This window comes from Rousettus aegyptiacus, unplaced genomic scaffold (genome assembly GCF_014176215.1).
Source record: "Rousettus aegyptiacus isolate mRouAeg1 unplaced genomic scaffold, mRouAeg1.p scaffold_m13_p_9, whole genome shotgun sequence".
NCBI lineage: Eukaryota > Metazoa > Chordata > Mammalia > Chiroptera > Pteropodidae > Rousettus > Rousettus aegyptiacus.
The window spans coordinates 32,394,291-32,682,648 of NW_023416312.1; the positions used below are offsets into that span (position 1 = coordinate 32,394,291).

The 288,358-nt window shown below is 37.5% G+C and overlaps 1 protein-coding gene and 2 pseudogenes across 5 annotated transcripts; 2 read left to right on the forward strand and 1 right to left on the reverse strand.

The window, feature by feature from the left end:
- Nucleotides 1-8,878: 8,878 nt before the first annotated feature.
- On the reverse strand, nucleotides 8,879-227,197 carry SHROOM4 (shroom family member 4). Of its 5 annotated transcripts, XM_016153264.2 has the most exons (11): nucleotides 226,722-226,833; nucleotides 163,535-163,601; nucleotides 112,743-112,894; nucleotides 50,936-51,070; nucleotides 46,171-48,640; nucleotides 40,722-40,783; nucleotides 21,493-22,278; nucleotides 18,178-18,327; nucleotides 17,111-17,291; nucleotides 13,517-13,786; nucleotides 8,879-12,481 (listed from the first exon to the last, which is right to left on the reverse strand). In XM_016153264.2, the coding sequence occupies exons 3-11, from the start codon at nucleotides 112,856-112,858 to the stop codon at nucleotides 12,212-12,214; spliced, it is 4,440 nt and encodes a 1,479-aa protein (XP_016008750.2). In that variant the 5' UTR covers nucleotides 112,859-112,894; nucleotides 163,535-163,601; nucleotides 226,722-226,833; the 3' UTR covers nucleotides 8,879-12,211. The 5 variants fall into 5 exon arrangements, with proteins under 5 accessions (XP_016008750.2, XP_016008748.2, XP_016008749.2 ...); XM_016153262.2 differs by lacking the exon at nucleotides 163,535-163,601 and having other exon boundaries at nucleotides 226,722-227,196; XM_016153263.2 differs by lacking the exons at nucleotides 18,178-18,327; nucleotides 163,535-163,601 and having other exon boundaries at nucleotides 226,722-227,197.
- Nucleotides 63,019-63,119, forward strand: LOC118608142 (annotated as a pseudogene).
- Nucleotides 196,949-197,067, forward strand: LOC118608266 (annotated as a pseudogene).
- Nucleotides 227,198-288,358: the final 61,161 nt, after the last annotated feature.

Sequence of the window (288,358 nt, forward strand, 5' to 3'; positions counted from 1 at the left end):
TATCACATTACTTGCTTTCCATTTGTTGAATCATCCTTGCGCCACTGGGATGAAGCCCGATTGATTGTGGTGTATAATTCTTTGTAATATTCTGCTGTATTCTGTTGACTAGTATGTTATTTAAGATTTTTGCATCTGTCTTCATGAGAGATATCAGTCTGTAGTTTTTTTGTTTTGTGTGTGTGTGTGTGTGTGTGTGTGTGTGTGTGTGTTATCTTTACTTGGTTTCGATATCGGGGTAATACTGACCTCATAAAAAGAGTTGAGAAGTATTGCCTCCTCTTAGATATTTTGGAAGAGTTTGAGGAGAATAGGTTTTAAATCTCCTTTGAATATTTGGTAGGATGCAGTGGTGAAGCTATCTGGTCCTGGAGTTTTACTTATTGGTAGATTTTTGATAATTGTTTCAATTTCCATACTACTGGTTGGTCTATTTAGATTTTCCAGTTCTTCTTGATTTAGAAAAGTTATATTTTTCTAAGTCCTGGTCCATTTCTTCTATGTTATTAAATTTAGTGTTATGTATTTTTTTCATAGTATTCTTGTATGATCCTTTGTATTTCTGCAGTGTCTGTCAAAATTTCCTCTTTCATTCCTGATTTTATTTGTGTCCTTTCCCCTTTTCCTTCAGTAAGTCTAGCAGAGATTTGTCAATTTTATTAACCTTCTCAAAGAACCAGCTCTTTGTTGCAATTATTTTTTCTATTATTTTTTGTTTCCAATTTCATATATTTCTTCTCTAATTTTGATTATTTTTTTTTCCTTCTGCTGACTTTAGGCTTCATTTGTTCTTCCTTCTAGATTTTTAAAATGAAACATTAGGTTATTTATTTGGGCTCATTTTTGTTTTTGGAGATAGGCTTGTAATGATATGAACTTTCCTGTTATGACTGCTTTTGCCGTGTCCCAAAAGTTTTGATATGTTGTACTATCATTATCATTTGTTTCTAGGTATCTCTTGATCTCTCTTTTTATTTCTTCTCTGTCCAGTTATTCTTCAGTAGCATGTTGTTTACTGTCCGTGTATTTGAGGTTCTTCCTGATTTATTTTTTCAGTTGATCTCTAGTTTCAGAGCATTATTATCAGAAAATATGGTTGGTATGATTTCAACCCTCTTATATTTGTTGAGATATCTCTCTGTCACAGTACGTGGCCAATCCTTCAGAATGTTCCATGTGTACTAGAGAAGAATGTATAAGCAGCTCTTTTGGCATCGAAGGCTCTGTAAGTATTAATTATGTCCAGTTGGACTAATGTGTCAGTTAAGGATGTGATTTCTTTATTGAATTCCTGTTTGAATGATCTGTCCATATTCAACAGTGGGGCATTTAGGCCCCCTACTATGATAGTGTTTTGGTCTGTTTCTCCCTTTAGTTCTGTTAGTAATTCCTTTACATATTTCGGGGCTCTCCGATTCAGAGCATAGATATTAATAAGTGTTATGTCTTCTTGGTGCATGATTCCCTTTATCATTATGAAATGTCTATCAGTATCTTTCTTTACCTTTTTTATTTTGAAGTGTATTTCATCTGATATTAGTTCCACTACTTCCTCTTTTGTCCGAATGCCCTTTGCTTGAAATATCATTTTCCACCATTTTACTTTCAGTCTATATTTGTCTTTGGGGCTGAGATGTGTCTCCTGGAGGCAGCATATGGTTGGGTTTTGTTTTTTGATCCAATCTACAACTCTGTGCCTTTTATTGGTGAAGTCAGTCCATTTACATTTAGGGTGATTATTGAAATATGAAATCTTCTTACAGCCATTTTATCTTTTGCTTTCTGGTAGCTCGGTGTTTCTATTGCTTCCTTGTACTTGTGTTTCTGTTTTCTTTATTTCGGTTGGTTTTTGTGGGTTTTGCTTCTGGTTCTTCTTGTTTTATATTATATACTTCAGTTCTGAATCTTCTATGTGGGTTACCATTATGAATATGTAAAGGGCTGTTATGTATATACAGTCATCCATTTTTTTCTGTACATGCCTTATCTCCATTCCCCTTTGTGAATTTGGATCTGTGAGTCCTCCCCTTTTCAGTCATTCTACCTATGTATGCTGAACGTTTATTACTATCTTGCTACAGCAATTCTCTTCTTATTGGTTAAGCTTATAATGCCCTGTTCTTAGTAAGGGTTGCACTCTTCTGCTTCTATTTGCCTGATAGTCACTTTACTCCTAATTATGCTCTTTTTTTGCCCATGATTTTATTTTAGGTGAGCAAACCCCTTTCAATATTTCCTGTAGTGCAGGCCTTGTTGTGGAGAATTCTCTCAATTTTTGTATATCTGGAAAAGTCTTTATTTCTCCTTCATGTCTAACGGAGAACTTAGCTGCATACGTTATTCTTGGCTGGTATTTCCTTCCACTTACTAGTTTGAATTTATGATTACACTCCTTTCTAGCTTGTAACTTTTATGCAGAGAAGTCTGTCGATAATCTAATGGGTTTTCCTTATAAGTTACCATTTTCTTCTCCTTGCCTGCCCTGAGAATTTTGTCTTTGTTGTTGATTTTTGATAATTTTAATAAAATGTGTCTTGGTGAAGGCCTTTTTAGGGTCAGATAATTGGGTGTCCTGTTGACTTCTTGAATTCTAAGCTCCAACTCATTCCTTAGATTTGGGAAATTCTCGTCAATTATTTGTCCGAAAATGCTTTCTATTCCCTGCTTCTTTTCCTTGCTTCGATAATGCCCATTATTCTTATGTTTCCTCTCCTGATGCTATCAGCTAGTTCTTCAATTTCTCTTTCATTATTTTTATTCTTCGGTTTCTCTCTTCTTCCTTCCATTTACTTCTAGATTTCTGTTTTTGGTATCACTGATCCTTTCCTCCATTTGGTTGACTCTATTTCCCAAGCTTGCTATTTCATTTTTCAACCCTTGCAGTGTGTTCTTCATCTCCAGAAGATCCATTCTGTTCTTTTTGAGGATTTCAATCTCCTTGCTGTGGAACTTATTCTACTCATTTAGTTGTTCTTTCAATTCCTGATTGTTGACCTGACTCATTTTGGATCTCACTGAGTTTTTTTCAGAAGTACCATCTTGAATCATCTGTCATTTAAGTCACATATTTCTATGTCTGTAATCTTATTTTGTGCAGATTTTTTTCTTTCTTTCTGAGATGCTTTGTCCCCCTGGTTGTTCATGGTTTTAAATGGACTATTTCTCAGCCTGGGCATTAATGGAAGTATACTTTGCTGTTTTTCCAGAAAGAAGATTTATTGTGTAAGGATCTCTCTCTCTTTAGCCTGTTGCATAGAAGATGCTTTTCTTTTGGTTTCCAGTAGATGGCATCAAAGCCTCTTGAATCCCTGCTTAATAGAAAATCTTAATAATGCCTTTTGTTTTCCTGTAGATGTTTAATTAAGCTCACTACCATCAATCAGTTTCAGTCCCATTGAGCATTAGTGACAGTTTCAGTAGCATTTGGTCAGATACCTCTGGGCTCCGCGGTGTTTGGTTTCAGAGGAATGGTGGGAGGGACCTTCTGGGTTGGAGGTTTTGCCTCCACAGCTGGTAAAAAACAATCGATGTTTCTCTGCTGTCCTGATTCTCTGCTTTCTGCCCTAATGACTGGGCCCTGCCGCCAGCTGCATGGAGCTCACAGCTCTCCCAGGCAGAGCTGTTCAGGGAAGTTGCTACACCTTCCCTTTCCCCTGCTCCTACGTGGTGCTCCAGTAGCTGCAAGAGGCAGCTTCTTTATTTCTCTAAGTCGACGCCCAATACCTGGGGTTCTGACCTGTGGTAGCTCTTACGTGCAGATCCCATGCTCAAACATGCTGGTGTGCAGTTTGGGTGTTTTTTGTTGACTTTTAGATGTTCAGCTTATTATTATTTCAAGAGGAGAGATCTAGGGACGTCTCTCACTCTGCCATGTTTCTCCAAACTCCTAAGAATGGTCTCTCATGGTTTACACTGCCCAGTTGGAGAGAGACATTCGCCAGAACCCTTTAGCCTGTGACCATGTTTGAACCATGCACAAAACTGGCACAATTTCCATGCAGTATAAGTTGGTTGTCTTTATCAATGGTGGAATTCAACATTTCTGTTAAAAATATGTATCTTTCTGTTTCTATACTACTTCAGTGACAGAGGTTTGCCATCCTTTTGCTACACATTAAAAAATCCCATTACAAATTTTACATAATGTGAAAAAAGACCATTTCTGCTGAAAATGAATATAAAATGTTTTAATTATTGTATTAGCAAAGCAACTAATGAATTTAGCTTAGTAGTAATAGCTGTGGAATCAAGGAAAACTCTGTTTTACCTTCTGTACTAGAGGAAAAAATGTTTATGTATGTGTGCGTATTTATATATATAAAATATTATGTAATTGTGCATGTTTCCTTCATTGGGATAGAAGCTCCATGAAAGTGGGCACTTTGCCTATTTTGTTCACTTTTGAATCCTCTGAGCAGAAACCAATACCTGACATATTAGATGAATGAATGAATGACATTACACACATCCCTTTTGTTTAATTTACAAACAGCAAAAATGCTGCCAAAATTCTAAATTTCTGCTTAATAAAGTTCTTATAAGTCACAGCATTGTGGTAAAGATTAAATGAGGAGTTTTGTTTTAAAAAATAGAAAAAATAGTGGAAGTAAAAATATGTGAACATGCCTAACCTAGGGTAGAGAACTCAATAACATTTAAGTTGACTCCAAATCTAAGGAGGGGTTTGAGAGTAGAAGATTTCCCTAAGCCATTCTCAAATTGAGGCCCAAGTAGTTCACGTGCAAAATAGACATTTCCTTATTGCTGAATGGAACGTTTTCTTAGAAATAAAGTTGTAGGCGGCTAATAGATGGCATTGTTCCTATAAGATGGTGATATTGAGCCTGCTAGAAAGTTCTTCTTACTATAGGAATCTCTTTATTATGAAACATTTTCTCTGCAAGTCCAAGAGAATCTTGATTTGGTGCACAGATCAGAGTGGGTGAGGAAGAAAACCACCTTCGACTGAGAACCTACCAATGTCCAGCTCTACCAAGGATCTCATTTGTTTCCTAACTTATCTCTATAATAATAGTTAACATTCATTGAGTGCTTACTTTATTCCATGCACCACTTTAAGCACTTTTCATGGACTAACTCCATAATTCCTCACACTAAGAGGTGTTTTTTTGTTACCTCTAATCCACAGAAGAGGACACACAGGCACAGAGAAGTTAAAGATGCTCAAGGTCACACAACTTATAAATGTTAGAGCCAGAATTCAAACCTGTCATGTGAGTTCCAGTGTCCAGGTTTTAAACTGTCTCCCTAGAGAAGAATTATTATATTCATTGTTACAGAGTAGGTGCTAAGGCTCCATGAATAAAGTGACTTTCCAAGGTTACATTAACAGAGTTCTCTGGTTCCAAAGATGAAAGTGTTTTACTTTTCCATATATATATATATGGAAAAGTAAAACACTTTACTTTTATATTTATATAAATATTACTTTATATTTATATATTTACTTTTCTATATATTTATATATTTACTTTTATATATATATATATATATATATATATATATATATATATATATATATATATTTGCTTCAGTTTCACCACAATAAAAAATAATAAATCTAGCAGCTAACATTTATTGAATGCCTACTGTGTGGCAGGCATTTTAAGTGCTTCATATGGATTATCTCATTTAATTTCCATAATACTTCAAAGTAGTGCTTTTATCAGCCCCCTTCTAGGGATGAAGTTTGAGTAACTTACAAAGGTAACAGTTGGTGGAGTCGGGATCTGCAACCTAGTTTATGTGTCTAAAGAGCTGAAGTTCTTAGCCACTCTACAATACTACCTTCCCAGAAAGATTGTCTGTCCTCTGCAATAGGTCCCATCCCTAGTATTCCTGCTGATGTCATGAAACAGAGCTGAGATTACCCTTACTCCTGTGTTTCTAGGTCTGCTAAGTCTGCAAGGGAAATAATGTAATGACAAGCTCCCTCCCCAAATTGTACCCTTCCAGCTCAGTCTTGAATTATGTGCTTACCATCAATTCAATTTTTTTTTGTCAATAGGAATAAGATGGATAAAAATAAAGTATTTTTTAAAACACTTTGATTGAAACATAGTTCATATATACCACACAGCTCACCTATTTATAGTGTAAAATCAATGGTTTATGATATATTCACAGAGCTGGGCAACCATGACGATAATCTAATTTAAATATTTCATCACCCTCCAAAAACCTCCATGCCCATTAGCAGTCCCTTCTCATTCCCCCCAGCCCTCCAGCCCTTGGAAATCACTAATCTTTCTGCCTCTATAGATTTGCCTATTCTACACATTTCATATAAATGGAATCATACAATATATGATTTCTTTTGTGTGACTGTTTTTTTTTATTTACTATAATATTTTCAAGGTTTATCTATGTTTTAGCATGTATCAGTATTTTATTCCTTTTTATGGCTGGATAATATTCCACTGTATGGATATACCAAAGTTTGTTTATACATTCATCAGTTGATGGACATTTGTTCCCACTTTTTGGCTATTATGAATAATGTTACTGTGAACATTCCTGTACATGTTCGTTGTTGTTGTTGTTGTTTGTTTGAATATCTGTTTTCATTTCTATTGGGTATAGGCCTTGGAGTGGGATTGCTGAGTCATGTGGAAACTCTATGTTAAACATTTTAAGGAAATGCCCAATGGTTTTCCAGTGTGGCCACATCATTTGACATTCCAACCAGCAACATATGAGTGTTTCAATTTCTCCCTATCCTCACCAACACTTGTTATTGTCTGTCTTTTTTTATTGTAGCCATCTTAGTTGGTATGAAATGGTATTCATTGTGGTTTCAATTTGTATTTCCTTAATGTTGAGCATCTTTCCCAATGCTTATTGGCCACTTGCATACATTCTTTGGAGAAATATCTATTCCAACCCTTTGCTCATTTGTCATTAGCTATTTTTATTATTGCACTAATAGTTCTTTATATGTTTTGAATAAAAGTCTAATATTAGATATATGATATGTAAATATTTTTCCAAGTATCTGGATTGTTGTTTCACTTTCTCAATGGTATTGTTTGCAGCAGAAAAGTTTTTAATTTTGATATACACCAACTTGTTTATATTTTCTTTTGTCATTTGTGTTTTGGGAGTTCTAAGTAATCACCGACTACCCCATTGTTAGGAATATTTACTACTATGTTTTCTTCTAAGAGTTTTGTGATTTTAACTTTTACATTTCAGTTCGTACTCCATTTAAAGTTAATTTTTGTGTGTGGTGTAAGGAATTAGTCCAACTTTGTTCTTTTCCATGTAGACACTCAGTTGTCCCCACATAATTTGCTGAAAACCTATTCTTTCTCTATTTTGTCTTGTCACCCTTATTTAAAATTGACCATAAATGTGAAGGTTTATTTTCGTACTCTCAATTCCATTCCATTTATTAATACATCTATTCTTGTGCATGCATCACGCTGTCTTGATTACTATAGTTTTGTAATAAGTTTTGAACTCAGGAAGTGTGAGTCTTCCAAGTTTGTTGCTTTTAAAGATTGTTTTAACTCTTCTGGGTCCCTTGCAATTTCATATAAATTTTAGGTTTAACTTTCCAATTTATGCAAAGAAGCCAGCTAGGATTCTCATAAGGATTGCATTAAATCTGTAGATCAATTAGGGGAGTATTGTCATCTAAACAGTATTAAGTCTTCCAATCCATAAACATAGGGTGTCTTTACATTTATTTAGATTTAAAAAAATTTCTTTCAATAATGTTTTGAGGTTTTCAGTGTACTTGCACTTCATTTGTTCAATATATTCTTAAGTATTTCATTATTTTGATGCTATTATAAATGGAATTATTTTCTCAATTTTGTTTTTAGATTGTTCATTGCTAGTATATAGAAATACAAGTGATATATCAACCTTGTATCCTGCAACCTTGCTGAATTCATCTAGGTGTTAGTAAGGCTATATTTGGGATATGGAAAGAATGAAGTAAATCAGGACAATACTTAGTTACCATGTACTGAGCATATTTGAAATAGATTAGTGCTTCTCAACATTTAATATGCATATGAATTTCCTGGGAATCTAAGGAAAATGCAGACTTTTTTTTAGTGGGTTTGGGCTGGATGGAGCCTGGGATTCTGTCTTTATAACAACTTTTCAGTAGATAGCTGGTGGCTTTCATACATTATTTTTAAGCCGCAATGACCCTGCAAGATATATGTTATTGTTTTCCTTCCACAGATAAGAAAATGAACTCAGAAGTTGAGCAAATAACCAAGTTCATAAATTAACTGGCAGAACCAGAATTTTAACACAGTTCATTCTAGTACCAAGGTGGGCTCTTTCTACTCTACCACTGGATATCTGGAATAGGAGCAGATCAGATGGGACATGAACAATGTGTGAATCAGAAAAAAAGTAAGCTTTTCGGGGTCAGAGATGCTGCCAGGATTGCATTTGGGTCTATACCTTGAGGTTATTTTGGAGAGCTGATCAGCGAGGACCTTGCTTTCTAGATTGCTAAGAGTGAAGGTGTGAGACTGGAATGTCAAGTAGAAGATAATAGTAGATAAAACTCATGATTGGAGGAAGTGTAGAAAGTGGCTCACCTCTGATCAGGATAGAATCCAGAGCTGGATTATTGTATACTGCTGAGGTTTACATTTGGGATTACAACTAGTGTTGACTATTCCTGAATTCTAAGTTATTTACTGGGGATAATGAATGGTATAGTATCCATGCTATCCCTTAGGGGCCAGGTTAAGGGTTTAAGGATATGGGTAAGGTTCTAGCCATGTGGTTACCTATGAAGAACTATGGCTAGGTGAGCAAATTACCTTCCAATAATTTTCATCAGAATATTAGGGGATATCCATCACCTCAGTCAAAACACATGAAATAATATAGTTTTTTTGTCCTTAGCACCTTTTATTGAAATATGACCCTTGATGGCAATCAGGCAGGCATATCAAATGTCAGCCAAGAAGGGAGTGGTGGAGGACACAAGTGAAAAAACAATAATATTCAGAAAAATAATAGCTTCACATGGGATAGATGATCCCCAACAGTTGTACAACACTGGTTCTTTATCTATAGAAATTGCCCCCTGCCCCATCCCCCTCTAAAGACCTACTAATTTTCAAAGACTATAATATGCTGTTACGGAAATATTATTGGCATAGATAACTCCTTTGGCAAAGACAGAGGGAATCACCAAGCTACAGATAGGAAGAAGTGGCCAAAATGTATGCAGTTTCCTTCATCTGAAACCTGCTACTAGCAGAGCAGCAACTTCCGGGAGCCTGGGGTTATGGTTGCAGATCTAGTGCCTCTGGACAGCTTTTTAGTACATGAGGTTGAATGGAAAACAGAAACTCAACCTGGCCTTGAAAGAGACTTTTTATCTTTCACCCTCTCTACTTTTCTACTTCCGGTCTCTCCCATGCTAGGATTTTATTTTCAGTGTCTCTGTCTCTTTCTCTAGAATTCCCCTTGTGCATTTACTGCTATACCCTGGCTAAGTCTGAAGGTGGAAGAACTCAAGGAGACTCAATTACACAGGGTACTTGGAGCAGGGAGTTAGGAGGGATATGTGATAGTAATTCTTGCACAGATTCCTCTCTATATATCAGCCTCTGGGCTTACCTATTACCCACTGGGGCCTGTATAAGTATTTGAAGGAAGAAGGCAGAAGTTGAGACCAATAATTGTCTTTGTAGAAATCCCTTGGCCTGCCTGCCTTCCAAACTGCTACCCCCCAGGCAGAGCCCAGGAAATGAGAACAGGGGAGAGACACTACACCTCAAGTAATACTGACAGCTTTACTGTACTGTCACTCACAATGGGATTGCCATGTCAGCAGTGCTGGGCATCAGTGCCTGTTTAGTAGTTCACCTTTGTCTGCCAAGCTTCACTGCTCAAAATAATTTTGGGGTTATTTTATTAAGTTCTTTGAAAACTGTCCTTCTGTATAAAAATGAGCATCCTGTGTTCTTATTTCGGCTCTAGAATAATTTGAGGTGAGACAAAGGACAAAAATAACAGTCAATAGTACTTTTAGTATGATAAACTTAAGGTACAAGCAATCTACCATTGACTAGAAAAACTCAGACTATGACCATGGTGCCTGTGAGGGACCACTCTTTTTTCCTGGGCATTTATTTTCCAAAAAGCTGTTTTAGCCAAAAAAAGAATGTTAGAATGTTGGACTACATTGCCCTCATCCCCTCAATACAGGACATCTCAACTTCCTTATTGTTTGTCCTAGAGCCTGTTTTTTAAAAAAAGATGGCAACCACAGCTTACATTCAAAGCACTCCTTAACCTTTCTCAATCTTGTTTTCTATAAGCCTAGCCCTTTATAAGCCATCAGCCTTTATGAATAAAGTAGAATTCTCTCCTTGAGGGGAAGTGGCAGGTTGAAATTTTTACAGTGGTTCTGACAGCAGCAGTATACAGAGCTTAGCAAGGGCCCCCCTCAGGACACCCTGCTGGCTAAGATTATTTCATTGTTTCCAAATACAATGAAGAGGAAATGGAAGTTAGGACCAAGTATTTGTAGCAGCAGCAAAGTTCCTTGGCAAATTGTTTGGTTGAATGAGGCACCCTTGTTGCTACAGTTAACCTCTACAACCATGAAGAATACAGCTGTAACTAGAACAGATACCAGGGCTTGCTGAGTGGGGCTGTTCAACACCAAGCATGGACCCCAGTTAGCAAGGAATAGGTAATTGAGGTGGATAACAAGGCCACAACTCCCTTCCAGCATTTGCCCACCTGAGGGCTTTTCCAGGATAGAAGCTGGCTACCAGTGTCAGGGCCTTGGCAACAGCAGCAGCATTAGTTGTTTGTGTGCCTCAGATTCTGGCTGAATTATAATTTGCTCTGGGGGCTGGACCTGGCAGCTACCTGGTTCCCTGAGCCAGGCTACAGACTGAGAAAGCAATCAGATAGATGAAATCCTCCTGAGCTCACCTCTCCCCTTTCCTTACCTTGGAGACTAGAGAAATAGGTGAACCTTTGTCGGTTTCAGATTACTTAGGTTTCAAGAAAAATAAGTAAGAAAAAATTGAACCCTGTTGGGGAACGCTAAGCTCATGGTCATCTAGACTTTAAGAAAAATATAGAGCCAGGCCACAATTCAAGGTGAGAAATTCTTTCTAAGACACTTGTTAGCTATGGTGGGAAGAATTCAAGGCCTTGGAACCTGCTTGCTTAAGCATGGTGAATTCAAGCTAATCTGCAGAAAATGCTTTCCTTCTGGGATTGTTCCTCTCCAGCTCCCCTCTTCTTGCCTTATTAGTTAAAAAAGAAGAAAAAAACAATAAAACATGAAAATAAATAAAATCAAAAGCCATTTAAAATATAACAATAAGAATCCCTTCCCCCCCAATAATAAAACATGTATGCGGAAATCAGCTTTAGTAGAGCTATTCATGGCCCATAGTGTGAAGCCCTTAGAGTAGGCACCTGTAACCTTTGGCAATGAAAAGGCAAGATTAAACAGGAAGTGGTAGGCCCACAGTCTTAGGACAGGAGGAGGGCCATACTAGCCAGAACTGAGAGTGGGACTCTTCCCTCTCATGTAGATGCTGGGGAAGATTAGGATGCAGCCAATTTGCTGAAACCTAGCTCTTTCCAGTGGGGCATCCGGGGATCCCCAACCTTTGCTTGCATTCTGTTAAGTATAATTCCTCCTTCTCTGCTTCACACTGCAAAACTTGAGTGAGGTTCTGAAATTCAATAGGCAAATGCCCTCAAGACAATCAAAACTCTTTGGGAAATGGCTAGGCAATAAGCCTCTGGGAAGAGTGGAACTTCATGGGCAGCTTCTCTCTGAGCCTTGAGAGGCTGATTATGGTGTGGGTGGATGGTGAGTGCATGATGTCTTTGGTGTTTTAGTACAAAGAAGAATAAAGGAACTGCTCTGTTGGTTCTGTGTATGGTGAGTGCTTGCTGTACAAACTGTGGAGAGTGTGGTTGTATGATCATGCCCTGATACAGCTTCTACTTCTTGCTTCTACTCCCTAGGGTAGAAGCTTGGGGCCTCCCTGGATTCTCCTAGTTGGTTGGGAGCAGTGCTGTATAAGGGGCAGTGAGAGACATCCAGGGTAGAGAATATGGAACGAACTTCTAACTAACTGCTATCTACTTGCTAATAAACTGCCGACAAAGATTGAAAGCACCTCCCATTGTGGCTGGGCGGGATGGTGTGGGCAGTCCGCTGCTAGAATTAGAAATTGCTGGGCCCCAGGAGTAGGCTCTCCCTGAGACATTTGAGCTGCTCTTCTCCGAGCTTGATCTTCTCTTCCAACTCTCGCTGTTCAATGATAAGAGCAGATTTCATCTTCACAAAGTGTTGATAATCTTGGAGCTGGTCCTGAGGCAGGTAGCGGGAGATCATGCCAAACACCAACTTCTCCCGCCGGTCCACGTGCTCCTTCAGCTCCTTGGCATCTGCCAACTGCCCTGTCAGCTGCTGCTTCTTTTCTATCAGCACCAGCTGGGGAGGCAGAAGACCAATTAAGGGCCATTTCAATTACCAGTCATCCGCCTAACCCAGTACTCCATCAAGGGTGCTGCCACAAAGCAACTATCCACTCTGCTAACCAATCAATCCTATATTTCCTGGCAGGGAGTCCACCTTCATACAAAAGCCTTTCTTTACTGTAGCAGGCAGAGGATTATATGACAGTGATTCTAAAAAGGGGGATATGCAATCACCTCTTTCCAACTCTAAGTTTTCTTTAATCCATGGACCATCACTGGGGTTGGGGTAGGGAAATGATCTAACAAAGTCAGCTCTGGCCCCTTCCATCTGGCAAACTATCACAGTGACAGTGCTTTCAAAATGGTGTATATCTCTGTGAGGGTGTTCGTATGTGTGTATATGTAGCTATATGTGTATGTGCATGCATATGTGACTATTATTGTAGATTCAGATTTGTATCCAAAACCACTCGCATAGGGCAAGGTAACACAGTTTTGGTTCAGGAATCTACACAGAGTAATGCAACCTGTGGAAATGACAGCAATCCAATCTCAATTCCTTGGTGAGACCTCCCCTTCAACTCCGAGAAAGAGATGGGGAGGGGAGAGGGAGGGAATGAGAAAAGGAGAGGGAGAGGGAGAGGAAGGAGAGGGAGAAAGAGGAGCTAAATTACCGTTGCTGCTACTACTACTACTATTCCTACTACTACTGGCAGCTAGCACAGATTTCACTGTTTACCCTGTTACAGGCTCTGTTTTAAGTCATTAACATGGATTATCCAATTTAATTCTCAAAAATCTCATGAGGTAGGCAGTGTGTTCACCCCATTTTTAAAGAGATTGAGACAGAATGAGGTTAAGCAAGTTGCCCATAGGCCACACAGCTAATTAGTAGTACAGCCAGAATTTCAAGGCACTAAAAAACCAGTGCTTACACTCTTAACACTATGTTCTACTGCTTCCCAGACTAGTCAAACTTGAAAGAGGGAGTTCTGAGAAGAAACAGATCGCATTCCCCTCCTTCCACACCTAGAGACATCAACTCTACCTTCTCTTGGTTGGTCTCTGAATCCATGCTGTTGAGAGCATTCTCTACGCGGGCCAGTCGTCCAGAGAGTGACAACAATAGGTTGACCACTTTGTCGAGGTCCCCGATAAACAAATGGTATTTTTCAAACTCATTGGATTTGCAGACAGCTTTCAGGTTGGCCTCCACCTCTTCCCCAAGGGCAGAATTGGCACTGATATCCTCCAGCAATCCTCGCCGGGCTTCTTGCAAGACAGAAAGTTTTCTGCCAATGCTTTCAATAAGCTGTATCTAGGAGAAACAAACAGGAAAAGACAAAGAATGAGGATGGAGACCTACAGAAACTGATCTGTGCTTGTAACCTCTGTTTTGGAATCCAAGTAACAGATGGTATGTTCTACCCTAGTCACTGGAAACAGATGAAACCTGAGCAAGTCTTGAGCAATTCCAGTTTCCTGGACAGGTACCGTCTCTTCCATCTCTTAGGATCTAGGAGGAATCTCTGTCATCATTAAACTTCTTAGCATTAGATAAGTAGTACCCATGGGCTAATGCCAAATGTAACTTAATAAATAAATACTCACCGAGACTATTTAATAAACAGGAACTGGAATGCTTGTGAGAACATAGGTTGGAAAAGCACTGTCACCAAGTATTTGCTTATTGCTTCATTCATTCTCCTTGTATCTATTTAAGTACTTTTGATGTTCCTGGCACTGTGTTAGATCTTCACCCCCTCAGTTTTGTTTTTGAGGCCTTTTAGATACTAGTATGAGTTCTGGAGTTGCAACGACTAGGTTTGACTTCTAGTTCTGCCACTTACTAGCTGTATGACCTTAGGTGAGTTTTGCTTTCTTTATCTGCAGAATTGGGGTGATTACAGTATCTCCTTCCCTGAATAGTAATAAGGCTTCAATGAGATAATGAGTGCAAAGGTTTTAGCACAGACTAATTGCTCAGTAAAAACTGGCTGCTATTTTTATTCAGTCTGGCCCCATTCTACCATTCTAATCTCACTGGGAACATGTCAGGATTAGCTCTTCACTCTCTTCTGAGTTCACAGCACTCATTCTTGTGTCCCTGATTTGCATATGCAGTTCTATCTGCTCTTTATCTCTTCTTTCATTTTGGCTATTCTCATCCTTTCTTCAGAGCCTAGCTTTGCCCCCTACCCTCTCTGTGGAAAGATCCTGCCACCATAAGTCTTCCTCTTCATGATCTCTTTTCTTTTCTGAACTCTCTAGTCTTTTAGAATTAGAAGCACATAGTACAATTTGAAGTTGTTCACTTTCATGTGTGTTCTCCTATTCCCTCTCCTACTATTGATTTTAAGCTCCTCAAGGGAAGCACTGCCTGTATCTTCTGATTTGTGCCCCCTATAGGTGTAACCAGTTCTGGGATTGTACTCATAGCTAGGTGGTGTGGTAGGAATGAAGTTTTGGAGTTGGAGATGCCTGGATTCCAATTCTACCTCCTTGAAACTATGTGACTTTGGGTGAGATACCCAGTCCCACTGAAACTTCTGTGTCCCCATCTGTAAATTAGAGAAATGCCTCCTCTCTTTTCACCCCCCATTCTTGTAGTGTTAAATTAAATCAAGAATAAGATATTTAGTATTGTGCCTGGCATATTAAACACTCAGTACATGTTTACTGCTGCTGTTATTATAATTAGTATTGTTGGTATTATTATTACCTAGATATTATTATTAATTACTACCACTACTAACTAGGTTTGAACCCCAGCTCTGCCACAGAGTAGTGGAGTAACCTTGAGCAAGTAATTCAACCTTTCTGTGCCTCAATTTCTCCACCTAAAAAACAGGATAACAACAGTACCTATCTCATAGTGTTGTTATGAGAATTAAATTTGTTAATACATATTACATGCTTAGAATAACATCTTGCATATAGGAAGTATGCTTTGGTATTTGTTTTATTATAATTCTAGTCCAGGCAATCTAGGGCCATAGTCTTGTAGTTTTCTAGAGTGTGTTCCTTTCTACTACTTTATTTAGAGATGTCCAAGGCATCCAAGACCAAGAAAGCCTGCTTTCGGTCCAGGCTTTGTTGTCATATTTCAGAAATGGTTAAAATTCAGATCACCATGATCTTAGTCTGAAGTGTAATAGGTTTACATTTAAGGAAAATTACAAAACCCATTGGAAATGAAAGATCAATGATATGAATGAGGCAACAAAATTAGATGTGAAGAGGCTCCCAGTTATATCTCTATCCTTGCTCTTCAAACAAAAATCTATGCCAGGAACAAGGGAGGCTGGGGGCCAAATGATCAACTTGGAAAAACACCTGCCCACCCCAGCTGTAAGGTTCCACAGATCTAAAGTGGATAAATGTGGAGAGAGCCCTTTGTTTCTTGGCACTTGGGCTTTGTAACCTGAACTTCAGGCCCGGGGAAAGGGTAGTGGATAGAGCTATGGAGTCATTGAAAACTTGAGTAGAGCAGAGATACTTTTCTAAGGGATTATAAATTGGTGATATTCCTTACCTATCTTCCTCAGAGAGAAAGAACGTCCCAGCCCCCTTACAATCACTTCAAATCACTATCTGCTGTTCTGTGCTTTGCCATTTCTGATCATTTCTCTCTTTTTCTGGTCAGATTTTATTAGGTTTTCTCCTAATAAAAAGGTTCTGAGTAAGGCAGGAGCAGCTCTGTCATGCTCAGAGAACATAGAATCCAAGGAAGCAGATATCTCAATCAATAAAACTTTGATACCACCATGCTTCCAATTATTTCCCTGACATTTTGTTTCAGAATGGAAAGCGGTGGGAAGTCTCTTGTAAATGGCCTTGAGCTTCCCTACAGGTCATGTCCTGAATGATAAATATGGGCAGATGAGCAATTTACATTGAGCTTAGATGTCTATGAAGTGGTAAATTGGGCCTTCGAGGTTGCCGTGAAAACCCAGTTGTTTATGAAATAAAATGTGTAGTGCAGGAATTTGATTAGAAAACCAGGCTAGTGGTACTTAGAGGAAGAAAGGGGAGGATTTGGAATAACAACATCTCCATTTATCTATTTGGTGTTTTAAAGAGATTATTGACTATCTTTGCAAACAAATACTAAAGTTTACCAGTCTGTAAGTTCTCCTTTTCTTTCTTAGTCTGTTCTGTCTCCCAGAAAGTTACATGGAAAATACAATCAATGATTGCCATTGGTTAGAGCTCACTGGCAAAATCTCTGATGTGTCCTGGGAGTGAGTTAGATAACAAGGCTGGCTTATTTCAGAAAGATAGCCCAATAGAAAGTCAGATAGTCTTGACTTAAAGTCTTGAGATCTACCACTTAGTCTGTAACCCTGGGCAACTTAGTGCTATCAACTGGTAAAAAGGGGACGGTAATGTCTACCTTGTGAAGTTTTAAGGTTTAGACAGACATTGCACTTATGATTATGATTACTACTACTGTTATTACTATTATTGATCAAAAAGAGACTGGAGTTGCATTTGTGAGAAACCCAGAGAGATGATTTTATTTCCATATTGAAAATGTAAGAATGTACCAAGATGTTCTGGAGAGCATATATGCAGATTGACCTCCAGAAACACTTGAATTAAATGCTGAAAATTTCTAAGGTATATAAAAAAATTTCACCTTTTTTTGAGCCAGTTCATGGTCAACTTCCTCTTCTTCTGGGCCAATTTCTGCCATCTCTGGTTGGTCTTTCAACTTGTTCAACAGCTCTGCCTTGGCCACAGAAATATTGTAATAAGCTGAGTAAGAGGTAGGGATCACTGGGCCCCCTGGAGGAGGTGAGAAGTGCTGAAATTCTTGTCTGTGGGAACAAAGAATGACCATTTGAGCTCCTCTGCTGAGAGGCTGCTGATCTTTCTGCTCCTTAGTCTCTCCGTTTGTAAAATGGGACCCTGCATCACCAAAGAGCTGTAAAATAAGGAAATAATGGACCAGGAAATACTTGTTCAAATGTAAACAGACCACATGAAGGCTATCTAGAAGCCAAACCAAGGCCAATTATAAGTACTTAGAAGGCTATTTCTTTGTCCCTGACTTCTGCAGCTACGAGGACTTCTTTAGAGATAATTTAGTTTGGTCATGGACACACCACTAAAACCCGGAAAAAAACTGACAGGCCCCTAAAGTTCTGGGCTTCTTATCATCAATGATTCCCCTCGGTTCATGGTCCCAGTATATGAAGGGGCTAGTATAGGGAGGAGCTAGGTGGTAGGAATGGATCTGAGACTTTAGCTACCTGCCCTCCAAACTTGTTGGTTCCCTCCTATCCATCCTGTACCCCTACCCCACCCCAGCTCTATCAAGTCTGCCTGCTTATGAAGGCACCCTATGGCTTTCCTGTACACTCTGATAATTTCTTCTTTCCAGGTAGTACCACTCCTGCTTGAAACAGCCCCATCCACTGCGGATGTCCCACAGTAAAGAGGTCACCCATGACCTCAGCAGTGGTCACCATGTTGGAGGCTGAGGTTAGCACCCCTGCCGGGGGACTTGTCATGACCCTCCACATCTCTCATGAGTTCTTCTGAGACTGCCTGCTATGGGGCAAGCTCTTAGCCTGAGAAGGGATAGCATCTCTCCACTTCTGTCATATCCCCAGTGGCCCCAGCCTCTTTCATAGTTGCAGAATGAAATGGGGGGAAATGAAACCAGTGGCACCCAGAGGCTTGGCAAGTGTATCAGCAGACCCTATTGTCTTGGTTTCACTGAAGCCCGTGGGGCTGAGGTGCTGCTTCTCAGAGCCCCAGCCCATTAAAGAGAACTGCTCCTCAGGAAAGAAGTAGCTTTGGCTCCATGCTGGCTTGGGTTTGGATTCTTCTGCCATCAAGACTTCTGGGCTGGCATGAGGAAGGAAATAAAGAGGAATGCTTTATGTCAGGTTTCAGGGACACAGGGGCAAATAATTCCCCCCATTATTTATGCAAAGAGGAGGCCCACCCCCACTATATTCTTGTTGCTTACCAGCCACCCCCATTTTCTACCTGTCTATGTCACTGCCCCTTTGCTAACCTCTAGCTGTTTGAAAGGAAAAATAGGAGATACTCATTAGTCATTTATGCAGCTATTTGCAGCTCTTAGATAAAGGTCAAAAATAATGGTTAAAATGCTCCACAGCTATTTACTGATTCATAGTGTGCTGTCTCCTATTCATCACACAATAGAAACTTAAGCATGCCAATATTCATCATCCTAAGTATTCATTTTACATGTAGGTTTTATAAGCTAATAACACTGATAAAAGAACACTACTAGCTAACATCATATAGTACTTACTTATGTCCCAAAATTTTGCTAAGATGGGAGTGTGCGTATAGATACAAATATAAAATTTAATGCTCATGACAACCATTTTACAGTTAAGAAACACGAAGCATTGAGAGGTAAAATGACTTTCCCAAGGTCACCAGACAGTAAATGGCAGACCCATCATTTAGACGTAGGTAACCTAACTCCAGAATCTGCGCTTTCAGCCACTATGGTATACTCCCAAAATGACAATCCGATATCATATAAAACCCTGCATGTAAGGAATTTTCTGATTAGACTATATCTATATGTTAGCAGAGAAGAGAACACTCTGGAGGGAATATGAACATGTAGAATAGAGAATTGTTATCCATAAGAAAAATATTAGGGCATATATGAGAATTCAGAGTCACAAAGTGCCAAAAGAAAGTATGGAATTGAAAAAAAAGGATGTGGCTGTATGTCAATTATATCTCAATAAAACTGGAAAAAATAAAAATAGATTTTTAAAATGGTGTGCTAATTAGAGACTCAGTTCCCCAGCAGACACAGCCCTGTATCAGATTATAGTGTATAATGTTAGACACTATGTTCTAGGGCTCCTTTTCTCATAATCTCCATTAATAGGGGAGGGGCTACAGATCTGAGAACATAATCTGAATTTGATAATGAACATTAAAGCAAACATCAGATTTCTTCTACAGAGCACTGAAATGTAAAGAATCCATAAAGCAAGGTATACCTGAACTTAACCAACACTCAACAATTCCAATAACCTGCTTCTAAATGTGTCACTTCATTTTGTAACTGAATAATATGTGGGTTACAGAGATAATATGGGTTAACTTGGCTGATGTTAGCACATCTTTTTTTTTGCATTTTAGATTAAAAATATTACACATCTACTTGCCCCTAACACTATTCTTCCTTACAACAGTCACTTCATTCTGGTTAGAACCCTGTGCTCTCCTAGGATCTTCAATAGGATCTTCTTGAGGAGCCGAAAGATCCTAGGATGATGTAATGGGCACAGTGAGCCAGACTACCTGGGTTTTGGCTACTTGTGATCTTCTGCAAGTTATTTTATCTCCCTGTTCCTCACTTTTTTCATCAACAAAACAAAACAAAACAAAAGACTAATGGTATCTATTCCATAGGTTTGTTGTGAAGATTGAACCACTCAATATTCAAAAGTGCTTATAAACAATGTTTGGCACATGATAAGCAGGAAAAAAATATTAGCTATGTTGGGAACGATGTTATTCCTTAAATCTCTATCACTCAAAGAAGCATCTATCATTGATTTTTTGCAGCCACAAGCCAGGGCAAACAAATGTTTTTCCTCACATCCCATAGTCATTAAAAAAAATCTCTGGAACAAGTTACAAGATCTGTAGTAATAGCAATTTCCTTCTCTATGCCAAGGTGAATAGAGGCACATAAAAGAAGAAGAATTAGGAGGCTGACAGGGGCATGCAACTACTACCACTGGTACACATTGCCCTACAGGAGGGTCTTATGAAGTCCTGGCCTACTATAAGGACAACATCTTTCAGAGAGAGGCTGCTTAGGATAGTAAAATAAGCGTGGGTTTGGTAGTCAGACAGATCTGGCTTTGAATCTTTGCTGTGCAATTCTAAGTTGGTTAGTCCCTTACTTTGCTCAGCTTTAGTTTCCTCATCTGTCAAATGGGGATAATAATGGCACATAGGGCTATTGGGAGGATTAAATGAAATAATGGATATAAAATGACTAGCAGTGTCTGACATGTAGCAAATGCTTAATAAACGTTTATTCATTTATTTATTGTTTCTTTTAAATATTAAGTGTCAGTTATGTGCTAAGTCACCTTCCCTGTTGTGAAAGGTAATAATCACAGATACTTTCCATAAGATATTTTCTAATTACAATAAGAATGCTCCCCAGCTAGACGGACAGCTTGAGAAGTAGCCGCTTGTGATCTGATAAGAGATTCTCATGATTTCTGGGGTAAAGGCCCTATAAATGCTGTGCTTGTGGCACTTCGGGCTAAAAAACCTTGACTAGCTCCAGATAGCCAAGTAAAGGATTTGCCTGTCAGTAAAAGACACGATAACAAGGTACTACTTCTAATGGCAACAAGTCTCAGGCATGTTCTTTATATACAGGGTTGGGGATGGAGAAAGTGGAAGAGTAAAAGAATGTTCTTCGGTGTTATAAGGAGTGATGAGGGCATAAAGCACCCAACCCTAGGAACACCTTTGATGCTGGGGTGGTAAGAAGAGTTTAGAAGCCCAGGTAGGACCTAGAGAAGAGGCAGGTCAGATTTTGAGCTGACCTCTTGTTCTGGAGAATAAGCAGAAGAAAAAGCAGAAAAGGGCCTGAGCCAGGTTTCTAGGAAAGGCCTAATATAGGCAACAAGGGTTTAATGCTTCTGGCTCAGGGGCCAGAAACTGATGTATATCTTCAAAAGAAACTGGGAAATAATAAATATAATATATTGATAGTGCTTTTTAGGGATAAGTACATTAATACGTACAATTTACTGAGCACTTACTATGTGCTACACATGGGGTTATGTCCTTTACAAGATTATCTTCACATTCACAATAACCACATGGGATAGGTATCATTATAATTTTTCAAGTGAGAAAACTAAGGCCAGGAAGAGTTTAATTGACCAGTCCAAGGTCTTGCAGCTGGTAAATAATGGAGGTAGAATTCAAAATTGTGCCGCCTGCCTCTTCAGAGACCTAATGTCTTTCATAAACACTTACTTGGAGGGATCAGTGGTCTCCTGTTCTGATGTCCTCCAAAGCCCACTGATGCCATAATAGCAAGAGGGCTGAGCCTTCTCAGCTTTAGATCCCAAGTGGTCCCTTATTGGAGGCAGGAAATCGCTGGAATGGTGAGAAAAGGACTTTTGCTCTGCTGGGAGGCTTTGTGCACCCTGCCTTGAGACCTCCAGGTGACCAAAGCCTAGGGGTTGTGGCTGCTCCAGGACCCCCTCAGGATTGAGAGCACAGGGACCAGTGGCTTCTGAACTGAAATACTGGGGTGGCAATTCCTCCTCTTCCCCTCCTTCCTCCTCTTCCTCTTCCTCTTCTTCCTTCTCCTCTTCCTCTTGCTGTTGTTGTTGTTGCTTCCACTGCTGTTGTTGCTGCTGGGCTGCACGAAAGAGCTTGTACTTCTCCCAGTTGGGGGGAGGAGGACGAGGAGGAGGAAAGGCCTTCTTCCTGGCTCCAAGAGGATCTTGATGGGTCTCATCAACTTTGGTAAAGAGCTCCCTTCTAGGCTGCCCCCATGCCCGGAAGCTCTGGGGCTCCAAGGAGATATGGCTCTCTGAGAAAGCACGGCTGCGCAGTGGGTGGGGCATGGAAGCCATGGAGCTCCCTTCCTCACAAACTGAAGTGTCCTCTGTTTTTTCTGACGAGTGCTTGAAGTCTCCAAGGAGGTCAAGAGAAGAGGTTGCTCGATAGCTTGACAAGTCCAGTGCTGGGTTCTCAAGGCAAGGATGGAAGGGGGTTGCCCATGAAAAGCCAGCCTTAGAATGAGACATTTCCCTGCAAAAGAGCAGATGGGGATTGTGCAGAACAAGCAAGTTGCAGATGATCCCACATTTTGGATGACATCATTTATATAAAATTTAAAATGGCCACAAAACAATGCAATCTATGTAGTAAATGTAATAATAGTAACATGTAATATATAATGAATAATATTGATAGCTGAGTATGTACTAAATGCCAGGCCTACTGTTTTAAGTGCTCTCCATGTCTTAACATATTAATCTTCATAATAACCCGAAGAAGTTCTATTACTAATGTCCTGATTTTACAGCTGGGGAAATTGAGGCATGGGCAGGTTAAATAACTTGCTCATGGTCATAAAGCTAGTAAGTGGTAGAAATACGGTTTGACACTGGACAGCCTAGCTCCAAAGTCAGAATGCACACACCACCCCAGTCTTTTTGTAGGACTCAGATTGTATGTGTTATGTCCTCTGGCTTACAAGTCTGGTTATCTTGCTTCATCTGTTTTTGTTTTGTTTTTAATTATGAAAAATTCAAATATTAATTCAAATATTTACAAACACAGAGATTACTATAATAAATATTCATGTTTCTACTGACTGCTCAAAATAAGCACATCTTAATACTTTGCCACTGATGTTTCATGATTTTTTTAAGAAATAAGAAATAATACCTTTGTTTCACTCCCCACATTCATCCCCTATTGCTTCTTTAGATGCAAACTGTATCATAAATTTGACATATATACTTTCTGTCCATGTTCTTATACTTGTAAGATAAAACATCTGGCAAGCCATTCACTAATATCTACTATTTTGGATTTAAAATATCTCCTTCTAACACAAGTCCAGTTAGAATTTTTTTGACTATAGAATTTTTTTGACTATAGAATTTTTTTTATTTGATTGCAAAATAAAGCAGGATATAATATTAAAGAGTATTTTCTACAGAAGGAATGGGGGTTGAGTAAGAGAGTAAGCCTATTATAAAGCAATTATAATGAAAACAGTGTGTTACTGATTAATGAAACAGAATGAAAAGTCCAAAAACATATGAAACTATCTATAAAAACATTATATATAACTGACCATCCATAACAAAGAGATAAAGAAATATAATTTAAAAAATATTTTTGAGATAACTGCAGAACAGTGTTATTTAGAGCTGTACCATGTATTACATATTAAAATAAATTCCAGATTTAAGAGTAAATGGTGTGTGTATAAAATTTTAATATATATGTTATATATGTATTTATATGTGTGTGCGTATATGAAAAACTATCAGAAAATTGAAAAGACTGTCACTTGAGAGGAGAAATAAGATTCCCATCTTATAAGCAATAGATGCACATATCCAAGGGAAAGAGTCCAGGTTTATTTAACTATGTATAAAAATATGTATAAAAAGTCAAACTTCTGTATAATAAAGAGCCATCAAAGTCAGAGGACATTTCTTTAGCCTTATATAGTATAAAGGGTTAAGCCTGCTAAGCCAAAGGATTTGGTTTCCTGCTGTAGCCTGTGAGCAATTGGCCTCATTCTAAGTACTGCCTAGTGACAGGAAATTCTAGCAGTTCAATTAAATCATCAGACAAAATATTCATTCAAAAGTTATGATGAAGACCAAAAATACTTCTTTAAATAATAACACACATATGGTACCCAAGCTCAGAGAGAATAAAAAGCAAAATATCCATCATTCCACTCATCTCAAGTCCCTATCCTAGCTAGTTCATCACTGACATGTATCAAAAATTCATATACATATATCCCTACTCTCTTCTCATTTAGGGCTTAGCCCACCTAGAGCTCCTTTAGATTGTAACAATCCCTTGTGTGCAAACTGTTCCACCTGACATTTCCCCTCCATCCTCAAGGAAACAAACACACAAACAAATAAAGTGGTAAATGGAAAGTAAAAAGATGATAAATGCTATCAAGCAGAGGCCTTTCCTGACCATCTTATTTAAAATAGAAATGACTTATCCTTACTTATCTTTTTTTCTATTTTATTCTTTCTCAGAGGATACGTCACCATCTGATACTATATCACATACCTATTTTTACTTCTTCATTTGGTTTTCTACTCTCTAACTAAAATGTAAGCTCCACAATGTCAGGGATCTTGTATGTCTCATTCTTCTGGTACCTAGTGCCTGACACACAGTAGGCATTCAATAAATTTTTTTTATAAATGAATTAATAACAAATGGAGAAAAAAACAAGGGCCATGATACTCATATAAATAAAAAGCTGAATTAAAGGCAAAAAGCAATAAGCAAGACAAAGAAGGGCACTATAATATTAATGATGATATCTAATTATTCTGAATCTTTGTGTACCAAATAACAGCATTCAAGTTTCTAAAGAAAGTCAGAGGGATGTAAAGTACAGCATAGGGAATATAGTCAAAATTTTGTAATAACCATGTATAGTACCATGTAGGTACTAGACTAATCATGGGTGTTACTTAATAAATTACATAAATGTCTAATCACTATGCTGTACACCTGAAACTAATATAAAATAATGTTGAATATCAACTGTAATTGAAAAAAAAATTAATTAATTAAAAAATTTCTAAAGCAAAATATAAGAAATGCAAAGGTAGAAAAAAGCAGAAACAAAATATGAGACTATTTCAGCTTATGACAGATTTGACAGTCAAAAACTAAGATAATGGAAAAATCTAAATTTATTCATACACTGAAAACAGACTGTACTTTCTTTTTAAGGGCCCATTGAGTGTTTTTTACATTGACTATATATTAAGCCAAAAAGTGGAAGTAGTATAAAGTACAGTATCTAATAATACAACACTCAAAATTAATAACAAAAACAAAAAACAAAAACTTCTAGCATATAGAAAATAAAAGAGAAAAAAATATCCTCCATTCTAAAGAGGAGGTCTAATTTGAAATTGTAGAATACATAGAAAATAACAATTAAAATATCACAAGCTAGAGGATATGGTTGATTAAAGCAGTAGTAGAAGGAAAAATTGTAGCCTCAAATATATTAATATATAAGAACCAACTGAATTATGTATTCAACAAAAAAATTGAGCTTCAAAGAAAAGAAAAGAAAGAAAAGAGCCACAAAAATAGACCTAAGCAAAGCAGAAAGAAAACTAATGGTACAAATAAATACACTAGAAACGAATGATAGAAATAATAATTAAAGCTAAAAGCTGGTTCTTCAAAAGAAAATATAAAGGAGTAAGACAGATAAACCACTTACTAATCTAATAAAAAAACTCTAAATGCACAAAATTAGAAGAGGTTATCTAAATCCACTAGTTACCACAGAAAAGTATATTGATGAATTTGACCAAAATAAAAAGCGCACTCACATGGTCTTGTGTTAATTCTAACCTTCAAGGAACAAACAGCCCAAATGCTATTTACACTTTCTAGACTCTGAAATCTAGAGAATAGAGGGAGAAAAAAAGAATTCTGCACATCAGTAACCACAATTTAACGATGAGAAGATATATAAAGGAAAACTAGAGACCATTCCCATCTAAGAATAGTAGTGCAAAAAACATCCATTTCTTTTGCATTTAAAAACATAAATATTAGGACATTAGTACATATAAAGAGTTTATTAATAAACTACCAGCATATATTGAAGATATAAACTTAAAAAATTCTTTCTGAGAGGGGTACATGATCCAAAAAATTGGAAACCACTGGTCTGAGACAGTTGTTCTTAATCAAAGTGGCTCCAAATTGCGATTACCTGGAGAGGTTGTTTAAAATACAAATTCATGGGCCTCACCCCCAGAAACTGGGATTTAGTTTGTCTGTGGTGGAGTCCAGGAATCCGCATTTTTAGCAATTGTCCCAAGGGATTCTAATACAAGTGGTTCAGGAACCATACACTAAAGAAACAAAGGGCCAGGCTGAAAAGGATGTGAGTGTTGTGGTTTGGGGAAAATTATTTGTTCCAGTAAGATTGCTTTTCAGTCTATATACCCTGTCTTCCACCCATCGCCACACACATTCCTACCTTCTATCTCTGTCTCTTTCCCCCTTTCCCATTCTTCATCTCCAATCTTAATCATATGAAATGCAGGCAGTGACAGCAACATCTCCAAAGGCCTCAGTTGGGCCCATGTCCTGCAGCTGTGGTGAGGAGAACCCTGCTGCATGACAGTCATCAAATTTACCATTTATTCCTTTTCTCTAGCCAGGGCACAGGAAAATCAATAGAGCACAGCAGAAAGAACACAGTATCAGAAATACCTATAAATTCCAATAAAAATTTAAAATCTGGCTCCTTCATCCAAAAGCCATATGACCTTGAGCAAAAGTATTTAATTTACCCGTTTCAGTAAAATATCTGTCTTATACAGCTACTGTGAGGATTAACTATACAAAAAGGATCTAGCAATGATGTGGGTATATGGAAGATGATTAATAAATGACAGGACTGTTTATTGTTAGAGTGGAGTCCCTTACTCAGGGCCACTGCATATCGTTGTGCAAGTCGTGCAGTGTAGAACATTAACTGCTATATGCTTTGGTCTTATTCCTTGTTCCCATCAAGAGAGTTGGACTGAACTTTCCTCTGCTCAATAGCCAAGAGACCAGGAGAACTTGGGTCCCAGCTCAGCTCCATGGCTGCCCTGTAAAGAAGCCATAGCTAACCAAGGATTTCCATCCTGGGGTCATTTACTCAGTCTTCTCATCTATTAAAAAGGGAGAGATAATAAAAGACAAGTTCAGGCTTAAGAGCAGTGAGAAGATAAAAAGGACTAGATATTCTAAGTTGTCTTATTTAGGTACTAATCACTTATGTCAGCCTTACAGAATTTACCACTAGGTAGCCAACTCTAGAATAGTTGGAAGAAAAGAGGATGCCCTTCTAAGGACATTTGGTGTACCAATTCATGGCACTGTACCCCTATCTGGAGGTACTGGGCTCTAGCAAGGCAACCTGGAAGTTGCTGTTCTCTATGTCAATTCTGATTTTAAAAACACTGTCCTCCCAAATACAAAACTTGCATGGGGCCAGCCTGAGCCTTGCAGAGTAACTTATATCAGGGGAGCAGAAGTAGGCATTACTCCAGAAAAGAGAAGGACTGCCCTCAAGATCAGCTGGGCCAATGTGTATACAAGTCATTCCAAGCTCTCATTGAATATTACATTGTGCAAGGTACCCAGATGAACTGGAAAGCAAAACTGCCTTACTGGTACTAACAGCTGAAGCAAACTGGTGAATGGGAGGCTTTCGTTGATGTGTATTAGGCTCAAGCTGAGAGTTTTTGCTTCTAGAGGTCCTATTTTCAAAGGGCTCAAGGCTTCTACATGCACAGAAATCTACAATTCCACTTTAAGACCAAGTAAGAATTCTTCCCTGGAGTGGAGGGCAAGGAGCTTTATTAAGGGAAAAGAACTACAGTCTCTTACTTCTTACTCTGTTTTAGGCACTTTTGTGTGTTCATTTCCATTAATTTTCACACCAGCCCCTTTAAATCTGGCACTATCATTGCCAGTTTGAATATGAGGATCCTGAGGTTTAGAAAGGATAAATCATTTTCCCAACTAGTAAGAAGCAGTAGTGTCCAGACTGAAACTTACTTTATTTGGCTCCATGGGACAATCCCATTAAAGCAAGAACTCCTGGGGTGAGGCAAAAAGTAATTGCACTATATTTGCCCCCAGGTATCCATGAAGACTTTAACTCCTTCCTGAAGAAAGGGGAGGGGGCATGAAGGCTAAGTATGAGAAAGGGCTTTGTTACACCAGCAAGGAGACTACGTCTCAAAAACAAAAGTAAATTGTCTGCCAAGTCCTGGGCTGTTCTTGTCTTTTCCTCTTGGCACAGCTTGCCTTATCTTCTAATAAATAGTTTTTCCCCTTTTGTTAAAATCTCTCTCTCTCTCTCTCTCTCTCTCTCTCTCTCTCTCTCTCTCTGCCTAATATTTGCAGAGACTAAAAACTCTCCTCCTGCCTCCTCAGCCCTTTTGAAGTTTTCTTGTTTGGATATTTTATTTTTAAACTCCCCACAATAGCTTGGCATTCCAGGATCTCAGCAGCAAGAGTACACAGGTCCAGCTCCTCTCCCCTTTCCCTTTCCTCAACAGCCAAAAGATAAGACTACTCCAAGAGAAACAGCCACTCCCAGGTTATTGCTAAAGGAAATATTTGCAAGATCCAGGACGTGAAACACAAGGAGGCTATGCAGGGAGGGGAAAAGGGCTCAGAGAGCTTGCTATCACCACCCTTCTTTGCCTCTAATCCACAGAACTTGAAGCAAGGAATAATTAGTCTGGCAAAAACAAATGCAAACAGCAGGACTTACCCAGAGGCTTTTACAGCCCCTAGGAGGCTGGTGCAAAATGTTCTTTGAAGAAATCAGACAAGTCCCTGCTTTATTGGGGGTGTCCTTGGTGAAGCTTAGCTCTGTCTTTACAATGACCCCAACTTGGAACTTCCAAAAAGGTCTTCCCATTAGGCTTCTGGACCCTACATAGTGTCATACTCATGGTGATAAGGGATGGTAATGATCACTCTTGTTTACTGAGATTCCATCATGTGTCAGGCACAGGGCGGCACACTTAACAGACTTGATCTCATTTAACCCTTGAGGCAATCTTCTGATATGAGTATTCTCTTCTTCAATATAGAAATGAGGCTCAGAAAGGTTAAATAACTGAGGGAATACAAAGAGAGTAAGTAGCCAGGAGAAGTTACAACTAAGATCCATCGTACTCCAATGCCCATGCTTTTGCCAGCACAATATGCTGGCTCTCCCGTGGTCTCATAACCTTCTAAAGAATTTTAATAAAAGACATTTTAGGAGTACATAACACACTACCAAGGGGCCAGGAAGATTTGATACCCTCAAGAACAATTTAGCTAAAGATCAGGCTGGCCAAGATTATTAAGGCCTTATTTTCTAATATCCAGTGTTTTGAAACTTTAGCATGCATTAGAATCACTTGGAGGACTTACTAAAACATAGGTTGCAACTATGGAAAATAGTATGGAGGTTTCTCAAAAACTAAGAATTGATCTACCATATGATCCAGCAATCCTTCTACTAGGTATTTACCCAAAGACTTGAAAAAATTTATCCAAAAATATATATGCACACCGATGTTCAACGCAGCATTATTCATGGTGGCCAGGACATGGAAGCGACCTAAGCATTCTATGATAGATGATTGGATAAAGAAGATGTGGTACATATATACAATGGCATATTACTCAGCCTAAGAAGAGATGAAATACTCACATTTGTGACAACATAGATGGACCTTGAGATAATCATGCTAAGCAAAATAAGTCAGACAGAAATATTGAAAACCACATTATTACACTTACATGTGGAATAGAAATCTAAAAGAAACAGAGACTCATGGACATGGACAATAGACTAGTGGTTACCAGAGGGTAGGAGAGGAGGGGGGAAGTAGATGGGAGTAAAAGGGCTCAAATATGTGGTAATAGAAAGAAATCTAACTATGGGTGGTGAATACAAATGCAACATATATATGACTTACTGTTGAATTGTACAGTTGAAACTTATTGGATTTTGTTAATCAATGTCACCATAATAAATTAAACAAACAAATAAGTAAATAAAGCATAGGTTGTGGGTCCTACCCCCAGAATTCCTGATTTAGTAGGTCTGACACAGTGTAGAAGAATTTTTACTGGTAATATTTTCCCAGATAATGATAGTACTGCAGGTCTGGGATCATACTTTGAGAGCCACTGCTCTAATCAGTCATTCTTTACCGGGTTCCCAACTTACTAGGGTGTCTTAAGTGGTATAAAGCCATTAAAAAACTTCTCAAAACAAAATGCATTTTAATTAACTATATATATACCACCTATGTGACAAGTGGGATAAAGATTTACAAAATAAAACAATAGACATACTGGAGTTCTAAAAAGCTTTGGGAATCTTGATACTATTTAAGAAAATTTGGTGTCTCACCATAGTTAAACAATGGACAGGCCTGAGGAAGAGAGCAAATTTTATCTATTTGAATCCTCATGTGTACCAGACATTAGTGTACTGAATTTCAAAAACCCAGAATACAATGAAATAGATTCAATACCAAAGTTATAAAGAATATGATTCTATCTCAGAAGGTTTTAAAGGCATTGTGGGTGTTTAATTATGAATGACAATTATTAGTATAGAGTAGTTCTTTGACATGCATATACTGAACATTTGAGGTTTTTAACCCTTTGAGAGTAACCCTAAAGTTTGATGAAATGTAGTAAATGCTTATTATGTAAAGGATATGGATTTTATTTGCAAGGAATCACATTACAGGTTTGTAGGGCAAGTCACCCAGCAAAGCGGGGGCGGGTAGTCGACCTCTTGGCACTTCCACCTCAATGTGGTTTGACGAGTCTCTATTTGTTGTCAAGGTATATACATGTGAAATAACCACAGTGGAGGGAAAATGTGCCTCTTTGGGAATAATGGCATTGAAATGCAAACTATCTGCAAACTAGTACTGGTGATGGAAATTAAGAGAAATGGAAAAGTCTTAAGAAAGCTATGTTTCTGAGCCAAATAAAATGTTTATTGGTGGTGGAACATACTATGTTGTAGTGGTGGTGACAAATTCGGAGACACATTCACAAAGGTCTGGTGACGGACCCCCTCATAAATGTCAAAGATCTCACAGATTTAGATAAGCAGAAGTGCTGGTTAATGAAGAATTCTAGCAAATCGAATTCTAGTTAACAGTGAGATCAAGCTTGTCTGGTAAGTAACACTGTTATCGGTATAGAAATCATTCCAAAGTCCTTAATGTTTAATTTCCCAGGCCTAAATCGAACTGATGTGGGTTGCCTCCTCAGATTTTCCTTTTTGTTATAAATTCCAGCAGCTTGACATGTATCAAGAGAACAACACCATGTGCATTCAACTTGCTATTTACATTTTACCTGATGGTTTTCCAAATTTTCTTTGTGTATGGCTATCAGATTCAACAGTAATTTAGGATTTAGCCTTTTCCTTCTTTTTGTTTTTGGTTAATATGATTACAAATACCTATTTCTGTGCAAGACCCAATATTTATATACCTATCACTGTTAATGGCTATATTCTATTCCATCATGATGATATATTAAATTGGTAAATCTTTTCCATGATTATAAATAGCACTGCTACAAACATCTTCAAACAAGTTATTTTTTCTTTTAAAGTTATTTTCTTGTGTGTATGCTGGGTCAAAGAGTATGAACAGTTTTGTAACTCTTGTCACATATTTCTAGATTGCCCTCTAGGAAAACTTAACCAGTTTATACCACTCCAAGAAACACATACTCTTTTCTCACAGCCTTGCCAAGATAGTTTTGTAATTTCTATGTATTATTTCCATTAATTGTTGATAGTTTAATAAGCAGGTTGTGATACCTTGAAGCTGTTTTGCTTTGCATTTCTTTAATTCCTAGAGAGGTTGTACTTTTACATGCAGTGATTTTACTGCATTTATTTCCTCATGTGTAAATTGCCTATTCGTTTTCCTTGCCCTTTTGTGAAGCAGAATCTGAAAGTTGACCTTCAATATCTGTAATCATTCTTTATATTTTTTTGGACAGTAAACTGTTATCAGTGATGCTGACCCCAGATAATTTCCTCATTCTCTTGTTTAGCTTTTTATTACATGCCGTTGTACAAAGTTCCCCACCTCCAATTTATATATATATATGAAATCATTCATCTTGTCTGACAATATCTTCCATTAAACAGAAAGGAATTTACTTCCATCCATTGCTGAAATAAATAAGCTATACCATTGGTCTGCTTTTTTAGAATTCGCTATGGAGTATTATATGCACTACTGATCTAAGTTAATTATTCCCCATATTGATACCTAGAATTCCCAACATTTTTTAAAGAAAGAGTAATTGCTTTCCCCAGTTCAGGGTTGCTTCCAGTATGCTCTATAGTCTTAGAATAGCTTGAATCTGCTCCTAGAATCTCTATTTTTAAAAAAATTTCAATGTTTGACATTTTTCAATCCACTTTCATATGTTTTTGATAATTGTCACTTTATGACAGGCTTTAAAATATGATAAAGTCTACCATCATTATCTTTTTAAATAAATGTATTTTTTGGTATTATTCCCCATTTAGTTTTCCAGATAAATTTCACTATGAATTTGACAAGTTCTATAAAGTATTCCACAGTGATTCTAATCAGTAGTGCATTATATCTATATATTCACCTAGGGAGTATTATAATCATTAATGTATTTAGTGTTCCCAGATTGAGATAGAGTATAGCTATGAATTTATTCATGTCTTACTTCTCCCAATAATTTTTTTTAAGTTTTATAATTTTTCTTGAACAAATTTTGTATGCTCAGGATTAAATTAATATCCAAGTATTTAAATTCACTTTGTCACACTTTTGACAAATCCTTCCATACCTCCGAAGGTTGCATCCTTCTTAGGTGTTAAAGCCTTACTGAAAAGTGTACTCTTCCTAATGAAATGAGTACTCTTCCTAAATGAAATGAGGATAATCTGAATTATCCATCTTCTTTCACTCATCAGCAAATGGGAAATGTGAACTGGATATTTCACACACTGCTCATGATGTGGTATGACAAAGGGGAGAAAGAGAGTCAGCCCTAGGCTGAGAATTGAAAAACCTGAGTAGTAGTCTAGTTTTGTCATATGATTACTATATAATCTCAGAAGTAATGTGCTCTGGAGTCAGATGCTTGTTTGATCTGGGACAAGTAATTTTAATCTGTAAGTTTCTTCATTTGTAAAAATGGGTTGGTCCATAAATGGTAACTATCTCATGAGGTCGTGATAAATAATAAATGAAATAATTCATGTGAAATGCTTATGATAGTGCCTGACACATAACAAACACTTAATACTTAAATGTTAGTTATTATACCTTTTGTTGTTGCTGTTAATAATAGTATAACACCTTTCCTGAGTCTCAGCTCTCTTCCATTCTCAGTCAAATGGGAACAATAAGACTTAGCCACACAAGGGTTGTTGTGAGGATTAACTATGGTCATGTACATAAAATATCCTATACATTCTAAAGATCTGGACAAAGTAGAAAATGGAAAGGATCACAGGAGGCAATCATAGGTACAGAAAACCAGAAGATATAATCTAGAAAATACTTTCTTTTGGCTTTTAATTACATCATACTTATGTGGCTTTTTCTCCCAGCAGATCTACTCATTAATTATTTTCCCTCTTTCTAATATTAAAATGTGTTTGAATTCTCTGCATGCAAATAACAGTGGAGGAAGACAACCAAGAGCATAACTACATGGAATTAAAATTTGTTGCAGGCTTCCAGGCAGAGAGAGTGGCTCAAGAATATACAATTGATTTTCCCACCTACACCCATCATTCCTGTTGTGACAGAAATGACATAAGAAATGTTAAAATGTGTATGTGACAGGTGGGGAGGAGTGGAAACTCCATCAGGATTTCTCCTCTTAAATTTCATCTCTGCCCTTGACCTTCCCTAGGCCTTCCCATGTTCCTTGAGATCATATACTGTGATCTCCCTCCTCCATCTTCAGTATCGATACTCCTCCCCTTTATATTGACCTCTCCTTTCTGTTCTTAAACTTAAACCCAAATCCTAACCAAACCTTGATTTAATCCAGTGGTTCTCATATTTAGCTTTTCAAATCAGAATTACCTAGAAGGCACGTTAAAACGCAGATTGCTGGGCCACTTCCCAGTTTCTGATTCAGTAGGTCTGAGAGGGGCCCAGGAATTTGCATTTTAAACCAGTTATTAGGTGATACTGAGGTTGCTGGTCCTAGGGTCTCATTTTGAGAACTACTAACTTTAATCCTATTGCCCCATCTGACTACCTCCTAATTTTCTCCTTCCTTTTCCTAGCCAATTTCTTTTAAAACATTTTTAATGTTAAAACGTCTTTTTAAAAATTCTTCTTTTAAAAGTTTTTCAAATCACACAGTAACACTAACAAATAATCGATCTATTAAAATTAATGTAAAGACACTGAAACACTCCTCCATTGCTGGTAGAAATGTAAAATGGTATAGCCGCTCAGGAAAACAGGCAGTTCCTCAATAAGTTAATAGAATTACCATATAGTCCAGAAATTCCACTACTAAGTATATTCCCAAGAGAACTGAAAGCATATGTCCACACAGAAACTTGTACCTGAATGGTCATAGCAGCATTATTCACAATAGCTAAAAAGTAGAAACAACCCGAATTCTGCTAATGGATGAATGGATAAATAAAATGTGGCATATCCATACAGTGGAATATTATTTGGCAAGAAGAAAGAATGTAATACTGATACATGCTGCAACATGATGAACTGCTAAAGCATGCTTAGTAAAAGAAAGCAGACCTAAAAGCCCACATATTGTATGATTCTATTTATATGAAATATATAAAATAGACAAATCCATAGAGACAGAAAGTAAATTAATGGTTGCTTGAAACTGAGGATGGGAATGAGGAATGATTGCAAATGGACACAAGGAATTACTTTTGGGAGATGAACATGTCTAAAAATTGGATTGTGGCGATGATTGTACCACATTGCAAATTTACCAAAATTCATTGAATTATATACTTAAAACAAGTGAATTTATGATGTGTAAAGCTGTGTGCGTTTCTTCTCCATGCATCTCCCTTATAGATAATCATGTCATCTACTTTCTATGCCTGCCACTTTGTTAAGCTTACTTTCTCGAAGGTCACTTATGATTCCAAACTGTCAAAGCCAGTAGTGGTCCTCTCCTTATCCTCTGTGCTGGTGTACTGGCATACTTCCTCTACCACTCCAGTTGCTTACCCCTTCAGTTTCCTTTGCTTGTTCTTTGTCCTCACCCTACCCCCTTGCTGTGTGGTCAACAAGCATCCTCCAAAGAAGCCACTTGTATACCTCATTAACTTTAACATCCCAACTCAAACTTATCAACTCCACCAAACCAGCTCCCCTTCTCACCTGCCCTAGCTACGTCAATAACTTTCTCCAAGTCACTGGGCATCAGATTTATTTTTGACTTATCTCCTTTCTTTCCCAAATTCCAATCACCAAGTTCTCTCTACTTTTCCCTCAAAAGGTATCACATATTTATGATAGAATAATCTGAACAGAAAACATGAGAAGCAATGCAAATATTAAATAAACACATAAAAATTCTAACTAGAATAATTAAAGCAAATTAAAAGTATAATAGATACCATTTACACCTATTGCATTAGAGAAAAGAAAATTTTCCATGATTGCAAGATTTTGGGGAAACTGGTATTCTCATAAATTGCTAACAGTAGTGAAAAATACCTCCTAGGAAAGCAGTTGGTGAAATCTGTCAGGAACAATAAGAATGTTCATATTCTTTCAACTAGTAATCCCAACTCTAGATAATTATTTTAATGAGATAGTTCAAAATAAGAAAACATGTATAGCTACAAAATTTTTTTTGCACCATTACTTTATAGTGAGAAATTGGAAACAATCTAATTACCCAATAATTTGGGAATGGTTAAGCAAAATAGAGCACATTAAGCTAGTAAAATATTATGTAGTCATTAAAATTTATAACCACTGAGGAAGCCTGTATAGAAACATGAAAAATTGTTTACCAAGTATTGCTTAATTAGGGAAAAAAAGGAGCAGGACACACAAAATCCAATCTACATAGTTATTATAACCTTGCCTATAGATAAAAGCTGGCAAGGAAATGAAAATCAGGGTGTTAGGGTAGTAGGAATAAAGTTACTTTTTCCTTTGTTTCTAATTTCCTGTAGTATTGTTTTCATAATAAATAAAAATTTTCCCACAAATATAATGCAATTATCTATCCTTTCTACCTCATTCCTATCGTACCCCTATCTTCCCAATCCAGGGCCAAACTCTTTCATGCCTGGATCACTGCCCATAATTGGTTTCTCTTCAACCCATTTAGGCTGCAAATGCTGCCAAGTTACCTAAAGTGTCACATTTACCATATCACTTACCCAATTGATAATCTTTAATTGCTTTCATGTTTGTGATCCTATCTAGATTTAAGGACCTACCTATCCTTGCCCAATACTTTGCTATTCACCTTTCTCTACTGTTACTATTGCTACTTTTCTCTTTCTTCTTCCTCCTTCTCCTCCTCATTATCAACTAACATTTAATGAGGATTTATGGTGCCAGGTTACATTCTAAATGCTTTACATATATTAATTCATTTAATCCTTACAACAATAACATGAGGTAGTACTTTTACCTCTTTTTACAAGTAAGGAAACTAGGCAGGGATAGAGGGAGAGAGTCAGGGGGCTGACTTGTCAAGCTAACACAGCTGGAGTACAGAAGAATCTAGATGTGAATCCAGGCCAACTGACTCCAAGGCCAGAACCCTCAACATGCAGGGCTTATTCCTCCAACACATCCTGTTTCGTCCTCTGGGCCTTTCTTCCCAGAGGAAAGGGTAAGTTGCAACCTGTATTTTTCTTACCCTCCAGTGAACTTAAATAAGGCATAATAATACTGATTGTGTATTGGGCCCTTGCCACATGCCAGAAGTTTCTTGTTTAAATCATGTATTTAACACTTTTCAACTTGTAGCAACTTGCCAGAGTGAGCAAAAGCTGGAATTAAATCTTGGTTTGTCCTTTTAGTAGCTGTGAGCCCTTGAGTAAATTACTTAGTTTTTCTGAACCTCAGATGTGTTATCTGAGTCACTGGTTGTCAAAATGTGATCCCAGGACCAACTGTATCAGTTTTATCTGGGGAGCTTGTTAGAAACACACACATAGATCTCCACTGCACACTTACTGAATCATACTCTTTGAGGGTGGGATCTATGGTCTATTAAGCCCTTCATATGTTTCTAATGCACACTCAAGTTTGAGAACTATCGCTCTAATTATAATAATACCTGCCTGATGGAGTTTTGGAGAAGATGAAACATATCTGTAACTTAGCTTATGGCATGTAGGTTATTTTGTAAATGGTAATTTATTACTACTTCTACTTAACTGTGTGTGGGTTAGCCTTTCTTGCTCAAGTTGTGGGTTGGCAGGCATTATGTTTCTTGATGCTCTCTAATAATTCCGTGCTTGCCTAGAAAAAGGCAGTATATACACTAGATTTTGAATAAAATCTTCTTACTTCCCTGGCCGATTAGTAAGGGAACTATTTTTGTAGAAGCACCGTAGGTAGTATAGCAGGTCCTCGAATAATATCTCTTTATCCAATGGCATTTGTTATAACACTGATGAGGAAAAAAATAATTCCAAGCCAGAGCACTGTGTGAAGTTTTCATATTCACCCCATGACTGCATGAGTTTTCTCCAGAGACTCTGGTTTCTTCCTGCATCCCAAAGATGTGCACATGAGATGAATTGCCATATCTACATTGTCTCCAGTCTAAGTGTGTGAATGTGTGTGGGTGCCTATGGTAGAAGAGTGTCCTGTCAAGGCTGGATTCCCTCCTTGCACCTGAGCTGCCAGGAGGGGATCTGGCCACCCAGGACCCTGACCTGGAATAGTGGGTTGGAAAAATTTATCTTACTTGTTTTTATTCATCTTTCTTAAATATATGTATAGCTGACATTTATTTCAATGTTTAATATTAGAAGTGTTTTGGATCTTTATTTAGAAATTCAGTAATGGTTTTGTTACCAGAAACATGCTGTAGGAAATTAACTCTCGTTTATATCAATTAGCCTACAGTAAAATTGGTTTCCTTACATGTCATTTTGTTTACATTCACAGTTTCCAAGAATCTACTGATAATGTTAAGTGAGGACTTACTGTGGAGTGTCTCTTAAGTTAGACTGCCTGGATCTGGTCAACTTACTATCTGTGGGACTTTAGGCAGACGAATTTATCTGTGTGTGCTTCAGTTTCTTCTCCTGGACAAATGGAGAGTTTAATAGTACCTACCCTTTAAGGTTACAGTGATAAATAAGTGTAAAGTGCTTTGAATGGTGCCTAGAATACAACACTGTGCTCAAGAAATGTTAGTTAGCATTATTATTTTTGTATTTCACCCATTCAGTGGTGGAGACTCTATTCCTTCATTTGGCAAGCAAATGGCAAATACACTTGAGCAACTTCTCTCTGTGCTAGGTACAGAGAGTAAGTCTCTGACAAAGATGCGGGCTCCTCTCTCAAAGGTCTCAGTCTAATGTGGGAAACTCAGCAGGCTAATTAGACTGAAACAATTTCTTCATGGACATAGTACAAGCCAGTTTATAGTAAGGAATCAAGACCAGCCATAGAATCCTATAGTATCCCCATCCAGGTTAGACTCCTGAGCCATGATGCTGAGTGATCCATTCGAAGGGTTTCCTTTAGGGATCCATATTGAAGCAATTATAATGGGAAAAGCATAAACTTTGGGGCCAGATAAATCTGGACTAAATCCTGGCCCCATTACTTATATTAGATGTGTGACCTCAGCTAAGTTATATAACCTCTCTAGACCTCATCTATAAAAAAGGTAGTAAAAATGACTGTTATGGAGAATGAGATCATGGGAGTAAAAATATCCTGCACAGTGATTGATACTTAGTAGATGATCAATAAATGTTGGATTCCTTCCTTTTTCCATTGCCAACCAGAAAACTAATAGGTTTTCCAGACTTTGGAATCAAAAGAAAGCCAAAAGTATCCCTGACTACATCAGCAAATCACAGGAACAATGTAGGCCTCAAGGAAGAGCCCTGGACTCTTCAAAGGTCAGGACACTCAGATTCTAGTCCTCTCCCTTGGTGTCCCCTCCCTAGGTGCCCCCACAGAAGTACAGATAAGAGTCTCCTTCCCTGTCCCCTCTTCATTCCTGGAGTTTGAATTAAAGAATCAATATAATTTAGAGGCCTCTTGTATAATTTGGCCTGGAGAAGAACTGACTGAAAAGAGTATATCCAAGACACCTCATATCTATCAGAATGGCAATCATCAATAAATCAACAAACAACGAGTGTTGGTGAGGATGTGGAGAAAAGGGAACCCTCATGAACTGTTGGTGGGATTGCAAATGTTACAGCCACTATGAAAAACAGTTTGGAGTTTCCTCAAAAAATTAAAAATAGAACAACCTTGTGATCCAGCAATTGCATTTCTGAGTATCCAAAATACTAATTTGATAAGATATATGCACCCTTATATTCACTGTAGTGCTTTTTACAATAGCCAAGATATGGAAGTAACCTAAGTGCCTATCAATAGACAATTGGTTAAAGAAGACATGGTACATTTATACAATGAAATATTACTCAGCCATAAAAAAGAATGAAGCCTTACCAGTTGCGAGAAAATGGATGGATACAGAGGGTATTATTCTAACTGAAATAAGTCAGAGAAAGATAAAATACCATGTGATTTCACTTACATGTAGAATCTAAAGTACAAAATGAATGAACAAACAAAAGGAAAACAGACTCATAGATACAGAGAACAAACTGATGATTTAGGAGTTGGGACAACTAGGGGGATAGGGAGTTGGGTGAAAAAGGGGAATGGATCAAGAAGTGAAATTGGTAGTCACAAAATAGTCAGAGATGTGAAGTATAGCATAGGGAATAGATTCAATAATATTGTAGTAACCACGTTTAGTGCCAAGTGAGTACCAGACTAATTGGGGGGATCATTCTGTAAATTATATAAATGTCTAACCACTGTGCTGTACATCTGAAAATAATCTAAAACAATATTGAATGTCAACTGTAATTGAAAAATAAAAATTAAAAAATGGAGTATATCAAGGAATTTCACAATAGAGAGGGTCCAGCCAGGCTGATGTAGAGCAACCCAGAGAAGGTAACTGTCACTCCTTATGGTCACCTATGGTAGGTGGGCTCACCTCTGAGGAACATACTAGGTGCCATATTTCCCACATTACAGGAGAAGACTCTCTATTCTAGACATTTTTTTTCCTTAAGTGCTTTTCCCAAGCAACTCTTTTCCCTCTAGCCCAAGCCATATATGCTATTTATAAAAATGTCCCTGCCTTCTTTCAGGACTTTTAATGAGAGGGCCTTAAGTTATCAACAAGCCTTATAAAAAATAAAGGTGGCAGAACCCAAGAAACAAGTACCTCCAGCAATTCTGAAGCAAAGACACAGCAGTAGCTGGGCAGTCTTACCTCCTCTTCATCCCCTCCAACTGCCCAATCACTACTGAAAAGGCAGTTATAATTTATGACTTATTATCTATGTTTCAGCAAAGTGTGGTACCACATGTCTTTGGGCCTGGGAAGGCCTGCCTCAGGCCTCTGAGATGATGGGCACATCATCCCACAACACTGCCTGACTACTACTTTCAACAGATCCTAGTGATCAGTTGCGTCTGTAGCCCAGCTGCCTGGGGGCAGGCTGGATGACATCTGTGGCATCAAACCCTTGGTACAGACACAAGACTATGTTTCTCTAAGAAAATTGAGCAAACAGGAGACCATACCAATTTCCATAGAAGCCTCACAGTTACCAAATCAGCCTAACTCCCTGAATGGTCACTTACCTCTCTGACTGGCTGGTCTTCCTGTTTCCTGTTATTGGTTTCCATTTGTCCCCAGGAAATTCCTGCAAAGCAAAATTCTGGTAAGTTAGGGAGCTCTGAGCAGCCAGGTATCTAGATGGCCTCAAAAATGTGAAGAGGTCAGGAACCTGGCCCTAGCCGGGCCCCCCCACCCCCAGTTGGTTCCTTCCATTCTCCTATGCTGGCTATAGAAATATGTACTTGGATGGCTGCCTTTCTGTCAGGAGGCCTGCTGAGCTACTGGGGGCATGCAGAGACTAAGAGAGCATTCAGTTGACCTGAACAGAGTTGTCTAGAAACTCCATGTTACCCTCTCCTTCTCCACTCCCCTCCCAAATCACGTTTAAAACCAGTTTAGCATGTTTGTTCTTTGCTATGGCTCTTGTTTGTTCCCCCTGGTTAGCCTGCTCTTTCCTCTTGACTCTTTCAACATAGGAAGCATCTTCTTGGAAAGTCCTTGCTCTTGAGGGGCCTTTGAGGCCTAAAGCTCCTGCTGCTGCAGCTCTCTTCAGAGTGAGGTGGATGGAGATCATGCATGTCAGCACACAGCTGTACTGCAAGGGCCCTTCCTCTTCCCAGATCTGCTACCAGGGGCTCAGGTGGGCTTATTTCTAGTGCCATCTTCCCCACATTATAGAACTAGACTCTTCACCCTGGGCATTTTTTCCTAAAGGGCTTTGTCCAAGCAACTCTTTCCCCTCTTGCCAAGGCCATGCATGCCATTTGTAAAAATGTCCCTACCCCCTATTCTTGCTCCAAACCTAATGCAAATTTGCCTTTGACATTCTCCTTGATTTTGCATTCAGTACCCTCTATCTAGTGACTCAGAGCTTAGCCCAATAGGTATGCACAGTTGTCCCTAAACCTCACTGGTCTTCCAAATTCCTTTTTCTCCAATTTTACTACTGGTCCCATTTAAGTTTTATTACCTTCGCCTCAATGAAACAACTTTATTCCCTTTTGGAGGTAAGATACCTGGTGTCAGTCATACTGGCTGAGATCCTTAGTAGCTGCGTTATTTGAGGAAAGTTTTGTCACTTCTCTGAACCTCAGATTCCTATTTGGCAAATAAGGACTATACTAGCTAGCTTTGCTGGGTTCCAGTAGTGGGGATAAGATGAGATATGTATAGAGAATGCTTAGCACAGTGCTCAGCACAGAGGAGGCTTTGGATGTTCGTAACCATGAAAAGGATGAGGTTATGAGATTAGGGCAATCCCTGCATGTACCTATCATGTTAGAGCAGCTCTAACTACTTGTTAAGACTTCAGACTCTGCCTTGACGCCATGTGAGATGTCTCTGGCCTCAAAGACATATTACTTGTTCAGCCACAGTGGGAGCCAGGATTTCCTGTCCATGCCCTGTCTAGCCCTATGGGAAGTGCTCAGTAAATAGCAGTGGCCAAACCAAACAAAGTCCTGTCCCAACTCCCAAACCTTATTCTCAGATCCCCAGTATGGCATTACTATTTTTTCCCCATGAGCCACTTAGGTTACTGTAAATCGTCTGTACCCTTTGAACCAAAGAGGCAGTTACCCAATGGCTTGTTGCCAATGGGGGTTGATTCTGATGGGAAATTATTGCTCCAATGGAAGGTATACTTCTAGAAGACATCCTCCTATACTGGAGAGTGCCTGGGCTTTGCAATCAGCTTATGGAGAGACAGCATAGCACAATTAGTATCTTGGTCCTGAAGTTAGATTACATAGATTAAAATCCTACACTTGCCCTTCACTAGCTATGTGACCTCAGGCAAACCACCCAATTTCTCCTTATCTCATTCTCACTAGCTACTTAATTGTGTGATCATGATAATAATATTACCTATTTCTTGATTGCTTTGAGGACAGCATAAGTTGATACATGTAAAATATCTAGAACAATGTCTGGTACACAGTAGACACTCAAATGTTATAGTTGTTCAAATCCTGGCTTTGCCACTTGATAGATGTGTGACCCCTCTGAGCCTCAGCTTCCTCAGCTATAAAATGGGATCCTATTATTAACTTATCTCATACAAATGTTAAAAGAAATAATCTGATAATATATGGAAAACTCACTGGCATTACGTATTAGGGATGTAAATGTGTATTGCTTTTAGTTCTCTTGACAGCACTAAACAGGAGTCAATTAGTTCTCCAACATTTTCTAGGAGCCATAAGGAGAATGACCTCATCCCTACTTCAGACAGCTACCATGACAACCACCTTAGTCATATGAGCTGGGGTATCCTAATCCATGCTGCAAACTTTCCTCATGTCTGGGGGTGGGGCAGGGGAGTTTGTTCAGGTGGCAGGGGTGAGAATAGGCATGAAGTGGCTCCTAGATGGCAATCCACATATCTGAAAGCCTATTGTACATGCATACCTGCTTAACTAGTTTAACAGGCATTAGGAACCCAACATGTCCCTCCCTTAGGAGAGACATGGTATAGGCGCAGATATACCTGCATTGCTGCTGCAAGTTGACACAACCTGCAAATTTCACCTCCTTCCATTACAAAGTTACTGGCCCTGGGCTGACACTTCTGCAGCCATCATCTCCTTATCCTTCTGCCCCCACCTCCCAACTTCAGTCCCCTTTCTCTATTGTCTACTTGCAGGTCCTTCTTTCAGCAAACAGTTTCTCAAGCTAAGCCAACCTCTCTCCTTATTTTAAGAGATAATAACTCGTTTATAAGATGATTACTATCTGGTGGTCACTGTTCTGAGTGCCTTACACATTACATCATTTAATTCTCACAACCAACTTACAAAATAGGTACTGTTATTACCACTTTTTTTAATGGGATTGCTTAGGAATTTGAACTTAGGTTGTCTGGTTCCTGCATCAATGCCCTTAAACCATGATTTTATATTTCCTCTCCTCTTTTTTTCAATATTTTATTATGGATATTTTCAAGCATACAGAAAAGTTGAACAAGTTTACAATTAACCCCCACATATTCACTACCTATATTATACAATTAATATTTTACCATATTTGCCTTATCACATATCTCTATTCACTCCTCTATCTATCTACCAATCTATCTTAAATTCTTGATGCATTTCAAAGTAAATTATAAATGACTTTATCCCCATAAACTTGAAAACTTAAATAAAATGGAAAAATCCCTTAAAAGACTAACTACCAAAGCTCACTGAAGAAGAGATAACTGAAATGACCCTATATATATATATTAAAGACACTGAAATTTAATTTGTAGTTAAAAATCTTTTCACAAAGAAAACTTCAGGCCCAGATGGCTTCAATGATTAATTCTACCTAAGATTTAAAGAAGAAATACCAATTCTATGTAAACTCTTCTTGAGAATGGATTAGGAAAGAATACCTCCCAGCTCATTTGGTAAGGGTAGCACCTGGATATTAAAACCACACAAGGACATGACAAGAACACTACAGACTAAAATCCTTGATAAACACAGATACAAAAATTGATAACGAACTATGAGCAAATCAAATCTAGTAACATATAAAAAGGATACTATATCATGACCAAGTGGTCACAGCAATGGTAGGTAGATTCTTATTTCAAAAAAATCAATCAATGTAATTCATCATATCAATAGACTAAAAGAGAAAAAAATAATATGTGATCATTTCAATAGATGCTGAAAAAGCATTTGAAAAAAAATTAAACATCCACTCCTGATAAAAACTCTCATCAAACTAGGAATAAAAGGAAACTTCCTCAAACTGGTAAAGGGCATCTACGAAAAAAAAAACCCTACAGCTAACATCAAACTTAATAGTGAAAGACTGGGAACAGAGCAGCAACAATATCTGCTCTCACCACTTCTATTAAATGTTGTATTGGAGGTCCTAGACAGTGCAATAATACCCTCCTCTACCCTAGAAAAGGCATACAGAACGAGTAGAAAGAAAGATATAAAATTATTTCCATTTTCAGATGACATGATTGTCAATGTAGAAAACCTTTTAAAATCTAACGAAAAGCTACTAGAACCGATAAGTGAGTTTGGCAAGGTTGCAGGATACAAGGCCAATATATAAAATTAAATTGTATTTCCATATAATAGTAACAAAGAATTTTTAACTTGACATTAAGAAAACAATACTATTATTTATAATAGCATAAGGTCATAAAATCATAGAGATAAACAACAAAATATGTGCAGCATTTGTATGCTGAAAACTATAAAATAAGTTAGAATATCAATGGACTTCAAAATCTTCAGCATACATATCATTAAAGTTCCATATTTGTTTATAATTATTTTAAGACAGAATTTACTCTAGTGAAATGCACAAATATTAGGTGTATGTTGGTTAAATTCTGACAAATGTATATACTTGTGTAACTCAAACTCTTATCAAGATATAGAACACTATCATCACCCAGCAAAGTTCCTTCATGCCCTTTCACAGTCAATCCTGTGCCACATCCCATAGGCAACCACTGCTTTGAATTATTTTTTCCATAGAATAACTGTTTTAGAACATTGTGTAAAAGGAACAGTAGAGTACGTACTCCATTGTGTAAGGCTTCTTTCACCCCTAAGATTCCTTGTTTCGATGAACATATATTGAACAATTTCATATACCAAATTATTCAGAAGTATCTGTCTATGCAACAGTTTAACACGGGAATAACTTCTGGTTTAAGTGCACCAGCCAAAAGGTTGGCACTTGAGAAGCCATGGGGAAGGCATCTGGCAGTAAGCTGGTAAGAACATAGGAGAGCCTCCCAGAAATACCCTGGGGGATGGCGGTGGCTTGTGTTAGAGTGGTAAGTCATAATCAGGGAATAGCAACATCCAGTCTAAACCTGGGTCTCTGACAGAAAGAGACTGCAGAAGAGGGAGAAGGACTTGTTTTTTAGAAAACCAGAGATGTCAGGTATCTGAAAGCAAAGCCCAGGGGACAACTTGCAAATTGTGGAGCTCCAAATAGTTTTAAAGCAGGCAATGGAAGGGAATACATGCTGTTTTGTATCAGGCACTGGGCCCGACATTCTATATATGCAATCTCATTTGATCTTCACAACTGATCCATGAGACAGCCATTATTTTCCTCTACTTCAGAGTTAAGATAATAAGACTTTATTTAGTACTGGCCATTTTGTGAAGTAAATATTCTTGTTTCACTTTAAAAATCATATAATGCAAATTTTGGTGGCCAAATGACTTGCTTAAGGTCACTCAGATATCAATTATACAGTTAGGCTACAAATCCCAGTTCTGTACATTTTGTAAAGCAAAATTTGTTTTATTCTAACTCTAAAGATGAGATAACTACAATTTTGGTGGCTGAGTTTCCTGCCCCAGATTAATAAACTACCATCTGGTGGAACCAAGATTATACAGTTTTAAGGAATTATAACTGTTATGCTACCAAATGATTTGCTTCATTTTCTCCTCACAAAGAGAATCATGAAGCTCACCCATCCAAGAACCAAGTCCTCACCTGCGCTGTCGGCTTCCTGGGTTTCCAAGCATTGCCAGGTGCCAAGGTGCTGTCCTTGAGGGTACTATGATGGGGATTGTGACAGCAAGGTGAACACTGAATGCATTGGTGGTGGTGGCATCGGCAGTTGTAGCAGTTTGGCATCATATTTCTCTTTCTCAAAGCAGGGCAGACTTCCCCAGAACAATAAATGCAAGGGTCATGTACTGCAGCTCCCTGGACACTACAGGAGTAAGTGCAGGTCCTGTGATAATCAAAATCACCACAGTGCAGTGGCTTACAACACATGGATTGTTCTAGACCTTTGCTTGCAAAACATTCTGAGTAAGTAGGAGTTTCTGACTGAAGGAATGACATAGAATGATATGATGGATCTGTGGCATGATATGATTCGTCCATGGGATGGCGCCTCAATTCCCTATAGCTAGAGCTAATTGGCTGGAAGTTTTGGTCTACAGGTTTTGGTCTTTGGGTAAAAGTCTTGTTACTCTGAGTGATTAAACCTGGTAGATGGGATGTAGATAGGGATTTGCTACTCTCTTCAAAGAACTTTCTTCTGTCTGCAAAGGGCAAGAGGATGGCTTCATCCGTGGCTTGAGCAGTAGAAGCCTTCAATTCCTTGTTATCTCCTGGGTTAGAAGGGCCTTCCATGGCTAGTGCCACATGTGGCTGCAGGTTGTGCTCTGGAGACCACCTCCAATGTCCTCCATGGACTCCATGGTGAACATTTGTTTTCTCAGAGTCTGAGGAGAGTGGGTCAGATGTGTTCCACCAGGTGTTTAGACCCAAAGAGGGCAGTCTAGGCCTCTGGCCAGGGCTTATTTGTCCCTCCAAGCCTGTCCTAGATTCATGGCTCTCAGGGGCTTGGCTGAGGCACTCTGAAGACCTAGCCCTAAGCATCATGCTCTTGTTGAAGAGCTTGTCTCTGGGGCTAAGTGGTTTTTTATTTGAAGGTAGAAGAGATGAGTTAGAGGCAGGAAGTAGAGGACTTTCTATGGGCTCCTCAGGCTCTTCCACTGGCTCCTTAGTGTCACATAGCTGTAATAAGGGACTCTTGCTTTTCTGAAGCTGGGCCTTCCTCCTCTGAATTTCATTACGCAGGTTGGTAGCAAAACGCTCACTCTTCCGCCGGTTTTGAATTGAGCGACCCCGGGTCCCTCCATTTCGCCTACCAGCCACCTGGCCACAGTCTTTGGGCTCATTGTCCCCTTCTTCAGTTGTTTCTATGGTGCTAACTACTTTAGTGGTTGAAGAACAGTCCCTGGATTGTTGAGCAAAGAAGCCAGAGGCAGAGGGCTGCTGGTTGGCCTGTTCACTGCCTGCTCGGCTTGCTCTGTTTGGGTCCTGGAAACCTCTTTCTGGAGGGTGTCCATCAGCTTCTCCATGGGGGGAACTGCATGGGCTCTGGTTCCCCAAACACAAAGGCCTATCATCTACTGGCCTGGTCTTTCTCTCTTTACTGGGCTGGTCCTGGGTTACTCCTACAGGGGGACATGGACTTTTCTTACCTGTGTGGCCACTATGTAAAGGGGACAAAGTCCACTCATGTCCATCCTGCCCAGTTGGGAGGTCCATCCCCTTGTGACCCTTAGTATCAAGGTTCACTTGCTGCAAGTGGGATGCCAGCAGCTGTTCAGGAGCACTATGACGATGGCCTGTGGGTCCTATGAGGTGTGGAGGGCTGCTAAAAGAATAAGCCTTAGCTAGCTCTGCTGAAGCCTTGTTGAATGGGCTGGAATTTATGCTGGAAGCTTTTTCATATGATTTTTGGAATCCAATAGCTTTGGCTGAGGCCTCCATTGGTAGATGCTCAGAACTCTGTTGGCTGGATTCAAGATGTTGGCTGAGTTCACAGTTCTGATGGCCTTCATTTCTCACTTGGTCTTGCCTGTTGAGGCAGCAAAACCTGTTAGGGTTCCTTGGGGATAGCATATTGTCTAAGCTCAGTTTTTCTTGTTGTAAGGCATCCACAGGCTCAGAAGCCCTGCGCTTCTCTCTATTGAGGAGCTGGGATCTGGAGGCCTGAAGACTGTCTCGCCTTACTGGAGGTTGTGGTGGATCCTTGTAAGCCTTGGTAGGTCCTGAGAGGTGGACCTCAGGTGGGCAGGATAACATCTGGGAGCTAAGAGTCAGGTGGCCACCGTCGGTGTGCTGGCAACTTCCTGAGGTCTCAGCCATATTAGACCTGCCATTAGGGCCTTTAGTTGACCTTGGGCCTTGCATGATACAGTCTGCAGAGGCTGGCTCCTCTGGCTTGAGGGAAAGGGCACAGTCAGAGGCATTTGAGCTGGCTGAGAAGGAGCTATAGGCTGAGTCTCGCTGGTTGGGGTACATGTTCTGGTCAGTGGGCAAGAGGTGACCCTCATAGGTGGCTTGGCCTGGTTGCTCCAGGCTCTCCATGCTGCCAATGGAGCTGCTTTTCTCAGTGCTGCAGTGCCGAGAGAGTGGACACCATTGCACACACACGTCACTGCAAGACACAGTTCACACTGATTAGTTAGCCAAGTTACCAGATCCCTTTCCCACTGTGGCCAGCTCTGCCATGGAAGAAAGCAGGGCAATCCAGAGTCAGCCATAACCACAAATGATAGAAAGTTAAGGCAAAAAAGGAAGAAAGGGAAATAGGGAAAGAGATGGACACTGGGGTACCACAGTAACATGGTAAAATGGGAGACAAAATGGCATATGGAAGAAGGATAGGATGAGATCCCAAAGACTAAAAGTATGAGGACTCCATTAGGGGCTATATTCTATTTATCTGCCATCAGTGAGTCTAGAATTGCATCTGGTCTGTTGCTGACCCCAGAGAGTCAGCATGTGGCTCTCTGCCAGGAGAGATAATCACAGACTGTTAGCATTAGAGAGGGGCTTTAAAGGGGTGATTCAATTATAGTCAGCCCATTTCATAAATCAATGTTTTTTTAATTTGAATGTGCACCAGAATCTCTTGGAGAGCTTGTCAAAACACAGGTTACTGGCCTCATCCCCAGAGTTCTATGTTTGTGTGAATTCTGATAATTTTTACTTCTAACAAGTTACTGGGTGATACTGGTACTGTTGGTCCAGGGACCACAATTTTGAGAAACACTGGTGTAAAGCAAGCCTTGCAAAGAAAGTAACTTTGAAGAGTTATTTTTTTCAAGATTGCCCAGTTCTAGGTCATGACCCAGACAGGGGTGGAATTTAGGCGTCCCCTATCCTTTCCTTGGTAATAGTAAAACTGACCATTTACCAAGGACCTATGATATGCCAGAAACTTTAGAGTATCTCATTTCAAACCTAAGGGGAAAAATTATTATCTCCACTTTACAACTGAAAAAACTAAAGCTTTGAGAGGTCAAGTAAATGGACAACCTCACAAAGCTGCTGAAAAAGCAGAGCTGGAATTTGAACCCAGGCCTCTGTAAGTCCAATGTCTTAGCTCTTCTGCTGTACCATCTGTTAAATGGGAATAATAGTAATATCTGCCTCAGAGGGTTGCTTTGTGGGTAAAATCAGATAATAATAGTAAAGCTCTTGTTACAGCTCAGGCACCTAGATGTTCAATACATGGTAGGTGCTTCTCTCTTGATTGTTGTTTCCATTGATATTGTTATCAGAATCCTCTCTACTAGCAGTATTGATTCTAGAGTTGTCCCTGCCCACCCATGCCACCCTCATCCTCTATGGTAAAGCCAAACTGGGGAGACCAAGGAAGAGACTAATATTAGAAACAATCTTGAATTTTAAGTACCATTTCCAATGCACAAAGCCAAACTGAGCCAAGTCATGCTAGTAACTCCCTATGACTAGAAACCAAGAGGTTGTAGGCTGCTCTCAGAAAAGCCACAGTTCATAAAGCCAGAGCTGAGCAGTGGCAGGTCCCCATGAGACTCTCAGGTCAGTCTCCCCTAATTCTTGCTCCTACGCTGGCCCTTTGCCACTCTACTTACTTTACCTCTGGGAGGGGAATCCATCGATTCCTTATTGGCAAAGGGACCTGCTATCCATCCCACCATGCTTCTTGCTGAAAACAACTACACCCCAACTCCAGCAGGAGCCAAGCTCAAATGTGTTTCTGTGCATTCTTCCAGAACAAAGTTGCCTCTGCCTCTGCCCTGAGCCCCTGGCTTCCAATGCCAAATAAAGTCACACACTGGGGACAAACTCAACTCTTAGCTTCCCTGGGCCTCAACAGAAATCCCTTCTTGGAGGTATGATCTTGCTGTGGAAGAAAAAAGGCAGCAAAGTTTGCTGAAAAAGTTGTGTGCCTCTTCTGGGCAGTTGTTTCAACAATAGATAATATCACATTCCCTGCATTGAGAGATCCTCATGGCAAGTAGACCCTGTTATTCAAGAAGCTCCCATTCTGAAGGTTTTGGCTCTGTGACAGGGCTAATGATCACTGGATGAGATTGCCAGTGAGTCAGTGTAGACAGTGAAGAGGATCAGAACTGAGTCCTGAGATCCTTCCTATATTAAGAGACCATGGGGATGAGGAGAAACCATAGAAAGAGACCACAAAGGAGCAGCCAGTGAAATGGGATGAAAAGCAGGGGAAGGTGGTGTCCTGCAAGCCAAATGAGGTAACTATTTCAAGGAAACATTTTCCAGAGAGAATGAGACTGGTCCAAAGTCACAGAGACTGAGCAGTAGACTAGGACTAGAATCCAGGTACTCTGGACTCCCACTGTAATTTGGTTATAGCACTCTGCGTTCTATAACATCCAACAGAGACTAGAACAGAGGCGGAGTGACCATGTGGAGAGGAGGGTTCCAGACGCACCTTATGTTGCAGCCAGAATGCCAGGACAAACTAAAGGCTTCAGAAGGGACATGCATAGTGGTAGCCGATTCAGGGCATCCTTCTAGCAGCTTGGCCACATGCCATGAGTGTGGCCTACTGACAGAGACGTTTCTCCTACAACAAGAAAAGGACAGGAAGTCAGCTTAGGGAACCAGAGCTGAAATCACTTCCCAGGCAGCTTCCGCCCCCACCCCCTCTTTCCCTTAAATGAAGTAGAACATCTTTCAAGGAGCTGGTATGGGAATCTTAGTGGCTCTCCTCAGCTCCCAGAACTCAAGTCTCCTTCATACCAAGGTCAGTCCCTGGGGATACAAAATGTTAGCTTCACACAGCTGTTTGTTCACAGGTGTATCCCTAGCACATACAGCAGTGCCAGACACACAATAGATGTTCAGTAAATACTTTTGGAATAAATGGGTGGTATTGACCAATGAACAGAGAGCCTACCTTAAATTGTCTTTGAGAAAAAAATAAATCTGACCAATCTTCTCACTTTTCTCTAAGAAAGTAATAAGAAAGTGATTGAGAGGTTTGAACAAGTCAATACAGGGCTGTAAATTCTCTGGTCTTCACTTATTCATCTGATAAGCATTTGTTAGATGTTTACTGTATACCACCTATGTGTAGCTCTGGGGATACAGAGATGAATCAAACATACCCTTGCCCTTGAGAGCTTATAGATTATTGAGACAGAGCTAAGTCAAGTAAAGTACAGTAAAGGCCTTGAGAGAGTAAAGGATAAGATGGTCACAGATGTGAGACACTTGAGACTGTAGGGACAATGATGGCAAGGAGCTCCAACTCTTGCCAGGCAAAATAGAACAACATGGTAAATGGTGCAGTACTAGGCTGATAGAGGAAACTGCTGCTCAGCAAGGCAGGGATGAATAAAGGGAAACAGGTTGGAGGCCCAAGCCCTAGATGTAACCACAGGGTCTGTCTGGTGCTAGAGGCTAAAGCCATGACTCCTGCACTGACTGGCTTATACAGAACTAATCCCTATCCTCTGGTATATTTCACATGAATAGATGTCACCCTTAGATGTGGGGAAGAACAGTATAAAGAAGAGCATACATGGGGCACGGGCAGTGCCAGAAGATGAAGAAAAGATTTATAAGAAAGAATAATAAATGGAGGAAGGAAGAAGGGGAGAATAAGGAGAAGGGAGAGGGAGAAAGAGAGAGAGAGAAGGAGGGAGGGTAGGAGGGAGGGAAAGAGGGAGGGGAGAGAATCCTTCCTGAAAGAAGGAAGGAAAAGGATCGAGGCCCTCCCCTCCTCCTCCTTCCTTCCTTCTGTCCTTCTTCCTTACTACTCCGGCCTTCCTTCCTTCCTCCTCTTCCTTCCTTCCTTCCTCCTTCGGAATTCCCGTTGCGAAATCTTATGTTTTCAGTGTCATTGCTTCTAGTCCGAGGTGAAGTATGATACTGAGAAACACAAATGACAGTAAGGGAGAAATCCCTGAGAAAGAATATAGAGAAATGCATAGTAGAAAGAAATGAATGATAGAGGAAGATGAGTGACAGAGTAAGAGAAACATGATAAATAAGTAGATGACAGAGAGGTAAATAGATGATAGCTTTTTAGTAATTTATTCAGTCATTTACTGTGACAGGCTCCATACTAGACACTGAGGGTGCAGAGGTGTCTACAATAAGGGCCCTGTTTTTAACAAGCTTGTTATATAGTAGGATATTTCAGTGGAAACACAGAAAATCCCAGCGGTGCAAGATTCTAAAGGGCTAAAAAAGGTAATCTTGAGGAGAATGGCCTTGCTGGGGAAAACATGGGTTGACGTGTTTACAGGACAGACACAGACAAGAAGGTATAAAAGGAAGGGAGGGGAAGCTGCTGGTCAAAGGGCAGGAACCAGAGCCACAGGTTAGCAGCAGTAGCTAAGATTTATGGAAGGAAAGCCAGGTGAGGCCCCTACTTTTAACCACATTTTTCTACTATGGATTTCAGAGTCCCTAGCAGAGAGGCCGAAGGCACAAGAAGACTTTGTACTGGGGTGGGGGATGGTGCCTGCTCCAGAGTCTCATATGCCAAGCACTAATGCTAGAAATCTCTCTAGCTTCTATTACCTGGTAGTCATCCGTTAACAATTATTTATAAGTCATCTCACAGAAGTATAATGTACTACTACAGACTGTGTACATTCTGAATCTACTACATACTATATACCTCTGGGAACTGAGGATACAGTGGAGAATAGGGCATCTCTCTTATTTTTGGCCCTTCTTTCACATCCAGGATTCCCAAAGTTCTTCTGAGTCCAGGGTTTAAAATGTGAGCAGTCAGCCTTGATACCACCTTCTCCCCAACCATCCAATTCCTCACTGAGTTCTACTAAGACTTCTTTTATGATATCTCTCTGGCTTTGCCTTTTCTTTCTTTCTTCTTTCTTTCTTTCTTTCTTTCTTCTTTCTTTCTTCTTTCTTCTTTCTTTCTTTCTTTCTTTCTTTCTTTCTTTTCTCTCTCTCTCTCTCCTCTCTCTCTCTCTCTCTCTCTCTCTCTCTCTCCACCCCTCCCTCCCTCCCTCTCTCTCTTTCTCATTGAGATGATTCCACATAATCACACTTCTCTATAGAACCCACCACCAGCACCTCCTGTTCCAGTCCAAGCCCTTAACACTTTATGTCCAAAATGCCATGCCAATCTCCCAGCCAGTCTCCCTTTGTTCCACCTTCAGTCGCAGCTTTTAGATCATATCATGTCAAACGCCAAATGAACTGGAGAACCCTCCTATTCAAGAATCTTCACTTGTTACCTATTTCTTACTCTGTTCTGCATCAAATGTAAATTGGAACAGACATTCAAAGACCTCTATAAGCTATCTTTACCCACGCAGCCCAAACTCTCATGTCACTGCTCCAGTCACACTCTGCAAACAGCTTTGTGCCTTTGCTGTTGGTTTTCCAGTAGCAACTAGCACAAGCTCTGGAGTTGGACCACCTTGGTTTGAATCTCAGCTCCACCACTTATTAGCTCTATTGCTTTAGATAGGTGACTTTACTTCTCAGAGCTCTATTTGTCATGGTAGTAAAATGGGGATAAAAGTACCTAATTAATGGAGTTTGTAAAGATCAAGTGAGACAATGCATGCCAACTGCTTAGAACAGGGTCTTGTAAGTCTTCAACAAATTTTATTTATTACTGTGACAATTCCCTCCAACTGAAATGCCCCCTCCCATTTTTGTTAATCTAAATCCCACCTGTTCTTCAAAGTACTGCCCTAGTACCATCTCTTCTAGGGAGCTCGTCATTAGTAACCTAGTCCTCACAATTTAGCCCATGATAATATGATGTTTTATATTGCTCATGAGTATTTCTTGTGTGTTAGTCTCAACCTACCAACCACACAGAGACAAGACAATGAGACAAAAATGAATGAGACAGATCTAGGTTTATATCCTAACTCTACCACTGGATGTGTGATTCTATGCAAGTCACCTAACCCATCTGAACTTCAGTTTTCTTATCTGAAAAAGGGAACAATAATCCATACCTGGCTAGGTTATTGTGGGGATTAGAGATAATATTCTCAAAGCATCTGGGACACAGCCTGATGCATAGCAAGTGGTCAATAATAGTAGGTACTATAATAAGAGTTATCAGCTCAGACTTGTCCTTCTTAATGGTTCAGAAGTATTCCCATCCAGGTTTGTCCATCCACTGTCAAAGTTCTGCTACACCCCTCCCTTTCCACACTTTGGAAAGTAGCTTACAAAGGCCCCTACTCTCTCTAGGGTTTCTCCAGGAATAGGGAACACTCCCAAAGGTTACATAAGCAAGGCAGTGGGGGCTTTTGGACTACCGGGAGAAAACCACAAGCTGAAGGAAAGAAAATCTCAGTATAGGAACTGCAGCCAGAGTTGGAGCCTTCCATCTCTAGTATGAGAAAGGAGAGGAAACTATAGGGGGCAATATTTGGTCTTTAATTATTACTGAATAGCTCTAGAATTAGTTCACACTTACATTCAAATCTTAGCTGTGTGACCTTGGGCAAATTACTTCTCTGAGTTGTAGATTCTTTATTTGTAAAATGGGGAAGATAACTATTCCTTACTCACAAATTGTAGTTTGGATTAAGTGCAGTCCCATGTGTGAAAATACTCAACATAGTGCCTGACATACTATAAACTTTTAAAAAGTAACAGGGGCCACTTATTGAATACTTAAGATATGCCAGGCACTAAGCACTTTGTATCTATTAGCTGATTTAATCCTCACTCCAACCTTATCAATAAAAGCTGTTATTATCCCCAATTTACAGATTAGAAAATAGAGACACAGAAAGATAAATCGTTTTGCTAAGAGAGCACAGCTGGCAACCTGCAGTTAGGAATGAAGTTCAGATCCTCTAGCCCTTTCTAGGATACCACACAACCCCTCTTTCCCAAAGAACAATCTGTCTCAAAAATTTGTATAGCTGAGGCTTCTCCTAGCCATTCCCTCAAGAAACAGTCAGTAAAAAAAAGCTTCAGTAGTCTTAGAGTTTAACCTATCCATTCTTTAGGCAGTAGGGAAGTGGGATGAGCTAAAATAAGCAGAGAGGTAAGGAAATAACAACTACTAACCAGGCAGCTCCAAGCCTAGCTGTGGCAGCAACAATCTCTTTCTTCTAAGGCTGTCTCAGGTACTATCATTAAACATACACCCTATCATTCATTACCTTAAAATTCCTTTCTTAGGAAAGAAAAAGTAAAGGATATCGAAGAAAGAAAGCAGCAGCCATGGAAGCCATGGCTACTAGTAGTACCTACCAGAAAAGTTGCCCAAGGCGTGGAGGTGGCTTAAGAGAGAGCTGGGTATCCAGCCAGCTCAGATACTCATCAACAACCCCTCCAGCCAGCTCTTAGTACTTCTTTCTGCAAGCTGGATCCTCCCTTAGTTGAGAGCCATTTGCTTTCCTGTTAAGACCTCCTGAAATGAGGGGCCATCGGCCCAATCTCCTGAGTGTGATCCAAGGGGCTCACACACAGTCAGGTTCTACTTTCAAGAACAGAAAAGAGTGGCATCGAAGGCAAGGTATTACCATCAGCCTGGTTGGACCTAGATGTTGCCACAGCCTTAGGGAATGAAGGCCAGTATCAAGAGCTGGATAAGAATGAAGACGCTGTTCCAGAAGCCAGCCAGCACCCTGGTGGCAAAGGGAAGGATGAAAGACAGTTCTGGCAGCATAAACAGCCCCCCTGTTCCTTATTCCAGCCTCTTCTGAGCCCTGGCCCACCCCCTTCCATAGCTCAGAGGCCAATAAGGAAGCTGGGCCCCAGCCACTGCTAGAACTCAGGAAAAGAGCAAGGAAATGATGTTTGGAAAAGATAAAGCTGGTGTCTAAAAAGAATTTTTAAAAATATACGTAAGTGAGAGAGAAAAATACCCCAGACACATACACTTAAAAGAATTTCTGTGCTTCCTGGACTGAGTTGACCCCACCCGACTATCTCCACAGGTCCTCTGGGCCCCAGAAAAAGGAAAGCCTAGATCAGCCAGGTCTAGCAGCCTCCAGGGCCAGATTTTACATAGCTGGGGGTAAGTGACCTAGAGATTCTCCAAGGTAAAGGTGTTGCTGAGATATAAAGCAGGGGTCCCCAACCCCTGGGCCATGAACCGATACCAGTCTGTGGCCTATTAGAACTGGGCCACAAAGCGGGAGGTAAGTGGTGGGAGAGCAAGCGAAGCTTCATCTGTATTTGCATCCACTCCCCAGAACTAGCATCACCGCCTCAGCTCCACCTCAGATCATTGGACATTAGATTCTCATAGGAGCACTGATCCCTGATACCAAAAGCTTGAGGACCACTGAAAAATACTCACAAACCATTCTGGGCCATATCACAGGGTCTACGCTTCCTATGGGCACCTGAGCAGACCCAAAGAAAACTACTTTCCACACCAGAGATTCCACCTCCAGAAGAGTGGCACTGGGAGTCAGCATCCCTAACTCTGCCATGAATCTGCTCTGACCCCTGGCAACTTACTCTCCCTCTCTGAGCTTCTGTTTCCTCTCTGCAAAATAAAACATTGACTCCATCATCACAAACAACATTTCCAGTTATAGCATGATGTAACAGGCCTAGGTCCCAGACTTCAAATAATGTCCTCACTGACTCATGCAATAGCCAGAACCTAGAACAGCCTCACATGAATTTGTTGCATATTCTAAGCCCAAGCTCAGGCATCAGACTTTAATTTCTCCTAGGGATTTAGAGTTGGAGAGTGCCCTTCATAATATTCCTGATCCCCATTTCAGTTTTCTTTGGCCTCTGGTCCCAATTCCAGCAATTTCTGGCTCCAGAAAGGGCTTCCATGAGCTCCCCCAGGACAAGAAATATGCTAGAGCCTTTCTTCTCTAGGTAAATCATTCCAAGAGGCTGAAAGCCACTTCCCCTCTCTTCCCTCTGTACCTCCTAGAGAAGTCTGGGTCGATGTTTATCTATTCCACAAAAGGCATGTGCCATTAAAATAAACCCATGGGCCTTCCTTTGGTAGTTAGAAGTACTGTATAGGGAAAGTTTGGAGATTTTGTGGGCATATGGATCTGGCTTGGAGTCTTAGCTTTACCACTGACTAGTTGTTTGGCCTTGGACATGTCACATAAACTCAATTTCATTATCTGCAGAATTCAATAAATGGTTTGTGTTATTAGTATTATCCTCTATCCAAAATAGTAATGGGAAAGGGACCATTGATAGCAAGAAAAATAATTTATTCAATCCAATGAAGATGAAAGAGAAAGGACTAGTTAAGAGAAGGTTCAAAAGCCAAACTTAGATTCTGAGCTTCTCAAACTGCAGATTCTGATTCAGGAGATCTAGAATGGGTCCAGATTCTTTTTTATTTTATTTTATTGGTTTCAAGCATATAGTACATTGGTTAGACATTTATATAGTTTATGATTCCCCTAATTTCTCTTTCGCTCCTCTGGCTCACCACATAGCCAATACATTAATGCTAACGGCATTCCCTATGCCATGCTCCCTAACCCCGTGACCATCTATCAACTACTAATTTGTACTTCTTTAATACTACACCCCATTCTTCCAGTCTCCCAAGTCCCCTACCCTCTGTCTGTCACCAGATTGTCCTCTTTATTTGTGAATAGGCTCCAGATTCTGACATTCTAACAAGTTCTAGAGTGATGCTGATTCTACAGATGTGATAACCACACTTTGATAATATATTACAGAATACAATATCATTAGCAGTACACTAGGGAAAAACCCCTGGTCCAAAAGAAAAATCAGGATAAATAGTCTCTTCTCATGTCATTATTCAGGCCTAGGTGTCTAGCCTTTCCTAATCTTCTGGTAACCAAGTGCCTTCCTCCTTCCATTCTGTAGCCCAGCCCATAAAAGTGCTTCCCTGATGAAGCTTGCCAATCCCCACGTCCTAACAAAATAAAGAGCAATAAGTTTGATAGCAGTCTGGCCTTGTCAATGGCCAGGTGAGGATGAGGCAATTATGACTAGAAGAACAAAGAAGTCTGTTCATGGGACTGGCTGGGATAGGAAGGCAGGGTGGGAGTATGAGTTGGGTAGTCACCAGATGAGGTAATAGAATAGGCATGTTGGGTACAAACAGCATATACTTGAGAAACCTTTGGGCTAAGTCAGAGGTCCTCAACCTTTTTGGTACCAGGGACCAGTGCTTTTATGAGAATCTAATGCCTGATGATCTGAGGTGGAGTTGAGGTGGTGATGCTAGCGCTGGGGAGTGGCTGCAAATACAAATGAAGCTTTGCTCACTCACCCACTGCTCACTTCCTGCTGTGTGGCCTTGTTCCTAATAGGTGATGGATCAGTACTGGTCCATGGCCTAGGGGTTGGGGACCCCTAGGCTAAGGAATATAAAAGAAGAATGTGAGCAGTTTGGCTAGTTTGGGATTTGGGAAAAAGGCTAGGAGATTGGGTGAATTGAGTTCCAGATAACATGACCAAGTATAACCTCCTGTATTTGAGGGAGAGTGAAGATGACTGCTTTTCCAGTGCTCAGAAGATAAGAACTGTGCTTGAGTGCAGAAGGGGGTGGGTACATGCAAGCTGAAGTAGCAGATAAGTCATAAGCTAGCTCCAAGAAGAGTCCTTATAAAGATCGTTACGAAAGGTGAGAGGAGGAAGGAGGACCAATTCCGAAAGGAGTCAATCTCTAGCTGCATTAGTGAACTATCACCCCAATACCTTCATATAGCACTAACTGTTTCTGAGCCTGACTCCCAGCAGACCCCTCAAGAGATACTTGCAGTGGGGCAAGTAAGGAACAAGTAGCAAGAGAACTATGGCTCTGCCCCAACTCAAGGCAAAAAGGAAAATATGGCCCCTGTTGCTTGGGGTTTTGCTTAGTCCAAGTTCTGGGCCATAACCTACTGCAGATTCTTTCCTCTTTTGAAAGTGTTTAGGCAAGTAATAAAGGACACAAAAAACTGTCTTTTATTAGTTCTGTTTGCTATCTGTGGCTCTTCCAGCCTCCCCATAAATAGCACATTTCACCTGCTCCACATGTAGGAATCCATGCTCATTCTGACCCACTCAACAAGAAGGGAAGCCTACACACAATACATAGCTTGTTTATCTGACAGAAGAGAGGGAAGCTTCTCGATCACCAGGAAGGGATATAGAGCTATGAAGGCCCACTCACATCTCACTGTTAGTTGAGGGATCTTACAACCTGGTGATCTAGAGATCCTTACTGTACATCCAGACAAGGGGAATATGTATGTGTATGTGTGTGTATTGTGTATGTGTGTCTATTGTATATGTGTAAATGTGCATGTCTGTATGTGTAGGTGTATCTGTGTATATGTATGTGTGCATCAGTGTATGTATATGTGTATGTGTATAAAAATGCATGCCTGCGTGTGTGTTTATATGTGCATGTGTGTATGTGTGTACATGTGAATATGCATGTGTGTATCTGTGTTTGTGAAGGTGGGTTGTGTGTATATGTATATGTGTATGTGTATATGTGTGTCTGCATGTATGTCTGTGTATATATGCGTGTGTATGTATGTATATATATATATGTATGTATAATTTTAGAGAGAACATTTATGACAATGGCTTTCTTTTCAGTCTGGGAAAGTTATAATCTGGGTCATCTAAGATATTGGTACTTTATGTAGACAGGGGTTTTGGTACCGTTCTGCTTCTCTACCTTCCCCACCCCTTCCACCTCCTCCAATTCCTTCACCTCCCTTCACTTCCCTAAATAGCCACGTCAAGATCTTTCATGTAAATCTGCTGGATCCCTTTCTCCACTCTCCACCTCAGGATCCCCGCCACCACTCCAGCTAAAAGAAACCCAGGGTAGTGAATAAGAGAGGAATGGGATGTTGGGGTGGAAATAAAGTCTCCCCCAGGTGCTATGGTGTGTGTTAGAGAGTGCCTTTTGGCTTTAAAAATAGAGAGTGGTAACTTCTTCTGGTTAAGGGCTTTACATTTGACCTCATTTTCATTTTTCCATTCACATTGAAATCTTTAAAACATGGGAGCATCTCTTTTTCTGATGAATGTTGGAGGGAAGCAACCATATGAATGATGCAGGAGAGCTTTGCAAATATTAGAGGCTAGAAAAATGTTTAGTAATTTAGAAACATAGTACTTGGAATTCTCTTTCAGAGTGGGCTGGGGAGCATATTCTAGTTTTTCTATGGATAGTCTGATAAAATGTACCGATCATAGATAATTTCTTGTCAATTATCTCAAAGGCAAAGAGGAGGATGGTGCATATTTCATATCTTCTAGAAGCAAAGGGAGCAAGTCGAAAACCGAATAATGAAAGAAGGCTTTTCTCTCCTCCTTGTATATACAAAATTTAAGGGTGCAACTCCAAAGGGCTATGGAACACTTCAGAGGAGAAAATAACAATAGGTTCACAGAGCACCACCTGTAGAATCAGCTTCTGCTGTGATGCCTGATTTCCTAAATCAACACACAGAGTGATAAAGAAGATGGAGGATGTTTGCCCTCCAGCTCTTGTTTCAATCAGTAATATTCGTAGCATCCTTTAGGAAGAAGGTTATGAGAATAACACAAGATTTCCTTCTTTCTCCCATTAAGCCAAATATATCTTTCAGCTCAAACTCAGTATTGGAGATACCACTTTTTAGGGAAAAGATTGAATCTACAAAAGTTTTTTTTCCAAAATTCAAGTCACAAAGTCCTTAGAATTATTTTTGGCCACTCCCTAAGTAATCTCCACTACTAAAGGCACAAAGCCCTAGGGCAATAGCTAACAATAACAAGGACCCGAATAGAACCAAGAGTATCTACTCACTCTATTTGAGCAAACATGACAATGAGGAAGGGCCAATGCTCAGCAGAGCTGCAGCACAGTGAGCAAGGAGCACATTAATGGGAGATGAGGTTTGAGGCTGGTGTTATGCCAAGGACAGATCATGGAGTTTTCCAAAGTCAAGGTGGGCAGTTTGAATCTTATTCTCAGTTCAGTGGGAAGCTACTAGAGGTCATTAAGCAGAGGGCTAAGTTTTAAAACGATCTCACTTGTCTGATGGATTTAGGTAAGACAAGAGAAGAAAAGGCTCTTATAGATAAGAGATAGTGGTGGCTTGTTCAAGGGAAGAAGCAGTTGGGGTAGAGAAAAGAGGTTTAGAGATATCTTGAAGAGGTAGAGCTGATAGTATTTATTGATTGATTGAATATAAAGAGTGAGAAAAAAAGGAGAATAAACCATGACATTTGAGTCATCTGGTATCTGTTCCTTCTTAGCACAGAATTCATTCCCAAAATTGAGTAATTAATAGTTCTAAAAAAAATGTTGGCAGTCTCCACTGTTCTTTTATTCTGGCATTTATGGAGCTCCTATCTACATTTAAGGTACGTGGAGAGGTATTATGGAACACGCCAAAATGAGGAAGATATCGTCCCTGTGCTCAAGGAATTTACAGTGTGATAGGGGGCAAATAAAAATACCTAAGTAACCACTAAACAGGGCAGAAAGTCATGTCATAAAGGAAATGCTAAAAAATGAGAGTTAAATAAAGGAGAAATCACAGCTGGTTGAACCAAGGAAGATTTTATAGACTCTGAGCTAATTTTTGAAGATTCAGTACAATTTCAGCTAAAGAAGACTGGAGGAGAGGTCATCCCAGGTCTTTGCATAAACAAGAATAAGAAAATCAGGAATATGCTGAAGTTTCTATAAGGTACACAGGAAGGAAAATTAGAATGATGTAAGAACATGATAGGCCTTAAGTGTCAGGATAAAGCATTTACTTTACATAATCCAGTAGACAAGAGAGAGACTTTGGAAGTTCTGTGATAGGAAAGCAGCATGATAAAGGCAGTATTTAAAAAGGTTATTCTAGTAGATACATTTAGAATGAATTATATGGATAAATACTGAAAGCATAGAGAAGTGAGGAGGCTAGCACGATACACACAAAAGGTAAAATTAGACAAATGACAGGGAATGGAGCAGAAGGGAAAAATGTGAGAGAGAACATAAAAGACAGAATCAACAGTATTGGACTACTAATTAAATACAGAGGAGAGAGAATAGTTAAAATGACTATAAAACACCTACAAGAATGGTGGCATCACTAATCAAGATAGGGAAGTCAAAAGCAGAAGCTGGCTTCAGGAGACATGAGTTTGCTTTTAGACATAAGTTTGTTGCACTGTCAAATTACATAGATAGGCATGCACAGCAAGAAGCTTGACGTCTAGGCTGCAGTACTGAAAAGTGGTTAGGGCAGGGGCTGGACTGGGTCTGGATATGTAGTCATTATCCACAGAAAGGAGGAAGCTGAGGCCATTGTAGTAGATCGAACTGCCCACAGTAAATGCATACAAAGGAAAGAGGGTGGATGACACATCTCTACAGCACACCTATGGTTCAGGTAGGAGAGGAAGAAGAACTCATCAGGGAGAGAAAACAATAAAATGCCATTTAAAATGATATTTTAAAAAATAAGTATCAGCAAAGTTGCAGAGAAATAGGCATTCTTTTACCCTGCCGGGTGGGAATGGATATAGGTACACATGTGCTAGAGAGAAATTTGGTATATGTTAACACGAGACAGAACAAAGTGTTCATACTGTGCTTGCTTCAGCCAACACATACTAAAGTTGGAATGATACAGAGATTAGCATGGCCCCCGCACAACGATTACATGCAAATTTGTGACATGCACCATATGTTTTCTGGAATTAGACAGCAGTAATGGGTGCACAACCTTGTATTATACAAAAACCCACTGAATCACACACTTGGAAGTAATGAATTTTATACTATGTGAATTACATCAGTTTTAGAATAGGTTCCTACCCTTTTATCTAGTTTTTCCATCCCTAGGCATCTATCCTAAGAGTAATTAGAGGTGCACAAATTGATCTATGTATATGAAGTGTCATTCACTGCAGGGTTATTTATAATGGTAAAATTAGGAATATCCTAACCATTCAACATTTAGGAAGAGTTATGTGAAGTATGATACAACTACATGAAAGAATAATAGTCTGCCACTAGAAACTATGCTTTTCAAGACTACTTAATATTCCTGGAAATGTCTCATGATATAATAGTAAGTGAAAAAAAATATACAAACCTGTACATAATACCAGTCAAATTTGAAAAATATATATGCATACACATATATATTCATATATAAACATGTACATATTAAAAGCCTGGGTGCAAATGCAGTACCTCACCAGTAGGTTATTTATCTCTGTGAGGCAGAATTAAAGGTAATTTTTACTTTTTTTACACTTACTTAATATATTGAAATGTTTACACTACCCATGTGCTACTTCTTTTTTTTATTAAGTTCCATGTGCTACTTTTGAATGAGAAAAGTTTTCTAAAGAAAAAGAACACCATTCTGCATATACATGCCACGTACCCTGACAATTGTATGTTAGAACTGTCTGACACATTCCTCAGTTAGGACTCTGCAATTATACTTGTATTTCTGCTTAATTGTTTCAAATATCTGGATTTTGCCCTTAAGTAAATCATCCTAGAGCTCACCAACCTAGCAAAATGCTTTTCCTAACAAGTGCTTTCCTGCTTAGGAGCAGATTCCTTTGTTTATTCTACTAATTAAAAAAAAACTCCATCTGAGAGTTTTTTACCCCATTATTAGTACTGGGAGCTGTTCTTTGCTATGAGAGGCAGCCAGAGCAGGAAGAACAAGAAGAAAGTTTAGGAGAGACCACGTAGAGAAAAAGGAAGGTCAAAACAAGGTCAGTATCAAGGCTGTGCCCAGTGGGTTGAGGAAAGAATGTGCTACTCAAAGCCTTCTTGGCTTTAGTTTCTTTCCCGGTACCTGATGGACTTGGTGGGACAAAGTTGGGGGGAGAGCAGACAAAACACAGGAAAATCTAGCTAGGGTGGGCAGCAAGTACCATTTGTGAAGCCATCTAACAGCTAATATTTGTATACCATATTTACACTTCACAAAGAACTTTTCATATGCACAATTCCATTTAATCCTTACTACAACCTTATAAACTCCACTTTAGAAAAGAAGAAACTCGGGCTCAGAGAGTTGGAATAAGTCAGACAAGGCTTGAACCCAAATTCTTTATTTCTAAATTTCTGTAAATCATAAATTCTGGGAGTGTGGCCCAGCAATATGAATTTTAAAAAGCCCTCCATATGATTCTGATGTATGCTCAAGTTTGAGACTCATCACTCTAAAGAATGCTGACATACATTTAAAAAAAGATTTTCAACTGTAATTGAAAAAAAGTAGAATTTCAAAAAACAGATTTTCAAGTGGTTTCTTTAAAACACCAGCTGCTGCTTTGACTTATGTGGGGGCTGTAATCCTTCCTTAACTGTCAATGGTTTTGTACATAATAGAGGGCATCTGCTTGAATCTGTGACCCTAGGGCAGGAACATACCACTTCATGGTAAGGAAGGTCCCAGAACCAAGAGGGCCATTTACAGGTCACAGCTTCCCTTGGTGGGGGAAGATATGAGCTGGTAAGCACTGGCCATATATCAACCTCCCTTCTGAAGTTTCTCTTCATAAAGTCTCTCACATCATTCCATAAGGTTCTGCATGAGCTCCTAAGAAATCCCTGCTGTGATATACCTTTTGTTCATCAAGCTTTTCATTATTTTGGTTTTCAGGTTTTTAAAAGTATTTTGAAACAATGGTTTAGGGGAAAATGCTGCAATTGAAAGGGAATTATTTTCCTTTTGGGGAACATGGACTTCCCTATTCCCATCCCCCAACCTACTCCCACCATCCCCCTAACTCATGCCCTACCCAATTTCCTCCCTGAAGGTAACTGTTTTTTTCTCTCTCTCCTCTCTCCTCTCCTTTCCTCTCCTCTTCTCTCCTCTCCCTTCTCCACCCCCCCTCCCTCCCTCCCTCCTTCTCTCTCCTCCCACAGACACACATTTAACCATACACATCTCTTCCCCTTAGAATGGAGAACGAACAAATAAATCATCTATTTCTTTGAAACTTGGACTTGACTTAAATTGGATTTTACATTTTGTCAAGGTGACCTTTATAAAATTAAATAAAACCAATACATGGATATAATTTTAATTTGAAAATGTTAAAGCTGAAAGACATACTCATGGATTGAAATTATAAAGTATTCAAAATTCTAAGAGTGAACAGAATTTGTTACATGTCCCGTTCTATACAGGTACTAGCACTAAATTCAATCATTTATTGATTGACTGACTCATTCACTTGTTAGTTATTGAGAGCTAAGCAAACACTGTACAAGGTGCTGGGGACAAAGCAGACAAGACAGACAAGAATTCAGTCCTCATTTATATATTTATATATGTAAATATATAATGTCAGGTAGTGATAAGTGCTATGAAAACAGAGAGATCAGGGTAAAGGGAAGACTGACTGACAGGGCTGTGTGAGGCCAATGCTATTTCAGAGAATGTGGTCAGGGAAGGCCTGTTAGGAGATGATAGTTGAGCAGTAACCTAAATGAAATCAAGGAAGGAGCCAGGTAAGTATCTGAAAGAAGAGTGTTCTAGGCAGAGGCATCAGCAAGGGCAATGGTCTCGGACAGAATCAGCTTGCCATGAACAACATGAGAGCCAATGTGACTAGAGTGGAATAAGCAAGACAAAGCGGGGTTGGAAATGAGGTTAAGGAAGGCGCCAGAGGCCAGTTGAGTGAGTTATTTTAAGGGCTCTGGACTTATTTGTAAGAGTGATATGAATAAACCCCGTGTCTACTAGGTACCGAGGAGTTTAAAGAGTCTGCACTAAGGCTATCTACTATTGCTACTGTTATTCAACATAACATTGGAGGTCCTAGCAAGTGCAATCAGGCAAGAGAAAGATATAAAAGGCATACAAATAAGAAACGAAGAAGTCAAACTGTCACTATTTGCAGATGACATGATCCTCTATATAGAAAACCATAAAGACTCCACAAGAACACTACTAGAAACAATAAGCAAATACAGTAAAGTCTCTGGATACAAAATCAACTTTCAAAACTCCATAGTGTTCCTATACTCTAATAATGAATGTCAGAAAAAGAATTGGAAAAAATAATTCCTTTCGCAATTACAACAACAATAACAACAAATACCTAGGAACAAATTTAATGAAACATGTGAAGGAACTATATAATAAAAACCATAAGACCCTACTAAAAGAAATTGAAGAAGATACAAAGAAATGGAAAGATATTCTGTGTTCTTGGATTGGAAAAATAGTGCTGGGGGTTTATGGGAGACCTGAGAAAAGCCCCTGAACTAGCCATGGAGAACTAGAGAAGCAGGCTGTGGGATACTGCATTCATGTTAGGGTCCCCAAGGAGTGTGAATGCACAGCATTCAGGCAGGAGTGCTTTGATACTGGAGATATTTCCTGTGGCATGCTGACAGACCATGGAACGTTAGGGTATCCTGACCTGCCTAGTAAAGAATACATAAGGTCTAAAGCTTGCAGCTAGAGAAATCTATATAAATGAGGCCATGTTTAAGGTCTGGTCTTGAAGAAGGGATAGGAATTGATCCAGATGAAAGATAATTCTGTAGAAGGAATAGCATGTGAAAATTATGGAAATGTGAGAAAAAATGGTGTCCCGTGGGTAGAATGTATGAGGAGGGGTGACAGGAGTTAAGACTAGAGATGCAGGCTGGACTAGAATATGAAAGATCTAGGTTGTCATGTTAATGAGTTTGAACTTTTCCCACAGGCACTGGGGAGCCAGTGAAGGACTTTAAGCAAGAAACTGGCAGAACCAAAAATACATTTTGGAAAGATGTATCTGTTAGAATTGGGTAGAGAGAGAAAAAAACAGGTGGACCAATTAGGATATAAATAATCTATAATTTAGAGATAAAGAGGCATAGTTGAGAATCAATAAATCTTTTTTAATTTAATTCTTAGTTTTTATTAATTAATTTACTATTTATAGTGACATTGGTTAACAAAATCCAATAAGTTTCAGCTGTATATTTTAACAATAAGGCATATATATATATTTACACTTTGCATTCACCTCCCATAGTTGATTTCTTTCTGTCACCACATATTTGAACCCCCTTATTATGTCTACCTCCCCTCTTCCCTTACCCACTGGTAGCCACTAGTCAATTGTCAGGGTTCATGAGTCTCTGTTCATTTGTCCTGTTCATTTGTTGCTTTTAGGTTTGTATCCCACATATAAGTGATATCATGTGATTTTCAACTTTTTCTGTCTGACTTATTTCACTTAGCATGATTATCTCGAGGTCCAACCATGTGGTCACAAATGACAGTATTTCATCTCTTCTTATGATTGAGTAATATTCCATTGTATATATGTACCACAGCTTCTTCATCCAATCATCTATCGTAGGACACTTCGGTTGCTTACATGTCCTAGCCACTGTGAATAATGCTGCTGTGAACAGTATGAAAATGTCTTTTTGGATATGAGTTTTCAAGTCTTTGGGGTAAATACCCAGTAGAAGGATTGCTGGATCATATGGTAGATCAATTCTTAGTTTTTTGAGGAACCTCCATACTGTTTTCCATAGTGACTGTACCAATTTGCAGTCCCACCAGTAGTGGGTGAGGGTTCTTTTTTCTCCACATCCTCTCCGACAATTGTCATTACTTGTCCTATTGATTATAGCTATTCTAACAGGTGTGGGATGGTATCTCATTGTGGTTTTGATTTGCGTTTCCCTAATAACTAGCGATGATGAGCATCTTTTCATATATTTGTTGGTCATTTGTATTTCCTCTAGGGAGAAGTGTCTGTTCAGGTCCTCTGCCATTTTTTGATTAGATTGTTTGTTTTTGTTGTTGTTGTTGTTGTTATTGAGTTGTATGAGTTCTTTGTATATTTTAGATATAGGCCCTTATCGGAGGCATTGCTTGCCAATATATTTTCCCATCTGGATGGTTGTCTCTTTACCTTGTTGATGGTTTCTTTTCCTGAGCAGAAGCTTTCTAGTTTGATGTAGTCCCATTCATTTATCTTTGTTTTTACTTCCATTGCCTTTGAGGTGAAATTCATAAAATCCTCTTTAAGTCCAAGGTCCTTGAGTTTAGTTTCTATGTTTTCTTCTATGCATTTTCAGGACTTATATCCAGGTTCTTAATCCATTTTGAGTTAATTTTGGTGTGTGGTGATAGACAACAGTCTAGTTTCATTCTTTTGCAGGCGGCTTTCCAGTTTCCCCAGCACCATTTATGGAAGAGACTTTCCTTTCTCCACCTTATGTTTTTGGATTTTTTTGTTGAAAATTATTTGCTCACATAAATATGAGTTTACTTCTTCTGGACTCTTGATTCTGTTCCATTGGTCCGTATGTCTGTTTTTCTGCCAGTATCATTCTGTTTTGATTATTGTTGCTTTGTAGTATAATTTGAAGTCGGGTAGAGTGATGCCTCCAGCCTCGTTCTTTTTTTCTCAGGACAGCTTTGGCAGTTGGTGGTCATTTGTGCTAACATACAAATCTGATGGGTTTTTGTTCAATTTCTTTAAAAAACACCGATAGGATTTGATGGGGATTGCCTTAAATTTGTATAATGCTTTAGGTAAAAAGGTAATTTTAACTATATTGATTCTTCCAATCCAAGAACATGGAATATCTTACTGTTTCTTTGTATCTTCTTTGATTTCTTTTAATAGGGTCTTATAGTTTTCATTTTATAGGCCCTTCACATGTTTCGTTAGATTTATTCTTAGATGATTTATTCTTTTTGTTGCAATTGCATAGGGAATTATTTTTTCACTTCATTTTCAGCCATTTCATTATTAGAGTATAAGAACACTATGGATTTTCAAACATCCATTTTGTTTCCAGATTTTGTTTACTGCATTTGATCTGTCTATTCATCTGCTAATACCAAACTTTTAATTACTGTACTTTTATAACATGTTTCAGTGGGACTGGTCCCTTTCCCCCTTATTATTCTTTTTTTCAGCCCTTTCCTGACTAATCTTACAGACTTGTATTTCCACATATACTTTAGAATCAGCTTGGGCATGTTAGATTATCATGTGTTTGGGAGACAATTTGGTGGAGAAGTGTTACACGTGGTTGAAAATGATAATCTGGAATCTAGCTATTTGTGATTTTCCAATCTTCACAATCACTTGTGGCTAGAATCTCTCATTTTGACTATCATCTACCTCTTTGCTTAACCATTTCACCTATATATGTTTTATCTCTTTCCACCAGAGTTTAAGGCTAGAGCACATTCCTGTCCTGCTGATTCCTACCATATTGTTTAACATACTGCTATGGACATGCTAAATACTCAAACTCAAAAATATGTATTAAATCAATGAAATTATCTCATGAAAAATTGCTATAGAAAGATACGTTTGGTGAATTAATATATAGAAAAATGGCTACTTTCTTTTTAACTTTCAAATGCCATATTAAAAACAGTACATTTACACTGGCTATGTACCTAGTATCAAGTACTGCTCTAGACTCTTTCTCATGAGGTACCTATTTAATCTTTATAAGATCCTGTTAGGTGAGAGTTATTGCCTTGAAATACCCATAAAGACAAGACTGTAAGATGGTTAAAGACTTGCCCAGTAGTATTTCTACTATTTCCACTGAGTACTTAGAACCTGGAAATAAAACCTCCCAACTTCATTGTTCTCTCCACCATAACAGAGATTCCTTTCTTTCATTTTTAAAATAGGGTTCCATAGTTCTTAGTTGAATTATAAACATTATTTTTCTGTAGTCTTAATATAAGAAAAATTCTAATGAACAAAATAGGTAAATAATTAATATATTAACATCTCTAGTTTAGTGTATAATTATAGTTACTATAAATAATGAGAGAAAGTACCTTTGTGTCCCCAAAGTAAACTTGTGCCATAATGTAAAAGGAGATAAGATACAGTAGGGTGCTATATTAACATTCATAATTATGCATCTTATGTTCCAAAAATGAATTGTGGTTTGACAGCAAGCGAAAATGACAATAGTAAGAATTATGGCAAAAGCACATAAGGTTAATTAACATATAAATGACTCTCAAATATGCACATTTTAGATGTTTTATTTGTGTTTATGATTTATTATTTAGAAACACTATTAACTAATTTACCAGGATATATTTTCTTATTAAAGATGTATGAAAGGAAAACATACACACTTGAAGTGAATTAATTTTTTGACATCTAGTACATGTATCACTTATGGGAGATTTTGTTACCCAAATGCAATAACCTACACATAATGAGGTGTCAACTTCTTCAGTGATACCTGGTCTAAAACACACACACACACACACACACACACACACACACACTTTGGGGACAATTTAAATCTATTAGGAGAAAAAGACTAGATTAAAATTTCATTTTTTAGTATCTCCTAATGCATGCTTAATTAAACATAGCACACCTCAAAAAAAAAAACAAGAAAGAATGCAGAATGCAAATGACAACATTTTCCTGCTGACTGAGATTGACCCAACTTCAGATCGGAAAAGAAGATGCTGTCACGCAATAGATGGCTGTTGGTTGTGTTCATGTAAGAAGACAACAACCATCAGTTCAATTGCAAATAGGTACTTTCTCATGAAGTACCTATTTACCTAGAACTTCAACTGCTACCCCATCCAAGAGCCAATTAACTCAGTTTATTTTTCTCTCAAGACTAGCAAGCAACCATGATAAAGGCAAAGCTAAAGCCTAGGTGACTGAGAAAGACTCAATTATCCTCTCAGACCAATTTACACTTCCTTTTGCTCTGGACTCTACTGTGGTGCAAAGTTACTGCTAAGGATAATACTCACAGGGGGAGGTAAAAGAGAAAGCTTGCATAGCCTAAGAATTTTTAAAGTCATACAAGGATTTCTTGAAGATCTAGCTGAAAATATTGAATTTAAAGCCTCTGAAAATATTACTGAGACAGAAGCAAAATAGGTAAGTAGGTAGGTAGGTACCAACTGAGGTGCTATAGAGAGCAAATTACATATGGAGTCAGATAGACTTAACTGAGATAGCAGACATGTCTGTTACTCCTTTTCTTTGTATCCCAATCTCCTTATTTACAATGTGGGGATATAGTCATCCTTATACTGCATAAGGGAGCTGTAATTATTAAAGGACATCATGCACTTGAGAACTGTTAGCACTGTGTCTGACCCACAGTAAGTGTTAGGATAGAGGCAAAACTAACATTTACAGAGCATCTATTAAATCTAAAAGTAATTATGATCTGGTTGAATTTCTTCACACTTAGGTGGGAAGGCACCTTGTAAAAACCTTTCAGCCTGAATTTAAATCCCTAAGGAGAACTTAGTTTATCCCTTACTGGTCTTAACATTTCAATCTAACTACTGAGTAAATGACTATGATAATCCCAATGACTGGAATACCCCTAAACTCAGCAATGTTGATACAGGGAAAAGAAACGGTTCTAGATTCATACACAGAGATGAATTTGAGTCCCAGCCCTCATACTTTTTTACCTATGTGGATTTAGATAACTGAAATGTTTATTTTGAGGCTTGGTTGACTCATATAATACATATTTTGTAGAACTACAATGAGACCTCAATAGATGTAAAGTGCTATCAGTATTGTATTCTCATGGTCACTTGAGATTTCAGGCCAAGCAAGCTACTCAGGTCATGGGATATAATTCACATGGAACACAGAGCTACTCTCCTTGTATAGCTGTGACAACACAGTGGCTATTTCCAGTTTTTACCCTGGTAAGTAATGGGGAAATAAGAAATTCTTTTGACTATGGCCTGAATATGGGCTTCTAGCAATTCTATCTATTCTGGGGGACTCATCACAATAGTGATCCTGAATCACATATAAGATATCAGCCATACTCCCTATCACTTCATGAGTGCCCTCTTCCACTCATCTTTAAATTTTCCTTTATTTTTCAGAGAAAAAAATGCTAATCTCACATAAAAGTCATGCACCAAAACTAGTTTTTAATTTTTGTTCAAAACATTCCATTCTGTTGCAAGGGCCATTGGTGCTTTAAGAAATCTATTCCTGGAGTGCAAAGATGGACAATCTAGGTAAGTAACTTTCACTGTGTGTAAATTTAAATCAAACAAATTTTATGACTGAGAGAAAGGGAAGGGCAGGTGATGTTCTTTTCTTTCCTCGAGAGAGAAACCTACCTTGTACAACTTCTCAAAGACCGTTCAAAGGTATATATTAACTTTATACCTTAAAAAGTTGAAGGATATTCTGCACCCTCATCATAGAAAAAAAAAGACGACGAAGGAAGAATGTACCTTTATATTAGGAGCCAGAGACATAATCATTTTTAGCTGAAATAGGATGCCAGAATGGCCAACCAATGCTTTTCCTATGATTAGCTGGAAAGCAATCAATGCACTCTTGCTAGGTTAGAGCTTTCACTCAAAATAGAAACTGGCCTGAAGTCCAGAAAGCTGGCAGTTCAGAGACAAATCCTCGGAAGAGATCTTGACACTTGAATTAAGATCCAGGTTTGGCATACTCATTAGTATCCAAGTTTAAGACTGGGGCTTGAAGAAGCTGTTAAGTAATAAGGACTGGTAAGACATAATGAACATCTTTAAGATTTATGTTTCTTTTATAGCTAAAAGAAATACCTTTGGTGCCTAAGGTTTGTTTAGTTTAACTATTTCAATAAAGACATTGGATTTTTAAAAAGAATTTATTTTCTTTTAGTAGTTTTAGGTTCACAGCAAAATTAAGAGGAAGGTACAGAGATTTACCATCTGCTCCACATGTATAACTTCCCCCATTATCAATATCAAATATTGTATATTTGTTATAATTGATGAACTTACATTGACACATCATAATCACCCAAAGCCCATAGTTTACATCAGGGTTTTCTCTTGGTGCTGTATATTTTATGGGTTTGGACAAATGTATAATTACAGGTATCCACTATTAAAGTATCATAAATAATACTTTCACTACCATAAAAATCCTCTGTGCTCTGCTTATTCATTCCATTCTCCCACTCTCCAATCCCTGGCAACTACTCATCATTTTACCATGTCCATAGTTTTGCCTTTTCTAGTTTGTCATATAGTTTGAATTATACAATATGTAGCCTTTTCAGATCAGCTTATTTCACTTGGTAATATGCATTTAAAGTTTTTCTATGTCTTTTCATGGCTGGATAGCTCATTTTTATTTATTGGTGAATAATAATCCATTATCTGGATGTACCACAGTTTATTTATCCATTCACCCACTTAAGGACATCTTGGTTGCTTCCAAGTTTTGAAAATTATGAATAAAGTTACCATAAACATTGTGTGCATGTCTTCATGTTGACGTAAGTATTCAGCTCCTTTGGGTAAATGCCAAGGAGCTTAATTGCTGGGTCATGTGGTAAGAGTATATTTAGTTTTGTAAGAAACTCCCAAGCTGTCTTGCAAAGCGGCTATACCATTTTCATTCCCCAGAATCAGTGAATGAGAGTTCTTGTTGCTCCACATCCTTGCCGACATTTGGTATTGTCAATGTTCCAGATATTGGTTATTCCAATGGGTGTGTAGTTATATTTCATTGTTGTTTTAATTTGCATTTCCCTGATGATGTGACATAGAGCATCTTTTCACATGCTTATTTTCCATCTGTATATATTCTTTGGTGAGTTGTCTGTTCAGGTTTTTGGACCTTTTTTATTGTGTTATTTTAAAGGTTGTATTTTCAGAGTTCTTTGTATATTTTGGATAAATGTCCTTTATCAGATATATCTTTTTCAAGTATTTTCTCCCAGTCTGTAGCTTGTCTTCTTATTCCCTTGATGTTACCTTCCACAAAGCATATATTTTTAATTTTAATAGATTCTAGTTTATCAATTACTTCTTTCATGGACCATGCCTTTGGTGTTGTATCTAAAAAGTCACTGTCCTACTCAAGGTCTTCTAAGATTTCACTTATATTATCTTCCCAAAGTTTTAGTTTTATATTTTATATGATCCATTTTGAGTTATTTTTTGTGAAGGGTGTAAGGTCTGTGTCTACATTTTTTTGCAGGACATTTGATTTTTAATAAAATTTATTCAATTTAGACATTTATTTAATTTTGAATTTATTAAAGATATGGGAAGATAGGGCTTATAACTCTCAGGTTGAAAGCTCAAAATTATTGAGGCTTCCACTTTTTCTTCTGATATCACTTATTAGGAGAAAATGTTTGCAAATCACATATCTAATAAAGTAATAGTATCTAGAATATATAAAAACATTTTAAAACTCAAGAGTATAAAACAAACAATCCAATTAGAAGAGTCTTAATATAATAAAGAAGACTTCCATTACATTAAGAAGGCAGAATGACTAAGGACTCTGGGTTTGAAGGAACAACATGGTGATAAGTTCTCTGTGTTTTATTTTACTTTATATAGCCCAGGTTTGGAGATGAGAAGCAATAACCTGGAAATGCGAATAGGCACAGACAAAATAATTCCCAACAAAAGCCTGCTCTCTCCATCTAGAGAACCAGGAAAGGGGTTGCTTAGCAAGACAGAAAACTTTCAGACAATCATTGATCTATTCTAGCCAAACACTCCAGAAAAAAATGTAGCCCCATCACCACTCATGTCAATGAAGGTGAAGTGAGGAGACTAGACTTCCACCCTGGCTAGGCTATAACATTGCAATGGCCAACGTGGTGGCAGAAAAAGTATTTCTGCCATGGCTGTGTAGTAGCAAGTCCTTCTCTACCCACAATGTCAATGGAGACCATGTGGGGAGCATGGATATACACTCCTACATGGCAGTAACAAGGAGCCACTCTCTACTGAGGTGGTGTCAGAAGAGGCCTAATGGAGACTAAGACCTTTCACCACAGCCCAGCAGTAACGAGGCCTCTCTCTTCTCTGTGGTTTCAGAAGAGGCCGCATAAGGAGCAGCAAGGAGGCACCCTAACCCTCCAAGCAAGGGAGGTATTACTGAAGGCTCAGAAATAAGGAGCTTCCTTCCCAAGGTAAAAAAAAATGCCAAGTAAGGAACCTGAACTTCTACCTCCATGTGGTAATAATGAGGCAGAAAACAAGGAAAGCCACCTAAAACAGAAAGTTTAAATATGATCCAAAGTCTCATAACATAATACTCAAAATGTGTAGATTCAATTGAAAATCACTCATTATACTAAGAACCAGTAAGATCTCTGAATGATTAAAGGTAATCGATAGATACCAACATCAAGATAATGGAAATGTTAGGTTCATAAAACAAAGGAGGCATCATAAAAATTCTTCAGTGAGCAATTACAGACATGCATGAAACAAATAAAAAAATAGAAATTCTCATCAATGAAATAGAAAATCTTGGTGAAGAAAAAAAAGCTATAAAGAAAAAGAGAATAGTTTCAACAGAAGAATGGAGGAAACAAAGGACTCGGTGAACTTAAAAACAGAACAATAAAAATGACTCAATATGAACAGAAGAAAATAGACTGAAAAAATATAAACAGCCTCAGGGATCTAGGGAACTATAATGAATGATGTAACATTAATGGCATCAGAGTCCCAGGAAAAGAGAAGAAAGAGAGTAAGGCGAAAAAAAAATACTCAAATAATGCCTGAAAACTACCCAAATTTAGAAAAAGACATGAACCTACAATCAAGAAGCTAAGCAAAGCCTAATATGATTAACTCAAATAAATTCGTACCAAGACACATTTTAGTCAAATGTCTGAAAGCTAAAGACAAAGAAAAAATATTGAAAGCAGAGAGAGAGAGAGAAGCGATACCTTACCTGTATAGAAAAAAACACTTTGAAAGATATAGTTTCTAATCATAAATAGATGCAGCCAGAAGAAAGTGACACAATATATTTTAACTGCTGGAAGAAAAGAACTGTCAAGCCAGAATCCTATCTCCAGAGAAAATATCATTCAAGAATGAAGGGGAAGTCAAGAAAGTCTCAGATGAAGGAAAACCAAGAAAATTCATCGCTAGCAGACCTATTCTAAAAGACTGGCTACAGGAAGTTCTCTAAACAGAAAGGAAGTGACAAAAGAAGGAATCCGAGAATATCAGGAAGGAAGAAAAAACACTGAAAAAAATACATATGTAAAAACAGTAGACTTCCTCCTTCTGTTGAGTTTCATAAATTATGTTCGATAGTGAAAAAAAATTATAAAAATGACTGATGTGGTTCTAAATGTACGCAGAGTAAATTTTGAAAACAATTTTACTATAAATGAGGAAGGATAAAGGGATGTAAATATTTTGTACTTTACTCAAACAGGTAAAATGATGAAACCAATAGACTGAGATAAAATATGTATACATAATGTAATACCTATAGCAAACACTAGAAATCTAAAAAAAGAGATATACACAAAACTAGAGATAAATAAAAATGGAAGTAATACTTGGTATATTCTTTAGTAAATATTTAAGTATCCCAAAGTAAGGTAGGAAAAAAAAACAAATGAAAAACAAAGAGTATGAAGAGAAACAAATGAAAATGCTAGACTTAAGTCTTAACATATCAATAATTAAATTAAATGTCTAAATACACTAATTAAAATACAGAGATTGGAGTGACGTCAGAAACATGGTAGAGTGCGATCTCCCCATAACTCTCTCCTTGAAACAACAATAAGCTGATCATCTAAAACTCAACAAAAACACAACCTGCACACAAACACATCCGAGCAAGGGATCTGCGTATAAGAGCTATCACAGGTAACAACCACGGGAATCAGGTGGTAGATTGGGAGAAACAAAGAAGCTGCCTCTCACAGCCTGAGCTCCCTGCAGGAGGAGGGGAAGAAGAGAAGGTGTGGCAGGTTCCCTGAACAGCCCTGCCTGGAAGAACTGTGAGCTCCAAACAGAGGCAATGCTCAGGGACCAGGGCAGAAAGCAGAGAAGTGGGGATAGCAGAGAAGCAACAGTTGATTATTATCAGTCACGGTTGAAAAATAGAAGGCTGAGCCGCAGCCCCCACATCCCAATCCAGAGGAAACCTCCCCCCCCATATCCTCTGAAACCTAACACCACAGAGCCCCAGGGGAATCTGACCAGACCCTACCAAAATAGTCGCTAACACTGACAGGGATTGAGACTGAGAGTAGTGAGCATGGTCGAATGTTTATAAGGAAAAAAAAAGCATTGTTAAGGCTTTATACAAAGCAGGGATACAAGAGGCTTAGATGCCACCTGCTGGAAATCAAAAGAAAAATGACATCTTAGCAATAGGCTAAACAGAGACCTTTATATAATAAATCTTCTTTCTGGGAAAAAAAAGGCAGAATAAACTTCCATTAATGCTCAGGCCGAGTAATAGTCCGTTAAACACCGTGAACAACCAAGGTGACAAGGCAGCTCAGAAAGAAAGACAAAAATCTCCAGAAAATAAGCTTACAGACATAGAAATATGCGACTTAAATGACAGAGAATTCAGGATGGTACTTCTGAAAAAAACTCAATGAGATCCAAAATGATTCATATCAATTTCTGAAATTGAAAAAATGAGATGAGCAGAATGAGTTATTTAGCAAGGAGATTAAAATCCTCAAAAGGAACCAAATACAACATCTAGAAATAACGAAGACAAGGCAAGAGATGAAAAATGAAATAGCAAGCTTGGAAATTAGAGTCGACCAAATGGAGAAAAGAATCAGTGATATTGAAGACAGAAATCTAGAAATAAATTAGAAGAATAGAGAAACTGAAGAGTGAAAACTAATGAAAGAAAAATAAAAAAAATTCCTGTACAATCAGGAGAGGAAACATAAGAATAATGGGCATTCTCAAAGGGGAGGAAAAGGAGAAGGGATTAGAAAGCATTTTCAGACAAACAGTTGACAAAAATTTCCCAAATCTAAGGAATGAGCTGGAGCTTGGAATTCAAGAAGTAAACAGAACACCCAATTATCTCAACCCAAAAAGGCTTTCACCAAGATATATTTTATTAAAATTAACGAAAATCAATGACAAAGAAATAATTCTCAGGGTAGCCAGGGGAAAAAAGACCATAACCTATAAAGGCAAACCCATTATGTTATCGTAGGACTTCTCAGCACATACTTTTCAAGCCAGGAAGAAGTGGAATCGGATATTCAAACTATTAAATGAAAGGAACTTAAATAAATAAATAAATAAATAAATAAATAAATAAATAAATAAATAAAGTGAAAAGAAGTACCATCAAAGAATAATGTATCCAGCAAAGATCTCTTTTAGATATGAAGGAAAAATAAAGACCTTTGCAGACATAAAAAATATTATTGAGATAATACTGCACCAAGATGCCTGCATTACAATAAATACTGTTAGGAGTCAGGTCACCTAAAACAAAATGACAAAAATATTATATAACTGTGAATATGGATATCTGCCAGGCAGATAAAAACAGAGGATTACAACCCTTACTAAGAACAGGGCATTAACAGCTTAAACAATAAGAAGAAATTTGCCACTGCAAGATAGTAATTAATGTTCAGCATACATAGAGACAAATTGAGAAAATAATAACGGAAAAGAGGAAGATACAAATATCCAAATTCACAAAGGGGAATGGAGATAAGGCACGTGCAGAAGAAAATGAACTGCTATACATATATATAAATTTATCTACACATACACACACACACACACACACACACACACACTTTCCTCTACATATTTGTAATAGTAACCATAGGCCAAAGATTCAGAACTAAAGTATATATCGTAAACTACAAAGACCAGAGGGAAAATCTACAACCCCCCCAAAAAAACACACAAAAAACAAAAACAGTGACAACAACAAAAAGAAACAGAAGGACAAGGAAGCAATGGAAATACTGAGCTAACAGAAAGCAAAAGATAAAATAGCTTCAGGAAAACCTCATATTTCAATAATCACCCCAAATATAAATGCACTGAACTTACCAATGTAAAGTCAGAGTTGCAGATTGAATCAAAAAAGAAAACGTAAGCATATGGTGCCTCCAGGAGACACATCTCAGTTCCAAAGGCAAATATAAACTCAAAGTGAAGGGATAAAAAATAATATTTCAAGCAAACGACATTCAGAGAAAAGAGGTAGTTACAGTATGAATGTCAGACTAAATAGACTTCAAAACAAAAAAGGTATAGAAAGATACTGAGGGACACTTCATCATGATAAAGGGAATCATACAACAACAAGACATACAACTTATTAATATCTATGCTCCCAATCAGGAAGCTCTGAGATATATAAAAAAAAATAATAACAAGACTAAAGGGAGAAACAGACCAAAACACTGTCATAATAAGGGACCTAATATCTTACTCGGATACAGACAGATCATGCAAACAGAAAATTAATAAGAAAATCACATCCTAAAATGACACATTGGCCAACTGGACATAATTGACAGAGCCATCCATCCCAAAACAGCTGCTTATACATTCTTCTCCACTGCACATGGAACATTCTCAAGAATCGACCACATATTGGGACACAGCGATAGCCTCAACAAATATAAGAGGGTTGAAATCATACCAACCATATCCTCTGATCATAATTCTCTGAAATTAGAGATCAACTGCAAAAAGAAAGCAAGAAGAACCACAAATAGAAGGAAATTAAACGACATGCTACTGAAAAATGACTTGGTCACAGAAGAAATAAAAAGAGAGATCGAGAGATACATAGAAACAAATGATAACGATAGGACAACATATCAAAATTTGGGGACATGGCAAAAGCGGTCAAAAGAGGAAACTTCATATCATTACAAGACTACCTCCAAAAAACAAGAACGAGCCCAAATAAACAACCCAATCTTTCAACTTAAAAAATAGAAAAAGAAGAACAAATGAAGCCTAAAGTCAGCAGAAAGAAAGAAATCATCAAAATTAGAGCTGAAATAAATGAAATTGAAAACAAAACAAAACAAAAACAATAGAGAAAATAAATGCATCGAAGAGCTGGATCTTTGAGAATGTTAATAAAACTGACAAATTCCTGGCTAGACTCACTAAAGAACAAAGAGAAAGGATGCAAATAAACAAAATCAAGGATGAGAAAGGGGAAATTATGACTGATATTGCAGAAATACAAAGAATCATACAAGAATACTATGAAAAATAAACAACACCAAATTTAATAACCTAGAAAAAATGGACAAGTTCTTAGAAATACATAACCTTCCTAGACTGGATCAAGAACTGGAAAATCTAAATAGACCAATCAGCAGTATGGAAATTGAAACAATTATCAAAAACCTACTGACAAGTAAAAGTACAGAACCAGATGGGGTTGCCAGTGAATTCTACCAAACGTTCAAAGAAGATGTAATACCTATTCTCCTCAAACTCTACCAAAAAAATAGAAGAGGAGGCAATACTTACCAACTCACTCGATGAGGCCAATGTTTCCCTAAAACAAAAACCTAATAAAGATAATATACAAAAAGAAAACTACAGACCAATATCTCTTATGAACACAGATGCAAAAATCCTAAATAAGATACTAGCGAACCCAATATAACAAGATAGTAAAAAGATTATACACCACGATCATGTGGGCTTTATTCCAAGGGCACAGGGATGGTTCAACATATGCAAATTGATTAATGGGATACACCACGTGAACAAATTAAAAAATAAGAATCATACGATCATATCAATAGATGGAGAAAAAGCCTTCGATAAGATATGACACCCATTTATGATCAAAACATTCAACAAAATATGTATAGAAGGGAAGTATCTTAACATAACACAGGCCATATATGAGAAGTCCTCAGCCAAGATTATGCTTAATGGTGAAAAACTAAAATCCTTCTAAGATCAGGAATAAGGCAAGGCTGTCCTCTATTGCCACTATTATTCAATATAACATTGGAGGTCCTAGTGAGTGCAATCAGGCAAGAGAAAAATATAAGAGGCATCCAAATAGGAAATGAAGAAGTCAAACTGTCACCATTTGCGGAGACATGATTCTCTATACAAAATCCCTAAAGACTGCACAAGAACACTGCTAGAAACAATAAGCAAATACAGTAAACAAAATCTGCATACGAAATGGGTGTTCAAAAATCCATAGCGTTCCTATACTCTAATAATGAAATGGCCGAAAATGGAGTGAAAAAAATAATTCCCTATGCAAATGAAAAAAGAATAAATCAACTAAGAATAAATCTAACAAAAGACCTATAAAATGAAAACTATAAGACCCTATTAAAAGAAATCAAAGGAGATGCAAAGAAATGGAAAAATATTCCGTGTTCTTGGATTGGAAGAATCAACACAGTTAAAATGACCATATTACTTAAAGCGTTATACAGATTTAATGCAATCCCCATCAAAATCTCATTAACATTTTTTAAAGAAATAAAATGAAAAATCATCAGATTTGTATGGAAGCGCAAAAGACACTGAATTGCCAAAGCTATTCTGAGAAAAAAGTACAAAGGTGGAGGCATCACTCTGCGCAACTTCAAATTATACTACAAAGCAACAATCATCAAAACGGCATGGTATTGGCAGAAAAACAGACACACAGATCAGTGGAACAGAATCGAGAGTCGAAAAGAAGTAAACTCATATTTATGTGGGCAAATAATTTTTGACAAAAAAGCCAAAAATATACACCGGAGAAAGGAAAGTCTCTTCCATAAATGGTGCTGGGGAAACTGGAAAGCCGCCTGCAAAAGAATGAAACTAGACTGTTGTCTATCACCACACACCAAAATTAACTCAAAATGGATTAAGGACCTGAATATAAGACATGAAAAAATAAAATGTATAGAAGAAAACATAGGAACTAAACTCAAGGACCTTGGACTTAAAGAGGGTTTTATGAATTTGACCTCAAAGGCAATGGAAGTAAAAGCAAAGATAAATGAATGGGACTACATCAAACTAGAAAGCTTCTGCTCAGGAAAAGAAACCATCAACAAGGTAAAGAGACAACCATCCAGATGGGAAAATATATATTGGCAAGCAATGCCTCCGATAAGGGCCTATATCCAAAATATACAAAGAACTCATACAACTCAATAACAACAACAATAGCAAAAACAAACAATCTAATCAAAAAATGGCAGAGGACCTGAACAGACACTTCTCCCTAGAGGAAATACAAATGGCCAACAAATATATGAAAAGATGCTCATCATCGCTAGTTATTAGGGAAATGCAAATCAAAACCACAATGAGATACCATCTCACACCTGTTAGAATAGCTATAATCAATAGGACAAGTAATGACAATTGTCGGAGAGGATGTGGAGAAAAAAGAACCCTCACCCACCGCTGGTGGGACTGCAAATTGGTACAGTCACTATGGAAAACAGTATGGAGGTTCCTCAAAAAACTAAGAATTGATCTACCATATGATCCAGCAATCCTTCTACTGGGTATTTACCCCAAAGACCTGAAAACTCATATCCAAAAAGATAATTGCACACTGATGTTCATAGTAGCATTATTCACAGTGGCCAGGTTATGGAAGCAACTGAAGTGTCCTATGATAGATGATTTGATGAGGAAGCCGTGGTACAGATATACGATGGAATATTACTTGGCTGCAAGAAGAGATGAAATACTGTCATTTGTGACCACAAGGTTGGACCTGGAGATAATCATGCTAAGCAAAATAAGTCAGACAGAATAAGTTCAAAACCACATGATATTACTTATATGTGGGATATAAACCTAAAAGCAACAAATGAACAGGACAAACGAACAGACTCATGGACATGGACAATAGACTATGGTTACCAGAGTTTAACAGTAGAGCAATTGGGGTTAAGTAGATGGGGTATAAGTGGTGAAATATGTGGTGACAGAAAGAAATCTAACTATAGGAGGTGAACACATAATGCAATATGTATATATGTCTTACAGTTGAATTGTACACCCGAAACTTACTGGATTTTGTTAATGAATATCACCATATAAAAATAAATAAATAAAATTTTAAATAAATAAATAAATCTTACAGAAGCAGCACTTCAATATGTCGATTTACTACACTATATCAATAGTACCTTTCTACAGTAGAAACGGTGATATTATTGCTCTTTTGAAAGAAGTTATTCTTGGTGCTAGGAAAAATTCCTAATTTTTCATTTGGTTTATAATGTCTTATAAAATCTGGTTTCTGTTAAAAAAAAATGACAGATATTGGCAGAGTGGATAAAAACGCATGACCCAAGTATATACTGCGAAGTGAAACTGACTTCAAACAAAGCAGTATAGGCAGGTTGAAAGTAAAAGGATAAGAAAATATATCATGTAAAATATATCATGAAAATATATCATGAAAATATATCATGTAAGGATAAGAAAATATATCATATAAAAGGATAAGAAAATATATCAAAAAAAATCAAAACAAAGAAGGAATGGCTATGTTAATAGCAGATAAATCAGGTTTCAGAGCAAAGGTAATTACTGGAGAAGGAGTGGGTCATTGCAAAGTGACAAAAGGGCAATCCACTAAGATGGCATAACAATCCTAAATGTGTATGCATCAAACAACAGAACTACAAAATATGTGAGCAAAACTGATAGAAATAGAAAGAAAAATAGGCAAATCTACAATTGCATTTGGTGGTGTTGACTATCCTCTCTCAAATATTAACAGAACAACTAGACAAATAATAAGCTAGGCTTTAAAAGAATTCAACACTTCCGTCACCAACCACATCTCATTTACATTTATAGAATACCTAACCCAACAACAGTAGAATGCACATTATTTTTAAGTACTTGTGGAACATATAACAAGATAGACTATACCCTGGGCGTTAAAAAAATCTGAACAGATTTAAAGGAATTGAAGTCCTATCCAGTATATTCTCTGATATAATGAAGTAAAACTAGAAATGAATAATAGAAACGAATGGAAATTGAACAACATATTTCAACGTAACCTATGAATTGGAGAAACTCTTCAGAGACATCACAAATTACATTAACTAAATGAAAATGAAAATACAACATATCAAAATTTGTGAGACACTACTAAAGCAGTGTTAAGAGGAAAATTTATAGCACTGCATGCTTATTTGAAAAGATTAAAAGGCGTAAACCTACATTCTGTGTCAGAAAAAAAAAATAGAAAAGAGTAAAATAACCCAAAGCAAGCAGAAAATAGCAAACGGTAAAATCAAAGAAATCGAAACCTAAAATTAGAGAAAATCAATGGAAGGAAAAGCTGATTCTTTGAAAAGGCTAATAAAATTGAAAAATTTCTAGCAATACTGACAAAGAAAAAAAGAGAAGATACAAATTACCAATATCAGGAATGAAATAAGAGCTATTATAGACTTTGCAGATATCAAAAAGATAACTTTGTACACATGAATATAACAGATGAAATGGAGCAATTTCTTAAAAACTACAAACTGCCACAGCTTACCAAATATGAAATAGATCATTTGAATAATCCTATAATTATTAAGAAAATTTAATTCATAAATTAAAAATCCTCACAAAAGAAATCCTAAGGCCCAGATGTCACAAGAGAATCCTACCAAATGCTTAAAGAAGAATTAGCACCAGATCTACACAATATCTTCCAGAAAATCAGAGGAAGAAACCCTTCTCAATTCATTTTATAAAGCTAGAATTGTCCTGATGTAAAAACCAGAAAAAAGCAGTATGAAAATATAAACTATAAAACTCATGAATAATGACATAATTAATTGAAAAAAATCCTTAACAAAATATCAGAATATAGAATTGCCAATATATAAAAAGAATTATAAAATATGGCCAAGTAGGCTTTATTTCTATGATGTAAAGCTGGTTCGACTTTCAAAAATTTGTCAATGACCTTCTAACAAACAAAAGTCCAGAACCAGAGAGTTTCATGGGTTAATTTTACCAAACATTCAAAGAAGATTTAATATCTATCCTTCTCAAACACTTCCCAAAAAAATTAAAGAGGAAAGAATACTTCCAAATTCATTTTAAAGGGAAGCATTACCCTGATACAAAAACCAGACATGGACATCACAAAAAAAAAAGAAAGAAAGAAAATTACGGGCCAATATCCTTAATGAATGTTGATGCACACTGCAATACAATATTAGCAAACAGAATTCAACAATACATTAAAAGGATCATACACCAAAATTAAGTGGGATTTATTCTAGAGATGCAAGGATGGCTCAACATCTTCAAATCAATCAACAATATACACATCAACAAAACCAAGAACAAAAATCATATGATAATCTCAATAAATGCAGAAAAAGCATTTGACAAAATTCATCATCCATTTATGATTTTACAAATCCTCAATAAGTATAGCGAGAACATAGCTCAACATAATAATGGCTATATATGATAAACTCACAGGTAACATCATACTCAATAGTGAAAAGTTAAAAGCTTTTCTTCTTAGATCAGGAACAAGATAATGGAAGCCCACTCTTGCCACTTTTATTCAACATAGTATCAGAAGTTCTAACCAGAGCAATTAGGCAAGAAAAAAGCAATAAAAACCATCCAAATTGGAAAGGAGAAAGTAAAACTCTCATTATTCACAGATAACATGATATTTATATATATAGAAAACCTTAAATATTCCACCCAAAAAATGTTAGATCTAATAAATGAATTCAGCAAACTTGCATGATACAAAATCAACATACAGAAACCTGTGATGTTTTCATACATTAATAATGAACTATCAGAAAGAGAAATTAAGAAAACAATCCCATTTATAATTATATCAAAAAAAGAATATAATACATAGAAATTAATTTAACCAAGGACATGAAAGACCTGTACATTGAAAACTAAGACACTAATAGAAGAAACTAAAGAAGACACAAATAAACAGGAAGATATTCTGTGCTCATGGATTGGAAAAAAGAATATTGTTAAAACGTCCATACTACCCAAAGCAATCTATAGATTCAATGCAATCTCTATCAAAATCCTAATGGCATTTTTTTTCACAGAACTAGAAAAAAAATAATTCTAAAATTTGTATAGAAGCGCAAAAGGTCTCCAATAGCCAAAGCAATCTTGAAAAAGAAGAATAAAGCTGGAGGCATCATGCTCCCTTATTTAAAACTATACTACAAAGCTACAGTAATCAAAATAGTTGGTCTTGGCATAAAAAGGACACACAGGTCAATCGAATAGAATAGAGAGCCCAGGAATAAACCCACATGTATATGAAAAATTAATTTATGATAAAGATATCAAGAACATACAGTGGAGAAAGGGACTTCTCTTCAATAAATGGTGTTCAGAAAACTGGACAGGCACATGCAAAATAATTAAACTAGACCACTATCTTATAGCATACACAAAATTTAACTCAAAATGAATTAAAGACTTGATTGTAAGACCCAAAACCATGAAATTATTAGAGAGAAACATAGGCAATAAGTTCCTTGACATCAGTCTTAGCAATGTTTTTGTGGATCTGACTCCAAAAGAAAGGAAAACAAAAACAAAAATAAACAAATAAGACTAAATCAAACTAAAAAGCTCTACAAAATGAAGGAAACCATCATCAAAACAAAAAAGCAATCTACTGAATGGAAGAAGATATTTTCAAATCATATAGCCAACAAAAGGTTAATATCCAAATTATGTAAAGAACTCATAGAACTCAACAACAACAGTAACAACAACAACAAACAACAACAACAACAAAATCTGATTAATAAATGGCAGAGGATCTGAATAGACATTTTTTCAAAGAAGATATAGCAGATGGCCAACTGGCACGTGATAAGATGTGCAACATCACTAATTAGGGAAATCCAAATCCAAATCACAATGAAATATCACCTCACACCCGTTAGAATGGCTATTATCAAAAAAGACAAGAAACAACAAATGTTGAAGAGGATGTGGAGAAAAGTGAACTCTCTTACACCGTTAATGGGACTGTAACTGGTACAGCCACTATGGAAATGGTACAGACATTCTTCATAAAATTAAGAATAGAACTGTCATATGATCCAGCTATTCAATTTCTGGGTGTTTATTCAAAGAATACAAAAACACTAATTCGAAAAGATACATGCACCTCTATGTTTATTGCAGCATTATGTTCAACAGCCAAGATATGAAAACAACCTCAGTGTCCATCAATGGATGAATGGATAAAGAAAATATGGTAGATAAATATAATTAAAAAGAATGTAATCCCATAAAAATGAATGTAATCTTGCCATATGCAAGAACATGGATGGACCTAGAGGGTGTTATGCTAAGTGAAATAACTCAGATGGAGAAAGACAAATGCCATATGATTTCATTCTATGTGGAATCTAAACAATAATAACAACAACAACAACAGAAAAGAAAACAAAAACAAACTCATAAGTACAGAAAACAGGTTGGTAGTTACCTAAGAGGATGAGGGTTGGCAGGGACAAAATGGGTGAAGGGGGTCAGTTGTATAGTGAAAGATGGTAACTAGAATTTTGGAGGTGATCACTTTGTAGAGAATACAGATGTTGTATTACAACACTGTATACCTAAAACTTACATAATGTTATATATCAGTTTTGCCTCAATAAAAAATAAGTCAATGTGATATATTGACAGGCTAAAGAAGAAAACTCATATAATCATATATTAATCCAGAAAAAATGTTTGACAAAATCCAACATCTATTCATGATAAAAACTCTTGGCAAATAAAGCAGAACTCTAACAACCTGGATGTCTACAAAAATCCTACTACTGGAGGAGGATTCAAGATGACATAGAAGGTAGTGGCTGTGCATGCCTCCTCTAGTGACCACAGCAAAATTATAACAAAACTACAGAGGAACTGACTCGGGGGAAAATGGCATAGATAATAGAGAACTTGTTTATCCATCTTACAACTAAATCAAAGTTGTAACAGAAAAATGGAGCAAACAGCAAGCAAAGTTACCTTGGATCTAGATGAACAGAAGCACTACAACTAGGGAGAGAAATGAGAAATCACCCTGCAACAGTAGAAGGTAGGAGGGGGTGAAGAGTTAGGCTGCCTGTTCCCAAGCTGCTGAATGAGCAGGCAGCTGCAGATGCCCCTTAAAGAGGCCCTCTCCACAAGTGGACTTTCACGGTGACAGACCCGCTCTCTCTGAGCACCAGTGCCAGGTCAGCTGCTTAGGGGTCACCAGGGACTTTCAGGGGGACACTGAGTTGTCAGAGCAAGGGCCTGAGGTGAGGCTCTCTCCCAAGCAGAAGGGCCGATGGTATCCATTGTTCCTCTGTTGAGCTCTCCCTCCCCCATTCCCAGTGTGTGGACTCAGTGTCACCATAACTGAGACATTGTCAAACTGGATAACAGCTCTGCCCAGAGGATTCCCTGAAACTTCACCTCTCCCAACTCACAGCCACACCCAAGTCACATCCAGGTGTGTCCTGGGAGAGTCCGGTGCTGCTGACTGAGCCAATTCCAAAACTCATACTAATACCATCTGACCTCGGTTTCTGGAGTGGCCTCTTGAGGCAACTATGTGCACAGTGGCTGAGTGGGACAGAGGCTTAAAGGGGATGTGTCCATGAGTAGACTATCACAGGGATTGACCTGCTCGCTCTGAGCACCAGTGCAGTGTCGGCTCTACAGGGAGCGCCAGAGACTTACAGTGGGACACTGAGTTGCTGGAGTGAGTGCCGGAGGTGAGGATCTCTCCTGGATGGAAGTTCCAGCGGTATCCATTGTTCCTCTGTTGAGCCTTTCCCCTTCCCAGCGTGCGGACTCAGTGCAGCCATAGCTGGGACATCATCAAACTGGATAAACAGAGGTTTCTCCACCCAGAGGATTCCTGAAACTCTGCCTCTCCCAACTCACGGCCCCACACAAGCCACATCCAGCTGTGTCCTCAGCAAATCAGGTGCTCTTTGCTGAGCAGCGCCAAGACTCACAATGGTGGCAGCTGGCCTCGGTTTCTGGTGTGGTTTCTTGAGGCAACTGTAAGCACGGCATCTATGGATTGCTTGCTGAATCTTAACAGGTGGTCCCGGAGGGGCACAGGCTTGGGATATACTTGACCTGCAGCTGAATCCCCCTCATGACTGTGCCACTGGAGACTTACTACACAAATCCATGCTAATAAGACCAGGAGACTTAGAAGCTTTGCTTAGTAAATAGATATAGACACAGAAAGGCAGCCAAAGTGGGAAGACAAAAAAGCAGAAACTATATGAGAGAACAGAACAGAGATCCAGGAATAATGGAGTCAAGCAATCTAACAGATGCAGAGTTCAAAACACTGGTTGTAAAGATGTTCAATGAACTTAAAGGAAGAGTAGATGAACTCAGTAATAACTTTAACAAAGAGATTAAAATCATAAAAATGGAAAAAAGAAATTATAAAAGTGAATTGGTCAGAAATGAAGAACACATTATCTGAGATGAAAAAATAATATTAGAGGGAATCAACAAAGTTGATAAAGAAAAGAATCGAACCACCAATATAGAGAATGGGGAAGCCAAGGACACTCAATAAGAATGGCAAGAAAAAAGGAGCCAAGATAATAATAATAATTTAAGGAGCCTATGGAACACTATTAAATATAAAAAATATCTATGTCATAGGGGTACCTGCAGGAAAACAAGACATTGAAGAGCTATTTGAAGAAATAATGATGGAAAATTTCCATAACCTAGTGAAGGAAATAGACATACAACCCCAAAAAGCTCAGAGAGTCGCAAAAAAGATGAACCCAAAGAGGCCCACACCAAGAACACATCATAATTAAAGTGCCAAAGGTTAAATACAAAGAGAGAATCTTAAAAGCAGCAAGAGATAAGAAGTTAGTTACCTACAAAGGAGCACCCATAAGACTGGCAGTTGATTTCTCAAAAGAAACTGCAGGACAGAAGGGCTTGGCACAAAATATTCGAGGTGATGAAAACTCAAGATCTACAATGAAGAATACTTTATCCAGTAATAAAAGGCATTTATATTGGAAAGCAATAAATAAAACTGTCCCTATTTGCAGATGACATATGTAGAAATTCCCAAGGAATCTAAAAATAAAACCAACCAAACAAACAAAAGAAAGAAACTCTTAGAACTCATAAGTTTAGCAAGATCGAAGCATACGAGATCAACACACAAAAAGGAATCACATTTCCATACACTAACAACAGACATGCGGAAATAATAATTTTTTTTTAGAATACCATTTAAAATTGCTGCTAAGTAAATGAAATGCTTAGGTGTAAATCTAACAGAACATGTGTAGGATGTATAGGCTGAAAACTACAACAATGCTGATAAAGGAAATCAAAGAAGACCAAATAAATGGAGAGGCACACTGTATTCATGGATTGAAAGACTCAACATAGTAAAAACATCAATTCTTCCCAAAGTAAAACACAGATTTAATGAGATTTTTATAAAAATCTCATCAAGATTTTTGTAGGTACAGACACAATTATTCTAGAAAAGCAGAGGAACAAATAGAAAATACAGAAATTTACCCAAACATATATGCCCAACTTATTTTTGGCAAAGTTGTAAAAACAATTAAATGACAGAAAGATATCTTTTCCAACAAATGGTGCTGTAATAATTGGACAACTATTGGCCTAAAAATTAACCTTGACTTAACTCTCATACTTACACACACAAAACTCTAAATGGATCATAGATTTAATGTAAATATAATGTAAACATAAAGCTATAAGGGTTTTAGAAAAAAATTAGGAGAGAATCTTGGGAATCTAGGATTATACCAATAGTTTCTAAACTTGACACCAAAAGCATGATCCACTAAAGGACAAATTGATAAATTAGAGTTAAGTTATATCGTTCATTCTTTATTAATTGTTACCACAGATTATTATGGGTTGGGTTCTGGGGCTTTAAAGATGATTAAGATGCAGCCTAAGCCTTCACAGAGCTCATGGTTTAGCAGGGAAAAGAGATACCTAAGCTGATACTTATAATGAAATGTGGTAAGTGCACAGAGAAGAGAAATATTAGCTCTCCAGTGGGAATGAGTACTGGTTTATAAAATTTACTGGGCCCTTTTAACAATGAGCAGGGTCATACCAGGTAAAGAAGGGATGGGAGACCATTGTAAGCAGAGAGAACAGTATCTGTAAAGACAAAGAATCATGAGAGAACACTGTGTGCTCAGAGAATGGTTAAGATGTTCAAGGAGGCTAAAAGCATGAAATTTGAAAAAAAACATATTTGAGGTAGAATGAATATGATTTGGAACTGATTAGATAAAAATGAAATGGGCAGCTAAGAGAATGGGAGGATCAAAATACTTCTCTAAGTCTTACTTGAGGGGACTAGAACAATTAAGTGAGATCAGGAACAGGAAAGAAAGGGAGGTTCTTGTTTTTGAGCAGGGATATCAAGACATGTTGTGGTCAAGGTAGCTGTGTTTCTATATAAAAATGTCTGTCGGACAACTGAAAATGAGGCCGGTATTCAGAAAATAGTTCTGGGCTAGAGATGTAAATATGAGAGGCATTAGTATTCAGATAGCTAAAGCCATGGTAGTAAATTATGTTACATATTGAAAGGACAAATTGAGGAGCTGGGCATGTGTGTATATATATATGGGGTACAAAAAGAAATTTACAGAGCAAAGTCCAATGTTCTCTTTTTGAGTGTTTTGCCAGTCGGTCTTCACAAAAAGTCTTTCCTTCAATGTATTAACATTTAAAGAACTCTGGCTTGAATAACATAGAGATGAAAAGGCTATATAGTTCATTCATTTCTTAGCCATTGCTGCCAATTCCCCTCTCTTCTGTCTCAGCATGTCATCTCTGGGGAGGTAAGGATAGGCTGAAGTCAGTAAAGAAAACTCCATAGCTTTCTTTGCTAAATTATCACTGACTACAGACATTTTAAGTCCTCTAGAAGACCTAGTGAACTCCCTCCTGCTACAAATGATGCCATTTCTTCTTGTGCTGTTCTTAAAGGAAAAAAGAAAACAGACACTCTGTTGTGTGCATCACAGAAAGTGTTTTAAGGTACAGATAGCATGGGAAAGTAGATTTTTCATGAAAAATAAAGTGGCTGATGGGACATATAGGGTTGACAGGGAAAAGGGGGTCAATAGATGATACCATAGGACACATTCTTGGTATTCTAGAAGAGCAGATTTTTTTTCTAGAGAACACTTTTCAATACTTAAAGCAGTTATTAAATCATTTCTTCCTGTCTTGCAAAGCAAATATATGAAAAATTCAACAAATAGTTTATTTAGTTTGCAAGGTAAAACTCTTTCATGGACATTAAATTAATGAGTTAAGTCGATATTTTTGTTTTTGTTTTTCAAACTATGCATGGCAAGTGGCTATTTCTAAGGATCTGAAAACTTTATCTTTTCTGGATTGACTCATCTTGATTCTTTTATAAAGTCTTAACTTGAATGACTTTTTATCCATTAATCACTTTATAGCACTTCCTAGAATGATCACCAAATTTTCTCACCCACCTTTAGCTGTTATGATATGATCACTTTAACTCTGATCAAAAACTGTGTTTAAATACTGTTCAAAATGTTCTGTTCTGTGCGAAATATATAAGCCTCTGGGTGGGTGGGGGGGAATCATTTCCGAGAAAAAAAAGTGCCAGGCAGTGTTGTTAAAGGAAGTGAGCTGGCCTGTGATATTAATTAAGTCTAGTTATTGTATCCCAATTAAACCAGTGTCTCCTAAGTCCAGCTTAAAAAGCAGCAAAGTAAAATAGAAGAAATGCAAAAGAGAAAAATAGAAAATATCTCCTGATTAAGGAAAGAGAGAAAAAGGACTTTGATCCACTTAGTGGTATCAGTTCCTAAATAAAACCATTCTTTTTTCTATAAATTCTGTCTGGTATGGAAAGACAAAAAAATGATAGAAGTAAATCTGGAAGCAAGAAATTTTAAAAAGGTAAAATTGGAGTTTTTCACTGGTCAGCTCCAATAGCTAAGACTAGTGGAGCAGCTTGTCTGTGGCCAATATAGTATAAATTACAGTTAATCACTGAGAGGCAAATCTGGGTGTTTTTAGATATTGAGCATGTCCCAAGGATGAGAAAACATTGCCAGAGAGATTTTTTATTTTATTTGAATTAAGATTTGGGGTAAGTTGATGAAAGCAAAGTGAAAGAATATCATACCTTGTAGCACTTAGCTGTTAATTCTTTTTTTTAAAAAAAACTGCTCTAAATTGCCTGTACTGTTGGTTAATGTTAAGCAAAGATGTTTTAACATCAATATCTATGATTTTTTAAGAGAAAAGGCATAATTTATCTCTTTCCATTGTGGTAAAACATAAACAGAAGGTATGGCTCTCTGGAGAGATTGAATGTGGAAAAATAAAGAGGAAAGAAAGCTAATGATTCTTAAAATGCTAAATCCCAGGTATCTTATCTACCCACTCTCATTTCATCTTCAGAAGAACCCTTTGAAAAGAAGATGAGTTAACTGACTCAGAAATGTTAAAGAATATGTTCAACTTATCAGTCTACTGGTCATATTATATCGGTATCCCCAAGTGTCTTACCCAAGGTGTCATTGATTCATTCATCAGCTATTTATTTGTCAACTACTATATTCCAGGCTCTGGAGCCATGTCCTGAAATCAATGGTAAAAAATACAGGATCCTAACTTTAGGGAGCTTTGGTTGTTTCTGAACAACTGTTTAAGTTTTGGGAAAGTTTGAGTATTCTCCTCCAACCTGTTGGCCTCCCATTCCACATTCTGCCATCTGCCTTATCAATGGATATTCTCTTTGTTATATCCCTGTGGTCAACTCAAGTATGAGTCACTTAACAGGGGGGAAACTTATCAAACAGTCTCTTCTCTGACACACGCAACCAAATTAGGGTAGGAAAAACCTATTAGGCCACATCCAGTCCATCCCTTCTGGGAACAAAGCAAAACCACTCCTTGTATTACTATATTATTTCTCAACTACATTGTCCTGCCTGATTGTAAATAATTATAAATGACTCAGTGGGAGGGTTTCCACTATTTCCTCTTAAAAGTTAGCCTACAATCAAGTAATTTTCAGTATCAAGATGGTTTCTCTGATAGTTTAGCCCTTGTCTTGATTTCATCTAATTATGCTCTGATCTACCCTGACCCCATTCTATGCAATTCCTCATTTGTTGTTGTATTTATACCCTTCAAATATACCTATATGGCTGTCACACCCTATTCCTTCCCCTTTCCAAGAGCCAGTTGGCTGACTCAAGCTAAGTCTGGTAGAGGAAACTCTGCAACCCCGCCTCAACTACCAGTCACCTCAGTATTTTCTACCTTATGCAGAGAATGCCATCTAATATCTTTCAGTTCTAGGATCAGACTTTCCAGGCCACTGTCTATACACCAGAAATGGTGTGGGTATCCAGAAACTACAGATTGTATTTGATCTCCTTTGTCTTCTCCATGCTTCTAATCATCAAGAGGACAAAAGTACCTCTGTGGTTACTTTTTTTCCAATCACATGTTTTGAGGGTAGTAGGGCAGATTCAATTTCTCAAAATAATACCTTAGAAAATTTTGTTGACTCTGGGTACAGAATTCATTCATTCACTCACATACTCAACTTCCCCCCCTCAGAAAACCAAAAAAGCTCTATTTAGAATAAAGAAAGGGTTACAACCTAGAGCATGCAGACATGACAAGCTACACTCTGGCCTGTGTGCCAAGATGGGGGTGGGGAGGTATTTCTATAAGGTAGAACATAAGTTCATGGAAGGGAAAGTTAAAACCACAGATCTTTATTATAAACATAGAGTTCTTCCAGTAGATTCATTCTTCCTGTTCATTCTCTGGATGATGTAGAATGCCGGAACTCCTCCCATAAACCCTGGTTCTTCCCACAGACCTTCCTGACTGATTATCACGTATTCAACTTTTATTGGAAAACAGCAGTGTCATAGCTTATGTAAGTCACTAGGTATATTACATGAATCTGACATATTCCTCTTCCTCAAGGAATTAACAGTTCAATAAAGGAGATAAGTACATCCTTTTCTTTAATTTATCCTTCACCTTCTTTTCTAAAGAATATTATTTACATATACAATTCCTTCTTCCCATTTACCCTTCACTGAACTTGGGCCTCTGCCTTAGTGTTTTAAGAAAGGCTTTGCTGCCAATGTCAAACAATGACCTAATCAGCAAATCCAGTAGCTTCTTTTCAATATTCATACAAGTTGAATGCAAGAACATTTAACACTTTTGATTGATAGCCTGCTCCTTCTTAAAATCCACACTCTGCCCTGCCCTTGGTTTTCCTGATACTACTTTCCCATATCTTTCCTCCCACATCTCTGATTTCCCTTTTTCTCTTTTACACTCCCTTTCTCCTCTCATTCTCAGATGGCTTCTCCTTATATATGATTCAAAAAAGAGAAGTATTGAGAAGAGAACATCTTCATCTTTCTATCACTTTATCACTACCTTGTCTTATCTCTTCTTAATATAGATGATTTATCTTTATTTTTTTTTATCAAAGTTCAATCCCCACTTCTACTCTGGCCTTCTCAAGGATTTCGCTGCTGCAATTATTCCTTCTTTTCTACACCATCGATTGCTCCTTGGATTATCTTATTATTAGTTGTAAGATATTTAATGTTCATAATTTAAAAGAAATCTTCCTTTCTTGATCTTAATTGCCTTCCAGCTAATACTCCACTTTTCTGTACCCCTTTCCAGTTAAATATCTAGAAAGACCTACTATCTTCTTCACTTCTCATTCTTCTATGAAACAATCCATTCAAGCTTTTTTCTCCAACATTCCATTGTCAAGGTTTCCAATGACCTCCATGTTGCCAAAATCAATAGTCAATTCTCAGAATCAATGTCTCATTGACATTTGACACAGTTATCGGCTCCCTCTTTCTTTAATCAGTTTCTTCACTTGGGTTGTAAGATACCACTCTTTTAATTTTCCTCCTACTACACTGGCAAGTTTTCAGCTAATTTTTGGTTGTCCTTATCTGCCCTATCTCTAAATATTGGAGTATTCAAGGACTCAGTTCAGGGACCTCTCCTCTGCTGTTTACACTTAATACATTAGTGATCTCGTCTAGTCTCAAAGCCTTAATTATCAGAGGGTTACTCCAAAATTTACATATTTAACATTAAATTATTTCCTGAACTTTAGACTCACTTATCTAATTTCTTACTAAATATTAGCATGTAGCTGCCCAAGGACATTTCAAAATTAACATGTACAAAACCGAGCTCTTTATTTCTGATTTCATCAACCTGTTCCTCTTCCAGTCTTTCCAACCTCAGTCGCTGGTACTGTATAGTTATTCAGGCCAAAACCAAAGAATCTTTTATTCCTTGCCCAGCCATTCCTTACCACAACTCTGCCCAACTCACATGTAATCCATTAACAAGTTCTCTAAAACTACTTTTTACTATCTCCACTACCAAAACCCAAACCCAAACCATAACCACTTGTTGCCTGAATTATTGTAAATAGCCTCCTAACAAATATCTCTGCTGCTTTTCTGCCCCCTACAGTCTGTTCCCTATACAGCAACCCAGTGTCCAGCTCCATGTCCAAAACAAATCATAATGCTGTCCTGATCTAAACACCTTCAATCTGCTATTAGAATAAATTTAAACCCTTTAGCAGAGCTTACAAGGCCTTATATGATTATGTCTTTGATTACCTCTTCAACTTTGTCACCTTTCATGCTTCTTTTTGCTTACCACACTCCAGTTTTAATAGCTTGCTTTTTGATCCTTGAATATGTTATGTTTACCATTTTTTTCCTATTTAAGGGCCTTTATACGTGATATCCTTCTACCAGGAATGCTCTGTCCACCCTACCACCCCACCCCGATCTTTATATAACTGCCTCTCTGTCATCATTTAATTTTTAGTTCAAATATCTTCATAAAGGCCTTCCCTGAGCTAGCTAAAGTCTCCCCTGTTCCCATTACACCCACCATATCCACATTTAGTCATTTTATATACTTTTGCACTGCTTTTTCTTTACAGCATTTATCACTAACTGATATTATATAATATTTTACTTATTTGTGATTATTGTCTACTTCTTCTGTCTCCATCGGAATATCAGCTCCATGAGGGAAGGGACTATTTTACTTATTGCAATATTCCAAGTTCCTACAAGAGTCCCTGGTACAGAGTACAGCAATAGTAAATATTTGTTTAAAAAATGCAGGAAGGAAGGAAGAAATAGTTCCTCTCCCTGTGCTTAGATCTTAAATATCTTGTCTCAATACTCTTCCCTTTCCCTCTATACTACCCTTTTTGGAAGACCCCTCCCTTAAACCCACCCCCAATGAATTCAATTAACATCTGCCCAAATAACTCACAATCTAATTATTGAGTCTTTTTTTCTTTCTGCACCTCATAATTATAGTTATAATTTCTTACTGGACTTTTCTACTCAGTTATACAGATGCTTCAAATTCTTCATATGCAAAATGATATTCATTATTTTCTTTCCATCCGACACAGTGTATACAAAATACCTACTCAAATGCTCAGTACCTAGCAGGCACTCAATAAGTGTTAGTTCTTGTAACTCCATCTAGTCTATTAAGCAAGAAACTTTGGATTCATCTTGGACTCCTATTTCTTTCCTTTACTGAACCCACTACCTCATTTTTCAAGTATTTGGAAGTGTGACAACGTAACACGCCTGGTTTTATCAGGTTTGAATCTTTGCTCCAGTAACCCTGATTGCCCTTGCCTGGCATACATTGATTCAATTCAATTAGCTATTCAATGAGTATTGAGCTTGTAACCCTGCTGGGCATTATTGATGGCTATGCTAGAGATATAAGGATAAATAACACATGGACACTGCCCAAAATTTAAAGGGGGAAGCAGATGAGAAAACAGCTGTTACAATATAGTATAAGCAGTTCTAGATAGAAGAAATCAGAGGTTGTTGTTTATGGGAGGAAAACTTAATACAATCCAGGGGTGAAAGAGCTGACGAAAGAATCTTAGAAGTGGTAAAGCCTTAATCTTGTCTCAAGTATTGTGTATGAGTTAGCTCAGCAAAGAAGATGAGAGAGCAAATATCATTCCAGGAAGAAGAAACAGAATGTAAAAACACAAAGAGATATGGAAGATGATATTATAGTTGTGAAAGTACACGCAGTTGAATACGGCCATAGCACAGAGTACAAGCTTGTGTGAAGATAAATAGGGATTATATTCCACAGGGCCTTGTTCAACCAAATTAAGAAGTTTGGACTTTATTGTGAACACAACAGGGAACCTTGAAGGGTTTTGCTGAGTAAGAGTTTCATGACCAGTTTTGCATTTAAAAAGAAGACTCTAGTTATAGTATGGAGAATAAATTTGGGAGGTAGGGAACATGGCAAGACTGGAGGTAGAAAAACTAGTTGAGAGACTATTGTAGTGAACAAACAAGAAAGGAGAAATCTGAGAAATTTTCAGTAGGTAAAAATTGCCAAGACTTCATTAATTACAGAAGTGAATAGTTGAGAAAACGGAGTTTACTGTGAACTATTTACTTATATAGAGGTACACGGAAGGAGAAGCAGATTTTATCAGGTGTTGGTGGTGAAAATTAATGAGTTTAATATATACATGTATAATGGGGGAATACAAATGGAGATGTCCAGAAAGAAGTAGGATATATGTGAGAGTGGTATAGAACAAAATGAGAGATTTAGAAGTCTTGCTTGATAAGTTGAATCATGAGAATGAATTAAAATCGCTTAGATTGTGTAGTTTGAGAAGAGTATAGTATTTTGTGCAAGACTTTGGAGTCCATAATTTTTAAGCAGTGAGTGGAGGAAGAGGAACTATAGAAAATAGATAAGAAATACCAAAGAAAAATCAGGAGAAGAATAATGTTACTGGGGTCAAAGAAAGAGAAAATTTTGATAAGGAAACAGTGTTCAACAATGTTAAGTGCTGAGGAAAGGATGTACTTGGTTAAACGGTGTACCCCCAAAATTCATGTCCACGCAGAATTTCAGCAAACAACCTTATTTAGAAATAGGGTCTTTTGCAGATGTAACTAGGTAAAATGAGGTCATTCTATATTAAAGTAGACCTTAAATACAATGACTGTTGTCCTTATAAGAAAAAACATGCAGATACAAAGACATGGGGGAAATGCTATGTGCAAACAGAGTCAGAGATTGGAGCAATGTGTCTATAAGCTAGGAAGCTAGGAAGCTAGAAAGAGGCAAGAAATGATTATTTTCTAGAGCTTTCAGGAGCATGGCCCTGACAACAACTTTATTTCAAACTTTTAGCCCCCAGAACTATGAGAGAATTTCTGTTTAAGGTACCTAGTTTGTATTTCGTTATGGTAACCCTAGCATACTAATACAAAGGTGAAGTAAGATAAGAACTGAAAAAGTTCATTGCTTTAAATAATTAACAGAGTCACTTGGACAATGTGGTGGGGGACAGAATTAGATTGTTATGAGTTGTGTTCATGAGTGAAAGATGGTAGAATAGTTACAGTGAGTGTGGACAACTTTTCAAAATAGTTTAGCTATGAAAGAAACAAAGGTCAATATCTAAAGATGAACATTGGTCTAAGACAGGAGAGATCTAAACCAGTTTGTAAACACAGAGAATAAAACCAGGGCAAAGAAGAAGATAGCAGGCTGAGAATACATGACAAAGGGAGATTGAGAATCAAAGGAGTGAGCTTTTTCAGGAAGTGAAAAAGAATGAGGTTAAGGCCCCAAGTGAAAGAAGTGGATATGTTTAAAAGAGGAGATAAACTCTTTTAATAATATCTCTTTGGTAATTTAGATCTACTTACATAGGGTCTTCAATGCTGGAATTAAGTGTTTAGATTTAATTCTGGAAGTGACTGGGGCTTTTTTTTGAGAAAGGGAATGACATGATCCAGACTAAGCACAATTGAGATCTCATAACTCATGAGGTTTACCCGGAGCACAATTACTGCTGATTGAAATGAATAGCTGATTGAAATGAATACAGAGATATGCTTTAGAGAGATTCATTTGGAAGAATTGCAAAGAATTGGTTGGAGGGCATCCAGAGAAAAGGTAATGAGTCCCTGGTAGTAGCAGGAAGAAGGCAAAGGAGATAGATGAGATGAATATTAGAAAGACTGCAGAGGGAGCTCAGAAAGGTCTTAGGAGATAAAAGAGTAAATTAAAGAGGATTCTGCAGTCATAAGCTTGAGTTACAGGGGTGGGAAATATGCCATGGACAGAAATAAAGATAGCAATGGGAAGGTTGGGTGAGATATAATACACACTTCAGAATGGAACTCTGTAATTCAGAAAGAAGATAAAGCTGGGCAGAGGGATCTGGAAGTCTCCTCTATGCAGGACAGAGGAAAAACCCTTAGAAGTAGATCAATTCATAAAATAAGAGTTGGCAGAGGAAATACATAAGGTAAAGAATAGAATCACAAAATGTACTTTGAGTATAAGAAAACGTTTCCCTAAAGTGCAGGAAGGCTTCTTAGAGGAGGTAACAAATGTGAGACATCCCAGAAACAGTGGAAAGAATGCTTGACCAGTACGCAGAAGCTGCTGATTTGGTCCTACCTCTGTCACCTCTAAGATGTGTGGCCTTAGGAAAGTCCTTTCTAATCCTAGGCCTCAGTTTTTCACCAGAAAATGTGGTCACTGACTACAGCAATTACACAGACCACTTTTAGCCCTGCTATTATGTGTTCCTTTGATTGTACCTTGACTTAAGTGTATGGCTAGTCTTTGGTTTGGCAGAGATGGGTGGAAAACATTCAAGTTCAAGGAACATTTAAGAAATGAGAAGTAAACCTATTTGGAACTAACTGTTTTTCACAACTAGAGTTATCCAATCTAATTATTATAATTATTAAGTTATCATATGATTAATAATAATACCTGGTCTATGTTATAAAAAATGCTATCCATTAAAAGGAAATTTGTGAAATGAAGTTTTAACCAGTATCGTACTCCCTGCTAAAATCAGAACTGAACGATAAGTATAGCTTTCCTTTTATTTATTCAGGAAAAGGGAAACAACAGTTACTAAATGCCTACTTTGTTTCAGGTACTTTCATATATTTGACTAAAATGCAATTTCTATGAGGGCAATTTTTTAAATCTGTTTTATGAACTACTATATCAACAATGATTGAAAGTGTCTAGCATATAGTTGGCACTCAATAAATACTCTTTCAATAACTTGGGGGAATATATATATATATATATATATATATATATATATAATTTCTTAATTTCTTAAAACAAATTTACAAAAAAAGGTACTAATAATCTCATTATACAGGTGGGAAAAGAATGACTAAAAGAGGTTCTATAAACTTGCTCAAAGTCACACCTAGTAGGGATAGTGCCAGGGTCAAACAAGACAGTCTATAAACTCCATATGGGTGGGAAATATGTCTGTCTTATTCTCTATGATATCCCTAGCAGCTAGTTCAGTATCTAGATTATAGTAACACTCAGTAACGATCTTTTGAATAGGAGGAAGCAAGCAGGCAAACACATACTTGTATGAATGCAAATACCATTCATTGTGCCCTATATGAGCCACATTATCACCCAAATTCAAAAGAATAACGGAATCTCAAGAATTCTTTAGTCATAGACCAGTACACCCAGTAACCAGTGTCATCTAGAGCTAGAACATCACCCAGAGCTGCATCTGAGGAGGACATACCCGAAGGGAAGATTGGGCAGGCATCAGAGCCCTGCTAAAGTGAGTCTTTCTCCATAGGGTTGTCAGCTCACTGGGCAATCCTCACAACTAATCCAGCCAAGGGTCAGTCCCTCCCATCAATGTGCAAATGGCAACCAAGGCTAAACTACAGAAAAAGACACACACGACCATTAAAAGGACACATCTCAAGCACCTGAATCAGGTAACCAGAGAAAACTGCACCTAAGGGCCCCACAGGTCACCAACTACATAAGCTACTCTACTAGGATTGGGAGACTTAGGACTCCTACCTAATACTGAGAAACAAACAGAGGGAAGCAGCCAAAATGGGGAGACAAAGAAACATGTCCCACATGAAAGAACCAAAAAAGCTCCAGAAAAATAAAACTGAACAAAATGGAAACAAGCACTCTACCAGATGCAGAGTTCAAAATGCTGGTTATAAGGATGCTCCGTGAACTTAGGGAAAAGTATATAAACTCAATGAGAGCTTTAACAAAAAGATAGAAAACGTAAAAATGGAGATGGAAAACATAAAAGAGAACCAGTAAAAAATGAAGAATACGATATCTAAGATGAAAAGTAGATTAGAGGGAATGGATAGATTGAATGAAGGAGAAGATCAAATCAGAGATTTAGAGGATGGGTTACTGCAGAACACCCAATCGGAACAGCAAAAAGAACAAAGAATAAAAAAAATGAAGACAGCTTAAGTGGCCTCTAGGAAAATATCAGGATTACATTTGCATCATAGCAATATCAGAAGGAGAAGAGAAAGAGCAAGGAACTGAAAACCTATTTCAAGAAATAATGATGGAAAACTTCCCTAACCTGGTGAAGGAAATAGACATTCAAGTCCAGGAAGCACAGAGAGACCCAAACAAGATGAACCCGAAGACACCCACACCAAGACACATCATCATTAAAATGTCAAAGGTTAAAGACAGAGAGAATCTTGACAGCATCAAGAGAAAAGCAATTAGTTACCTACAAAGGAGCTCCCATAAGACTGTCAGCTAGTGATGTCAGAAACATGGCAGAGTGAGAGCTGTCACCAGATCTCTCCCCTTGAAACAACAATAAGCTGAACTCAACAAAAAACACACAAACTGCACACCAACATGCCTGAATGTGGGATCTGAGCATAAGAGCTACCACAGGTCAGAACCCCGAGAGATGGATGTTTGACAGGGAAAAACAAAGAAGTTGCCTCTCACAGCTGGAGCTCCCTGTAGGAAAAGGCTGGAGGGGAGAAGATGTGGTGACTTCCAGGAACAGTCCTGCCTAAAAGAGCTGTGAGCCCCATGTAACTAGCGACAGTGCCCAGGTATCAGGGCAAAAAGCAGAGAAGTAGGGATGGCAGAGAAGCAGGGATGGCAGAGAAACAATGGTTGATTATTGCCAGTTGTGGTTGCAAAATTTGAGGCTGATCTGCAGGCCCAATACCCAAATATAAAGGGCTGCTTCTCCCATATCCTCCGAAACTGAACACCTCAGAGCCCCAGGAGAATCTGAGCAAACACTATCAAACTGTTGCTAAAACTGGCAGGGACTGAGACTGAGGCTAGGGAGCGTGACTGAATATAAGAAAAAAAAAGCATTATTAGGCTTTAAATAAAGCAAGGATCCAAGACTCTTAGACACCACCTATTGGAAACCGAAAGAAAAATGCCTTCTTTACAACAGGCTAAATAGAGACTTTTATATAATAAATCTTCTTTCTGGAAAAACAGCAAAGTACACTTCCATTAATGCCCAGGTGGAGAAATAGTCCATTAAAAACCATGAACAACCAAGGGGACAAGGCAGCTCAGAAAGAAATAGAAAATATCCAGAAAGCAAGCGTACAGACATAGAAATATGTGACTTAAATGACAGAGAATTAAAGATGATACTTCTGAAAAAAGTCAGTGAGAACTAAAATGATTCATTTTAAAAATTTCAGGAATTGAAAAAAAACACCTAGATGAGCAGAGCAAGGAGATCGAAGCCCTCAAGAAGAACCAAATAGAACTTCTAGAAATGAAGAACACACTGAAAGAGATGAAAAATGAAATAGCAAGCTTGGGGAATAGAGTCGACCAAATGGAAGAAAGAATCAGTGATATCGAAGACAAAAATCTAGAAATAAATCAGAAGGAAGAAGAGAGAAACCAAAGAATGAAAAATTATGAAAGAGAAATACAAGAACTAGCTGATACCATCAAGAGAGGGAACATAAGAATAATGAGCATTCTCGAAGGGGAAGAAAAGGAACAGGGATTAGAAAGCATTTTCGGACAAATAGTTGAAGGGAATTTCCCAAATCTAAGGAATGAGCTCTAGCTTGGAATTCAAGAAGTAAACAGAACACCCAATTATTTTGACCCAAAAAGGCCTTCACCAAGACACATTGTATTAAAATTTTCAAAAATCAAAGACAAAGAAAGAATTCTCAGAATAGCCAGAGGAAAGAAGACCATATCCTATAAAGGAAAACCAATTAGGCTATTGTTGGATTTCTTACCACAAACATTAGAAGCCATAAAGAAGTGGATTCAGATATTCAAACTATTAAATGAAAGGAACTAAAATAAACAAACAAACAAACAAACAAATAAAATAAGTGAAAGGAACTACCAGCTAAGAATAATGTATCCAGCTTTCTTTTAGAGATGAAGGAGAAATAAAGACCTTTCCAGATATAAAAAAATGAGAGAATTCTACACTACAGGGCCTGCATTAAAGGAAATACTGAAAGGGGTCAGCTCACCCAAAACAAAATGACACACAAAAAACACATAACTGTGAGTAAGGTGACTATCAGGCAGATAGAAGCAGAGGATTACAACCCTTACTAAGAACAGGGCATTATGAGCTTTCAAAATAAGAAGTTTACTATAGCAAGATAGTAACGAATGTTCAGCATACATAGGGACAAATTGAGATAACAATAACAGAAAAGGGGAGGATTCAAATATACAAAATCGGGAAGGAGAATGGAGATAAGGCACACGCAGAAAAAAATGGACTGTTATATATGAATAACTAACCTCTACATATTCATAATGGTAACTAAAAACCAAAGATTCAGAACTGAAGTATATAACATAAAACAATAAGGACCAGAGGGAGAACCCACAAAAACTAACAAAACAAAAACAAAAACAAAGAAACAAACAAACAAAATGGATGCACAAGACCAAGGAAGCAATGGAAACACCAAGCTACCAGAAAGGAAAACATAAAATGGTTCTGGGAAAACTTCATATTTAAAAATCACCCTAAATGTAAATGGACTGAACTCATCGAAAAAGGTACATATGCGGCCTCCAGTAGACACATCTCTGTTCCAAAGACAAATATAGACTCAAAGTGAAAGGTTGGAAAATGATATTTTAAGCAAATGGCATTCAGAGAAAAGTAGGAATAGTGGTACTAATATCAGACAAAATGACTTCAAAATAAAAATTGTAAACAAAAATATTGAAGGACACTTCATCATGATAAAGGGAATCATACACTAAGTCAGGGAGCCCTGAAATATATAAAGCAATTAATAACAGGACATAAGGGAGAAACAGACCAAAACACTATCATAGTAGGGGACCTAAATACTCCACCATTGAATATGGACTGATCATCCAAACAGAAAATCAATAAGGAAATAACATCCTTAAATGACACATTAGACCAACTGGACATAATTGACATTTATGGAGCATTCCATCCCCAAAAAACTGCTTATACATTCTTCTCTAGCGCACATGGAACATTCTGAAGGATTAACCACATACTGGGACACAGAGATTGACTCAACAAATATAAGAAGGTTGAAATCATACCAAACATATTCTCTGATCATAATGCTGTGAAGCTGGAGATCAACAGTAAAAAGAAAGCAAGAAGAACCATAAATATGGGGAGATTAAACAACATGCTACTGAAGAATAACTGGGTTAGAGAAAATAATGAAAAGAGAGCTCAAGAGATACATGAAACGAACGATAATGATAGTTTAACATATCAAAACTTTTGGAACATGGCAAAAGAGGTCATAAGGGGAAAGTTCATATCATTACAGGCCTATCTCAAAAAACAAGAACGAGCCCAAATAAACAACCTAACACTTCATCTTAAAAGACTAAAAAAGGAAGAACAAATGAAGCCTAAAGTGAACTGAAGGAAAGAAATCATCAAAATTAGAGCAGAAATAAGTGAAATTGAAAACAACAATAATAACAACAACAACAAAAATAGAGAAAATAAGTGCAACAAGAGCTGGTTCTTTGAGAAGGTTAATAAAATTGGCAATCCCTGGCTAGACTCACTAAAGAACAAAGAGAAAGTATGTAAATAAACAGAATCAGGGATAACAGAGGGGTAATTATGACTGACATTGTAGAAATACAAAGAATCAAACAAGAATACTGTGAAAAAAATATATAACACCAAATTTAACAACCTGGAAGAAATGGACAAGTTCTTAGAAATATATAACCTTCCTATACTGGATCAGAAAGAACTGGAACATCTAAATAGACTGATCAACAGTATGGAAATTGAAACAATGATCAAAAACTTACCAAAAAGTAAAAGTCTGATACCAGAACGGTTCACCAATGAATTCTACCAAACATTCAAAGAAGATTTAATAACCATTCTCCTCAAACTCTTCTAAAACATCGAAGAGGAGGCAATACTTCCCAACTCATTTAATGAGGCCAATATTACACTGATACCAAAACCTGGGAAAGCTAACACAAAAAGATAAAACTACAGACTCATATCTCTCATGAACATAATGCAAAAATCTTAAGATACTAGCAAACCAAATACAGCAGCGTATTAAAGGATTATGCATCATGATAGTTCAACATATGCAAATCGATTAATTAAACAAATTAAAAATTAGAATCATATGATCATATCAATAGATGCAGAAAGTGCCTTCAACAAGATCAAAACACTTAACAAAATCAGTATAGAAAGAAAGTACCTTAACATAATGAAGGCCATACATGACGAACTCTCAGCCAACATTATACTTAATGGTGAAAAACTAAAAACCTTCCCTCTAAGATCAGTAACAAGGCAAGGCAGTCCTCTATTGCCAGTTATTCCATATAACACTGAATGTTCTAGTGAGTGCAATCAGGCAAGAGAAAGACATAAAAGGCATCCAAATAAGAAAGGAAGAAGTCAACTGTCACTATTTGTGGATGATGATTCTTTATACAAAAACTCTAAACACTCTGCAAGAACACTACTGGAAACAGTAAGCAAATACAGTAAACAAAATCTGGATACAAAATGAATGTTCAAAAATCTATAGCGTTACCACACTCTAATAATGAAACGGCCGAAAATGAGGTGGAAAAATAATTCCCTATGCAAATACAACAAAAAGAATAAAACACCTAGGAATAATGCTAATAAAATGTGTGAAGGACCTATACACTGAAAACTATAAGACCCTATTAAAAGAAATCAAAGAAGATACAAAGAAATAGAAAGATACTCCATGGTCTTGAATTGGAAGAATCAACATAATTCAAATGACCGTATTACCTAAAGCATTATGCAGATTAAATGCAATTCCCATCAAAATCCCATCAGCATTTTTTAAAGAAATAGAACAAAAAATCATCAGATTTATATGGAAGCACAAAAGACCCTGAATTGCCAAAGCCATCCTGAGAAAAAAGAACATGTCTGGAGGAACCACTCTGCCAACTTCAAATTATACTACAAAGCGACAATAATCAAAACAGCATGGTATTGGCATAAAAACAGACACGTGGACCTGTGGAACAGAAGAGAGATTCCAGAAGGAAACTCATATTTATATGGGCACATAATTTTGACAAAAAAGCCAAAAATATACAGTGGAGAAAGAAAACTTCTATAAATGGTGCTGAGAAAACTGGAAAGCCACCTACAAAAGAATGAAACTAGACTGCTGTTTATCACCACACACCAAAATTAACTCAAAATTTATTAAGGACCTGAATATAAGACCTGAAACAATAAAGTGCATAGAAGAAAACATAGGGACAAAATTCAAGGACCTTGTACTTAAAGAAGATTTTATAAATTTGACCTGAAATGCAAGAAAGGTAAAAGCGAAAATAAATGAATGGTACTACATCAAACTAAAAAGTTTCCGTTCGGCAAAGAAACCATTGACAAGGTAAAGACACAACCATCCAAATGGGGAAATATATTTGCAAGTAACATCTCCGATAAGGGCCTAACATCCAAAGTATACAAAGAACTCATACAACTCAATAACAACAACAAAAAACAAATGATCCAGTGAGAAAACGGGCAGAAGACCTGAACAGACACTTCTCCCTAGAGGGCATACAAATGACCAACAAATATTTGAAAAGATGCTCAATATCGCTAGCTAGTAGAGAAATGCAAATCAAAACCACAATGAGATGCCATCTCTCACCTGTTAGAATAGCTATAATCAACAGGACAAATAATAACAAATGTTGGAGAGGATGCGGAGAAAAAGGGAACCTCATATACTGCTGGTGAGACTACAAATTGGTACAGCCACTATGGAAAATAGTATGGAGGTTCCTCAAAATGCTAAGAACTGATCTACCATATGATCCAGCAATTCCAGTACTGTGCATTTACCGCAAAGCCTTGAAAACCCATATCTGAAAATATAGTTGCACACCAGTGTTCATAGCAGCATATTCACGGTGGCCAGGAAATGGAAGCAACTGAAGTGTCCTACAATAGATAATTGACTACAGAAGCTGTGGTACATATATACAATGGAATATTACTCAGCCATAAGAAGAGATGAAATACTGCAATTTGCAACAATATGGATTGACCTTGAGATAATCATGCTAAACGAAATAAGCCAGACAGGAAAAGTTGAAAATCACATGATATCACTTATATGTGGGATATAAACCTAAAAGCAACAAATGAACAAGACAAACGGAGACTCAGGGACATGGACAATAGATTAGTGATTACCAGAGAATAGGAGGTGGGAGAGGAGGGGAGTGATAAATGAGGTAAAGGGGGTCAAATATCAGGTTTAGGGGAAGGGTGAAATGGGTATATAGGATCAAATATATGGTAGCTGAAGGAAACTGAACTTTGGGTGGTAAACACACAATAGAATATATAGATGTCAAATTATAATGTACACCTGAGAATGATATAATTGTATTAACCAATGTTACCCCAATAAATTAATAAAAAAAATAAATTTGTAAAAGTTTACATTATTATCAAGAACAGGACAAGTATAATTTCCACTTGTAAGAGTTTGCAAAATTTTTCTTGGTGTCATACTACATGATTATTTAAAAAAATGTTCTGTGAATATTTCTCTGAATGTCATCTAAAAAGAGGGTATATTCACTGTCTATAAAATATATTTTTGATATTAATTAGATGTGATGAATTATATTTTTCAAATATTCTAAGTACCTATTTTTTTGGTATCCTTTGTCTGTCATAGTTAAGTTACATGAAAGTCTCTCATATAGACAATTCTATAATTTTTCTTCTTGTATTGGAAACATTCTTTTCTTTATATATTTGGATGCTTTTTTAGCAAAAAAAGTGGTTCATGAATACAATATCTAATATAGCTTATATCTTCTATCATTATAAAATTAATTTCTTGGGACCTATATGATTGTATGGTTATTGATCCTGCTTTTTTTCCAAGTAGATAAGTGACACTATCAGATGCCTTACCTGAAGAATGGATTGATTGGGAGGAGGTAAAACCAAAAGATGAGAAGACAGTGAAGAGGCTCTTATGATAGTCCAGGAAAGAAACCATGAGTGACTGAATTAACACAAAGGCTATGGAGAGGTTTTTAGCAAGTAGAATCATCAAAACTTGGAATTACTTGGATTGAAGGGGATTGGGACAAGTAAGAGTTGAGGGTAACATCTAAATTTCTGACTTAGTTGACCATTATTTAAAAGGCAATATAGGAGGAAGAGCTGGGCTGACTTTTCAGAATAGGTCATTTTATAAAGTTCTTTCTTTTTATATTCATCCCAAAGGACATAAGCCCAGACTTAAAGCTCAGTGTTAAATCTTTGTCAGCTGATTGCTTACTCAAACTGAAGTCTTTCTACCTTAGTGCAAAACACTAGGCTAAGTACTAAATTTTAGAGATAACACATTTCTTTTATGTGCTAAAATCTCTTTCATAAATTTAAAGAGTAACTTAGACTAATAAAGAGGGAATAAATGTCTTATTCCATCTCCAGGGTAGTCTATAGGTGAAGGTTAGGTTTTTCACAAGAGGGCAGCATCACCTAATAAATTATGCCATCAAAAGCCTCCAACAGGGGCTGAGAGGGGAAGCCGAAAGTGTAGACAAGGTAGGTTCAAGGAACCATAGGACCTGCCACATCATGAAAACTAATTATAGCCTTACTACCGGTAAGGCTATAATTATGGTCACTCCTAAGTAACTGCCAGTGGCAGATATTGCTATAGCAGGGAGGAAGAAGACATGGAGCTCACCATGGGAAGATGAGTGGGTGACATGCCTGAACACTCATTGTTATTACTGCCTCAGAAGCCACCCTGCGAAACTGTCTACATTCCCTTTAAGTGCTAGTATAGCTGCTATCTCTGTATAACCAGTATCTCACAGTGACCTTTATTTCTTCTTCAGATCTTTACCACCCCTAATTGTTTCCAAGCAAATCATGTTATCTAAAGGTTAGGTTGCAAACACACTACAATTCTGATACTCTCCTTATTTAATAGTGTTTGGTTACTTTAATTACTCTACATACATTACTTCATATAATCAACACAACGATGCCATTATATAGGCACTATCATTTCCCATGTGACAGAACTAGAAAGTAGCACACATGGGTCTATCTGACTTCAAAACAAAAACTGTTCCAAATTCACTAAGCTACTTCTTCAAAAAATCTTATTTAAAACATGAATCATGACCAATTTGAAATTGAGTCAGTGACAATGTGTCCATTGTATAAGGAATTACTTAAGATGCCACCTCCTATGCAGGCACGTAGGCAGGAATGGCTTAATATTAGGTACCAGCAGGTAATACAATAAATGAACGAGATCCTATATAACTTTACCCTTACTAACTCAAAAAATTTTTGCCCTAAGTATTCTCTCCTTAGAATAAATCATTTGAATGTAGAGCATGAAAACAATGGAAGAATTAAAAATGGTTTCTTTTTCTGGTTTGGTTGACTGAGGGCATGACAGAACCTGTCACTGAGATAAGGATCTTGGGAGGAGAAGAAGATGATATGTTAAGTTTTGAGCAAGTTGTGTTTGAAATGCTTCTGAGATACTTAAGTATAAATGTAAAATAAGAAGTTTGCTATATGAATCTGAGGAACAAGAAATACATTTATCCACATATAGATAAAAATTGAAGCTCTGGAACTGAATGAGATTTTCCATAGTATATTAATGAAGTCAGAAAGGGCGGAACTAGGGGGGAACACCAACATTTAAGGGATAGTCAGAGGAGAAACAGGTAGTAAAGGAATCTAGTTTTGAAAAAATGAACAGAGAGATAAGAAAAGAACAAGGAAATGGGTATCTTGAAAGCAAGAAAGGAGAGTTTAACAAAGGAGGGCATAATCCTTAGTAACAAGGGCCAATGCTATATGTAAGTCATATATGATAAAGACTGAAAATAATCCATTGACTTTGACAATTAGGAGTTAATATGTAGCTTCTGACAGAGTAGTTTCAGTGGAGTGTTGAGGGTCAAGTTCATAATGCAGTGGGTGGAAAGCTAAATAGTAGGTGAAGAAGTGTAGACAGTAAGTATAGACTCTCTATTTGAAAGACAGTATGAGCAAAAGGAGGAGGATGAGGCAGTAGCCAGAGGGGAAGTACAATTATGGAAAGACACTTTAAATTCTTTTTTCTAATAAAAATAATTAAGATGGAGTAACTTAGGCATGTCTATATGACATAGGAAACAAATTAATGGAGAGGAAGAAGTACAAAGATGAAGCAGACATTTGGAAAGTTCAACAGTAAACAGGTGTTTGGCGGCAACAGAAATGACTATGTCCCAAAATGTCCCTACTTTCCTTCTGCTTATACCACTCTACTTATCTGGAATGCCTTTATTCTCCTGATGGTTTATTTTTCAAATTCTACTTACCCTTTAGCTCAAATTCCATTTCCTCTATGAAGTCTTACCCTAGCAATTCTTCTGAAATACTCTTTCTCCTAAACTCTTATAGCAATGTCTATCTGAACAATCCATTTGACAATCACTCTTCAACCTGCAAAATCTCTTTAATTGCTTTCTTCAAAAATGCTTTGCTCATAAGTTTGCCGCATGTGTGTCTTTTCTCCTCTGCTAGACTGTACACTCCTCAAGGGCAGGGTTTATTTCTTAGAGTGTGTCACAGACTCCAGAATACCTCCTATGGCTGGTAGTAGGGTACCTTTAAACCTATGAAGTTGATCAGTGGCAGCCTCTTATGAAGGAGGCGATAGAAAACCACTGGGTTATGTAGGATCTTGGTTTATATGGAGTCGTTTTCATTTTTTCAATAGCAAATAAGGAGCAAATTTTTCAGAGGTAAAATAAATTTATCTAAGATGACATGGGTAGTATATGATGGTGCCAGGATTTGAACCAAAGACCATTTCTCCTATGCTTTCTGTTTCAATTGTCTAGAATTGTCTTCATGAGAAACACATCTTTCCTTGATACTGATAGAGACATGACTCTATTGAGGCTTTACTATCAATCAAGTGTTTTTGATGGCCTCAGCACCTTACCGAAAACCTCTGTGTACCTTACCTCCTGACAATCAGCTTGAGGATCCTGAAAGAGCCTTTGATGAGGATGAGGGCCTCTTGGCGGGAGCCATACAATGGAGTGCCATTGATATTCACCAGCTCATCACCAGTCCTCATCTTCTGGGACAAGGCTGCCTTGCCCCCATCTTCAATCTGTATTTCAGAAAATAAAACAGAAAGCAGACGGTGAGGCAACTGCTTATCCAAAATTCTACTCCCTGACTCCTCCCAACCTCTGAGCCTTGAGTAGTAAGGGTAGCAGGGAGATGGCTCCAGGAAGCTCCAAGCAGCAGCTAAAAAGCTGATCACAGGTCATTATTTACTGAAGGCAAAGCTTGGGAAAGCCCTTGATGAAAGAGGCAATACAATAATAACACAATATTTGTCCTGGAGGAATCCACTGTCCATCTAGAGAGACAAGCACTTCTAAATAAGAGAATAATACTTGGAAGAAATTCCACAGTGCGGGCTTGTGCAGCAGCATGAGAATAAAATGTGCACCTAAATTAGAGCCAGAAGAGCTAAGCTCCAGCAAAATGACCTTTAGCAAGTCCTTTTCTATCTCTGGGCAGACTTTGAACTCTGACATATTCGAGCTTGAATCTTGGCTTTAGTACTTCCTAGCTGTGTGACCCTGAGCAAGTTACTAATATCTTTGTGTCTCAATGACCTAATATGTGAAATATAGGTAACGAGAGTACCTATCTCACAGGGTTGTTAGTATGTGAAGTGTCTGGGAGCAGTATATCCTCAATAAATGTGAGCTCTGATTATCATAGCAGGGAGGTTGATGGTGAAGGTGACTTCCAGCTTAATATTCTGTGAGTGGAATTGCAAATTCAAAAGACACAAACTATGTACAGAGTAATTGGTAATTTATCTATGTCACTTCAACATGTGCCTAGCACAGTCCTAGTATCTGGCACATAGTAGGCATTCACCAAAAGCTGGGAATCAGGGTGTTCACTGTTCCACAACAGCCTACAGAATTTCCATTAATCAAGGCAATCTTGGCAAGAAGGTAGGCTGGCTAGGGGGCATTGAAAGCAATGCAGAACTAATAGCCACTAGTTTGTAAAAAAGAAAAGCAAAGCAAAATGTTCCCTAACGGTCTTTGCTTTCAGCTACTTTCATATGTAACATTCTTACTACCCAAATGTGAATTTGATCTATTGGAACATCAGTTCTATCCATGGTGGCAGGAGTCATCTCATATATCCATTATTTCATTCCTCAGGTTTGTAGTGATTTTCTATTATGCATAGAATGACATGATGAGTGTTAGTGGTACAGAAATGAATAAAGCATAAACAGCTCCCAGTTTCAGGTGTTTGGAAAAACACGGAGTGAGAGATGTCCCAGATCTCTCCCATTGAAATAACAATAAACCGAACATCTAAAACTCAACGAAAAACATCCAAACTGCACACCAGCACATCTGATCTTGGGTTCTCTGCAAAAGAGCTACCACAGATGTTGGGTGGTGGACTGGGAAAAACAAAAATGCTGCTTCTCGCAGCCAGACCTCCAAGTAGGAGGAGGGGGAGAGGAGAAGGTATGGCAAGTACCCTAAACTGCCCTGCCTGGTAGAGCTGTGAGCTCCACGCTGCTGGTGGCAGGGCCCAGTCATCAGGGCAGAAAGCAGAGAAGAGGGTACCATAGAGAAGCAGGGACAGCAGAAAAACAACAGTTAACAGTTGCAAAACCGAGACTAAGACACAGCCCCCATCTCGCAACACAGAGAGTCCCTCCCGCATTTCCACCGAACGCCGTGGAGCCCAAGGGAAATCTGAGCAAACACTACCAAAACTGTCACTAATATTGACAGTGAATGAGACCGAAGGTAGCCAGTGGGATTGAATATAGGGGGGAAAAAGCATTATTATGGTTTTAAATAAAGCAGGAATCCAAGAGGCTTAAACACCACTTACTGGAAACTGAAAGAAAAATGCCTTCTTTGCAACAGGCTAAACAGAGACCGTTATATAATAAATTGTTTTCTGGAAAAAAAAAAGCAGAATACACTTCCATTAATGCCCAGGTAGAGAAATTGTCCATTAAACACCATGAACAATCAAAGAGACAAGGCATCTCAGAAAGAAAGAAAAAAACTCCAGAAAATAAGTTTATAGACATAGAAATAAACAACTTAAATGACAGAGAATTTGGTATGATCCTTATAAAAAAACTCAATGAGATTCAAAATGATTCATATCAACAATTTTAGGAATTGAAAAAAAAACTGGATGAGCAGAATAATTCTTTAGCAAGGAGATTTAAATCCTCAAAACTGTCAAATAGATGTTCTGGAGATAAAGGACACATTGGAAGAGATGAAAAATGAAATACCTAACTTGGGAAATACAGTCAACTAAATGCAGGGAAGGATCAGTGATATTGAAGACAGAAATCTAGAAATAAATCAGAAGGAAGAAGAGAGAAACCTAAGAATGAAAAATCATGAAAGAGAAATATAAGAAATAGCTGATACCATCAGGAAAGGGAACATAAGAATAATGGGAATTCTTGAAGGGGAAGAAAAGAAGAAGGGATTAGAAAGCATTTTTAGACAAATAGTTAAGGAGAATTTTGCAAATCTAAGGAATGAGCTAGAACTTGGAATTTAAGAAGTCAACAGAACATCCAATTATCTCAACCCAAAAAGGCCTTCTCCAAGACAATTCTCAGGACAGTCAGGGTCAAGTCATTGGACTTCTCAGCACAAACCTTACAAGATGAAAAATAGTAGAATCAAATATTCAAACTTTTAAGTGAAAGGAACTACCAGCCAGGAATAATGTATCTAGCTAAACTCTCCTTTAGATATGAAGGAGAGATAAAGACCTTTCCAGACATACAAAACTTTAGGGAATTCTCCTATGAGGCATGCATTACAGGAAACACTGAAAAGGGGTCAGCTCATCTAAAGGAAAAAGACAAAAAATAAATAAATAACCATGAGTAAGGTGACTATCAGGCAAATAGAAGCAGAGAAGTGCAACCCTTACTAAGAACAGGGCATTATAAGTTTAAACAATAAGAAGAGATTTGCTATAGCAAGAGAGTAATGAAAATTCAGCATACATACAGGTAAAATGAGACAACAATGACTGCAAAATGGAGGATTCAAAGATTCAAATTCGCAGAGGGGAATGGAGATAAAGTATGCGCAGAAGAAAATGAACAACTGTATATATATTACTATCATTTACATACTTCATAATGGTAAACACACGCTAAAGATTTAGAGGCAAAGTATACAATATAAAACAAGAAGAACCAGACAGAAAATCCACAAAAGTCAACCAAAATAAAGAAAACAAAAACACAAGGACAAGGAAGCAATGGAAACACTGAGCTACCAGGAAGAAAAAGATAAAATGGCTATAAGAAGACCTTGTATTTCAATAATAACTCTAAATGTAAAAGGACTGAAATCACCAATAAAAAGGCATGGAGTTGCAGAATGGATCAAAAAAAAACCCCACAATATGATGCCTCCAGGAGAAACATCTCAGTTCTAAAGACAAATATAGACTCAAAGTGAAAGGGCGGAAAATGATATTTCAAGCCAATGGCATTCAGAGAAAAGTGGGAGTAGCAGTAATAACATCGGACAAAATAGACTTCAAAATAAAAAAGGCAAAGATGATGATGGAGATATCAAAATGATAAAGGAAGTCATACACCAAGAACACACAACACTTATTAATATCTATGCTCCCAATCAGGGAGTCCCAAAATATAGAAAGAAATTACTAACAGAAGTAAAGGGAGAAACAGACCAAAACACTATCATAGTAGGGGACCTAAATACCCCACTGTCAGATATGGATAGATCATCCAAACAGAAAATCAATAAGGAAATAACATCCTTAAATGGCACATTAGACCAACTGGGCATAATTGACATTTACAGAACCTTCTATCCAAAAACAGCTGTTTATACATTCTTCTCTAGTGCACATGGAACATTTTTAAGAATCAACAACATACTGGGACACAGAGTAAGCCTCAACAAATATAAGAGGGTTGAAATCATACCAACCATATTCTCTGATCATAATGCTTTGAGGCTGGAGATCAACTGTTAAAAGAAAGCAGGAAGAACCACAAATACAAGGAAATTAAACAACATGGTACTAAAGAATAACTTGGCTAGAGAGAAAAAAAGGGAGAAATCAAGAGAGACATAGAAACGAACAATAATGATAGTACAACATATCAAAACTTTTGAGACATGGCAAAAGCGGTCACAAGAGGAAAGTCGATATCATCACAGGCCTATCTCAATAAATAAGAAGGAGCCCAAATAACCTACCATTTCATCGGGAAAAATAAAAACTAGAAAACGAGAAACAAATGAGGCCTGAAGTCAGCAGAAGGAAAGAAATAATCAAAATTAGAGCTGAAATAAATTAAATTGAAAACAAACAAAACAATAAACAATAGAAAAAATAAATGCAACAAAGATCTGGTTCTTTAATAAAGGACACAAATAAACAAAATCAGAGATAATAGAGGGGAAATTATGACGGACATCATTTAAAAACAAAGGATCATACAAGAACACTATGAAAAAGTATATAACACCAAATTTAGCAACCTAGAAAAAATGGACCAGTACTTAGAAAAATACAACCTTCCTAGACTGAATCAAGAAGAACTGGAAATCTAAAAAGATTGATCAGCAGTAGGGAAATTGAAACAATCATCAGTATCCTCCCAAAATGTAAAAGTCCAGGACCAGATGGCTTCACCAGTGAATTCTACCAAACATTCAAAGAAGTTGTAATACCTATTCTCCTCAAATTCTCCCAAAAAATCAAAGAGGAGGCAATAGTTCCCAACTCATTTGATGAGGCCAATATTATCCTGATACCAAAACCTGGAAAGATAACACAAAAAAAGAGAACTATAGACTGATATCTCTCAGAAACACAAATGCAAAAATCCTAAATAAGATACTAGCGAACCAAATACAACAACATATCACAAAGATTATACAGCACGACAGAGTGGGTTTCATCCCAGACGCACAGGGATGAAATCTCCAGCTTCAACATAAGCAAATCGATCAATGTGATACATTACATAAACAAATGAAATATAAGAATCATATGATCATATCAATAGATGCAAAAAAGTCCTTCGAAAAGATACAGCATTGATTTGAACAAAACAATTAAAAAATTAGTATAGAATGAAAATATCTTAACATAATAAAGACCATATATGACAAATGCTCAGCCAACATTATACTTAATAGTGAAAAACTAAAATCCTCCCCTCTAAGATCAGGAACAAGGCAAGGCTGTCCTCTATTGCCACTGCTATTCAATATAACATTGGGGGTCCTAGCGAGTGCAATCAGGCAAGAGAAAGATATTAAAGGCATCCAAATAGGAAACGAAGGAGTTGACCTGTCACTATTTGCGGATGACATAAGACTCCCCAAGAACACTACTAGAAAAAATGAGCAAATATAGTAAATGCTCTGATACAAAATCAATGCTCGTAAATCCATTGCATTTCTGTATTCTAATAATGAGGTGTCAGAAAAAGAAGTGGAAAAAAATAATTCCTTTTTCAATTGCAGCAAACAGCATAAAACACCTTGGAATAAATTTAACAAAACATGTGAAGGACCTATATAATGAAAACTACAAGACCCTATTAAAAATATCAAAGTAGATACAAAGAAATGGAAAGATATTCCATGTTCTTGAATTGGAAGAATCAATATAGTTCAAATGACTATATTACCTAAAGCATTATGCAAATTAAATGCAATTTCCATCAAAATCTCATTGGATTTTTTTAAGAAATAGAACAAAAACTCATCAGATTTGTATGGAAGCCCAAAAGACCCCGAACTGCCAAAGCCATCCTGAGAAAAAAGAACATATCTGGAGGCATCACTCTGCAGGACTTCAAATTATACTACAAAGCGACAGTAATCAAACGGCATGATATTCATAGAAAAACAGACACGTGAACCAGTGGAACAGAATCGAGAGTCCAGAAAAAGTAAACACATATTTATATGGGGAAATAATTTTTAACTAATAAGCCAAAATATGCCGTGGAGAAAGGAAAGCCTCTTTCATAAATGGTGCTGGGAAAACTGGAAAGCCACCTGTAAAGGAATGAAGCTAGACTGTTGTCTATCACCACACACCAAAATTAACTCAAAATAGATTAAAGACCTGCAACAATAAAATGCATAGAAGAGAATATAGGAACTAAACTCAAGGACCTTGTACTTAAAGAGGGTTTTATGAATTTGGCCTCAAAGGCAATGGAAGTAAAAGCAAAGATAAATGAATGGGACTACATCAAAGTAAATAGCCTCTGCTCAGCAAAAGAAACCATTAACAGGGTAAAGAGACAACCTTCTGAACTGGAAAATATATTTGCAAGCAACGCCTCCAATAAGGACCTAATATACAACATATACAAAAAACTAATAGAACTCAATAACAACAAAAAACAAATGATCCAATCAAAAAATAGGCAGAGGATCTGAACAGACACTTCTCCCTAGAGGACATACAAATGGCCAACGAATATTTGAAAAGATGCTCAACATCGCTAGCTAGTAGAGAAATGCAAATCAAAACCACAATGTGATAAGATCTCACACCTGTTAGAATAGCTATAATCAACAGGACAAGTAATAACAATTGTTGGAGACGTTGTGGAGAAAAAGGAACCCTCATACACTGCTGAAGGGACTGCAAATTGGTACAGCCACTATGGAAAGCAGTATGGAGGTCCCTCAAAAAACTAAGAATTGATCTACCGTATGATCCAGCAAGGCTTCTACTGGGTATTTACCCCAAAGACTTGAAAACCTATATCCTAAAAAATATTTGCACATCGATATTTATAGTAGCACTATTCACAGTGGCCAGGACATGGAAGCCATTTTCGACAGCATGAATGGACCTCGAGATAATCATGCTAGGTGAAATAAGCCAGACAGAAAAAGTTGAAGATCACATGATATCACTTATATGTGTGATGTAAACCTAAAAGTAACAAATTAACAGGACAAAGAAACAGAGATTCATGGACATGGACAATAGACTAGTGGTTACTAGAGGGTAGAGGTTAGTTGGGAGGGAGGAGGTAGACGAGGTAAAGGGGGTCAAATATGTGGTGACAGAAAGAAACCTAACTATAGGAGGTGAACACACAGTATAAACATATATGCATGCCTTACAGTTAAAGTGTACAGCTGAAACTTAGGTCTTGTTAACAAATATCACCATTAAAAATAAATTCATTAAAAAATTTAAATGAAAGTTAATTAAATAACTACAAGAAAAAAACAAAACAAAAACAAAACAAAACAGCTCCCAGCCTTAGGGGGTAGTTTACTGTCTAAAGTTCATATTTCCCAACAGATGGTCAAGTAAAAAAAGGTCTTACATGCTGATTAAATCAGGAAGAAATATTTGTTTTTTCTCCCAGGGGAAAGGGAGGGAAGGATGATTAAACAATACGATAATTAGGAAAATATAGCTTCTAAGTGGGGTAACTAAGGGCTGGTCTTTGCTGCAGGTGTTCTTACATTTCTACTCCTGTTCCAATCTTTCTCTCAGTCTTTAATAGTATCCCTTCAATCTATCTTACATCATGGAAGTTAGAATATTTCTGAGCTTTAGAATATTTCTGATCTTTAGTTTGGCCAGCTCATGTACACTTGGCAGATGAGAACTCCTGAGAAAAATGTTAATTCAGGATTTTTAAAATCTCTTCAAATAAATTGAGATTCTGAGTTAAAATCAAGTTATTAAATTTATTGCTGCTAACCTAACAGTTTTTTTAATTAACCTTTGTTTGATAAATTATAGGTTAGCCAAGTGACTGAATTTATATACCTTTGTTCCAGTACTTGGTCCACCACTCAAGACAAAACAAGCCAATATTGGTAAATGGGAAACAACTCTCAGCAAATTAATTAGGATCACACTCTTATTTCCATTGTAATTATCATTATTACTTCACAGTCACTGTTACCTGCTGCCAAAATAAAATTATATATAGCTGTGTGTGTGTGTGTGCGTGTGTGTATAATTATAGTGCTGTGCTTGAATTTCAGTTCTATTTGAATGACTCATTCCTTTGGCATCCATGGAAGGCCCTCAGCAACAGGCAGGACTTTCAACAGGGATCAGTCATTTGAAAGGGCTTCCTTAGACTAACAAAGAACCACAAACAAGAGTCTAACTAATAAATGCTAAAATATTTTTCCTGCTGGTATACATTTGTCTTAATCCACTCTACCCATTTTTTTATTCATACAACTCAATTATCCATACTAGTGTTACCCATAGCAAGTCTTCTCTTCGATGTGATTTAATATTAAGTACCACTTTGGGGTAATTAAGCACTTTGTTAAATCAACAAGACCTCTGTTTATTCTTGGCCAGAAAATGAAAGGGGGGAGCCTTTTAAACTACAATGCTTAATTATTGCTGCAGCAAAAGTTCTGGTGTTTTGCATTCCCTACTGCCACTCAGGCTACCATTATCTGAATCCTTGCAGGAACTCTTTCTTAGACTACAGCCTCAGCCTGACTATGCATGCCCCTTTTGTTGTTTCCTGTCTTTTCTCAGTCACCTGTGGTATCCTCCTCAGGACAGAAATGGTGAATGTAACACTACTCTAGCACAAGTATGAGGATTTGCAGGCAACAAAACAGTAAATGATGGGCGCCCAGCACTATCACAGAGTCCAGCCTGGTTCAGAGCAGGAAATGAAACTCCATTTGATTGAAGATCCTTTGGATATGCCCCAAACTAGTCCTTTCCCAGACACAGGACATTTACTGGGATATACAGCTCTTTCCTTCTTACTACTTGATGCTTTTAAACATTATTGTTCACTCATCTTTCTCCTCTCCACTCCATAGATTTCTGGGATCCAGTATATCTTCTATTTATTGTTTTGCCTCCTGAGATCCAGTTCTCCGCCACTTTTGGTAAAGTGGATGTTCATTTTTCTAGCCAGAAAAAGGATTGAAAAAGAAAGGAAAGGGAAGGGAAGGGAAGGAAGGAGATATACATATTCTTCTATAAAGGCTTTGTTTTCCCTTTCCAACCAATCATCTCAACTCTGGCTGGGCCCCAGGAGAGGTGTGAATAAACAAACTTGTTGAGAATAGCATGCCCTGCTTGAGGGGCTATATAGCATCATTTGATGCTGTCATTTCATTCAGTAAGGCTGGTAAACTTTTCAGCTCTTCCTGAATCAAAACCTTCAGGGTAACTTTCTTGTCTCATTTGAAGTGTTGTGACTTCTCAGACAGAACACAGATGCATTAGAATGTCAATATAAACCTATATCACAAAGTCCAGTGTAAATGATGACTAATTTTTGTGTCATTTTGGATTGTCCAAGTGATCTCTGGACTAGAAGTGAGTGACCCAAATAATTGCATAAAGGCCACAACCAAAAGCCAATTGGTGTCTGGAAAGTTGGAAAGAGATGATTGACCTTAGTCAAGTCCCTTTCCCCTCTTTTGGCCTCTTTTACCCTTACTGGTAAAATGTAGGGGTCTTAATAGATGATCTCTGAGGGCTCTTGGGACTCTGATGTTCAGTGATCTGTGAGCAGTTAGCAAAGTCATGCAGTACCCTTCTGCTAAAACATAATTCCAGCTATTAGCCCTATTGTACTTTGCTTTCATCCATGTTTTATTCCTTCAAAATAGACTAATTAATATCTATCTCTCATTTTCCTGTAGTCTTTATCTATTGTTTCAAAATGGTCCATCAAGTTTGGAACTTTAAGAAGTACAGTTGGGACACTGAGAGGAAGAGATTCCTGAAGCCCCATTTTGTGCTAATAAGCTGGTGATTTGGAAATTTTTGACGGATCTTCAATGAATCGTGAAGTACTCTGATAGCTGTCAACGAAGTGAAATGTTGGCCCCTTGAGAGTAAAGGCAAAGAAAAATGGACTTACTAGATTTCTAGTAGTTTTTATTTAGTCAGATATTAGCAGATACTTGCTTGGGTCCTTTAAATAAACTTAGGAGATATGAGAAAGTGAATAAAAGTTAAATTGGGTTTATCTTGAAAGATGCAGTCAGTAGGAGAAATAACATCTACAACAATAACCAACAGGTGTTGAATGCTTATAACAATAGTGTCAGAGCAGCATTAAAAATCAATGGCATGAAACGTAAAAGGATTAAATGCTACAATCAAAAGATAAGGTGGCTGAATGAATAAGAAAACAAGACTCTTACATATGCTGTCTACAAGAGACTCACTTCTGATAGAAAGACACATAGACTGAATGAAAAGAGATGGAAAATATTTAATGAAAATGGAAATGAAAAAAAAAATCTGGATAGCAATACTTATACCAGACAAAATAGACTTTAAATATTGTGCTGAGTGGAATAAGTCAGACAGAGAAAGACAAATCCCATGTGATTTCACTTACATGTAGAAACTAAAGAACAAAATAAACAAACAAATAGAAACAAACTTATAGATACAGAGAATTTGCCAGATGGGAGGGGGATTAGGAGGGTGGGTGAAAAAGGGGAAGGGATTAAGAAATGCAAATTGATCATTACAAGGAATATAGTCAGTAATATTGTAATAATTATGTATGGTGTCAGATGGGTACTATGTTTATCAGGGTGATCACTTTGTAAGTTATATAAATGTCTAATTTATATAACTATGTCCTACACCTGAAATTAACATAATATTGTATGCCAACTATAACTGAAAAAAATTAATTATTAATTTTAAAAAAGAAGGATTTGTTTTCTCCAAGGAAGTAGCCAGCTCCTGGTGGCCACATGGCATTGTTTTTCTCATAAGGGTTCTGAACATTTTTGGTGTTATGAACCCCTTTGGATATCTGGTGAAGCCTGTGTTTTAAAATGTACAATCTAAAATATATATAAAGCAAAGAAATTAATTACATTGAAATATGGTAATAAAATATATTTGTAAAAAGTCAATGGCATGATTATGAATACTTCTGCTTGCTACGAGACATTTATTGGAAAAGTAGGCATTGACTAAAAATTTCTTGGCCAGTTCTAGAAGCTTCTAGCTAAATTACCAGCCCATACTCCCACCTCCACCAGCTAGCTTGTCTGTAGTCTAACAAGGCAATCAACATGGTTACTTGTTAAATTGATGTATTGTGTTTTTGCAAATAGAAAAGTTCCACCCAGAATGCAGTCATCGTATTGCTTTTTTTTTTAAAGAATAGAATATCCTCTGAATGTCTTTTTAGCGCTCTCTGAAAGATTTCCAAGTTTTAGTAATACTCCAGATATTAATTCAGTGATTCAGTCTTTTCTTGCAAAACAACAGAAAGAAAATGTAGAGGTGGAGATAAATTGGATTTGAGAGGTTTAACTATTAGGAAGTAGGATCATTAAATAATAAAGAGTGTGCTTACTCTGAAACTTAGTTTGAAATCTTGAGCAGACCACAGGTTGCAGGCTGTTTGTAATCAGCCCTCTCCTCCCAAGTGGTATCCCTTAGAATGTGACAGGGGAAGTACAAACTTAGAAATTTCTGCTATCTCTTTACCATGGCTTTCAAGAGTCTGATTCTGGATTGTAGACATACCAGCTGCCATAATTTGTCTCTCTAAGTAACTCTCTCCCTACAAAATCCCTCTCGAATTTCCAAAGTAGTCTAGATTAGAAAAAACAGAAAGTCTGCTTTTTCTAATTTCATCTTCTCTATCTTACCCCAGCTTCCCAAAAGGCAAAATAGAAAATGAAAACCTCTCTCTGAAATCTACAAGAATTCAAAAACACCAACCAATTACAAAGATGTAAGCAGACCTGGTTCTAATCCCTGTATGGAGACAGACTGAGGAGGTAGACATCAAGGGAGAAGATATCTTTTCCCTCTTATCAGCTAAGAAGCAGATGCCCAAATCCTACATGGGACTGTTCCCGAGTAAAAAGTTCTCGGAATCACGCCCATGGGCTCCACAGCATGACCTATTACTATAGACGCCTCCTCCCCACAACCTCCCGCTCCACTCCCCAATGCCAGATGCTTAATCTCCATCTAGTTTACTAATCCTCACAACAAAGGCCCTCTAAACTCCAAATCATTAAATTTCCCTGGGGATTAGCCCAAGTCAAATTCTAAGAATCTATGCCAAAAATTCAGTCAGCACAGAGCCAAACTCAGCTCTAGGAATTTGGTGATGAAGAAAGGGGTGAGGAGTCAAAATCATTATACCCTACATCAGCAAGTTTGTCTTTGCTTCTACCAAGCTAGAGTGCCCTGCTGTCTCCATAAGTCATGTAAGGGGGAATAACATTTGTATAAGAGTAAACTCAGGGTTTCTTCCATTATCAGCAAATAATACTCATTGCGGACCTGTTCACACTTTGTCAACTCTAGCCATTTGTTTACATTCAAGTCTTTTACTGACATTAATAGTATCAATGTCTGTAAAAATGTTTCCTTTGGTGGATAGAAAAATAATCTCCAGAGTTATGTACAAGGTAATCTACTGGAAGGGGATATATTGGAATTTCTGTTTAAGAAAAATTAAAAATCAAGCCTTAATACTGGTGGTAGTAAATTATATCATCCATAAATAAAATTATGTATATTGGGGACAGACACATGCTCAAAATATTTTTACTTATGTAAACTTCTAAAAAAATTTGGCCAGATCATAGCCTTAAAAGAGAGAACTAAGAACCATAAAGCTTTTAAAGGAAAGCATAAGAGAATATCTTTGTGACCTCAAGGTGGGCAAAGATTTCTTGGGCAGGATGCAAAAAGCAATAATCTTTTTTTTAAAAAAAAATGAGTGCTATATTGAAGTTCATCTCAATGAAAAAAAATGTACATCAAAATGTCACTAAAAAGTGAAGAGAAGCCACAGACTGGGAAAAATATTCATGATATAGATATAGATATATGACTAAGAACTTATATCTAGAATATGTATACAAAAAAACTACAACTCAATAAGAAAAAGACAACCTATTACCAGTTGGCAAAAAATTTGGACAGGCACTTCACTAATGAAGAAAGCCAAATGGCCAATAGGCATATGAAAGGTGCTCAGTATCATTTTTCCTTAGAGAAATGCAATTTAAAATCACAGTAAAATATCACTACACATCTACCAGAATGCCTAAAATTAAAATGAGTGAAAATACTAAGTATTGGCAAGAATGTACAGCAATTTGAACTCTGCATTGTTGGTGGGAGTATAAAATTTTACAATCACTTTAGAAATATGTGCGCATTTTCTTGGGTCCAGATATTCCACACTTAGATATACCCAAAAGAAAGAAGTGCATGTGTCCACAAAAAGACTTGATTGTTCATAATAGCTTTATTCATAATAGACAAAAACTAAGAACCACCCGAATGTCCATAAAACACACAGACACGAAATGGCATACTACACAGCAATAAAAAAAGAACAAATTACTGATATATACACCAAAATGAATGAATCTCAAGAATATTATATTTGAAAAAGACCGGAATACAGTATACACTGTATGACTCCATTTATATGAAGGTCAAGAACAGACAAAGCTAATCAATCTATGGCAATAAAACTCAGAATAGTGATTACCTCTGTAAAGGGTGTACTGATTATGAAGGCATGTGAGCATAATTTTCAGGGGTGCTGGAAGTGTACATATAGATCTGTCTGGGTGCTGATTACATGAAAATAAACATATCTAAATTTTTATTGAGATTTATGCATTTCACTGTATGTATAAATTACTCCTTAATTTAAGAAAGAATTTAAACAATAAAGACCACTAGACTATAATGATTACATTTCTGAGGTAGGGACCACTAATCAAACATTATTTTCACATACTCATTGTTTTTATGAAGGTAAAGCATTTCGCTTATTTTTTTTTTCAGGTGAGGCAACCCTTGGTTGACCTCACAGTTGCAAGGACCTTGTCATCTTACAATTCCTTATTTTTTATTTATTTTTTACACCTACAGCACTTGGTCTTCCTAGGTGGTCTCCCATCCAAGTACTAACCAGGCCCGACCCTGCTTAGGTTCTGAGATCAGAAGGGGCATTTCACTTAAAGGGTAAGACTTCACAATAGGGCTATAATTTATTAATTTTCCCATTGTTCTTCTCTGCTTTGAAACAGTATTCTTCTGCCCACCTCCTCCCATTAAGGTGGACAATTTCAGTAGGAAATGAAAATGAAGACAAACACTTCATTTTCTTAACCTGCCAACTAGTAGAAGTGAAACTATTTTTAAATAACCAACCAATTTTTATCTTGACATATCATAAAAATGGAATCAATCTTTTATATAATCTTGAAGCTATCTACTTTTTGTTCTTCCTGTCTATCCCAAACACGTCCATTTCTCATGGTCCCCAGAATTACTTATACCCACTTGGAGAAACATAACTTCTAGTCAGGCCATTGTCACACAGGCAACTATCTCTTCCTCAGGTATCATTACTGCCTCCTATTGGATTGCCAATACTTCTTGGCTGTCTAATAAGCTATGAATTTCAGTGATACAAGTGAGCAAAGAACCTTGTAGAGCTAATGTGGTAGAGAGAGCTCAGGGAGGACTAGGGTAGAAGAAACTGGAGGAAAGGATACAGTAGCATGCTAAAGACTTTGCCCCTTGACTTCTAGAAGCAGTTGCTGGCAGTGGAGTTCACTGTATACAACCATGATATTAGCTCTCTTGTATCGCATTAAAACGGTCTAAAACAAACTAGAAAGTCCATCATTAAGAGAGCATGGTGTGAAAATCTAGTGGATGAGCCTAGATGACAGGAAAGACCAACAGTCTTTCTCATACCATCTAATATGAAAATAATGAAAATAGGATATATTGACCTATTGACATTTATGAACTGTGCATGAATGCTTATAAGAAATGCCCAAATTAAAACAAAAATGGATGTTAAATTCCACCAGATTACTAGAGAGATATGGAAATAATTCTACAAGGTCACTCTGTTGCTTTTCCTCTTCCCTGTATGCTTTCTCCAGCCCTCCCTAACCATCTCTCCTGTGTACACACTCACTCTTCCATTCCCACCTATTTCCCCTAGGCATTCGAGCTTGTTATCTCTCTTAACTTCTGCCTTTCTTCCACCAGTACCTTTTCCTAGGTTTCTTTTTATTTTATTTTTTTAACGCCTACAGCATCAGGTATTCCTAGGTGGTCCCGATCCAAGTATTTGCTAGGCCCGATCCTGCTTAGCTTCTAGGATCAGACAAGATCAGTCATGTTCAGGATGGCATGGCTGTAGACTCTTCCTGGGTTTCTTTTGGGCAAATATCAAGTACCCTATCATTAATATTTGGCACTTATGTTCATTAATTAAGTCAGGGAGACCAATGAATGATTTTACAATGTAACTAGCAACAGATTAGAAGCCCTACACAATCTGGTCATGCCTGCCTTATTGGCCTCATTTTCTACACACACTGCAGTCATACTGAACTTCCTATTCTTCAGAGAGGTCAAGCCCATCTCTCCCTCAGGAATCTTGCATTTGCTGTTCTCTCTGCTGAGAATATTGTTTTTCTAGATCCTTATGTAACTCTTTTCATCATCCAGGTGTTAGTTCAACTGCTATTGCCTCAGAGAGGCTTCTCTTGACTAAAAATATAAAGTAGATTCCTACTCTCTTTCTCCAACCCCCAACCCTCATTCTCCATCAAATTACCTTGTATTATTTTCTTCATAGAATTTATCATTTTGTGTTATCTCACTTATTTCTGTATATGTTTACTTTATGTCAAAATACTTATGGTGGGAGAGAAAATGTCTTTTTATAGCTCTATCACTGGCAATTAGGAAAACAAATGTTTGTATAGAGTATAAAGTAGTTGCTCAATAAATATTGGTTGACATTAGACTTAGAAGGGACCTCAGTATATCACCCCACTCATTTGCCTGATTCTGGACAAGTAATATTATTTTCAGTTTGCTAAGAGAGATGATCTATTAGGTTTAAGATATTCTGCAAGGATGTGATAACATATTTTTATTTTCCACGCGTATATTGCTACTCATGATCCTGAACTAGCAATGCAAACAGTTCTGGTTAAAGAGGCACTTTAAGTCTCCAAGCCTTTTAAAAAGCATTACCATTATTGGCTCAGAATATTCCGAAAATAATTATCCTTCGAGCTAAAAATCTCTTGTTTGTGGTGAATACCCAAAAGTGATTGTTAGATTTAATATGGTGGGCAGAACAAAGCATTTAAGTAAACTTAGGTGCAGGGCAACACTACGTTATACTATATATGATTCCCCTTAGTTTTTTACATTCTCAGCCTTAGAAAGTTAATTTACAATACACACAAGCCCTCACAAACAGACCATGAATACTGGGAAATTTAACTGCACCCAGGAATTCAAAGGAACATTTACTCCACCTTCCTGTGTACAGACATTACAACAGGCCCTTTCGATCTACCATCCCTGAAAATTTTAAGAGCAAATCCAGATGATGGGCATAAACCAGATTCTAATTTGATTTAGTGCTTAGTTAAGCAATTCCCTCAGATCCCTAAAAAGGTGTGTGTGGGAAGAACCCTCATAGTTGTCTGAATGAAAGTTTGCCCTGCCCCAATGTTATGTAACTATAGATTTTTTCCCATTAAAGGCCATTCATTCAGTATTTAAGTAGGATTTAGTATTTATACTTCGTGAGGCTTTTCGTATAAATAAATTAACACATCAGAAAAAAATCATTTGTCAAACCAGGCTTCCTGATTTTGAGGATTTAGAAAATATGACTACCATGATATGACTAAAACAAGTTTAAATATCTGTAGTATGCATTCTGCACATAGGGAAGCTTTGTCAGGTCTGATTCAGATTACCTGTCGCTGCCGTGAATTATATGGAATTACACAGAGTTAATGGTCCTCTGGCAATTTGCCTTGGCTCAGTGCCAAGGCAGCTAATGCTTCAAACTTCTCTCCCCACCCCCACCCCAGGACAATTTCTGTTCCTGTCTCCCTCTTGCAGTATCTGTGATGAAGCCTTTAATGACACCCTCATACAAATGCTGTGTTTTTTTTTAATTCTCTGTCATTTTCTCTTCCTTCTTTATGGCTGGGTTACATTAACTGCCCCTGTAGCATTTCCAAGACAAACTGCTTGATTGATGTTTATGAAGAGAAGAGCTTTTAAGGTTTGTTTAAAAAGGAGCCAACAGTGTGACAATGAGAACAGGACAAATACCGATTGGGCCTATCCCTTTCCTCTGCAGTGCCATCAGCTAGCTCTATTTCAGCCTAATCAGTATGGGCCCTGAACCCACGCTACAGCATGACCTGAGATAATAACTGTCCTATACTATATGAAAGACAAGTAACTCACCTGACACAGAAAATCCTGTTGCATGGTCAGTTATCCTCCTCTCTTTAGGAACCAAACTGGTCCTGAGGCTGGGATTCTGCCACAGATTGCTGGCATTACTTTCACAATGTTGGTAGAGTAGACAAAGACCAAGTACACAAAGGCTAAACAAGTCCTCCACAAACTTGCCAAAAAGTCATGTCCAACTCTGAGGTAGCAGAGATAGCAAACATTTTATGTCCAATCTCTCTCATGGGTCCCTGTTCACCTGTCTTCCCACCCTCTCTTAAACCTCACATGGAGTTTCAGCACTAATATCTACTGATTTGGGACTAAAGTGATTCCTAGACCCCTTTACAAACTGATTCCAAAGTCACATATACTAGACATGCTAAGGAGAAAATTTATTTTAAGAGACTAGCTTCCATAGAACCAGTAAGAGGGAAGGGCAGAAACCACAGGATTCCTACTCTATGCTGATTGCCACTAACTCATTTAAGCTGCTAAGGGGAGGCACTGCCGGGAAAGCTGGGAAACAAAATGGGTTCCATGTACAGTCCACTTTAAATTGTTCACAATTGTGTGCTCGAAAATAGTCTCTATTAAACATTTAGCATGCTCATTAGCACAAGTCATAAAACTTTAGGCTTTCCTGCACTGTTGGCACAAACTGCCTAAGCTGCTTTTCTATGGCAAAAATGATTAAACAGCTAGCAAGTCAAATGCATCCAGGAAGGATAAAGGAGCTCCAAGGATGGTTAAACCTGGGCCCAGGATGGATGATTTAATATGACTTTTAAGCACATAAAGAGTACAGAGGGTGAGGACCAGTTGTTCTCAATTTTGACTAAAAGCAAAGCAAGGGGAAATAAATTGAAATTGCAATGAGAGGGACTGGTGTTAGCAAGAAGGAAGAACTTCCTGCCAGAGAAAGTAGGTAAATATTAGACTGAGTGGTGGGCCAATGAAGGTTGTGGGATTTTCTTCTTTGGAGTGGCTCTTGTCTGGGCTGTTTCTGTACAGTCCTTCCAGAGGGCAGGGGGAGGAGGAAAGAGAGACAGCCAGAGGTCCATTTCATTCCCTCTCAGAACTCAGAATCTTGTATTTGTAACATTCGAGGATATGTAAGAGGGATAACTTCACTGAAAGATGCTTTAAGAAAAAAAAACAGCTTGTTGCTGATCTCAAATGTATAGATTTATCCCAACTCTCTAGCCCTTCCTATGAGCCAAGCTTTTGTCCTGGCCCCCAAAGACTTGGTTTTGACTCTCCAGAGCCCCTAATCCATGCATATGGGAGCAATATTTCCTGAACCCAAAAGCAGGGCATGGACTGACAATTATATTTACAGGGACAAAAGGATAGGATATGTGAAATCAGAGCTATCCCAGGAAATCTGGGACGTATGGTCTCCATAGCCACATATTATCTTTCTAAGGGTCCTGACACAGGAGGGAGTTAATTAAAACTGTGCCATGTGGTTTAGAGCTTGGGCTCTTTTGTTATCTGCAGGAAGATCAGTTAGAACTGTGAAAAAAACCAGTGTCATAATAAACCCAGTACAAACTGAAATCCTTCCTGTGCAGATTGAAGAAAGAGGTAGTGTATAGGAGTTCCCCCTTATTTGTAGTTTTGTCTTCTACAGTTTCGGTTACTTGCTATCAACCATGGTTGGAAAATATTAAATGGAAAATTCCAGAAATAAACATAAAATTTAAATTGTGTGCTGTTCCAAGTAGCATGATGAAATCTCACACTGTCCTACTCCATTCTGCCGGAGACAGAATCATCCCTTTATCCATCGTATCCTCAATGTATATGTATAGGTTATCCACCTCTTAGTCACTTAGTAGCCATCTCGGTTATCAGATCAACTGTCTCAGTATCGCAGTGCCTGTGTTTTAAGTAACCGTTATTTTACTTAATAATGGTCCCAGCACTCAAGAGTAGCCTAATGCTACATCACAATGCCTACACCATTCATCTCACTTCATCTCATCTCATAGGCATTGTATCATCTCACAACAGCACAAGAAGGGTGAGTACAGTACAATAAGATATTTTGAGAGAATATATTCATATAACTTTTATTACAGTATATTATTATAATTGTTTTGTTTTATTTTATTAGTAGTTATTGTTAATCTCTTACTGTGTCTAATTTATAAACTTTCTCATGTGTATATATGTATAAAACATAGTATATATAGGGGTCAGTGCTATCCACGGTTTCAGCCATCCACTGAAGGTCTTGAAACATATCCCCCATGGATAAGAGGTGACTACCATATATGTCCTCTCTAGTAGTCCCCCCATTCTAAAACTTAGCAGGAACAGACCCATCCTACATGGGTTATGCCCATTCTTGCTCAACTGCAAATAATGTATGGTTACAGAGGGAAAGAAATATGGTCTTGTACAAGGGATCCTATTCAGTCAACCATGCATTTAAACAGTGATTCTTAAGGTATGGTCTCTGAACCAGCAGCAGCAGCATCTCCTGAGAGCTTGTTAGAAACGCAAATTTTAGGGACCCACCATAAGCCTATTGAATCAGTAACTCTGGGGGGCAGGCCCCAGTAATCTGTGCTTTAATCCCTCAGAGTGACTCTGATCAACTCTAAATTGGGAAAATCCTTGGATTAGGAGTCCTAGTGGTCGTATTGCCAACCAGCAACAGTATCATTCACCAAAAAGACCAAAGCTATAGACATGTTTGATAGGCCCATCAGTATCTCAGCCAATTCAGTCTATAACAATCTCACAATCCCCAGATAATGGAATAGCTTGACTGTTACTATATAACAAATTACTAGAAGCCTGGATTTCAATGAGGTAACAGCTTGTCTGCTCCAATAGACCTTTTTCAAATAGGCCAAAGGCCCTTTGTGTTTCTCATCTAAATCCTACTCAGGCACACAAACTCCTTTGAGTGTTCTTGTATATTTCAGCTCTTAATTCTAATCTGAGTTTCAATAAACAGACTAGAACTCACTTTGAGGACCAGGCCAGGAACATTTTGTTTAGCAGCATTATTTATAATTTAAACAAATACAGATGAAAGAGTCCCTGCTGTAAAGAGCAATCATTAACCCTACCCCTTATGCATTACTGACATTAGATTACAATAAGACAAAACAAATTATTCAATGTTTTCACCTCAGTTTAAACTGATAAAAGTTATTGTGTAATCAATGGGCAAACTTTCACAAGTGTTTGCTTGAAAGGAGAAGAAATACTTCCAGGTGAAATTTATCAAAGTGAAAGGACCTGAGAACTAAATCTTGTTAAATGCCACCTGGTTCTCCTGGCAGAGTATCAGTCAATGAAGGAAAAGTGCTCTCAGCACAGCCTCCCAGATAGAATCATTGACTTCTGGCTGCCAATGGAGCTACTGGTTCAGTTAGGGAAATTGCACAGCACAGTCAAAAACAACATATAGTCATAATAAAATCCCTTGTTTTATTGCACTTTGCTTTGTTGCACTTCATAGATGTTGCCTTTCTTACAAATTGAAGGCCAAACTCTCCACCAGCAAAAAGATTATGACTCACTTTATTTCAAGACTTGCTTTATTGTCATTGTCTGGAACAAATCTGCAATATCTCTGAGGTATGCCTATACATGAGGGAAATTTCTGAGTTGATGATAATGTTCTATATATTGATAGGGGTTTAGGATACGCAGTTGCATGATATGTCAAAACTCACCCAATGATATACTAAAGATTTGCATGTTTCATTATATGTAAGTTTTACCTCAAAAGAAAAAAGGAAGAAATGTAAACATACTGGATATGCATGTTGAAATGTTTTGGGGACCTGTACTGATGTCCTCAATTTACTTTGAAACGTAGGGATTGATGAGAGGGTAAAGGAAATCAATAAATGAATAAATATATGGTAAAGCAAATATAGTAAAATGTTAATAGTTCAATCTAAATGATGGGTATATGAGTGTTCAATGTAAAATTCTTTCAACTTTCCTGTATATTTGAAAAATTCTGTTATAAAATATCAGAAACACACAGAAACAGGCAAAAAACTGTTACTGGATTTAATCATCAGAAATGCCTTTCATTAATTTATTAATTTCCCCAAACAATGTACATGAGCTGAAACTCTACTATGTGCTAGGCACTAGTTCAAATCCTGGCTCTGCAACCTCTCTGAAATTTGTTTCCTTATCTGCTAAGTGCAAGAGAATAATAACATCTTCCTTATAGAATGGTCATTGTTAGAATTATATTTAAGCTGGTGAACACTACATGTGAGCTATTTTGAGTAGGGAACTCTTGATGAAGTGCTTCTTGTTCCTCTCCCATGTGGGATACACAGGGTTTCAGCCTTGGAAATCCTTTTATGCCAGCTTCAACTAAATCGTTGAGCACTTTTTGTTTCTTGGAAATTGTTTGCAGCTTGGGCCAAGATCTTAGATTATGGTGTTTATATAGGACTCAAATATTTTAACTGACTCTCTGGCATTTTTTGGTTTGCAATCTCCCTTTTGCAAGTAAATAAACAACAACAACAGCAGCAGCAAAGAAAACTAGAAAGCAACTTTTATTGAGAGGAGTATAACAAACTTTAAGAAAATGAACGAAGTTGAAATGCAGTCTAAGGTAGTTGTGTCACAACTATCTGAAACCATGATCCAAAGGTTTGATCATTAGCTTACTTGCTCACCCTCTCCCAGAGCTCTGGCATCTTTTCCAGTTCTGAGATGACTCCCAACAAAAAAGGAACCCTACCATTTGGAGAACACACCCACCACTTCTTGGTTTCCTTTTCCATTCATCTTCTGGAAGGATTCCCATAGCACTCTTCCCCTTCATGCAGATTCATCATTCTCTAATTGGTATGAGAGAAGTTAAGCACTCCATTTTCAATGTTGGGCCCATGCATGTGGTTGCCACTGTTTTGTGTCAGTCCTCTAGACGGTTTGGGGCAATAGGGAGGTTGTGGGAACACACTGTCAAACTTTGGACCTGGGGGAGCAACGTGAGAATGGGCAAGTTGGTAGGTACCTCGGGAGGGAATAAAGCACAGAGCCTGCCAAAGAACAGAAACTCAGGCCTGAGAAGCTGTCTATGAGGGTGCTTTATGAGCCTGCTGAACAGTAGAGCTCTCTGTGGCACGGAAACCATGCACCAAAAACAAAGCAGACTTTTTAGTGGTCAAATCCACTCAAGCTCTCATTAAGGTGTTTTAGAAGGCAGAGAGCCTTAGGCAGCAAAGATCTCTACATAAGAAAGTGGTGACAAGCATGGATTTGTCACTGGGACTCAACATCTAATCCTGAGGTTTGGTTTAGGAATTAGATGCTATGGACTTTACATACTCTCTATCCTCACAGCACCACTAGCATGGCTTACATAGTTCAGGGAAATGATAAGGTCAATGAAAACAGCACTTGAAAAAAAATGAAAAAATTGTTGTTTTTAAAATGCACACAAATACTTTATAAATACAATTTTAGTTTAAGGTATGTTAAAGTAGTGATATAGGATAGGGGGTTGTGATATTTCATGGCAGGATATGTGGGACTCTATAGTCAAATGATCTTTTCTGAAAAAGTTGATACAAATTCCTCAACCAGTTTTTAGGTGTCCAGTCTTTTGCAATTCCCATAGGCTATGCTATAGAAGATCATGAAGCGACTTCAGAGGATACTATTCTGCCAGCGAGGGTTAGTATTCGATGACACTTTAAGACCCTGTAAAGCATGGAGATGCTTAGACTTCAGACTACAGATGTGGATTAGAAGCTCTAGGGGGCACGTGTGGGTTAACAACAACATACAGAAAGGAGGGAGAAAAGAATATATTACCACATTATTTATTCATTGTTTTCTGCAGATTCTTTTCTTTAGTTTGCTCCTAAAGTACAAAGTAAGAAGGCTGTTTGGGGCTTTGTTATGCACGTATCCATATTATATGATTCTTTTCATACTCTTATTGCATTATAAGCTCTAGACACAACCTCTATCTCTTCCTTTTATGTAGCCTAGATAGGTTAGTAACTTCTGTGTGCTTCCAGAGCACTCTGCACACACCTCTACTGTTACACATACTTACAAAATTGTACTGAAGTTGTCTGTTCATAGGTCTGTCTCCTCCACTCTACTGAGAACTCCCTGAGTTTAAAGACTCGGTCTTTTATGTATATGTGTCCATAGCACCTATGGGTGCTTAGCAGATGTTCGTTAAACTGTTTGAGGAAATTTGAGGTAGTGAAGTTTTATTTTGACCTTGTAACCTAACAATGCCTTGTATACAGTAGATGTTCTGTTTACATCTTCTCTGATGATAGTCATTTAAAAAGACCTCAATGGTGTATGGCACTTTATATGGTTTACCAAATGCTTTCACATTGTCACATGATCCCCACCATGAACTGTTAGGAAGCAAGTCACATATTATAATGATTGACATTTGACACATAAGGGAACTGGCTCAGAGCAGTTAATTGACTTGTGGAAGGCCACACAGCTAATATGAACTCAGTGGGTCCTTTGAATCTAATCTATTTTTCTATAGTGCCCATGGTTCTCTAATACCTATAAAGATGGAACTGAGAATGTTTGACACCAACATGGTTTCCTGGACTTACAAGTTATTAGATTTTTCTCTCTCCTGTTGGACAAGAATAAGGTAACAATTTATCCTAGAACCTGCTAACAGTTGTTATGACCAGCAGAATCAACCAATCTTCCAGTTAGAGTTGGAATTTCAGTTACGTGCAGCTTATGTCATATCTGATGTATAAGACCTGCTTCCCAAGGAAGACTAAAGCTCTTTGAAAATAGGGCTTAGCCATTCTCCCAATATGGCCTTCTCTACAATAATCATAGCTTGGCTGGCTGCAGTGGGGATGGGGAAAATGAATTTCAGAGAAAGGTTGTCCGAAAAGTTACTGAAACAAAAGTTAGGTTGCTGCTCAAGAAACCACCAGTTATGAAGCCTTATTAATGAAGGAGAAGCTGGCAATGAAATCAAGAGAAATACAATGTATTCTCCACTCTAGACCCACAAGATGGTGTCTCTCCTGGAAGTGCTGGAGGAGAATGGGCAAGAATATTTCATTACTTTCAACAGATAGTCCCCAGCCTCCCTTTGAGAGACTGCAAGACAACACCTCCCCAGAGGCAGAAGTCTACGAATACATTAGGGCAGCAGTTTTTACCCCCAAATAACAAAGGGTTTTGTTTACAGTACTATAGGTAAGAAAAAGTTCCAGAGACATGACTTTATGTCTCAGTTCTATGAGGCATTCATTATGTGATTGAGACACACTTTTGAAATATTTCTATTTCCCCAGTAATAGAATGAAACTAGTATTTGCACTTTCCCTCCATTTCAAGGATATTGGAAATATGAATAACGTTCATGAGGTGTGTATTAAGACCAGGAAAGTACCTTGCACCAGCTTCACGTCTGGACCCTGGAGTAGTTTACAGGGTTACAAACAGAACACTCCCATCTACCAGCATGCTTTGTTAAGAAACAAACAGGTATTGAGTATCCAATACATCTGGGTTCCTGAGCTAGGCTTTGGGACTACATTGATGATGGAGCCACTGTCTCTTCCCTCGAGGAGTTTCTAGTATCGTGAGAGAAACATTTGTACAAATCTAGACATGAGATATGAGAATTTCAATGTTGTTGGCATCTATCAGGAGAACTTGTGAGAGCTAAGGCCAGAAAGATGAGCTGGGATGAGGTGAATTGTGAATGTGGAGGTAATCCTCAAAATATTAAAAACTGAACACAGGAGCACTGACCCAGCAGAATGGATGCAGGTCAACACATGGAATAATGTCCTCCAGGCTCCCTGCTGTGCTGAACACTGTCCCTTTAGTTGCTGGGTCCTGAGGAAGTAAAATAGGGGTCCAGGAGTGGGAAACAGGGGAGTAGGAGTGGTCTTGAGGGGACTCAGAGGAGCAGCTGATATCAAAGTATTTCACAATTTTAACAAGAGGTGTGACTACATACATGCCCTACTTCAATGTCATGTGAATGAGCACGTATGTTACCTGATGGGCATCCAGGATCCCAGAAATTAATTCTATGTGGGTTGGAAAGAGAAATTTAGCAGTTGTGTGAAAAATGGAATGGATTGGGTAAGGACAAAGTCAGGGAGACAAGTAGCAAGGTTTTGCCACATACCAAGATATACCAAGGAAGATAAATAACGGGGCTTCCTGCAGTGGCTGCAGGGCATGTTTCTGTAAGTGGACCCAAAGATGCTTGCACAAATCCCCATCTCTATATGTTGCTTTTGTTCCTAAGAGTACTCCAGTATTTTTGCTGTCATGGTTTTAATATCCTAGCCCAATGCAAGCTTATACGTGTGCGCGCGCGCACACGCACACATATTCACATACATACACAGGTTTATATTTATGTGACAGATAGTGTTTAAGTATTAACACTCAACTAGTGACTAGTAGGCTATGAATATGGCAGGCAATAGCCCTGCCAAGAAAAATTCATTCAAATACTGAGGTCAGCCTATTCCCTGCTGCAGGAAAGTGGCTATGGTATAAATATCTGCCTTCATAATACCAACTTGTTATGGATAGTCCTCTCTACTTTGTAAGTACAGTCATACAGGTATCACATTTGTTCTCTTAATAATGATCCTAGGAGGTATATAAAACTGGTATTATTTAGTCACAATGGAAAGATGGAGAAACTGAGGTTCTGAGAGAAGGGACTTGCCAACTTCACTCACAATTCGTCAGTGGTAACACTGGAAGCCTTTGGCTTCTTGGTCTCATGTTCCTCTCAACCTTTTATATGGCCTTCTTCAAACACAGCTAATTTCAGATTATTCTTGTTCCCACCTCCTGCAAACTAATATCCATTCAATCAATCCATTCTAATGGACATCTCTGAGAGAATACTGCAGATAACTCAAATATTGCATAATTTTTCATACATGTGTGTGTGTCTGTGTGTGTGTGTGTGTGTGTGTGTGAGAGAGAGAGAGAGAGAGAGAGAGAGAGAGAGAGAGAGAGAGAGAGAGAGAGAGAGAGATTGAGATTAAGTCATTTCACCATTATCAAACAATCAGTCTGGCTAACTCTATAATCTGAGTTCTTTCCATTGCACCGCTCTGCCTTCCTGAGGTATATTCATTGAGCTCTGGCAACAAGAAAAAAGCTGAAAAATCTCTCACCAGTAAGCCTAAGGTTTCACAGAGGCATCTTGTCTTAAATGATGAGTGAGAGATACCCTAATGGAGAAAAGGAGGAAAAGAGCATTCATTCCTGGCTGAAGGAATAGCAGATGCAAAGAAAATAATGCAGGAAGCAAAAAAGCATGTTCAGGAAAATTGTAAATAGTTTAGTGAGGTTACCTGTGGGTGAGGACAGGTGATGAAACATGAGGCTAGAGCAGTTGAGATCAGTTTATATATCATGTTAAGGAATGTGGGGTTTTTTTCCTGAAGATGAGAAAGACTGGAATAGAGGGACTAGAGATCAGATCTCTGTTTTGGAAAGAACACTCTGGCAGCCATATGGGCAGTTCAGAAGACACACTGACTGGCTGCAGGGAGATTGAGTTGGGAAAGTATGGCAATAGTCAAGGTTAGAGTCGTAGTGGTAAAGGAAACAGAGGCTCAGCTCAGACAAAAACTGCCTCCAGAATAGTCACTGCACGTCAGCCTCAGTTTTAACTTCAAAACTGAGATTCCAGGTTTTGCAGCATCTACCTCTATGGCCTTTAAACACTGTGTGTGTTGCTTTGGCCTTAAAACTAGTAACAAGTTTTTCTTTGTCCTTTGGTCCTCCCCATTTGTCTCCATCTTCTAAGCTGGAGGCTCTGTAGCTTCCCTGGGCCTAGCCTAGCCCAGATGCCTGAGGAGGGTGGAAAGAAGTCAGGTAGGCTCCAAGCAGAAAGAGGCCGATTAACACGTTTCACATTCCCCCACATTGCATGGCAATTCAAAACCAAATTCTATGGAATTATTTTCTTAAAGAAAGATTTGGGGTGAGTTTGAGGCTGCTTCTTCTTCTTTTTATAAAAGTGTGTTTCTGGATTGCAGCTATTTCCTCTGTCTTTGAGTTAAGTAATGGCAGAGGGGGAGAGAAAATGAAAGTTTGCAGCAATGCAGAAAAGATGTTTATGGAAAAGTCCAGAGGAGGGAGGGAAATTCAGCGTGGGGGCCCAAAATGTTCAGAGAAGGCCAGAGAATGTGACTGTTGGTGGGTGAGGTGAGGTTTCAGCTAAGGCAAGTATATAGAAGTCAGGCAAAAGGCTACCTAAGGGAAATGACCCCCAACACACAGGCCAGCCCGTTCTTGACTCCTCTTTAATCAGCACTCAGATCAATTTTGCACTGGTCATCAGCAGCTGCTATAGCACCAGCACAACCCCAAGGTGTGAGCACTCAACATTAATCCAGGAAACAAAAGCATTAAAATGAATCAAAAGCATTTCACAAGTAAAGGCAGCCATGAATGCACTCTTGTAAAGCCCACACTCCCAAAGAACAGGAGGGACTTATAAAAACCTCCCAGGATTCTCTCTTCATATATCTGTACAACTCTGAAATAGAGCCCAGATTAAAAAAAAAAACTCATTGCGTGTGTCTATTCCAGTCTGAGAAGAGTAGAATCATACTCATGGATAATTTTATTCCTGAAATCCTAACTGCAGATAAAAGACTATAAGAACAAGTTTTATTTTATTTTTTCATCTTACTCCCTTTATATCATTTCCCTTGATACACACACACACACACACACACACACACACACACACACAGAGATATATAGATGAGAAAGCATAAGTGAAGTATTTTGACAATGTATAGCATTTAAGGAAATTATTATGTATCATTTTAATTACTAGCTTTATTGAGTTATAATTTGCATAGCATAAAACGCATCCATTTTAAGCGCAAGTCAATGACTTTTAGTACAATTATCAAGTTGTGCAACTCACCATGTCTAATTTTAGAACATGTCCGTCATCCCTACAAAGAAACTTTGAGCTCATATACAGTGAGTCCATGTTCCCATCTCCAACCCTAGGCAACCACTATTCACTTTCTCTCTATATAGATTTGCCTTATAAATGGAATCATATAATATATGGGCTTTTGTGTATGGTGTCTTTCACTTAGCATAATATTTTAAAGGTTCATCCATGTTGTGGAATGTATTGGTACTTCAGTTGTCTTTATTACTGAACAGTATGCCATTGTATGGCTATATCATATTTTGTTTATCCATTCACCCTTTGATGGATATTTGAGACATTTCCACATTTTGGCTATTACAAATACTGCTCCTGTGAACATTCAGTTATGTCTTGTGTGGACAAATGTTTTCATTTCTTTCGGGTAGATATATAGTAGTAGAACTGCTGGATCACATGGTAATTGCTCCTAACTGTATGAGTTTACTGCTGGACTCTCAGTTCTATTCCTTTTATCTATATATCTGTATTTATATTTATCAAACTATATATATATATGCAATTTAATATCAATTTTAAAATTAATATTAAAGGAATATGAATGAATGAAATGAATATTCAGCTTCCCTAGTTCTGCAAAAAAAGCCCATTGTGATTTTTATAGGGATTACACTGAATCTGTAGATAACTTTGTAGAGTATGTCCATCTTAACAATATTAAGTCTTCCAATCCATGATGACGAGATGTCTTTCAATATATTTAGGTCTGTCTTAAATTTTTTTTTAACCATGTTGTATAGTTTTCATTGTACAAGTCTTGAATATTCTTGGTTAAATTTATTCCTAACTTTATTCTTAACTCCTATTTTTGATGATATTAGAAATGGAATTTTATTAATCTCATTGCTTGTGTGCAGAAATACAATAAAAACTTAAAAAAATATTTTTACTTTTCAATTATACCTGGCATATAATTTATATTAGTTTTGGATGTACAACATAATGATTAGATATTTATATAACTTACAAAGTGATCACACCTATAAATTTAGTACCCATCTAACATTGTATAGTTATATTATAAACTATATTCCTTATGCTGTATTTCTCATCCTCATAACTGTGTTTAACTACCAATTCATACTTCTTAATACTTTCCCCTTTGTCACCCACCCCCTAAACCCCATCCCATCTGGCAACCCTCAAATTGTTCTCTGTATCTATGAGTTTGTTTTGGTTTTATTTTGTTCTTTAGATTTCACATGTAAGTGAATCATATGTCATATGTATTTCTCTGGCTCACTCCACTCAACACAATATCCTCTATGTACATCCACATTGTTGCGAATGGCAAGATTTCATTCTTTTTCATGGCTGAGTAATATTCCATTATTTATATGTACCATCTCTTCTTTATCCATTCATCCACTGATGGACGCCCAGGCAGCTTCCATATCTTGACTATTGTAAATAATGCTACAATAAACACATGAATGCACATGTCCCTTTGAAGTAGTGTTTTGGATTTGTTTGGATAAATACACAGAAGTGGGATTACTGGGTGTTTGTCTCTTGTTATAGCCTTTGTTTTAAAGTCTATTTTGTCTGGTATAAGTATTACTGCTCCAGCTTTTTTGTTTGTTTGTTTTCAATTTCATGAAACATTTCTTTCCATCCCTTTGCTTTCACTATGTGTGTGTATTTCTAACTGAAGGTACTCTCTTTTAGGCAGCATATGTAAGGGTCTTGTTTTCTTATCCATTCAGCAATCTTCTTTTGATTGGAGCACCTAATCCATTTACCTTCAAAGTATTTATTGATAGGTATGTAGTTATTGCCATTTTATCATTCATATATTTTTTATTTTTTTATTTTTTCTTCTTATTCTTAAAGAAGACCCTCCAACATATCCTGTAATACTGCCTTGGTGGTAATGACTCCTTTAGGTTTTTCTTGTCTGGAAAGAATTTTATTTGTCCTTCAGTTCCAAATGCTAGCATTACCGGATACAGTAATCTGGGTTGTAGGTCCTTGCTTTTCATCACTTTGAATATTTCCTGACAATCCCTTCTGGCCTGCAAAGTTTCTCTTGGGAAATCAGCTGACAGTCTTATGGGAGTTCCCTTATAAGTAACTAATTGCTTTTCTCTTGATGCTTTTAAGATTCTCTCTTTGTCTTTAACCTTTAACATTTTAATGATGATGTATCTTGATGTGGGCATCTTTGGGTTCATCTTGTTTGGGACTCTTTGTGCTTCCGGGACTTGAATGTCTATTTCCTTCACCAGGTTAGGGAAGTTTTCCATCATTATTTCTTGAAATAGGTTTTCAGTTCCTTGCTCTTTCTCTTCTCCTTCTGGTTATGTCTTATGATACAAATGTTGTAAGCTTGATATTGTTGCAGAGGCCCCTTAGCTATCCTCATTTTTTTTTGATTCTTTGTTCTTTTTGCTGATCTGATTGGGTGTCTTTCACTACCCCATCTGCTAAGTCTCTGATTTGTTTCTCTGCTTCATTTAATCTGTTGATTCCTTCTAATGTACTCTTCACCTTAGATATTGCACTCTTCATTTCTGACTGGTTCCCTTTTATGTTTTCCATCTCCATTTTTATGTTTTCTATCTTTTTATTAAAGCTCTCACTGATTTCATGTACTCTTGCCCTAAGTTCACTGAGCATCCTTATAACCAGTGTTCTGAACTCTGCATCTGATAGATTGCTTTTCTCCATTTTGTTTAGTTCTTTTTCTGGAGCTTTGTTCTGTCCTTTCATTTGAGACATGTGTCTTTGCCTCCCCATTCGGCTGCCTCCCTGTGTTTGTTTCTGTGTATTAGGTAGAGCAGCTAGGTCTCATGGTTTTAGTAGAGTGACCTTATGTAGTAGGTTTCCTGTGAAGCTCTGTGGCACAGTATCCCTAGTCATCTGAGTCAGGTACTCCAATTGTGCCCCTTATGTGGGTTGTGTGTGCCCTACTGTTGCAGTTGAGCCTTGTTTTCTGTTTGTACATCAATGTGAGGAATTAACCTTTAGGTTAGTTGGTTGTGAGGACTGGTCTGTGACTACGGTGGAGGGGCTGACCCTATAGAACAGGATTTACTTTAATAGGGCTCTGGTCCCTGCCCAGTCTTCCCTTTTGGTGTGTCATACTTGAATGTGCCCCTGGCTCGTGCTCTGGCTGAGACTGAAGCTGGCCACTGGGTGTGCAGGCCAGTGCCTTTTGGAAGGGGTCCCACTGTAGACCAAGTTCAGCTGCAGCCTGTGCCCTGCTTGTGGCCACCTAGCAATCCACAAATGGCTGCCTCCTGCACTGGGCTTGGAGGTGCCTCAAGAGGCCAAGTTACAAGCAGAGGCCAGCTGCTACTAGTGCTGGGCTTGGGGCTCCTCTGCAAGAGGTTTGGGGCATGCTGAGGCCAGATGCTGTTTGTTTGGGGTTTGTGACCTTTGAGGGATCTTAGAAAAGTCTACACCACAAGCCAAGACAGGCTGTTTGTATGGAAAATACACTGGAAACAGCTTGCGTAGGCCTGCAAATTGGGTGGAGCAGTATCTCAGGGAATCTCCAGGGCAGGGCAACCAGTGTTACCCAGGTTGATGGAAACTTAGACATGATGGCCACCTGTGTCTGCACACCACAAGAGGGGAGGGCTCAACAGTGGCCTCTGACAGCACTTGTCTAGGAGAAAGTTGCCCTCCAGTCCTCTCCCAGAAGCCAGACAATTAAGTCCCTCACTATATGTCCCTGGAACCTTTTGAGCTGCTGCCCCTGCGCCAGAGCTCAGAGCGAGTTCATCAATGGGAAAATCCATGCACAGGCCCTTTAAGAACATCTGGGACTCCTGAAAACCTCCATCAAACTCAGCCACAATCTGCTCATTTTCACATCCAGATATTGTGGGGCCTTCTCTTCCTGGCACTGGATCCCTAGGCTAAGGAGTCTGGTGAGAAACTGGGACCCCTTGCTCTTCTGGGGAGACCTCCGCAGCTGAGATATCCCTCTCAATTTTTAACAACCACACAGAGCTGTGCACTCAGCCTTTTCCATATCTCTACTTCTCCTAGCAGTCTTGAGGTGGCTTCTTCATGTCCTTAGTTCTAAGGCTTTTGTTCAGCTATACCTCAATGATGGTTGTTCTGTAGTTTAGCTGTAATTTTGATGTGGTTGTGAGAGGAGACAAGCACAACATTTACCTAGTCCACCATCTTGATCAGTAATCTACAATTGATTTTATAAATGTTGATATTGTATCCTACAAATTTACTGATTTCATTTTACCATCTCTAATAGACATTTTAAAAATTATTCTTTAAGGTTCTCTATGTATATGATCATGTCATCAGTGAAAGATGAATTTAATTTTTTTCTTGCCCTATTGTCCTGGCTAGAACCTCTAGAACAATGTTGAATGGAAGTAGTGAGAGTGGACATCTTTGTCTTGTTCTTAAATAGGGAAAGCTTTCAGTTTTTCAAAGTTAGATATGACGTTATCTGTGGGTTTTCCATAAATGCCCTTAGTCATGTTGAGGAAGTTCTCTTTTATTCTTAGTTTATTTGGTGCTTTTATCATGAAAATTTGTTGGATTTTGTCAAATCTTTCTGCGTCAATTGATTTAATTGTGTGATTTTCTTCCTTCATACATCATCTGGTCAAAAAGTGAATTAGCCATAAATGTAAGAGTTTATTTCTGGAATTTCAAATCCATTCCAGTGATCTAAATGTTTGTCTTCATGTGCGTAACACAATGTCTTGATTACAGTAGTTTTGTAGTAAGTTTTAAAATCAGTAAGTCCTCTAACTTTCATCTTCTTTATCAGGATTGTTTTCAGTATTTTGTGTCCTTTTTTTTTTCATATGAATTTTAGCATCAACTTTTCAATTTTGGAACCCACGAAAAAGTTGGGATTTTTATATATTTTCCCCTGGATCTATGATCCAAACTGAATTGTTGCTATCTTGCCAACGTCAACATTTCTGATCCATAAAATTAGGATGTTTCCATTTATTTAGGTCTTCTTCAACATTTTGGCCAAGATTTTGTAGTTTTCAATGTATACATTTTACACTTATATTTATTCATAAGTTTTTTATTATTTTAGATGCATGATGAATAGAATTGTTTTCTTTATTTTTGGACTGTTAATTGCTAGCATATAGAGATATGATTAATTTTAGTACACTTACCTGGTACTTCGTTACCTTTTTTAACTCATTTACTAGTTTTAGGGTTTTTTTTAGAGGATTCCTTAGAATTTCCTATATACACGGTCATGTCATCTGCAAATACAGACTGTTTTACCTCTTATTTTCCAAATTGGATGCCTCTTTTTAATTTTTCTTGCCTAATTACTTTGGCTAGAACCTCCAGTACAATTTTGAATAGAAGTGGCAATAGTGGACACCCTTTTCTTATTTGATATTAGGGGAAAAGCAAACAGATTTCCATTATTATTATTTTAGCTATGGGTTTTTAATAGACGTTCTTTATCATGTTGAAGAAATCGTCTTATCCACCTAGTTTGTTGAAAGTTTTTATTATGAGTGTTTCCAAGGTTTTCTGTATAACTTTACTTCATCTATTGAGATGACCATATGTTTTTGCCCTCTTTTCTACTAATACAGTGTGTTATATTGATTTATAAATGTTAAACCAGGCTAGTTTATTGCAAACTCAAGAATACAGTATTATGGTTGCTTTATAATCTAGTGTATTTTGAAGAAGCTAAGACAAAATACTAAAAAATAATATTTAATGGTTTTGTATTAATGGCCTCATTTACCATTTCCATCATTTTTCATTTCTTCCTGTGTATGAAATTACACTTTGGTGTCATTTCCTTGCTTTGCTTTGGCTTCTTTCCTTACCCTTTGACTGTGCCGTTATTATCAGTATTACAAATAATGTTTCATGCTATTGTTTTTAAAAAGATTTTATTTCTTAGAGAAGTTTTATGATCACAGAAAAATTGAGAGGGAAGTATAGAGATTTCCTATATACTCCTTGTTCCACACATGCACAGCCTCCCCATTATTTACATCCCCCACCAGAGTGATACATTTGTTACAACTTTTCCCCTAATCTCAATGTATGATGAACATACATTGCCACATCTAGGGTTCACTCTTGGTGTTGTACATTTTATGACTTGGACAAATGTATAATGACATGCATCCATCATTACAGTATCATAAAGAGTTCTTTAACTGCCCTTAAAAATTCTCTGTGCTCCGCCTATTCATCCCTACCTGGCCCACTCCCAAACCATGGCAATCACTGATCTTTTTACTGTCTCTATAATATTGCCTTTTCAAGGATGTCATATAGTTGAAATTATACAGTATGTAGCCTTTTCAGATTGGCTATATTAACTTATTGATATGCATTAAAGTTTCCTCTATGTCTTTTCATTGATCACTCATTTCTTTTTAGTGATGAATAATATTTGATAGCCCAGAGGTATCACAGTTTATTTATGAATTTACCTACTGAATGGCATCTTGGTTGCTTCAAAGTTTTGGCAATTATAAATAAAGCTACTATATAACATACTTGTGCATGTTTTCTTTTTCACAATTTTTTGCCTGGATTTATTGCAAAATAATAGACAATTAGTTGCTCATATTTACACTGTACAATTCAATGAGTTTTTTTTTCAATTACAGTTGGCATACAATAATATATTAGTTTCACTTATACAGCATAGTGCTTAGAGATCTATATAACTCACAGTGATCACCCCATTAAATCTAGTACCCCTTTTCCCCTTTACGTATTTATTATGATATTATAAACTATTTTCTTTATGCTGCACTTTATATCTCCATGTCTATTTTGTAACTACCCATTTGCACCTAATCTCTTCACCTTTTTTTGCCATTCTCCCCAACCCTCCTCTCATCTAGTAGGCCTCAAAATATTCTGTGCATCTTTAAGTTTATTTCAGTTTTTGTTGTTGTTGATTTTATTCTTTAGATTCCATATGTATGAGAAATTATGCAATATTTGTGTTTCTCTATCTGACTTATTTCATTCCACGCAATACCATCTAGGTCCATCAAGGCAATATCTTTTCCCATCCCCTTCCTTTTAATCTGTGTGTGTCCTTTAATCTGAAGTGAGACTCTTGTAGGCAGCATATGTAGGGGTCTTGATTTGTATCCATTCAGCCACTCTATCTTACAGTTGGAGCACTAAACTCTTTTCCATTTGAAGTACTTGTTGATAGGAATGTAGTTATTACCAGTCTTTATTCATGTTTTTGATACATGTTTTTCTTCTTAAATAAGTCCCTCCAACATTTCCTGTAATACTGGCTTAGTGACGATAAATTCCTTTAGGTTATTTTTGTCTGGGAAGCACTTTATCTGTCCATCGACTCTAAATGAAGGCTTTGTTGGATAAAGTATTCTTGGTTGTAGACCCTGGTTTTTTATCATGTTGAATATTTTGTGCCAAGCCCTTCTGTCCTGCATAGTTTCTTTTGATAAGTCAGCTGCCAGTATTATGGGTGCTCCCTTGTAGGTAACTAATTGCTTTTCTTTTGCTGCTTTTAAGATTCTCTCTCTGCATTTAACCTTTGGCATTTTTCTTTTAATTTATTTATTTAAATTAGTTTCAAGTATACAGTACACTGGTTAGACATCTATATATTTCATAGGCCGATCCCGCCAATTGCTCCCTCCCTCCCTTCACCCTCAACCTAGCCATTATATTAATGCTAACTGTATTCCCTCTGCCATGCTAACCCATTTCCAAGACCAGCTATCAACTACTAATTTGTACTTCTTTAATCCTTCACTCCATTCCCAGCCCCCAACATCCCTCCCCTCTGTCCATCACCAAATTGTCCACTGTATTTATGATTCGGTTTTTGATTAGTTTGTTCTTTTTGTTCCTTAGATTCTGCATATAAATGTAATCATATGGTATTTATCTTTCTCTGTCTTATTTCACTCAGCATCATAACCTTTAGGTCCATCCATGTTGTTGGAAATGGTAGGCTTTCATTTTTTTAAATGGCTGAGTAATATTGCATTGTATATTTGAACAATACCTTCTTCATCCAGTCATCTGTTGATGGGTACTTAGGTTGCTTCCATACCTTGGCTATTGTAAATTGTGGTGCCATGAATATTGGAGTGCATAGATCTTTATGAATTATTGTTTTGGTTTTCTTTGGATAAATACCCAGAAGTACAATTGCTGGGTCAAAAGGTATATCCATTTTTAATTTTTTTGAGAAATCTCCATACTGTTTTCCATAGAGGCTATACCAATTTGCAATCCCATCAACAATTATGAGGGTTCCCTTTTCTACGCATCCTCAGCAACACTTATTGTTTTTGAATTTATTGATGATAACCATTCTGACAGGTTGAGGTGATATCTCATTGTGGTTTTAATTTTCATTTCTCTGATGGTTAGTGACCTTGAGCATCTTTTCATATGTCTAATAGCCATCTGTATTTCCTCTTTGGAGAAGTATCTGTTCAGGTCTTCTGCCCATTTTTTAATTGGATTGTTTTTGTTGTTGTTGTTGTTGAATTGTATAAATTCTTTATATAATTTGCATATTAATCCCTTATCAGCTGTATCATTAGCAATTATCTTCTCCAAGTCAGTTATCTTTTTATTTTGTTATGGTTTCCGTTACTGTACAAAAACTTTTTAGTTTGATATAGTCTCATTTGTTTTTTTTTCTTTTGTTTCCCTTGCCCAAGGAGATATATCTGAAAAGAAATTCCTGTTAGTAATATCAGAACGTTTGCTGCCTATGTTTTCTTCTGGAAGTTTTATGATTTCAGGTGTTACATTTAAGTCTTTAATCTATTTTGAGTCTATTCCTATATATGGTGTAAGAAGATGGTTCAGCTTCTTTTTTCTTGGTAGGTATCTGTTCAATTTTCCCAACACCATTTATTGAAGAGACTGTCCTTACCCCATTGTGTATTCTTAGCTCCTTTGTCATATAGTAAGTGAGTGTATAGGTGTGGATTTATTTCTGGGCTCTCTATTCTGTCCCATTGATCAATGCATCTGTTTTATGCCAGTACCATGCTGTTTTGATTACTGTAGCCTTATAGTATAGTTTGATAACAGGTAGTGTGATACCTACAACTTTGTTGTTTTTTTCTCAAAAAATGGCTATTCGGGGTTTTTTATAGCTCCATATAAATTTTAGGATTATTCTGGATCTCTGAGAAATGCTATCGGTATTTTGATAGGGATTGCATTGAATCTTTAGATTGCTTTGTGCTTTGGGTAGTATGGCCATTTTAAGGATGTTGATTCTTGCTACCCATGAACACGGTATATGCTTCCATTTATTTGTATCTTCTTCAATTTCTTTTTTCAATGACATAATTTTCTGAAAACAGGTCCTTTACCTCCTTGGTTAATTTGATTCCCAGGTATTTTATAGTTTTCAACGCAATTGTAAATGGGATTGTTTTCTTAATTTCTCTTTCTGAAAGTTCATGATTGGTGTATAAAAATGCCACTGACTTCTGAATATTTATTTTGTAATCTGATACTTTACTGAATTCATCGATCAGTTCTAACAGGTTTTGGTGTAATCTTGAGGGTTCTTTCTATATAGTATCATGTTATCGGCAAATAACAAGAGTTTTATTTCTTTGTTCCAATTCGGATTCCTTTTATTTCTCTTTCTTGTCTTATTTTTTACCTCTTGCTAGCATAGGAAAATTTTTTGTCGTTATTTCTTCAAACAGAGTCTCAATCTCTTGCTCTCTCTCTTCCTCTTCAGATACTCCTATGATTCAGATATTTTTATGCTTCATATTGTCCCAGATCTCTTAAACTTAACCTTTGGCATTTTTATTATAATGTGTCTTAATGTGGGCTTCTTTGGGATCTTCTTTTTTGGGGACTTTCTAAACTTCTTGGGGTTGTATGTCCATTTCTTTCACCAGGTTAGGGAAGTTTTCATCATTATTTCTTCAAATAGCTTTTCAACTTTTTGTTTGCCTTCAGGTACCCCTGTGACACAGATATTTTTACATTTAATAGTGTCCTATAGGCTCTTTAAATTATTATTATAGTGTTGGCTTCTTTTTTCTTGCTGATCTGATTGAGCTTCCTTGGCTTCCACATCTTCTATATTGGTGGTTCAATGTTCTTCTTATGCACTCTGTTGATTCCCTCTAATATATTCTTCATCTCAGATAATGTGTTCTTCATTTGATTGGATCCCCTTGATAATTTCCATTTCCATTTTTTAATGTTTTCTCTTTGTTAAAGTTCTCATTCAGTTCATCTACACTTTCACTAAGTTCATTGAGTATCTTTATAACCAGCATTTTGAAGTCTACGTCTGTCAGATTGCTTGACTCCATTATTTCTGAATCTCTGTTCTGTTCCTCATATGGTTTCTGCTTCTTTATGTTCCCATTTTGGCTACCTTTCTGTATCTGTTTCTATGTACTAAGCAAAGCTCCTAAGCCTCGTGGTCTTATTAGTGTGGCTTTGTGTAGTAGGTGTCCAGTGGCACAGTCCTGAGAGGGGTTCAGCTTCAGGCCAAGTGTAGCCCCAGCCTATGTTCCTTCAGGACCACCTAGCAATCCACAGATGCTGGTTCCTTCAGGACCAGCAAGCAATCCACAGATGCTGTGCATATATTTGCCTCAAGAGGCTACACTAGAAACCAAGGTCAGCTGCCACTAGTGTGAGTCTTGGCACTGCTCAGCAAGGAGCATGCTGAGGACACACTTGTATGTGGTTTGGGTGGTGCCGTGAGTTGGTGGAGGCAGAGTTTCAGGGAATCCTCTGAATGAAAGGACTTCTGTTAACCAGATCAATCATGTCTCAGCTATGGCGGTGCCAAGTCCACATACCAGGAGGAGAGGAGGGCTTAACAGAGGAAAAATGGATACCACTGCCCCAGAGTGAGCTTAACAGAGGAACAATGGATACCTCTGCCCCAGAATGAGTCCTGCCTCTGGCCCTCACTCTGACAACTCAGTGTCCCCTTGTAAGTCCCGGGTGCTCCCCACAAAGCCACCATGTTGCTGGTACTCAGAGTAAGCTGATCCGTCACTGTGAAAGTCCACTCATGGACATGGCCCCTTTGAGAGGCATCTGCAGCTAATGGCTGCCACTACGGTAGCCTCTGTCTCCCTCAGCCACTTGGGACAGGGCAGCCTTGAATCTTCATCCCCTCCTACCTTCTACTATTGCAGGGTCATTTCTTATTTCTCTCCCTAGTTGTAGTGCTTCTGTTCATCTAGATCCCAGGCAACTTTGCTTGTTGTTTGGTCCATCTTTCTGTCACAACTTGATTTGGTTGCAAGAAGGATGAACAAAGCCTCTATCTACTATGCCATTTTTTCCACTTCCATGTGCATGTTTTTGTATGGACCTAAGTTTTTAACTCCTTTGTGTAAATACCAAGGACTGCTATTGCCAAATTGTCTGGTCAAGTGTATATTTAGTTTTGTGAAAAATTGCCAAAATTTCTTGCCAAGTGGCTATACCATTTGCATTCCCACCAGCAATGAAGGCGAGTTCCTGTTGCTCCACAGCCTTACCAGCTTTTGATGCTGTCAGTGTTCTGGATTTTGGTCCTTCTAATATGTAAGTGAATTCTCAATGTTGATTTGCATTTCCCTGATGACAAATGATATGTAACATCATTTCATATGCTTCTGTATCATCTGTATATTTTCTTTGGTAAAGTGTCTGTTAAGATCTTTGGCCTATTTTTTAAAACACTTATTCGTAAAGATATATGTACCTCTATGTTCGTTGCAACATTATTAAAAGTAGCCAAGACATAGAAACAACCTAAGTGTTTATCAATGAATGATTGGATAAAAAGGATGTGGTATATATATATACAACAGAATACTACTCAGCCATAATAAAGGATGAAATAGTGCCATCTGCAAAAACATTGATAGATCTTGAAACTATCATGCTAAGTGAAATAAGCCAGATGTAAAAGGATAAGAACCACATAATTTCACTCACATATGGGATAAAAAAACAGAAAACTATAAACAAACAAGCAAAACAAACAAATTAATAGACATAGGAAACAGTATGGTGGTTACCAGAGGGGAAGGAGGGCAGGGAGGAGGATGAAGAAGGTAAGTGGGGTCAAATAAAGAGTGGTGGAAGGGGACTAATTTTGAGTGGTGGGCACACAACTCAATATATAGATGATATATTATAGAATTGTACACTTGAAACACATAACATTATTAACCAATGCTACTCCAATAAATCATATTTAATAAAGGAAATAAATCAACAAAGGATTTTTGGCTAATTTTTTCCATCTTTATTGAAATATAATAGACGATTACTTGTTTGTATTTACATTGTACAATTCATTGAGTTTTTTTCAGTTATAGTTGGCATACAATAATATACCAGTTTCAGTTTTATTGCATAGTAATCCAAGATCCATATAACTCACACAGTGATAACCCCACTAAATCTAGTCCCCCTCTTCCTGGTTGTAGATCCTCAGTATTCATCACATTAAATATTTGTGTGACAAGACCTTCTGTCCTGCATAGTTTCTTTTGCAAAATCAGCTGCCAGTCTTATGAGTGCTTCCTTAGCAGTTGGTAACTAACTGCTTTTCTCTTGCTGCTCTAAAGATTCTCTCTTTGTACTGATCCTTTGGCATTGTAATTATGTTGTATTTTGGTGTGGGGCTCTTTGTGTTCCTCTTTCTTGGGACTCTCTGAGCTTCTCAGGGTTGTATATCTTTCTTTCACCAGGTGAGGGAAGTTTTCATCATTATTTCTTCAAATAGCTATTCAACATCTTGTTTTCCTTCAGGTACTCCTATGACACAGATCTTTACCTTTAATTGTGTACTATAAGCTCCTTAAATTATTATTGTAGTCTTGGCTGCTTTTTTCTTGCTGTTCATATTGAGTGTCCTTGGCTTTCCCAACCTCCAAATAGGTCATTTGATCCTCGTCTTTATTCACTTTGTTTATTTCATTTAATATACTTCTCATCTAAGATAATGTGTTCTTCATTTCTGACTGGTTCTCTTTTATATTTTCCATTTCTATTTTTGTTTTTTATCTCTGTGAATTCTCCCTGAATTCATCTACACTTCTCCTAAGTTCATTGAGCATCCTTATAACCAGCGTTTTTAACTCTGTGTCTGGCAGATTGCTTGACTCCATTACTCCTAGATCTCTGTTCTTTTCTCTCATATGGTTTCTGCTTCTTTATCTTCTGATTTTGGCTACCTTTCTGTGTCTGTTTCTATGTACTAAGCAAAGCTCTTAAGTCTCCTGGTCTTACTGGTGTGGATTTGTGTAGTAGGTGTCCAGTGGCACAGTACTGAAAGGGGTTCCGTTGCAGGCCAAATTTAACCCCAGCCTGTGCCCCTCTGGGGCCACCTGTTAAGATTCAGCAAGCAATCCACAGATGCTGTACTTATAGTTGCCTCAAGCTGCCAGTCTTATGAGTGCTCCCTTACCAGTAGGTTACTGCTTTGAAACTGTGGCCAGCTGCCTCCAGTGTGAGTCTAGATGCTGCTGAGCAAGGAGCACCTGACTTGCTGAGGATACACCTGGATGTGGCTTGAGTGGGGCAGCATGTTGGGGAAAATGGAGTTTCAGGGAATCCTCTGGGCTGAACAACCTTGGTTACCATGTTTGATGAGGTCTCCATTATGGCAGCGCTGGTTCCCCGAATTGGGATAGGGGAGGGCTCAACAGAGGGACAATGGATACTGCTGGCACTTCTGTACAGAGCAAGTCTTGCTGCAGCCCTCACTACGACAACTCAGTGTCCCCCTGTAAGTCCCTGGTGCCCTTTACACAGCCTAACTGGTGCTGGTGCTCAGAGAAATCAGGTCCTTCATTGCAAAAGTCCATTTGTGGACTTGGCCCATGTAGGAGGTGTCTGCAGCTGCCACAACTTTTGTCTCACTCAGCTTCTCAGGACTGGTTAGCTTCATGTCCTTGCCCCATCCTATCTTCTTCCTTTTCAGGGTGATTTCTTAGATTTGTCCCTAGCCGTATGGCTTGTTCATCTAGATCCCAGGTGATTTTCCTTGCTGTTTGCTCCTTGTTTCTATTACAACTGATTTGGTTGCCAGAGAGATGAACAGAGCCTCTATCTTCTATGCCATTTTTTTCTCTCCCTTACTTATCTCTGGCTAATTTTAAATTGAATTGCTTTTGTTATTGTTAAGTTTTAAGAATTCTATTGTATATTTAAGATAAAGTATTTTATTAGATGTATCTTCCCAAATATTTTCACCCCGTCTGGTGGGTTGTCTTCCCATTCCCTTGATAATGTCTTTCACAGAGCAGTTTTTAATGAAGTGCAGCTTATCAATTAGTTCTTTCATGTATCATGCCTTTGGTGTTATATCTAAAAATTCATTGCCTTACCTAAAATCATCTACGTTTTCTCTTACATTATCTTCTAGGAATTCTATCATTTTATATTTTTACATTTTGGTATATAATCTATTTTGAGCTGATTTTTTTTGAAGGGTGTAAGGTCTGTGTCTCAATTCATTTTTTGCATAAGGATGTTGAGTTGTTCTAACACATTTGTTGTAAGAACTATCTTTGCTCCATTAAATTGCCTTTGTTCCTTTGTCAAATATCAGATGAATACACAATGTGTTTGTGTGTGTATGCACATACATATACACCTTACTGTTAAAATGTACAGCTGAAACTTATCAGATTTCGTTATCCAATGTCACCATTTATATATATATATATATATATGTAATCAGTTGACTATATTCATGTGAGTCTATTTCTTGGCTCTCCATTCTGTCCTATTGATCTATTTATCTATTTTTTTGTCAATACCACATTGTCTCGATTACTGTAGCTTTATAGTAAGGCCTGAAGCCAGGTAGTGTCAGTCCTCCAACTTTGTTATTCTCCTTCAACATTGTGTTGGCTATTCTGTGTCTTTTGTTCTTCTGTATAAACTTTAAAATTAATTTGATGATATCCACAAAATAACTTGCTGAGAATTTTTTTTAAAAATTATTATTAGTTTCAAGTATAAAGTACATTGGTTAGACATTTATATAGTTTATGAAACAAACCCCCTTAATGCTTTCTCTCATCTGGCTCTCCACCTAGTCATTACATTAATGCTAACTGCATTCCCTGTGCTGTGCTCTCAATCCCCATGACCATCTATCAACTACTAATTTGCACTTCTTTAATCCTGCACCCCATTCTCCCAGCCCCCTAACCCCCTTCCCCCCTGGCTATCACCAGATTTTTCTCTATATTTGTGAGTCTTGTTTCAATTAATTTGTTCTTTTTGTTCCTTAGATTCCTCATATAAGTGAAATCACATGGTATTTATCTTTCTCTGACTTATTTCACTCAGCATAATAACCTCTAGGTCTATCCATGTCATTGCAAATGGTAGAATTTAATATTTTAATGGCTGAGAAATATTCTATTGTATATATGAACCACAACTTCTTTATCCAATCATCTGTTGATTAACTGACTCTATAGATCAACTCGGGAAGAACTGATATCTTAACAATATTGTGTCTTTCTATTCATGAACATGGAATGCCTATCCATTTATTTAGTTCTTCTTTGATTTCATTCATCAGATTATTTGTAGTTTTCCTCATATAGTCCTTATACATATTTGGTTGGATTTATACCTAAGTATTTAATTTTGGGGGGTGCTCAGGTAAATGGTATTGTTGTTATTTTAACAAGAATATATTGTAATAGCTCTGGATTCTTGTTACTGTTTCTGTTTTGCTTTGTTTTCCTCTGTTTAGTGATTTGCGTGGGCTGATTCTCTATGAAGTCTATTTTCTCTGCAGTGTACAGTCTCTGACATCATGCTGATTTTGCCCCTTGTTTTATTTTTAAGCTTGGCTTTCTATGAGTCACCTCTAGCTCAGCATAGTGAGTGTTTAGCCTGTGATCAAACAGAGGTTTTTCTTAAGCACCCAGATTCAATAACGCTTTGACCTTTTGCCAATGTATCTTTGTATGACTTGTGGAATCCTTTCAAAGTCAAAGAACTTTTTGATTCTACCCTGCACTCGAACAGAGTTTAGCAATTCACAAATAACATTTCTGGTTGCCCCTGCACAGGTTTGACTTAGTGCATATGTAAAGCCTTCCAGATCACTAGAGATAAGTTTAATTTTAGTAGGGCCTTTTTTGATGGTTTCTTTGCCTAGGTATCTCTGAAAAATATCTGGCCAGTCTGCTCTTTTCTATATTTTGCTAATATATAGTTGCTTTTCTAATTTTCAGTACTGTGATCTCTATGGTTTCAAAACCAACTTTAGGCATGAGTTCCTTCACGCTCTGTTGCAAAGAGCGTCAGCCCCGATAGGCTATGCTACTATTCTGGAGCTATGTGGAGAGAGGGTAATATGGTAGCCTGCTTCTTCTGTAGTGACACCTCTGCCCTAGGAGCCCTTGAAGTCCTTGTCTGACAAACACAACATCTCAGCCCAGGCCCTGGACCTGGGGAGAGTGGGAAGAAATGAGAGTCTCAATTCTTCTCCAACTGCCACTCACAGTTTGCTGCACCTGTCTAAAATATAGAATCCATCTTAGGAATGGGAGATGGGCAGGAAAGTCTTCTTGGCTATGCCTACCCAGAATAAATTTTCCATAACATAGAATTAGAGGGCAGAATGAGAGTCACTAGCAGACTGCCTATGCTGGAGTAAAACTATAGCCCTACCAGAAGCTGGTGAAGAAGAGAGCCCTGTTTTTTTGGCTGTGCCCTGCTGGAATAAATCTTCTGTAATATAAAGCTAGAAGGAGGAGTAGGAGCAAGTCTTAACATAAAATGCCTCAGATGCCAATTGTTCTGGCAAAGATTCCATAAATTTCTTAAATAAATGCTGCTCAATTTCTTGCATGCCCTTTAACCAATTTTCAGACACATTAACTGGTGGTTAGGGGTAATTTTTACCAGTTTAGTGGTTATCTCACTGGTGACAGGGTCTGCTAAAATACTCACATAGCCATTACAGTAGTTGCTCAGTCGCAATTATTTATCTTACTTCAACACATATTTAGCAAACACTTCTGTGTGCCAGGTATTATGTATACTGGGTTTGTTTTAAGTAACAACTTTATTAAGATACAGTTGACATACATTAATCTCTATATATTTAATAAGTGTACATTTTGATAAGCTTCAACATGTGTATGCACCATCATCATCATCAAAATGGTGAACATACACATTAACCCCAAGTTTCCTTCTGGCCTTTGTACTGCCACCCACCCTTCTCTGCCTCCCTCCTTGGGCAAATATTAATAATCTTTCTGTCACAATAGATTAGTTTTTGTGTCTGTTTTTAATTTACAAAGTGGGTTGCTGGTGAGGTGTATCTTTTACTAAAAACTCACCTCAGCCAGATTGTTCTTTGCTTGTGTGCAGAATATTTTAGGGATTTTCTTTTTGTTTCTAGGTCAAGATTCCTTAACAGGAAACAGATTCTAGCAACCACATTCTCCTGAAAATGGGTGCTGGTGACTTGCTCACTGGATTCATGAACATGTTTATAGACATCAAAAAAGGCAGCTGCATTTCACTTCTACTTGGTTGGTAAATCCAAGTCCTTGCATTTAGAGAATTGTGGGCCAGCACATAAGCTGTACCTTACTCCAGGATTCTTACTGTCTTTGCCCACATGCCACAAACGGCTATTAAGCAACCCAGTGTATTCCTATTGCCCTTCAAGTGTATGATTATAAACTTCTAGAAAAATCTGAAGGACCCAGGGCGGCATAGTTTCTACATGAACCCAAGAATTGAATCCCCAAATCATGTACACAATATTGTTCTTTTCAGGAAAATTCAGGAAAATGAAACTGCAGCTTCAAGGGACTTAGCTGCTATTAACTGGAATTGATCCTAAGTCAATGATTTATTGCCAAGCACCATGTTAAGTGGTACAGAACTGTTAACCTTATATGTAATACTCACAATAAATTCACAAGTTTGGTATAATTGTTTCCCATTTTACACAAGACAAACCTGAGGTAAGGTGAGGTCAAAGGACTTGTCCTAGATCATATAGCTAGTGGATAGCAGAGGTGGAATTCAAACATATGTGACATTAAGACAATCATCTGTTTACTATAATGTCTAATTGCCAAGCTTAGGGATTACCCTCCATGCCCCCAAAAATCCTCTTATAGAGGAGAATTCAAACATTTTGGCCTTTCATCAGTGTGGCACTAAGTGCCACTTGGTTCCCTGTATTTTTATTGTTTTTATGCAAACCTACATCATCCTTTTAGAGGAATTAAAAGCACCAACTCACATAAATGTTCCTCCTAAGAAAGAACACGGGAATCATATTATCCAGATAACCTGTGAATGAATTTAGATTAAGGCTGTGATTTTGACTATTTATATGACTGTGAACAACACAAACATGGATTATATTCCAAACATCCATAATTAGTGCCCTGGGATCTTGTAATACTTTAAAGAAATGTTCTCACCAATAGCTATCCATGTAATCCAGAACTCTAATTCAGTTGTGCTGTGTCAGAAATGGACAAAGATACCTACTGCAATATTTTTACTTTACATAATTGAGGCCAGTCTGCTAGTTTGTGTTATATCTCATGCAAGAGTGCCATTCTCTAAAGGAATCAAAAGAGATTAAATGGAACAGGGCCTGCTTGGCTCAAACCAGAAATTGAAGTTCAAAGCAGTTATTGACTCTCCTCAGTAGAGGGCAGTGGTGAACAGGTCAAGGCTGGCAGGAAGGGACCAGAGAGACATTAAGTTCTATTGTGTACCCACTAAGTGCTCAGGTGTAGAGCTTAATGCTTTACATATAGTAACTTAAGATTCCTGAGAATGACCCTATGATGGAAGGATAATTAGCACCATTTTAGTGTCAAAGAGGTGAATGAATTAAACACAGATCTGGTGCCCTCCAATTCAGCTACAACGCACTGTAACATGAGAAGTACTATTCCAAAGTCTCATAACTGAGAACTTGTACTGTTGAAAACTAAAAGAGCAGGTTCACCCAGGACACAGTAGGTCCTACATATGATAGGAACTTAAAGATCTGGACTGGCTGGAACAATGAGAAGCATTTAACAAGGATAACAAGTAACAAGTTACAAACGGAGCCAGTGACAAGATGAAAATTCTCTGGAAGTGAGTGGTTCAGAGGACTGGAAATCTGACATATGGGAAACAGTTGAAGGACCTAGAGAAGATTAGACCAGGGTTCTTGACATTATGAAGGTGTTCATAAATCCCGAAAAATGTAGAAAATATGTCAAGAGGAATCCAACATTATAACTATCCAAAGAGCAATCAGTTATTAAGAAGGCACAAACTATTTTGTATGGCTCCAAAGACTAGGCCTTAGACCAGCTGGGGGCAGATTTTAGTTCCTTAAAAGGCAGAGAAACCTCTAGAAGTGAGAGCATCTCAAAACTGGCATGCTTTGGAAAACTAGGATGACTTCCAGGAACTCTTTTGACTCTAGGATGCTCCGATTTTGAGCTGGTCAGAATTTCCAGAATGTCACCTTTGCTCTTGTCAGGTGAAGGTCTTAACATTTCCCAAGAAGGAACTGGTTGGTCTATAGCACTTAGGAGCCAACACATTCAGATTATTAGAACAACTCTACTAAGAAGAACCTGTCTACATATCTCCTAAGAAATTAATTATAGGAGAAATTCTGAGATTGCCTCACAAGAGGGAGCCAGTGGTGTTCCTCTGGAATCTGGGCTTTGAACCAATTCACTTGATGGCTATAAATATACCTTTTGCTCAAAGAAACAAACACGGTCAAAAAGTTTAAACATTCCATAAATAAGAGGTCCCTGAAATATACATACACAGGATATGATACCAAATAAAGCTCAATGATGATGGAATCCAGGAATATGCAACCCAACCCACATCTGAGTAACTAACTCAATTAGTCAGTATTTACCTATTTCACCCTACTATAAGCAAGTCTTTGTTCGGATTAATAGAGATCACAGAGATAATAAGGCACAATTCCTACTTTTGAAAGGGTCACAGTTTAAAAATGATGTATCCTTATAGATAATATACTCCATAATATGAGAATGCCAGAATAGAGATCTATACAAATGGCTATGTGTATAGACGGAATGAGGAAAAGATATACAGAGAATATATCGTGTGAGCTAGACTTTGAAGAATGGTTGAGAGTTCACCATGTAGAAAGAAGATGGGAACATTCAAGCAAAGAGTACAACATGTGCAAATACAAAGAGGTGGGAAAGATTTGGTATATTTGAAGAAGATAGTTTGTCAGATGTGGATTGGTTAAAGTACAGGATGTGTGAGAAAGTGGGGAACCATCTTCTTCATATTCTTGCTAAAGGGAGGTTCTCTTTAAAACTAAACTTTCAGCAAGCTTACCAGTCACTGATACCCTGAACTGGCTTCCACCCCAGACTGGGCTGTGCCCTTGCCATTAGAAAACTAGTTGTTACAAGAACTCCATCATCTATCTCTTAAAGGCTATCAAAGCCATAGTAGACTGGGTACTGGACAACACAGATGATTCTTGGGGACTTCAAGCTGGTCAGAAGCCACTAACAAAAGTGGATAGCCATCTCATTATTCTGGCCTCCTTTGGGCAGCACTTCCAGGAATGGGATGATTATTATGGAGGTCTTTGCTAGAATCTATACCCAGATCTGCCTTCGATGAGACCCAAACACTTACAGACCAGAAAGGAGTGCCACATATGCCAGCCCATCTGGCCAAAGTTAGCTACTAAAAGTCCATGCATATCCAAAGGGAAGTGTCCAAAGGGCTTCAGTAAGGAAATCTTATTGCTGTCATTACAGACCCTTCCTAAATGGATGAACTTCTGAATTTGTGGGTAGCCTCCTTGTTTAAATGGTTTCTACTGCTAAGCCTCTTTTGAAGCAGTCAAATCTGTTATTTCTAACTGCACTGACCTCATTTGATTTTAAGGACCATAAGGGAAGAAACCATACCTATAATGTTCATTATCATCTTTCATCATCCTCAAGCAAATGATCAGGATGGAAAATAATAGGCAGTAGGAGTACAGTGCTGGGCATTTATTAAAATCTCTCTAACCACAGCTTGGTTAAGATTTTTCTGAAATGGGTTACTAGAAGAGGCTGGCCATTAAGACTTTTCAAGTCATTAAGTCATTAAGACATCATTTCATATGTCACTCTATATTCAACAGTAAGAGTCTGTCTTGCTCAGTAAAAATAATATGAAAGCTTAAGACTTGCCTTCATTATCTTCACCCAAGATTTCATAAAGGCATACCTACAGAAGAATGTTTTATAAGCACTGTTAATTGAACCTACCTTTATTCATTTATAACAAGACAGTTGGTTTTCTTAAGACTTATGAGGCAATGATAGAATCCTGTCATTCTAATTGAAATCATGGTCTATGTCAAACATTGTTCACAGCATAAATGGACCATGTGGTACTACCGCTTCGATCAACTGTGAAATTGTTGCTCCTAGGCTGCTGAGACAATAGAAAAGAATGGAACTTTTATCTTCTATAACTATCAGACATTGAATCCTCAGCTATAACTCCTGGGGGAACAATAGAACACCAGTATTCCTCCACCCACCAGAACTCAAACCTAGCCAAAAAGGTGTCTCTCTGTTACAATGGCAAAATAATGTTAGCTCAAGAGCTAATGATATTCTGTATATCAAGAACAGCTGGGGTTCATTGTTAGAATTTGGTCTATGTTTTTTCTGAAGTAGTTCAGAGGGAGGGTGACTATAGTCATTTTCCTTAGAAACATTTGGTTGTATTGTTGACAGCTCCTTGTCCATTTTCCCTAATATACAACATGACACTAACCAACACCATCAGGAAAATATAAAGTCTGCCCTAACTTTAGAACTGTTCTTAATCATGTCAAACATACTGTCTCAACTTCACATTATTAGTATTCAATGATAATTAACACAGTACTTTGTTTTCTCTAATTGTTTCTTGATAAATCATATAATCCCTAGCTAAACAGTAAGATTTAAGACAGAAGTTTAGGGCAGTGAAAGGAATGGGCTTTGGAATAAAGTATATTCAAGTCTGAATGTCACGTAAGTTCTATGGATCTTAGTACCATCATGTATAAAGTGGGGAAAGGTGCCATCCTCCCCACATGGTGGCCTTAAGAATATTTGAAGTGCTTGGCACATTTCTGTAAGTGAAAGTTACCTTCCCCTTTCCTTTTTACTATTCCTGCATCTGTTAAGCTAACGCAGGATGTTTTGATCAGGTGTTCAGTAAATCTTTACTAAACATAGAAGATAAACATTTTATTCCATGCTTTTTGTGTCCAATATTACAAGGATACCTTGTTCTGATCTCCCTCCATCTTTAAACCCAGGTTTAGTCACTTCTGGCTGCACCTGGTTCATCAACAGCTGACTAAGCCCTCTGGGAAATGTGGTCTATAAGCACTCCCTATTCTGATGGTATAGACAAGGTAAATCTCACTCACACCTTAATCCTAAGGAATGTGCCTTTTTTCTTCTCTTTTGACACGCTGGTTTAGAGCCACATCTTCTCCCTGAGGAAAGCAAACAACAGACAATCTGATTTTGTCTGTTTCAGAGCAACAAATATGGCCACCTGTCTTAGTTTTCAGCTGATTAATCTCATTAGCCAGATTACCTTTACAAGCAGTCTGAGGGTATGCCCAATTTTGTTTAAGTCTTCTGGGGAGGGCCCCATCCCTCCTTTCCTTTCTACCCCAAAAGGTAAAAAATAAATAAATGAATGAATGAATGAATGAATAAATAAATAAATAAATAGATAGATAAACCTGCCTTCTCCAAGAGCCATTTTTAAAAAACACACTTCTATGTCTCCAATCAAGGAAAACTGCCTAAAACCTAAGACAACTCTGAAAATCCTTTACGTGAAAAAATAGATTTAAAATATTTTCTTCCAGGGGTGAAAAACTCAATTCTGGTTTTGAATCCTCTTTTGTGCCAGACAGTGCCTGCAACTACAAGGAGAGTCTGTCACTGGAAATTGTCAGGTGAGCTCAGGGCCTAAATTTAGTCTTCATTAATTTATATCTCCTTCTGAAAGGACACAAACTAGGAAGAATCTTTTCACTTGGTTATTCTTAGATACACTTTTGGGGCTGTAAACTCACCCATCCATCCCTTACATAGCTGAGCCATAAAAGCACAAACACAGTCCCCAACACAGTCATATACCTCCACACAGTCACACACATGATTGTATACCCTCACACATATAGTTATACATCCCCCAAAGCATAGAAGAGAGACACGGAGCCCCTAAGAGACGAAATGTCCTGGAAGAAGAGATTGAGCAATGATGAAGTGTGGAGGATAGAGAAAAGTGAGAGATTTCCCAAGCTAGTAGGTTTTTTTTTGTTATTGATCTTTCCCCCAGAATCACTTGAAAGACTTGAATAGCAGCAGCCTCTTCTGAGGACCCTAAAGATCCCTACCTGAAATCACTTCCTGCCTCAGTTCATGGCCACTCGGCAGAGGTGTGTGACCTCCCTGCTGTTAGGTTTATGGAAGGAGGAAAGCACAAGGCCAAAGAGGTTAAGCAAGGTTTATGGTAGCAGAGAAACAGCTGGGGTGAACTGAAGATGATGTCAGCCCTCAATGCAAGGGGACCTGAAACTTATATGGGGCTTGAAGAGAGCTTTTTAGGTGGGAATATTTTGGCCAGGTAAATTAGAAGGGAAGAGAGGAGAGTTCAGTGAATCAGGAGGTAAGCATATAGTGTTGCCAACCTGGACGCAAGTTTTGGTTCCCACACAAAGGTAAGAGAGAAGTCTGGTTCCCAAACTACAGGGGAGGTAGGAATAGGGCTCTCCTTGACCTAATACCTGCCTTGGAGAATGTTTATAGAATCAAAATGATGTTAATTTTAAGAGAGATACTCTCCCAAAAGCAAGGGAAGTAACTTCGAAGGAGCTTAAAGGACTGTTAATGTTACATGGGATTTAACCTTGAGATTTTCAGTCCATGTAGGTAATAAGTGAAAGAATAGATTTCTGCTAAACAAATTATTATCAGGCTCACCCCAGCTAATGTGCCTTTCCTTGTCACTTCACAGAAAGTATCTAATATATTTCAGTACCCCTAAGAGCAAGGCCTAGCACTGAGCTGTGAGTATAGTACCTACCCACTAGCCATGTGTGACTATTGAGCTCTTCAAATTAACCAGTTCAAATTGAGACATGTTTGTAAGTTTAATATACATACCATATTTCAAAGATTTAATATGAAAAAGAATGTAAAATATCTCAATAATGTTTTATATTGATTACAGGCTGAAATGTTAATATTTTGAATACATTGGGTTAAATAAATGTATTATTAAAATTTATCTTGCCTGTTTCTTTTTTACTTTTTTAATGTGATACTTGAACATTTACAATGACATATATGTAGCTCTCATTATATTTCTTTTGGACAGCTCCAGCCTAGCACTTTGCCTGCACATAGCTGACAGTCTGTAAATATTTGTTGAAGAAACAAACAAACAAAAAATGACAAGAACCTTAACAAAGATATCAAGGAATGGTTGGTGTAGTCCAATCCTTTTCCATCTTCTTCTGAGTCTCCAAGCTCAAGAGGAGGAATTTTTACTGCTGGAACTCCTTAAAGCCCCTTTTACTAGCATTAAATGGCTGTGGCATTTCTGAAAGGGAATTATTGAAAGGAAAGGCTGTATTCTATGGCCCTGACTCATCCGATATAAGGTAAACATTTTCTTGAGAGCATCTCAAGTACTAAAAGCATAAAGAAAACCTTTGGGAGTTGAATACGATAGAGTTTATAAAACCATTGCTTATGATTTCATTCATCTTCTGGGACTAAATAAGAAACTCTCACTCCAAGGAACTCAATGAAGCATTTGGGAAGAGGAGGGATGAAGTTATTTAATGTCCTCTGATGGCTCCAAGTTACCAGATGTCACAGTTATGGGAAATAAGGGGAAATAGTATTAGAAAATATGAGCATTTTTCACAAATTTCAACAGAGCAAGATTCTGCTTTCCTTTCAGAAAGTCAAAGTGTCTGGCATACAACAGAGCTTGGGACTTAATGTTCCTTGAATCAATGAATGAATAGTAATACAGCAAAAGAGGCAATGTCATATAAAGGAACAAATACAACATTGACAGTTTGAGAAAATTGGGTTTGATTATTGGCTTTTCCTCAGACTAGCTGTGTAGCCTTTGGCAACTACGCAAACTCTCCTGGCCTCAGTTTCTTCATCTGTAAAATAAGCCTAATTAAGTATCTATTTCATAAGGTCATTCTGAGAATTTAATGATTTAATGAATGTAAAGCACTTATCTCTCTATCTGGTACACAGTAAACACTCTATACTTGGTAGCTATTCAACCCAAAGAGAGTAAAGAGGGCTTCCCAAAGCAATGTTACACATCTCATCACCCAAGTGACATCATTTGTCTTTATATAATTGCTAATGAGATACTTAGCTGGGAAAAAATGTGATAAGCCTCAGTGTTGGTCTCTTATGGATCCCTGAGGGAAAAAAAAACCTGGTTTCAAGCAGTAGCCAAGTATAGAAAAGAGCTACGGGCCTGGAGGTAAATCACCTACTCATCCATCCATCCATCCTTCCATCTATCCATCCACCCACCTACCCACACACCCATCCAACCATCCATCCATCCAATCATCTATCCATCATATTGAGTGTCAAGCACTGTTCTAGATAAAGGGGTTGCAGCAATAAAAAAAAATTGCTGCTGTAATGGAGTATTATTTCTAGTAAAAAATAGGCAGACTTGTTTTCAGAAACTTGCTCCAATCATTTATATTCCTCGACTTGATTTAGAAACCACTACCTCCAGGGACAGTACTGACCTCTCAAGAGGACAAGTCTAGGCCGCACCTGAAGCCCAAAAAGAATGTGCTGCTCCAGCATCTCTGCCACTCCCACAGAATAGTCAAGAACTCCTAGCCATTCAATTTAGTCCTTCTTAGGCTCATATCAATCAAAGGTTTTAGAAGTTTCCTGCTTCACATTATGCATTGGTCTTCACTACTTCCCCTGCTTGCTGCCCCCAGAGAGATTATCCTAACGTCCTCTAGCAAGTCAAATGCACTACAAGTGATATACAAAATCCTCAGAAGGTCAACAATATCTAGAGCACTATCCCTGGAAAAATATATTCTCCCATTTTCTCCACTGCTAGCTTTGTCCTAGGACATACCATGGAACAATGAAAGTAGCATGGGATTTGGCATCAAAATTATCAGATTCAAGTCGTAGCTCTTTAGTATACTGTGTAACTTTGGGCAGATCATTTTAACTCTCTGAGCCTCCATCAACTCACCTGTAAAATGGGTGTCTCCATCACAGGGTTATGAAAAGGAGTATCTAAAGTGCACAGTACCTAGCACAGAGTTGATACTTCAGAAGTGTCAGTTTTCTTCCCAATGTCCTTCCAACCAAGTTGAGTGGTATCTCAGGGACAGAGTGAAAGCTATTCTTGGTGGGATTAGGACTAAAAGCAACTGCCTCTTAGCAGAAGGTTCGAATTGACTAGCTTCCCAACTCTAACTTCAGTATATTCACTAGTAACTTAAAGCTGGTTGTAGTGGGAGTATATTCACTATGGAAATCACGAGTATTACATATATAGGTTTTATCTCTTTAATTTTCTCTGGAGAGCCAGTTTACCAGCACACAGCTAGACTAAAACCCAAGAAAAAAGGACAACTCAGGGACAAAGAGAAAGCAACTATATACTTGTCATTTTGAAATAGAGACCTTTCTATAGGTTGGGCAAAAACTGCCATGAAATATAGCTATTCAGTACTTCTACACAGAATATTTTATGTGACATGTTAAAATTTTTTATTGTTCCCTAATATAATGATCGGCAACATAAGCCACCACAAATGTCATCACAAGGTCAAGTACACAGCAGGTGCTCAGTAAACATCTATCAAATACATAAACCCAAGAGAAATTATTTGTCACTTTTCATCAAAGAAATAGAACCAGCATTTTGAGAAAAAATACTCAGGCTGTAGAAATGAAATAAACCTCAGGAGAAAATGACTTTAGGGAAGAGGTAAGAACACAAGCCAGAATGCTGAGGAGAAAGAAGTTCTGGAGCGGTAAAAAGGATCAAGGCAATTGAAAAGGTAGAGCACAGAATCCAAAAAAAGAGATCCATGGCAGGGTATAGAACAAGTACATAAGGAGAACAGATACATGAGGAAATTAACAAATGGAACATGGTCCTGAAAAGGTAACAGAAATATAAATTTGAGAGTTATACTTTATCTGAGAATGGATTTTATAATTTAATTTGTGTGGTGATCTTATTCTTTATGAAATCATAACATTTTCTTAAACCACTGTATTTCAACAGCTTTGTTGATATATAATTTACATATGATAAAATTTACCCATTTAAAACGTACAATACAGGGAGAGGTAAATAAAGGTAATGAGGGTCAACTATATGGTGATAGAAGGAAATTTAACTTTGCGTGGTGAACACACAATGCAATATACATATGGTGTATTATTGAATTGTACACTTGAAACCTAGATAATTTTATTAACCAATGTACCCCAATAAATTTAATTCTAAAAAAAATTAAATAAAAATGTATAATTTAATAAATTTTAACATATTTACAGAGTTGTGCAAGTATCACTCCAATCTAATTTTAGAACATGTCCATTATCCTAAAAAAAAACCTCGTGCCCAGTCAGTCCCCATGCCCACACCCAGCCCCAGGCAACCACCAATCACTTTATCTCTATAGATTTGCTTTTTAAAAAACATTTCATATAAATGACTCATATAATATGTGTCCTTATGTGTCTGGCTTCTTTCATTGAGTATAAGGTGTTGGAGGTTCATTCATATGATGGCATGTAACAGTGCTCCATTTCTTTTCATTGCTGAATAAGAGTTCATTGTATGGATATGCTACTTTTTATTTATCTATTTATCATTTGATGGACATTTTGGGGTGTATCTGCTTTAGGGCTAGTGTAAATAATGATTTATAAACATTCATGTTCAAGTTTTGGTATGGACATAGAATTACCGTATAACTCAGTGGAATTGCTGAGTTATACGGTAATTCTATGTTTAATATTTTGTGGAACTGACAAACTATTTTCCAAAGAACTGCACCATTTTGGATTCCTAACAGAAATGTATGAGAGTTCCAATTTTTCCACATTTTCATCAACACTTGTTATTGTTTGTCTTTTTTTTTTTTATAAATATAGCCATTATAAGTGAGTGGAAAATGTTACAACATTGTGGTTTAGATTTTCATTTCCCTAATGACTAATGATGTTGAGTATCTTTTCATGTGCTTATTGGCCATTTCTATATAGTCTTTGGGAAAATATTCAAATTCTTAATCTGTTTTTTTTAAATGGGTAATTTGTCTTTTTAGTATCGAGTTGTGAAAGATCTTTGTATATTCTGAGTCCAAATACTTTATAAGGTATATTATTTATAAGTATATTCTCCCAGATTTTGAGGTGACATTTTACTTTCATGATGATATCTTTTAAAGGAAACATTGTAAAATTTTGATTAAGTTCAGTTTATCATTTTTTTTTCCTTTATCACTTGTGCTTTTGGTGTTATATCTAAAAAGCTTTGTGCAACCCAAGATCATAAAGATTTACTCCTATGTTTTCTTCAATGAGTTTTAGAGCTTAAGCTCTTATACTTAGGCCTATTATACATTTTGAGTTAATTCTTTGTGTATGGTGTGAGGTTCAGAACCAAATTTATTGTTTGCATGTAGATATCCAATTGGCTATATACCATTTGGCTAAATGCCAATTTTAGTCAATCCTATTGACTAAACATCATTTTCTTCCCTCTGACTTTCTTGGTAAATCTGTCAAAAATCAATTGATCATAAATATAAGGAGTTGTTTCTGGAATCTCAACTGATCTCCATTTATTTATGTCTATCTTTATGCCAATATCACACTGACTTGATTACTATAGATTTGTAGTAAGTTTTGAAATGGGCAAGTATACATACATCTTCCAAGTTTGATATTTTTCAAGGTTGTTTTGGATATTCTGGGTCCCTTGTATTACACTGTGAATTTTAGGATCAGCATGTCATTTTCTAAAAAAAAAAATGTCATCTGGAATTTTGATAGGATTTGTTATTTAAGTCTTATTTTGTTACTTTCACTAATGCTTTGTAGTTTTCAGTGTACAAATTTTACACTTTGTTGAATGTATTCCTAATTATTTTATTTTTGATACCATTGTGAATAGAATATTTTTTAATTTCATTTTCAGATTGTTCATTGTTAGTGTAGAGGTATACATTTGCCTTTTAATGTTGATATATTCTGCAAACATGATAAACTAGTTTATTAATTCTATTAGTATTTTAGTAGATTCCTTAAGATTTTCAATTAGGTCATGTCATCTACAAATAAAGGCAGATTTACCTTTTCTTGACTAGTTGCCCTGGCTAGAAGCTCCAGCACAATGTTTAATAAAACTGGTGAGAAGAGACATCCTCATCTTGTTCCCATCTTAAGAAAACATTTGGTGTCTCTCTATTAAATATGATGTTACTTGTAGGTTTTCATAGATGTTCTTTATCAGTGTTAGGTGTTATTTTCTCTTTCCAATTTGTTGAGAGTTTTTATCATGAATGAGTTAGATTTTGTCAAATACCTTTTCTACGTCTATTGAGTTAACCATGTTCCTTTTGTACTTTATTCTACTAATGCAATGTTTACATTGATTGATTTTTGGATGTTAATTAAGCCTTACGTTCCTAGGATAAATCCCACTTGGTCATAATGTATAATCCTTTTTATGTGCTGTTGGATTCAGTTTGCAAATATTTTGTTCTGGATTTTTATATCTATATTCATAAGGGATATTATTCTCTAGTTTTCTTCTGATATCTTTGGCTTTGGTATCAAGGCAATATTGTAGAGTGCATTGGAATTTGTTCCCTATTCTACTTTCTGGAAGAGTTTGTGAAGGATTGATATTAACTCTTGTTTAAATATTTGATAGAATTCACCAGTGAAGCTGTGACCCTGGGCTTTTCTTTGTGAGATGATTTTAAAATACTGATCCAATCTCTTTGTTATAAGTCTATTGAAACTTAAATGGTGTTGTTCTAGTTCTTCTTGAGCCATTTGACAATTTTTACTTTTCCAACAATTTGTCCATTTTGTCTAAATTATCTAATTTGTTGGCATATATCTGCTCATTGTTTTCCCTTTATTCATTTTTCTGTAAGTTCTCTCATCATTCTTGATATCAGTAATTTCAGTCTTCTTTTTCGTCAGTATCTTTAAAGGTTTTCCCATTGTAATGGTCCGAATTGTGTCCAACCACAATCCATATGTTGAAGCCCTAAGTGCCAGTACCTTAGAATGTTACTGAATTTGGAGATAAGGCTTTTAAAGAGGTAATTTAGTTAAAATGATATCATTATGATGGATCCTAATCCAATCCGACTGGTGTCCTTATAAGAATAGAAAATTTGGACAGAGACATCAAGGCACATACATGTGCACAAAGGAAAAGACCATGTGAGGACACAGCAATTAAGAGGTCATCTGAAAACAAAGAGAGAGGTCTGAGGAGAAACCGAGCTTGTTGACACCGTAATCATTGACTTCTAGTCTTCAGAACCATGAAATAATACATTTCTGTTGGTTATGCCACCTAATCTGTGGCATTTTGTTATGGCAGCCCTAGCAAAGTAACACATTATTTTCTTTACCTTTTCAAAAAACCAATTATTGGTTTTGTTGACTTTCTGTGTTGGTTTTCTATTTCACTTATTTCCACTCTAATCTTTACTATTTCTTTCATTATGCTTTGCATTTACTTTGTGCTTAATTTTCTAGTTTTTAAAGGCGGAGAGTTAGGTTATTGATTTCAGATTTTTCTTTTTAATGTCAGCATTTATAGCTCTAATCTTCCCTCTAAGTAGAGTTGTATCTACATCCCATAAGTTTTGATATGCTGTGCTTTCATTTTCACTCATCTCAAAGTCTTAATTTTTCCTATGATTTACTCCTCGAACCATTGGTTATTTAGAAATGTGTTATTTAATTAAGACATATTTTTGAATTTCCCAAATTTTCATCTGTTGATTTCTAATTTAATTTCATTGTGGTACATAAATGCATTTTGTATTATTTCTATTTTTAAAAAAAATGTTGAGAATTGATTTATAGCCTAGTATATAATCTATTCTGGAGAATGTTCCATACACACTTAAGAATGTATATTCTGCTCTTAGGTGGAGTGGTCTGCAAATGTCTGTTAGGTCTAGTTGGTTTATCTAGTTATTCAAGTCCTCTATTTCCTTGTTGATTTTCTAGTTATTTTATCCATTACTGAAAGGGAGATATCGAAGCCCCTAACTACTGTCGTTGAGTTGTCTATTTCTCTCTTCAATTGTTAGCTTTTGCTTCATGTATTTTTGGGCCCTGCCGTTAAGTACATACATACCCCTTGCAGTTATTATATCTTTCTGATGAATTGACACTTTTAACAGTATAAAATACCTATTTTTATATCTAATAACATTTTTATCTTAATATCTATTTTGTCTGATATTAGTATAGCTATTCCTGCTTTCTTCTGGTTGCCATTTGCATTATATGTATTTTTCCATCATTTTACTATAAACCTATTTGTATTTTTAAATTTAAGGTATGTATCTTTTAGACAGATATAATTAATTTCAGTTTTTTAATCCAGTGTGAGAGAATCTATACCCTTATATTTAATTTTTTATTAAGTTTATTGGGGTACCATTGGTTAATACAATTATATAATTTTCAGGTGTGCATTATCATTTGACATCTGTATATTCTATTGAGTGTTGACCCCCCCCCAAAGTTCAGTTTTCTTCAGTTACCATATATTTCATCCCCTTTACCAACTTTACCCTCCCACTACCTCCCTATATTTGATCCCCTTTACACCATCTACCTGCCCTCTCCTCCCCTACCTCACTACTAACCAATACATTATAGTCCTCTGGTAACCACTAGACTATAGTCCATGTCCATGCGTCTCTGTTTGTTTGTCCTGTTTGTTTGTTGCTTTTAGGTTTTTATCTCACACATAAGTGATATCATGTGGTTTTCTACTTTTTCTGTCTGGCTTATTTCGCTTACCATAATTATCTCGAGGTCCATTCACGTTGTTGTAAATGGCAGTATTTCATCTCTTCTTATGACTGAGTAATACTCCATTGTATATATGTACCACAGCTTCTTTAGACAATCCTCTATTGTAAGACACTGGTTACTTCCATGTCCTGGCCACTGTGAATAATGCTACTATGAACATCAATGTGCAACTATCTTTTCAGATATGGGTTTTCAAGTCTTTGAGGGAAATACCCAGTAGAGGGATTGCTGGATCATATGGTAGATCAATTCTTAATTTTTTGAGGAACCTCCATAGTGTTTTCCATAGTGGTTGTACCAATTTGCAATTCCACAGGCAGTGTATGAGGGTTCCTTTTTCTCCACAGATCTCCAACATTTGCTATTACCTGTCCTGATGATAATGGCTATTCTAACGGATGTGACATGGTGTCTCATTGTGGTTTTGATTTGCATTTCTCTACTAGCTAGCAATGTTGAGCATCTTTTCAAATATTTGTTGGCCATTTTTATGTCCTCTAGGAAGAAGTGTCCATTCAGGTCCTTTGCCTATTCTTTGATTGGATCGTTTGTTTTTTGTTGTTATTGAGTTGTATAAGTTCTTCATATATTTTAGATATTAGGCTCTTATCGGAGGCATTGCTTGCAAATATATTCTCACGTTTGGATGGTTGTCTCTTTACCTTCTTGATGATTTCTTTTGCTGAGCAGAAGCTTTTTAATTTGATGTAGTCCTATTCATTTTTCTTTGCTTTTACTTCCCTTGCCTTTGAGGTCAAATTCATAAAATCCTCTTTAAGTTCAAGGTCCTTGAGTTTAGTTCTTATGTTTTCCTCTATGAACTTTATTGTTTCAGGTCTCATATTCAGGTCGTTAATTAATTTTGAGTTAATTTTGGTGTGTGGTGATAGACAGCAGTCTAGTTTCATTCTTTTGCAGGTAACTTTCCAGTTTTCCCAGCACTATTTATTGAAGAGGCCTTCCTTTCTCCACTATATGTTTCTGCCTTTTTTGTCAAAAATTGCATGTCCTTGTAAACCTGGGTTTATTTCTGGACTCGTGATTCTGTTCTATTGGTCTGTGTGTCTGTTTTTCTTCCAATATCATGCAATTTTGATTATCATCACTTTGTAGCTTAATGTGAAATCGGAGAGAGTGATGCCTCCAGACTCGTTCTTTTTTCTGGGGATAGCTTTGGTATCCCAAGATTTGGGGTCTTTTGAGCTTCTATACAATTCTGATGATTTTTTTTGTTCTATTTCTTTAAAAAATGCTTGGATTTTGATGGGGACTGCATTAAATCTGTATAATGCTTTAGGTAATACGGTCATTTTAACTATGTTGATTCTTCCAATCCAAGAACATGGAATATCTTTCCATTTCTTTGATTCTTCTTCAAATTTTTTAACAACGTCTTATAGTTTTCATTATATACATCCTTCATATGTTTCATTAAAATTATTCCTAAGTATTTTATTCTTTTTGTTGCTATTGTGAAAGAAATTATTTTTCTACTGCTTTTTCTGACACTTCATTGTTAGCGTATAGGAACACTATGGATTTTTGAACGTTGATTTTGTATCCAGAGACTTTACTGTATTTGCTTATTGTTTCTAGTAGTGTCCTTGTGGCATATTTAGGTTTTGTTTTTTGGTTTTTTTTGTTTGTTTTTTTAAGAGAATCATGTCATCTAAAAATAGTGACCGTTTGAATTCTTCATTTCTTATTTGGATGCCTTTTATATCCTTCTCTTGCCTGATTGTACTCGCTAGGACTTCTAATGTTATACTGAATAACAGTGGCGATAGTGGACAGGCCTGTCTTGTTCCTGATCTTAGACAAAAGGTGTTCAGTTTTTCACCATTAAGTATAATGTTGGCTCAGAGTTTCTCATATATGTCATTTATTATGTTAAGGTACTTTCCTTCTATACCAATTTTGTTAAGTGTTTTGATCATAAATGGGTGCTATATCTTGTCAAAGTTTTTTTCTGCATCTATTGATATGATCATATGATACTTATTTTTAAATTTGTTTATGTGGTTTATCATATTAATCCATTTGCGTATGTTGAACCATCTCTGTGCCCCTGGGATGAAGCCCACTTGATTATGGTGTATAATCTTTTTATTATGTTGCTATATTCGGTTCGCTAGTATTTTATTTAGGAATTTTTACTTCTGTGTTCATGAGAGATATCAGTCTACAGTTTTCTTGTGTTATCTTTACATGGTTTTATTATCAAGGTAATATTGTTCTCATAAAATGAGTTGGGAAATATTGTCTCCTCTTTGATATTTTGGAAGAGTTTTAGGAGAATCGATATTAAATCTTCTTTGAACATTTGGTAGAATTCACTGGTGAAGCTATCTAGTCTTGGACTTTTACTTTTGGGGAGGTTTTTGATGATTGTTTCAATTTCCATGCTGCTGATCGGTCTATTTAAATTTTCCATTTCTTAATTCAGTCTAAGAAGGTTGTATTTTTCTAAGTACTGGTCCATTTCTTCTAGGTTATTAAATTTAAATTTGGTGTTATATACTTTTTCATGGTATTCTTGTATGATCCTTTGTATTTCTGTGGCATCTGTCATAATTTCCCCTTTTTCATCCCTGATTTTGTTTATGTGTGCCCTTTTTCTTTTTTCTTTAGTGAGTCTAGTCAGGGGTATATCTATTTTATTAACCTTCTCAAAGAACCAGCTCTTTGTTGCATTTACTTTTTCTATTGTTTTTGTCATTGTTGTTGTTGTTGTTTTCAATTTCATTTATTTCTGCTCTCATTTTGATTATTTCTTTCTTTCTTCTGACCTTAGGCTTCACTTGTTCTTCCTTTTCTAGTTTTTTAAGATGCAGCGTTAGGTTGTTTATTTGGGCTCATTCTTGTTTTTTGAGACAGGCCTGTAATAATACGAACTTTCCCCTTATGATCGCTTTTGCCATATCCCAAAAGTTTGGTACGTTGTACTGTCATTATCATTTGTTTCTATGTATCTCTTGATCTCTCTTTTTTATTTCTTCTCTGTCCCAGTCATTCTTCAGTAGCATGTTGTTTCACCTCCTTGTATTTGTGGTTCTTCTTGCTTTCTTTTTACAGGTGATCTCCAGCATTATGATCAGAGAATATTATTGCTATGATTTCACCCCTCTTATGTTTGTCGAGGCTATCTCTGTGGTATATGGTCGATCCTTGAGAATGGTCCATGTGCACTAGAGAAGAATGTATAAGCAGCTGTTTTGGGATGAATGTCAATTATGTCCAGTTGGTCTAATGTGTCATTTAAAGATGTTATTTCCTTATTGATTTTCTGTTTGTATATCTGTCCACTTCCGATAGTGGGGTATTTAAGTCCCCGACTAAGATAGTGTTTTGGTCTGTTTCTTCCTTTCATCCTGTTAGTAATTGCTTTACACATTTTGGGGCCCTCTGATTGGAAGCATAGATATTAATAAGTGTATGTCTTTTTGGTTTATGATTACTTTTATCATTATGAAGTATCTTTCGATTTCCTTTTTTACTTTTTTTATTTTGAAGTCTATTTTGTCTGCTATTAGTACTGCTACTCCCACTTTTCTCTGAATGCCATTTGCTTGAATTATCATTCTCTACCCTTTCAATTTGGAACTGAGATGTGTCTCCTGGAGACAGCATATGTACCTTTTTATTGGTGAGTTCAGTCCATTTAAATTTCGAGTGATTATTGAAATATGAGTTTTTCCTATAACCATTTTATATTTTGCTTTCTGATAGCTCTGGTGTTTCTATTGCTTACTTGTCCTTGTGCATCTATTTAAAAATATTTTGATTGGGTTTTGTGGGTTTTCCCTCTGGTCCTTTATGTTTTATGTTATGTACTTCAGTTCTGCATCTTCGGCTTGTGGTTACGAATACAGATATGAAGAGGTTAATTATTTATAAATAGTAGTCCATTTTCTTCTGTGTGTGCCTTATCTCCATTCCTCTTAGTGAATTTGGATATTTGAATCTTCCCATTTTCTGTTATTGTTATCTCAGTTTGTCCCTATGTATGTTGAATGTTCATTACTATCTTGCTATAGCAAATTTGTTCTTATTGTTTAAGCTGATAATGCCTCGTTCTTATAAGGGTTGTAATTCTCTGTTAGTATCAGCCTGCTAGTCACTTTACTTACCATTATGTATTTTTTTTGTCATTTTTTTGGTGAGCAGACTACTTTCAGTATTTCCTGTAATGCAGGCCTTATAGTGGAGAATTCTCTCATTTTTTTATGTCTGGAAAAATTCTTTATTCTTACTTCATATCTAAATGAGTGTTTTGCTGGATACATTATTCTTGGCTGATAGTTCCTTTCATTTATCTTATTTATTTATTTATTTGTTTGTTTTAATTCCTTTCATTTAATAGTTTGAATATTTGATTCCACTCTTTCTCGCTTGTAAGGTTTGTGCTTAGAAGTCCAACAATAAACTAATGGGATTTTCTTTATAGGTTATGGTCTTCTTTACCTTGGGTACACTGAAAATTCTTTCTTTGTCATTGGTTTTTGATAATTTTAATACAACGTGTCTTGGTGAAAGCCTTTTTGGGTTGAGATAATTGGGTGTTCTGTTGACTTCTTGAATTCCAAGCTAGAGCTCATTCCTTAGATTAGGGAAATTTTCTTATCTGAAAATGCTTTCTATTCCTTGTTTTTTTTTTCTCACTTTTGATAATCCCTGTTATTCTTATGTTTCCCCTATTGATGGTATCAGCTAGTTTTGCATTTCTCTTTCATTATTTTTCATTCTTCAGTTTCTCCTTCCTTCTGATTTATTTCTAGATTTCTATCTTTGATATCATTGATCTTTTCTTTCATTTGGTGGACTCCATTTCTCAAGCTTGCTATTTCATTTTTCAACTCTTGCAGAGTTTTCTTTATCTTCAGAAGTTCTATTTGGTTCTTTTTGAGGATTTAAATCTCTTTGCTAAAGAACTCACTCTGGTCATCTCATTTTCTTTTTCAATTCCTTAAATTGTTGATATTAATTGTTTTGGATCTCATTGAGTTTTGTTTTCTTTTGTTTTGTTTTTCAGAAGGACCATCCTGAATTCTTGTCATTTATGTCGCATGTTTCTATGTCTATAAGCTTATTTTCTGGAGATTTTTCTCTTTCTTTCTGAACTGCCTTGTCACGTTGGTTGTTCATGGTGTTTAATGGACAATTTATCCTCCTGGGCACTAGTGGAAGTGTATTCTGCTTATTTTCCAGAAAGAAGTTTTATTATATGAATGTCTCTCTTAAACCTGTTACAAATAAGACATTTGTCTTTTGGCTTCCAGTAGGTGGCATCTAAACCTCTTGGATCCCTGCTTTATATCAAGCCTTAATAATTCTTTTTTTTTCTTATAAATATTCAATCACTCTCACTACCCTCAGTCTCAGTCCCTGTCACTGTTTGCAATAGTTTCAGTAGCTTGGCTCAGATTCCCCTGCAGCTCCACGGTGTTCAGTCTTGGAGGATATGGGGGCAGGGGCCTTCTCTGTTGAGGGATGTGGGCTGCAGCTCAGCCTCACACTTTGCAACCACGGCTGGTAATAACTCTTGTTTCTCTGCCGCCCTGCTTCGCTGCCATCCCCACTTCTCTGCTTTCTGCCCTGTTGCCTGGGCACTACCACATGCTACATGGTGTTTTCAGCTCTCCCAAGCAGGGTCATTCAGGGAACTGCCACCCCTTTTTCTTTCCCCTCCTTCTGCAGGGAGCTCCCACTGTGAAATGCAGCTTGTTTGTCCCAGTCTATCTACAGACTCCTGGGGTTCTCATCTGTGGTAGCTTTTATGTGTATATCCCAGGCTCAAACACTGGTGTTCAGGTTGGGTGGTTTTTGTTGAGTTTTAGATGTTCCACTTATTGTTGTTTCAAGGGGAGAGATCTGGGGATGTCTCTCACTCTGCCAAACTGTGGCATACGTATATCTTTACAGATAAATATTTTCAAATTTTGGGGGTAGATATCCAGAAAAGGGATTCCTGAGTCATATAATTTGATTCTTAATGTTTTGAAGAAACTCCATGCTGCTTCCCATAGTGGCTGTACCTATTTAGCCACTATGGTATGAGGGTTCCTTTTCCCCCACAACCTCTCCAACACTTGTTATTATTTGTCCTTTTGATGATAGCCATTCTAACAATTGTGAGGTGGTATCTCATTGTGGTTTTTATTTGCCCCTCCCTAATAGCAAGTGAAGTTGAGTATATTTTCATATATCTGTTGGCTGTTTATATTTCTTCTTGGGAGAAGTCAGGTCCTCTCCTCATTTTTTAATTGTATTGTTTTTTGTTGTTGAGTTGTAAGAGTTCCTCATATTTTTTAGATATTAACTTTTTATCAGAGATGTTGTTTGCAAATATCTTCTCAAATTCCATTGGTTACCTTTGTTTTATTGATGTTTTCTTTTGCTATGCAGAAGCTATTTAGTTTAATATAGACTCATTCATTTTACTTCCTTTGCCTATGTAGTCAAATTAATAAAATCTTAATACTAAGTTCTGTAATTTTAGTACCTCTGTTTTCTTCTATGTATTTTATTTTTTCATGCCTTATATTTAGGTTTTTGATCTATTTTGAGTTAATTTTTGTGTATGGTGAGAGATAGCAGTCTAGTTTCATTTTTTTTGTATGTGTTCTTCCCATTTTCCTAGTTCCATTTATTGAAGAGGCTTTCTTTTCTCCATTGTATGTTTTTGTCTCCTTTACTGAAAATAAATTCTGTTCTATTTGTCTTTATGCCTGTTTTTCTGCCAGTACCACATGCTGTTGTGATTATTGCTGCTTTGTAGTATAAATTTGAAGTCAGGGAGTGTGATGCTTCTAGCCTTGTTCTTTATTCTCAGGATGGCTTTCACTATTCGGAGTCTCTGATGATTCCATACAAATCTGATGAATTTTTTTATTTCTTTAAAAAGAAAATTGAACATTTTAGAAAATACATTGTAGCAACTCTATATTCTGGTTAGTCTTACCATCACCACCATCACCATTGGCCTTGTTGTCTGGTTGCTTGCCTGGATTAAGTCTATGAAGTCTAATTTCTCTGCATTGTGCAACTCTGATGTTACTGCTCAGTTTCCTCTCCTATTTTTTTTTAAAAACTACTTCAGAATTGCTCCTGGGTCAGCATAATTTAATGTTTAGCTAGTGTTTGGTCAAAAGTTGTGCTTATGCTACTTGAGCTAGTAAGGCTTCAGAACTTAATGATGGATCTCTGTGTAGTTTAGGAAATGCCTTTAAGTCAGCTTCATATTCATGGAGTGACTACTAGTTCTCGAGTGGCCACTCTGGTTGCTTTTGAGTGAGTGCAATGTAGCATATGTGCACAGCCTTCCTGACCCTCACAGATAAGTATGATCTTAAAAGGCCTCTTTTTAGCCCCTTGCCCCTCTCTCTGTTTCTGTCTCTGTCTCTCTCCGGTTCTGTTGCACTTCTAGCTGGTCCACCATTTCACTTGTTACTCCTAGTTTCATGAACTATTAGCCTCCCACTAGTTGCTCAATATAAATATCTCTATTGTTTTTGACAGCACCTTAAAGAATTAGTCCTCCATGCTCTGTTCCAAATTAACTGAGTCCCCTCTGTAGAGCTGCTGAGCTGCTGATACTCCAATCTTGCCTAACCCCCTGAGCAGAATTTCTGTAATACTTCATGGGAGTGAGGATGTGTAGGTGGCCAGATACTCCCTGAGTGATACCTCCATCCTACAAGCACGGGCTGAAAGGTGGGGATGGTAGCCCCCATCTTCTTTAAATGCGCCTCCTGGTATGAAGCCTTTACCCTACAAGTAGGACCATGGGAGGCTAGTATCCTGTAGTTTTCTAAGCTTGCCTCTCCTGGCATAGAACCTCTGCCCTATACATGGAAACCGGAGTAGGGGAACAGTCTTCTTTTCCATGCCAACCAAAAATCGAGCTTCCACAACAAGAAGCTGAGACTGTGGGAAGAGAGGTGCAGGTAGCCTTTCCTCCCCACCCCTGGGGTGAAATCACAGCCCTGTGATTGGGGGGTAGGGCTAAATGTTCTTGGCTATACCTGTGCAGAGTAAAGCATCTATAACATGGAGCTGGGTAGCAGAGAGGTCATAACTGGACTCCTATTGTTCTTATTGAGACTTGATAGAGTTCCTTGAATAAATGCTTCTCAATATATCAAGTCTCCTAGGTCAATTTCCAGATATTTTAAATGGTTATTTTTGATAATTTTCATCAGTTAAGTGGTTGTTTCATTGGGAAGAGTCTGTCAAAGGCCTTGTCCAGCCTTTCTGGAAGTCCTGTTTCCAAACCACTAATTTTTAAGCTTCTGATTGAGCTTTTCTTGGCCTCTGGGAAAAAAGTTATTTCAAATTTGCAGATGGTTTGGATCCAGTTACCAATGGTTTAATTTCTACACTGTTGTCTTCATGCTCACAATAAGAAAGAAACACTCCACAAACTTAATAGGTCATTTTGAGCAGCCACGTTCAGGTTAATTTTGTGACTCATGCATACTAGCCACTCATTTCCCCAGAAGAACATGGGTATGAACTGTTTTCCCATAATCAAATCTTCTCAATACCTGAACTTTATTCCTTCAAATACCAGACACTTCATTTTAGCCATTTTGATATACTCACTCTAAAATATCTCCTAGATAACTCCAGCAAAATGCAGGTGACTTAACTACTTTAAACAAAAGCTGAAGGATTGCTTTTTAAAAAAGTATATAACAGATATCACAGACCCTGTCAATTATAGAGAGATGTCAGACATATTGATAGACACTGTAAAGGGTAGACTTCATACTGCCAAGGAGCCCAAATATCAAAATGGTGCATACCTTTACCTCTCTCACATTTCAGAGAACAGTTCAGCAGACAGATCACAGATTCCAAATGAAATGGACTGGCCCAGAAATCTACTTTAAACATGACACTGTCATATCCCTAAACCATCTCCATGCCAATACAAAGGAAGAATCAATGCCTCCTCTTGACATTTAAGGTACACTCAAGACTGACCTTAATCTAAATTTCCGGTCTCAATCTCTACTGTTCCCCAACCTGTAACTTTCTGTAACCACATCTGTTTCCCTTTATGCTACCTGGTATGTTTCCTTTATCAGCACCATCTTGCTAGTCTGAGAGCTCCTTGAGGTCAGGGATTATATCTTGTTCATTTCTATCCTTAGCACCCAGCACAAGGGCTGGCAGAATATTCAGTGTGTCTTGTATGAATGAATGAAATTCTTCCATCTGAACCTGCCTTAAATGTCACCTCCACCTTGAGGTCTTTCCATATCTCAGGTGGAATTTCTTACTCCTTTAAATTCCCAGTTTCTTGCTTCTAACCTCTCTAATGATTCCTATCATAATCTTCCTTGCATATTGCTATAATTATTTAAATATCTATCTTATTACTGCCACTGCCACTCTCCCTCTCTTCAGAGAAAGAGAGTGAGAGACAGACACAGACACAGGATCACACACTTGGAGAGCATGGACTTTGCCTCATTTTAAAAAAAACTTTCTTGTGGTACTTAGCACAATGTTTAGCACATAGGAGGAGTTCAAGAAATATTTGCCAAATTGAATTGCTAAAACATTTGGCTATCAGTATGGAGATTTTACTTTAGATCCATACCTCATACCATACACTTCAATAAATTCCAGATGGGTCCAAGAATTAAACACAAAAAAGAAAAAAAACACCCCAGGGGAGTGGGAAGGAGAGAATCACATATTTGTCCCAGCTGTGGAGGAGTGGTAAATTTCTGAATATTTAAAAATGAAAGAAACATTAGAGACAGGATGGATAGATTTGAATATATAAATGTGAGAAAGAACACTTTTGCATAGTGAAATATAATAAAGTACGCATAAAAATGAAAGCAACAAAATTGGAAAAATATGTGACAAATATAAATGATAAAGTTGGACTATCCAAAATATAAGGAATGGATAAAAATATAGAAGATCAATAGATTTTTCTTGGTAAGTGCTCAAATAAAAATGAATATGGAAACAGATGGCAAATTATAACATTAAGAAATGTAAAGCCTTGTTAAATAAATAAAAATCAAAACAAATGGATAATATACTTACATACCTATTACACTAGCAAAAATATTTAAAATAGCATTCAGTGTTACAAGGCCGTGAGAAAATAGGTATGCTTACACAGTTTAATCTTTTGGGAGTACAATCTGGCAACATGTAACAATGGCTATAAAATAGCTCATACCTTTTGACCTGGTTATTAGGCTTTTGGTAAGATACCAGAAAGTAATAACTCTAAAGAGAAGAAATGCAATTCATTCACTGCATCACTTTATATAAGAGTGAAAATTTTAAAATAACTTATTTTCCCAATAATAATAGAATGGCTAAGCAAAATCTAGTATATCAATACTACAGAATACCACAATATTATATTTTTGAGTGGAAGCCTATCTGTCTTCCATGTTGCCAGGTCTTTCCTTTTGTGATCGCTCCATCCTAGTTGTCTAGAATACAACTGTCACTGTGCCTAGTTCTAGGGTAAATTGCCTCCTGAAACCCATGCAACCTGCTTCCCCTGATTCTAATTTACTGCTTGTATTCTGCCATAACTGAGGGAATGACAGGCTTCTTTTAAATTAAGATCAGTAGGTCTCTCTGAAGTCAAGACTTGAAGTACTCTTCCCCTATTCCATAGGCTTTGTGTCAGCTGTTTCAAAGCCTTTTAAAAATTATTACTGGGGTCAAGGCTCTATTCTGAGCTTCAGAATAAGTGAGGCATTACTGAAAATGGTTTTGCCTTAATTATAGGCCCTTAGTAAAACTATTTGCATATCATGATCAGTATGTTTTTGAACAAAACTCCTCTAGTTTATACTAGAAATATTTTCATATGGAAACACCTCTGATCAGGGAAGATAACCTTAAACTCTATAAATTATAAATCTTGAGAATACATATGGCTATGTTATAATTAAGTAGAAGCTTGGAAACAAGTAATAGATAATTCATTTATTAAAGTTATGCTCATATGCCTATTACCAACTAAAACACATTTCTTTAAACTTAGGTTTCTTTGGTTTATTACAGCTCACTACTGCTTTGAATAAATAACATGTTTGAATTTCACAAATATGTGAAAACATTTCTCATCAAGGGCCTACCCTCGAACTTAATTTTTTGGCTTTTATTTATTTATTTTTAAAGCATAACTTTAATAAATGAATTATCTATTACTTGTTTCCAAGCTTCTAATTAATTATAACATAGCCATATGTATTCTCAAGATTTATAGTTTATAGAGTTTAAGGTTATCTTCCCTGATCAGAGGTGTTTCCATATGAAAATATTTCTAGTATAAACTAGAGGAGTTTTGTTCAAAAACATACTGATCATGATATGCAAATAGTTTTAAAATATAGCTGGCATACAATACCCGTAACTCACAGAAAACTGACATTTTGTTTTGAACTTATTTTTTTTTAAATGTTAGTTTTCTGTAAGTTATAGGTTTTACTTCAGGACATACATGATTAGGCTTCAGATCTGAAATACTGCAGGGTACCAATACAGAAAATAACACATATTAGAGAAAAAGTCAGTAGGCCCGTTAAGAGTAATTCAAAATAAATAGAAATAAAAACATTTGGGGTGGGAGAAGCGATTTCTGACAATGTTAAAAGAGAATACCTTCATTTTGAATAGCACAACCAACAAAACAAAAGCACTCATAAGAAACTTAAGCTGTGAAAATTTGGCTTTGATGACAAGAAGATTTTTAAAAATGTAAAGAATTTCCTACTTTGAGTCTGTTCCCTGGATGGAGCCAGGAATATTAATTCTGCTTGTGTGAGGTTGAAAACAATAATCTTACTAGTTCTGAAAAGAATCCCTGAATGGGAGCCTTTCTTTGATTTTGGTCATTCTACAAATTGCTTTATTTCCTATAAGTAAAAACAGTATTAGTGAATCTATAAATTTTATTCTCTACCTATAAACATAAGCTGCTTAGTGCTTTGGTCAGCAATGAATACTGAGTACTCTTAATTCAATTTTAATGGGTCTGTAGATTCCCATATGTTGAGCATCTGAAATAAAAATGCAATGCAAGTTGATAGGCAGGAAAGGAAAGAATAGCTCACAGAATCACGGAATCAAAAGCTACTTTCAGAATCCAAATCTGCCGATGTCTGGTACCAACACTTTGGTACACATTTATATAAATTAGCTTGTCAGGTTGATAGATTTCTCATTACTAAAGTTGAGTTTCTTGAACTCTTATGACACTGGAAGAGAATATATGGACAACAATCATACCAACACAAGGACAAGAGGGTAAGACCTGGAGGAGATAATGTCTGAGCCATTTCCTGAGCATATCAGAAGGGAATGATTTCAATTATTATCACACAATGGGCCAGATGCTCTGTCTTGCCCTAGCCTCAACTATGCTCCCCCTTCCAAAATAAAGAGGAAGTTAGGAAAGAAGAAACTGGAGGGAAGGAGGAAGGGGGGCAAGCAGAGAGAGATGGAGGGAGAAAGGGAGAAACATCACAATTAAGTTAAAGAAAGGATTAATAACTATACGAAATAAAGGTAACTTTTGTATAAAATAAAAATATAAAAGGTCAGTGTTTAGGAAATGTTAACATACTAGCTCAATTACTCTCAGTTCATAATTCTGAGTCATTAGGCTTAGGAGGGAATAGTACCATAGCTTTGTTGCTTGCACTTTTATGAGGCATGTCTGTGCTGATGGCAGCTAGCAGACTGGCAGTGCTACAAACTGGCATGCCCTCAGGTCATAAACTAATTATGGCACAATCATTCACTTGTTCTGGCCATTCTGCCAATTACTTCATGAGTGGGGAGGGTGAGACCTTGTCTAAGGGAAGCTCTGGAAACAAGACCTCCTGGCTTAAGTCTTCCTTTTGGAGGAGTTATGTGAGACTCCATAGGGCCATCAACAGTCTCAGTAAGCCTAGAAGTATATCTTTTTGCCTTAATAATCCATGTACTTTGTATTAAGTATCTGTGTTATACAAGACTCAGAGAGAGAATGCCAAAACAAGGAAGAATGTACTTTCAAAGGGCTTAGAGTTTAGAGGGGTTAGGAAACATAAGAACTATTCAAAACCTTCACATGTCTTAAGCCAATGTACACATCTCGAACCCCAGATTTTCCTGAATGGAAGAGGCCTTCTGAATCTAGACCCTGCATTAGTCCTCTGAGTCTACCCCTCATACTATAAAAAAAAGATTTTTTTCTTCTGATCATTGTAATCTTCCATCTTTTCCCCAATATTGGAAGATAAGCTTCCCTGTTGTCCAGACTTATAATTCAATTAAGAGCTCACCAAAGCCTTCTTTTCCAAGAGAAGAGCCAATCCCTTCCTTCCAGTACAATACCTCTCCTGCCCTCAGGCCTGCCTCCACAGCACCACCTACAATCAAGGTTTCTAATGAGGTATACACAGATGAGATATATTCCTTACCCCCATACACACAGATTTACAAATAGCCTCAGGAAGCCAAGCATTCATACCCAGAAATGCATGTGAACACATGAATATGTACATATACATGTTTGCTTACAGAGTCAGAAGAGAAAGTACACACTGGAGATAGGTGGTAAAAGTTTACAGCTCAGTGAACTAGAGACCTGTGTAGAAAGGATGAATGAGTCCAAAATACCTATAAAATGCTACTTTTCAAGACAGCAATACACACATATCCAGCAGTGACATCGGATTTGCTTGGATTGGAAAGAATGGATTTGTAGAGAGAACTCAAAACAGTTTGAGGATCAATAGGTTCCATAAGTATGCCAGTAATTTAACAGTAATATAGTCAAGATCCCAGAATAAATCATTTCCATACTCATTACTGCTTATGACAAACATCACCCAATTCAGACTTAGAGGTTCAAAGAGTCCAAGCTCTCTGACAGGCATCGCTGAAAACATTCCTGCAAGGAGTACCCTTTATAAGGTGGAGCCTGGCCAAGCACACAGGCATCTGCTCCCCTCCATGGTCACATATGCTCCTGCTGCCTTCTACCCTCATACAGGCCCCCACAGTCTGTTTGCATTCCCACACCTGGCCCCACCTTCTAGCAGGGGCCAAGAGCATCATTCCTGGATGAGTGCCCAGCCTTTGAAGTCAGAGAGAATTCACGCTGTTAGATGAGGAGATCCAGACTCAAGACTTCTCAATACATACTTCCTCATACTCAAGAATGCTTACAATAAAGTTGCACTCAAGAGGCACTCTGGCTGCTAGAAAAACAGGAAGCCAGAGGAGTGGGTCGGTGAGTTAGTCTCTCTAGGCTGGTCTGAGCTCTGTGGAATGTCAGGCTCTGAAAAGTTGAGTCCCTCTATTGACGGTGTGACCAAGGTATCTTTAAACTGTGCATTGACTAACCGGCCTTGCCTTAAAAAATGATTTCTCCCTAAAACCCTTTCCTCCATACAAACACAAAAAAAGTAGCCAGAACTTCAGGCTTGGTTCTCAAGAGTGTAGTCGAACAACTCAGGTCATAAGTAGCTTTGGAGACCTTGTACTTCTCTATTCAAGTGATTTCCTAGAATTTGCATTTGTCAAAGAATAGCTCTGAACATCTGTCTGGAAGCAACCATATCTAAAATCAATTGTTTCATTTCAAGAGTCTTCACCTTGGCAGTTTGGGGGAGGGAGTACAAATGTAGATTCTTTAGAACAGGGTGTCCCCAACCCCGGGGCTACAGTACTGGTCAGTGGCCTGTTAGGAACCAGACCAAACAGCAGGAGGTGAGTGGAGGGAGAGTAAACGAAGCTTCATCTGTATTTGCAGCAGCTCCACAGTGCTAGCATCACTACCTCAGCTCCACCTCAGATCATCAGGCATTAGATTCTCATAGGAGCACTGGTCCCTGGTACCAAAGAGGACAGGGACCACTGCTTTAAAATAAATAGTAAGCATCCACTTATGTATACATGTCCATATATTTCATGGAAATCAAGCCTTCTCCCCTCTCTTAATCCTTAAGGTCATCAATCTGCCAAACCTCTAACAATAGCAATTAAATTGCAATAACTCATATTTATACAGCACTTGACAGTTTAGAAAGCTTCCTCCCATTCACTATCACATTTAATAAAGATTAATCAGTGTATACTGTAATTAATGAATGAAATAATTTTTAAAGTGTATTCCCTTTAACCTAGTAATTCTGCTTCTTCTATAAATATCTCTTAATAATTAGAAAAGTATGTGAAGGTGTAAGTACACAATTGGCCAATGTAGCACTATTTATAATAGCAAAACATTAGAAGCAAAGTAAATTACAATTTTTATAGTATTCATATAGTCATAAAATGTGATACTATGAAGTCACTGAAATGTTTATGTAGATCTAAAAATATTTATAGAATGTATTGCTAGGTTTTAAAAAAAGTGAGCTACAAAATAATACATAAATAATTGCATTTTTAATGTGTGTGTATATGTAAACATAGAAAAATAAAGTGTGAGATATATATATATATATATATATATATATATATATATATATATATATATATCCCCCTAATTATCAATGCTAGTTATTTCTAGGTAGTAGGAATGCAGGTAATTTTAATTTTCTTTAAACTTTTATGTATTTTTTAAGTTAATATTAAAACAACAAACTACTGTTTTTGATGACGTGGAAAACAATAAAGCTATATTCATTTTGAAAAGGAGAGAGGATATGGTATGCAACAACAATAGTTACTAACATTTATTGAGCAATTATTATGTACAATGGCTTTAAGCACACTTACAGTATTTTAACCCCCATAACACCAAGAGGTATGTAATATTGTATAATATTGTCCCCCATCTTACAGATGAGGAAAGGAGACTGAAGCTCAGAGAGTTTAAGGGACTTCCCAAGGACACATAGCTAGAAGTGACAAAACTAGGATTTGAACTAAGGTTTTCTCTTAACTCTAAATCTCATGCTCTTATTTGCTGCTCTATCACCTTCCTTCTCAAGGGGCATTTCTCCCTTGAAGTGTTCAATGTAAAGAAAGTATAAAAGCCAGCTTTTTTATACTTTTGAGTACTTATGCTAGAGAGATCCTATTAAGAGTACAACTGTTTCCAGGTCAGAGTAAAGTTTCAAGGAATAAGCAGAACCATCAAAGCCTGATGCCAAAAAAAAACAAAAACAAAAAACAAAACAAAACAAAACAAAACAAAAACAGGAAAAGCAGCAATAGGCAGAATTGAAGCCTGGTGCCTGAAATCTCAGAAAGGCAAGCAGAGTCCTTTTTTGATTCAAATCTCTGCTTCCTCCATCCATCTATTCCTTCACTGAGTACCTATCATTTGCCAGGTACTGTGAGGGTACAAAGATGAATAAGGCAGACTCCTGCCTTCAGAATCACTTGAAAACAAACTTCAGGTTGAAATGTAACCAATGGACAAGGAGCCACAGCAGGAAACTTGGAAAGACAGGAAGCAGGTGGCCAAATCCTTTTTTTGCTACACTTTAAAAGACTAGCATGTATACAGATCCAATTACTCAAATCTGGCAAATATTATTGAGCAATGGCCCTGTGTTAGGTGCTGTTACATATCTTACTAGTGCTACTATTATTACTAGTACTAAGAAAAATAGCACCTAACATTTTATTAAGTCTTTACTGATAGTGACAGAAACTGAGCTAAGCTTTACACACAATATAAGTTTTCACAACCACAATTCAATTAATGTGAATTAAGGTGGTGGTTTAATGTGAAAACAAAATGAACCAAATCCAACAAAGAAAGCCTCTAGAATTCTCCACAGACTATTCCTATTCACCACTAGGAATTTGATGGTCATCCTAGAGGTATAATGGTTTGAACACCCAGATACCTGCATAGACACTTTCCATGTGTTCCTTTATTTATTTATTTATTTATTTATTTATTTATTTATTTATTTTCATTTGGCTTGACACAACACATATTTTTTCTCCATTTCTTTAGGTCAAGAGTCCAGGCTACAGCTTAGCTCGTTTGTTTGCAAGTCCGTAATTAAGGTATTGGTCAGGGCTGGGGTCACATCTAAGGTTCAAGTGGAGAAGGATCTGCTTCCAAGCTCACATGACTATTGACAGGAGTCAGTTCCTTGTAGGCTATTTGATGCTTGCTAGTTGTCAGCTAGAGGCTGCTTTCATGTGCTTGTCACATGGCCTTCTTCATGGGTAACTCAAATTTATGGCAACTTGCTACTTGATAGCCAGTAAGGGAAAGAGGATCCCATTCCTTTCTTTAGTCTACCTCAGAGTTTCACAAACTTAAAGAACTACTGTATAGGGTTCTATACATAGGTATAGTACTCTACTAAAATACAAGAGATTTTCGGGAGGAATTTCCAATAATTCATGATTTTGTCTTATTTGCTCATTTTAGTATATGACTTAAAGGATATATGAGATAATAATGATAATATGAATAATATTTGCTCAATAAATGATATATCTTGCCTTAAAATACTAAGTTTCACAAGAACCATATCAGGGAAGTACCCTTGACTCTATAAGTGAGAAAACAGGGTTCAGAAAGGGTCAGCCCTCACTGCTTCAGTTTGACAAAGCCCAAATTTAATTCCAGGTCATATTGACACCAAAGCTCCTTAAGCAGCTTCATAAATAAGTTATGTTTTAGCTAAAAGCAATTACCCGAGCACGATGACCAAAATGGATGAAAGGACATGAGCATGAAGGCAAATCCAAAGAAGAGTGATGAGAAGAAAAGTGACCCTATCAAAGCTGGGCTTTAGGAAAATTAACCTGATGGTGGTGACACCTGTCCCCTGAAGCAATGTTGTCTCACATTTGAGGTAGAATACAGGCAAGAAAGCCTACTCTACAGAGCAATTCCCCTTTTCTGGTAAAGGTCTCCAAGGTGCAAAGGTATCCAACTGAAGATGATTTATCTCCTTGAATTCCCAAATTGAGGACTCACAACCACATTCTTAGAGGTGCTACAGGAATCTAGGACCCTGGTTCCCTGTCATTGCATGTTATAAGTTCACACTGAAGAAGATACCTCACTCTCCCTGGTGACTCAGAGTGATGCCAGGCAGCAACAGTACTCTTGTTGAAATGTCTAAAATGTGCTATTTTCCACCTGAACCAGCTGCATCAAAAATTCAGAAAAGAGCAGCATGGGACTGGAGAATAGAGAGCCTGCAATGCAAAATTCCAAAGACTATGCACAGCTCCCTCTCCCCATCTAAGTTAAGCTTGTGGGAGTATTTCTCCCTGCAAGGTCTGTTGCCCTGTCCAAGTGAGACCGGAGAGTCTCTCTCATACTTTAGCCTACTTCCCAGAGTAGCCATAAAACAAGGATGACAATCCCTACCCACTAAGTATCCTACTTATATCCAAAAAGATTTGAAGTATCTTACTATAAAAACTCTTATATCACAGGATCATAAATTTAAAAGAAGCTTTAAGGCACAGAGGAGAGATGATTTTATTTTATAAGAAGAAAGTCTTTTGTTGATATATGCTTCAGTTGAAAATTCAAATTTGATCTGAGCTTCCCAGTAGCCAAGGCATAAAGGCAAACACTATAGGTTCTAAAACCTTGATCTGATAAAAGGAAACAAACTAACTTGTTAGGAGGCAAACTATTGTTCAGTCATGGGTTCTACATAAACTTATACAAGGGACAATTTTAAAAAAACATACAAAGGATAATCTCTTCAACAACATTTTGGCAGAATGTAATTTTGCCATATGGTTGTTTCTTAAATTGACCCTTATATCTTAAATCACCATCCCTATGTAAATAATATTTTTCTTTTTCCCTCACTTGTTTCCCAGTACTCCTTCTGAGATGCCAAGGAACAAGCAGTATTAATACCTTCCTGAAGCTGCAGCTTTGGATCAGCTCCAAGCTTCTCGATACTTGATTGAGATATCAGAAATACTGGGCCTTAAGAGCAGAGAAGAAACCAGTTTGAGCCTAGAATATTTTTAGGGCTTTGTGGTGTCAACTGTCTTAACTGGCAGCATAGATTCTTAGGAATGGCTCTGAGTAGGAGAGTCAGTGGTATCTAAGGGATCTTTCCACTATAGCTCTTGTGCCTGATGGTTCAGAGGAAAAGAAAAAGACAATATGTAAGGGTCTTGTTTTCTTATACATTCAACCACTCTATCTTTTGATTGGAGCATTTAATTATATTTAATTTGAAGTACTCATTGATAGATATGTAGTTATTACCATGTTATTATTTATATTTTTTTCTTTTTTTGTTTTCTTCTTAAAGAAGTCCCTCTTATATTTCCTGTAATACTGGCTTGATGGTAATGAACTCCTTTAGCTTTTCTTGTCGGGAAAGCTCTTTATCCATCCTTTGATTCTAAATGAATGATAGCTTTGCTGGGTAGAGTAATCTTGGTTGTAGGTTCTTGCTTTTCATCACTTTGAACATTTCCTGCCAATCCCTTCTGGCCTGCAAAATTTCATGAAATTGGAAACAAAAGATGGAAAAGCAATACTTATACAATACAAAATAGGCTTTAAAACAGAGGCTATAACAAGGGACAATGAAGGACCCAGTTATCCCACTTCTCTGTATTTATGTGAAGAAACCCAAAACACTACTTTGTAGGGACACATAAATTCATATGTTCATTGCAGCATTATTTATTTACAGGAGCCAAGATATGGAGGCATCCTTGGTGTCCATCAATAGATGAATGGATAAAGTAGAGGTGGTATATGTGTATGTATGTATGTATGTATACTCACATATACACACACATACATACAAATACATACACAATGAAATATTACTCAGCCATAAAAGGAATGATACCTTGTCATCTGCAATAACATGGATGGACCTAGAGGGCATTGTGCTAAGTGGAGTAATTCAGTCAGAGAAAGACAACTGTCATATGTGGAAGCTATAGAACAGGATAAACTAACTAACAACAGAAAAAAGCTAATAGATACGGAGAACATTTTGATGGTTGTCAGATTCGGGGATGAGAGGGCTAAAGAGGGAGTGGATTAAGAGATACAAATTGTTAGTTGCAAAATAGTCATGGGGATGTAAAGTATAGCATGGGGAATATAGTCAGTAGCATTGTAATGCCTATGTATGGTGTCAGATGGGTACTGGATTTATCAGGTGAACACTTCATAAGTTAAATAAATATCTAATCACTGTGATGTACACCTGAAACTAATATAGTAGTGTATGTCCAACTATAACTGAAAAAAATAATAAAGTATAAAAATTAAAATAAAATCAGCACCAAACCAGTCAGACCAGAACAGGCCCAATTTGGATTAAAGATCATACTTGGGAGAGTATTCTAGGTGTGAATATTGAGAGTAGGGCTGGGGGAGGGTTGACCAATAGACAGTCTAATTTCTAGCACTAGTGCCATAGCAAGAACTCCGAAGCTGGAAAAAAACGTTTAGCATTGATAATGAGAGGCCCCCAACCCTCATCCCAACAGAGGGGCAACTCAAAGGCAAGTAAAGAGAAGGAAATGGCAAGTTCAAAAGGGAAAGTAAAAGGGAAGTTGAAGGAACAGAGTCTGGGAAGCAAAATTCTGAAGAGCTGGTATAAAGGACACTTTTACTTACTCATGTTAAGAAACTAACATTTGACTTGGGTGACAAGTAAAAGAATATATTGTTAGGGGCCAAAGTCTCATCAAGTTATGAGATATGAGACAACTTGTCCCTAGTCCAGACTAGGAGAAGTGGAGGGTGTGGTACTGCAAAAGCCAAATAGAAATTCCAGTGAGAAAAGGAAAATAAAATAATTTGCACTCAACCAGGGACCAAATACAATCATATCAGCACTATTATTTAATTCTCCTGACACCAATCCTGCTACATAAAAATTATTGTCATTCGACAAATGACGAAACTGAGATACAAGGAGTTGCTTCACAGAAATTGCTCAGGAGCACCTGGCTAGGAAAGAGAACTGCCAGGCTTTGAACCCAGATATCTGTGGCTCCATAATTTGTAGTCTTTCCACTGAACCCACTGCTGAATACCACAGCTAAGGAAACAAGCCTCCAACATTGGTGGTGGTGGGAGAGGGAAGTAGCAGCAACTTTTCCTTGGTAGCCTGGTGACAGAGAAAAGCTTCTTTCCTGAAGTAGGGCCAATCAAAATTGGATTTCAATGCTTCTTTAAATTCCTAACTATTCTATTCTTTGTAAATATAACTATATGTGTGTTTGTGTATATGTATATATTGTTATATTTACAAAGAACAACAGGTGTGTGTGTGTGTGTGTATGTATGTATATAGAACGACAGGTAGGAATATATATACACACATAAACATACATATTACTACTTATCCATATTTAACCTATTATTTAAATAATATCTAATAATGTTAATAATAATATTATGTAGTACTTATTACTTAGTAATAAGCATCACTGTTTGTCAGCACAAGACTAAGCACTTAGTGGCTTAGATCATTTCTTCATGTCACTACATATAAATAATATTATTACCCACAATTCACAGAAAAAAATTAGGCTTGAAAACATTCAATAACTTTCCTAAGTTAACACAAAAGATAAAGGACAGAATTTCAGTTCACCATAGACTCTAGATTCAAACCACACTACCTTCCTACTTCTTCCATGTAGATACGGCAGAAAATATAGGTTAGCAAAAAAGAAAAAAAAATCACCCATAATATCATTAATATATTTGCTTTTTCTCTACAGACTTTCAAGCTACATAAGTTGGTGCTATAATTTGATCTGGTCCTTAATTATCCCACATGTGTCTAGCCTCTTTCCCCAAAGAGCTGATAAGCCCTTTGTAGGCAGGAACTATGGAACAAGGCTTTGTATTTCATGTCTCTCCACCACTTCACTGCTATCCCAGTCTAGATTCCAATGAGTAGTCATATCTGTTACAGATGGACAAGATGAGGAGACCCAAGATGGGCGATGACACCAAAGTACAGCAGACTTTTCCAACACATGATTTCCTGAACCTGGGGCCCAGCGAGAGTTCACCATGTAATAATCTGAGACAAGGAAAGATGCTTATGTAACTTCCCCAAGCCATAGGCCTAATGCTCTTAATGCTTTTATCAAGCATTAAATCAGTTCAGTTGTAAATCAGTAAGAAGACTTCTTAAAGAGTTGATATGTCATTAAGTAAATTATCAGATGCTCCAACCAAGATATGTGTACAAAGATGTTCTCCACAACGTTATTTATAATGGCAAAAAAACTGGAAATCTAAATGGTCAATTACATGAAATTAGTAAATTAAATTATCATGCATCCTAGAAAAAGTGTTTGACAAAATCAGCATCAATCTATGATAAAAACTCTCAGCTAAGTGGGAATAGAGAGAATATACCTCAACTTAATAAAGGCCATATATGAGAAGCCTACAGCTAACATAGTACTCAATGGGAAAAGGCTAAAAGCATTCTTCTTAAGATTGGGAACAAGACAACGATGTCTATTTTCACAATTTTTATTCAGCATAGTAGTGGAAGTCCTAGCTACATCAATTGGACAAGAAAAATAAATAAAAGGCATCTAAATTGGAAAGAAAGAAGTAAAAGAGTCATTATTTGCAGATGACATGACACTACATATAAAGAACCCTGAAGATTCCACTAAAAAACTGTTTGAACTGATCAATGAATACAGGAAGTAGCAGGATACAAAATTAATATTTGGAAGTCGGGTGCATTTTTATAACCAATAATGAACTATCAGAAAGAGATATTAAGAAAACTATCTTTTTCTTTTACAATTGTATTGAAAAACAGTAAAATACCCAGGAATCAAATTAACCAAGGAGGTAAAAGACCTGTTTTCAGTAAATTATAAGTCACTGAATAAAGAAATTGTAGAATATACAAATAAATGGAAGCATATGCTTAGGGGTAGGAAAAATTAACATCTTTAAAATGGCCACACTACTCCAAATAATCTATAGATTCAATGCAACCCCTATCAAAATACCAATGGTATTTTCTAGAGAACTAAAATAAATAATCCAAAAATTTATACGGAACCATAAAAGATTCTGAGTAGTCATGGCAATTTTAAGAAAGAAGAACAACGTTGGAAGTATCACACTACCTTATATCAAACTATACAACAAGGCTATAGTAATCAAAACAGCATACTGGCATAAAAAACACACATAGATCAATGGAACACAATAGAGAGCCCATAAATCAACCCACACCTACATGGTCATTTAAACTCTGACAAAGGAGGCAAGAATATACAATGGGCTGAAGACAGTCTCTTCAATAAATGGTGTTGAGAAAACTGGAAAGATACATGCAAAAAAATGAAACTGGACCACCTTCTTATACCATATATAAGAATAGACTCAAAATGGATTAAAGACTTACAAACATAAGACCTAAAACCTTAAAACTTCTAGAAGAAAACATAGGCAGTAAACACTCTGGTATTACTATTAGTAATTTTTTTTTTTGCTATATCTCTTTGGGCAAGGGAACCGAAAGAAAAAATAAACAAATGAGACTATATCAAACTAAAAAGTGTTTGCACAGCAAAGGAAACCAACAAAACAAAAAGACAACTTATTGAACAGGAGAAGATATTTGCCTATGATATATCTGACAAGGGATTAATATACAAAATTTATAAAGAACTCATAAAACTCAACAATAACAAGAAAAACCAATCTAGTTAAAAAATGAGCAGAACTTTCTACAGCCATGCTATCCTGAACACACCCGATCTCATCTGATCTCAGAAGCTAAGCAGGGTTGCGCCTGGTTAGCACTTGGATGGGAGACCACTTAGGAATACCAGGTGCTGTAGGTATAAAAAAAAAAAATGAGCAGAACACCTGAAAAGGCATTTCTCCAAAGAGGAAATACAGATGGCCAATAAACATATGAAAAGATGCTTAAGGTCACTAATAATCAGAGAAATGCAAATTAAAACCTCAATGAGGTATCATCTCACATGTACCAGATTGGCTATCATCAATAAATAAAAAAAAAAAACAAGTGTTGGTGAGGATGTGGAGAAAATGGAACCCTAGTACACTGTTAGTGAGATTACAAATTGGCACAGCCTATTTTCTATGGAAAACAGTTTGGAGTTCCCTCAAAAAATTAAATATAGAACAATATTTTGATCCAGCAATTCTACTTCTAGGTATTTATCCAAAGAAAATTAAAACACTAATTCATAAAGATCTATTCACCCTTATGTTCACTGCAGTGCTATTCACAATAGCCAAGATATGGAAGCCACTTAAGTGCCCATAAGTAGATGACTAGATAAAGAAGAGGTGGTACATATATGGAATGGAATATCACTCAGCCATAAAAAAAAAAATGAAATCTTACCAGTTGCAATGACATGGATAGACCTAGAGGGTATTATGTAGAGTGAAATAAGTCAGACATGGAAAGATAAATACCATATGATTTCACTTACATGCAGAATCTGAGGGAAAAAATAAATGAAAACAGATTGACAGATACAGAGAACAGTTTGTTCTCTGTATCTTGCCAGAGGGGAGTGGGGTTGGGGGGTGGTGAAAAAGGTGCAATGACGAAGTACAAATTAGTAGTTACAAAACAGTCAGGGGTATGTAGAGTACAGCATAGGGAATGTATCAATATTATTGTAATAGTGCCAGATGGGTGCTAGAGTAACCGAGGGATCACTTCATAAATGATATAAATGTCTAACCAATGTACTCTATATCTGAAACTAATACAAAATAATAAAAAAATCACAATGCATTTATAGGGGGCTATTGTTATGCAGTAATTTAAAATTAAGCTTTCAAAAAATTTCGAATGAAAGGGGGAAAAAGCCATACGTTGATGGAAAAATTTGAAGGAGGGATACAGACAATATAGCCATGTAGCATTATCTCAAATATATATTTTTTAATAATCAAAATATATTACTGTGTTAATAAGAAAAAATCAACTTGTAAAAGTAAGAGGAGTAATTGTTTCCCTTTGCACAATGTCTTTTTTCTTACAATTAACTTTGCCTTTTCTCAGACATGGTTTAAGTGGTTGCTACAGTATCTCAATTTCATTTGTAAAATGGGGGTGAAAGGAACTACTAATTTCCCATAGTTTCTGTGTTGATGAGATAATGGGTGTGGAAGTAATTTTTTCAAACATTAGAGTACTGTTCACTTCTGAGCTATTATTGAAGAGATCCTAATTGTGCTGAATTTTTGGTGGTTTACAGCAATTAATGTCTCTTGGAGCAAGACTTTCCTGCCCATTTTATGCCACTGCCATAATTACACTCCCAGCCTTTACCCTCTCACTGCCTGAATTTCCACACTAGTCTCTGAGAGCGATCTCCTCTAGTCTCTGGCTGCCTCTATCCACCTACCACTCAGCAGCAAGAACCACCTTTCTGACCATATTAATACTTTTCTCAGACTACACAAAGACCCCAAGTTCTCTTCACGTATCACACCGATTTTTAAACCAATTTTTCTATGACATTCTCCAATGATCATTCCAGCCTCCATTTGGTCACCTTAAAATCTTCAACATGTCTTTGTTTCTCTAGAAAGCATTGTATTATCTAGTAGGCCCTTGATGCGTCATATATTTCTAGTAAATGTGGTCTCTAGACAATATCATCATCCTCACCTAGGAGTTCCTTAGGCAGAATCTCCAGCTTTCTCTGACCTATTGAAACAAAGTCTGCATTTAAGAGTATTCTTCAGGTGATTCGCATGCACAGTAATGTTTGAGAAGTACTAGCCTAGAAGGCCCTACAGCTGTCAAGGTAAAGCAAAATATTGACAGCTATAATGAACTGACAAATGTATTCACTGTTTCCAAGTTGTCCCTACTCTCCCCCCTGTGTTTGTCCATCTCCTCTCTTAGATGCTAAGATAGTTAAAAGGTAGTAACTTACATATTTCTCTTCCTTTGTCTCAACCCCTCTCATCCAGGAAGGCCTCAGTAAGCACTTACCAACAAAAATAGTTTTAAAGGCCATATTTAAAAGTAACCATGATCAAATTTATTTAATATAGCGTAATGGTTAAGAATACGGAAACTAGAACCTACCAAACCTGAGATCACAAACCTGATCCCACTACTTTCCAGCTGGGTGAGTATGGGCATTTTATTTAACCTCTATGTGCCTCAATTTCCTTATTTGTGAAATGGAGATACTAATAAGTATTAAAAGGTAGTTGTGAGAATTAAATGAGTGAAGCAATGGGACACTCTTAAACAGCATCTGCAACAGTTACCATTATATGAGTTTTAGGTATTATAAATGTTTCTTTGGAATATAATTATGATAAATATTTCAAAATTTGGACTGTTAATAATTATAACTACAGAAATATTTCCACGATGAACCATGTGCTGGGAATTTAACATATATAGTCTTACTGAATTCTCGCAATTCTTCAATGAGATTGATAGTAGTCTTATTTTACATAAGGCAAAGCTTACACAACTAGACTTGACTTCAGGTCTGAAGGACTTCAGAATCCATGTTCTCTACTGTTTATAAGCAGGGAGTTTTAAAGGCAATTGAGAAAATAAATAGTTGATGGTTTTAAAAGATAATATAGAATGAGGTAAAAGTTGATGGTATGACTATTTTGGGTACCCAGGTTTTGGAAAAGCGGGATCTAGCTTTATAAGAGCTCACACGCTCACTGATACAAATAATTAAAATAGTATTGTGGATATTGCATTCAGTGACCTAAACATGAAGCAGTTTGTGGAGGATAATCCAAAGGTAATCATCTGGGTCTTTGGGATTTTCTCCTTCAATATTCCAGGCCAAGAAATAGTTAATAAAAACCAGCATTCTCAGCTACCTAGACTCCCCATGGATGGGAATTAGGCACATATATTTCTGTGCTGAAATCAGGGAATTGGGAACACACAGGAAGAAGAGAAAGGCTTACAATGTGCCTCTAACACTCTTCACCTGGACTTTGCTAACTTTGGTTCCCCTTTCCTGCCCTAGGGAATTGCCCAGTCACCATCATCTCCACTACCAGAACCAGTTAAAGCAAACCTCTTAAAAGAAGTCAGAGGGAGGTAATGTCTGGGATTAGGGTTAGAGTTAGGAAAGTAATACAATGTTCCCTCTCTGCTGAAAAGACTGGAAGTGGGTGGAGTAAATGGTGGCCTTTGTGAGTCTTCCAAACTCATAGCAAGCAGTGGCAGCATCTTGTAAAGAGAAAACACCTTGGGGCCAGAGGTTTAGTTGTGGAGCTCCCAGTATGGTGTTTGGGTGAGAACCACTTTATACGGCTGTTAAGTAATAAATCCTTGGGTTAGGAAGTATGCAAAAGAGTCCTGAGTCACCCCCATGTATACTAAGGGTAGGAAAACAGACACTGAATTCTGTGTGCATACAGGTGAGAGACTTCGGCCGCCAAAATGAATAAGATAATTTTTAAAAGTCAACAAAAAGTAGGCAGAAATCGTGGGACCTAGAATCAATGCTATGGTATAGCAAGCAAAAGGTAGGAAAGTGAAGAAGAAGCAAAAATTGCATTGCAACCTCAAAGGATGCCGCAGCTGAAAATGAGTCAGTGATAGCAGTGATAAGATCTGATTGGAAAACTCAAATTTAAAAAGTTAGAAAAACAAGCAAAATTGAGTCTTATCTGAAAAGAACATTATGAAAAGCACTAGCAATGAAATCGCTTAGTGGCAATGAAATCACTTAGCGTCAAAGCACTGCATAAGGGCCCCCAGTTGAGGGAGTAAATGGGAACTGGGCTCTACTTCCCAACCTAGTGCCTCTATACAGAACTGAATACACTTAAAGAGAGTCTTTCTGTAACTGACATAAAAGCATCATACAAGCTAATGACAGCTCAGGAATCTGTGTCCTCAGAGAGTTTTATATCAATATAAACCATGAATATAAAGACAAATATTAAATTGCTGACCCAAAATAGATCCAGCTATTTCATCTCTGACTCACTCGATCTCTTTTCAAATACAACTGGATATTATAAGAGTTTTACTTGATTGCCTGAAAACCCAAAACTCCCAAGAGTTAGGATTCAAATGGATAGTTAAAATTTTTGTTTAAAAAAATCTGAAAATAAACCACCATCATCACCATTTCCATTCATTTGTTACTCTTCATATTGCACTCACAAAGGACAACAAAGTTTGGGATTCGAATTTTTGAAGGCTGAAAGGGTCCTTAAGCTCTTCACTTTACAGATGGGGAAAATGAGGCCTAGAAAATGGTAGTAACTTGAACAAGGTTACTACCTGGTTAACAATTTCAACTGTAGACTGGAGGGTATTTTGCTTTATATGAATTAAAAATCTGGTGAGGGTGGAGTGGCATGGAGTAAAGTTCTCTGAAGTCAGGAACTATTTATGTTCTCAATTTCTAATTCTATACTTGAGATGAATAATTGGATAATCATCTTAAATAGTCACTTTGCTAAGCTGAGAGAGAGAGAGAGAGAGAGAGAGAGAGAGAGAGAGAGAGGAAATAACCCATGTTTCAAAAATAGGAGCCTTACACATAACAGATACCCAACCATGTTTACTGAATGCACACACAGTTTGGGGAAAAATAAGTTAGGAGAGAGACAGCAGCCTACATGAGTATGTTTAGAAGCACTGGGGGCAATTTAAACAGCCAGGTTACTAAGATTCCTCTGGTCCTCACCATAGTAAAGTCTCAAATTAAATTTATCTTTTGCCTGGACAAAATCCTCCTACCCTTATCTCCACCCCTGCCCCAATCCCTCCAATTATTAGAGCTAATTTGAGGTCACTTGGCTATATTCTCTTCCCTGACATAAGAGTAATCAAACTATACCAAGTTAAGTTGCAAAATTTCCTTCATTCTACATATTTAAGATCTAAGTCTGGGATGATAATAGGAGGCTAACATGAAAGGACGATCTGGTATAGGCATCTTATCTTCATTTTTCTAAACCAAAATTCTTATTTTTCTCCCTACTGGTCATGTAAATCAAGCTGAAGCCCACTGAAGGTTAGGGGCCAGCAGGAAGGATTGGCAGGCAGCTCTAAAATATGAATATATTTCCAGCAAGTGCTCTTGGTTAGAGGGGCAGAGACGGAAGAGCAATGGTGGTGGGAGTGGTTGGACACTTCTAAGGAGGCTTTTATCTGTCCCTAGCTACTTATACTTGTAAACTTAGAGACCAAGAGACCTCCTGGCTATTCCAGATACAGTCTCAGCAGGAATAAGGTAATCAGTACCTTTTTTAAAAATATAGGTTTCTGCCTCTTGGAATATGGGCTCCAAGCTATCAGCTCTGAGCAAGGAAAAGGATCTGGAAATCACTGTAGAATGTTTCCTGAAGACACCCGCCTAATTTGCTGTTTCAGCCAAAATAATTGGTCTAGGAACAGGAAAACAAATGATAAGATGCTCCCTTCCCTCGCTCCTTCACCTAACCGTGCTCCAAATTCCTTCTTCATGGTTTGCCCTCAGTTGGGATATTGTGTGAGGGTCTGGTCACCACATCTCAGGGATAAGAGTATAAAACTGGAGAAGGTCCAAAAGAAGGCTTAAAACTGGTAACAAATAAAACGAAGTCCAATTCTATACAATTAGTACACTTAGAAAATGCATCATCCCCAAAATTTAGAACAGCCTGACAATATAGATCTTTTTTTTCTGGGTTTGGATGAATTCACTGATGACAGATATTTAAAAGGAAATTAATGTTTGGAGGACATCCCTTACTATGGATGTGGACTTTGTGAAATAGGAGGAGTGCCCAAAAGATGAACATTTAGGGATTATATAATCTGCATGGTCCTGTAGAAGTAATATTATCTACATTATCTCATTTAATTCTCACAATAACTCTATGAGTAGGTAATATATGATCCCCATACTGCTGAGAAGGAAATCAAGGTTTAAAAGAATTTACATAACATATCCAACTTTCATACTACTGTTTAAAACCAGGTTCAAATATGGATTGGAAGGAAAGTGAAATCAGTTTAATTCATAGATAATATGATCAGCTAGGTAGAAAATTCTCAGAACTTCTACAAAAAGGGTACTAGAACTAATAAGTGAGATTAGTAAGTTTTCAGAATACTATATATAAAATATTTGTATACTAGCAATCAATCAGAAAGTAAATTTTTAAAATATAAATCATTTTATAATAGCATCAAAAATATGAAACACTTAGGGATAAATTTGACAAAAGGTGTCCAAGATCTGTAGACTGAAATTACAAAACATAGATGACATAAACTAAAGATCTAAACAAATAGAGACACACCTTGTTCCTAGATTGCAAGAGTTAGTATTGTTAAAATATTAATTGATCTATAGACACAGTGTAATCCTAATCTAAATCCTAGAAGACTTTTAAAATAGAAATTGGCAAGTTGATTCAAAACTTTATGTGGACATTCAAGCTATTGGGAATAGCCGAACACTATTTAAAAAGAATAAATTTGGAGGGCTTATACTAGTTGATTTCAAGACATTTTAAAGATACAGTAATTAAAACAATGTGAGTTTGGCATAAGATAAACATATAGGTCCCAAAATAGATTCGCATGTAAAAGGTCAATTGATTTTTGACAAAGGTGCCAAAGCAATTAAATGGGAAAAGGGTAATCTTTTCAACAAATAGTGCTGGAGTAACTGAATGTCCACATGTAAAACAAACAAACAAGCAAACAAAAATACCTTGGCCCTTACCTCATATAACATACAAAAATTAACCCAAAATGTGTCCTAAACCCAGGTGCAAGAATTAAAACTATAATTTCTATGCAAAAATATAGGAGAAAAATCATAGTTTCCTTGGGTAAGGCAAAGATTTCTTAAATAGGACACAAAAAGCAGAAACTATAAAAGAAAAAAAATCTTTAAACTGGACTGCATCAATTAAAACCTTTTATTTTTCAGAAGACACTGTTAAGAAATGAAAAGGCAAACCACAGACTGGGAGAAAATATTTGCAAATCATAAATATCCAATGAATGACTTGTATCTAGAATATATAAAGACCACTTACAACTCAATATTAGAAGAGAAAAACCAATAAAATGAAGAAAATATTTAAATAGATATTTCATTTAAAGAAGATATGCACGTGGCAAATAAGCTCATGAAAAGATGCTCAATATCACTAGTCATTAGAAAACTATAAATTGAAACTATAAAGATATCCCAATACACAACCTACTAGAATGGCTAAGATTAAAAACAAAAACAAAAACCTGGCCATAATAAATCAGGTAAGGTTGTGGAGGAATGAAACTTTCTTATATTTCTGGTTTAAGATATTTACAATCATTCTGGAAAATAATTTGGCAACTTTTTTAAATGATAAAGATATACCTACCACATGATTTAGTCATTCCACTTGTAGATTTAACCAAGAGAAATGAAACTATGTTCACACAAAGACTTATACATAAATGTTCATAGCAACTTTATTCACAATAGCCCTATTCATAATAGCTGGAAACAATCCCAATGTTCAACAACGAGTAAATGGAAAAGTAAATTATGGTACATCCATGCAATGGAATATTACTCAGCAATGAAAAGAAACAAAGAGTTGATACACGCAAAAATATGGAAAATTGTGAAAATATTTATGCTGAGTGAATGAAGGTAGACAAAAATACATACTATATGATTCTATTGATATAAAATTCTAGAAAATGTGAACTAATCTATAGTGATAGAATGCAGATCAGTGATTACTTAGAGGTTGTGGAGATGAATTACAAAGGTGTACAAAGAAACTTTGGGGGGTGGCGGACATGTTTATCATGTTTATTGTGGTCATGGTTTCATGGGCATTGTAAAAACTCATCAAGTTGTATATGTATTTATACATGTATAATTTATTATGCATCAATTATACTTAAATAAAGTTGTAAAATATAAAATCAAGTCAACTTTGCCTCAACACCATAGCGAATATACTTGTAAAATAAGTACTGATTTCTCAAATAACATCATTATCCTTACTTTGTAGTCAACTTTACACAGTATGCACAATTCATTCTGGAAAAAGAGACTAAATAATGACTCCCAGACCCTTCTAGTCCAGAAGATTGTTAGTAAAAACAATAAGGGGTCATAAAGGCTGCACACTAATATATATAGAAGTAACTAGTATCACTCTCCTGTAGAACAGATTTCAGGTGTTAGCTGAAAGAAAAAAGGATTATTAACTTTGGCTTTATTGAATGATGAAATTAAAACAAGGCTACCTGGTAATAAGTTTTACAATAGTTAAAAACAAGTCTTTTTAAAAAATCATTTAAGAAGACATAACCATTATTCAGAAAACTAGAAGAAAAAAATAAGATGTGGTTCCCAAATGTTTCAGTAATAATCACAACCAGTCTATGACTCCCTTAAAGAGTCTGATGAAATATATGAAGGAAAAAGAAAAGAGGGCCCTGTGAAAGGTATACAGGATAGGGTGATGGTTGACAAATATATTATGGGACCAGAGAGAGAGAGAAATCAAGAGCACATTTTTTTTTACTTTGCAAAATCAACTTTGAGACCCTTAGGTAGTTAGGCTTATACTCATGTAAAATACCAGTTGATCCATCAACAGACTTTTTTAAAGTACCCACTAGTGATTTACAGTTAATGCTTAGTGAACTGGAACACTGCAACTGGAACTACTTAAATTTTTCTGACTTCTGAAGCGTAATTAAATTGGTACACACAGGGAATTAGCAACAGTATCATGATCCTTCAGAGAACGTGTTACGTATTGAATTAGTCTGTCTGTCTGGGTAGTAAATCATGGTCTTGTCTAACATGCTAAATAAGCATATCTCACTCATACAGAAAGCTCAGAAACTTCAGATGGAAATCATTTACAAAATACAAATGGGAAACCACAATTACTACCAAAAGAAGGGAGGGAATAGACAGAGAAGAGGGGAGGAAGGAGAGAAAAAGGGAGGAAGTTCTGTAAGATATTTTAAAGGGCCTTTTTAAAGGGGCTTTCTTAGCACAGAATACAAGGAACCTTTATACTCCAACCCCCCACCACATGAACACCACCATCCCCACCTTTTCCTCCCTCCCCCTCCCCCCCCACTCACACACACTAAAATTCACAACCTTTAAGTTGAGTGGTAAAGTATCTGCCTATCCATCCAACTATGTAAAAAAGCAAAATTCATATAAGTTTGTAGATAGCATAGCAACAAATGTTAAGGGCAAGGGAGAGGGAAGGTGTAAAGTAATCAATATTAAGCTAATAGCTTTTTCTCTAAGATCAATAACATGACAAAGAAGCCCACTCTTTTGAGACTTCTATTCAACACAGTACTGGAAGTCCTAGCCAGAGATATTGGGCAAGAAAAAGGGAAAAAAAAAGACATCCAAATTGGACATGAAAAAGTAAAATTGTCTGTTTGCAGAAGACATGATCTCATCTATAGAAAACCCTAAAGACTCAACCACAATATTGTTAGAATAAAAGAATTTAGTAAAGTTTCAGGATACAAAATCAACATACAAAATTCACTTGCATTTCTATGCTAACAACAAACTATCTGAAAAAGAAATTAAGAACGCAATCCCATTTACAGTAGCATCACAAACAATAAAATACTTGGGAATAAATTTAACCAAGGGAGTGAAAAACCTGTACACTGAAAACTATAAGATGTTGATGAAAGACATTGAAGACACAAATAACTGGACAAATACCCTGTGTTCTTAAATTGTAAGAACTAATATTGCAAAAATGTCTGTACTGCTAAAAGCAATCTACAGATTCAATGCAATCTCTATGAAAATTCCAATGGCATTTTTCCCAGAAATATAAAAAAATGCTAAATTTCATAAAGAACCAAAAAAGACCATGGATAGCCAAAGCAATCTTGAAAAAGAACATAGCTGGAGGCATTATGCTTCTTGACTTCAGACTATATTACAAAGCTAGAGTAATCAAAATAGTATGATACTGGCATAAAAATGTGGACCAATAGAACAGAATAGAGGGTCCAGAAATAAGCCAAGCATATATAGTCCACTAATCATTGAAAAGGGAGCAATGAACATACAATGAGAAAAAAAAACAGTCTCATCCACAAATGCTGTTGAGAAAACTAGATATCCTCATGTAAATGAATGAAGCTAGACCCCTAATCACACCACACACAAAAATAAACTTGAAATGGATTAAAGACTTCTATGTAAGACCTAAAACCGTAAAACTCCTAGAAGAAAACAGGGGGAAAGTTTCATGATGTTGGTCTCGGAAATGATTTCTTGGATAGGACACCAAAAGCACAGGTGACCAAAATAAAACTAAACAACTGGGACTACAATAAACTAAAAAGCTTCTCCACAACAAAGGAAACAATGAACAGAGTGAAAAAGCAACCTACAAAATAGGAGAAAATATTCGCAAACAATATATCTGATAAGGGCTTAATATACAAAATATATAAGGAACTCCTACAATTCAATAGCAAAACAAACAAACAAATATCCCAATTAAAAATGGGCAAAGGGAGAGGAAGGAAAAAAATGGTGTAGATGATACAGGCTCTGTTCATCCCTCTGGCGACCAAATTTGTGACATAAACAAGGAGCAAACAGCAAGGAAAAATTGCCTGGGATCTAGCTGAACAAGCCATAAAACTAGGGAGAAATCTAAGAAATCACCCTGCAAAGGAAGAAGATAGGATGGGGTGCGAGTCTGCCAGGTCCCGAGCAGCTGAGTTGGACAGAGGCTACGCGGCTGCAGATGCCTCTTAAAGGGACCATGTCCACAAGCAGACTTCTATGGTAACAGACCTCTTCACTCTGAGCACCACTGCAGGTTAGGCTGCGCAGGGAGCATCGGGGACTTATAGGGGGACACTGAGTTGTCATAGTGAGGGCCGAGGCAAGACTCACTCTGTACAGAAATGCCGGCAGTATCCATCATTCCTCTGTTGAATCCTCCCCCATCCCAGTCCTGGCAACCAGCGCTGCCATAGCGGAGACCTCATCAAACTGGGTAATGGAGGTCTGTCCGCCCAGAGGATTCCCTGAAACTCTGCCTCCCCAACTCACTGCTCCACCCAAGCCACATCCAAGTGTATTCTCAGTGACTCAGGTGATCGTTACTGAGCAGCTCCTAGACTCATACTGGAGGCAGCTGGTCTTGGTTTCTGGTGTGGCTTTTTTTTAAGTAAATTACATTTCATTCATTCATTTATTATGGTGACATTGGTTAACAAAATCCAACAAGTTTCAGCTGTACACTTTAACACTTTAACAGTAAGGTGTGTGTGTGTGCGTGTGTATGTGTATGTATATATATATATATATATATATATATATATATATATATTTTACACTGTGTGTTCACCTCCATAGTTAGATTTCTTTCTGTCACTACATATTTGATCCACTTACGCCGTCTACCTCCCCCATCGTCCCCCACCCACTACCCTCTGTGAACCACAAGGCAAAAGAAAAGCAATTAGTTACCTATAAGGGAGCACTCATAACACTGGCAGCTGATTTAGCAAAAGAAACTATGCAGGACAGAAGGACTTGGCACAAAATATTCAACATGATAAAAACCCAGGATCTACAATGAAGAAAACTTTATCAAGCAAAGCTGTCATTTAGAGTTGAAAGACAGATAAAGAACTTCCCAGACAAAAATAAGCTAAAGGAATTTATCACCACCAAGCCAGTATTACAGGAAATGTTGGAGGGACTTATTTAAGAAGAAAAACATGTATCAAAAACAGAAATAAAGAATGGTAATAACAAGTACCTCAAATGGAAAAGATTTAAGTGCTCCAACCAAAGGACAGAGTGGCTGAATGGATAAGAAAACAAGACCCCTACATATGCCGCCTACAAGAGACTCACTTCAGATTAAAAGACACACACAGACTAAAAGGAAGGGAATGGAAAAAGATATTGCCTTAATGGACCTAGAAGGTATTCTGCTGAATGAAATGGGTCGGATAGAGGAAGACAAATATAAAATGATTTCATGTGCATGTGGAATCTATAGAAAAAAATCACGACGACAACAAAAGTGGAAATAAACTCATAGATACAGAGAATATTTAGAGGGATAATAGTTGGGAGTGGGGTTAGGGGGTGGTAAAAAAAAGCCAAAAGGGTTAAGATGTACAAATGGCAGTTACTGAATAGACATGGAGATGATGAGTGTTGCATGTGGAAGATGGTTAATAATGTTGTAATAAATATGTAAGGGGGAAGAAGAGTACTAGATTTAGTGGTGTGATCACTTTACGAGTTATATGGATCTCTGATCACTCTGCTATTCAACTGAAACTGGCATGTTACTGTATGCCAACTATAAGTGGAAAAGTAAACTCACTGATTTGTACAATGTAAATACAAGCAACTAATTGTCTATTATATTTCCACAAAGACAAAAAAAATAGGAAAGAACCTGAATATACAAATGACCAACAGGTATATGAAAAGGTGTTCAACATTTAATCATTAGGGAGTGCAAATCAAAACCACTATGAGATATCACCTCACATCTGTTAGGATGGCTATTATCAAGAAGGCAAGAGGTAACAAATGTTGGCAAAGATGTTGAGAAAAGGGAACTCTTGTATACTGTTCATAGGAATGAAAATTGGTATAGCCATTATGGAAAATAGTATGAACATTCCTGGAAAATGTAAAAATTTAACTACCATTTGATCCAACAAATCCTACTTCTGGGAATATATCTGAAGGAAGTGAAATCAGTATGTCATGGAAATATATGCACTCCCATGTTCTTGATAGCCAATAAATGGAAACAACCCAAGTATCCACTTATAGATGATGAATGGAAAAGATATGTAGATACAGATATAAATATATATCTCTCTCTATCTCTATATTTTTATATATATATATGTGTGTGTGTATATATATATATATATATATATATATATATCACATACAGTAGAATATTATTCAGCCATAAAAAGAAGGAAATCCTGTCATCGATAACATGAACCTGGAGAGCACTATGCTAAGTGAAATAAACCAGACAGAGAAAGACAAATACTGTATGGTATACTTACATGTGAAATAAAAAAAAAAATTAGAAAAGTCCAAACTCATAGAAATCAAGAGTAGAATGATGGTTGACAGGAGCTAGGGGTCAGTGAAATGGAAGATGTTGGTCACAGGTTTCCAACTTTTGGTTATAAGATGAAAAAATTCTGAGGATCTAATGTACAGGATGGTGACTATAGTTAATAATACTGTATTGTATACTTGAAATTTGCTAAGAGAGTAGTTCTTAAGGGTTCTCACCAAATAAGTATACATGTATCAAATCATCACATTGTACACTTTAAATATATACCATTATACATAATTTATTAAATAATATATACCATTACTTAATTTTGTTCCATGAACATTTATCGCCTATCCCCCAAACAAAAATTTAAACAAATAGTATTAGGAAAAGGAGAAGGGAGGGAAGGGGAGAAGGGAGACCACTACACACTTAACAAAACAGCAAAAAGGGCATTTGAGATGGGTAGGTTTGTAGGGGCCAAGAGGGTCAAGTTGAGTTTTTTGTTTATTGCTCCCCCCATCCCAGTCTGAAAAGCAACAGGGTCACTGAGAACAGGCACTCTAAAATCCAATGAACTGAATTTTGACTACAACCTTGCCACTTATTGTTCCAATGAATTTTGGAAAGTTACTTAGCCCTCTTAGCCTCAATTTCCATATCTTAGAAGAGGGATACTACTAAGAACCTCTCATACATTATATTATTTAATCCTGAGAGTCTAATTTGCATATTTAGCAATTTTTCAGGAAAGCTTGGGAATGATGGGTCTGTGTGACCCACTTTTTACCAATGCTATGGCACACTGAATGTGGTCAGGAATAGTTAATATTGGTATTTAAAAAGAGATCATGAGGCAAAAAAGGGGATCTTTCCAACAAAATTCCGAAGTATGGGGGGACAAGCATAGGATTTGGGGTTAGGCAGACCTGGATTCACATCATAGCTCTACCACTTATTTACTGATTTTGTTAGTTTGAAAGTGTTGTCTAGCTTCTCTAAGCCCAGTTTTTTTTCTTGTTTCATCTGTAAAATAGGAATAATATCACTTAATTTACAGTAGCGATGAGAAGATCAGAGATTGTACATATAGAGTTCCTAGAACATAACTGGCATTTAATTAATAGTAACTTTGATCATCCCTGGTCCAGAGGTAAGGCTCCCAAGCACATGAAAGCAGCAATGCCAATTTCCTACTGTGCACTTCCATCCTGTTGGCCCTTCGAAATAGCCCTCAAAAAAAAAATAAAAGCACATTAGTTATCCCTTTGATTTTTCAAGCACCTATAAGGTCAGCCAAAGAATTCCCTCCTGCCCTTTGAACTTTTAATTCATTCTCAAATGATTTACTGGCTGCCTGGCCTCCAAATGACCATGCTAGAAGTCATGTCCTTCCTCTCTGAGGCTCTTTTCCTTTGATAACAGTGGCCCTGATGGGGTTTACCATTTCCACACTCTAGAAGCATGCCCAAGACAAAATTTTCAACTTTAGAAGGACATTAATAGGAACAGAAGTAAGAAGCAAGCTAACAGTCTCTGCTTCTCCCAATAATACCTGCAAAGGCTGAAGTATGTCCTCTAAGACTTTCTCAGATTGTCTGTACTCCTTTCAAACTTACTATGTGATCCTAATAAGGACAAACAGTTCCTGGCATCCCTTTTGAGGCCTGTTCCTAAAGTTAGCTGCAGTGAGACAAACTCTCCAGCAGTAGTCTGGACAGGAACAAACTAAGAAAAGTCCCCACAGTGTGTCTTTTAAACTGTCACAGTACTGCCACTGTGAGTTTCAATCTGTTTCCTTTAGTGCCCTGACATAACCTAATTGACCTCCAGAGTCAATTATCCACCACTTAGATTAGACTCCATTAGGAAGGAAGACAGAGATGATTCTTTCTGGCCCTTCTCAGCATTCTCAGCTTTGAGTAAAATAGTGAGAAAAGGAATGTCATGGTCAAATAATGAGGACACTGAAGGCATTGGGTATAAATACCAGACGGTGACTCACATCTAAGACTAGTCAGACAGAACACGTTAGGACTTGCTTAAGCAAAAGTGAAAACACACACATACACACACACACACAATATATATATTCACATAAAGCTACCTCCTTTCAGCTGAAGTAGTGAAAAATCTTGAGTCAGGCTGAACGCTCACACTATACCCTCCCTGAACACAGCAACAAGATGGGTGGCTGTTGTTGTCTCTCAGCAACCCTTCCCAACAGCAAGGGGAATGCTGTAATCATCAGCCAGCAGGCCTCTCCCACATACAAGCCTCAAGAACACAGTTCACGCACATGAGCTGCAGAAGCAAGAAACCAAACTGTTCCAAAACCAAACTCCAGGTTGCTCTGGGGAAAGCAGGTAACTACCCCCATCCTCCTTTCTGACATCTCCCCTCTCATCCAGTGTTGTATCTAAGATCCCTCTAAGATCTTCTGCCCAGGCAACTGTTTCCTTCTATGTGTTCCCTCTGTCTCTAGCTCACATGTGTGTGTATGTGTGTGTGTGTGTGTGTGTGTGTGTGTGTGATTCAAGGCTCACTCCACTTACTAGGTGTCACAGAAAGACTGGAAAACTTGGATAGTATATCTAGCTCTTCAAGTCATATCCTATTTCTAATTTGGGATTGGAAAGACAGAAATGACCAATTACTGAGTACAAATTTTTTGCTTGACTTCTTCAACCAAACATTATGGAGAGTGCATTCTGTGCTCTGTGCAGAGGGTGGTGAAGACAGTCATTGAACTCTAGAAGATTTTGGTTCAGCAAGCCAAACACAAGGCAGCCAAAGAATCCAAAGATTTCTACTAGAAAATCAGAACTGCATTCAAAAAGGGAGAGATTACTTCTATCAGGAGATACTGAGATGATGCCCTTGAGGCTTAGAGCTAGAGCTTAAAGTTTAGGCACAACTGGATGGGGAAGAAAAGAGATGAGAAGGCCTTCCAAGTATGTAGTGTGAAGCTGAGCCACTCAAAGAACATCAGAATGGGAAATTTGGAGTTCACATTTTGCAGGTGTGTTTGGGGGCAGAAAGAAAATTATTCTGCCTGAGAACCCATAGGTCCTCGAAGGAGTTCTAGAAAGTAAGACTACAGCCACATGGAGAATAGTCCATATGCCAAGCTAAAGTAGTTTGGGCTCTATCCCACAGGTAGCAGAGAGTCATTCAATAATCTTAAGTGGGAGAGGAGGGGATGATCAAAGGGAGGGAATCCATTCAGGAGGCCACTACAGTAGTGTAGTTGTTCCAGAAGAAAGCTTCTTCTTACCTGTCCCACCTCCTGCAAGAACCTCCTTCAGAGCTACCCTCTGTCTTGAGCTCACTTGCTCAGAGCTCATTACTTTACATCTCTTTTAAGCTAGGTGAGATATCAATGATATTTCTTATTCTGCATGAGACTCCTAATGTTGTACTGAAGTTGGTCAGGGGCTTTAAAAAAAGTAGAAACTTCATCCAAATCTTCCCATTTAGAAGAGAAGCACAATGATATATCATTTCCATTTCTGTAATAGCATCAGTTGATTTGTTCCCTATGGTCACTGGCCTTTCCTAACATGTCAACAGAAAGGAGCAGGAGGAGAGGGAGAGGGAGGGTGGGGAGGGGGAAAGGGAGAGGGAGAGAGAGAGGGAGACAGAGACAGAGAACTGCCAGCATAGGGCACAACCTGGTTGTCGTGTGCTTCTCTGGGGCCTGTTCCAGATCACTGTCACTTATAGACTTATACTAGAGCTCAACCTTAAAATAGGGATCCAACCAAGAAGCAGGGATGAGAGCTGGAAGGGCCTCAGTGGGAATTAACTCTCCCTGATCCTTAATTCTTTGACTTTTATTAGTGGCTGGAAAGGGAGAGGGATGTAACCTGAACCCTAATGCAGCTGAGAAGAGCTAAGAGCCAAAACTTTCCTTAAGCAGATACAGTATGTACAGGGTCTGGGCAGGTTTCAGAACACTACACATTTCTCCAGCCAATGGCACAGAAAAAAACATGAAAAGTAATTATTTAACACTTTATGTCCAGAGGGAGAGAGTCTTGTCCTCCCATCAGGCGTGACTCACACAGCAGAGAGAAGTTAGCAAGCTGATTTATAAAAGCCAGAGCATTTGGGTAGTTTTTTTCACAAAAATACCCCCAGTAGCTAGATAGTCAAATCAATTTCAAATATAAATTACAAGCTATTTCACCTTGTCAGAAGTGCCCATTAGCCTTTTAGCAAGAAGTAAGTTTTGTCTACCAGAAGGTAGGGAGGGAGTGAATGTGGAGGCTTGGGAAGCAAACCTCAAACCACTGGAGTTTCAGGTCTGTATCGCAAGTTCCCTAGCAGCAGCATCTTTAAAACTTTCTGAATTTTAGTTTTTCACCATGCAGAAAAGCAGGTGATGCTGCAAAAATGAAGTAATGAATCTAGAAATCAAATCTAAGAAGGATGGGGGTAGGAGGGATTGCCAGGCCCTTCTGCACACAAAGTAGCCTTTTCTGAGAATTACACATAAATATGAAAGGCATCAGAGCTGGGGTTTGGGTCAAGTAATCACTCCAAATTTGCAAAAGTCTCTTAATAATAAAGCAATGTTTTCCACCCAAACTTGCAACAAATGAATTTATAAAGTAAATTCTTATTTCCCCTTCCTTATTTTAATATAAAAACCAGGGTGAGAGTTTGGTGAAGACACTCCTGAAGGCAACTAAATAATACTTGCAAGTTCAACAGTGCTTTTTCAAAAGTCACATTTAAGAACCAATGCAATCGTAAATAATAACAATGATATTCACAGATTAATAATACTATACTATACAAAGAGTATCAAACTGCTAATAACAAACATGCAATACAGAGTTGAAACTCCAGTGGTTTGAGGTTTGTTTTCCAAGCCTCCACAGTGTGTTTTTCACATAGAGAAAACAATCCAACATCTTGGCAAATCAACTGAGGTCTTTTTTTTATTATTATTATTCACAGCCTAGAACATTTTAACATTTCAAACTTCATGTCTGAAGTTTGGCCTTTTGACAGTTTCTTCTATTTTTTTGTTTAATTTTTGGACTTTCATATCACTTCAAAGTACTAAGTCAAAAAGAACTTCAGTCACTAATACCTGAGGTGACTAAGTATCGTGCAGATTGAAGGAGCTAGCCAGACCAAGCTACGACCAGAAAGGCCCATTAAATAACCATGCAGGCCTGTTCCAATGTCTGTTGGGGCCCGAGATTACCTGGCACCTACCTAATTTCCACAACAATCAGCAGAATAATAAATTGTCTATGTTAACTATTATGTTCCTAAAATAATGATTTGTTGTCTTAACTGATCAGTGGCCTTAAGTAAACAAATCATTTTTTTGAACTACCTATGGGACTTCTTAACTTGATTGTCCTACAGACACCTCAGTCTCAGAAAATCCAAAACTAAACAACAACTGGTTAGCCCTCCAAATCTCCATAACCACTTAGAACCTTTTAAATTAGAAATGTTGGCTTTGCCTCTAATTCCTACCTCTCCTTCATTTTTCCCAGTCCGAATGGTGTGCATTACTACTAACATCTGGTAACATGCTAATGCATAACAACATCGGCACATTGTCAAGATGACTGATTCCCTCAAAATGCTCCCTGCTATTGTTCAGTTCAGGTCTTTCCTCATGGAAGCACTTATGTAGCTGGTACTATGCTAGGAGCTTCATTTTTAATATATTAACTCTAATTCTCCAAGACAACAAAATGGCTACTTACTCCCAACCTGAAGCCATTCTATAGCCCAGTTTTCTGGGTTCATCAAAATAACTGGCTCAAAGCCATTCACTTTTGTATTTCACTACTTTGTAACAATCAAGCAGATATTCATTGATTCATTTACCCAGCCACACATGCAATGTGACATTGGGCAAGTTACTTAACCGCTCTATGCCTCAATTCTTCTCATCTGTAAAATGGGCTTAAAATAAGTTAATGTGTTTTAAAAACTAGTGCCTAGTCCAGGATATTCACTATGACAGTATTTGTTAGAAAACAAATACAATCATAATTTATGGACCTCTGTGTTCATTTCATAGGCCTTAGGAAGAATAGCTCAGATCCTAGCACAGACACTTAATAAGTTAGTGCATGAATTAACGAATAAATGAAAAATAACATATCCCCTGCCCTCAGGGAGCTCATACTGCTAGTTCACTATGGGGTGAACCAACTGGCCTCAGTCTCCTGTCTTTGTGTTTAGGACATGAAGCACTTGCATTAACCGGAATGAATGTCTTTCTTCTTCTCCAATCTACCTATATCCTATAGATCCCTCAGGCCTAGTTTTAGTTCTTCTTTATTTTTACAAAAAGCTACCCAATCATATCAGCCTATAATGGCATCTCTTTTCACTGAATAGATGTTGTTCTTAGATCCTACCCCATGGTTTCAGAACTTCAAGGTTTTTGTTTCCTGGGCTTGCAATAGTGCCTATCTTCAACAAAACTGTCATTTCCAGGGAACAGATCTTCTATGGTGGCTATCTCTTGAAATCTCTAGAATTAGGCACTTTACAAAGTGCTCCACAAATATGTGTTGACTGGCATGTTAACTGATTGGTCGATCAGAAGTTTAATTGAGAGCTCTTAGGTAGGAGCCAAACAAGGTTTAGTATAGCCTTTCAAATTACTGGCTGTTTAGACATTAGCCAGAAATTATGTCTGGTCTTCTAACTTGTAGCAGCAGCAGACTTCAGATTAAAGGTGTCCTGCCATTTCATACAACTCTCAGTGAGTTGGTAACTTTAGAAACTTCATATTTTAAGTTCAAAATTCTCTTAAGAGAATTGCTGTTTAATAAGGGACACCTGTAGAATGCTTTTTCTTTCTTAAATCACATACACATCAAGTATTTATATGAGATAAAGGATAAAAATCTCCCTCCCTATCAGAAAAAAGTACAAGTTTTATAATTTTTTATTTTGCAAATAAGTAAATTCAGACATAGAAAAGGAAATGACTTGCCCAATGATACATAAATAATGATTGGCAAAGCGATTTGAGATTTAAAACAAATCAAAACTTTTCCTTTGACTCCTGAGGGATATGTTGGCAATATTACCAGTTTTTGCACTAAATTACAATTCTCAATACCAATCTCCCTCCCTCCTTTCCCATCTCTCATTTTTCTCCCATTTCTCCATCTCGTTTTTTCCTCCCATATTCTTATCCAGTTATTTTTCTCTCTATTTATTCCCTTCACCTATGAAAACATGATATTACAGAAAGAGCCTGTGATTTGGAGTCAGACAGAAGTACATTTGAATGTCACCTCTTCCACTTACTGTGTAACTTACTGTGTAATGTTAATTAACTTTTCTTGAGCCTCAGTCCTCTCGTTTGTACAATAGAGACATCATTATCTACATCAAAGAGTTACTGTAAAAATTAAATGAATATATACGTAAAACACCTAGGAGCAACAGTATTTTCCACATAGCAGGTCTAATACCTCTTCTATCCCATCATATCTTGGTCTTAATGACACTTTGGGTTCAAGAAGTTGCTGAGATTCAACCAAACTACATTGTACCCACCCAGCGAGGCACATCTACACAAGTGGAGTATCAGGTCCTTGCCTAGTCTACTTTTCAGCCTGTTTTCTTGATACTCCCTGATTGCAAATTTAACTTAACACAGAGCTCCAAAGTTATTTCCTCCAAAGAACATGAGAGTCAAGACCTGATACTTACTCACCCCTGAGACTCCAAGATGTCATCACTCATTATCTCAGTTACATAAGATGCCATCAAAAGTTTCCTACTTCCAGAAGTTTTCATAGGAGCTTTTACTTACATCAAACGCAAAGAAATGGAAAACAGGGAGACAGCCCAACAAAGACAAGGGTTTAACCTGTCATCTTCTTATAAGCAAAGCTGGGGCTACAGCCATGAGACTCTAATCTATTTCCAGAATAACTAGTTGAACCAGATTTACTTCCAGTTCTACCTCATCTCTCTCCCAACCCCCTCCTCCAAAAGAAAAATCAATTTCTGATGGACCATGAAAGACAGTACAGGAGAACCATTCAAAAGTTCCCTGCCAGAGGCTTAGGAAGAGAGACGACCATACAGCTGGGAATCTGCAGAGTGGCATGAGAGTGGGGGCCAAAAGACACCATAAAGGGTCTGTCCATCACTGAGCTTAACCCTTGATCCTGTCAAATTAGTCCCACCTCCCACATTCCTCACAGATGTAACATTAAAAGAAGATTGAAATTTAACAGATCATGCTGCATGCCATCCCTGAGAACATACCGGGAAACGGCCACTTCTGGAAAGATAGGAAGTAGTAGTGTGGAGAAAAGCAAAGCACTATAAGACCTGCCTTCTGTCGGTCAACCTACACACTTCCACAGCCTAGACCAAGCAAGGATCCTGAAGCCCTTAGTGACCCTTCAATAAAGCAGAAGCTTGCCCCATGGAGAGTCTGAGAAGAAACAGGAGGGTACAGAGAGGTGAATGCCAAGATTACTCAGAAAGATGATAAGAGAGTATCAAGAATGTGACAAAGGTTCTGTCCTCCACTGAAACAGGATAGAAAGAGACACAGTATGAGAAAATTTCCCCTAATCCGGCTATCACTTTGCTGGGTGTTTTCAAACTTTATCAACCTTAACTCTATGAACTTCTCTCACCCCCTCCTCCACCCCCCGCACCAGAAGCATGGCTGAGCCAAGAGGGACTAAGCTGATACAGTAGACTAGAAGGGCCCATTGTGAACAAAGAAGATAAAAAGTTGAGTTTTGGACAAGGCAGGACAGTCAATGCATGAACAAAGAAGCAATGGCACTAGAATGTGACAGTCCACAATGCAGGCCTCAAGTAACTGGTACTGATTAGTGCGGGCTGGGAATTAAAGACCAGACATGAAAGAAGGGCAGCCTGGATGCATGGAAAATGTGTCTCTGTTGCTACTAGGCAGTGCTCACTCTGTGACATGGCATAGTCACAGACTCACACTATAAGAGGAGGGAGTAGAGGTGAAGTCAAAGGGGTGGCGTTAGTTACATGGAGAAACCAAGTCATCTTGATCCTTGCAACTTCAGTGACCAACAAGAATGGCTTTGTGCCCAAGCAAAAATGCCAGTGTGTTGTGAGACAGAATGGGTCTTCCCTTGCAAAACCAATGACTAAACTGATCTTTCCACTTGGCCTATTTACACTTGATGGGGTTAAGGGGTATAAGGAGACAAACCTCTACCCCATCCTAGTTCTTGGAACACAGACTTTAGCTAGTAAAAATATAACTTTTTCATTAATGACTTAATTAACATGTGTCTGAAGGAGGTATTTCAGGGGAGCACCAAGAGACAAAATATTAGTTCTACAGAAGCTGAAAGTGATCTAAGCACCAACATAAGTAATATAAAAGGGTCACTTGCTGACAATAAGATAAATCAGGTGAACCTTGGGTACAATTTCAGAAATTTAGCTGTGCATACACTGAGTGTGCACACACACTCAAGGGTATGAGTATCTTGGGCATTGATATTAGTAGAGACCCTAAACCCATCCAGAGATATCTGGAGCACTTGTCCCTAACTTATAAATGGACTGTTGTCTAAGAATACTTTTTGTAAATAAGCAACTTGGAGCTTTGATACAATTTCCTATAGATAGAACATTATAAGTTATAATTTTATCAGCCATACACCATGGATTAAATAGGCCTTTCCAAAACTGTTCAGAAGCTAGCCACTGTCAATAATATTGTGTCGGTGAGACATGTGTCCTAGACACTCTCTTCTCCAGGCCCCTCATCCTTCAGCAATAATGAGGATTAAGTCCACTCTAATACACTCCCTGATCAGGGCTTTAGTAGCAAGAAAAGGTATTATTTGCTCTGCTCAAGTGACAAACTAGCAAATATGAGGACATGGGGGGATGAGGCTGTGGGTGAAAGACTTCCAGCAGGAGTGACTCTTGTGGGTATTCCAGGTACAGAAAGAAGATCTCAGAACCCAGGGATGGCAGTAACAGCGGGAGTTTTTGCATTCAGTGCCAGTGGCAATGTGCAGGGAGATAAATATCTGACAGGGATTGGGAACAGAAACTCCTGTGTCTAAATTCCTAAACAGGGGCTTTGTAAGTTGGAGGCTGCTTATATGCCACATTTGATCAGTATCTTCAATCTCGGAGATGTCTATTTTTCTCAGAAGGGGAAAATTAAATTTAGAGAAATTACTTCTACAAATTTCAAACAAGCAGTTGAGAAAAAAATAAAATAAAATAAAAAATCTGATGTTCTAAAGTTCTGACTATTCATTAAATGCCTCTTCCTTCTTCTATTACACAAATTTCTTTTCTGCAACTTTGTATAAACACATATGATCCTTGAAGTCGGGGCTTAAGTCCTCTCTCATCTCCCCTAGAACACCTTCCCCAAGGCTAGCCTGGGATACAGGCAATTCTAAATCAATAATAAGAGATGATCTACATCCCTCTCAAATTTATTATGTGGCTGCTCCAGATGCCTACATAGAGGCCTTGTGCAGGTATAGCTTATCAGCAGCGCAGATAACTCCGCTAAAAGGCTTTGCTTGACACAGGATCTTCATGTAGCATAGATACCAGAAAAAGCCAAAGTGGTTTTCAGTTGTATTTTTTAAAGAATCGTCCTACTCAACTTTGATCAGATTCTCCTCAGTTACTGTCTTCAGCTATGGGTTCCATAACTCAAGAGGCACATGGACAGTTTGGAGTTCATCCAAAGTAGTAGGAGAAAACAGGAGAGGAGGCTGGATCTCAGATTCCATATACAACAGCTGAAAGAGCTAGGGTTCTTTAGCTTAGAAAAGTGAAACAAGGAGACATAGTTTATGTCTTTGGACCTCCCAAAGGCTGTCCCAAGATAGAAAGCACCCTGTTCTGTGTGGTCCCAGAGGGTATAGCTAGGATCCAAGGAATGCAGGTAGAGGGAGAATTATTGCAGCTCAACCTAAGTAAAAGCTGTCCATCCACAGTCAAAACTTTCCATCAATGAAATGGACTGGCTAATAAAGGAGGGAGCTTCTTGGTGATCACAGGAGAATAAGCTCAAGGCTACTGCACAGGAGGCTCATGAATTGGTGAAGTCTATGACCAAGTAACTTCCAAAAGGCCCTCCTCACTCAGAATCTGATTCTAGGTCTCCTCCGAGAACAGCATAGTTTAGCAGCCCCGAGTTGAGTCTGCCTTTTTGTGTGTTTGTGTGTGGAGGGGGATAGTGAGAGCAGCCTTTCACTTAATCTTCGCTGTTCTTCATTAACTTTTCTCAGATGGGTCAGCATCTCTTTTTACCCAATGGTTCTGAAGAAACATAATTAGAAACTGTGATGTTCCCTCCAGATAATCACTCCAAAACACAAATCTCAAGTCTATGTCTCCCTTTTTCTCTTTAAAAAATTCCTGGAAGGAGGTTGGGGGCAGCAAGGGGGTAAATAATTTTAACTTTTTTAGGGGACAATGCTCAAGTGTCTTCTAGCTGGAATTGAATTATCGTCTTTGAGGTTTTAGTGAGGGAAAACTCTCTAATGGGCATGGCCTTTTTCACTTCAGGGAGCACACGTGCGGGTATCAGCAGGTTACCAAGTGTATTATGACAGCCCAGCGGGCCCAAAAGTAGTGCATACCTGAAGCTCAGCCAAGGGTTACCAGGCATACCACCTGCCCTTCTCACTCTACCTCCCTCCAACTTTTGTATCTCTCTGGATGAATTCCTACCTCATGTCCCTAAACACCTACTTTCTGAGAGAAGATAGCAGTTAGGGAACTGAGGCAGTAGACATCTTTGCTGATTTTAGAGACAGAAATGAGGAACAGATTCATGTAAGTAAGCAGGCTGGACTAAGCTCTCAGGAAGCACATCCATGAAGGTCCCTTTGTGAATGCCAAGCCCTGGTCTGGGGGTGTAACACAGCTAAAAATGCTTCAAAGGAACTATCATTTCTCATATAAAATGACCTCCGCACCCAAAAAGAACTCAAACTTATAACCAAATTACTGCCAGCCCTAAGAGAGCCTGAATATGACTCTACACATGCCCTCTTGAAATCTCAATTGCCTCTTTATATGCTTCTTCTAGAAATAAGGTCACAGTTGTGATGGGAAAAGAACAATTGAAATAACATGAACCGACATTTTCCTAGGCTAAAGACAGTAAACAGTATTAGAGTTTGTTTCTCCAATTCATTCTCATGTCATCTTTGAAGATAAACATGGGGCAGGTATGTCTAACCCCATTTTGTAAATAGAGACTTGGGTATAGAGAGGGTAAAATGAAATAGCGGGGGGAAATGATATAGCAGCAGCAGTGCACACTAAGTGGAGGAGATGAAGCTTCTTTCTCCTCTAGGGTATTCTCCCACTCCACCCTACTTTGTTCCAAGGCAGTAACTAGCTCCCACTTCCATCTGTGCCAAATGGAGACTGCCACCAAAAATGGGCCAGGAAAAGGGCAAATATGTAAGGTGAACTTTCCTTCTGCCCTGTCTTATCCTCCTACCCAATTTTCCTCCTATTCCTTTTCCTACATCTCCACACTGGTTTTCACCCTCAGCCAACCTCAGGGCACATTTCCAATAACAAAATGGGTATAGGAACTTTACACTATAGCTTGGCATCTCTCTCTCTGTCTCTCTGTCTCTCTGTCTCTCTCTCTCAGAAGGATACAATGTGAATTTCTTAAACCTTTTCCATGCAGAATTAGTAATGCCAGAACCTTGGAAAGCTTACCCATCCCCAAAGAGAATTTTTTTCCAGCACAGGGAGCCAACTTCATAGCCAACTTCACTGTAAAGGGGTACCGCTAAATAGCAAAACAGACAAAGTTAATTAGAAGAGAATCCCCACTTCATCCAGACAGCCTCCCTGGGTCAATGAGGTATTATAAGACATTAACCAAAGGAATTAATAATGTCAAGGTCATGGGCCCAATTCCTTTGTGGGCCATGCTTCTGTGGGAACACAACAATGTATGGGGAAATTAGAAATCACCATGAACACTTGGGATAATCAACAGTAGCTATTTAAAAACTTTTCTTCTTTCTTTATCACTTGATTGTCAGGAGGAGACTATACCAGTCTCCATAATTTAGGCAGCTGAATTCCCCACATTTAGGGAAATCACAGAAGCTGGTAAGAATCGATTTCTCCAACCTGATCATTCCTTGGTCCAAAGGTTCTCCCATGACAAAGATGAAGTAGACTTTCACGCTCCATGCACTCTTTTCCAAGTAATCACCTTTTCTCAAATTTGTCCAATCCCAAGATGCCTCCCCTTTCCACAAGCTATCTCCAAGCATGTATGCCACACCACTCAGACCTAAATCGCTTTTTTCCCCATGACACCAAAGGAGCTTCTCCATTTCCCACTATGGTTCTTCTATCTTTCCTCCATCTCTGCCTGACTCGAGATTATCACATGTGATTTGGAGTCACCAAAATAGTCCTCTCCTATTCCCTGAGCCCAGACTCCATCAGGAAGTATCTGCAACCCAGTCCTCACCTACTACGGAACTAGAAAGGGTCACTGTGGTGGAGGCTACCAAGACTTGATATATCCCTGAATGTCATTGACCCATGCCCCTTCACAAACTGCAGTACTACTAGAAGAATCAAGAAACTCTCCGAGTAGTAGAAAATGTGATAGACTTGGAGCCTACTACTGACTCACCATATGAGACTTAGGGAAGCTACTCAGTGTGTCAGTGCCTCAGTTTTTCCATCAGTTTCTCCACAAACTTTCCTGACTGCCTCCCAGGGTGGCTGTAAGAGGCTAATGAAATAAGAGATGTGGAAACACACTATAAACAGGAACCATGTAAGCGAATGGAACAAAGCATCATCTTCCTCAGTCTGCAACCCTTCTGAGGAGAAAAGGACCAGAGCAAGCATAAAGGATTGGCTACTAGACCATCAGAGTCTTTTTTAAAACCACCCACTTAAACCTCATTGTAGGCATGTGGACACCTAAGCCCAGGGAAAGCAAGTGCTGTACGCAGGATCCCAGAGCTAGTGAGTCGCAGAGCAAGGATTAGAACCCAAGTTTTAGATCTGCCAATGCAATTCTCTTTCTATACCTTTCCATCCTATCTCCACCAGTGTGTATAGACTGAGGCTATTTTCAAGAAGAAAGTTGTATTGTTCTGAAGCATAAGGGGAAACAAAACTGAAGTAGAAAAATGGAAAGGAGGATTAATGAAATGTGCCACAGAGTGTCCTGGCAAGAAAAAAAAATCAGGCAACCACTTCACTTTAAAAAAAAGAAAGAAAAAAAAAACTATTGCCCCTTTATATAATGTTGGGGCTAACCATGTTAAATATAGCTGGTTTTTACTGTAAGGATCCAAGTTATTTGGGAGGAATGGGAGAAATTATTTTACCCCCTGCATCTCCAAATGTGTGTAATAATGAATCTTCATATAATAGGGGTCAACTGCACATTCATTGGAAAGGGAATCATTAAAAGGTACCCTGGCTCTCAACACACAAGTCACTTCCTCAGCAGCTTGGCCAAGGAAACCCTCATCTACCCTCAAATAATCCCCCAGCCAGACCACAAATTGCTGGCTTCCCCATACTTAGTAACACCTCCTGCTATGCTATTACCAGCTTTCAAAACAATCCAGCACCATCACAGCAAGCACTCTCTGTGGTGGCTCTCAGGATGGGTCAGCCTTGAGCAGAGGTGAAAAATGACCTCTCTAAGGCAGGTTCTTTAGGCACATGGTAGAAATTCTGTGGTTGGTGTAAAAAGAAAAAGGGAGGAACTGCCAGACCTTGGAGGGCTGCATAGCCAGTTGTGACCTTGGTGGAAAAATGAAGAGGAGTTTAATTAGAAGAAATTCTGAAGACCAGGATTCCCCTCTCTAAAGGGGTTGTATGAGAGTGTTTTTGATTTAAAAAGAAAGTTTACTTCCTTAAGAGAATACTGGAGGGTAGGTGCCTTAAGAGGGGGTGTGACAGTAGGTGACCAAGGCATCTCAGGCTGGTAGTAATACACGACTGGTATGGGGGAAGAGGCTGCTGGATGAAGATCTGGGCTGGTGACTGGTGTTTGGGGAAGCTAAAGATATCCCAGGTTTCCCTCACAGCTCTTCAAAATTTTGCCTCAGCATTCTTTAGACTGCCCAACTGATTGGTACACTCCACAGCAACATCCCAGGACTGCCAAGAGTGTTAGCCCCAAGGCCTGAAGGACCCCTACACCACAAATTAACCAACAGCTGCAATGCAAGGTGGAAAGCAACACAGGTTACTGCGGGGGGGGGGTGGGTAAGAAACATTACTACTCCCTGCTGACATGTGACCCACATTAAAAAGCCAAAAAATAGTGACAGTGGTTCCCTGGTGAGAAGCCACTTCTTTCTATCTCCAGCCCAAACCCACATCTACAACTCAACAGAAATTTGAGCGGGTTAGAAGTGCTTTTCAGAGTTGATCATCTAAGAGAAATTAAAAAAAAAAAAAACATGAGACACAGTATGTGAAGTTCGTTTACTTGGCAATCTGTCGCCTCAAGGTGAGTTGTCCTACAAATTTCTCTTCCCAATAACAGCCCCAGCGGCCCCCATCCTCACCCCTACAAGGAATGGCTCGCTTGGGGGTTTCTGAAGCACTTGGGAGAGATCCACTCCCAGGTCCTCAGCTGTAACTTGGCTTCCAGCAGATCACAGCCTCCTAAAACAAACAAACCCTGGCGGCGGCGGCGGTGGCGGCGGCGGCGGCGGCGGGGCAGCTCCAGCACAGCTGCGCTACATGGCGCAAAAGTTTCTTCCACACTTCTCAACGTGCAGGAAATCTCGCCGGCGCTGGGACAGGACTTAGGAGGGAGGGAAAGGCCAAGCTGAAGCGACAGAAGCAACGCCCCGCCAGCTGAATGGATGTGCGCTCATCCGGCCGTGGGAAGTGAAGCTGACGAAAGCCACCAATGCCTCATCTACGTTCCCACACCAGACCCTCGCCCTGCAACCTGCCCCAGTGGGACCGCCCGCCGGTCAACAGAAGGCCAGCGCTGCTGAGAAAGCTGCCAAGCCGCCTTGCCTCTCCCTTAAATCCCTCACAGTCCCTCAGGAGCGCGGGAACTTCTAAAGAGAAACCCCCACCAGCCACCACTTCCTTCAGTAAAACTGAGGGGAGCAGCCCGACGTGGGGGAGCAAACGCTGCCCCATAGCCCCCCAAGTGTGTGAGCCGAGCCAGCTGTGCTCTCATCCGTGCTTCCGCCACCCTTAAGGAGTGCCTGACCTGGGCTGGTGGCAAGACCCCTCCGTGCTGCTAATGCGCCACAGGAGGACTTTCACCCCCAACCCGGGCCAAGTTTCAAAGTTAGTCTGAGGGCCCAGTCCTGCGGCAGCCTGTACACCCGTTTGCCCATTCAAAGTTGGGCACCGCTGGGACAGAGCCGCCAGTTCTTACCTTTGACACCGTGAGCGGTTCGCAGTGTTCCAGACCCCCCTTAAGGGTGAAGCCCCAAGGCGCGCCCCCTTGCAGCTGCACCGGGACGTACTGGAAGGACCCAGGCCGGTTCTCCATCCTCCGCCCGGCTCAGGCGCCACGGGGCTCCTTTTCCGCTGCGGCTACGTTGCCTCCGCGCCCAGCAGCTCCGCCACCATCGCCCTCCAGCGCTACGCCACCCTGCACCGCCCTGCTCCGCCTACTCCCCGGGCTGGAGACGCTCGGGCCGCGAGCGAGTGCAAGGAGGAAATGACACGGAGCTGGAGAAAGGGGGAGAGAGTGGGGGAAAGGAGACGGGGAAAAAAAGAAAAGAAAGGAACGGAGAGGCGGGGGAATAGCGTTTAATGGACAAGAAAACGGAGCAATGGGGAGGGGGCAGTCACTGGGACCTCGCCTATAGGATCGCTGAGGAGTGGGAGCGAGGCGAGGCCTCGCATCAATTGTTACATTGTTTCATTCAAGCAGGCCCCCGCTTTGGTCCTCCTTCTTACTGCCGGGTTCCCCGCCCCTTCAGCCAGCCAAGGCGAGGAGAGGTGAAAGTCATCAGTGTGCTTAGCCTATGCGGCGGAGTGGGCTGAAACGCTGGTTTCCCGATCAGTGCGTTCATGTTTCTCTGACTGCCTTTTTCATCGGAAGGTCCCGAGGACCGGGAACTGGGGAGGTTATAAAGGCTGCTAATTGTGGACCTTGCCTAGAGGAATGGAAAGTAAAGCAAGCAGGCCAGTGGTCACAGTGGGGCTGTGTGTGTAGGCTGCTCTGTGCATACACTCTAGGTGTGTGGGGTCATTATGAAACATTGCCCCAGAGCATAGTTTAAATAAAGAAGCACTTTGAGGATGCCCCTTGCCTGGGCTCTGCCACACCCAGGCTCAGCGCTGGCGTCTACAGGTAGCACTGTGCTTCTTCTGTATGTTCCAGTCATCTGGAGTTTCTGGCACGGCCTTGCACGTGCCCCATTGAGATGACCAAGCCAGGAATCAGCGAACTTTATGACTAGAAGGATTGTTTCCACTCCTACGAATGTACAGGAAAGAGCATCCATTGATAAGCTGGTCAACTAACAATGTTGCGCCTTTTGGAAAAATCAACTTTAGGCAGGGCCCACAACATCTCTGGACCATCTGTTCACGCTTGAGGGTGTAGTTTCTGAGCTGGGCTTTTAGAACAGACCAAAACTAAACAAACACACACACACAAAACCACCCAAAAGACCACAAATACCCAAAGCAATGGTCTCCAAAACTGATTTTGCTATGAAATCTTATGTCGATTTCTCAGTCTTGACCTGAGCAAGTTACCACTCCTCTATAAGGTGTCCTATCTGGAGCCACATACTGGTAGTGAGTTTTTAAAGGGCCTCACACTAGCAGGGAAAGTTTTGACAACTCAATTGTGAATTAACAAGATGTTTCCACTCTCTCTTGCCTGTCCAGCCCCTTGTCCTCTTCTTGTGCAGCTTATTCCTCATTGGCAAGGAACATATTGCAGCACCCTTCCTTTCACAGTCACCTTTCTGCAAACAAGGTTTTCATCCTCTGCTTCCATTTCCTCTCTGTCACTAGAAAGCAGAAAATTTGAGCAAATGGCATCTCAGTTTGTTGATTCTTAATTGTGTGTCAACCAGTGGCATAACATTCATTTGCTCTTTCCCATCTTGAAACTCAGCTTTTTTATTTTTTCTTTTTGGGATAAGATTGCTATGTCCTGTTGCTTGGCAAGAACTCAGCAAGTTTCAGTCTCAACATATTGAAATCTGTAACGTTTACTTCACAAAATATGTAGTCATCACTCAAGGTCTACTAGAAATATATGACTAGACTAGAGGGAAAAGATTGGAAGCAGGAGACACTCTTGCGAGCCTTGGCCTTGTCACTAACTAGACGGGTGACCTTGAACAAATCACTGAACTGTTTTCAGTCTCATTTTCTTCATCTGTAAACTTCAGCTAATAAGCCCTGAGCTACCTACATCTCAGGCCTGTTGAAGACTAAAATGAACTAATGCATATGAAAACACTTTGATAAATAAAAGTAAAAATCCTCACAATCTTATTATGAAAGCAAACACTGAGCTAACCTTTAACCAATCTACTTTCATTCCAAGACTTACTCCATGCTGATGTCTTGTTGCACTCTTTAGTTTATCCTTTTCATCTTCAATTTATCCTTTTACAGCAGAAAAACATAAATTACTCAGCCTATGGTTCAAACGGCACATAAGTAGACATTTTGAACATTGCATGGCTGGATAATGTTGATTGTTTACTGATAAAAATCACTGCTAGTAGCAAGGATCTCATTCCTGTTAGTTACAGTTAGTGGGAGCATGATTATGTAGTAGAAGGGGTACTGAGTGAACTTGCAATGCCTGGATTCTAAGCTGGTTCTGCCATTAAATTGCTGTGATATTGAGTAGATCACTTCCCCTTCTGTAAATTGAAGGGACTGAGATACTTGATTTCTTAAATTTCTCTACAGTTTGCAAAATTTGTGACTACTTTCTGGCAAATGGCTAAACGTAGTACATGTGCAAACAAAGGCTTGATGATAGAGATTAACCAGTTAAAAATAAAGCAGTGGAGGAACTTCTATATTGTTTTCCATAGTGGCTTTACCAATTTGCAATTCCACCAATAGTGCATGAAGGTTCACTTTTCCCCACAACCTCACCAACACTTGTTGTTTGTTGACTTATTAATGATAGCCATTCTGACAAGTATGAGGTAATATCTCATTGTGGTTTTAATTTGCATTTATCTGACCATAAGTGACCTTGAGCATCTTTTCAATATGTCTGTTGACAGTCTGTATAACCTCTTTGGAGAAATGTCTATTCATGTAGTTACAAAATAGTCACAAGGATATAAAGTATAGCATAGGGAATATAGTCAATAATATTGTAATAACTATGCATGTTGCCAGGTGGGTACTAGACTAATCAAGGGAATCACTTCGTAAATTATATAAATGTCTAACCACTATGAAAAGAACAAGTTGTTTACTTATACCTTATTTTAAAAAATCCTCACAGTCTTCTTCATTAAAAATATATTGATCAGTTTGCCTTTTGAAGAGGAAGAAGCCTGAAACATCAGTCTTTCTCTGAACTTTTTTTAAAACTTCCTTAGATGGACCTTTTGTAAACCGAAATTTGAATATAATATTCCTCATAGCAGTGCTTCCAGTCCTCTCTGAATTAAGGACTCTGTTATAGCAATTCTAGTGAAAGCTAAGCACTACGTCCCCTAGAAGGCCTCACATGATCACCCAATGTTGTATGTAGTTTGGACCGAAGCTTATAGATACTAGCTACAGAATCCTTACTCTAGGAAAATATATTTTTTTCAATTTAGTAAAAGATACGTAACATGAAATTTACTCTCTTAACAAATTTGTAAGTGTATAGTATTGTTAACTATATTCACGATGTGTTCAAGTGGATTTCTAGAACTTTTCCATCTTGTATGACTGAAATACCAGCACCCATTTCCACCTCTCACCAGTCCCTGGCAACCACCATTCTGCTTTCTGTTCCTGTCAATTTGACTACTTTAGATATCTCATATAAGTGAAATCATGCAGTGGTTGTCCTTTTGTGACTAGCTTATTTCACTTAGCATTATGTTCTCAAGGTACATCCATGTTGTAGCATAGGGCAGTATTTTTTTTTACAGGTTGAATAATATTCCATTCTGTGTATGTACTGTGTTTTCTCTCCATTCGTTGGTCAATTGGCACTTAGGTTGTTTCCTCTTGGCTATAGTGAATAATGATTCAATGAACATGAGAGTGCAAATCTCTTCGAGATCCTGATTTAAATTCTTTTGTATAAGTACTCAGATGTGAGATTGCTGGATGATGTGGTAGTTCTATTTAAAATTTTTTAAATAATTTCAATACTGTTTTTCATATTAGCTGTACCATTTTCATTCCCACCAACAGTGCACAAAGATTCCAATTTTTAAACTTCCTTGCCAACACTTGTTAATATGGATCATATATATATAATGACCTTTCTAACAGGTGTGATGTGACATGCATTACATTGCCCTGATGATTAGTGATCCTAAGCATCTCTTCATAAACCTGTTAGACATTTGTATGTATGCTTTGGAAAAATGCCTATTCAAACCCTTTGCCCACTTTTTAACCAAGTTATTTGCTTTTTTTTGTATATTAAACCCCGATCAGATATGTGGTTTGCAAATATTTTCTTCAATTCTATAGCTTGACTTTGACTTTTCATTTTGTCAATTTCTTAGCTGTGCAAAAATATTTTAATTTAATGTAGTCCCACTTTTTTATTTTTGCTTTTGTTGTCTATGCTTTTGGTATTGTATCCAAGAAATCATTGCTACGACCAATGCAATGAAGCTTTCTCCCTGTTTTCTTCTAGGAGTTTTATAGTTTTAGGTCTTATATTTAAGTCTTTAATCCATTTCGAATTCATTTTTCTGAATGGTGTAAAATAGGGTTCCTATTCTTTTTTTGAATGTGGATATCCAGTTTTCCCAACATCATTTATTGAAGAGACTACCCTTTCCCCATTGGGTATTCTTGGTGCCCTTGATGACAATATATGCTTAGGTTTATTTCTGGACCCTATATTTTGTTCCATTGGTTTATATATCTGTTTTCATGCTAGTACCATACTGTTTTGATTACTATAGTTGTGTAATATAGTTTGAAATCAGGAAGTGTAATGCTTCCAGCTCTGTTCTTCTTTTTCAAGATTGCTTGGGCTATTTGTTTTTTGTTTGTTTTTTTTATTTTTGTTTTTGGTGTTCTTTTTTTTGTAGTTCCATATGAATTTTAGGATTTTTTTTATTTCTGTGAAAAATGCTACTGGAATTTTGAGAGGAATTGCATTGAGTTTGTAGATCACTTTAGATAGTATAGAAATAATGTTCTTTTAAAGAGCTTACATATTTACTGAAATGTTTCAACAGAAAGCTTAACAGTATTCATTCAGTGAGTTTAATTTGCCCTAGACTGAGAAAATAATTGCTAAATGCACAGCACTTTCCATACATTATTGGCAATGATTACAATAATCCTGCAAAGTGGTATTATTAACTGTTTTCCAAGTGAGGAGACTGAGCCAGGAAGTGGAAAAAGCAGCATTTCAAGGCAGGGAGGCTGGAGAAGCATTCTGTGATAACTTTATTCATCATGTCTGTCATATTCTTTTTTTTTTGCAGGGGAAGAAAGGGATTGGAGTCCTTCATTCTGCTGTCTTCATGTTTCCATTTGGGAGTAGTTCTGTTAGAATAATCTCTTAGCCTCTTTCCCCACCGCTGGGTGAGTTGGAAATTCTGTCTAGCTAAGTGGGGAAAGTATTAGAAATCTTGTTATAGCTGTATGTATATTCCCTGTCCTCTAATCCAGCTTTTAACAGTAATAAACAGATATTGTTCATCTCTGCCTCTCTGCTTTCTATGTCTCTCAATTGGTTCTGAACTTGAGAGTGGATGAGAAAGGTGTTATTATTTGCCACTACACCCAAAATGTATCTAACTAATCCATTTCAACACAGGTCATATGTCCTCTGTTCACTTATCTTTTCCATACTATCTCCTGAATGCCTATATGGGCCTGTTTCTGAATGCAGCTCTGATTGCTTACGTGCCTCTCTGTGTATATATGTATATAACAGAAAATATGTGTGGGTGTTAGGTCCAAGTTCCAGGTGGTCCTCAAGGGGGATTAATCTTGGTATGTGTGGGGGAGAGAGGAAGAGAGAATGAAGAGGTATTCCTTGCACTTGGCTTTGAGGGCCTCCTTCCCACAGTTATCATAGTGATTCTTGCCCTTCTCCCCTAAAAGCAGGCTCTACCTCAAAAGACTGCTTAATTTTATTTTTTTCGCTTTCCTTCTATTCTGGAGACGAATACTTCTCACTTCCTGTCTGTGTACTAGTAGTCATCATTTCAGAAACCCTTTCTCTGCTGGCTCAAAGATCGTTTGCATATTGTTTACAGATTAGGGAAATTCTCATTTGTCATAGGCAAATTATCATATTAGAGAAATTTATCCTGTGTTTCATGATTGTTATCTAGTGTTATATGGCACATACTTCTAAGATAATCAGTTAATTTTATCAAGTCATCTTAATTATTTCATTACTCCCTTGGGAAAAATAAGATAAGAGTCAGAATTAGAGTCACCATTTTACAGGTGAAACCAAAGACTGAATAGATTTATTGCTTTACTAATAATCCCTCCATGCTTCCTTGGAAAATCAAGGGTTGCTGGGTCCAGAATATTCTTGGGCCAGTTAACTCATAGGCTAAAGGAAACCCAGAGCAGTTTTTTAATGAAGCAGATTTTGTCATAAATAATATCAAAATGTATTAATTTTTAATCTTAGCAATTCAATCTATTGGATTATTCTACTTGGATTTCCAAGACCTCTGTTTTTGTCCTTCTGCATTTATTCCCACCCTGCCTAACAATTATCCTGGCGCTTCTGGATGTTTTTCACAGAGGAGAGATCTGGGGCAATGATAATTACCAGTAGAGAAGGAAAAAAGTGCAGTGTTCCAGGTATTATTCATATACAGATTATATGAAAATTATAGCAAGCTCCTCTCTCACACCTAGCTATACACCTAAGAGTATGTGTTGGCAGGGGAGTGGCATGCAGCAAAGGACAATTCTAAGTAGACTATACTACTAAAGAGTCTATTTCTGAGGGAATTTTGCCTAGGGCTAGGGAAAGACATGGTCAAGGACTGTTTCTTTTGAGTTAAAGCTAGTATAACATTAGTGACCAAAATACTATAGCCAGGCATTATTTTTGTTAAATAAATCCTTTAAGTATATGCTGCTAGAGAAAGATGGAGTTTCAGTTTCTCCTCTGGTAACTTTATAAAGAATCCTTTTATTTTCAAGGTATCCCATTTAAGTCACCTTGTGTTCTTATTCACTCAGAAAAATATCATTTGTCTCATGGAATCTCAGGATCTTGGCTTGGTATTGTGTTTGAGACTATAGATTTAGAGCCTCTTCATTCTTCTTGAGCTGACAAATCTAGACAGTGTGTGCGTGTGTGTGTGTGTGTGTGTGTGTGTGTGTGTGCACGCGTGTTCATATAACAGGTTGCCATCTGTGGTGACTGGTGCTCTCTGGGAAGGCCTGTTGGAGCAGCAGTTGATTTTTTGTGTGTTCTAAGCTCACATTAATGTCAGCCCAATTAGAAACCCTCAATTTGCCCTTGTGGCAATCAGTCATCTGGTATAAATTCAGTTGGACCACGATGAATGTTTGCTATTGCTCTAGAGCAGTTTCAATCAGGGATTGACTCCTTCTTATCAAGGATATGAAAATCAGATGAACTGCTCAGATCCAATATGTGGACTTGAAGATGACCTCTTCTTGATACTCAGCTTGGACAAGGGCCACCTCTTGTTGTATGTGTGTTAGCAATTCTGCTCTGCTTCTCAAATATTGTTTTCTATGAACCATTCCTTGCTCCTTGATCATTAATAAATTTTAAGTGTATATTAAGCTCTTACCTCAACTCCTCCAGCCACAGAAAGAACAAAATCATATATGCACATGCACGCAAAACCCAGCCCTTTTACTTTCAAAAAGTTCCTATCATTTTTCAGAGAAGGTACACCAATTCGATGGGCATTTGAGTTAAACAAAGCACACACTATTGTTTTGATGAAACTGGAGACTTACACAGCTGACAGTCACAATATAGATATAGATACCCTTATTTTCTTTCTTTGATAGATTATTTTTACTCTGGACTAAGTAGAAACAAACCCCATCTATGAAATATTGGCTAAAAAGAGGAAATAATTTTTCTTTGTCTTGAATCTAGAATGACCTAGCCCAAAGAGAAAAGAACAACCAACTGTCTTTGTCTAGGAGTGTGTCAGATGGGCTTCTGAAAATGATTATTTACTCCAAATATTTTATTTGAGGGAGATGGCCCCAGGCATGTATACATGTAACTAGATGTGTACACATACAACCCTCTACCCATATAGATATATGAACAAAGTCAATCTAAGGACTTATGTTTAAATTTGGGAATGTATGGTTCCTTTCTTTGAGAGTCTGACAGCTCAGATTGCTAAAGAAACGTTTATGAATTCTGAAACAATTGTCAGGAACCTAACAATTACTCAATGTTCTAATATGTAGGGCACTTAAAGTGTCCCCCTCCCATTGATTTAGATTCAACTTCAGAAACCTGGATATCACACTTAATTTCTCCCTTTTTCTTCCCACATCACTGACATCCACTCAGTGACCAAGCTCTGTTATTTCTAGCCCTAAAATAGCTCTCAAATCCATTCACTTCTTTCCATGCCCACTGATACTTTATCATCACTTCGCACCTACACTATTGGAACAACTTTCTAACTGGGATCCCTTGATGCCTGCAGTTCTTCTCAGATGCCTCTAATCCGCTCTTCACTTTGCAGTATTTTGCAGGCAGGGAACTCTTTCTAAAGCAAAACTCTATGTCACTCCTCTGCTCATCGCCCCTGCCATTGTTCCCCACTGTTTGCTGAGTAAAATCTAAGTCCCTTGATAAGATCCTTATTATGTGGCTCTTGCCTATATAGCAGTACGTTTCCCCTGTGCCACCTTTAACCCTGTCCCAATCCCCGCCCAAACACTTGGATCTCCAGAAGTACCAAATTATGAGCAGTTACCCCAAGCACAACCTATTCTCTTATACCTCTAGGCCTTTTTACAAACTTTTCTTTCTACCTGGAATTCCCTCCACTTCATCCTTATCCATCTGGTATATCCATACACCTTCTTCAAGTCATTTCAAAGGTCACACTTAAAGAAGAAACATTCCTTGATATCTCTAAGCTCTTCTTTCTTGATTTTATTATTGCCCCTTTTATTTCACTTAATTGTGGCCCTGATCATATTTTATTGTGATTGACTCCTCCCCTGGGATGGTTGTTTTATGGAAAATAAAGATTACCTCACCTAGAGCAGCCAGCAACTAAGACACCACAAAGAGGTTCCTTTAGTGATTCGGGACCCAAAAAGGATCCTGAGATTGACCGTACTCCTGTTTACTTTGGCATTGTTTATTGATACACATTACTGGAGAATTGATAACAAAAGAAGGAAAATTAAAAAAAAATTGGATGAGCTATAGAAAAGGAATATAAGGAACACAAATTGCCATCTTCTTAACATGACATTCCAGGTGCTCCACCTATTAGCCCCTGCCCTGCTCTCCAGCTTTGTCTACCCCTCCTCTGACTCTCATTCTACTCTCTGGCTGCATCAAAATACTTACAGTATCCCCCACTCTCATTTCATGGTGTATCCTGCTTCCATACTTTTACTCATTCTGTCTCTGCCTAGAGTGCATTTCTCTTTGCTTTAGGTAATTTCTACCAACACTTTAAGATTTAGCTCAGATCTCACTTCTTCCAGGAAGCCTTCTCTAATAAACCAACATACCATTATATGTGTGTGTATACACAAACACTGACACACACATATACACGTAGAGAGAGAGAGAGAGAGAGAGAGAGAGAGAGAGAGAGAGAGAGAGAGAGGAGAGAGAGAGAGAGAGAGAGAGAGAGAGAGAGAGAGAGAGAATAAATATATGCCTGTATAAATCAGGACTCTTTTGCTAGCAAGTGATAAAAATACAACACAAATAAACAAGTCAGAAGAAAGTGGTTATTGATTATTGATACTAGTAGCAAACCACAGGGGTAATTTTAAGCATAGCTAGATCCAGGTGCCCAAATGATGTCATCAGCAGTCTGTTCCTATCTCTTGGTTCTGGTCTCTTCTATGTTGACTCAGTTCCCAAGCAGGCTCTCCTTATATGGTGGCCAAGATAGCCACCAACAGCTATGGATTTGCATCTTACCACTAAGCAACCCCAGTAGAAACACAGACCCACTTTCTCAATAGTCCCAGCAAAAGTCTCAGAATTGAATCTATCTTTGAATTAATAACTATGGCCAGAGAAACAAAATTCTCTAATTAGCCAGATGTATTAGTTAGGGTTCTCCAGCAAAAAATAGAAACTGTTATTTGTTTGTTTGTTTGTTTATTAATGAGGCTTGGAAGTGCCACATCTGCTGCTTGCAAGCTGGAGAACCAGGAAAGCTGGTGGTATAATTCAGTCTGAGTCCGAAGGTCTGAGAACTAGAAGTGCTGATGTCTAAGGACAGGGGCAAATAGATATCTCAGCTGAAGCAGATAGAAAATTTGCCCTTCCTCTGCCTTTTTGTTCTATTTAGGCCCTCAACAGATTGTATGATGCCCACAAACTTTGGTGAGGGCAACCTTTATTCAATCTACTGATTCTATTCAATCTATTCCACAGACACCCTCACAGACACACCCAGAAATAATGTTTTCCTGGCTATCTGGGCATCTTTTAGGCCAGTTAAGTAGACATAGAAAATTAATGATCACACTAGAGTTGAGTGATATACCTAGCTAGGTGGGATCAGAAGAAACAATGTTGAGCAGCAAAAACACTATATATGTTCACATTTACTTTTCCTCTTCTATTCTCCAATATTCCTCCCCTTCCAATGCCTCTGATCAGACTGCATCATTTTATTTGTATATATGCCTGTCTCCTCCACTAGACAGTGTTTTTATTTCTGTATCCCTAGAGATAATATGGGGACTTGGCTTCTAGTAGGTATTCTCAATCAATGAAGGATGAATAAATGGCCTTGCTGTGCATTTTGAAAAAGATGGCTAAATTACATGGAGCCATACTGAAGGCTAATTCAAAGAAAAAATTTAATTTGATAATTAGACAAAGAAAATAATATGACTAATCCATTTGATTAAATGCAGTTATTACTGGGTTGCATGACAAAGAAGCAAAAATAGGGAATGTTTCATTCAACATTTCAAATGCCTTCTATGTGTCGGGCACTATGCTAGAGACTAAGATTAGCCTCTGCCTGTTAATTAGTCCTTTACCATTAATGGGAGTCAGTAGTGATAGTGTATGGTGATTGCACATGTGGACTCTAGGGCCCTGGATTAAAATCCTAGCACTTGCATCTACTAGTTAAGTAACCTTTGATCGGTTACTTAAACACTGTGCCTAGTTTCTTCCTCTGTCAAATGAGGATAGTACCTACCATAGAGAATTGTTGTGAGGATTAAATGCAGAAATGAATGTGAAGAATTGAGAATTGTACCTAGAACATTTTTAAGTGCTTAATAAGTGTTAATTCTTATGATTAGCTATTAACAGAAGCTCCTCTCTACCTAAATATCACTTTACTCATTATACTTGACCTGAGGTAAGGTTCTGGGTTATGGATTTAAAACTAACCCTAGATACAGCTTCTGGTAGGCGAGAAAAGAAAACAGAACAGAATATAAGCTTGTCTCAGTCATGAAAGAATTATAGTTGGACATAGAATCCAAGATTTTGGATCTCTTAGTGTAAAATTACCATTCCCCAGTGAATCACTAGTCCAAGTTCCATGGATACAGGGAAGAAAGAAGTGGTCTTACCCTTGGAGAAGAGCTGGTGTTTCACAAGAGCTAGGAGATGACTAAGATCTCTACACTGAAACTGCATGTGGCTTACTAGGAGAATCAGAGTATAATCATGGAATCGGGTGGCTAAACAGAGTTTTCTAACAACACATACTAGTTCTAGATGAGCTCTTTGATTTAATGAAGAAAAGATGACATTTGGAGGCTAGCAAACCTGGGATAGAATTCAAGCTCACCTCTATACTGACTGTGGTATCTTGGGTAATAATAATGATCACAGCTTATACCTTTTGAGTGCTTACTACGTACTAGTAACTGTTCAAGCACTTTGCATATTTTGTTTCCTTCAGTCCTTGCTAACAACCTTGTAAGGTAGGTTATTTTATTATTATCTTCTTTTACAAGTAGAAGAAACTAAAGGGCTGTGAAGTGAGATAACTTGCCTAAGATCACATAACTAGTAAATAGGGAAGCCAGGTTTCCAACCCAGGCACTCTAGCTCTAGAAATACTGTCTACTACCTCTTCATGCTGCCCACCAGCTCACCCTCTCTGAGCCTCAGATTCTACATCTGTAAAACCACCTTAATTGTATCTAACCTCATCAGGTTGCTGTGAGGATTAGAGATAAGATGGGTGAAGCATTTTGCATAATACTTGACACACAGAAGGAGCTCGCTGTGTAAGAGTTGTTATTATTCTGTCTTCGTTGTTCCTAGGAGAAGCAAACCTGGACTTTCCTTTCTTGTTGCCAGTGCTACTTACTTCTTAATTCTAATTAGTCAGACTACAAATTAGTTTCTGTATGAGAGCAGTACTACTGGGTTAATTACAGAATGGAGGGGACTTTGATGTCAATGATCTTTCTTAGTTCATCCTCAAACTGTGATTCTGCCTTCCATGTCCTGGTTACATGCGCCATTCACCAGGCCACCCAATGATGGCTGATTTCCCTACCCACTCTCCATCTAACCTTCCCAACTGGGGATCCTGCCAGACTGGTTATGCTTCCTACTGTCATCTCATTATGGAAAAATGGATCTGAAAAGGACTGAAAGAACAGACTGCTGGGAAACTGTTGTGAACACAAGTACCCCTGAAACGGATTTTAAACTGCGGCTAGTTATTTCATTCCTTATTCGTAATTTTTCTTTTCCTGCCACCTTCACATTATGTTGAGTACATACCTAATCAAATACACAATAAAAGTAAGACTACACTAAAAACATGGAAACATAGCCCCTGAAAAACCCATCAGCCAGTGATGAGCTTGCACTATTTCAAATGCATGAAAATAGGTCTGATCCTTTGGGAAAGCAATTTGGTAATTTGCATCAAGAGCTATAATTATGTTCCTGCCTTTTGACACTACAATCCCTCCATGGGGAGTCTATTCTAAAGACAGACTTCAGCAGAAGGAAAACAAATGTCTATAGCCACAAAGATTGTCAATGCAGTATTACTTTTACTACCAAGAAACTGGAAATAATCTTAATGTTGAACAACTTCATGTATATTAGGATTCGTTAGCAAATGAAATAGGAATCATATGTTTCATTTTATAATCTTAAAGAAATAAAACAAAATACAAAATAGTTACGACCAAGTAACATTGTCTTTACATGTATACAACCTAGAAAGGACTATAAAAATGAAAATTATAGCATTAGTCTTTTCTTCTGCTATTTGACGTTGTTGATTATTGACTTTAGAAGTATTAATGTATGTTTGGGTAGGAAGTGAAAAGTGGGAAAGAGTTGGAGAAGCAATTTCAAATACCAGCCACATTAACTCTATTTCCTAATCATCACCTACAAGTCAAGCCACCTAAGTAATTGACTAAATTTTGTCTTTCAATACAAAGATAGATAGTAGCCCCACCTCCTCATCTTATTAGATATACATACTCAACTAGGCTCCCATTCCCCAGGCCTTCCTTTTCTTATCCCATTGTGGCAGGCAGCAGGGCTCAGGAACAAACACACTCATATTTCCATCCCCAATTTTCCACTATCAGCTGTGGGACCTTAAGCGTGTTACTTTAACTTGCATAAGGCTCAATTTGTTCATTCAAATAATGTAGCTAATAACAGTACTTACAGTTTGGGATGGTGTGAGAATTAAATAAGTTAGCAAAGTGCTTAACACAGTATCTGATATCATGTAAATGCTCAATAAATGTTAGCTTCTGGTTACAAAATTGGAATCATTCTAGCACCAACCTCAGAAGTTTTATAGAGATGAAATGGGAGAATAAATGTTAAGAATCTGGCTTAATAGGTACTAAATGTATGATAGCTGTCATCATAAAAATTGTTATACTGGGCAATCTCATCCAGTAACAAAATTATCATATGATGGAAGGAGCATTTAATGTTTATGCTGATACCCAATGGGTTGGTGCCCGGAGAGAAATATTTATTAAAAATCCCTTCTAAGAAGTAAGCAGTGCAAATCATGGTGATCTGAAAGTTAAGGGGAGTATGAGATGATGATTCAGCAGAGAAAATGTGCAGAATAAAGTCGAAGCTCTTTTCAAAACCATGAAGAAACTAGAAAGTAAACGAGATGATTATGTAGATTATAGAGATTCATGGAACAGCTCCCAAAGGAGTATGCTAAGAGGTCAGAGGCAAGTCTGCTAGAAAACTTCTAAAGCAAACTTAGGAGTTGAGCAGAAATGGGAGGTGTGATCTGAGCCCAGAAGAGAAAGAGGCTAATGATAATAGCTAATACCTAATGTCCACTTAGAATTTGCTATGTGTCAAGCATTGTACTAAGCAAGTCATATGCATTACATAATTCTATCTTCTTTATCTTATGAGGTAAATTTTATTATTACCCGCAGGAATGTGTGATTACAAAACCTCAAAGTATACCAAGTTCCAACATAGAATTTTCTGGAAATAAACCATTGAATCAGGTTTAGAGTGTCCAAAACTGAATTCATCATCTTTTTCCAGGTAATCAATCCTTTGTTCTATACTTCCCATAATAGTACCACCACCTACCCAAACCATAAACTTGAGATTCATTCTCAATTTTTCATTTTTAATTGAATCAGCCACTAAAGCCTTCCAGTTTGGCCTCCTAAATATTTTGCAAATCCATCTTTTCTTCTCTATCTTCTGCAAGCCAAGTTCTCATCCTCTATACCATGGACAATTCTAGCAGTGTCCTATCTGGATTATCTGCTTCTAGTTTTGACTTCCTTGGAATCAATCTATCTTACAAACTTACAGCCAGAATGATCTCTTTTACTTTCCTTTTTTTCTACAAGCTAATCTTCCTAAAACACAAATTTGACTGTGTAATTTCCCTATCCCAGAATTTCCAGCTGTTCCATAATTTTTCTGAATGTTGTCCATGACCTGACTTTTCATGTCCTCCTGGCTCGTGTGTACTTCTCTGGCTTCATCTCCTGATACTATCCCTTGAACTTCATGTAGTTCCTACTTACTCACCTTACTAATCCATGGCCTCATGACTTTGCTTGTGTAATTCTTCTGCCTAGTTTACCTTTTCCAATTCCTTTTCTCTCAGCCTTGGAGTCTCAGGATAGGCAACAGCACCTCCAGAAAGCCCTTCCTGATCTTTGAGTATACTAAGTGATTCTCCTCTTTCCTCTGCCCTCCTCACCCTGTGTTTGATCACTTACTACAGTATATTGAAGTGATCCTTGTGGTTATGGATCACTCCTTGTTCATCTTTACACCCTCAAAACCTAACAAGTCCCTGATCCATAGTTATGTTTTGATAAATGTTCTTGCACTGTTGTAGGAATTTTAGATCTGTCTCCAAGTAATTGTTGAGGTGTAGAGACCAAAGAGACCTAACAGAAATGACTACCATTTATGATGCACCTACTGTGGGGTGATCTCCAACTCTGACTGACACTCCCTATCCCCTTATCTTGTCTTATTTTTCTCTATAGCTTTGATCATCATCTGTCGTATTATATATTTTATTTATTTAGTTGTTTGTCAGGCTTCCCCCACTATAGTATCAACTCTATGAGGGTAGTAATATTTGTCTTTGTTCATTGCTATATCCTCAATGCATAGCAGTATCTGGAGCATAGTAGGTTCTCAGTAAATATTTTTTGAATGAATATGGAGGGCAAGCACTTTCAATATATAATCTCATTTAGTCCTCATGACAACCCTACAAGCTAAGTGTTAATGTTTCTGTTCTACAGGTGAGAACAGTGAAGCTCCTCATCACCCACATAAAGACAGAGATGTTGAAAAACTGGCATATTTGTTGAGCCTATAGATTCAAATATCTGGGTTTCAAGATCTGGGAATGAAACAAAAATGCCATCTCAATAAAATAGCAATTAATAAATGAATCTCTGACAGGCTAAATTGAATAGAAAGACTACATACTCTTTCCTCAGGGAGAGACTACATATTCCCACATTCTACAAATGAAGTCAGTTTTGCAGCCTGAATAGCTAATTCTATATCTGCTACTCTAAAAGAACCTGGGCCTACATAGGAAAATTATGAGGCAAGACCATTGAGGCAAGGATACAATTTTTGCATACAAGCCCTCTAAGAATTTGCCCAGAAAAGTTAGTTTGTGGCATAGAGAATTGTGGTGCCTGTTGTGTGGCCTCTGTAGTTACAAAGCACACTTACCTCCATAAGGGTAAATGAGAACAAAACACTTTGCAAAAGGCCTTGCAAGGCTCTGCCAGTCAGGCTTTAGAATTTAAACATTGTGTCTGGAAGTTGGCTGGATCTCAATGCAAATGACATACCCCTAGAACTTTTAATTCTACCTCAAGTTTTAGCCTCTGTAGTCACTCATTTCAGCTTTGGCTCCTTACAACCCATTGAAGATTTATTTTCAGGTTTCTTAACTGACTAGTTTTAGTATAGGTAAATGAGGAGAGGAGAAAAACACAGGCTTAGGATAGGTAGGGTTTTTCCTGTGTACTCTTGAAACTCTTTTATTGCCCCAGAGAGGAAAAATTTTCTATAGTTTCCTAAAAGATGATAAAAAAGTAAGATTTTTTTCTGTGTCAGCTCTCCCCAAAAGAAAAATATATTGCATTTGTATCATAATTTTATACTTCATTGTGTGCTTTTCACTTATACTAGGGTATTGTAATCATTACAATCATTTTATAATGGAGGAAATGGTGACTTAGCAAAGGCATATAGCTAGTTAAATACCACACACATAGCAGAATTTGCTTTGTAAGTCTTAAGTGATAGCAAATCCCAGCCTTGTATATTCCACCTTTTATTCGACATTCCACTTGGATGTTGCATAGGTCCTTAAAGTTTCCTATGGCAAAAACTTAACTCATTATCTTTGTCCTCCACCTCCAAAACCTTGCTCTTTCTCTTTTCCTTATATCAGAGGATGGAACCTTTATACAACCTGGTGTTCAAATCCGGCACTTGGGAGTTAACCTTGACTTCCACTTCCATGCTGTCTCTTGAATATGTTCCCTCCTCAATAACATTCTGCCTCACTACCCTATCTCAGATTCTCATCTCGTCTCATCTGAACTGATGCAATGACCTCTGCACTGGCTTTCCTGCTTCCATTCTTACTCTGTTTCATTATCCAAGCCAGAAGGACCTTTTCAAAGCACAAATTAGATTAAGTCATTAAAATTCTTCAATAACTTCCCATTTCCTTTAGGCTAATGCATAAATTTCTTAACTTGGCAACACATCCTCCTTCTTTTCTCCCTATATTCCCTGACATGAACCCTGCACTCTACTGACTGAAAATTTTAGTTTTCTAAAAGGGAGATAAACTGAGCTCATATTTATTGAATACCTACTATGAGCCAAGTTGTGGTATAAAAGTATCATTTTCTATAATTTAATCATCACTAATTATCCTATGTGGTAGATAATATCATTTCATCATTCCCATGTGACAGATGAGGAAATGGAGACAGAGAGAGGCTAACTAACTTACCAAAGGTAATTCAGTTAATAAGTAGAAGATTTGGTATTTGAGCCCAGACAGTCTGGTTCCAGAGTCTGTGTTCTTAACTACACTTAACCTCTCTCATTCCTTTCTATCTGCCAAGAATGTCCTTCCACCTTTCTCATTGTCCACCAGGCTAACTGACACTGTTAAGGCTAATTCAATAATCTTCTCTAGGAAATGTTCCCTCACCTTTTCACATTCCTGTGCTACCTCTGATTCTTACCTCTGGCTGAATAAGATATTTTTTCTGCTGGCTTCTCCTAGAACCTCTCCATTCCTCTAATTATAGCACTTGACCCATAGTTTAGGTATCTATTCATGATCTTCTTAAGAGCAAGAAGCTTACTTTAGTCACATTCTATCCCAGCATGTGTGTAATACAGTACCTGGAACACACTAAATGTTTTTTGAGTAAGTATTCATCTCCTGGAAGATCTCCCACAAATAATTGGGATGAGTTTATATTTGCCAAAACATGCAAATTCACAGGTAACATCCTCACTATTCTGGAGCCCTTAGAGTCTCCATAAAATTAATCAGGGAAGACTTCTAAACAGGATGGGATGGATCACGAACTATATTTTTAAATGTTTTATTTGGATATGTTTTCAAAGTTATTTTTTTTAAAAATTGTCCTATGCCTGTTTTCTGCTGCTTAGAATGTTGCTGTTTTAGGATGTGATATTTAGTGCTATAGCAGTCATCTTCTGGCCATTAATTATTCAGTAAATATATATTGAGTGTGTTCTATGTGTCAGGTGATGTTCTAGGTGTTGGGGATACAAGAGTAAACAAAACAGACTAAATTTTCCACCTTCATTGAGCTTATATTCTAGTGTGAAAGAGAGGAAACATAAAAAAATATATGGTATGCCTGATGTTGATAAGTGATATGGAGAAAAATGAAGCAGGAAAGGAAGAGAGGGAATACCAGAGGTAAGATTGTAATTTTTAATAGGATTATTGAAGACAACCCAATAACAAAAGTTATTTGAGAAAGAAAGAACATGCTTCATGAATTCAGGTATCTTCATATGGGGGGCAATCTCTTCTATAGTGCTTCAATTTTAGGAAATATATGCTATAGAAGAAAAGGGTGACATTGCTACACATATAGGATGGTAGTGCATAAAAATGGGAAAAGCCTGGATCTTTAATGACATCACTGAACTCCTGAATTAAGCAACACTGGAATTGACTTGCTTCCATACTCCTTGTTATGAGAGATCATGGTATATCTTTATTGTCTAAGTAAAAATTAATCAGATATCTGTAGTCACAGTCTAAAGCACTATAACTGATATAGGATTCATTAAGTAAGTTTCCTTGGGCTGGCTTAGGAAGTAGATACAAGGCCAGCTTTGTGATTTCAACTGTTCAAGATTTGGAATATGGGAATGTTAGAGTTGGAAAAATCATCATTTTGCAACAATCATGTAAAGATTGACTCAGGCAAAGGTCAATGGACACTAAATCAAGGAGACATTTTAAATAGGAATAGGATATAAGCTGGTTAGAGGGACGATGTTAAAGACCGAATGTTACCAGGGCTCTCCGGAATGGAATTACCAATCTGGAAAGTTGAAAATGACCCTGAGATCATAAAAATAGGAAAGCATAAAAGTTCTAGTAAAATAGAAATTATTTTGGAGTTGAGAAAACACGTGAGGCAAGAAAGCTCAGTTTCTTTGTCTATAAAATGAGAGTGATGATGCTTTTCTTAAGGTAGATGTTAGAGAATTAAATGAGGTAGTGTATATGAAGGTTACCTGGCACATAGCAGGTTTTCAATAAGTAGAAGAGCTTGGTCAACTATATCAGTATAGCATAGTGCATAGGCAGGTAGGCTCAAAAGTTAGGCTGCCTTAGTTCAAAATCTTGCTCAGCCACTTATCAGCTGAATGAGTTAGGCAAGTTAAATAATCCCTGGGTTTCAGTTTCTTCGACATCAAATAGTGGCGACAGTGATGTTAGATAGCATCAATGCATTAGATATTACATGTAGAGTACTTTGAATATTGTCCAATTGAGTAAGTGCCCAGGAAATGTTAACTGGTGCTAGTAAATGTGACAGATATTTCAAGGAAAATCACTGTATTATGAAAAAAAATTGTGTACTCAGGATTCTACTGTACTCAGAACTCTTAGAGGAACAATAACAGTAAGAAAATTCCAACTTATAGATTTAAAAAAAACCTATTTCGTCCATCATCCAAAGATTTTGGAACATATTGTTAAGCTTTATAACACTAAATCTACTTTGTTATAAAGAACTTAAGTGTCTTACCTCAGGTTATAAGATTGGGAATTAGAACCTAGCCCTTCACTGACTCTTCTTCTTGACCTAAATTGCTCTGTATTTTTTCTTTACATACAGTACATTAAAATTCTTTCAAATCTGGCTTCTTCACATTGAGGTTCTTGACCAGGTCTCATGTCCCCTCTCCCAGACAAAAGACCTGAGACTTAATCAGGGATAATATCCAAAAATATTGAACCACCTCTGGTAGCAGTGGGAGCTAAGTCTGGAAGTCCACACATGTGTCAATCATTTCTCTATAGTTACTGGATCATAAGGAGGCATGGCAGGAGCCTGGGGAGAGGAAGGCTAGGGTGGCCGAAGACCAAAGGAGTACTTGAGAGGCATGGGGCAGTGGCTATTTATAAACCAGTACAGGAGCATATTAATATTTTAACCCCAAAATTTTAATTACAGTGCATACCAGGTGTATATCACTCCTGAACCTAGGAAAGCATTCTTAACCATCTATTCAGTGTCCACCCCTAACAATGCCATAGAGAATTCTTGAATTCCCTGATATCCTCCAGCAAGCTATAATTAGACATACCGCCAATACTATAGCATTGCAAAGAGATGACTAAGTGAATCTCTAAAATCTTCTATCATCAACTTTAAAAAAGTCTGCTGATGACACCAGTAACACTGGAATCTTGATTAAATTGCAAAACAGATGATACCTGTTTTCTTGGCCTTGTCTTAAGACATGCTGTTATATTTCTGTTATATTTATAATTAAAGCCAAGATGGGGCTTATTGGATATGGGAATTACAACTTACCGGTGTGACAGAGTTAAGCTAGAGGGTTTCCAACTATATTTTTCAAGTAGAAATGTCCTGTGATTTGATTTGGTCAAGGGTTAAGGTAAGTCCTCTCAGGTGTTCACCTTTCTCCAGCATTGTCTACCAAGTATAGACAGAACTCTGAGTTACTTCTGTTCTCCTTCTCTCTCAAGATTAAACTTTAAATTCAGGGAGCTGAACAGGAGAAGGGCCAAAATGTGGACTAGGGACCATGACTGCTGCAGGAGAAACAGCTCATATGTCTTTGGGAGGCAGAATCTCAATCTCCCATCCTGAACCTCACAGGCTCCCCTTGGCCACCCAGAAAACAGGTGGGTGGGGCTGAAGCTGGGCAGCCAAGAGATAGAGCCAACCCCAAGGCACCAGTGTGCCAGGTACAGAGGGGCTTAGAGTCTATCTGTCGTACTTCATCAGCCCTTCTCCCTCCAGACCCTCATCAGACTTGGGCTAGAAAATCTTTCAGATCACCAGCTTCTACCCTCTCCATCTGGCATAGAATCCCCTCCTCAGCCTTCCTGCCAAGTGCTCCCACCCAGTTTCCAAGTGAACTGGAACAGACCTGGAAGCTCCCTGCCTCAGCAGGCACCAAATTCCACTTGAAATAATGTTCTTACTGCTGGTGAGCCAAACCTGCTCCCCTATAACTTTCTCCTACACACCCACATTCTGCCCTCAGAACAACCAGCCAGACAGGACTGCTCCTTATTCTCAGGAATATCCTTCACACATTGAACATAGCAACCACTGCCATTCTTGCTTCCTAGTCAGTTTTTTCATTCTCTCTCCTCTCTCTCGCTTTCACTCTCACTCTCATTTTATTGACATTGAATTTATATACCATCCAATTATTCATACATTTAAAGTTTACAATTCAATATATTTTAGTTTATTCACAGAGTTGGGCAACCATCACTATAATCGATTTTAGAAAATTTTTATCACCCCAAAAAGGCCTAAGCAGCCATTTACTTATGTCATGTTTCTGTCAATTTGTCTATTATGGAAATTTCATGTAAATGGAGTTTGGCAACATGGGTTTGATTTACACTCTGTAAACTTTGGGTAAGTAACTTTACCTCTATATGACTCGGTTTTTCTAGCATAAAACATAGTAACATTGATTTCTACTTCATAGGGTAATAGTGAGGCTTAAATGAGCTAATGTATATAATAAATTTAGTAGAGAGTTTGCTTTTATTACTGCTTTGTATAAAGTAATACAAATTTTCCTGATCATTGCTTTCACTTTCAACTGCTGTGTTCTCATTGGGATGAAACAGAGCAGGACTTGGGGTAATAAGATAAGTATGTGATATTTAACATATTTAATAGCCCTTTAAAGCATATACATAAACCACCAGAGTGGCCTCAGCACTGAAGCAGGCCCTGTAGGCTATCTGTTGAGCTGGACAGTAATTTATGGACTATGGAGAGATTAAGGTTCCCGAAGATCATTTGGGCAACAGAGTAAGTACTTGGGGGCTGCTAGGCTACTGCTATTTACCAATTAATATAGAAGGATTTGAATATTTTAATGACCACTGTGCCTATACCATTGTGTACTAAATGTGGTCCAGCTTGAGCAAGACCATCATCTTCTTTGTTATTGACACCAAACTTCTGGTTATAAATACTATATTCTCACTGCTTTTTGGTAGACACACCACACTTTATGGAGGACTGAGGCTGAAGTCCTCAAGTCTTTTCTATTTAGGCTGCTGCTGAGTTCTATCATCTCTCAATAACTGCTATTCAGTCATGTTTTGGAACGCAGTTCAAAGTCTTAGACTTACAAATATGTATTTGACTATTAAGCTCTTTGAATTGGGGTGTGTGCTTCATACCAGACCTTCTAAAGGGGATCAGTGCTGCCAGGCTGCTAGGTAGCATTATTGGAAATGGTAGCCATGATACCTGGCTCCACATTTGTTCATTGACTCCTCAGAAGTGGAAAGAGCTCTGATTAGTCTTGCCCTTGACCATAAAATTAGAATATACTACACATTGAGAGAAAAGGAGATTGCCTGAAGAAAGAGGAAGATGGAAAGACTATAAAAAAGATAAAACCTTTAATATAAACAGAAATGTGCCAAAGCCAATCAATTATAGTTCCAAGAGTTCACCAGGTGGAGGCTGATCTGAGAACAACAGCCATAAAGGAAGCTTCAGAAGTGGAGGCAGAAAGAACCTCAGGCCAAATAGAGACATTCCAAGAAACCCAATTGAGAAGAAGAGGAAGGTGAATAGAAAAATGACCCTGAAGTGAAGACAACAAATGGGCTTCTGATTTAATGGTAGTGTGTGAAGTATTAGGGGACAGGGAGAGGTAAATGGGGGTGAAGATATCTGGAACTTCTTCCCTAGCAAGTTATCTCCAATCTTGTTATTTGGAGAGTTAGATTTTTTGCTATCTGTCTGTCTGGCCTCTCATTGGTGCTTGAAGCTTGGAAAAGAGGGCAGCTCGTTCAAACAACTGGTGCATGACTATCCGGACTTAGGGCAGATGATCTGAGGAGTCAATGAGGTGAAGAGGGCAACTTTTCTAGTCAGGAAGGCAGAGGCTTTTTTGAGCTAGGCAGCTGGTGTGCTGAGGACAGACTGGCTGGCATCTGAGGACTTGAAGTAAAAAAGATATTTCCTTAGAAGACAGTAGAGCATCTCAAGGAGAAGGGAGATGGTAGAATTAAGAATTTCATTTTTCGCTCAGCTCTGGTGGCTAAATATGATGGTGTGGGGAGAAGGTATTCAAGAGACCATAAGATGCTCTCTACAGACCTCAGAGCTAATGCTGACTGATGATGTTAATTCTTACTCTCTTGATTGCCATGCTATGAATATTTGCTAATCAAACCCTGAACAATCTACCTAAGCAAGGGTCTAGATTGGAACTTTTTCTCCAGAAGTCAGGGCTAGGTCTCCCCATTCCCGAGGTTAGGTCGGTCTTCCATTTCATCTGGGTTCGTAATGTGATTAAAAACAGTCTCTGCTGGGGTCAAATTCTAGCTCTGTCACTTACTGTTACTTCACTTCTCTGTGACAGTTTTCTCATCTGTAGGATGGTTATAATGAGAGAATCTACCTCTTAGAGTTATTTTAAGAAATTATACAGTAGGTCATGGGCTTAGAACAGAGCTTTGGATGTACTAATAGCTAAATAAATGTTATTGGGAATCTGACTCATTATCCAATTTAGTCACAGCCCTTTCCTACTTTGTGTTTTCTGTAAATGTCCCTAAATAAGCCACTGCAAAATTGATGTTGGCACTGAAAGGAATCTCCATTTCTCTTTCTACCAGCCTCCCATTCAGTTCTCTGACCTGCCTAGACACTTCTGGCACATACATGTGTACATCCTGTGGTTACTGTGGTCTTACCTTTCACCTTTGTTGCCCTGTTCTAGGGTCACACCTCACATCCTCTATTTCCCTATATTACCACAGACTTCTTCCCCCAGGAGACTGCTCCTTCTATCTTTACTCCCTTCTTCTCTGCCTTCTTCCTCTCCCTGCACTGACCATGTATCCATCTAATCATAAGCCAGATATCTGAGAGTCATCATCTTAGATCGGGGGTCTACAAACTTTTTTTTTCTGTAAAAAGCCAGATAGTAAATATTTTAGGCATTGAGGGCCATATATAGTCTCTGCTACAGCTACTCCACTTTGCCATTGTAGTACAAAAGCAGCCATAAACCAATACATAAATCAATGGGCATGGCTATGTTCTGATAAAACTTCATTTACAAATACAGGCAGTGGGCCAGATTTGGCTTGCAGGCAGTAGTTTTATAAGAATTATTGAAGTGCATTCTTTTTTCCTCAAGACCCATCCTCTTATGTAATTAATTTTTTAAAAGTCTCAAATCTGTTTACTTCTTGCCAATTCCACTACCTCCACCCTGGAGCAAACCATGGTCATTTCTTGCCTGGACCATTCATTGCAAGAGCCTCCTGATTGGTTTCTGTGATTCTACACTTGTCCTCCTACAGTCCATTCTTCACATAGTAGCTGGGGTATTCCTTTCAAGTTTCACATCTGATCATGTTACCCGTCTACTTAAAACCATTCAACAGATTTACACTTTTCTTAAGTTAAAGACCCAAATATCTAATATGGCTTGTAACATGCTGTATGATCTGACCCTGTTTATCTTTTCAGACTTTTCTCCTACCACTCTCTCCCCAGCACTACGCCTTAGTCACACTGGCTTTCTTTGAAGTTCTTCAAACATGACAAGCTCTTTTATACATTGGGACCTTTGCATAACCTGTTACCTATACTGAAAATCTGTCTCTTCCTCATCCCTCCATCTCCATTAATCCATACTTAATTAATGCTTTTTCATCCATCATCCCTCAACTCAAGGGCCATTTGCTTTGGAAAGATTTCCCTAATCATTCCCAGAAAAAAAATAGGCCCCACATTAATAAACTTTCAGAGATCTTCATAATTTTCCATCCTGTAACATACCCTAGTTTCTAATTAAGCAGTGGTTTGTGGGGTCATGTGATTAAAGCTTATCCTTCATACTAGGGTGTAAGCTCCATGACAGCAGAAATTCAGCCTGTCTTTTTTATTATTATGTAGATCAAATCTTTAATAAAACTGTTTTATTAATAAGTTTTCATTTTTTAAGGAAACTGCTATGTTGAGATATAATTGGCACATGATAAACTGCTCATATTTAAATTGTTCGATTTAATTAATTCTTATATATGTATATATTATGAAACCATTACTGCAATCAATATCCATCACCCCCCAAATTTCCTCTTGCTCCTTTATAATCTCTCCCATCCCAGGCAACCACTGACCAGATTTCTGACACAATAGATTAGTTTGCATTTCAAGTTTTTTTTTGCCACTTGGAAGTTATTTTTACTGTTGTTATATTTTTTCTCATCCAATTCCACCATCTCTTCCCCTCTTTTTTTGTTTGGTAAAATTATATAGTATAAAAGTTACCATTTTAACTATTTTTAAGTGTAAGTTTTAGTGGTATTAATTACAGTCACAGTGTTATGTCACCACCATCACTATCTATGTCTAAAACTTTATCATCACTCCAAAGAGAAATTCTGTAAATGTTAAGCAATAACTTCCCATTCCCTCTTCTCTCAGACTATGGTAACTACTAACCTACTTTCTGTCCCTATGAATTTGTTTCTTCTATATTTTAATGTAAGCGGAGTCTTAAAATATTGGTTCTTTGGGTCTGATTTATTTCACTTAGCACAATGTTTTCAATGTATGTCCATGTTATAGCATGTGTCAGAACTTCACTCTTCTTCATGGCTGAATAACATTCCTATGTATTACTATACCACATTTTGTTTATACATTAGTCTGTGGATGGAAACTAGGGTTGCATCCACCTTTTGTTTTCAATTCTTTTGGTTATATGTATAGGAATAGAATTGCTGGGCTATATGGTAATTCCATTTGGATTTTTGAGGAATTGCTAAACTGCTTTTCACAACAACTTAACCATTTTACTTCCCCACCAGCAAGGTATGTGGGTTCAAATTTCACTACCACCTTGCCAATACTTGATTTTTTTTATTTCAAAAAAAATGTATACCTATGTGAGTATGTATGAAGAGGTATCTCACTGTGGTTTTTACTTGCACTTCCATAATGGCTAATGATGTTAAACATTTTTTTTATGTGCGTATTGCCATATGCATGTCTTCTTTGACGAAATGTCTATTTAAGTCCTTTTTATATTTTTCTAATTGGGTTGTTTGTCTTTATATGTTGTTAAGTTGTATAGTTCTTTATATATTCTAGATGGTAAGCACTTATCAGACATGTGATTTTCAAATATTTTCTCCTATTCTAGTGCCTTTTCATTTTTTAAATGTCTTTTAATGCACAAAAGTTTTAAATTTTGATGAAGTCAAATTAGCTATTTTTTTGTTTGTTTTTTGCTCATGCTCAGTGCCATCTCTAAAAGTCCATTGCCAAATTCAAGGTTATGAAGACTTACCCCTGTGTTTTCTTCTAAAAATTTTATGGTTTTAATTTTTATATTTAGGTCATTGATGATTTTTCAATTAATTTTTGTATATAGTATGAGATAAGGGTTCAAATTCAGTATTTTGCATGTAGCAACCCAGTTGTTCCACCATCGTTTTTTGAAGAAACTATTCTTTCTTTGGCACCTTGTCAAAAATCAATTGGGCTTATATGTGTAGGTTTATTCCTGGACTTTTAATTCTATTGTATTGGTCTATATATCTGTCCTTATGCCAGCACCACACATTTTATTACTGTAACCTTTTAGTAAGATTTGAAATACAGAAGAGTTAGACCTCCAAATATTTTCTTCTAGTTCAATATTGCTTTGGCTATTTAGATTATCTTGCAATTACATATGAATTTGGTTATACAGTTTTCCATTTCTGAAAAAAAAGGCTGTTGGAATTTTGATTGGGATTGTGTTGAATCTGTAAATCATTTCAGATAATATTGACATATTAACAATATTAAGACTTCCTAGCCATGAATATGGAATGGTTTTTCATTTATTTAGGTCTTTTTAATTTTTTCAGTGATGTTTTATAGTTTTCAGTGTGTAAGTTGTTCATCTCCTTGATTATTTTATTTTTATGGATGTTATTATAAATAGGATTGCTTTATTAATTTCTTTTTCAGATTGTTCATTGCAATGATATAGAAACACAACTGATTTGTATGTGTTGATCTTCAATCCGGCAACTTTACTGAATTCTTTATTAGCTCTAATAGCTTTCTTCTGGATTCTTTGGCATTTTTAAAAATATATATAAGATCATACCGGTAAGTGGAGATATTTTTCCTTCTTTATTATAAATTTAGATGCCTTTTATTTTATTTTATTGTTTATTATTTTTTGTATAATTGCTCTGGTTAGAACTTTCAGTACAATATTGAATAGAAGGGGTAAGATGGGCATCCTTGTCTTCTTCCTGATCTTAAGCAGGAAGCTTTCTGCCTTTCACCATTGATGGTGTATTAGCTGAAAATTTTTCAAAAATGCTCTGTATCATGTTGAGGACATTTTTTTCTGGTCCCAGTTTTCTGAGTGCTTTTATCACAAATTGTTTTGGATTGTGTCAAATGCCTTTTCTATAGCAATGGAAATGATCATGTGAATTTTTCCTTCATCTATTTATGTTGAATCACTCTGTATTCCTACCTTTCACTATGCTATTGGGTCCAATTTGCTAGTATTTTGGTAATAATTTTGCTTCTATATTCATAAGGAATATTTGTCTGTTATTTTCTCATAACGTCTCATCTGGCTTTGGTTTCAGGGTAACGTTGGCCTTATAGGATGAATTAGGAGGTATCCCCTCCTCTTCGGTTTATGAAGAGTTTGAGAAAGACTTGTGTTCATTATTCTTTAAATATTTGTTAGAATTTATTAATAAAGGACACTTTTCCTCCACTTTTCTTTTTTGGGAGGTTTTCATATACCGATTAAATCTCTTTACTTTTTATAGGTCTGTTGAGATTTTCTACTTCTTGAGTCAGTATAGGCAGTCTGTGTATTTTGAGGAATTTATCCATTTCATCTAGATTATTTAATATTTTGGTATACAGTTGTTCACAGTATTATTTTATAATCCATTTTTATTTATGTAATATTGGTAGTAATGTCCCCACTTTCATTTTTTTAGGTTAACTATTGATCGATTTATTTTTCTTTGTCAGAATAGCTAAAATTTGTTATCTTTTTTTATTATTATGGTTACATTGGTTAATGGAATCCCATAAGTTTGAAATGTACAATTCAACAGTAAGTCAAATTGTTAATTTTGATCCTTTCAAAGAACCAACTTTTGATTTTATTGATTCTCTTTATTGTGTTTCTGTTCTCCATTTTATTTTTCTCTACTTTAGTCTTTATTATTTTCTTCCTTATGCTAGCTTTGGATTTAATTTGCTCTTCTTTTTCTAGCTCTTCAAGCTGTAAGTTAAGTTCTCGCTTTGAGATACTTCTTTTTAATTATATGTACAGCCTTTTTTGCATCTCATAAACGTTGGTAAGTTGTGTGTGTTCAGTGAAGTATGTTTTGTAGCTCATGTTCAGGTAGTATTTTGACAGAGATATTCTTGAATGTCCACAGCTTAAAACAATGAAACAAACAAACACCTCTTTCAGTCTTTCAGATTGTCTCTTAGTCAAGTTTACACAGAACCTAGATATCGGCCCAAGGTAAAAGCTTAGGGTCATATGTCTTCCCCTAGTCATGCATGCGGCCATCTAAACTCCCCTGTTTATGTTATGCTTTTGAATGTCCTAATTTCCCAAAGAAATTCTCCCCAGTTTATGTTCTCAGGCTTTAGATCGATCTGTTATATATTTTAAATATACAATAATCTTGCGCTCCAAGCATCTGTGGGTCTTTAGTTCAGCTTACAGTGCTTTCAACCCTGAGTTCCAAGCCTGGTACTTTTCCAGCATGAGTTCCAAGTTAGGTAAAACAGACATGAGCACCTGGTGTCAGTCCTTTAAGTAGCTCCAGATAGGTCAGAAGAGATATACCCAATAATTTACAAATAAGGTCTTTTCTTTTTTTTCTGGAACCAAGCACCAGGGTCCCACACTGGGAATATGAATTAAGACAGCTGCTGCACTGGGAAAGAGATGGGAGAAAAGAAAGTAAAAGTGCCACAAAGCTTTCCTACTATTTTGAAGTTGCATTTTTTTTGATTAAGTATTCAATTGGTTGCTGTAAACCCTTGACTATTTACCAGAATTCTGAAAAAGTTTATCCTGACAGTGTTTGCTTGCTTTTTGATGTTTCTGTGAGAGCACAGAGCTTCTAAAAGCCTCCAGGTGATTCTGATGCAAGATCAACTTTGAGAACTTATAATGGGTCCTATAAGATATGGCTCAATTTCCTGGGGGAATAACTGGAGAATTTGTGGTACTCTCTGACATCTCTATGTCAGGATTCTTTGAGAAATAGAGACCAGAAGTCCAGTGATGACTTGACTTATACTCAGGTCTCCCTTTCTTAATGCTCCAAAAGAGGACAGATAGTCCTCAATTTTAGCTCCATAGCCCGAATACTAGTGGACTTTTACCTATGTAAATCAAAGCCTGAAAAAGCCAGACCAGCTATGACTGAACAGACAAAATCTAGGACTTAATTCCACTCTATAGAAGCAGGCTAACTGGTCTTAATAACCATGCAAAAACCATAGAACCAAAATTCAGAGACTGAGGAAAATTTGAGCTAGTCTCGAACAAATGATGTTCTGAGCCAGTGAAGGCTCCTGAATTTCCATGTAGAAAGAACTTGAATAATTGTTCTGGTCAGGGTGAGGGCAAAGTAGGCACTTTATTCTGAAACTAACATTTGCATGCTATTTTGAGTTAGATTGTGGGTTTTTCTGGGAGTTTTAGAAGGCACTGAAGGAGATCACGAGGAGTTTAAAGCCCTACTCCTGCCCTGATGCCAAACCAAGTGTCTCTCCCTTGGCTGGCCTAAAGGTCTCTTGGCCAGTAATGACTAATCATCTGCAAAGACAGACTCGAGAAGGTGGAGGAAAAGACAAGTCCAATGAGACAGCAAAATTCTCTAGCCTCACTGTCTAGGGTTAGGATCCTCCTATATAACAGTAGAGATTTAAAAAAAACAACCCTTAACTTGAGTCATCAGACTTGAAGCATGTACCCCCAGTATTCAACCTAAAAGTCCACATACCACACTCCACACACATGCTGTGAGCCGAAACACAGCATGATTTTGCTCTAAAACAACAACAGCAAAGCATTTATTTATACAAAAAAAAGTACAAGGTCACAAGAAAAAGCCTATAATAATTAACTAAGCCAATGGAAAACTCATTTTTTAAATACCCCCCATGGAGGTTTAGGACAAAACAACAACTTAGTGAATGTTTGGTTTCAGTTTATAGCTACTTCTTTTGCCCTTGATACACTGCTGTGATTTTTCAGCCTCCTCTGCCAATGTCTCTCAGCACTAGTGATTCAAAAATTAAAGTAAAGGTATGTAAATGAAAAAAACAAATTTTCAGCCTTTTTATGTGGGCTTTTCTGAGCCCCTTACATTGATTTTTGTCAGTTTTTACCCTGGCAAAGTGAGTATGAACTACACCAGTTAGAGTCTAATTGGGGAAACAGAGCCTGTATCAAGTGTCCAACAGATAAAATTTAATGGGGGGGGGTGGGGCAACTTGGAAGATCTGAGAAACCACAGGAGAGGGTGAGGCAACCCAGAGATTAGCAGTAGTAGAAGCTGCCTACTATCCATAGGACTACAAGAAGACAGGAAGGAGGTAGTGTAGCTATATCCCTGGTGCTGAATTCATTGTAGAAGCTGCCAGGTAGTAAATGTAACAACTGAGGGTAAGCTCCTCAGCAAAAATTAAAAATTAAGAGAAGAACCAGCTATAGCCAGAGATGCCACTTGAATTACAGAGCACTGAGCTGGATAACTTTCCATTTCTATTTCTTCTAATATCTACACCATGGGGAACTGTCCTCTCCCTTTTGGTGCAGTCTTAGTAATATAGTCATGCAAGGTCCTCTGCCCAACCATAGCCAGGGCATGGGTGGGTATATGATACATGGTATACCAAGGACATTTTCTTTCAACAATTTTAATCTTGAGCAAAAAGACAGAAAATAGTTGGAACTGTCTCAGCCATATGATGACAACTTGAAAAAATTATACTTCAATTCCTAACTACCTATATCCCCAGAGACACTATAATTCACATTTCCCTTTATGTTTCCAAAAGCCTTTATTAATTTTTCCATTAAATGTCTTTATTTATTCAAGTTTGCTTAAGTCTGGAAATTTTTAACTATGCTGCTTGCCATTACCCCATACATCAAGTCCTCATTTCCAGTCCTTGGAATGCCCCTCCATGCCTCCTTAGCCTTAAAAATGTCTACTCATTCTTCAATACTCAATCCAAATGTTACTTTTTCTTTGAAACCCTCTCTATTCTCACTCTAGAAAACTTCAGTTGTTTATGCCAGTAGTTTCCCACAACACTCTATACATATCTCTGTTTCAGCACTTACGCTGTTTATTTTATATTTACTTGTCTGTCCCCTATCTAGATTATGAGGTTCTTGAGGACAGAGCCATGTCTTATTTTATCTCAGAATTTTCAGTACCTACCTGCTTGGCACATAGTAAATGCTTGATAAAAGCTTTGTGATGTATAAACAAGTGAATGGATAATGTTGCCAGCAATAAAGACAGGAGACAAACAAGAGAGTGACAGAGCAACAGCAAGAATGAAAGCAAGAACAGGAATACGGCAGTGAGGAGTAACCACCAATTACAAGGCTGTACAAGGAAATACTGTTTTGGGCTCAGAGATATAGAGAAGTCTTAGTGTTCCACTTAAGATTATTGCTATTAGATTCCTCAGAGACTTAAGGGAAATAAGTCCAATGGTATGCTGGAAAATATTTAACAACTGGCTCTCTTGGGTATGTCTGATGCTTAGGTCTCACAGCATTTCTGCTATACCATGCTGCCTTAGGAGATGTCTCTCCATTTAGAGAGGCTAGCCTGGGAGAGAAGGTGGTCTGCATACAGTGTCAAAGAATAACTAGAAAGGCATGTGTCTTTCTGGAGAGTCACATGGAGACTTTGAACTGAGGCCCATAAAATTTCAAAGCACAATTAATTGCCTAACCTTTTTATATCAAAACTAATCTTAAAAAAATTTAAACAAATTTTTCTTTTTAAAAGATGCTAATTTAGGGAAGCTTTTAAAGAAAGTTATTAGATAAAATTAGACATCTTTGCTTCCTTTCTCTTATTCTTAATTCCTTTACCCTGCACCTCTTGTTCAGCATAAAAATCTCTTCAGCCTTCATCTCAGCTGTCACATCAACTTTCTTTCCTACCTTGTCCCTCCCTCTCTCAGTCTAGAAAACAAGTTGTTTACTACAACAGATTCCCACAACACTCTATATATATCTGTTTCAGCGCTTATCATACTATCTGTTTATTCTATGTTTACTTGTCTGTCTCCCATCTATATTGTGAGGTTCTTGAGGGCAGAGCCTTATCTTATCTCGGGATTCTCAGTACCTAGCTGCTTAGCACATAGTAAATTCCAACAACACCTTAAGTGGATGCGAGAGGATAGGACAGAGAGACTAGTGGTGACCTCACTCCTCTAACATTTCTCCTTTTTTTCCTTTTCATGAGTAAAATCAAATGCCCCAACTTGCCAGGTTTACCCCTATCATACAAAGCTTTATAGCATTTTGCTTGGACACTTTTTTTCCTTTGTATGTGTTTTTCTTCTTCCCTATTAGAGTTCACTCCACATTCCACTCTTCCACAAAGTGCCTCAAGCAGAGAGTTGCTTACAAACATTGCTGAGGTTACTGCTAAATTTCTGAGCTAGTTCTTCCTAGAAACCCCTTAACAACAGACATATTTACAAAGTACTCCAGAAAATTCAAAGTCACATATGTATTCCATCTTAACCAAATACTTTGAATAAAATTTGAACTGAAAATTAAACCAGTTGTATTACAGGGCCCCTCCTTTCTTCCCTTTTATTAGTGTTCTCTTCCCTTCGCTGCCCAGCATCATTCCCTTCCACGGTCTTGTTAGGAGCCCAGGATCCACTACCCCCAATCCAACCACCAATGAAACAAAACCGGCTAGAAGCATGTAAACCAGTGTTTCTCAACCTTGTTTGAATGATAGAATCATCTGGGAACTTTTTTAATCGATTGTTTATGATGAAGCTTGGGTATCAGTATTGTTTCACAGCTTTGTAGGTGATGATTATAATCTTATTCTCTAGGCTTGTTTTCCCTGCCCTATCTTTTTTCTTATGAAAATTTGTTCTCATCTTTTAATCTCTTAGGAAAGGATCTAATAAATTCATCAGCAATAAGGCATTTGATAACTGATAGAAGCTTAATGTGCTATTATTCATCTGTAGGATTTTTCACTTTGATTATGAAAAATCAAAAGATATAAAATTTTGATTTCAGAAATTCAGGCATGGGGGAGATATTTAGATTGGAAAAGTTTCCAAGTTCTCAATTCATATTATATAGATTAGTGTTTTCCATGTTTTTAAAACAATTTTAATTTTTTTCAATTATATTTAGCATACAATATTATATTTGCTTTAGGTGTACATCATAGTGATTAGACATTTATATAACTTACTAAGTGATTATCCCAAGAAATCTCATGCTCATCTGATACCAAACATAATTATTACAGTATTATTGACTATATTCCTTATGCTAAACATTACATCCTCATGATTATTTTGTAACTACCAATTTGTACTTCTTAATCCCTTTCCCTTTTTTACTCACCTCCAACACTCCTCCCACCTTACAACCATCAAAATGTTCTCTGTATCTATGAGTTTGTTTCTGTTTTGTTTATTTTGTTCTTTGAATCCACATGAAAGTGAAATCATATGGCATTTGTCTTTCTCTGACTTACTCCACGCAGCACAATACCCTCAAGGTCTATCCATGTTGTTTCAGATGGCAAGGTTTTATTTTTTATGGCTGAGTAATAATCTACTGCATATATGTACCATCTCTTCTTTATTTATTCATCCATTTATGGACATCCAGGTCACCTCCATATTTTAGCTATTGTAAATAATGCTATAATAAACATATAGATTCACATGTTCCTTAGAAGCAGTGTTTTAGGTTGGTTTGGATAAATACCAGAAGTGAGAATACTGGGTCCTTGTCTCTTGTTATAGACTTAGATTTAAAGTCTGTTTTGTCTAGTAAAGGTATCGCTACCCTAGCTTTTTTGTTTATTTCCATTTTCATGAAATATGTTTTCCATTCCTTTACTTCCAGTCTGTGCGTGTCTTTCGATCTAAAGTGAGTCTTTTATAGGCAGCTTATGTAAAGGTCTTGTTTTCTTATCCATTCAGCAACCCTATATTTTGATTGGAGTATTTAATTCATTTACATTTAAAGTAATTGTTGCTAGACATGTAGTTACTGTCATTTTATTATTCATGTATTTTTTTATCATTTTCTTTCTTCTTCTTTAAGAAGTCCCTCTAACATTTCCTATAATACTGGCTTGGTGATGATGAACTCTTTTAGGTTTTTCTTGTCTTGGAAGCACTTTATCTGACTTTTGATTATAAATAGCTTTGCTGGATAGAGTAATCTTGGTTTTAAGTGTTTTCCACATTTTTGATACACACATACACACACATACATAAACATCCATTACAAACCTTAACTAAATACAAGAAAACTGAATTTTAAAAATCAGTAATAATAATCATTTTATTATAGTAAGAATACCAATAATTTATTTGTAATATTCCACTAAGTCATCTATATTTTGCTAAATAATGCCTGGCGTTACAGGTCAGGTTTGATATCCCTTTGGTTTCTTTTCTTACCTTTGCTTTTACTAAAAGAAAAAAAAATTCACAAATTAAAGTTGTTGGGAATGGCAGCAAGTATTTGGTATCTCCGGCAGGTAGTTTGTATATTCATATTTAAATAGAATATTAACCTAAAAATTATGGAATGATTTCTCACTAAATACAACATTCAACACTCCATCAGATATGAAGATGAAAAGCATTTCATACTTCAAAGCTGAAAGGGTGAATGTTTCAACTTGGAAGGTAGCAACAAATAGATCTAATTCTTTTGTTGGTTGCATTCAGCTCTCAAAGGCATTTTTTTCACATTTCATTACAGCAATGTGAATGTGACTATAAAATATGCCATCTTTTCCTCTGATCAGTGAAGAAAAGCACCATGCCAAACTCTTGGTGACCGAACCATTTGTTCCACATTTAAGTCATTTAAAGAAATCCTTAAATCATAAAAAACTAATATTTAAACTCTGAAGTGATAAACTCAAGTTGTTCAAAATACAAAATATGTTGCTGAGATACACCACTCAAACAATTCAATTGGAATAATATAGTTGGTCTTTTGTGTTTTCACTGTCATTAAGAAATGTTTTATGTTTTATCTCTCAAAAAAATTAAGAGAATATCATTCTCCTTGAATAGCCCTCATAAATTAGCATGGAAAGATAGACTTGTACTTACTGCCTATTTCTTGACTTAGCATCATGAAAAGATAAATACTCAATGGGAGATAATGTTTTCATAATCCAAATCTGAACCCTTTTCTTCAACACTGAATCAAAATCAAGAGGCATATTATTGACCACTAAAGTTTATTTGAATCCATCTAAATATGAATTGATCTTCAGGTACAGCTTCTTTTATTCACATGACTGTAGCACCTTTCCTTGTTTCATGCATAGCTGTTGCTTTGACAACATTGATTTTAACCTCATTTTTTCAGTCTTTATCACACATCACAAAATGATTATAAATAAATATTATCTTATTTTGCAGGCTGATTTTTCAGTGGTAAGTGAAACAAATTTCACTAGCACTTTTCTTGAATATGTATATCAATATTTCAACTGAAAAGATCCTTTAGCATGTTCACATATTAAAAATTGTTCTTCCACTGTGTACTTCAATTAAATTATGCAACATATGATAGTGATAAAGATATTCTTCCAAAATTTATTCTGAATTTTTATGAATATAATAATTGTCACAAACTTTGTGATTAGTGTTAATAGTTTTTTTAAAACAGTGTGAGAATTAGTACATGTACTCTAATTAGTGCAATTTTGTTAATGCCATCATAGTTTAGATATCTCATCTCTTAATAGTAATAATATTAATCAGTTTAGTAATGGAAAGTTTTATTTTCTACTTTTTCTGCAGACATTTGACAGGTTACAAGAGGGGTCCCTCTGCTTTCTATGAAAATGTGAAAGTTATTGTGGCACCATTGGTTAAAGTTTTAAAACGGACTATAATCTCCACACAGTAAAAGTTAGTGTTTAGGTGTTCATTGTTTTAATTCCTCTTTACTAATTTCTGTGGCTACATTAGCATAAATTATTTTTCTCATAGAAAAGCCACATATTAATCCTATTAACCATGAAAAAGTAGCATTGCAAGTTAGCTTTTTTGACTACTACATCAAATTATTATATTTTCAAATTTACTTGTCTTAATGCATATATCTTCACATTATATATTTAACCCAGATTCAAGTTCACTATTTGTATTTTTAATGTTACCTTGAGTTTATATTGTTTTTCATCACTGCTTTTATACTTGAATGAAATATTTTTGAAGCATTAATACATTTTGGGAATGCAGGAAGGCTGAGGAGGGGATTCTATGCCAGATGGAGAGGGTAGAAGCTGGTGATCTGAAAGATTTTCTAGCCCAAGTCTGATGAGGGTCTGGAGGGAGAAGGGCTGATGAAGTACGACAGATAGACTCTAAGCCCCTCTGTACCTGGCACACTGGTGCCTTGGGGTTGGCTCTATCTCTTGGCTGCCCAGCTTCAGCCCCACCCACCTGTTTCCTGGGTGGCCAAGGGGAGCCTGTGAGGTTCAGGATGGGAGATTGAGATTCTGCCTCCCAAAGACATATGAGCTGTTTCTCCTGCAGCAGTCAAGGTCCCCAGTCCACATTTTGGCCCTTCTCCTGTTCAGCTCCCTGAATCTAAAGTTGCTCCTCTGGGAGTAGAAGAGCAAAATGGGCTCAGGCTGTCCTGGGCTTTGGCTCTTGGTGTTATTTCCTCTGATTAGATCTGAGAAACACTGTTCACTTCACAGACTTATTGTCTGGTTTCTGTGGAGTGTGCAACATTATATAGAGTGTGTGGGTAAAGGAGAGAGTAAATCTCCTTCAGGTTAAGAGTCTGGGTACCTGCTCCCATTCTGTTGCAGATAAGAATGCAGAGGCCACAGACAGCAAATGACCTGTCTAAGGTGAATTAGTATATAGTGAATTAATGACACACTCAGAGTAATTAAACATGACTGTTTCCTGGCCCAGGAGTACTCTATCATCTATCTTTCTATCATCTATCTATCTATCTATCTATCTATCTATCTATCTATCTATCTATCTATCTATCATCTGTCTATCTTTATCTATCATCTCTCTATCTATCATCTATATCTATATCTCTCTATCTACCTATCATCTCTCTTGCTCTCTCATCTTTTCATCAACCTACATAGTCAAATTTGTGTTTGATCAAAGAGTGGTGGATTTGTCTTGAATAAGGGTCATATGTTATATGTGAGGATTATATATCTGGAACAGGCTATGCTCACTCTAGCCTTCAAGCCTTTACTTAAGTTGTTCCCTTGCCTGCAGTATTGTCTTTCCTTCCTTCCCCACCTTTTCCATTTTCCATCTTTACAAATCTAACCATTCTTCAAGGCCTAGCCATTTTGCATTCCTGGGGTCTCTGATCCCACTCATTTGTTCCTTTAGTACATTTTGTAATTGAATGCAAGGGTTTGTTTTATCTTCCCAACTAGATAACAAAGACTGGTCTGTCTTTTTTGTCTACTATAATTCCCTTCTCCTAAGGCTATGTCCCAATTAAGTGCTCAGAAAATCCAGATTAAAATCCAACTGATGAGCAGTGGATGTAGTAAAAACCAGTCAAGCAGCCAGCCACATAGTTGTAGCCATGTGTTTTTGTTAAAATCACATCAAAATTATGTAAGATGTATACCATAGCTCTGACATCCTGTCTGAGTTCTCCTAAACTTTTTAGACTTCACTAAGACCTCTCTCCCAGCAGCCCTTTTGCTGATAAATGGTCAGTAAGCTCTTTGTGTGGCCATCTCTATGCTAGTCACTGTGGGCATTACAAAACAAGAATAAAATACTGCAAGTATTGTTCCAGATTCCACATGGGGAAAACATGTCTGCAACCTCCACTCATTGCTGTCTCTCTGGTTCCAGTCCAGGCATTGTACATTCTTATATTGAACCTGGTCTCCTTTAGATCAGTTCCTCAGCCCAGTCTGTCCATAAATCTCTCACTCCCTTCTCTCTCCTTTGCATCTTCCCACTCAAACTTCAGTCAGCAGCTGCCAGCAGTAGGGACTCTGAGGAGACAAGTGAGGATTTTCCACACACTTCAGCTTTCCTTCACTGTTATAAAAAAATGTGTTCTGCTCCTTTGAAATTATTGGATTCCTCTTGCCCTCAGTGATGCTGGTTGGATGAGATATTTGTCCTAAACAAACATAGAGGGTCACAGCCTGAGCAAAACCCAGTCGTCTTTGTTTCTGGAAATCCTGTTATGTATAAACCGTAATCATCTTCTTAGGCCCTTCTTACACTCTAGCCCAGGACATTTATTTCCCTCCCCATTCCCTATCTTCTTGGGAACCAGGATTGCTGGACCACTGCTTGACTCCTTGTTGTCCTCCCCACTTATTTCACTCATGATGTCCAAGTTAGACAATTTATAGTTTTATCTAGGACATGTTGATCAAATTCAAGTTTTTCATTTGCTCCGTGCCTTGGCCACTCCCTTCTATCAGTAGAGACCTACAGTGCACAAGGTGGAAACTTTTCCTAAGGTTTCCAGGTCTTTTTTCCTTGTCATATCACTTGATATAGTCTATTCCTGTATCCAGGGACTCTATCTGTCAACCCCTGTCTGATCGTCTCCCGGCCTCTTATAGAAGTAAATATCAGATATCCAACAGACTTTGTAGCCCACAGCCCACATGAGGAAAGGTGTCTATTTGTATAACATCACACTCACAAACACTCTGGGAGTTGTGGCCTCTTAGCACGGGCTGGGTCAACCTTAGAGGCTTTATCCGAACTTTTTGGGGAGTTGCCACTCACCTGTGAGTGTGAAGCTAAGCTATGTGGAATCTTAATTTCAGAGCCTGAACAAACAATTTGGGATATTTTCTAAGTTTCATTTTAACATCTACACCATGCTGTTAAGATGACAGGGCATTTCTACACCTGCTGCTCATATGATTGTCAAGGCAACCTGGTGAAATAAATATTCTTATCCTCATATCCATATGTAAAAATATTAAAGCATGATAATAACATTAATGAATAACATTCATTAAACATTTGCTGTGTTCCTGATAGTGCCCTAAGCACGATGTATGCATTAACTTCTATTTTCCTTATAACAACTTTATGACCTAGTTATTACAATTATCCTAATTTTAAAGATTAGGAAATTGAGGCCCAGAAAGAACAAGGGATTTGCCCAAGGTCACACAGACAGTAAGTGATGGTGCCTTATTTTGAATATAAGCAGCCTGGCTTTAGAGCCCACATGTATAAACACTATGCTCTTTGAACTTAGAAAGGTTGAAAGGTAAACTCACTCACTCAAAGCCACAAAAATTGTTAGATGATAGATATATACTAGGCTGGACACTGAGTCTTCTTACTCCAAACTGTGTGGTCTTTTCATTATGTATTCATTTATTCACTCATCCAAAAAATATTTAAGAACTACTATGTGCCAAGCACTACTAGGCACTGGGCATAAAATTGCTGCTCATAAGGATCACCTGTGCTAGTAGGGGAGATAAACAAATAAACAAAAAATAGCATGATAATTAGGAGCATGACTTTCATGCTCAATATATCTATGTTCAAATCATAACACCACAATATATTAGCATCAGAACCCAAACCTTTGATATCCTCATCCACGAAATAGAAATGATAATATTGGTACATTTCTAATAGGATTGTCATGGTAAAAAATGAACAAATTAATATATGTAATGAATTTAGAAATGTGTCCAGCACATAAGTATTAGATGCATTAGCAGTAGTAGTAGTATAAGTTTCTCTGTTCCATGAGAGAGTGCCATTGGCTAAGAGAAGACCCTACACCAGTATTTGAGGAAGAGCCAAAGGATGCCCAATGGAGGACTGAGAAGAGGTAGACATGGGCTAGATCATGCAGGGCCTTGAGTGTCATCTCAAGCTATGTAGCAGAATGGGATTGGAGCAGGGTCTCTGAAGAGGTAGCTGACCAATCCCTAAATTTCTGCTGTTTAAAGGGAGAACAGGCTAGGTGATCAACTTGTACATGTGGTCTAGTGCCTCTAGAATGCAGTGAATCCTTTTTCCCTAGCTCATGTTCACAAGATTGAATAGCTGTCAGTGGCCATATGAAATGTTGGTCTGTTTTGAAAGAAACTCAACTCTCCCTCTGTTTTCATCAGCCTTCTATTTCACCTTATGAGAGCTATAGGTCATCTTGTCCCCAGATAACCCCTATGGCCTCAGGTAGTGACCCAGGAGTAATGAGTCTATTGGACAATGACCTTTGAAACTGACTTCTATAAAATGAGAATTTGGCAGTGAGGTAGGCAGAAAGAAAAAGTGTACAGCATTGCACCTGGCTGCTGGGTAGTCTGAGAACAAAGGAGCCAGACACGTTAAGGTTCTAGCTAGGGGGTCTTCCAAATAGCTCGAGATGTTTCAATCTGTTCATAGGGATTGTTTTTCATAAAGTTATATGTCACGACTTGTGCCAAACAAGCTGGTGTCAGTTTTAAGGTCAGTTTTTGATTGTTTGTTGCCCATTTTCTCTTTTTTCAAGGTCACCTATTTGAAGTTCTAGACCCTGAGGTGTCTGGGAAGAAAAATAACAATCAGTTCTCACATATGTACAATGCTTTATGATTTACAAAGAAATCCCTTATTCATTGGATTTTAGAGTACCTCTGGAAAGAGGCAGGGAAAACATTTGCTATTTTAAAGATGAGCGAATTGAGGCAGAGAGGAGAAGGCACATGCTCAGAGTCACACAGCTACTGAGTGATGGAGCCAGGACTCTATTAGCTTTCTATGTTGTGTAACAAATTACCACACATTTAGCAGCTTAAAACACCACACATTTATTATCTCACAATTTCTTTTGTTGAAGTCTGGGCATGGCTTAAATGAGTCCTCTGCTTTGAGTCTTGCAAGGCAGCAATCAAAGTGTCACCAAGGGCTGGGCTCTCATCTGGTGGCTCGACTAAGGAACAGTCTATGGTTGTGGTTGTGGTTGTTGGCAGCATTCAGTTCTTTGTGGTTGTAGGATTCATAGCAACTTGTTTTTCAAAGCCACCAGAAAGGGGAGAGAATGAGTCTGCTAACAAGATTGTTCTATATGACACAATCATATCTTTGCCATATTCTGTTGGTTAGATGCAAATCATAGGTTATACCCCTATTCAAGGAGAGGGGATTACACAGGAACATGAATGCCAGAAAGTGGAGTTTATAGCTGCTGCCTTAATGGCTGTTTACCATAGGCTCCAACTCAAATTTTTCTGACTGCAAATCCAAGGAGCCTTCCATTGGATCACACTATTGGCACTAGGTACTAGTACTATGAGCACCTATTTAAAGGTGTATTTTCCAAACATAGGGTAAATCTAAGAAGCCTGCTCTGCCTTTAAACCTGCACCTGGGTCACACAGTCTAGAGTCCTAATGAACTGACATGTGAACACACTCCCATTTTCTTAACTTGGAAAAAATAACTAATCACTTCTACAGATATGATATTGTTTTTGGAAAATTTGTGCAAACTTTGAGCTTGTTATCTTCAATATCGAATGCATGTCTTCATTTTAAGAGACTTCAGCTTTTATCCTGACAAATTCCAAATTACTGACAAAGGCAAAGGGAGTCCTGCTGCGTTTTGCTTCTTTTGCCTTTGTGACTAAGTCCCATTAGTTTGATCCCATTAATGACTGTCAAGAGAAGATGTGGCCTTGGAGGAAAAGGGTTAAAGAGAGCTCTTTAAATGTCCCAGCCAGGACCAGGAAGCCCTCTGTGGATGTCTTTTAAAGTTTAAGTTTGCCTGCAAAGAAGCTTGTAGCTCTCTCCTCAGGCCTGTTCTCAATGACAATAGGGGCTACCCCAACTATGCTTTTCATTCCAATCATCCAGTCAGTCATTCAACAAGTATTTATTGAGCACTTCTTTATAGAAGGCACCATTCTACACACTAGCAATACTGAGATCACCATCCCTGTACTAAAGAAGCTCACAGTAGAGTGAAGAGTCAGACAAGAAAACAATTAGCAGGCCACAGAACTGTTTTAATGAGGGTTCATACTGAGCCTACGGGCCTCTGTCTGAGGGGGGCAGAAAAGAAATGTGCTTACTCAAGATTGCAAACCCAAAGCTTTCAGTACCAGGGAAATGAATCAAACAGGTGAATACAGGGAGTGGTTGGGTTTGTACTAATTGGAGGGTAATGTAATAAAAATAAATATAAATACCATGTGGTCTTAATAAAACAACCAGCAAGCTACCCCATCTTGAACAAAGGAGGTAATACTTGTGCTAAGATTTAAATGATAATAGCAAACACTATATAGAGATTATTATATACCAAGCATGCTTGAAAACAATTTAAATGTATTAAATCATTTCATCTTCATAATAAAACTATTAGGTAGGTACTTTTATTAGCTCTATTTTACATATGGGGAAACAGAGACCCAAAGAATTTAGATAATTTTCCTGAGGTCACACAAACCAGAGCTGCATGCAATTTGAACTCAGACAGCCTGGCTTCAGAGCCTATGCTCTAAACTACCATGTCCTCAGCCTCTGCCAAAACATGATTAAGTGTTTGAAAGACAGTGAAAGAGCATGCCCTGCAGAAGAAGCAGCATTTGCAAAGATGGAGACCTGGAGATTCTGAGGGATTCTAGGGTCCATAAATAGCATAGTATTTTTTAGAGTAGCAAGTGTGTGTTTTAGGATGCTGGGTGGAGGATAGGTGGAGCAGAGTAAGGAGATGGATAGGGAAAGATGAGCCTAGACAGAATAATCAATAAGGTACTTATATGCCATGCAATGATCTTATTTATTCCTCGGATAGACATTCATTAAGTGCTTACAGTATGCCAAATGTGTATAAGGCATTGTGCTAAGTGCTGAGCTAGACCTAAGCACAAGGTGCTAGGGAAAGGGTGTTCAGAGAAGGGGCATCGAACCCAACATGAGAGAGTTTGGGAACACTTCCCAGAGAAAAAAAATATTGCATTGATAAAAGTCTTGAAGGATAAATAGGGATTGACTGGACAAAGGATATGGGAGTGGATATTGAAAAAGAGAAGAAGCGGGGTATACAAAGGCATTGATGGACTTGTGGTAAAGATGACCTTTCTTGTCTCAAGTTTTCCTTTTCCTTTCTATCCTCTCATCTATTCACACGTCACAATAGGAAATAGAAAGCTAGAGGAGAATAGGACTAATAGTTGCTCCACAGGATTTCCGCATTCTAGCACACCAAGCAGAGGCAAGAAGAATAAATTTGGGATAAGAATAACTGAGTTTGGGTTCAAGCACTTTATCTACATTAACTCCAATTATCAATCAATGCTGCAAGTTTTCTATTTAATTCTTTATCTCCATTTTACAGATGAGGAAATGAAGGTTCAGAGAAGTGATCTTACCTGCTTGAAGTACTCTGTTATTAAGTAGCACAATTTGGGGTTTGAACCCAGGACTATCTGTCTCCAAAGCCTGTGTTCTCATATTCACATCTGAGAACTCTTTTTTTTAACTGAAACCATGCTTTCTCTTAGTAATGATAGCTAAAAATCATTTATTGCAAACTCAGTCCACAATTCCAAATGGCTTCCCTCAACATGTTATTCCTGTGAGTTTTGGATTTCTCAGCTGTACAATGAGGCTGTGGTGGAAATTACCACTGATTGCCACTATTCAAATCCTTTCTACTTTCAGTAATACAAGGATATTATACTTCTTTGTCCCTGTGAGGTTAAATGTGGCCATTGACTCTCTCTGACCAATGAAATATGATAAGAAGTGATGTGTGTCACTTTTAGAGTGGAAGCATTTAAGAGATAACGTGATCCTCTATCTTCGCTTTTCCCTACTACTAAACAACATTCCAAGGGGTAGTGCTTTCATTGGTCTGGGTTTCTATGTGACGATGTTATGGCTTGAGTCCTCCACTTACCAGGAATAAATATGTAGAATATTTATGTATTCATTGGTTTAAGCTGAAATTCTGAGTTTATTTATTACCTCAGCAGGACTTATTATATTCTGACCAATATGGAGATGAATGTTCTCTATCTCATGGATTTGTTCTGAAAAACAATGAAATAACAGTAGTGGAAATGCTTTATAAAATCTAAGGCTATATGCCCATGACATGTATTATTAATTGCCAAATGATATATCCAAAGTCTTTACGAGGTGTGTTCTAATGGAATTCCACTGTACAAATCAGATATTTGTAGATACTACATTATATATTTTTACGTTATAGGCAGATAGCTACTTGTTTCCATAGTTTTTATGTGGGAAGCTTCCCTTTTATGGGTAAAGAGGGAACCAACTCTGAAATTTGAAGCCCATTTCCCAAAGGCTATGGGTAACTGATAATGAGCCACTCTGTGCAAAACAGTTAACTACTAGTTCCACTTTTTTCTATCTAAACTCAAAGAACAGTTGGTGGTGAGGGAGGCAACCCTATTCCTTCCAGAGAGCAACTCTGCATTCTACCTCTCCTAGAGCAGAAGAAAGGCTGATGATCTTAGACTTGATAGTTCCAAGCCAATAACCCACCTGAGGCTGACTTGCAAACATTAGCCTGAAAGAGCTAGTTGTGACCCTTGTTGTGTAGTGGGGCTTGTATGGTTTATGACCATGGGAAAAAGTCAACTGTTCCTCAGGACTTTCCTCACTAAAGCCTAACGAGGTTGCTACCAAAAGAAAAGCTGAGGACTAGGGAGTTTATGGGGCAAAAAGGAACCCAGACCTGAGAAACATCTGCTACCAATTTCACCCTTGTCCATGAAACTAACAACGATAGCTTTTTTTTTCCTTGAACATGAAATTTATTCCTGATTAAGAACATTTGTGCTTGCTGTTCCTTCTGACTAGAATACTCTTCCCATGCCTGCCCCTTTTCATCATTCAGGTCTTAGTTCAAAGGCATCTCTCTTGAGAAACTTTCTTTGTCTCCTATAATGTTATCCCCATGCCAGTCACTTTGTATGTCCTCAACCTAATTTATTTTATTTTAGAGCATTTTATATCAATCTGATGTTAATTTTATATTTGTTATTTATTTTATATACTTTTTTATTGTCATATATTTATTCTATGCTTTGTTGTTTATTTTAATATATGTATTTATTTACTTATTTAGTTTATATAATATATTCATTTGTGCATTTTGTCTCTTTTGTTCATTTGCTCTATCCTCAGTGCCTGAACAATGTTTGAGATATAATAGGTGCTCAACAAATATTTGTTGAATGCATAAACAAACAATAATCCTCCAACAGCAGGATCGAATTTGTCAAATACACACTCTAGATTATAAATGTCTTTTAGAAGTGTCAGAGATGTGGGGGAAGCAGATATAAACTTGCTTTTACCTTGATATCTCTCAGTAATCAAACATTATGCTGTATACTTTTTGTTATCTTTTATTCATTCCATAAATGTTTATTGAACATCTAGAGGATGAATGATATAGAAGAAGGCAGTGAAACTGCATCCCTGTCTTTATTCTTCTGGATGACTTCTAAAATATTACTGAGAAAAGAAACAGACAATAGTATTAAAGAAAGTTCTGAGAAATCAGAGCAATAATGGGGAGAGGTAGGCTCCCCATAGGATATTAAAATCTTTTATGAAGTAACAATAGTGGAAATGTGGTGGTGCTTATTCAAATATAGATCAATATAACATAAATAAATCTAATTATTGTTGTATTAATAATTATTATTATAATTGCCTATGTGATGAAGTGAGAAATACATATCAATGGGGGTATGAAAAGAATATTTAATTATTGGTATTAGAATAATTATTTAGCAATCAGAAAAGGAAAACTTAGATTCACACTTTATGATATAAACAAAAGTAAACTCAAGGTATATTAAAGAATAAATTATAAAAACTCGATCATAAGAAACTGTGAACAAAAGAATTGTAACATCTTTTAGATGTTATTTGGGATAAATTTAACTTATATTCAGTTTTAACAATTACAAAGATAAAGCTCAATAGGATTTACTATATATTTTAAATCTGTATAGAGAAAAGGAACAAAAAAGTATATAATAAATAATTAAGGAAATACATATATGAAATATAATAGAAAAAGATCAATACCTACATGCATAGAATACACGTATTCTACAGTGTATCAAGAATACACTAACTAAATAGACAAAGAACATGAAAGTAATTCATGCAAGAGAAAGTATAAAGAGTAAATAAACCTATGCAGGGAAGTTCAGCATCACTAACAGCAAAAGAAATGTAAAGTGAAATAATAAAGATGAAGCATTTGCTATCTATGATATCAGTCTAGAATGGTTTGATCCTTTTGAAAAGCAAACTGGCAATATGAATCAGCAGTGATCAAAATAACTTATATTCTTTAACCAGGCACTCTCACTCCTGAGAGTCAATCCTAAGGGGGAAATTCAATAGAAAAAAAAACTATATGCATGAATATTTTCTTATAATACTAAGAATATAGAAAACATTTAAAATTAAGAATGGTGTAAAGGCTATACATATATAAAATGATAGTTATGAAAACTGTACAGAAACGTGGAACTATATGTTAGAAGTGATTATTAAGGCACAGGAAAGCCAAGTCAGTTATCTAAGTTCACCTGGGTCAGTAAGTGGTAAAGCCAGGACTTGAACTCAAGCAATCCATGTTTGTGGATGTCTTACTCCACTCAGTTTACCATAACAAAATATCATAGATGGGGTGACTTAAACAACAGAAATTTATTTTCTCACAGTTTTAAAGGCAGGAAAGTCAAAGATCAAAGTTCTGACAGAGTTCAGATTATGGAGAGAGTTCTCTTTTTGACTTGCAGGAAGCTGCCTTCCTACTGTGTCCTCACATAGTTGAAATAGATCTCTGGTAACTTTCCCTTTTCTAAAGACACCAGTTCTATCAGATTAGGACTCTACCCTTAGAACCTCATTTAGTCTTAATCACCTTCTTAAAGATCCTATCTGCAATACAGTCACTTGGGGAATTTGAGCTTCCACATATGAATTCTGGGGAGACACAATTCAGTCCATATCATTCTGACCCTGGCTCACTAAAATTCATGTCCTTATTGCATGTCAAATACATTTATTCCATTCCATCAGCTCCAAAACTCTTAATTCATTCAGCATCATTCTAAAGTCTAAAGTCCAAAGTTTTATCTAAATATCATCTAAATTATGTATGAGACTCAAGTTGATTCATCCAGAGGCAAATTTACTCTCCAGCTGTGAACCTGTGCAACCAAACAATTTATGTGCTTTCAGAATATAATGTTGGGAAGGTATAGGAAGTGCATTCCCATTTCCAAAGGGAGAAGTATAAAAAAGGAAGAAATGAAGAGTCCCAAGCAAGTCCAAGACTTAGCTGGGCATATACCATTATATGTTAACTTGAGAATAATCCTCTTTGGTTTAATGCCTACCTTCTGGGCCCATTGAAGAGGCAGTCTCAACCATAAGACTCCAGGCAGCCCTGTCCCCATAGCCCTAGTCAAGGGCCACATAGCTTGTTGAAACGGAGGAGGGAGCCTCACTCTAAAACTGAGGAGGCAGCCATGATGATTTCTGAATCAGCTTCAGAGTCATTCTTCCCTTTCTTGAAGAATAGTGCATGCTTGCAATCAAAGAGCTCTATGGTCCGGTATGATGGGATATAAGAAGTCTGATGGCCTTATTCATTTTTTATGTCCTCTTTAGTCCCAGCTGGAAGTTTGGTATAATCCTATCTCTATTCCTAGCTTTTGCTGAGATGGCTGATGAAGTTTATGAGTCACACTCATGAACTTATCAAATGATTATTCAGCCACACCTTTAGTGTTCTCTTCAGAAAAAGCTTTCTCATTTTGTGTGTGTAAGCATAAGTTTTCATTTCTCTAGAATAAGTGTCCATATGTGCAGTTGCTGGGTGTATAGTTGTGTGTTTAGTTTTACAAGAAATTGCCAAACTGCTTTCCAGAATGGATAGACTGAGAATTTTCCAAATCTCCAAGTTCTGGTTCCTTTCTGCCTAACGAATCCTTCTTAAATTCATCTTTATCCTCTCAAATTTTACTATAAAAAGTAAGGAGGACTCAAGCTGCATCATCAATACTTTGCTTAGAAACCTTCTCTCTAAATATCCAGTTTCATCACTCTCAAGTTCTATCACAAAACACTAGAACACAATTCAACAAATTTTGTTGCCACTTCATAACAAAAATCACTTTCTGATAAGTTTTCAATAAACTGTTCCTCATTTCTGTCTGAGATCTCACCAGCATTACCTTTAGTGTCCATATTTCTAGCATGCACCTCAAAACTCTTCCAGCCTCTCCCCATTAACCAATCCAAAGTACAATTTTAGGGTATTTGTTATATCAGCATCCAACTTCTAGGTATCAAAATCTTTATTAATCAGGATTCTCCAGAGGAACATAACCAACAGGATATATATATAATATATATTTATATAATATTATATATTATATAAAAATATTATATGTTATATAAATTTTATTATGTAAAATATATAATATATAAAATCATATGACTGTATTTCAGATAATGTTATATATATTTTATATAATAAAATTTATTATAAGGAATTGGCTCACATGATTATGGAGGCTTCTCAGTCCCAAGATCTGCAGTTGGCAAGCTGGAGACCCAGGAGAGCTCATGGTGTCGTCCTAAAGCATGAGAACCAGGATAGCTAATGCTGTAAGTTCCAGACTGAGAGCCAGCAGGACCAAGACCTAAAAAGTGTTTATTTTTCAGTTCAAGTCCAAAGGCAGGAGAAGACCTATGTCCCAGCTCAACTGTCAGGCAGGAGAAATTTCCTCTCATTAATGGGAGGGTCAAATTCAGGCTATCAATGGATTGGATAAGGCTCACCCATAGTTAGGGAGAGCAGCCTGCTTTACTCAGACTATTAATTCAAATGTTAATCTTATCTAGAAATACCTTCACAAACACATCTAGAATAATGTTTGATCAAATGTCTGGGCACCCTGTGGCCCAGTCAAGTTGATGCAAAATTATCCACTGCAATGTGTTTAACCATGGGCTTATTTTACCAGTACCTACCCTACTTGACTCTTATTGGCCCTTTGTGTTACCTGCTTAATTACTTTGCTGTTTACTTTTCCAAGTGTATTTTTCTGGATTTTAAAAATTATTAGGATTTGCATTGGAATTGACGCTGTCCAATTCAGCCTCAACACTACTGCCAGAGCAAACTTCTTCAAGTACATATTAGATATCATTCCTTTCTCAATTCAAATATTTCAGTAGTTTCTCAAGCTCTCTAAATTCTTCTGTAGGGATAGCAGACCTACCAATCAATCTTACCTCCTGCCCCACCTCTCTGGCTATCCTCTAGTCATCTTTAATAATTTGCATTTCCCAAAGGTGTGTACTTTCTCTTCCTCCCATGATTTTGCTCATGCTCATCCTTCTACCTGGAATATTCATTCTATTGATCCTCCTTTGATAAACTCCTATGCTTATGGTGTCATCTCTTCTGGGAAATTCTCTTTAACCATACTATCTAGATTAGGGCTGTTATTCTGTGTCCCACAGTTTCCTGTACTTACATCTCTACTTATATCTATTCTGACACCTCTATATGGTTATTTCTTTTTTATTAGTTGTCTACCTTCCCTATTAGACTGCATATTCCCTGAGATCAGATACACAGTTGTATACCCTGTGCCCAGAAAACTGTAATTGACTCAATATGTTTGTTAAAGAAATGAGTTATTCAAATGAGCAGGACAAACAAACAGAGACTCATGGACATGGACAATAGGCTAGTGGTTACCAGAGGACTATAGACTAGTGGTTACTGGTGGGGTGGGGGAGGAAGGAGGAGGTAGACGGGGTAAACTGAGTCAAATATAGGGTTTAGGGAGAGGGTGAAGTGGGTAAATGGGATCAAATATATGGAAGCTGAAGGAAACTGGACTTTGGGTGGTAAACACATAATAGAATATACAGATGTCAAATGATAATGTACACCTGAAAATTATATAATTGTATTAACCAATGTTACCCCAATAAACTTAATTAAAATTTTTTAAAAGAAATAAGTTATTATAGCAATAATGAAATATATAAAGAGGTTATTATAATTATTCAGGGAGAGGCAATGAGAACCAAACTTAGAGTGGTGGCAATGGGAATGGCAAAGAGGGAACAGGTTTAAGATACTTTTGAGAGATAGAATCAATAGGATTTGGGGATCAAATATAAAGGCTAAAGGAGGGAGAGGAGTCAAGGATGACTGGATTTCTGGGAAGAAGGAATAGTAGTGGCAATAATAGAAAGGAATACATGATGGAGAACTGGCTTGAAAAAGCACATATGCATTGTTGAACAAGAGAAGTAGGTGACGGTAGGAAATCCAGGTGGAGATGTCCATCTGGCAATTAGAAATTCTAACTGGAACTTGAGATTAAGATAAGGAGATTGGAATAATTCAGAGAAGATAGTGGGTTCTGTGGGACTGTGGTGACAAAGAAAGAGTCCACAGAAAGAGGAGAGTTGGGGAGCAAATGATGAGAAAAACTTGTTCTGAGTGGTCCAGAGGAAAAATGGAGCCTTGAGAGGCCGTGAAAGAGCTTTCATAAAGGCAATAAGAGAACCTGACATTTGTTGACTCATGGAAGTCTGGAGAGAAAAAGAATTTTCAAGAGGAAGAAATCAGTAGTATTAGAGGATTATGAAAGAGAAGGACAGGGATTTAGATTATGGGGAGGATGTAGAAACATCTGAGATAATAGTTCAAGTTGAATGACAGGAGCAGCAGACAGTGCACAATTATAAACTATGAAGCCAGAAGTTTGATGGTGAAAGGAGGGAAAGAGAGTTATATCTCAATAGAGTAGAAAGATTGAGAGAAAGGCATTTTTAATACAGCTACTTGTAGAGTTCCTTACAAAAGTAATTGAGCAATTTAAAAATCACCCAATTTGATGGCATGGCAAATGTTATTTTCCAGTATTCCATAGCTCTACTCACATCACAAAACCTTACCAATCTTATAAAAATATTCATGCCATACAATATAAACTCATGCTCTCAATCTCTATCTTAGGCGGCTCAAAGCAAGGCCCTCCAATTGGGTCAATTAACCAAATTTCACTCTTGACAAAGAGATAGTTATGAATTCTGGTCTCAAAAATCCACAAGTTAAATGCCGAACCTTCTTAGGCAAAACATCTTTCCAGAGTACCTCTCTAGATCTCCTTCTTTGAGACCTCTCTCCCTCTCTCTCCCTCTCTCTCCCTCCTCTCTCTGCCTCCTCCTCCTCCTCTTCCTCCTCCTCCTCCTCCTCTTCCTCCTCCTCCTCCTCCTCCTCCTCCTCCTCCTCCTCCTCCTCCTCCTCCTCCTCCTCCTCCTCCTCCTCCTTCTTCTTCTTCTTCTTCTTCTTCTTCTTCTTCTTCTTCTTCTTCTTCTTCTTCTTTTCCCTCTCTCTCTCTCTCTCTCTCTCTCTCTCTCTCTCTCTCTCTCTCTCTCTCTCTCTCTCTCCCCCCCCCCCGCCAGCATCCAGAGTTTCATAATTTGTAATGAGTAATTACCCTGTATAGCATCTTAATTTGATGATGGAGTAGGAGCAGGAGGGAGTGAAAGCAATTAGAATCAGGAAAAGAGAGTGGCTTATATAAGACACCACAATAAGTGGAAAGGTAAGCCAGACAAGTTAAGAAACCTAAATTTTACGGTATCACAGGTCATGTTATATCGCCCCCTTACATATTACCCACAAACTCTGCTCACCCATTTATTAAATACCCAGATAATAGTTCCTGGCTATAGTTGTACTTCATCCATCCAAAGTCACCCCGCTCTACACACCCTGTCTATAATATCTGAGTATTTAGCCAATCCTTTTCTGTTTAGCCCAGACCTCAGTATTTCAAAATCCTTGTCCCTTGGGACAAGATTCACCTGCCTTTCCATTGTTTCCACAAATAAGGGTGTGGAATTAACTAACATTGATTGACTGCCTCTTAGGATCCAAGCATCCAATACTCACATGGGTAAAGTTGGCACTATTGACATTTTACAGGTGGGGAAACTGAGGCTCAGTGAGAGACTTTTCCAAGGTCGTGTGCCTAAGAAGTTGGCAAATGTGGAATGTGAACAAAGTGAGTCTATCCACTTCTTTGGGACCTTTATTTTACTAGGCCTATAATGTTCACTTGTATCCTATGTTTTCCCAAGTTTTGTCCTTTTGGGGGGTTTATTTTTCAATTATAGTTGTCATGATTTTTTAAGTTTATTTTTCAATTCCAAGCTTTGTCTTCTATCCAATTCTCCAATTTCATTTTTCCTCAAAGAACTAATAAAACTGGCCAAAGAAGGTATGCTTAGTAATTGACAAGGAGCTGAGTATAGAGACAAAGTACCATGGAGTTTGATTTTCTTACTTCCTATCTCTTGTTATAGTCCAAGTTCTTGTAGCACAGTAGAAATCTTTTGACATGGAATACTAGACTCCCAGAAACACCAATCCTTAGACAGCCCAGAAAATTCCAGCAGGCTGGGTGAGTTTGAACTCCTTATGAGTAGAACTGAAAGTGGCCAGAAAAGGAGGTATCTTAGCCTATTCACCAGGTTTGTGATATCTGCAATCCGGGTCTTTCCTGTCCTTCCATAGTGACTATGAAAAGTCTAGGATATTCTGAGCTGATTGTAATATGGACTTGGCTCTGCCAGAGGATCCTAACTCACCCACTCCCTCTTTCTCATACCCTAAGGGCTCTACTGGAAACAATCTCTCTCTGGAAATGGCCCAAAACCCCTGCTGCATTCTACTTAGTTTTCTACCTTGGGCCTATGGGATGGTGAGTATAGTAATTTTAATATGCCTTTTAGCATGACAACAGGATAATTAAAAATTGCCCCAAATGGGTTTTATACTCTAAAATCAATCTTTTCCTTGAACCTGGTTATATTTTGGATTGGCTTTTCTGCTCCAGTGCCATCATAACATCAGTTCTAGGCAAAGAGGTACTGTTAGCTGTTTCTCACCAGCTGCCTCCTACTTGCAATTTTCCTCTCTGACCCCTAATTTCCTTTTCAGCACTCCTCCCTCCCTCAGAGACTTCCAGTAACACCAAGCCCTTACTCAGGGAAATGAAACACTCATGGGATAAGATCCAGTGACAGGCTAACAGAAGTGATGATTTAATGATTCCCTGAAATCCTACCATATAACTGTCTTCCAACTTCCCCAGATAAATATCCCACTTATTACCTTGTATAGGCACATGGCCCTTCTCAAAATGGCCAAGAAAATTGAGGTAAATATGATCATTCACTCATTTACTTATTCACTTATTTAGCAATTTGTTGTTGTTGAGCATCTCAGCTGAAGGCATTCTAGGTAAGGGGGACATCACATAAGAAAATGCAGGGAAATTTAAAGGAGAGCTTGACTGGTTCAAAAAACTGTTAGTATTCAGGCTTAAATGGAGTTTAGGATGCAAATGTGCAAGGAGATATAGATGAGGACTGAAAATAGTTACAGGACAGATCAGAAAGAACTTGCTTGTCATTTTGAGGAGTTTGGGGCTTAATCTGGAAGGTAGTAGACAGTAGTTGAAATATGTTAAGCAGGACAGTGATATGATCAGATGTGTGTTTTTAGGAAAGTTACTCAAGTGGTCTCAATTTGGACAATGTTGAACAAAAGTAAAGACAGCTTCAAGATACCCAAGTGAAAAACAGGGCCTTAGCCTATAAGAGTTACGGGAAAATCTTTCACTTCAGAGGCCATCAGAAAAACTGAAGTGTAGCTAAGTGTAGCTAATTTAAAAGCAACTGAAAACAAACAAGTGATCACTGGCTTTAACATCAAAGTCATTAATAACCTTAGTTATATAATTGGGTCTGATCAGGACACCCCAGGAGAAACTACTTTTGTTGGCCATGGGCACAAGCATTCTATCTACAGTCTGACTTCATTCATTTCTGATCTTTGGAGCCTGAAAAACAGAGCTGGTATATAACACTTTCCCATTAGCACTTATAAGTTTCACACAGTAAAAATAAACAAACGAACAACTTCTTGGATCCCACACATTCCTCTAGCTCTAGCTTTGTCTCCTTTCTCTCCTTTACAACCACATTTCTGAAAGAATGTTCTAATTTCAATTTTTCCATTTTCTCAACTCCTATTCACTCCCAAACCCATCCCATTACAATTACATTAGTGCTACCACTACTTCACCAACCACAGCTCTCACTAATGTTACCAATGACATTGATGCTAAAGCCAATGATCACTTGTTCTCATACTCTTTTCTTCCGTATATAATTCAATACCGTTAGTTCATCATTTGTTTCATTTTTTAAAGTTTAGTATCCTCGTCATAATAAAGTACTATTCTTTTATTTTATTTTTATTTTATTTTTATGATGACATTAGTTAATGAAATCCAGTAAGATTCAGGTACATAACTTAACAGTAAATACACACACACACACACACACACACATATGTATATAATTGCATTGTGTGTTCACCTCCCATAGTTAGATTTCTTTCTGTCACCACATATTTGACTCCTTTTACTCCATCTACCTCCCTCCTTGCTCCTCCACCCTATGCTCTATTAACCACTAGTCTATTGTCCATATCTGTGAGTCTCTGATTGTTTGTCCTGTTCATTTGTTGTTTTTAGGTTTATACACCACATATAAGTGATATCATGTGGTTTTCAGCTATTTCTGTCTGACATATTTTGCTTAGCAAGATTATCTCAAGGTCCATCCATGTTATCGCAAATGGCAATATTTCATGCCTTTTTATGGCTGAGTAATATTCCATTGTATATACGTACCACAGCTTCTCTAGACAATCATTTATCGTAGGACACTTCAGTTGCTTCCATGTCCTGGCCACTGTGAATAATGCTGTTATGAACATTGGTGTGCAAATATCTTTATAGATATGAGTTTTCAAGATTTGGGGGTAAATACCCAGTAGAGGGATTGCTGGATCATATGGTAAATCAATTCCTAGTATTTTGAGGAACCTCCATATAGTTTTCCATAGTGGCTGTGCCAATTTGCAGTCCCACCAGCAGTGTATGAAGGTTCCTTTTTCTTGGCATCCTCTCCAACATTTGTTGGCATTACTTGTCCTGTTGATTATAGCTATTCTAACAAGTGTGAACTGGTATCTCATTGTGGTTTTGATTTGCATTTCCCTAATAGCTACCGTTGATGAGCATCTTTTCATATGTTAGTTGGCAATTTGTATGTTTTCTTGGGAAAAGTGTCTGTTCAGGTTTTCTACCCATTTTTAAAAATTTATTTCTTTAAATTAGATTCAAATATACAGTACATTGGTGCGATATCTACATAGTTCATAAAGCAATACTCCCATTGTTCCCTCCCTTCCCTGGTCCTCCACCTAACCACTATATTAATGCCAACTGCATTCCCTCTGCTGTGCTCCCCATCCCTATGACCAGCTATCAACTAATAATTTGCACTTCTTTAACACTTCATCCCATTCTCCCAGCCCCCAACCCCTCTCCCTGCTGTCTGTCACCAAATTGTCCACTATATTTGAGCCCTTTTTGTGATTAGTTTGTTCTTGTTCTTTCTTAGATTCCGCATATAAGTGAAATTATATGGTATTTATCTTTCTCTGTCTGACTTATTTCATTCAGCACAATAAACTCTAGGTCCATGTTGTTGCAAATGGTAGGATTTCATTGTTTTTAATATTCCATTGTATATATAAACCATAGCTTTTTATCCAACTGTTGATGGGCATTTAGGTTGCTTTGATAATCATGGCAGCACAATTTACAATGGCCTCTGATAATTTCTTGATTGGATTGTTTGCTTTTGTTGTTGTTATTGAATTGTATATGAGTTCTTTGTATATTTTAGATATTAGGCCCTTATCGGAGGCATTGTTTGCAAATATATTTTTCCATTCAGATGGTTGTCTCTTTACCTTGTTAATGGTTTCTTTTGCTGTGCAGAAGCTTTTTAGTTTGATGTAGTCCCATTTACTTATTTTCGCTTTTACTTCCCTTGCCTTTGAGGTCAAATTCATAAAATCCTCTTTAAGTCCAATGTCCTTGAGTTTAGTTCCTATGTTTTCTTCTATGTACTTTATTGTTTTAGGTCTTTTCTTTTTCTTTTTCTTTTTCTTTTTTTAGGCAAGGCAACCCTTCCTTGGTTGACCTCACAGTGTACAATCCCTTTCTTTTTTATTTTTATTTTTTATGCCTACAGCACGTGGTCTTCCTAGGTGAGTTTCAGGCTTTATAATCAGGCCCTTAATACATTTTGAGTTAATTTTGGTGTATGATGATAGGAAACAGTCTAGTTTCATTCTTTTGCAGGTGGCTTTCCAGTTTTTCCAGCACCATTGATCAAAGAGGCTTTCCTTTCTCTACTGTATTTTTTTGGCTTTGTTGTTGAAAATTATTTGCCCAAATAAACCTGGGTTTATTTCTGGACTCTCAGTTCTGTTCCACTGGTCTGTGTGTCTCTTTTTCTGTCAATACCATGTCATTTTTCTCAGGATGGCTTTGGCAATTCAGCGTCTTTTGTACTTCCATACGAAACTAATGATTTTTTGTTCTATTTCTTTTAAAAATGCCAATGAGATTTTAACGGGGATTGTATTAAATCTGTATAATGCTTTAGGCGAAATGGCAATTTTAGCCATTTTGATTCTTCAAATCCTAGAACATGGAGTATCTTTCCATTTCTTTGTATCTTTTTCAATTTCTTTTAATAAGATCTTGTAGTTTTCATTCTATAGGTCCTTCACATGACTCCTTAAATTTATTCCTAGGTATTTTATTTTTTCTGTATCAATTGCAAAAAGAAATTTTGTTTCCACTTCTTTTTCTGACACTTCATTATTATAGTATAGGAATGCCATGGATTTTTGAACATCGACTTTGTATCCAGAAACTTTACTGTATTTGCTTATCGTTTCTAGAAGTATTCTTATGGAGTCTTTAGGGTTTTCTATATAGACAATCATGTCATCTGCAAATAGTGGCAGTTTGGCTGTTCCATTTTCTATTCAGATACCTTTTATACTTTTCCATTGCCTGATTTCACTCACTAGGACCTCCAATATTATATGGAGTAACAATGGCGGTAGCGGACAGCCTTGCCTTCTTCCTGATCTTAGAGGGAAGGTTTTTAGTTTTTCACCATTAAGTATAATGTTGGCTGAGGGTTTGTGATATACGGCCCTTATTTGGTAAGGTTCTTCCTTCTCTAACAACTCTGTTAAGTGTTTTGATCATAAATGGTTGCTGTATCTTGTCGAAGGCATTTTCTGCATCTATCGATATAATCCTATGATTCCTATTTTTTAAATTTGTTTATGTGGTATGTCACATTAATCAATTTACATATGTCGAATCATCCCTGTGCACCTGGAATGAAGCCCACTTGATCGTGGTGCATAATCTTTTTAATGTGTTGTTGTATTTGGTTCACTAGTATCTTATTAAGAATTTTTTGCATCTGTTCACGAGCAATATTGCTCAGTAGTTTTGTGTGTGCACGCGCGTGCGTGCATGCGTGTGTGTGTGTGTGTGTGTGTGTGTGTGTGTGTGTGTGTTATCTTTACCTGGTTTGGTATCAGAGTAATATTGGCCTCATAAAATGAGTAGGTAGTATTGACTCCTCTTCTATTTTTCAGAAGATTTTGAGGAGAATAGGTAATAAATCTTCTTGGAATGTTTGGTAGAATTCATTGGTAAAGCCATCTGATCCTAGACTTTTACTTTTTGGTAAGTTTTTGATAATTGTTTCAATTTCCATACCGCTGAACAGACTATTTAGATTTTCCAGTTTTTTTTTTATTCAGTCTAGGAATGTTGTATCTTTGTAAGCACTGGTCCATATCTTCTAGGTTACTAAATTTGGTGTTATATACTTTTTCATAGTATTTTTGTACTACCCTTTGTTTTTCTGCAGTGTCTGTCATCATTTCCCCTCCTTCATCCCTGATTTTGTTTGTGTCCTTTCTCTTTTTCCTTTAGTGAGTCTAGCCAAAGGTTTGTTAACTTCATTAAACTTCACAGAGAACCAGCTCTTTGTTGCATTTATATTTTCAGTTGTTTTATTTCAATTTTTAATTCTGCTCTAATTTTGATTATTCATTTCTTTCTTCTGACTTTAGGCTTCATTTGTTATTCCTTTTTCAGTTTTTTTTTAAGACAAAAAGTTAGGTTGTTTATGTGGGCTCATTTAATAAGTGTTATGTCTTCTTGGTGCATGATTCTCTTTATCATTATGAAGTGTCCTTCAGTATCTTTCTTTACTTTTTTTATTTTGAAACCTATTTCATCTGATATTAGTACCACTACTCCCACTTTTCTCTGAATGTCATTTGCTTGAAATATAATTTTTCACCCTTTCTCTTTGAGTCTATATTTGTCATTGGAACTGAAATGTGTCTCCTGAAGGCAGCATATGGTTGGGTTTTGTTTTTTGATCCAATTTGCAACTCTCTGCCTTTTTATTGGTGAATTCAGTCCATTTACATTTAGGGTGATTATTGAAATATGAGGTTTTCCTATAACCGTTTTATATTTTCCTTTCTAGTAGCTCAGTGTTTCCATTGCTTCCTTTCCTTGTGTTTCTGTTTTCTTTTCTTTTTTTATTTTAATTGGGTTTTGTGGTTTTTTCCCTCTGTTTCTTGTTGTTTTATATTATATTCTTCAGTTCTGAATCTTTAGCATATAATTTCCATTACAAATATGTAGAGGATGGTTATGTATATATACTAGTCCATTTTCTTCTGCATGTATCTTATCTTCATTCCTCTTTGCAAATTTGGATCTTTGAGTCCTCCCCTTTTCAGTCATTGTTGTCTTAATTTGTCCTTATGTATGCTGGACATTCATTACTATCTCGCTATAGCAAATCTCTTTTTATTGTTAAAGCTTATAATGTCCTGTTCTTAGTAAGTATTGCACTCTTCTGCTTCTATATGCCTGCTACTCTCCTTGCTATGGTTATGTTTTTTTTTTTTCATTTTATTTTAGGTGAGCTGACTCCTTTCAGTATTTCCTATAACATAGGTCCTATAGTGTAGAATTCCCTCAATTTTTGTATGTCTGGAAAAGTCTGTATTTCTCCTTCATATCTAAAGAAGAGATTTTCTGGATACAAAATTCTTAGCTTATAGTTCCTTTCATTTAATAGTTTGAATATTTGATTCTGCTTCTTTCTAGTTTGTGCTGAGATGTCCGACAATAATCTAATTCCCTTATGGATTACAGTCTTCATTTACTTGGCTGCCCTGCGAATTTTTTTTTTGGCATTGATTATTTATAATTTTAATGGAATGCGTCTTGGATAAATCCTTTTGGGGTTGAGATAATTTGATGTTCTGTTGATTTCTTGAACTCTAAGCTCTAGCTTATTCTTTAGATTTGGGAAATTCTCATCACCTATTTGTCTGAAAATGCTTTCTAGTCCTTGCTCCTTTTCCTCACCTTCAATAATGCCCATTATTATGTTTCCTCTCCTAATGGTATCAGCTAGTTCTTGAATTTCTCTTTCATGATTTTTCATTCTTTGGTTTCTCTCTTCTTCCAATTTATTTCAAGAATTCTGTTTTTGATATTACTGATACTTTCTTCCATTTGGTTTACTCTATTTCTCGAGCTTGCTATTTCATTTTTTATTTTTTTGCAGTGTGTTTTTCATCTCTAGAAGTTCTATTTATTTCTTCTTCAGAATTTCAATCTCCTTTCTAAAAAACTCATTCTGCTAATCTAGTTGTTTTTTTTTTCAATCCCTGGTATTGTTGTTATGGATTGTTTTGAATCCCATTGAGTTTTTCCAGAAGGACCATCCTGAATTCTCTGTCATTTAGATCATATATTTCTATGTCTGTAAGTTTATTTTCTGGAGATTTTTCTCTTTCTTTCTGAGATACCTTGTCACTTTGGTTGTTCATGGTGTTTAAGGGACTATTTCTCCACCTGGGAATTAATGGAAGTGTATTCTACTCTTTTTCCAGAAAGAAGATTTATTATACAAAGGTCTCTCTTTAGCCTATTGATAAGAAGGCACTTTTCTTTTGGTTTTGTGTAGGTGGCATCTAAGCCTCTTGGATCCCTGCTTTATATAAAGCCTTAATAATGACTTTTTTTTCCTTACAAATATTCAATCCTGCTCACTACCCTCAGTCTCAGTCCCTGTCAATGTTAGCGACAGTTTCAGTAGTGTTTGCTCAGATTCCCCTGGGGCTCCACAGTGTTTGGTCTTGGGGAAATGAGGAGAGGGGTCAGCTGGGTTGGGGGATGTGGGCTGCAACTTAGCCTTGCGTTTTACCACTGTGGCTGGTAATAATCAACTGTTTTTTCTCTGACATCCCCACTTCTCTGCCGTCCCCTATTCTCTGCTTTCTGCCCTGATCCCTGAGCACTGACACTTTGTGGAGCTCACAGCTCTCTCAGGCAGGGTTGTTCAGGAAACCCACCACACCTTCTCACCTCTTCCTGCTCCTGCAGGGAGCTCCGGCCTCTAGAGGCACTTTCTTTGTTTCTCCCAGTCTACCACCCAACTCCCGGGGTTCTAACCTGTTTTAGCTGTTATGTGCAGATCCCATGCTCAGACATGTTGTTGTGAAGTTTGGGTGTCTTTTGTTGAACTTTCAATGTTCATCTTATTGTTGTTTCAAGTGGAGAGATCTGGAGAGATCTCTCACTCTGCCATGTTTCTGACGTCAAGTCTCATCATTTACTTCTGTAAACATTGTGTTTCTTTAGCTTCTCGTCTCAGGACCATCCTGGCTTTCCTCTTGCCTCTTTGTCCTTCTTACCTCTACTCAATCTTAAAATGTTGGAATTATCTAAGTTTCATCCTAGACTTTCTCATTTTCTCACTTTCTTCTTTCTCCTCTAGATGACCGCAACCATTCCAAGTCTTAAGTAATCATGTATATGCAAACAACTTCCAGTTCTGTATTTCTAGATTTTGCTTCTGAACTTCAAAATAGCATACACAGTCACATACATGACATGTATTTGAAATCACAATATTGAAAATCAAACTCATTATCTCCCCTCCTCTCCAAACTTGCTCTTCCTGTGTTCTACAGCTCAGTAACAAA

Excerpts from the sequence above, each read along its gene's own strand:
- SHROOM4 (XM_016153262.2), bottom strand. The coding sequence starts at position 226,838 with ATGGAGAACCGGCCTGGGTCCTTCCAGTACGTCCCGGTGCAGCTGCAA. Across the intron at positions 40,784-46,170 it reads CCAGGAAGCCGACAGCGCAG|GAATTTCCTGGGGACAAATG; the intron begins GTGAGGACTTGG and ends TTTGCTTTGCAG. Across the intron at positions 17,292-18,177 it reads AGTGAAACCAAGACAATAGG|ACAAGAATTTCAGCACTTCT; the intron begins GTCTGCTGATAC and ends TTGTTCCCACAG.